The sequence below is a fragment of the Lepisosteus platostomus genome, chromosome 13 (assembly GCF_059453375.1).
Source record: "Lepisosteus platostomus isolate fLepPlt1 chromosome 13, fLepPlt1.hap1, whole genome shotgun sequence".
Lineage (NCBI taxonomy): Eukaryota > Metazoa > Chordata > Actinopteri > Semionotiformes > Lepisosteidae > Lepisosteus > Lepisosteus platostomus.
The window spans coordinates 36125205-36404944 of NC_142623.1; the positions used below are offsets into that span (position 1 = coordinate 36125205).

Consider the following 279740-nt stretch of genomic DNA (forward strand, 5'->3'; position numbering starts at 1 on the left):
GTGTATGTGTACATATCACAGATCCTGCATCAGGACAAGACTTCACAGAAATGGCTAATCATCTTTGTCTGATTTTAAATAGTCAAAAATCAGTATTCTCTAAGTGATATACACAACACAGGTGCTAGACAGGGTTTTTCAGCGGAAAAATCAATTGTGAAAACGTCTGGATAACTCATTAAAAAACAAAATCTCACTGACAAGAACATATTCAATACATTTTTAATCTTCTGGGCTTCAATACTTTAACAGCTGCAAAGAATACCTACTGTAAATACTGTTCAATATAGAAGTAACATCCCACTAAAGAGGAGACAAATAGCATGAAAAAAGGTAATTGATTCTGTATCACTTATATTAAAACATTATTCAAAATTAAAAAAATGAACATAAAATTAAGCTATAGCGGAACACTGGCTTAAAATTTTACCCTGATGTGAATCCCATTATTAGTATTCACTTTTTCAAATTTCATTGATATCACAATGTTAAAAAAAAACAGTACTTTCTCTAAATGAGTTGTTTTCATTCTTTTCTGTGACATGGGGTCCTACAAGGAAAACAGAATGAATCAAACTGTACAAGAAATAAAATTCAGTATTGCAAAAAATAAATCAATAATTAACTGATTATTTTCTTATTAATATGCGTCCTGGGAAAATGTCTCTTTTTGGATTTAATTGATCCTAATTAAGCACACACCTCAGCGGAACTTCACAGATACCATCAGAACAAACGTTCATGACCTTATGATATGTGACTGATACTTAAACATGTTAAAATAGAACACGTCAAACAGCAGCCTCCTCCAGGGGCTAAAACACAAAGGTACACACACTTTCAGAACTGCATCATGACGAGAAGGAAGAATGTTTAAGAAAAATAGTTTTCTCCAGCAATAATACTGGAGATTACTCAGCATTCTGTTCGGTCAGATTCCATCCCAGCAGTATTTTGGAAGAGAAAATGTTGTCAGTGCTGCAAGATAATCATTTCTAGACACCCACCAGCATGACGCAGAAGCTGATGACCACCAGCTGAACATTACAGAAGGCTTTACAAATGACCCATTATTAACCTCATGGACGTCAATTGATGACATGCCTGATGAAGCTACTGTACCTACAGTAGGTACATTCTTGTTTTTGAATACGTAAGCACTACATTGAATACAGAAGAGACCAGAAGATGATGTCGTGGCATATGTCATTTAATTTGCCCTTAATTTATAATTCTAGAACCTGAAACTCCCTTAAATGCTGTAAATCCAATAAAAAAAGATCTAACACTTATGCATACCACCTCTTATGGCTGGAGCTGACTAAAAGTGACACCGCAAGACTTACCGAGTAATTCTAAATTTCACGTGCTTTTAAAATTTTGAATTTTACACTCAGGGCATTTTCAGAGATACTGTATATCTAAATAAACCATTATACAAAAAGATGTTTAAATGCAGACATCAAGAACACTAAAAAAACATACATCTCCTTAAATACACAACAAAAAGGTGGTGAGGTACCAGATTGACAGAAAGGGAACTGGCAGGAAATCATGTGGTGACGCTTTCTACATTAGCCTTTTCATCTGAAACGACTTTTTATCTGAAGCGTGCTCACATTTAAATTATATTGGCACTTTTATACAGGTAACTGCAGTTAGGAATTTTATTTTTTTTTAAGATGCACCGCATACATAAGATGTATCTGTAAAACGTTCTCAAGTTACATTTTAGTCAATTCCAGCCACTGCCAGGAACGTTCTGGTGTAGAAGACCAATAGCTTGCACAAACAAGTCCGACTCCAAAACCCAAGTCCCCCTTGCTATTGTGTGTAAAATTTGTCCTTATCTAACTGGTAATAAATAATTATGAGCTCATTGCCTTCGCCATGAACATTACACTGAAATATAGTTAAGAAATAGTGAATTTATAGCTGACCAAATCGTCCCCTAACAATCTTGGGCTTTCACTTGAAGATTTCAGTGCTAAGACATTATGTTTCATGCACATGCATGTTAAGAGATCCTTAGTTTATACATTCTAACAGACTGATCCAGTGTAAATAGGTGCCTACAGCAACCATACCAGTGTTAAAAGTAAACGTAGAATAACAATTAAAAAAAAAGTCTTTCAACAAACACAAAGACAGGCATCCTCCTCTCCATCTCACACTTTTTAGTGCCTGTCAGGCTGTCTTGTTTAAGGAAGGCATGATCTGAACTCTGAAACAGGAGTGGCTGTGTGCTCTCTTTTCGATTGCGGCAACCTCGAGTCTTGTGGTCATTTTTCTTTTAACTGGATCTCGCTGGTGGGGCTTCTAAGATGTCTTCTAGGGCTTCTGCCTCATCTGTTTCCACTGCGTTTTCCTGCATCTCCTGCTTCTCGACTTTAGTCTTTTTCTTGGGCGTGGTAGCAACAGCATCGTCCTGCATCAGCTCTTTGGCCAGGATTGAGGTGACAGCGTTGCCAGCTCTTCGATTGGCTAGAATTACAAAAAGAAAGGTATCAGAGTTGCACAAGCGAACCTTATTTATGTTTTAACTTGCAGATTCAGTTCTAATACATGGAGGACTCCCGATGTGAATGAAAACAGAGCAATTACCAGAGCCTGGTTTGGTTGGGTTACCAATTTCTGAAGCCCATAACAAAAGAATAAAATGAAGCCTACGAAAACTGTAGAGAGAGCAATATGTTCTAGCTCTTTAAAGGTTGTAAAACAAAGGAAAATCAAGAAATGGAAAAAAAGTGGTCCTTGCCAAGGCTGGCAGCTGCTGCCTTCTGTTCTCTGAAATGAGGGTCTGCGGGTGATTAGCCTGCGAGCTACAGGCCAAGTATGAGACGCACTTGGAGGAAGGAAAGTGACAAACTGTCTCCATAGGGTCCCGCGCACACTTACATAAGCGAACATCTATGCCACAGTCAGAAAAATAAGTTAATCATCCAATCTGTTCATGAATGTGCTGGAAAACACCAAACGTATTTATTGTTCAGTTTGGGCTGCCTTTCAGTGGAGCCATAAAAGCTGGCCTTTGGTCCAGACCAGATAAAATGGGAGAAAGAAACATGCATCGATCCAGTGCCATTCTGGGCCATGCTGTTATTCATGGTGATGAATACTGATGACATGGAGGAGTGTCCTGGGCAGCATCTTGAAATAAGCAAAATCAGGAATGACGCACACGGCTTTAAATAGTAAACAAATCAATATTCTCTTTCATGCTGTAGGAGCAATGCAGAGTTCTTGTGTGTTTTTGAGCGGCATGTCAAAATAGAGGCTGCTGTGTGTAATTCTACGGACCTTATTAAATGACCTCTAATTTAAAGCTTTTATCCTAAACATATGCATTTTTTGGCAAGTAAAACATCTTCAAAATACGCATTATACTATTTAAAGGGATTACTAAAAAGTTTTAGAGATGAAAGCTATTACTTTCTGAATAATAGACATACACTGGCAGTACTGAGAGTCTTTTAACTCTCCTCCTAAATTGTTTAGCACTGAACACAAGGAGTAAACTACTGAAAACAAGCAGGTTGTGATGATGTTTTTATGGAAACATGTCTTTATCTCTTTACATTAACAATTTATATGCAAACTTAGGTATGTTTTGGATTTTTTCACAAAACTCAGTCACAAAAAAAAAAGATGTGAAATAACAGCACATTTAATTGCCACGTACCCCTGAAATATAATGGATACTGACAGGCTTGGCAGGAAAGAAACATGTCTGATCTGCAATCTGGACGCCTCTCTCAAACTTTCCACTGCTGTGTGTTTATACTGGAGCAAGAGTAAGAACTTACTGAGAAAGACAAAGGTTACAGCTTGTGGGGCTCAGAAGGATGCAATATCCGGTACTTTTGGCAGGGAGGGATAATGTAGAGTTGTATGCTAGCCCCCAAGTCATTTCCCTGGTTGTTAAGCCTGCTACACAGAGAGGGCTTTTAAATGTGATTTTTACTGCAGGTTTTATCATTGAGCAAACCTCATTCATGCCACTGAATAAGGTTAAATGAAAGCACAGCACACACGTAGTCTAATAAATCAACAAACAGTGCCCTCCAAAAGTACTGGGACTGCAAATAGCATATACTGTATAGAATATCAAGGGGAAGCAAATATTGACTTTTACACTCTGAAAAGTACTTAATTTTATAGTGACTTATTTCAAGTAACCATGATTGAGTTGAACACAATACATTTCTGTTGTAATATGATCAAATGTTAGCATTGAAATACTCAAAAATAAATTGCATGTTATATTGTACATATTGTACATGTCATTTGAATTAATCAAAATATCCCAAATTGACTATAAAGTAAAAATAGCATTTTTATACTTTGTTGTCCTAATACTTTTGGAGGACATTGTACAAGAAAAAACAGCTAGCATGATGTTTTTGGTACGAATCATGAAATGTTCTGGAACCTGCATACTGCATCCTGTCTTTTTAAAAACAGTTTTAATATTTTTTTTCTGTTGTATTAAACTGTATATTTGACTACTTATTCTACTGATGAAATCCTGTATCTAATGACAACTAGAATTGCCAATGCAAGCAAATTCAGAATTCAGCCAGAAAACCAGGTTTATAAAATGCTTTAAGAATTGCAGCATTCTTGCCAGACATTGAAACATCACATGATGAATTAAATCGAGTTACTCTCCATTTATTTCAACTCTGCATTCCTTGCAACAGGAAGTATATTTATATTTATCTTATTAACTGCTGTGTTTCACTGTTAAAAGGCTACTGTTCTTAGCAATGCCAACCTAGACTGAGTTGATGCTAGAAAGATCAATACACTCTAGAATGAAAACAATTTTATATACTGTGTATAATGACATCAAGGGCCTCTATTTGGTTTGTGTATGTGCATGGCCTGCGATTGACTGGCATCCTGTCCAGTGTATATTCTACCTTGTGCCCATTGCTTGCTCCAGCTCCCCTGTGACCCTGTACTGGATAAATAGATTATAAAATGGAAGGATCTTTATATCAAATAAATTATCTTGAAAATGGTTTACCACAAGGTGAGTTCTGTCACAGCAGTTTTGACTTGCCTTTTAAAGGATTTGAGTAAGATTTAAGTAGTTGGATGAGAATTCCGGCCTGTCAGAAAATCTTCTTTATGAAAAGAAGACTAAATTTACAATCTGACTTCTAACCCATTCTCTGTGAGGAATACTTTTTGAGAAAGTTTCTGCTTACAGTCAGCTAAACAGTAGAAAAGTGTTCTGTGCTGAGGTTTCTTTGCAAAAACATACTTATAGTAATGACAAGAAATGTGAAATAAAACAATGGTGAAAATGTTAGGGGCCAGGAGAGCGACAGCAGGCATGCGACCTCCACTGAGGCAACACAAAGTCCCAGCTTCACAGGACTGGAGAGGAGGACGACATCTAACAAAACGCATTATGCTTCACTGCCCCTGAATGCGCCATCCTCTCCTTCCTGCAAAGTAAAATAGTGTTTAACAGATTTGTGGATCTCCCTCATTTGCAAAGCATGCAATTATTGCTATGGAGTGAATTTGAAACTGTTAAATTGGAACTGTTAAGTGTTACGATTCAGAGATAATTCAAACATTAATGTCTCTTATCATTCATCCTATGCACTTGCACTGGGGGGGTGTATTTTGTTAAAATACTGCTTCATATGTTCTACTGACTGTGATATTTCATGGAGCAGGACCAAAGGTGTCTATGGAACAGTACAGGTACACCAGTGCTGTGTGCACTGAGAGTGCAGCCGGCAACAGAACACAGCTAAGCTTCTTTGTCTGCTTTCACCATCCCCACCCTTGAGAGAGAAAAAAACCGCACACAGCCTTGCGTGTCAGAGTACATATGGGCTGTGACAATTTTCTGCATGGAGGAAGTAAGCCAAATTAAATAAATGACAAGCAGGGGCAAGGAGAAATCTATCCTATGAAGGGTAAATTGCCGCATCCTGCCCTTTTGTTTGTTTTTCTTTTACTGACTAGAACTCAGATCCCTTTTGTTCTTTTGTTCCACGCCGCCTCTGTGCTTTCATAAAATAGCTCCTATACGGTATAATCGTCTGCACTTACACCAAAACCAGAGCATTTCTACAGAGGCAAAGACAGACAACCTCTCTTCCTGTGTGGGAAGGCGGCATTGGATCTAAACCGGGGAGCTCATTGAGACCCTGAGGATATGAAGCTGTCTTATTTAGGTCAGGGGGAGAAGCAAGCAAGCAAGCAGCACTCTCCATCTTAACCCTCTCATGACGGTGGGGAGCCTCCATCTCAACAGAAAACCATTTGATTGCAAAATTAATTACATTGATAATGTAATGCAAATAAAAATAAATCGGTGGCTTCATCCCTTTCAGTTAATTCACTCCGATTAATAATTCCAAGGTTTGGTTTTCACTAAAGCCTAATTTATTATCATACTTTTAAATGCATAGTTCATTTTCAACTCCCTGCCTTTGTCATTAATGAAAGCATATAAGACAAAGGAAGAACTTTTTGAGAATACACTTATGCAATATATGATGCACAAAACCCCAATTATGTCTGCATCTTTCTACTGTAGTGTACTGTATTAGCACTAATGCCTGAAGTTGTATTTTACAGTTAAGACCTATCTCAGTACCTTCTAATTGAATAGGAAAGTTAATATTTTTAGAAATGAGAAAACATTAGGTTTCACTTTGAGATCTCAGGTACAGCCGAGAACTGCCTTATACCATGACAAAATTCTTCAGTCATTTCTTTTTTTGTCAGACTTCCCAACCCCCCAGGAGAATACAAATTCCCTTTGTCTTTTGTATCAATGATCATTCAGAGTTTTCAGGCCTCTATTAATCTAAAAAATTAAATCCGGAAAAAAAAAATTGTACCACAAACGATGCTGTTACAATGCCATATCTGAAATGATTATAGTCTTTATGCGTTACCAACCATGGAACTGCAGAAAAGCACACTGAACTGTTCCTTTTGTAGCCGTATTTCTTTAAGAAGATATGTATTTTTTTTAAAGAATAAGTCCAGCTATCAATTTCAGTTTTATCAAGCAAGCTGATTTTCAAAATCATAATAAATCAGAGGTTTGTGAAGTTGTTTTCCAGTCAGCAGCTTGATTCCCACAGGATCTGAGAAAGCAGAGAAAGGACCGAAGAGGGTGGCAGAGAGTGGCCACAGGAAGTGGCCTGATCTTATGATAACCTTATAATGAACACATTGGCTTTTAATAAACTGCACCATTGCAAAAGTTCCCAAATCAGACACTGTTAAGTTTTACATTGAAAGCTTTAATTGTCATTTACACACTGCTGAACCCTGCTCCTGGGAAGCTTAATGAGGCTATGCTTTACATAAATAGCAGCAAACTTACAAAATAAAAAGGCCTCAAACCCTCCATTTGAAGAGGTGGTACTGTAGGATATGTTTGTTAACGCAGAGGAGCACTACCAATTACAACTTGTTTCTACAAACAGCACTATTCATTACCAGTGAGAAGTGCTATATATATTTTCCCCCCTTCCTTTCTCAATGAATGTGTATACAAATAAAACATACTCTGAAAACAATGAGAAGGAACAAAAGCAGATGTGTGCTTGTTCTTAATCTATGGCTACTTCCTCACAAGTTTCATATAGTAAAGAGGGGATATCTGGGCATATTTTTAGATCTTTTGTGCCTGCAGAACACAGCTAAGTAAATCTGAGGAAAGGGAAGACAATAGTTAATTTAATGGTTTAATTAAACTAGATATTAATCCCATCATTATTACCCCCAGGTTTCCACAGGGGCAGGGATCACTTGCTATGAAGGGTTTACTACCGCAGACAGAAAATTAAAATTACCACAGTGAAATGAGTGCAAACGGGCAGAACAACTGTAATGGAGCACTTACTCAAGACTTCCACTAGGGGGAATTGCAAACAATCCAGTGACAGACGAAAGCACTCAAATGACATTACTACAAAATAGATTAATTGAACGTCCAATTAGTCCAGTAAGTTATTTACTAGACTATCCTCCAAAAAATGTTCTTTTTCAAAATGCTTTCTAAATTTTTCACATGGAATTATCTCTCTCATTTACTTTCTTTGAAGAAATGTACTGACTGTTCTATAAAGTGGTCATTTTCTAAGCACGCAACTCCATCAGACAATGTGCAGATCCATAAATGGTCAGTGCTTATTCTAGGGCTAACTTCACGAAATCAATAAACTATACATCAGTAATATTCATAAATATATTGTTTAAATGGAAAGGCATTGATTAAATTATTTATGTGCGTGATTAGATCTGATTAACTCTCTGAGGATCATTACTTGTAATGAGGAGCTTGTTACTGTCGATGAACCCAGCAGCTATGCTGTTCTTTTCCAGTGGGTTCAAGTACCCAGTGGCCTTTTGAAGCTGCCTACAGAATAGGCACAGCACCTGTAGCATCCTGTCCATGATGATGAAACGCACATGAACCTCTTGATTCACAAAATGATACACACTCCTATCCTCACCTACAGTCCTGAACTTTGTCTAATCATCGAGCTGTTGGGCTTACAATCTACGACAGGTCGAGAATCATGGCTGTGTGGGAGAGGCTTCGATCAGATTTTCTATTTCTACAGATTGAGAGGAGCCAGTTGGGAAAGGTCTGGAAGCTGGTAAGGAAGCTCCCAGGAGTTCTACATGCCCCTACGTGTTCTACATGCACGAGGACTGGATGGCCCTACAGGGGGAGCCATCAAGGCTGACACCAGAGCCACTGGAGGGGCTACCCTTCCCGGCTGGCCTGGGAACACTTGGGAATCCTCCAAAAGGAGCTGGAATGTAGTCTTAGATTCTCTCTAACTGACATGCTGTGGCAGCTTTTGCAGCGGACAAGCTAGTGAGCAACTAGAAGTGAAAGTGGATATACAGTATATGGGATGGCATGATTCTGAGTATTGTATTAAACAAGATAGGAAACCTGCGGGGACACCAAACTACTCAAACAAATAAAAGCCTCTCTCCCACAGGCTCCGTTCAGGTGAGGCTGATGCTTCGCTCACTGTACCTCGGACTAAATCTGGGACTTTTGCTCATCATGCTTTTTTTTTTGTCACTGCCCCTTTGTCATGGGATGCCCTTCCTTCAGCTCCTTGAGACCCAAATTGCTTGATTCTCTTCAAATCAGAATTCAAAACTCACTTACTGGAGCCTGTGTCTGACTTCCCTGCATTCTGTTCAGTTTGTTTTTATTTTTTGTTTTACTTTAGAAATGTACCTTTTTCTCTTTCTTTATCACTATTATGGGTATGGAAACGCACATTAAAATCAAGAGTTATTTTGTTGATGTCATATACTTGGACAATGGGAATTCTGGTCAATAATCGTTGCTTCAACAATAAACCTCTTTCAGCAAGAGATTAGCTACTTCTACACACAACATTTCAACTGGGGAGAAGTGCAACTTTGTACAAGTTCGCGTTACTGAAGTGTAGCACGTAGGGACAATGCAATATGGTCGAAAGAAATCGGAAAAGGAGATACACATTGAACGTTTTCACTAATTTGAAGAACTGCATTTAAATTTAAATAAAAACAAGAGGCATTTTTCACAGCTCTGGAGGGAAGCTTCACAACATTAAAAGATTTAAGAAGTGCGTGGGATTACATTACAGCAGCACCATGAAGGAGGCCCATTTACTGCGTATTTGTAGAACCACTGCATTCATTTTAAACCACATGACATTCTCTTCTGAATATTTGTGAATCAGCTTTGATCTGTTTCCTTCTGTTACACTATGAAGAGAATGAATCATCGCCACCAGACTTTAATGTCTCTCAGTGGAGACCAACAAAGAGAGAGTTATTTTTAACCCGTCTTGCACACTGCAGCTGAAATGGTTCATGTTCTGATGACATAGTATACTGCCGACATGTGGTGGTTGTGGAAATAGCCTACTTCTGTACAAGTGCTGATGACACATGAGCATGGTTTGGTTTTACTGTCTAGATTGAATGCCTTTCTAAATCCCCTCCATAAAACCAAGGATATTTGCCACCGGAGCAGATCTGCTTTCAAGGCATTCAAAAAAAGAAATAAAAAACGAAAAATAGTGGCTGCAAAAGTCTGAGGTACTGAAATATAAAGGAAACAAATTAAAACACCAAACAAGCATGCATCAGAAAACAGTTAAACATACGTTAGCCATGTTACAAAAGGAACAAAAAACAGCAAATCGTGACTGCATCTAATCTACTGTGTTAAGTTACAAGTGAGTGAGACCAATGGTTACTTCCATTCATAGAGTAGTTAAAGACCAAATACCAAAAGCAAATACTAAATCATCTTTTTAATACTTCTCTCCATATTATAAATGGATTTCTCATTCTAGGTTCTAAAACTCCAGAATGCATATTGCTAGTGTTTAGCTTTCAGACATTTTTTGACCAAAAAATTAAATTTCTTTCTTACAGCACAAAATCTAAGGCTTATGCCAACCACTATCATCAATTCTATCACAGGTAAAAGCAGCTCCTGAAATTGTCCAATGACAGCTCGGACATTATTTCCCACATGCAGTGACCTGTTTAACTACATTGTCTAATTGATTTCTCAATGCCTTAGGAGGTATCCAGGCTGGGTGTTAGTCACACAAAATCACAATGGCACACTCAAACACACTCCAAACGTTTACCAGGCTGGTTTCCGAACTGTACTCTGACAGGGAGAGCATGGAGTCTACAGAGGGAGAAAAGGAATGATTAGACAAGGTCTGTTTCCATCCCAAATTTCCCAAAAAAAGTGACAAAAGGTGAGAAAAACCTCTGACACCTCTTAGGAGAACATATCAATAGGACCTATTAAAACAAGTTTGTAAAACCTACAGTGATTTAATAGATATTAAAACAGGTTGAATCCTTGATTATTAAAGATTGTGAGCCCATTTCAACAGCTTTAAATAGACCGAATTTGAAGTGAGATGTGTAAACCCGGAGTGAACTTACAAAGTCAACCCCCCAAAAAAAACTACTACCAACTCAATGAAAGAGAGAATTACATGTATGACAACAGGACAAAAACAGAAAGAAGGAACATTAAGAGGAAACATTTCTACCTAACCATGTGGGAAACGACAAGATGAAAATCTCTTAAATTATTAATTGAAAACAAAAGCTTTGTTTGTAAAGCTCTTTATATTGCTAAATCTTGACCTTTGTAATTTGCCCAACTTAAAAACAGTAGTAGTTTTGTATAATAATAAAAAAACTAATAGAACATTTATACCCAAAGGCACAGAAAATTACATTAGAATTAAATTAAAACAGAGGCACAGTTCCCAGATTTTAGATGAGGATATTTATACGCTTCTAACAAGTAATGTGGTAGCTGTAAAACTAAATTAACACCCTTTTAATGCCCTGGGAGAAAAACCATGCAGAGATGATGCACTTTCTAAACTAATTAAAGATTATGTAAATGACCCTACAAACGTCAGCGATGGAATCATCTTCTAGAAACAGAAAATTAAAAAACAATTAGATTTCATGTTCATTTACAATATTTACAATAAACATACAGGCTTGAATTAAAGATATTCCAGAATCTTTTTGGACTGTTATCTACTGTAAGTACTACAGAGTTAATGCAACTTTGCTCCATTTATGTGAGGATACTAAATATAATGAATTTGTCCAGAATTTTACAACACTAAATTAGGATTTGTGAGTTTTCCTATCTTAGTAAACAGACCATCTACAGCCCAGGAAATCTTTAGTCTAGACAAACATTTCTAAAGAATATAAAAGAAATACAAAAATTCTGAGTGGGTGCCACAGGAATCTGAAAATTACAACAGTTTTAGACTGGGTTTGGTCACTTTCAGGAATCTGACTGCTCGTATATAATAAATTAAAGCCCAAAGTACACAAAAATAAAATGAAAAGGCTTTCATAAATTCAGTTCATGGCTTGGTAATTATATAGTTAAGAAACTAACAATAGAGCTTCTGAAATTCTATAATTTGGGAAGAAATAAAAAAAATCATCTCACATGTTAACACAAAATATTGAAAGTAATCTCTGCCTTTTCTAGAATATAGTCCTTCAGAAACTTATGCAAGCAATTTCATTGCTTTCCATCAACTTTATCCTATTTATCAATATTTCCCTTCAGCTGTTCCAGTTCAAACAATCAAATGAACTGTTTTTGTCTAGAGTCATTTGTAATTCTGCAGATGGATGTATTGTTGTAAGTGGTCAAGACCAGAGAAAAAGAAAAATACTCATTGTCTCGGCAGTGCTGGGTCCCTCCATTTTGTCAAGTGGTTGCTTTAAAAATGCTCTGCTTACAGCATGCACACTGGCCTATTGTCAGGCTGTACAAAAACTAGAATGGCAGATTAGGAGTGAAGCCCTCAGAGACAGACTGTGGGTTTAAGGTAGAACAATGTCTGTTTTCGGGGGGAAGAGTATATCCCCCACAATAAGGAGCCTGTTGCTCCATTGACGGCCCTTTGCTTCATTTCTTTGGAAAAAACAACACAAAAATACCTCAGAATGAAGCCATCTGCTGTAGCTGTAAATAGAAGTCAAAGATCAAATAGGCAACACGTTTCATGCTTGCCTATCTCCCAGCCTACCTCCTAGGGTTCTTTCTTTAAGGCAGGGTGGGGGAATAGAAACAGGAGTAAAGGGGCAGGGGGTGGGGGTCATTTCAGTACTGTCTGGTGTACTAACTTTGTTTAGCTTATGAAGAAAAAAGAGGCTTGTGCTGAGAGTTTTGTGCGGGACATGTCATATTGTCATACAGGCGCTGAACCAGTTTAGAGAGCCAATAAAAAACAAGGAGACAAGCAGCTGTAAAGAAGGGTCCAGCTATATGTTTGAAATATTCATCAAATAAAGCTCAATACCAAAGACCGTTGGACAAACTGGACACTAAAGCGATGTGTGAACTTTCTATATTTACTACCATGGAGTGGAAGTTATGTTTTTCCTGAGACAACTACAAAGTTACTAAGATAACTATAATTGTAATAATTGCTTCAACACACTAGGTGAATGGGGGTTTCTAATTGTTGGCAAAAAAAAGAATAATATCATATGAAATATGTAGTAAGGAGTAATCCAAAGATGCTGAATTTTAAAGATTTAAACAAATTTTTCCAATCCAATTTAACTACTGAAAATCTAGACACAGCAAAAACAATGATTTGCCCTTGAATCATCCCATATAGGGATGCTGAGAGTCTTTTATGCTGACATTTGCCAATGCATAAAATCAGTACTGATGTATTCAGCAAGGCTTAGATTACAGACAAAAACATCTAGCAAAAGAGACAAAAGGTGACTAATCTTAGCCTACTTACTGTAGACAATCCTAGCCTTAGTCTTAGACAATCTTACCTAAACTAAGATTATAAAGTGACAAAAACACCTTACAATCTTAGTTTAGGCTGTTTATTGTCAATCCCATGTTTAAAAGTACACATTGTTGTTCAATTTCTTTTATGTTACTCTAACGTTCTTTCAACACATTCTTTGATAATGGAACATATGCAGTTTTTATCAACACTGCTGTGCAATTAGGCATCAAAAAACATTCAGAAATCTTGGATGGAACACCAGCTAAGCAAAACATGATTCTACCAAGTCACTTTTATAAAAACAATTCTAGAACCATCTACGTGCTCATTATGTTTGATAGTCCAGTAGTCTGCAAAAACTGTTCCCTGCTTGGTGTACTAAGCCTAAAAGTGCAGAATCAGGGAATTCTAGCTCTCATTAAAGTTCAGCCAAGGGGACCACACACTGAATGTGGAGGCTAATTTACATGAACTTATGACATATTCATAATGATGTAAACATTACCCACGCTGGAATAACACACAGTTTAATGAGGCACAGCATGGTTTCAATGGATATTTTGTTTTAGTAAAAAACATTGGCTATTTGAACTTCTAATTTTCATATGAATCAATGTTACTAAAATTACTAAATGAATGTTAATTTAGCTAAACCATTTACCACAACTTTCAATAAATCACAATCGATTTTCTAAAAACATAAATGTAATTTTTCTATGATTGTCTCTAATGTATGATGGAACAACCTACATAAGAAAGCAACTGAAGTTAAGTCTTCATCTTGCTCCTCTTCTCGCATGGGAACTTGAAAGATTGAAAGATCAACAAGGATAATATGGAAGAATGTTTTTAACAAATTATTTCAAAAACAAAACCAGATGCAAATGCTAAAATTAAATGTAAGAGAACAGCATGACTAAAATTCAGATGTACAGTTATATTCTACACCCAAGCTATACTGCTGTCCCTTTCGGAAAACTGTGGAATGAAAAAAGGAATGTTGGAGTTCTAGTTAAAGAGATGGTTTAGAAGCTATGGAATTGAAAAACCATGTGGTCCGTTTGTTCTCTGTGAACCACAGTCCTCCTTGTTCGTTTTTTCTCTAGAGACAAGCCAAAAGAATTTCTAACTCATAGCTGGTAATTTGTTTTCACATGTGCCAGAAAACTATATACTGTACCACCTGAAGAAGAGCCATTAAAAAACATTCTTGCACAGTCTTAAACCAACCCCAGTAACACAGTACTCTGCAGCTGTCTTCGGTTTCTATGAAGTTTACCATTACTTGAGGTGAAGCTGTAAAACTGTGGTAGATTAACTGCAAATAAAGTTTGGAGTTTATGAGTTGCATTTCAATGTCAGATAAATTATTCCCCCGATAATTCATTCTTTATAGACATGACACGTGATCCAAAATGAGCCTTTGGGAACAAAGAAAGAACACATTGAAGCAGTTTACCCTCTTCTGTCCTGGCATTAACCTATTTAAACTATCTCTATGGGAGCGCACATCTCTCAAAGGCATCTGCTAGCTAGACTCTGAGAATCTGATTACAAATACTTTCCATTTTCTTTCCTTTACTGTATCATCACCATCACTATAATGTTTAGGGAGTTAATGCAGCTTTTAATAAAAAAAAACAATGCTTGGGTGTATTTCTGTTTTAATTGATCAAAAATAATTCTACTTGAGTGCAACACAGACCTAGATCACCACACAGCATGACATAAACAGGCTTTTGTGTGTTCTTTTCTTAAACACCCAGAAACAAAATCAAAGCCATGATAAAAAAGCATCATTTAAAAAAGAGGTCAGCATGTACTATTTTCAGACTATTCTGATAGAGGATGGCTCAGCCCACAGTATCCATTCTAATGACCTTGAAAAAACAGAAGAATACGTGATATTGGTACCAAGGTTATATCCCTGAATTCTTGGGTTGTACAAAACAAACTTCAGACTAGAGATTTGTAGCAAACATCTGCTCTTTCCTGCTTTCCAGTTCAAATAGTATGTTGCAGTTTCCATCTGATTCCACCCTAAAGCAGCAGGCTGGGGTATCTCACATATTTGTCTTACCCTGTCTTTTATCATGTTTAAGAATGTATTTCAAAATTCTAAAAAACTAGAGACTAAAAAATTCCACATAAAGAGTGGTTAGGTAATATGAACTGTTAGCGATCCTTTCAGTTTCAGAGGCTAAGATCCAAAGCAACTTAAATTATATGGTGTATAAAAAACGTATATGGTGTATGTAAGAACTGTTGTACATACTGTAATACAACAAACCTTTCCCCCAACACATTTTTCAACAATGCTGGTAGCAAAATGGATGGATATATATATATATTGGCAGTCTGTGTAGTGTTTGCTCTGTGGATTAACACAGAATCTTCACACCTATTTTTTCAAGCATGAAAAAATAATGTTCACGGAAAAGGCAACAAAAAATAAAGAGCCAAAGACATAAACACATCTGTCATGGTTTTTCAATCAGTGTGTTTTGCTTATTAAAGCCACAGTAGCAGTTTGGGCTTAAAGGACTTAGCTGAAGGATAATTCAAAGTACTATTAAAACTGATAGGATTAGAAATATAACTCCTAATAATAACAGATTCAAGCAATTCTAAATTCATTTTAGAATTTAGAATCATCACAAAATTTGATGATAACAGTAACCTCAGTTTACTTCTGTGGAAAAACACTGACCAATTTAATAGTAATTTTAAAGGCATATTATAGCCTGAAAATCTTATGTCTCTATATTGTCCTATAATGATAAGTGCAAAGGGAACTGTTCAACGCTTCTCTAAAGGCAGTAGTATGTCAAAAAGTATGTCAAAGTCCAATCACTTTATAGATGCACAAATGTCAGTCACAATTTCGGTAAGGCTCCACCTGAACTCCCCAGTGGGAAATTCAAGTAAATATAAGGCACTGATGCTAAGAATACCCCCTCAGCCAGGAAAAGACTTGCTCGTAAATTATGGCCTGCTGCAGTCTTTCATTGTCCCAGTGAATTAGTAGCCAGCAACTACCATGAATTATCCATAGCTAGCCCAGCTGGCAGGCATTCTCACAGAGCTGGCACAGCTTAGAGTTTAAAAGGTATTAAAAATTCTGCAGCAAAGCATTTCATCAGTCAGGGGCAAGGTAACAAGCACAAGGAGAGAGAGTAAAGGTGGAAGAAAGACTCAGTTAGCTTTACTTGCATTTCCCTCTGGGGCTTTTGCTATCTTGTCAATATGTCTGTTTGGATTGATAAAAATGCAGAATCGATCTTGGCAGAAGTGTTATTCACACTAGTCCGGCTTAAAGAGCACAGGCTAGCCATGACTTATGAATAACACAACAAAATCTAATTGTGTTGAAGAAAGGAGAAGCTCTAATTGCAACTAGGATTAGGATTTTAATTCTTAATACATAAAGCACCTAACATAGATCCACACTCTTCTCAAATTCTCCTCTCCGCCTCTACTAAAAGTGTACCCCTTGATGGAAAGGAAGAGGTGGAAGGGAGGTCAGTGTCCTGCCATAACAGCACACAGCCAGATCCTCTGCTGACCTGCCGCATGGAGCTGCTGGTTTCTGCAGAGGCATTCTGTCCTTCATGAGTGGACTCAATAGGCCTCTTGCTCAGAAAGCAGACTGCAGCGGAATGGGGTCAGTCAATCTTCCCTCTCTGCCCTCTCCGAGGGAGCGAAAGATAACCTTGCCCTCCCTTCCAGGACCCGATTGAACTGTAAGTTTTGGTATTTAAACAATTTGTTTTCAAAAAGTCAACATTTCTAAGGTGGTAAGCACAAACAAAAAATATTTTGAGTGAACTTTGTGTTGAAGGAATGTTTTCAACAGCACCGGGTTTAGGGAGGAAAAACTTCTTCCCCTGAGAATCATAGGAGAGAAAGGCAATGTAAATATATACATGTTCAGGTGGGTAGCTGCGTCAGCATGCGTAGGCTGCAAAGGAACAAGTAATAGGTTTATTCCATGCTGAAAAGAAAGAAAACACAACGTTTCGGCTGTGGAGCCTTCTTCTGGTGTCACCGAAACGTTGTGTTTTCGTCTTTTTTTCAGCATGGAATAAACCTATTACTTGTTCCTTTGCAGTACATATATACATGTACATCTAAAATGCAATATAACTAATATACATTGAAACTTGATGTCACCCCTCAGTCTTAAAAAAATTGTAAAAGAAAAAATGATGGGTGTACCGAATAGTACTGCTGCCTGACAGACTGGAAATTCCTTCATGGTAAGAATAAATACCCATGGAGATTACAGTTATCCAATTGCTAACACTGAGGCTGCTGGAGAAATGTTTAGCCATGCCAGCAGTGCTCATCTCTAGGGATTAAAGTCCATGCTGCTGTGCCATATGGGAACACAGACAATAGATGCACATTTTGTTGTAGGCAAGCTGGCATTCTGGTTAAAGAAAAACATTGACAACTGCAGACTGCTCTCAATATCCAGGGCTCAAAGTGGGAGTTGCTCTAATCGACTCTTAACCTTGAAAAATGATCGACTGTCTCTAAATCAATACTCTTTGCTTCCACAACAGACTACCCGCAGAGGGTCCCGAGATTGGACGGAGGGATTAGTCTGAGATCCAAGAGATCGACGGACTTAATCTTCTTTTAAAAGCGGATGTCTACGGATTGGAGTACAGTACGCACTCCAGCAGGGTGAGGCGTAGTGCCATCTCAATGTGCCAGACGGCAGAAGGTATCCGGGCAAGAAGTCCGCCACTGGAACTCGAGGAGATCATGTGAAGGAACAGATGCTGCCTAAGCTGTGAAAATCTGCAGGAAATAGTGAGTGTGACAGAACCAGATGAGAGAGGTGCAGAATGAAAGCTAATTTCACAACAATTGGTGACAAACTTCAGGAAAAGTGCCAAACCTATGCAGAGTAGATTAAGGAGATTAAGAGGACAAGAGCAAATGATTTCTCTATTAAGATAAAAGATCACCATAATGTATAATACAATGTAAGCAAGTTTCACAATTACATCATTGATTTCAATTGATTAAATAATGAGATTCTGATGTCACTTACAGAAGAGAACCGAAGGTTTACATTACTATTACTTCAACATCACACTAAAGAGCCTGAATTAGCATCCACCGCCAATTTCCTGTATCAGATATCCATCTCTAAGGTTCACAAAATGCATTTTCCACTCTGAGAATTGCTATTGTTATAAGCAACTACCTACATTAATTAGTGCTGCTTATAAATAAGGGATGCAATGGCAAATCAACATGAATGTCAAAGAGAATAATGGTTTGGTAAAATGGGCTTATGTATTTTTAAAAATATTTTATAGTTAATATACATAAGGTACTGAAGATCTACCTAAATGTATGGAGTCTCTGAAGCCTTTCAAGTAAATGGTTAAAAGAGTTAAAGTTAAGGTGCTTGCAGCTGGATCTGCATTATAGCTAAACATAAATCTCATCTAAGCCACCAGCCTCTATCTTGCAGAATGACAGAGTAGACAGATTCATAAACACCCAAAATATTCAATCAGCAGTAACCCAGCCAAGATCTCCACTCTTGTTCGTGACTAGAGTACTAGGCATCCAGGTTAGAGGTCATTATTTAACAGAGGTTACAGACAGAAGTCACCTAGTATTCAGTCAAGACAACAATTGACATGCCAATCTTTTAGATGACAAAAGTCCTGAACTCTTAAATTGATAAGAAACAAAGGTTTCGAGACTCCAATATTTACACATCCTTTACACTTGATATTTTTGCTGTAGAAAAGGCTCTACAAGTAACTACTTCTAACACTGTACATTCTCCATGACAAGACATTACTCAAAGCTGGAATTGTATGAGGCTGCCAATAGCTCCCCTGCTGTTAGAAATAAATGGAAATGAGGATTTATTGATTCCACATGCTGCTCAATTAATATTTAATTATTCTTGCAACAGGAATTTACGTTAAACATGCAAGCTCTTTTTTACTGTAAATTTGGAATTTTTTTTACAGTACATCTTGCAAAGTATGTTTATTTTAACACTTTAACTGAAAATAACTTAAAAATGACTTCACTGTTCTGCTCCTTTAATATTGTAACAGATGGGGGCTTACGAAAATGTAGATGATAACATTAATAATAATAATTATAATAATAATAATAATAATAATAATAATAATAATAATAAAACACAACCATCAAGATACAAGTTACACTATTACAAATTTACAAATAATGCCTCCCAGAGGCCTTACATCCTAACCAGACAGAAAAAAATAGTTTGCTTACCAAAAGGCCAAAAGAAGAGATAATCTTCCATCTCAACCAAACAGAATACAATCTATAGTTAAATATTTCTCTCTATTGACCTGGATGCCACAAAATGGACAGGAATCTATCCCACTTTCCTAAAAATGCACTCAATATCTAGGAGAGGGCATTTTTAACCAAGTGATTCTTTACACAAGTTCCTTACAACAAGAAAATAGCAAGTTTAGATACAGTGTTTTTCTCCTATGATGCGAGCTTACGTTGTGCAAGTTGGATATAGCATGACTTTTAAAGAAGAGAAAAGTATTTATACTGTGCAAATGTCGGTTGGATAGAGAGCAGTTGTGTGCCTTACTGGATTATTTCATTATTTTGTGCTTTTTAAAACTATTTTTATACAGATTCTATACAGATGGAAGAAACTGAGTTACTTTTCTCCTCCTTTCTGTTCCAGGCTGCATTGCATTGTTTTTGAATTCCTACAGACCAACTAATACTTATCTTTCATCTTTATATAAGTTCTAATCAAACCCAACAGGAATGAAGTCTGCTTAGAAGTGCAAAGAGAGGGGAATATTTGGGGCAGCAGTTATGGGTGTAACTCAGGACTGTGGAGTTGATAACACACTTTGTTGGTCAACTGGAGAGATGCGTGTACATCTGTTTCCTCAGGATCAAAATTGATCTCAGAAATGCTTCACTGGAACGTGACTAGGGCTACAAAGTGAGGCAGATCAATAGTCAGTTGCTACCAGAGTCCATCATGTGATAAACCAGATACTGTGGTGTTCTGGCACTTCAAAGGTTACACTTTATCTATCCCAGATGTGAGAAGGAATCCTGCAGTTATATAAAGCACCATTCTCTTATTTACACTTTGAATATATTAGCCAAACTTTCGAATAATTAAAAAAGTTATTGAAGGACCAAGGGCAAGGAAGAAACTTAAACCAACTTAACTGATCCTTGCTTTAATATTATTACATTGTCATTTCGGGATAGATGATCATTATCTTTCTTTTAGATACTGAAAACAAACTTTATTATTAAGAATTGAAAAAAATGCACCTATTTCTTTAACAGGAACTTATTCATTCCCAATTCTGAATTAATGCACAATGTTGTTAATTGTTTATTGTCACCAGTTTGCATCATAAACTGCGCCATTAAAAAAACAACACTAACAGTGTGAACATTTCAGACACATCCTTCTTAGTTCTTCAGCCTTACTGAAAAGCAGAGGGATCTACTGAACTCCTGCTACCAATTCTTCAATGAACAGACATTCATGATCTTCATTCATTTTTATGGAGTAGACAATCATCAGTTTAAAGATGCCAAGACATTAGTAAGAATGAAGAAAGAGCCACATTGTTCTCATCCTGAGCAATTCACTACACATACACTATAGAGCAAACATCAGTTGGCTGATTGTGATTCTGCCAGGAATAAAAAGCAGTTCATTTGCTCAGCTGAATGTGCTTACTTGATTTTGCAAGTTTCTAAGAAAGCTATTTGGAATTACTTTTCAATATATACTGTAATTGTCTCATAATGGGCAGCACTGTTACAATCATTGGAATAAGAAGCTTTCCAAGGCTTTTATTGTCAGCAAAAGCAAAACTTTCTAATATTTCACAAGCTACAGTAACACTGCAGCAGATGAAAAGTGGTCACTTAGGACTAATGCAAAGCCATGCAACATGAGAACGGATACAGTGCTACATGATGTAACTAATATCGCCTTTTTCTAAAAAAGAAAGGACAAATATAAAATGGTGTTAAGGATGTCACAGAGTGAAAGTGTCAAAAGTGCTGAATCCAGAGCTATCAAATTCAGCCTTAACAAGCAAAATGCCTTAAATACTATACATTAAAGAATACTGTATGTCTGAGAATTTTACAATTTTCTTCCATGAAGTTTTTTTTTCAGTTTCAGTTAAAGGTCCAGTACTGATTCCTAGACACCACTTAACAGGTCACTTACCAGCCTGTCTCGGACCTCTCTTTCTCCTGAAGGCAGCACCTGATTGCAGCGCTTCTAATAGGCCATCCATAATTCCAGTCTCGTCGCCCGCTGCAACAAAAGAAAAACACAGTCAAGACATCATAACATTAAGTAAAGGATTGTAAGTTTACCGCTTCTTGTTCATCAAGGCTGTTTTCAATAAAGTTACCACAGTTCAAAATTCCTGTGTCTCAGTTTCTATGACAACCAGAATAGCTCTTCCACTCATTCAGAATGAATTTCAGCTGAGTCACAGTAGAAAGGCTCAAAGAACTTTGGGGAAACTTGGTATTTACAGGACATTAAGATGATTCATTTCTCCAGGTCTGGTGAAACACTGCATTTCCAAAATAAGAAGTTAATTAGGATTTTATGCAACAACTTTTAGCAAACCCAAAACAAGATGTCCGTTGTTATAACTGTTTCGGCTGGAATTTAAGGCCTACAAAATACAGTATTGAACATTCTGCTTTTTATAATCAGAAAAATAAAGTTTAAATAATTAATCCCTTTTGTCCAGTGTTTGACATGAGGTATACCTGAAAATATAGCCTGTACAAGGGCATTTTTAAAGATGCTCTATTTCTACATCAACGCCTTCAGGAGATTACGGTTTCAAAAAGACAAAGTCACTACCTGGAAGATTAAATACTATTTCACATTGAAAGTACAATTAATAAATTACATGCAAAAACAAGTATATCGCTATATCATTTACATTTCTTTAGAACCAATAATAAAACAGGCTACAAAAGGCTGGAAATAACTGTTCCCCATCCATACTTCCACCCTTCACACACTGTGGAGAGGGGACAGGACTGTGGACTACAGTCCTGAAGGTCACGCGATCAAATACTGTGTGGGGACACTTCTGCGGGACCCCTGAGCAAAATTCCTCACTAGATGTGTTGCAGTAAATACCCTGCTGTATCAACGGGTCTCTGGGTCATCACTGTAAATAAGAGCACGTTTTCAATTGACTTATCTTGTTAAATAAAGCAGAATCCAGGATTTATATGAAACAGGACAGCACCTCCCTTCAGACAGATGAAAGGATTACTCATTAGCTGCTGTTTATGGATTAAGGGGAAAAAAATAAAGCAAACATCCTTGTTCTACTTTCCACAGTAACCCACCTTGCTCCCTTCTTCCTGGACGTACAGTACAAGTATTTGAGTGCGATTCAACCTGGCTGCCTTCCTGCTGGTGGTGCGTGGACGCAGGTCCACAAGCACCTCGATTCTTAACTCAACACTGCGCTTAAGCACTGAAAATGACAACACTGCGACTCTGAACATGGGGGGGTGGGGGTATTGCAAACTACATACTGGTGTAAAAAACAATCACAAAATCAAAGCCATTGCACCAACTATCGCAAACAAAATGCAAAATCACCAATAAAATGGTATGCCTTCGCTGCTCTCACAGTCTAGAGGCTTACATTAACCCAGATGAGCACTGACCCACTTTAAAATGGGACTCGACTCACTCACACTACTGGTGCTGGAGGGGAATAGTAAGGCGGGGGAGGGGAGAGGCAGGCAGACTGTGCGGCACACACAGACCTGATTGAATGCTAAGAGATTAGGATTAATAGTAGAAAACAGCTCACTCTCCAAGTAAACACACTGTCCTTGTGGCACGATGAGGGTAGACGGCCAGGATGTAAACAGACATGCTAATATAGTCTTCTAGTAAAAAAAAAAACATCACAAGCAGATGGGAGCTACAGTAAATATATCGTACATTTAAAAAAATGAATTTATGACTGGTAAATAAAAAAAAAAATCAAAGTAGATGGCTAGGGACATCTGGAGGCAGTGGCTCTAAGTGCATTTTTCCCCTGAAGAGATTGCAGGTCACTCGTGATTCAGGTCAGAGCATATAATCCCTTTTTATTCTAAGCTAAAATCTGCCCCCCCCCCGTCCCTGGAGTGAATCCTCAGTCTGACAAAGACACTGTGCAGAGACAAAAGCAGATCAGGGGAAAATAATCTCTACAATAAGCAAGCAGTTTTACTATCCATCCTGGGCTAGCAGCATCTCCAGGGTAGTGATGTAAGGATAAATCACACCTGGCTAATAGAGTAGAGGCTATATTTCAATTAAAAAAAAAACCTGACAGACTGATGTGGTGAGCTAATGAAAACAACATTTTCTCAATTAAACCTTTGTATTGCAGTAGCTTCTCTACGTTTTCTACGTATAAAAATGCTCTAGAAAGCAACAGAAAAAGAAAGATGTAAACACAAACACAGCGGCAGGTGGCTTTAATTATTTCCATTCTGAATGGAAAAGGTTAAAGGTTTTAGGTCATCATACCGTCTCAAGAGATTAGCTAATACGCAGCTCTCTGCTGCCACCCCCTCCCCCCCGACACGCACACTTATTCCAGGCCAGTTAACACGTGCCAGATGGGACACGTGCGCGCCTCCCACGTCACTGAGGTAAACAGAAGGGAGGAAATCGCTGCGTGGCTCGAATGCTCCACACTGTGGGTATCTATGTGAACTGCAATGCTGGCGTTTATACAGGTCTCGACAAGACAAAGTACATGACTGTTGTTCCCCTTAGGATTTAGGAAATTACATTTAAAAAAATCTAAAAAGATGCCTTTTACTTCCATCACATACTAAGAAATGAATAAAAACTGCAAATGGGGAATTATGTCTAGTAGGAGAAAATAGCACTTTTCAAAGAAAAATATTTAACCTAGTCTTCATAGTTCCAGCAATAATTGTAGATGTTATAAGTGATAAAACCTATGATGTATAATTATATACACTTATTACACCTATATAAATATACATATTTAAATGCATGGTAAAGGTAGAGCGATGATTTTAATCTGACTGGGATACCAATGAACTGACACCTTGGCAATTAAATATTCCACAGCACTGTCTGTAAGAGCACAGGCATTAACCCAAGGGCACCTGCTATATTCCCATTTGGTACTGTAGTACCTTTCCAATGTGTGTTTCAACCTTAATTCAGCTGAAGTGATTTCTCAATTTTCCACCTGATCTGCTGTATAGATGGACTGCTGGATAATCGCAGTTACATATCAAACATGTGAACGTTTCATACAAAACAGCAGTGGGTGAGGTTGGCCTCTATATACAGTAAGCAGAGATTTGGGATAAAATGTTATGCAAAGGCAAGAAATTGAAAAGAAAAGAATGGCTGATGTGTAAAACTGTAAATAAAATACAAAATGAGCAACCTTGCAGTACACCTTATGTTATCAGGTAGCTACACTAGGTGTATTGACCATTGACACGTACATTTCCACTCCGACAGATGGGAATGCTAAAAGTCAAGCACTCCATAATTCATTCCAAAACAAAAATCATCGAGCTTATTACAGCTAATTAACAAAAACTATGTTGCTGCTACTTACAGCAATGTAGTGATTATATTGTAGTCTTTATATTGCCTTAAAATATAAAATTATTCTTACTTAGCAACAAATACCATGGCTTTTCTGTCCAGGGCTATGAGAGTTAATTGAGCTTTTTTTCAAATCCTTTCACATCCTGAATGTCATGACAACAGTGTATGTTGAAAGAGATGTAATCACATTAGGACATCTGTCACTGGTCTGTAGGGCCTCACTTATTGATAACACTGACATCGTGTGGTTAGAGGTAGATACTGCAACTGACCCACATTTACCCTTGTTACGTTTAAAGAAAACTAAATACTGCACTTCCCAGTATTATTTGGACCTCTACTGATTTTCAACTGACCCTATTTGTGAAAAGAAAACTGCAGAAAGTTAAAAAACAGGTCAATGCTGAAAGATTTAAAGACTCATTTTTTAAAAATTTGTGTTAAGGGTATACTGCACATTGTCAGTCATGTTTTCTTTGTACTTTCCCCAACGTTCCCCAGATGTTTTTCAAATTAAAATAACTAACTCCAGTGAACCCCACTGTGTTACCAGATCGACATCTGAACATAAAGTGTTGACACAAAGGTAATCATAAATCAAAACAAGTTATTTTTTAACAAAGTTTAACAGAAAAGTGAAAAAATACACAGATTGTGAAGTTTAGTTACATAACGGAGTATTTGAATGTTTCCCAAAAATGTTCCCTTTTCCAAACTTTCATAATATTTTGAGTTTAAAATAACTTTTAAGTCTTTTCAATATAATAATAACATACACATTACATTTCTTAGGAACAGCAGATATACAATCTGCAGTATTTTGCCTTTTTCAACAAGTATGTGTACTGCAATTAAAATGAAACTTAATCTGATACTACCAGCTGGTAGATGGCCTGTATTTTGAAAGTGAAAAGCATAAACCAAGTTCTTTGTGGTAAAGAGCCATAAAATATGTTTCAAAGGAGTACAAGAGCACTACCAGCTTTTTGGAAAGTTATGTACTTTACAAAGTGTCTTGTATTCAATATTCTTCTGCTGTCCTCTTTAATTATCAGTAATTCTGGATGTGGAAAAAATGTAGGTGCATAGAACCTCTGTTCTTGTGTAAAGCTGAAGGTACAGAAAAGTAACTAAAAACAGCTTAGAAATGGTACAATAGCTGATGCATATGAGACAATAGCTTCCCACCCCCCGCTCTCTCATCCTAGTAATTATTCATATCCCTGCAGCAGGAAATGAGGGAGACTTGAGACGCAGGAACCCATACGGGAAAGCTGGTTCTAATTTTTGCTTCTTTTTTTAGCAAGTCTGTAACTTGAGATAAGGCTAAGTGGCCCCACTTTTCTACCTATATCAAATAAAGCGGCTTCTAGGGGGGTATCATTGTCAAGTCTTAAGGAAAATACTTTTAAATGAGCCTGGTGTGCCTTTAAAAAGGTGTCTCCAAATGTGGCCACATTCTAAAGAAAACAACTTCTGTCATAATTTCAGTGGTGATGCCTTCAAATGGAAACAAGGCATAAAAGTAACAAGGTGTTAAAAGTAATTTTTTAATTACCCTGCCACACTCATATTCCCCCTTTTAATTCAAGTATTCTAGTTCAGAAGTTTAGAAGAATTCGTTTTCAATTGACATAACCTGATGTAAATCTTAGACTGTTTACGACACCATACATGTCACTGGATTCCACAAATGCACATCAGGCCCTTTATAATTTTAACAGGACTCCATAAAACTACTCAAGCCCAAATACTGACTCATTCAAAACGTGGTTATGGCTTTAAACCAGAGTCCCCTTTCAGTAAGCCTGACTCATACTTCTGTGTCAAACGTGTTTTTTCGTGGTCTCTTACGGACATTTTTCCTTTAGAAACAGAGGAAAAACAAAACCAGGGAGAGGAGGGGAAGGTGGTGGATTGAAGCCGAGCGAACTCACAAAAATGAAAAACAGATTGAGGAAAAAGGAAGGAGCAGAAAGGCAAACTTCACTTTGCGGGGGAGGGAGGTGAAAAGCATACCAACTGGCACATTCTATTCCTCACGATTACAAATAGTCTTCTGCCCCTTGCAAAGAGGACACAGAAGTAAACTTGTAAAGGGAAGTATTTTCTAAAAGCATTTGTCACAATAGTATGGCCTCTTTCTTTAGTGCCTGGCTACACAGAACTTGGTAGAAGGAGGAATTTTTCAGCATGGTTTGATTTCGCAAACAAGAGCCAGGGTAACACAGAGATCAGGTGGTGTTTGATTTAAAACAGATGTGGAGTGTACAATGTCCTTATTATGCTACACCAAGACATTCTGGCAGACATACAGTCTCCAGCAAGAGGCACAATATATGCAGGAGTTTTCTAAAGCAAATCAGGTGCAGAGACACCACAGAAGTAAGGAATAATACCTAATGAATTCAGACATGGAAAAAAAGGTATTTTGTACAAACCACTACTGGTTAGGACAACTCTGAACTTGAAGCATCTCAACTGTCTTTTTATTCTAAATATTACTTTTGAAAATAGACATGGGGAAAAAAGACTTAATTATAGAGCATACTTCAAAAATAAACTGCTCTTTCTTTTTCTGTGGCAAACTTATTGTAACCAGCAGAACTGTAATCATGAAGGTAAATGACGTGTTTAGTTCAGTTAAAAATCAATGGTGTGGCACATGATGCACGAAAAAACGCTTAGAAGATCTTCTGATGCCACAAAGTGCTTTATCCAATTCTAGTTTTAGAACTTACTAGAAATTGCAATACATACAAAAATGACTTCCCAGTCTATCTGAACTTGTACCTTGTAAATTACAAAGGATCCAAACTCACGGAATGCTGTGTTAATGAAACTAAGAATGACAAGTATGAAATGGGTACATTTTTAAACAATATCAGTAAAGCAAAAGGTTCAGATAAGCAAATTAGTATATTTAAGGCCTTCCATCAATAAGAAAGATCAAATTAGCACCCAGCTAGACTTCTGTGATGTGTATAAAGGATCTGTGGATGTTTTTACAATGTGGGCCAGCTGCACATACACATAGGAGAAGGAAGGCAGGATACAAAAAAACGAGCATCTGGGAAACATTTACACCAGACGCATAATGATGCAGTGGCACCATTCTTAAGGACTGGACATTTTCTTTGAGAAAGACGAGTCCTACAGGAGTGACATTCTTGTAAGGCTGTAAGTCATGCAGAGTATGTGGTTAATCAAGGGTTGCTAATCACAGTCATGCACTCAAACACACGGACAACAATCTGTGTTTAAAACAAATAGAGGAGGTTTACATTTTTCTAGTTAATGGTATAAATATCTCAAATTACTGAAACAGGATTAACGCATTCACAGTAAAAAAATTAAATGAGCAGCTGCCTGATGCTCAACAGGATTAATCTGGCATTCTAACCAAACAGACACGTGCTAAGTCTAATTTCAATTTAAAAATTTAATTAATAGTCAATCGCAAAATTATGTCAATGGTGAAATATCACATGCAGTAATCGATCTTTTCCTAAATTAATATTTGAAAGCTATGCTCAAAAACTGGATTGAACAATCTGAGAGAGATGATCAGATTTATACACTGAAGGCTCAAGTACCAGAGCTACTTTTGGAAAAGACAGAAGGGAAATCCAGCCTTTACAGAACATTTTACATCAAGGCCCTGAGGTTTGTTGAAATATGAGCCTTCAAATCATAAATATTATAATTATAATTGTGTTGCTGTTGCACAATAACAATGGAAAAAAAAGGATGCCAATCATTAGGATGCTAATCATTAGATCACTGTAATGTGAACTACATATTTTTTATTGTATATATTCTTTTTCTCCACGGGAAAGAGGAAAATTTTATTTGTTTTCTTTTTCTTATTTCTTAGGGACGGGGGGAGAGGGCAAATACCAGGATGTGTCTTTAAACACAACTTTGAATAAACTTTGTATATTTATATAAGCAACCAGCTGGATTCAAGGCCATTTTTCTTCAGTGTATTTCCACAGCTTGTTCCAGAGCAGCAAATCTGCTAAAAAATGAACTCTGAGCGCCCTCTACTTGTGCAAAATGGTATTTTGCCAACCACAAACTAATTTCTTTCCACTTATTTCACTGCATGTGTGACATTTCCTGGTATTCACCAACAACCACAAAACATTAACTGCATGCTGAATAACACCCTTGGTCGAAACCTTAAATAGATGTTTACAGATCGCCAGCTGGAGTTCTCAAACCAGAGGCTTTTCATCACACACCAAACTACACGTTTATGATGAGGGATGAAGGTGGTTTTGCCAAATCACTGGTCAAGACATTTTAAATAAACGTGGCAGAGCAGTAACAGCAAAAGGAGCATCGCAGCTTCTGTCCCTCTGCGGGATCCCAGAGCTCTCATAGGAAAAGGCTGAGCTGCTTGCCAGAGGATTCATTCCTGTAAAGGGTTCCCGTCTTCTTGTCATTTATTGTCACTTCCAAACAATAAATATTCTGCTGTCAAGCCAACTGGGAGACTTATGATAACCATCACACTTCAAACAGTCTTCCTAGGGACCAGTGCCTTGATTAACCACATAAGCAGAACTATATATTTATATTTCAGCAACAGAAGGATAAATGATAATGTGAAAACAAGCCTTCTCAGTTGCTATTGCCTCAGAAACGTAAGATTTACAAGTCTACAGACCACAAAAATATATTTTTTTATCAGTTTTCTTTAATAAATGTGCTGAACTGGTGGATATTTAGAGTACTTTGTACTTATGTGGCTTGTCAGAAATATTATATGAAACACAATTTGTGTTTCCAAAGACAAATTCCAAGACTGGAATTTGGATTTTCTGGCATTTGCGTTTTCTGAGAATATCAAAAAGTGATACACAGTAAGTGAAAGTAAACAAACAAGACTCTGAGGACAGCCTTTCTTTACTATTTGAAACATTTCTGCCACTTCTATCATAGTTAAACATGTGCAGTTTAACAGCTGTTATAAAGCAGACTGGTACAGTCAGTGGAGGAGGTGTGGGTGGTTTGAGAAAAAGGCTCCTATAAGTTCTTGTGAAAGTATGATGTTGTAGTCTGTGAGAGGAATCACATCATTTCTCCCTCATTCCTGACTTATGCAGACGAGAGGTTTCTCTTCCCAATGACAATACTCTCCTCCTTACCTGCATTGATATCAATGATCTGGCTCCTCTTCTGCTTCTCCTCCTTCTCCCTCTCGGCCTTCTCCTTTGCCAGTTTGGCCTTGCGGATCTTTTCCTCTGTCTCTTTCCTCTTCTGATTCTCCTTCACTGCTTGCTGAAGAGCACAGGAGACATGTTCCATTATGCATCAGCCCACCTGTGAGTCAGGCTGAGGAGAGTGCGAGGAGCAACTCAAGCTGGAAGCTGTGACGACCAGGCGCTAACATTTGCTCATTTTTGTTTTGTGGTAAATGTTTTAAACTACACTTTAGGGTACGATGCTCATTATAAGTTGAATGAATAAAAAGGTATTGAGCCCTTTTACACTAAAGACAATACACAACTTTTAAAAATACAGTATATGAGTTTTAGTCGCTTATACTGTCTCTCAGAAATAGAGCAGGAAATATCTGGGCATCTTTGTTCAACTTTGCAGAAAGGGAAGGCTACTGTGGCACTTTACCAATGATTTATTGTCAAACTTAAGCGCATATTTATTATGATGTATATATATGTATCTGGGTGACTGAGGTTATGAATGAAATAAGTGGCTGCTGTGCACTCAAAAATGAGCGTGAACAGGCAATCCATCTGCATTTGGCAGTTTGCCATGATACACATACAGCTTGTGAGTACGCTAGATTACGCCTTGCTGTATAACCTGCATTACTATAAAGCACCACAATAATTTAGTTTTTAAAAAGGCAATTGCCATTATCTTGCACATTTAATTACTGTTTGCATATTATAGATATTAATGTTCGATCAACAGCAATGAAGTGAAGAAAGAATCAACATCCGACTGTAAATCTGTTGCTTATTTGGGTGAATGCATTTTCATAAAGAATTTCCCTGACAGTTGTGGTCAAAAACTATTTGACTAGAATTTGCAGGTTCACTGAGGATGTGCAAAACTGTTTTTTACAATTATATGAATGTGATACCATTGTGCTTCTCACCTACCTATGAACATATTTCTATTAATCAATTTCTGATTAATTTAAAGGTGTCACTATACAGTGCCTGAAATAAGTGAAAATTAACATAAGGTATGCACATATTTACAATTTTAAATGTTTAGTACAAATCCATCCATATATTGTACTAGGTGCATATACAGTTTGTATGTATACATATCCATATATTGTTCTTAAGAAAGGAAACTGAAAAAGAAAATCAGTAATAACTCAAAATGGTGATGAATGACAGCAAGATCTAATGCAGACAATACTACAATTCTTCCATTCAAAGATGATATCTAACAGGCAATGGGGTAGCTGTGTGTGACTAAGTCATGGGAAAATAGAATTGATGACATAAGTGCTTAGCCGACTTGTTCTTTAATAAAGTCAGTGAGAAATGATTCATTCCTGGTAAAATTACTGGTACAAAGGAAACGGAAAACAAAGTAACTGTTTGTATCCCCTGTAATGCGTCAGCACAGGGCTATTCACAACTATCTGACCTTGTGCTCTGCCCCCTTAACAGGACGTCAGTATCTGGATAGTGTAATGCTTGTGTGGAGCTCAGTGAACATCCTGTGTTATTCTTTTTGCCTTGTATCTGGTTCACTTAGCGCAGGATGAGGATCAGCTGTACTGTCTTGCTTTGCCTGGTGCAAGGGAAACAGCATACCTAATACTTTTAATGCCACAGATTTGCTTTGTCAGCACTAAGGTGTTTCTTTCCAACCTCATGCTGATTAAGATTGTCATAACAGCTGTGGCATAGGAGCCAGAAAACCTACCCTTTAAGTGCTACGATAGTCATGAAATGTAAAAAGGGTTAGAATGGAGACAAGGCCATTCAGCCCAGCTAGCGTCTTAAGCTGCTAGCAGCTAAGCAATTTAGGATTTCTCCCAGCAACGTCTTGAAAGAAACTAAAATATCAGTCTTGAACAAAGCTTCTTCCAGACTCCTACAACCATTTGTGTAGAAAGCTTCCCTCTGTTTTCTAGTTTAACACCTCTTATTTGCCACTGGGGTGCTTTGGTTATTGTAGTATTGCTGATTCTAAGAAAGTCCATTAGGTTGACTTTTAATGATCATACTTTTAAAAATCACACATGGTTGTCTCTGTTCATGAATGAAAAAGACTAAAAAATGCCTAGTTCTTTGGGTTTGTCATAGCAAGACATTTCTTTAAGTCTGGGAATGTCTTTGGCAGCTCATCACTGGACTGATTCCAGTGGCAAAACGCTACACAATATTCTGAAAGAGGTCCTTTGGGAGCTCATAACATTTTAATATTGACAACTGACTCTTTGGTTTCACATTACTCTTCCACATTGTCTAGAAGATGAAACTGGTATATTAGCATAGACAACTTAAGTCATTTTAAGCATCTTCAGGGACAGTGTTTTTAGTATGTATAGTTTGCACTGTATGTCTGCTGCTTGCAGTGATTTTCTTGGATTAAAGACTTGTCTATATTAAATATTATAAGCCAGATGACATTTCAGATTTCAATACAATTCTGATAGTGTGTTGAATCAAATCAAGTTGAAATGAAACACTACCTGGAACATGTTCCTGAAATTGTTGAGGTCCCCGAAAAATTCCTCCACAGAGATCTTCTTGGGGTTAAAGACAAAATAGGTCCCTAAGTCCTCATACTGCTTCTCCATGTTTTTGTGCATGAGGGCCAGTAGGTCATACTGCTCTCGTGCAGAGGACACAAAGCTGTGCAAACCAAGAGTTAAGGAATCACAAGTAAAAGACTCATAGCAGGTGGTTTACATGAGCAAGGGTTATAAAGTACAGGATACATTCACTCAGAAATAAAACAAACGAAGTAAGAAACAAATACCATTCTTCAACATTCTTAGGTTACTTAAATATGCTATAATTTTGGATGAGGTTGTACATGCAAAATGCAAAATAGTTGTTTTGTGAGGAATGGGGAATGGGGAATAAAACAACCATAAATACTATAATATGAATCATAACAGTTTAAACAATGTGTTCAATAAAGTTGTAAATAATGTTCAATAATGTTTAAGTGTTGTGTTCAATATTGACATGAAATACAATTGTTTGCGTGTTATTATTAGTTTAAGCATATTGTGTTTGTCTAATATTGTGACTTAGTTGAAGATCAGACCACATTTTTATGAGTAATTAATGCAGAAATCCAGGTAATTTCAAAGGGTTCACAAACGTTTTCTCGCAACTGTACATATATATGAAACATAAAGTTTATAATATGAATCCATGCAGTACTGTCAAAAGCTCAAAGAGTAGATGAAACACTAAAATTGTCTTAAATTAAAAAATAAAGACTTTTGGAAAACCTGCAATGAAATGTGCATGCTCAGAAATGCTCAAAAGGCACATGGCTAAAGCACAACACTAAACTAAGGCTGTCCAACCTAATACTCATAGTAATATCATTGTATCAAAGACCAAGATAAAATAATCAGGGGTTCCCGTTTTCACTCTGACCCCTACCTTAATGTTTTCAGAAGTAACACATGTTCCAATATATTATGTGCCTTAAAAAATGGATATTTATATGAGGTACCTCCAACAATCCAAAAGGTGTCAAGAAGGAAAGATAACTGATCTCTGAACACAATCAGAAACAAAAGTTTAAAACAGGTTATAACTCCAGAATATATAGAACATAGTATACTCTAGAAGAGCTAGAATGTCTCTTCTATGATTTGTCATGTTTCAGTAAAATTAGATCATCAGTACACCCCTAGAATATTTGCAAAAAGAAGATAAAAGACCTCAAATGCCAAGCCAACAGCCACCAATGGCACCTTTCGCTTTCAAACTGGTTCAAGTAAAATTAATAATGTCACAAAACATTTGTTCCTTGTTATCTATGGATTGCATTTCCAAGGTTTATTTTAGTTTGAGGAATAAGCAATCAGGGCAATCCTGCATGATTAAAAGAACAAGACTCGGGGCCTCAGTATCCTTCACTTAATTTCACGAGGAGCTATAAGTAGAAAGCTTGCAGAATACTACTGTATTTTAATATTAACTTAATATTTAAGGGAAGACATTGATTGGAAGATGGTAAATGCAAATTCATTTAATTTAATTTACCATTACCATCTTCGATATTTACATATGAGCCTGTATCTATTTTAATACAGATCTATATATGTATTAAAAACTACCCTTTTCTAATATTTGGGCAATTGTTCCAAAAAATAAAAGTGCTGTATTAATAGCTTACCTATAAGAATATACTACTTGTCCCAGTATTTTTTCTAGTTATTTATACAAAAATATATACATAATCATTAATATTAAAATGGTAGCATCACTGTCTCAAAGAAATATGCTGTGTTCCTTTACTCTTTGATATAGATTTTTTTTTAATGGCCATTTAATGTTTGGCATGGAGACATCTTTCAATATAATTTGAGTGACCTGCGCCACAGGTCAATTATAAATTAATTTTTGCAATTTAATATTAGGCTACATTCCATCACAGAACACGTTATGAATACAAAACTTCAGACAGAAAAGTTAAAGCAATTCCTTGCTTACCCTGTGTTGTAGATTTTAATGCTGCAGGGAAATTACCTTTATTTACAGTATAAGAATAGCACTGCCACGCTGTGCCCTACCACTCGGTGTGTAGACCAGTCCTGTTGTGCTGAAAGCACAACAAGGCCATCTGTTTCATCTGCACTTTTGCCAAGTGTAAAAATCAACAACTAAATCATGTATTATAAGAAAATAAGAAGAATTAAAAACTAGAGACAACCATTTGGCTTCTCTCATTAAAAGTATTTGGTAGCATCATAAAATTCTGTAACAACATGTGTTTAGCTGTTTAGGAAGAAAAACGTTATGCACTAAGACAGTCCAAGATACATGCCATACTAAAAACTGTTCATATAGAAATGGGAATTTATTCACTTATGAATGGAAAAATTATGTATGAAGTCAACATTTCAATAAAATGTGCTGACCAGCAATAAAATAAACAAATATCAATTAATAAGCACCAAATTAATGGAGCATCATGACTGTGCATCTTGAATTACTGCATGAACTTTCTTGCTTTCTGCCTTAGCCAGCCTACAGCTGTGGTGTTATTGACAGGCAAGGTGCAGTTGAAAATACACAGTTGCACACTTGCAAACTTCATGCTTGCAACTCCAACAAAGATGAAAGCGCTGGTTAGAAGAAGAAAGTCTCAGAGAAGTAGAGGTAGACAGTGTAAGAGTCAATACATGATTAAGCGAGCACCGAGAGAGAAGCTTTGTATGCAGCTCATTAAAATGAATGATCTGAACAACTACATCCCAGCAAATGGGTTTTGGGAAGAGACTGAAACTGGGGCTTTAATCAATGGAAATGCAGTGTCATGACAAAATCTCTTTTCAGGAAGTGCCAAGTCAAAAGGGGGAGGTGGGGAGGGGGGGTAAATGTTTTTATAACTCTCTCCAAAAATATTCCATTACCCACTGCAAGTAAAACCAAGATATCTGCGGAAAAGCAGCATCTTAAAAGGACTTTTAAAAAACTACATTTGAAAATTCTAAAAATAACTTTAATGATTGAACTTTAACTTTACCAATAACATATAATGTTATGTTTTTCTCAGATTTAATAAGACTAGATGGTTTTTGTTTTTGAATAATTTAATGTGAGATACTTCTGGAAGGATATGTTAACAAACCTAAGACCTTAGATTCAGCTGGTATTTGATGTTATCCGAAACTCCAAATTCAACATATGGAATCGGTGCTCACCAAGCATTATGTATGTTTCTGTTGGGGTTTTGACAACTCAGAAGGAAGTCAGGCTGAGCCATATTAAAACCCAGCAAATTTAACATTTACACAATTTTAGATACAAATTTCAAAATGTCCCTCCCTTAATCTATTCTAATCCATTCTCAGGCACATTAAATAAATTTATCTCCAGCTCTCCTTTAATAGTCACAAATGATTACATTGCAGTTTAAGAAAGGATATTGTCATCTTCTCCACAAACTTATCTCTTTCATCTGTTGGAGGAGGGAAAGTCTCAATTTCTTTTTCCAAATTCGTGATCTGCTTAGACATCTGGTCTATGGACTTCTGTAGTGTTTCGGCAGGTACTGGATGGCAGGAAGACAAACATAGTCATAGGTCATAGGTCACGGTGAGAAAAAACACAAATACAACTCTTACTTATCACTAGATTCATTCAACAGTTGTGTTAATTATAAAACATTTACCAGTGTCATCGTGAACACCTTACAAACTGTGTACCCCTTATAAAGAGAGATTTACTGTTCACTTTATAAACAAATCTACACCTTGCTCTGTAAATGGGATTTAAATTGCAATTTTCTAAATATGCAGGTATGACTGAAAATATATCATATTGAATGTTCATCCCTAAATTCTCAGTGACAAGTGGAATAGTACCAGTTTAATTTTTTTTTTTTAATTTGATTTTTTTTATGTGATGTATAAGCAGATGTTATAGCCAAACAAAAATGATAATTTGGTAATCACCGTGTGGAGAAGAACATAACATTTAAATCTGAAAAGGAAATATATGAAACTCTATACTGCACTTTTCTATCTTCACATTTCACATTTCCTAGCTTGATCACTTGAATCAGGCCCTAAATCAACAGGGCAAATAAATCTGCCAGTGCTGTCATACCTCGGCTTGCCTTCTCTACATGAATCAGCTCATCAGTAAAATGCAGCACCTCAGGATACTGCTCCTGACAAATTTCTGCCAGGAAGTGGAGGAGGGTCATTTTCTGATCGGTGGTCTTGGTGTCTCGAAGCTACGGAGAGAAGAAGGAAGCAGGGGTTCAAATTCTGACCACTGAAATGAAATCTGAAAGCAAACCAAAATGAAAGAGCCTGCTTTTCTTAGAAATCAAAGGACTTGTAGAACAAATAAAACAACACACTACTAACAACAACTGATCAAAGTTATAAGGCTTTTGTAGTCAAAACATGTAAGTTTAGCAAAAGGCCTAATAATGCTAAAACCGAAGAGCTGTTAAACATGTATGTAAAAACAAGAAAAAAACAAGTAAAAACAATAAAAGAAACTATATATTAGTCTGAAAAACTGGAATTAAAAACTGTGTGATAGTTAAGTTAACAAACTGAATGTACATAAGGCTTCCGGCTTTTAACAATGCCTACATGTGATTTGTTAAATCAGGGTGATATTGGAATAGTCATAAGCCTGCAACTAAAAACAATATCACAAGTATAAATAATTATTCAGAATAAACTGTTATTACCTATATTATGTGTGGGTTGCGGGTTACAAAACAGACTGGCTTTCATTGTTCATAACTACATGTAATTTACAGGAAAATACTGTGAACCTCTTATTTCAGTATCTTCAGTTCAGAAGGCTTGCCTTTGCATCACTTATGCAGTAACTAAACTGTGCCTTAACTATGTGCCTCTTAGAAATATCTTTTAGTTAAGCTTTGGATATAATACTGACCTTCTCCAGTGTGAGAAAAATGACTGCAATATAGAGGAGTGAAAACTCAAGGACTGCAGTGCAATTCGAGACTAAATACGAGTTGGTAAAATGTCAATGTATTGTCTCTATAAACAGCTGCTTAACAACATATACGGGAACTCTAGTGGTAGAAAAATAAAGCCTCGACAATAAGGTTTGTCAATCCAAGCGGGAGCGCGTGTGGCTCTGGGACCTTACTTTGCAGAGGAAGCTGATGCTGAACCCAAAGGCACCGGCGTTTCTGGAGCCTGCATTCATGTAGTTCCCGACCAGCAGGGTGAGCTCCAGCAGCTTGGCGAAGCTCTCGCTCTTGCGCAGCTCCTCGCAGGCAGCGGTCACGGCCACCACGTCCGGCTTGATGTTGTTGAGCTGCTCGTCGAAGAGGAGCTTGAACAAGATGGAGGTCAGGCGAGATCGCAGCCTGGGCACCGCGCTCATCTGCAGGGAAACGGAAGGCGAGATCGAAAGAAGGGCTAGAGGCGGCAGGGGGCCGCCCGGCCTACCCAGCCAGTGAGGTAGGTTGATGCGAGGATCTTATCCGAACGTCACTTGAAAAAACTATTACTAAAGGGAATGATCTTAAAAGTTTCAGTCTTTACGTGCGTAAACTGATCACTGTGTTCTGCAGGAAGAATCAATGATGTTCTTAATACATACAAGTAAATCACATTTTCGCAGTGCAATGGTAACAACCAGCGATCTCGAAAGATCAAAAAAGCCCAATGCCTTATGCTTTTCACTGAAGTAAAAAAAAAAACTTTCACTTGCAAGTTTTTTATGAAGATTAGTCCTTTCAGAGTTACATCTACAAAATTGCTTGCTGCTTAAGTTAGCGTCAGTGGACTCACCACAACGCCAAACTGTTCTGATTCCGCCAAGTCGTCGTAGTCATCCTTCAACTCAGCCAACACATTGAGCTGGTCTTGTTCTGGAAGCTGTTTAACCAGGTTCTGCACAGCACAAATTCAAAGGTGGATTGAGTGAAAGGATTTACAAATTTGTCCTCACATTGTTTAATTATATGCTAATATACATAAGGATGGCTATACGCGAAAGGGAGATGTTCAGCCCATCTAGTTCATTTGGTTTTTCAGTTGCATACTGATAAAAGCATATCATCCAGCTGCTTCTTGAAAGCAGCCAGGGGTTTGTCTTCAGCAACGTGACTAGGAAGCTAGTTGCAAGAAGAGCCTCCTGTTGTCCATAAATTTAAATGTACATCCATGTACAGTACAGTACAGTAGTTTCACTGTTGATTATGTTCAATGGTTGAGGGCCTTTGAGGATTCTAAATACTTGAATTAGGTCCAAATCTAATCTTCTCTGGCTAAAAACGTTAGATTACTTCAGCCTGTTCCTTTGAGCCAGGGAATGGATCTCTTTGTGCTTCTCTGGGACTGATTCTTGAACAGAAGTATCTGTTTTGTACCTTGTTGGCCAAATTGGTACTCAGTATTCCAAATGAGGCCTTAAAACTGCTATTTTAACATAACATCCCTTGACATGCGTTGTACACTTAACTATCCTAACATTCTGCTTGGCTTTTTACTGTTCCCCACAGCGTCTAGAATATGAAAATAATGAGTCTACATATACTTTCTTGCAATTAGCCTCTCGAACCTCAGTGTTTTATGTGTTATACTTAGTAGTTTATGCTTTTTTCTTACCTGAATTCAAGACCCTGCACTTATTTACAGTAAGTGACTGCAGTGACTGACTGTTGCAGAAGTAATTAACCACCTCGTTTATGAAACTGTTGATTGGGCACAGGTGTTGTGGTGAATTAACTCTTTGGATGTCAAGCCTGGTGAAAACCAGGAAAGAAAAACTAAAAAACATGACCCGTTATCAGGAGAACAATGCTTTTGTGCCATCTGTATGTTGATGGCCAAACTAAGTCACTTCAAATGAACTCAGCTGGAGTCCCTGTAAGTGATGAATCAAAGTTCTGTATGGACCACCCTGAAAGAAGCCAGCGAATGTGTTGCAGATGTGCCAAATGATACGCTAACTGTTGTGTGCAACGGACCAGTTGATAGCAAGATCCCAGCGTGGTGGTCTGGACAGGAGTGTCTATTGACTGCAATTTGATTACTTGACTCCATTTGATTACTTGATTACATAAAACCATAAAAAAAACTAGAGTAACATTCAACCTCGAGCATACAAATAAACACATTAAATATTTTTAAGAATCAACGTCTGTATAAGATATTTAAAAGGCGTGTGTGTTGTCAGTAAAAAAAACGAAAGTCCATGAATACCATTACATTAAAAAAAAGATACATCACATAACAGCCTGGATTATCTTTTCAAAGTGGACATTAGCGTTCCTTGAAGAAATACTCTGGGCAAAGTATAAGATGCTTAAGCATCATCAGTAGACTACAAATAAGATTAGAGGTTGAGCTAGTACTGGAAAGTACAAATGGCCTGTCAGTTAGGCTTTTATATGACTTCCAGCATTCACAGGCATGCTTTAAGAACATGTAATTTTTAATAAAATACACAAATGAACAGAATTATGCATTGTATTTCAGCTTGCAAAAGAACTTTTAATTATTCAAGGGGATGCAGCAGGATTTCATCTCAATTTGACATCATAAGGGGAGAAACCTTTCAATGGACTGGAAGATAATTATATTATGTACAGGTGCAAATGCATAAAACACTCAATAAGCAGTTCTGACCTTACTTTGAACATTTCATTAAAATAATTATTTTCAATAATGTAGTTCATGTCTGATTGAGTCAAGGCAATTCATAGCACACATTTGAACATTTTTAATTACTAGCATTCTTAACCTAGAGTCACAAAAGATTTCTTAATTTAACAATAAAAATGCATTTTGTTGTTGTGTACAAAATAACAAAATACCACCATTTAAATTTAAACAGTTGTGTAACATTTTAACCTGTTCAAAATATTATCAGGTTAAAATATGTACTGACAAGTGTCACAGTTGACAGTTAATTATCTTTTAAAAGACAGTGATGTGATGTGATATTATGTGTACTGCAAAAATAGAAATACTGAATATTACCAAGCATAAAATCCATTTTTATGTTACAATATTTTATTTGCAAAATGATCGAGAAAACATTTAAACTTCTAAACCACAAACCTGAGTCTGAGCAAAGAACACATAAAAATAGGAAAATTAATTACCTGCACCATGGATTCAGTGAGAACTTTCTCATTCACTTCCAAAACGACATTCTTTATTTCTTCGTATGGGAGTCGGAAAGATCCCAGGAAGATAGCTGGTGAGAAATCACATCCGCAAAAGAGCATTTTTAGAGGTAAAGGTAGGTCAAATTAAATACTGTGATTTTTCCCCTTAAAAATAATAATATGTTCGTGTTCATTCAGATAAATTGTACATCTATAATCTGTGTTAAAATCCCCTTGTAAAACAGCACAGAAACATGTGAGACATTATATCCTATTCTAATTGTGTATAGGGGTTTTAGTTTTTTTTAATATAAACTTAGCTTTTCATAAATGCTTTATGTGCATGTTCATATTTGTTCCCAGCACACATTACTGATGGGGAATTACATTTACTGGTTTATAATCCTGGCTGGAAGACTATATATACGTGTAGATTAAAACTTAAAAGATGAATGAACTTAAAATGTTACCATCAAATGCAAAACCCTCCAAAAACTACTGCTGCAGCTGGTACTATGTGTTTGACAAACGCTTACAAAATCTGCTTCATAAACAATTATTTTTTTAAACAACAAAAATAAAATACAGAGACAGCACTCACAGAGATTTTGTGCTGTTTTGGAATCCAGCACTTTCAGTTCTTTGACTTTCTTCTTTTGTGCTGTTTTTTTATCATCAGTGCTATCCTGGTCTTTCTTGGCTGTAAGAAGGAAGACAGGAGATTAATACAGATACTTATTGCTTATAAGATCACTTTATTAGCCCTAAACAATTTCTTGCATTAGGAATTTGTCTTTTAGCACACCCCAGCTTGCTCTCCATGGGGTCAGAATGCAGGGTTAGCCATTGTACAGCGCCCCTGGAGCAGTTATGACATAGAAGGAGGATTTCGTTTTTTTAATACACTGTGTATCAATTTGCCATGCATTTGAAATCACACAGTTTGGTGGCTCCATTTTCAACGGAAATGGATTTCTCAGTCTACCAGACTGCAAATGCCAAAATTTGAATCTAGCTACAAAAACAGATTGAGGAAAATGTGAAAACTGATATTGCACTGATTATATAATAATCATTTTGCTGTTAGGTGGAAATAAGGATGCTTTTAATTTGATCAAGAAAAGACATTCACCCTTGAGGTAAATGTAGCTAGAGTGCCATATTAAAGAGCTGGGCAAATCCTTAGAGGTTAAGAGATTCAAGAATCGTGAGTAATATTCTGCACACTTTTACATCCATACATACTATCATATATAGTATACTAAATACATATTTGTTCTTGTTTCTACAATTTTTCTAAAAGTGCCTCACTCAGTGAACATTTCCAGTCAGTCCCTTTGAATTACTGGATTCTTAAACAGGAAGATCCCCTTGTGTGTGTATATCTTCCACTAGCCTGACATGGTAAGTGCACACTGCTGACAGACATATTGCCGCTAATGGAGATCTGTATATAGAATTTGGGAGAGGGAGAGCATATTAGAAAGGGGTAAGAAAGCATAGCATAGTAAGAAAGGGGCCCAACTTATGTGCAGCCAGTGCCCTCTGTGTGTTATTGTCCTGGTTAACTGGAAGAGTAAGCCCATGTTTTAACACCATAAAAACATCTATCTGCCTTCCAACAGGCTTCTGTGAAATGCCTCCCCTCCCTCCTCTCCTCCCCCAACACACTGAAGTCTGGAGGGGAAGGAACAGCTCTCCTGAATGTATAACCTAAAGAAGTCAATTGTCTGCCCACGACATCATGCTTGCGGTAATCACATTTGTGAGATAAATGTATTGTATTATATTGATGGAGTGCACTCATTTTATAAATGGGCCGATCTCAGGGAACTGAGGGCACTTGCAATCATTTACCTCCTTGCAATCTAAATCTATTTGATTGAGCACACACAAATCGGTCAAATATTTGAACCATGTATTTAAAAGCTTGAATATTCAATGGCTGATAGATTAAAAACTAAAAGAGATTTTTACAGATCATTCAATGATTGCACACTACTCAGTTGTAATCAATTTTAAAACATATTTTAGGATATTCTGTAACTTCATCTGATCTACCATACTAATATGGGAGACAATCCGGCACCCAAATTACCATTCCGTGAACAGTATTTCATGTGACCACCTCGTTTAGAGAAAAAAAAAACTTGCAAAACAAATTACTTACAATGCAGTGATTGTAATTGATGAGGTCTGTATTTATGTCAACAGACTGAAGCAGACATCTGTTAATAATGGGGGACTGCTCTTCTAACACTAAGGTCAGCATAGTGTGGAATATTAAATTACAAGCCTACATACCCTTACAACAGGGTTATGTCTTTAATCATCTAATTTTCCTACATGCACAGCAAACACGTACTACTGCTTGTAAAGTTCAGGATAAATAAGTTCAGGAATAAATAGCTCTGGAAAGAAGGCCGTAAAAATTTGTCCAGAGCAGATAAAAACATTAACGTTATAAACATACAATTATTAATTAACCAAAAAATTCTACTTTAATTAACTTTTTAATTACTGAACTGAAACAAGGTCAAAGTACTGGCTCGATCTTATTCGTATGTTCGCTTTCAAATTTACGTCCCTTTTGTTAGACCAGTAAGACCATTTTCTTAGTCAGGTTAGATGCATATGATTTCACTCTTCTCTTTATGCTTTAGTTAACGTACCCTAGAAACCAAATGTTACAAAACAGATCTTTTCTCACTATAACGCGAACTGCATTTTAAGATGCAACTAGTTTTTATTCATAATGGACATTTACGCAATTCACGTGAATTTAGACTGAATCCGTCCAGATGGCAAACTGTTGAAACAACATAGTGAACAGATGTCCCTCTATAATGCCAACTCAGTGATTACCTCTGTGCTGTCCAGACATTGGCATGTATCTCCAGACTGAGCCACTACAGACTGATCTTTTCTATTTAAGTAACTTAAAGAAAGAGAGCATCATTCAGCAAGAAATAAGGAGCTATCTTGACAAAGCACAGACGTAATCTAAGTAATAAGTACGCCACACAGAAGGAGTAGAGCCAAGTGTATCACTGTGTTCAAGGAGCTTTTAAATCCATATCATTTCTGCTCACAGCACAGGAAGGGTATCAATTATCCAAAATCCATAAATAAGGTGTTTAAACTATCTGAATAGTTCGCAAACTTTCCTGAAACCTGAGTTATATATCCATGAGACAATAGGAAACCACAACATGTGTCAACTACATATCTAATGTGTATCATATCTAAAAGGAGCTTGCACTAATTATATAAAGCCTGTATAATCACTACCATCATTATTTTAAATTCCACACATTTTAAAGAGTTTTTTTTTTCCTTTCATTTACTTTAAGCTAATTACTGACTTAACTGTGACACAACACAGTCAAAAGCAGATAGGTCGGAATGAAAAAAAAGCCTGGCACAAGCAAGTACTGGCTGCAGATGTCTATGGAACACGACCCACATTTACATACGCTACAGTGTCCGTGACCAAACCGCCTTTTGTTCCTGCATCCTGTGAAAACAACTTCCAGATGGACTGCAGGTCAGCCTGCCTGACCGAGGGGTCAAGTCAGCAGCGAGCCCACCCTACACCTCCTCCATGTCGGCTGCTCACAGCACACATTCCTCATGGTAAAGGCTCAGGGAAAGGGGACCAATAAATAAGCAGGAGAGAGTAAACCTGCTATTCAGCAAAGCCCTGCCCATGACAATGCAGTGTAAACCCCCTTGAACGAGACAAACAAAATAAAACTATGCATGCGGTCACAGCCAAAACGAAGTAATGATGCTGAGAGCTCGATTCCACAGGTTCAGAAGCACGTGCCAGGCAAGAGACAGTCTACTTTTGTGACGGTCTGTTTTTGTGGACAAAAATGACCCAGCAAAGAAAGACGTCTTTTAAGAATTTTCTCCAACGTGGCCAGGGGTCCCTGTAGACACACTCTTAATGTAGCGAGGCAGTAAAAAAAAGCAGGAGGCTGTGTTTGCTCACGAACAAGACAAGGATGAAAAAACCTTTCAGGAACCTCATCGCACTATTCCTAAGTCCCGTGGGTAACAACCACCGTCACAAAGGACAGGTGGTCAGAAGCAGCCATGATTCACTCAAATACTGCTCATAAGCTCTACACACCTTGGGGACACCCCATATCTCAAGGGGACCAGTTATGTAACCTCGCTTTAGACCCCGCTGTAAAACAGGAACAAATAAAGGAGGTGCTGTTTACTTCAAAACCAAAATCGGGCAAAATAGTAGTTTCTATGACGATGTTTATAGAGGCTTCAGATTTTATTGTCTTTGTATGTAGCATAGAGCCAGTCTTTGTAACTGTTGAATCTTCAAAGTTATTATGTTTAGTGGAAATGACACGCAGCATTCATGTTTGTTTAAATAAGTCTTTAGAAATCCAAATGTTACATCATATCACATATCATAATTAAAGAAAATAAGATTTTATGAGAGCAAATTTGCATTCACAATCCACTCATTTAAAAATAATAAATTGAATAATAAATTAAAACTACAGTACATTTAAGAAAGCCAAAAAACTCAGACTGATCCCACACCATGAAATTAAATCTGTCCCTTTAAATCCTAACATGGAAGTGTGTCAGTGTGCCTCTGTGTTTGCAGACACCATGTGCTCAGCATTATCCACTCTGATAAAGCAAAAAAGACACCCAGTTCATAAAATGGGGTCTGTGTATGAGAAATGCAATACCACGAAATGGCTGAACACTGAAGCGAATGTCTCAATTTAATGTTTTCCACAGCTCAATTGCACACCCCTACTGTCTATCAATGGCATATACAGTACAGACACACACAATACTGTAAAACAGAATACAGTAAGTGAATGTCGATCCAGACATACTGCAAGCACACTACCTAAGCAACTGCATGACGTCACTGAAAAGTGACAGATTTAAAAGCAAGCCAGAAACACTGCAATACATTTCAAAATTCTTAAAATAACTTTAATGTTTAATGTCATATACTGTATGAGCTTGTAAAACCTTAGCAAATACTACAAATGGAAGACACAATTTCATTAATAATTACAACCGAGGAATAAAACAAAAGATGTCTTTAACTCCTGGTTTAAAATGCTGCTGTATGTTTTCAGGCAGCATAGGATATATGATACACACTGATCTTGGTCTACACTGTATATATATATAACGATAGTAGTTCAGGTGGGTAGCTGCGTCAGCATGCGTAGGCTGCAAAGGAACAAGTAATAGGTTTATTCCATGCTGAAAAAAAGAAGAAAGAGGAGTCCTCTTTCTTATTTTTTTCAGCATGGAATAAACCTATTACTTGTTCCTATATATAATGATGCTTAATAACTGCTTTTCATATGCTTAGCCCTCACTTAAACACAGATGTTAAAGGACATATTGCTGCTTCTCAAATCTGAAAAGCCCCTTTTTCTTCATTGACAATCCCTGAATAATAACAATATTAAAAACTGTATAACTACTTGCTACTAAAGTACAGCCAGACATTGCTAAAAACTGCTGAGCAAAAGATAAGGCAGTACATTACCGATCTATTCCTATTCTTTGAACCTTCACAAAATCTGCAACTGAAAGCACGCCATGTTATTGATGCTGTGTGGTGAGGTCTGGGGGAGAAACCCACCTCGTGAATCACTCGATATAAATGTTCACTGTCATATGATTCTTTTCTTTTTCTGATACCTTTCTTTTCTGGCTGCTGTCACAATTGCCAGGGTTTTTTTTTCGTGCCCTTTTCATCTTGTACATCTCCTCTGCCCATCATTCTAATGCCATTAGTAACACCCAGGTTTTTTTTTGTAACTTTTTGTTCTGCTCAGCACTCTGACAAAGTCCTCATTATGTTCAGGCCTATTCCCCACCTGTTCCTGATGGCTGACTTTAACAGAGCTCAGCACAATAGGGGGCAACGAGCACGCATCTCACAGCTGTTTGAAATTTTGAGACTAGTCCAAATATGTCATAATTACTGAGCTTTTTATCTGTAAACACCAGCTCAAGTGTCTCCTTCTATTGGGTAAGCATGGCAAAATAGTTTTAAAATGTGAGACCCAGACAGAACTTTAGGTAGTCTGTGGTTTAAAGGGAAAAGGAACCACTCACACACACAGGCTAGTTCCTGTTCTCTTTCCTCAACTCCCTCACTCGGTTTCTCCTTAAAAGGTCCTAGTTACTGAAAACAAGTCAGGAAGCTTTAAGGAGTGTCTGGCTGAGTTGGCAATGCTATTGTAAATATGCTTTTAAAACATGGCTCATCACAAATTTAAACTCCCTGTTCCAAGAATCCACTTTTTGGGGGTGTTTTTGCACAATAACTCACTTCATGTGGATAAGGTTTGGGCTATTTTTAATACATATCCTATCAGATGACAGAATCCATTGTCTGATACGCTTCGCTTTACTTCAAAAGACTCAATTTCAGCTCAAGAGCACACCTCTAGTGGCCACTTTTTGAAAATGCATGTTTTCCTTTAAGTCCCTGATGATTAAACTCTGAACATAATACATAGCCTTACTTTTACTTTCTCTCAAATGTATCTAATCGTTTTAAAGTTTAAACACACTGCTGTAACCTGTAAAACTAATCAATAAATATCTTACATTATAATAGGAGTAAAAAAAAGTACATTAACAAATTAACCAATTAATATCTTAGCATTTACTAGTGAAACATAACAGACTAAAGTTATTTAGAAAGTCCCTTTATTTTCATTAATTTATTATAAAACGTCTTTTGGAATTAGTATTTTTTAAGTATTGTATTCTTAAGGTTTCCATACATGTAACTCATTTCAGATACAGAACTTCAGTCTTTGTACCACTTCAATATTTATTTTCCTTTACATTAGGGAGGAGATTATAGGGTTAATGTATACCTGGTACATAGTGGAATAAGTGATATTGAATTTCACAGCTTGTTCTTAATGTGTTTATAACTTCTTTGTGGCAATAATGGTGAGCATTAAAACATTGATTTGAATTCAGAATAACACCCAGGCAATGGAAAAAGAACAACTTCCAGTGATCTTCACAGTGGAAAATTCATTTTAAAACCAGTAAACAATATTTTAGGGCAGGGTGCTGCTTCTTGTACAAAACATTCTCTGTGGTTACCAAAGCACAGCTCCTGTTGCTATGAGGAGCACAAAGGCGGTGAATGTGCTGAATAGCTGAATAGCAGCTCTTAAGAATCCCTTGTTTCCATCAGCATGCTGAACAGAATGATGCATAAAATGGATCCCAGACACCAGCAGCTGGTGAGTCAGAAAATGTCCGATATTGCAGCAGATGGCAGGGTGGGAACAAAAGGAGGAAGGGGGGCGGTTGCCGGGGAAGGCTGATGGGGAAAGAAATGGGAGTGACTTTCAATGGGAGGGACCAGGGGAGGAGTTTCGAGCCCTGCTCACTTGCACTCCCCTGGTGTCTGGAAAGTGTAGCTGCAATGTCCCTTGCATTGCAACAGTATCTTCACTTTTATTTATTATTTTTCTCAGTAAAAGTGAATGGAAGAGTCTCCAAGCAATCAAATTCCTAGAAATTGTAAATTGTAAGCTCTGCTGATGCCACCTTTAAAATATATCTGAATGGTAATAACTGAAATTAAGAAATGAATACTTCCAATACTACTGTCAAATATTATAAATATTTAACCATTAATGGCACTACATTTTATTTAAATATTTAATTAATTCTACTACATTTTAAAATGGAATTAACATATCCATATTACTTCATAAAGCAAGGGCAAGATAATTTAATTAACATGTCTGGGAACCAAGGAATAGTAAACTGCAAATTAGTGATTGTTTTCCATTGGAGTGAAGAAAGTAATTGTTTTTTAAGAGTGTAAGAGAGGTGTATGATTCCAAATGTTAAATAAATAACATTACTTCAAACACATGAATAAGTCATTTATTTTAAATAAGTTTAGACAAGAGTAATCAAGTCCAAATAATATTACTGTTAGGGGTAGTTTTTGGTAAATCTGTTTTATTTTTTTCCATCAAGGGGCCCTTAAAATCCATTTACTCTACAATAGTAAAAAAAAATCAAAAGGTTCCTTGAAGATCTGTAATAATTCCTAATACATAAATGTTAATCAAGAGTTGAAATCAGGTGGTAGAAAAGCAAAAAAAAGAAGTACAGCTTATTACATAAACTGTTTAAGATCTCTAACTTTTAATTTAATATGAATGTATAAAGTTGCTTAATCTCTCACTGTCCTGTCTTAAATGCAAGACTTCAGTTATCTCTAGATAATTATTTTAATAATACATCCTTCTCAAGGACCAAAGGGAGGATTAACACACCAAACGTGAGCTTTCCACACTTTTTGCTGTGACATTCACATATGTAATCTGATTAAAATCCTTAAATTGATGTTTAATTTAACACTACTTAGACATCAGTTTTATTTTTGTAAATTAAATACTCATATGATGCTGAATTTGCAATTCCTAGGACCAGAAATGATGTAAACAGAGAAACTACACTCCTGACAATGCCCTTAAAAAACAATAAATTGCATATCCAGTATCAGGTGCCCTGAGAGGATTTTGGCAAGGAGAAAGTACATATTATATTATATATGCCTTTTCTTCTTGTAAACTTCAGAGCTGAATTGTCACACTACACTAAAATACACTACACTTGCAAGTTTTGTTATACATACATAAACAATATAATGTATTTAACATACAAAATACAACATTTCTCAATACAAACATATTTTAGGGCTTTATGCTCTATACATTAACTATTACAACTTCCTAGACCTAAGATACCATTCATGGGTAAACACTGCCCTCTCCTGACAAAACTGCATTTCAGCTTATTATATTCCTCAACTTGATTTCCTCCTCACAAGATTTTTTTACAATTTAAAATACCAGGTGTGTCCCACAGACTTGACAAAAACCCTTTGAAAATCAGAAAATCAATCAAACATCGTATGGTTCTAGGGGAGTGTATGGGTGTGTGCCTATGGATGAGTTTCTCAAAGCTCTTTTCATGTGGTTTTTTTTCAGATACCTCCCAATGTACTTTCTGCAAATAACATGTTTTTCTAAGAAGTTCATATGGGTTCATTCAAATGGGAGAGATACAGGTTCTCATTAATCACAAATCCCATCCATCTGTGCCTCTTGCAACAGTAACACATTGTATGAATCACTCCCTCTATCTTGACTGCAGAAAATAAAAAAACAGGCCAAGCCCAAGGACCTGCCCTCCCAGAATAAGAGGAACCTTTCCAAGTTGGAATCCAAGGTCTGAAAAATACCATGTAAGCTCAGTGAAGATACACTGTATTCAATGTTTGAAATAAAATGCATAGGCAGGGCGATAAGGTGTTCTGGGGCTTATCTGAAAAAAAAAAAAGATATAAACAGAAGAGTCCTTCCTTAACCCAAAATGGGAATGAATGTCCTTTGCTCTGTGATAAGTAATCAATTAAAGAAAACGAAAGAAAAAAAAAGAAAAAAGGTTCATTACCCACGGGAGTATTTCTAACAAAAGAATGAGACTTGACTAAGCTTAATTAAAATAAAAAATTGCAACAGAAGTTCAAAACAACTATGTGAATAAAGTATATAGAAACCAGTTTACATTAATAACAGGAGCTAACAAAATGTTGGGTAATACTTTTCTGTGCTAATACTGTTCATCAGGAGTTACTGTGATTATTAACAGTCTTAGTCTTTTCTACTATCATACAACAAAAAGACAAAAAGCTGTTTGAATTACTGTGATGGAAAGTACAGTATTAGGTACCAGCAGCGCACTGTTTATATTTCTAGGCATGTTCATCCCTTCAGAGAGCTGTCATGGGATATTTAAAATTACTTTTTAAACTAATTTAAACCAAGACTACACTTTGCCAAGAAAATGATACAAAAGTGTCAGGGTGCCTGAAAGATTTACTAGCAAACCCCCTGCATATGATGTGTCCATCATATATTTTCACTTTCTCAGACCGTTTAATGTATTTTCTTTGCTGTGGTATTTGCTTATGAAACTGGCCTGTTTTAAAATCAGCCTTGGCCATCCTGAGAAATACACCCTTCACTATGCTGAAAGTGAAATGGATGAATAAGCAGCAGATTGTGAAGATCTCATTCTAAGCTTTCTTTTTTTCTTAGTTTATGCAACTGGAATACGAAGACTGCTTCATATAACTTAAAATAAATTTACATCCAGGGAAGTCTTAACTGTTTAAAACCCAAATCATACATCTTTAACAAACACCAGAGTTAGCATTCTTATTTACTTATACCTCCAGCTGAGAGTAGAACTCTTAAAGAAGGCAATTAATATTAAAGTGGAAAACAGCTCTGAGGGCAAGATAGGCACGGAGTACATTTGGTTTAGAATTAATCCAGTTGAAACAAATCAAAAAGGTCTTTGAGCAAGTGGCCTTCTTTTAAGACATTTACTATGCAGGGTGCTAGCATTAACATTTCATATCCGGACCTAATTCATTCTATAGAGTGCCAACTGTTAGGGTGGCCTAACAGGAAATTTGTTAACGAATGAAAGCTTTTTAGAAATATTCAGAATGATAAAAAAAACATGACAACTGAAAATGAATGCCAGAGAAGTTACTTTGTTTCTTAAAGAACTATTTTATATCCTGTTATACCAACCAAAATTCAAGAAAATTATAAACTATAATTGTACAAAAACATTACACACAAAACATGTTTCCAAAACAAATGGATAAGGGTTGTAAAAGCTGATATACAGTTCAACAGCACACCTCTAGTGGAAAAGGTCAGAATGCACAGAATACCCAGAATACAGCACAACAATCATTTGTGATTTCCTAAGAGGTTTATTTTTGCAAGTCATGCATATGTAACTGAAGTTATTCATGAAGAGGAGATTTTCATATTAACAGAAGCCTTCTTAAATTGGAACCATGTCCTCTAAATGCTATTACATGACTAAAACCAATAAAGCTGTAACAGTTCAGATGTGTTATTGTTCAGTTTAGTCAAATATTTTTTTTCTGGTAAATAGCACTGTCAATAGGTTAATTGGATTGATAAAAAAGCATTAAGTTATGGGAAATTGTGTACAGAGTTCTTTCATTACTGTCTGTGCTCATTTTTGTATTTTCTTGTCTGACAGTTCAGAGGAAAACAGACGTTCTATCATTATTTTTCTAATATTTACAAGTGGACTTTTGTTAAATGTTGTTGCTAGCCATTTATTAATTTTAAAACAACACTGTTTTAAGGAAATCACGTTGAGCTGAATGCTGCTGACCCAATAATTAGGATTTAGCTAAGGTGATAAATACTACAGTTGTGCTGGACAAGAAAAGTAACGTCAGAAAAATGCAGACCGCAACTACTTTCAACATGAAAAAACTCAACTTAATACCTAAAAGCCAAATATCCCAATTATGTTATATTTCCCCATCTCAGGAAAAAGCAAAAAAAAACGTCACAAACCGAATGCACATTATATTCTTCAACCTCAGTAAGCAAGGATCTTTGCTTTTCTTCAAACTGTTACTAATTAACATGAGCTTACTTAATAGGCTGCATCCCTATACCACGATTGCACCTTGATTTGTCAATTTTAAACGAAACACTGAGGTTTCGGAAATACAGGCCCTCCCTTGACACAAGGTTCTGAAACAGTGCTGTTTCATTAGTTTCCACAGCAAGATATCAATCTTCTTCCCCTTCGACCTCAATGGACAAGGCCATGTGTAGCTGTGTTTTTGTTCAATTGCTTTGTCTCTCTCCCCTGAGGCACCGCCACAACAAAGGCCAGCCTCTGCAGCAGCTGCCTGGGTATCAGCACAGCCCCAGCAGTACCCAGCTCTCTGGCCTGCAATGTCAATGAAACCTATTACTAGGGGGTATGATGGGTAAGGTATGTCAGGCAAAATCACCAAGAGGGAGGGAGCTAAACTGCAGAATCAGGTAGCCATTAGTACTAAATGGCAGTTAAAAACAAAAACTAATCCCTGAGATAAAAAAACAAATTCAGATCCAGAGAGCAATGAGATGCAGTATTGTTTCTCAAGCAGCAGAAGAAAAGGAGTTTAGAGACTCTCCCTAACAGTCTTTAGGAGATCAATAAGAGTCAATTCAAATCCATCACAAGACAGTATTCCCAATGTACACTCCGCTACTAATTAACACCTGAACCCTCTTGGTGCAGTTGTCTCATCAGCAGGGAGTAACGCTCTGACTCGTACACTGTTATAAATCTTCCTGCTGAATTGTGCACTCAAGAATACACAGACTTGGTACGTGCACACCAATCCTTATTATCCTAATTAATTTTGTAGGATAATACTTTTGGTTCTATCTGGTATAAGTAGCAATCAAAAACACATGAGCTTGTACTTATAAATGAGTGTAAAAATCATCCTCTCACTCTGAGGAAAAATGATCTTGTTTTTTTTTACTAAGGCTGTGTGAACACCACCATTAATTTAATTAATGTTTGCTGTTTTTCTTGTCACAGCTTAATTTTTGTATTGTTTTTTTCCAGAAGCATATCACATAGACAGCTCTCTAAAATAGTAACCACACTAATAATCAAACGCTTCAGTAAACTGTTTAACTCTGGACAATAAATATGGGGCATTCACTCTAAACATGCATTGTTGGAGGTTTTTTTTTCACAGAGCTCAACTGCACACATCTGGTGTTTGAAAGAGGTAACTGCAGCACAAATTCCTACAGTACTTTCATCCCTCTGCACACCCACAATAATCCCTTTACAGCTCAACTGCTCCCCTCTGGTGGTTAAAAAGAGAACTGACTGACATTGCAACTTAGATCCATTCATTTTAATTATATACTTTACTCCAAATACCACTGAATCAAATTGAATATCCTTATTTTATTAACGGCATTTCACAGATCACCAGCTTCATCTACAATGAAGGAAAAATTTGGTACATTATATATAAAAAAACAATTGTGGTTTCTTGTTTCACAGTCATTTTACTGTTAGAATTTTATCTGTGCATTTCTTACCATTTTTGAGGGTATATTATTTACCTGTCTCTATGGTGGGCACATTTTTTTTTATTTTTTTTCTACCTTGAATGTAGTGACATGAAAGGTGTGATATAAATAAAATCTGTATACAGAGATTTGAATACAAACTAGCTTTCATCATATGCTTTAATTTCTTGAATGTCCTGATGTACACTTAGTTGTATAGGATCTTTTTTTTTAAATTAACAATGTCTTTACAAGAATGGTTACAAGACAGGAGCTCATTAGGTCCATATACTGTAGCTTGTTTAGTTTCTAACAGCAAATTGAGATGAGGATCTCATCGAGCCATTTCAAACTAAATGATATCAGGTTATTGTCTTCAACATCATAACTGGGTAGACTGTCACAAAGATCAGCATCTTTTGGTTTAAAAATGCCTCCTGTTCTTTATTTTAAATATGCACTTCCTCAAAGTTTCCACTTGAGTCCTCTGGTTTGTTTTAGTATTGATTCATATTCTATTTGTTTATTATAGTGTTATGTAGGAACTATTTTCAGATACATTACACCGTAAGTAAAAAAAAAAACAAGGTATTTCAGATATACTGTATGAAGTAACACCAACACACAAGCCCGATCACACAAGAGCCTTGGGGCACACAAAGGAATTGTTCTGTTAGTCTGGAACTTTGAAAGATATTTGGTTCAGAAAGAATTGCACAAGAACAGCCCTCACAGTAATGACAGCAACAATAGTTTCCTCATAATATATACCAGTTGTCTCCCATTTAAAAGAAACACAGTGCCAATCATCAAGAATTAAGAAGGGAGCTGGACTGCAACTGAAATTATTATAATAAACTTATTTATAAACCATCTTTAAAACCCAAGGATGCTGGAGAGCAGAATTAGCCAACACTTCACAAATGTATCCAGAGCTCAGATTCCTGTGTACAGACTGTACGACCTTCTAATATCATATGCTAATGTGAAGAGGGGCACGACAGATCCTTTCACCAGAGCAGAGCTAAAACACTTTGCATTAACAAGGATGATCTCAGCCTAAACAGCAAAAGCTGCAGAAGAGTGAAAAACCACAGTTTAGTGCAGGCTTGTGTCATCACCAGAGATTGATCTGAAATATTTCTACACGTTTTGTCCTGGGGTTAATACAATCTCCTTAAAAGCAGAGCAATATCGCATGGATGAAAACAATGAATACAAAAAATCCAGAGGAAACGTAACCCATCAGTGTCCGATTTGGGTTTGGGAAGGAATCTAAATGTTCTAATCCCTTTTTTCCAGCAAATACAGCTGTGCTTCAATAAGAAAAACAGCAGAATGCACTTACTACAAGCCTGAGAGCCAGTGATTAGTTGTAGCTGACTAAATACAAGCTTTTATGTTCAATTATCAACTAGCCAGGAGCAGGAAGGAAGGGAGCCCAAAGGCCCTGGCTGGGGAAAGAAGGCAGTAAAGCTCTGCATTTTAAAATGTCAAGAACACTTAACAAAGGACAAAAAAAAATTTGAAAGCCCTGGCTGCAGTATCCTCTTCTTGAGAAATGTCATGAAGTAAACAGAACTGGCTACTGCACAGTACTGATAACCGACAAGAGAAGAGCACAGAATCAAATAAGAAGATCTTGTTTATATTCCATATCTGAACTGGACTAATTCACCACCCCCGACCCTTATCAGAAAACATCAGCTTTCGGATTATGTATAGATGGGATAAATAAACGTACTAACCAGAAAAAAAAACACAAAGTTACACAAAGCTCCATTTTTCATACTGCTCATACTTTCATACTGAGTGTTTTTCAAACACTCATATTACAAATTAAGCATTCTGGACAACATTTCCATCAAGTGTTTATTATTCTTGGCACAAGGAGTTACAGGTGTCATATTACAGGCAGAATTTGCAATTAGCACATTTTCCCATTGACTACTTCAGGCCAGCCTACTGAATATTTTTTTAAAAAAATAAATTGGTGTGAATCAACATTATCTTTATCTGACTGCTTTAGCGGAACAAACCTCAAGCAAATGAAGGTTTGCGACGTACCACGTGCTTACGCGCCCTGCCACCAAACTTCATCAAACAGATGTAAACAATCGGTTCGGTAAGTTCAATATCTCGGGTGACTAAACAACTTCATTTCACTCGAGAGCTCTACAAACTGAATGCTATGAGGTCCGGCATTCGAGCGTGACCTGTGTGGAATATGTGTGCCAGTAAATTTAGTTACGAGTTATGAATTCCGGATAGACACTGCCAGAAGAATAAAGCCTTTAGGAGCAACAAAAATAAATGATTTAGAAACACAACATTTCAGAAAATAAAAAGGAGAAATCCATCATGCTACTTTTATTTTGGTATAAAAGATTTCCTAATGATGTTAGAAAAACTGCTTTTTTCATTACAGAAATGCCCGAGGAGAAAACAAGCATATGAGCTCACTTTATGAGTGTCCAGCACCAAAGCCTGAAAAACTGCACTGCATTACACATTAAGCTAGCACACAGATTCTCTGGGGAGCAAGCTGCCCAGAGTTTCCGTCTATTTTTTTTTTGTTCTGTTAAAGGTCATATAATAAAAACACAGCATTGTAAAGTTATGGTCAAACGCCATCAAAAAGTGTTTTTGCACTCTGTAACACAATTTTGTGCCTTGTAAACAACAAAAGGAGAGCCCAGTATTACCACACCGAATCTTCAGTCAGATATTTAAAACCGGCTTTGCAAAAGAGTAGATAAACACAGCACTGAAAATCAAAGAGACTGCATCTTTGTGCAAGAAAACCTCTGTCAATCCGACAAGGAGGATCCAGAGTGCTGTGGGAGATCAAAGGCTTTCCAGATCTACCTCCCTGACAGAGAATTACTCTAATCCTGCATACAGCTGTCTAACCAGCTACCCCTCTCTGTTTAATTACACAAATGGCAAGGAGGTATGTAATTGAATTTCTCAGGAGTGCACATGGGGTCCAATTCTGCTGGGGAATGAGGGGAGGTGGGGGTTAAAGATGGTTACAGTATCAGAATGGGAGCTGTTTAGAAAATTACAATTTTAGCTGACCATCCCCAGAAACCCTTTTATTGCCTGCAGGCACAACAGACTAAAAATATCATCTATGCATTTCATCCACTGTTAAATAAACCTTGCAATGAATACAATGGAGTTGTTATTTGGTAAGAGATTAAAAAGGAGACATAAATATTTAAAAATTAATGTTGTAAAGCCCTGTGCCCCGAAGTAGGGTGAAACTAAAACTTTTATAGCCCACAGAAAGCCTTTGAAGTTAATTTTTATAAAGGGCACCAGTTTCAAAAGGGAATCACAAACAGTGCTATAAGTTATTCTCATTTAGTCATAAGATCTTTTTCTGTTAAGTTGGGGTTTATTTTTTTTTCCCCCTTAGTGGCACACTGATGATGTCCAGATCTTGGTAATCAAAACGAAAAGACCTGAAAAGAAAGACTGGAGGGCTCACACACAATGACATCAATCACATTTATTCTGTTGTGGAATAAACAGCTTTATGTGCCGACACAGACAAAAGTGCTCCTAAAGAATGCAATTCTTCCAATTACTGCCATATAGATGTCTGTCTGTGTCAGCGATCGTATACAAATACACATGTACACACAATCTGTGTCAAAACAAGGACTCCCAGATCAAATCATGGGAGACCAGCAGATTCATGGTTTCAATCCCTAGATTTAGCAGCTGAGCCTTTTGTAATACAGTAATGTACAATGTTAAGCTTATGCCTATTATTTACCAAGGATTTAAATTTTAAGTGGGTTGCTTTAATTACAAAAGTATTATGTCTGGAAAAAAAAAACCCACGTTCAATTCTTTAATGTAAATGTTAAGTACCTGGAACCAATGTCTATTTACCAAAAGAGTGGCAGCGATTTGGTTAATAGGCCTTTTTTATGCAGTCCTACTAATAAATAACAATAGTGACATAATCTTAGAGAAAAAGATCTTCAATGCATTTTCAAAAACCTGTAGATTAACATGAATTATTGTACTAATAGATATACAAAATATGGGCAAAATTGCAGACTGCTTGCAATCAAGGTTTTCTTTCTGCCAAATGAAAAGCAGAACAATTTCGCACAAAACACACAGCTTTTGCAGTACAATTTGTGCTCTAATAAATCTTTGCCATAATGACACAGTTTTGAAATTCTCCTAAAGCACCCGCAGATGAGGCACTTTTCTTAGCAGTTCAATATGGAGGCGACCTGTTTGAGCAACGCAAACTGGAAACAATTTCAGGGCCTATTATATATAGATTTCTGAGCTCTCGCTTTGTATTTCAGAGCAAAATGAGTTGACAGCAGAAAATATAATGACCATGAAATTGATTTTGCAATTATACTTCTGCCCGCCAATTAAACATAGCTTCCTTGAAAGGCTTCATTTTTTTTTTCCTTCCACTCAAATCTCGGAGATGCTGGAGACGATGATTGCAAATCACCCCTGACACAACTTACACCTTTGCTTGAATAGGCCTACTCAGTCTTTAAGATGAGCGGCCAAGCTTGGGAAAGGAAAAACAACAGGAGGGGGAGGTGGGAGCAACGCCTTTCAATACCACACAGCCCGGCATGAAGAACGAAAAGCTTGATTGCTGTGCTTGAAGGCCGACGATCCGAGTTCAATTCCATTTTCATATTGTAATTTTAATCTAAAATTGCATTCTTCTTGATTTTGCCATTTATAGGCAGCCGATCTCCGCCAGTGCCCATTCATTAGTGGCTGCCTTACGAGATTTAAAATAAAAGGACTTCATTAGCCCTGCAGAGACAATCTAAGCAGAGGATGAGGGACTGCATATAAAAAAACTCACACAAAAGCCATTAGAATTTTGTATTTGTTTTAGAATTAATCACATCTATTAAATCTGAGCAGAAACGACTGTCCTGACAGGAAAGGAAGAAGGGCATCCGAATTTAAATCAGATTCTCCCTGACTGGAACACATTTGAACAGACCATGTACCAGACAAGTGCAGTCACAGTCCAGAGTAACACTGCTTGCATTCTTCATTGAATGTTGCCATTTATTACAGCCACTTCATTCACGGCAGCATAGATGGGAGTTTTTTTTTTAAATTCTTTATTTTGTATGCCCCCAAGAGAGAAACAGTCAAAAACAATAAATAGAGAAATACTCCTTACTGAAAAGCACAGCACTCTCTTAACCTTACGGTCATCCAAAGGGGGTCAATAGTTCACCACAAGACAAGCTCATCATTCTTGTTTCCAAGGATTTCTGCATGGTTACAGAAACAGGCTCTAGTGGTCTTACTGCCGATATCATTCCAGACTCTGTCCTCCTTGTTATTTTTTTATCTTTACAGAGAAATGTCAATGTAATCGAGTGTATCCATACACATGATTTCAACACCAAACACTACATCTTTGATCGAGTCCGTTTCTCTTTGTAGGGTAAAACGCGTAAAAAGAGCTAGAGAATGTACTCTAACTTTAAGAGAGTGGATATCTTTTTTTTCTCTTCTTTCATTTTTAATTTAAAGAGGGCGGGCTGAGGGATTTTGCCTTTGAAACTAAGCCTGAGAGCTACGCACTTCGTTAATTACAGTCCGTACTGTGCATAAGTATTAATACAGCTTTCCCTTAGGCTTTTCCTTGAGAAGTTTCGGATTTATCCTGCACACATGGGGACTTGTTGTAATTCCAAGCCCTCCTGAACATCTGTCCCCTTGCTTTTTCTGAGCTCGCTATAATGAAATGCACTGGCTGGACATGTGGCACTATAATTTAGAGGAGGAGCTGCTGTCACTCTTTGGGGTCTGGGTGCAGGTGGGAAAACAGATCAGGAAAGGAAAAAAAAAAGTCATCCACTTATCCAAATGAATGAGGTCAAACACAGAGACCCCTCCCATCGGACATCAAAACCTCCCCAAAGCCCATTTTTTGAGTTTTTCCATCAAATTACACTTAGCGCCCCGCAAGCTGTAGGCAATCAAAGAATTTCTTACTTAGTAAAAATGTCAGTATCAAAAGGCTACAAACTATTAAGTTAACGTCAAAAATGAATGATATGTTGCTTAGTGGCTTTAACAAAGGTGCTAGCTCAAAGCCAAGGATGATCTGTATGGGTTAGATGTTAGCAGTTCAAGCCTGGGACATTTTGCTAGACAGCAGTCTCTAGTTGTGCCAGTATTCCCCACATGGCAATGTAAATGCGGTGGCTCTGTGGCTAAGGATCTGTGCCTGTGGCTGGAAGGTTGCCAGTTCATATCCCGCAGCCGGCAGAGGAATCCTACTCCGTTGGGCCCCTGAACAAGGCCCTTAACCCCAGCTGCTCCAGGGGCGCCGTATAAATGGCTGACCCTGCGCTCTGACCCCAAGTTTCTCTCCCTGTCTGTGTGTCTCATGGAGAGCAAGTTGGGGTATGTGAAAAGACAAATTCCTAATACAAGAAATTGTATTTGGCCAATAAAGTGATCTTATTTCTTATTATTTATTTAAATTTTGCAGTACCCCATTGTCTTTGGACAAAACAGCATTACCTGCAATTAGCCAATTAAACCTGCATGTTTGCATTGACAGCAGGAAGAGACTAGCACTAACTGCGCTAAGGCATTAAGGCATTTTAGAGCTTGCAGCATGTCAAAAGATAAATGGCTCTGACAGATGAGCATGTCGAAGGAACTTATCTGCAGATCCTCTTGCAGTAAGAGAGGAACATCACTGGTTGATGGGATTGTACTCCAAATTGGGTGAAAAAATAATTTACAAAACAATTCTAGGGTCTTGTAGTCTTTAATCATTGTAATACTCTGTATTTCAGATGGAGATCTGTCAGATGTGTCAGATGGAGATCTTTAAAGTACAATATAATTCCACATCCATTCTCCATTTAGATAAAAAATGTGTCCAGTTTACCCTCCATAGCTAAATTCGCTTATTTTGTCTGTTTCTAAGTAGTGAAGTCAGCATCTAAACCAAGCTGAGCAGTGCTGTAGCAGATACCATTTATTCTGGTCCAGTAGGCTCTGAATTGTATCATTTCACTTTACTGCAGAAACCGGTAGGAGCTGAAACACTACCCTAGAAGTGAAATTGCATATGCTTTTAGCCTGTATGCTTTATTACACATGTCAGTTGAAGTTCAGTACATAAAAACATTAGTTGGAACTGTCATCCTTATGAAACTTTTAACCCCTGTAGAAATTGCTCACTACACACTGATTTAAGTCTTGCTGGGCCTGATTGGTAGAGATGGGAACTATTGGAGGGGATACCATGTAGTGCTGACAACCAAAAGAACAGCTGGATAAGAGATGTTTAACAGTAATATTGTCACATCTTGCAGAAGTCTGTAAAGGTTTATAATCCTAATTTACATCAAGAGGGCATCAGCAAAGAGGTACATACTGAGGAAAAAAACAAAGGAATTCTTGAATAAGACTGTTTACCTTTATGTATTTAATAATAGATTTAAAGGGGAACTGTAATGCTATTTTCATATTTCCGGGTTAGAAAGAATCAGCATTGATGAGTGCATTTCAAACTGCAACAAAAATGTAAAATGCACACAGTAAGATGTAAAACCTCCAATTTACATGGCAAAATAGACAACATTTCCAGGCATGCTCAGTGACATGTTCTGTCATTCAGAACGAGGCAACAAAACTTTGGTGACTGTTTGTAGCCGTGACTTGTAAACACACGGGCTTGTGAATACACCTCTTTAAATCCAATGGAATTATTGCTTTTGATTTTGAGACTGTTTTGCTTTTGGGAGATTTGTTTTAATTTTGAGACGACTTCTTAGCTCTGCATACAGGTCACATTGGGAACATTTCTGTGGTGTAATGTCTGCTGCACAACCTGCACTTATCTGCTCGGAGAGCACATGGCATTGAATGAGCGTTTACAACTTACAGTACTTTCACAAAGCTCGTAATTTTGTGCTTAATTCTATATGTGTAATTTTTTTTCTATAATGTCAATGAATTTACTTTGTTACTGAAAATTAATAACCGATCTGAGAAATTGAGACTGAAGTTCCCTTTTAAATTTAGAGAAAAGATGTTAACAAAAAAATGTTAAAATTGTCTATAGCACCACGCTGTGCCAACAACTAAGGTCACCAGAGCCATTCAGGAGAAAGTAAAATGGAGATTCTAGACAAACAGTATGATCTGAATTCTTGGGGTTAGAGGTCAGACATTTTTGGTGTGTGATTCGACTCTTGATTTATAATATGCATTATTCAGTCTACTATAAAAGCCAATCTATCAATAAATTGCTAGTTTCACCAACAAATTCTACAAGTCTTAATCAGTACTATACTATGGTACTGTATTTAGCTTCTGCTGCAAACTGATTGCTAGCTTGTGTGGCACTGCATCCTAAATAAACTCCATTATTTGATAACGAATAAACCAACTCCTTTTTACATAGTTGGCCACATACAATTACTTCAATTTAATCTTTCTGCTACAATTGCAGAACCTCTGACCACTTTCTTAAGCTGCACCTTTTCAGTTTACACCAAGTTTAGAAAACAGAGAATACTATTGCACTCTAAATAAATGAGTTTAGGCTTCATCAGCAAACTGAGAGGGTCATTTTCCCCTGTGGTCCCAAGCGCCTGATCCCAGGTTCTCTGATGGTAGTTAAAAGAAGTGGACAAAGGGAGAATGTCTGCTACAGCTCCAGAGTTTCTTTCAGCTCCGACTTTTTCTAGAATCTTTTTCACTGCCAAGTTTAATGTGGGACATGGTCCTTGGCCCAAGGCAAACTGCACCACTAGCTTAATTAAAAATCGCCGCTAATATGGGAGGGGGGGGAGTTTATGTCTCCAAAGCTGAGGGGAATAAAGTCAGAAGTTAATCAAGCAACACAGTCAGCATGTGGAGGAGGGAGGATGTCGGAGAGAACTACTTTTACCACTCGGTCTCTGCGCTGGACTCTCCGAGCGCACATGGTACTTTATTAGATTCTGTTTCTATTTAAGGTGAATTCCCTGAAACTTGTCAGTGGGTTTATGAAGGTGACCCCTGGTATGACCACAGGATGAATAACCATCAGGTTTTTTTTCCTCCAAGGCCGATACTGTTTGATTTCAGCAGCCTTTCTCCCTAATGACATTTCCTATACCAGGCTGTAGAATAATGGACTGTGAACGTGCAGAGAACATCATATTTATGCTATGATAGGAAAAGGGAAATATTTCCTACGGATGGGGAAATGAAGAATAGGAAAAAAAAAGTCACCTCTGTCATAGAAGAATCTTGCTAATTTCTATTTAGCTGGATTGTGAATGACATTTCTAATATACCGCTCTGCCTTTTAAGAACCAGTTCTGCGATAAGGTTTCTTTATCCTTTGTAAAGTTAGATGGGCAGAAATGAACACATTAGCTTGGAGCTTGTGTAAACTTGGCCCGACATAGAAAAGGTAGCAAACTAATGTGGGAAGCAGCAGTTTATGATTATGTTGCAGACACGGCCTTAATTGAAACCAGTACAACAAATATCATTTAGTATTCAAAAAGACAGCATACTGCAGCATAAATCAAAATATTCCAGGGGCAGTCATATTAACGCATGCTCAGCTAAAGTATTAAATTATACATCTGTGTAAAGACTGACCTCACTATTGCTCCGGTGTTCTATATTTACAACATAAACGTCTTTAAATTCCAATAAGTTTTAAACACTTCACATTCTTACATCTGTTATTTTTAGATAAGGCTATGCATTAGATATAAAAGTAGGTCTGACTTCTCCACAACCACAAGCTTACAACTATAGGAACCTACAGATTTTATGGATAAAGAGATGCCCTCTTGTGGTTGAAAGAGAAAAGAAAAGTAGAGCTGTGGAGTCTTCTTCAATAACAATCTGTCCTTCAAAGAAGGCTTCACAACCAAAATGTTACTTTTTTATATAATGCTCTTTTCAAGCCTGGAATTAACCTGTTCTTGTTCTCTGCAACTTGAACTCTAACTCAGCTTAGTGATATTCTCACACAATGGAACAAACGTTTTGCATTATTCCTCAGTTATCTCAAGTAAATATGAGAAGCAGATAATCCACTGCAATTTATTTTAAAAAAGACATTGTTCAGAAACATTTTTTTCCACACACTCATTAACTGATAATTTATGAGTCTATAGCAGCAACAAATTGCTCTCTCATTACTGAAATCAAATTATTATTAGAGGTTTACATATATGTGTTTATAAAATCTTTAATAGTACATTAACATTCTTCACAGAGAGACATCATCATAAACCATGATCATGAACCATGATTCCTCCTACACTGTCTTATCCTTTAATGAACTGGGGATTTGTTTTTACACCATTAACTCAATCAAGTAATAAGGATTAAAAATGGAAAGCTACAAGACATGCAAATCAAAATAATCTAAAGTAGCATTAGAGAGAGCAAAACTCTAACCATCTGGAAACTGATTAAAAAGAAGACAAAAAAGAATCAAGGAATTTAATTAAAAGATAACATAATGCATCTGTCAAAAGCCTGACAGACACAGAGAGAACCTGAACTGTTTGCACTCAAGATCAGTAACTTGCGCGATAACATGCAGATTACACTGTCACTGCTGGAATTACTCAAAAGGTTTAATTTCACTCATGGTGTACACACCATGCCTCGTATTTATCTTTACAGCAGAGAGGGAAAAAAAAAGAGGTTGAAACAATTTATAGCAAATGGAAGCGGGAATAGTTGGTATGCTTCTTTGTTTTAATTACTTTGGGTTCTAACTCCTTTCCAGTTCAACAGCCACTACAGCAACCATTAAATTAAATGCGCTGGGCAAAATATTAAAGACAGCGTCTTTGCATAAGCTACATTCGACCTTGAACACAATTCCACTCATGGCGTTCTTCTGTTTTCCCTGCCTTTAATGAGTGTAAAAGCAACAGAATCAAACTCATAGCAATACATCACAGAAGCACAACACCACTACTTCCCCTTTAAAATGCACCACCTGCAAAATTCCTACATTCAAGCCAGTGGCAATGAACAAGCATTTTACATTAAAATTAACCCTAATCATTCCTGCCCTGTGGGCATGCGGAGACGAGTACCACTGCCAGCCTCCATTCGTTATATCTTGCCCCTCGGAAACCCGAGACATGAGTCAGAAAACATGCTCTTTCCCTTTGCATCTCTTTTAATCCTCTTCATCATAACACGGCATTCTGCATTTTTTGCCCCTTTATACTTTGCCCAAGCCTCGGCGCTTGCGAACGAGAAACTCTGATTTTCAAGGTGAACTGAAGTGCACGAACAGTCAGGCACGTTTGTGAGTAACGTAATCAGAAAGTCACCGTGTGTCACATCCTTCACGTCACCTGAGAAGGGACTCCCTTCTCACAGACACAAACACAACCGGGCAGCAGAGACAGTAACCAGCCTGTTCGGCCGCAGAGTAACCTCTGAATCCCGACATTAGGGCAGGAAAGCTGTCCAAAAGGTTTATGTTCATACATTCATTTTAAAAAATGGAATATTCAAAATATCCTCGATCAGAGAAAATTAAGACTAATACTGCCCTTCTGATAATTGCCACTAAAGCATGAAGCCATTTCAAAACTGGAGTTAAATGTCAATTAAAGGTTGATTTGGGGATGCAATCTAAATTTCAGGAAACAGTCTCATTGTTGTAAAATGAAGTGCCAGTGGGAATAAATTAGGATCAAAGAATATTGAGAGATGTGACAGTGCACAAGAAGACTGAGCCTTTTAAAACGGGCCTCATACTGGAGGAAAAAGCAGAGACAATTAGCATACATTTTGAAGCGTTTTAAATACAGGGAGCAGATTTTCCACAACAAAGAAATGTATAGAGGGGAAAACTTACTCTTGAAACACAATTCCGAGGAGGCCTCAGACGCCCATAAAGTTGCCTCATTTATACTTATTTCCTTCACCTTTCCTCACAATGTTGTAGATAAATTAAATGCTGTAGCCAATACTATTATAGAACACATTTTAATGCCAGGGATTTAAGAGTACATTAAAAACTTCCTGGAAGAGAAACAAGTCATTTACTACAAAATGCTTACTGAAGGATTTTCACCCAGCTTTTTTTGAAGGATAAAGAGTGTTGAAGAGATAAGCCAGATCACCCAAAAATAGAAGGTTTTGCAACTTTATTGTTCTGATTTGTTTACACAAATCATTAAAGGACAACCTAGGCCTGAATTAGGAAAGCTATATATACACCAGTGAAAAACTATGTTTCCAGCGATAAAGCCTTGTCACTTTATTCATAACAAGGCAATGACACTTAAATGGAAAATGGGATTAACCATTAAAAGTTACACCCCCTTCCAAAAGGGTGCTGCTACCTCTCCAAGCACAATTTGTGCACTGAACTGCAAAGGCAGAGCTACGTCTCAAAAAGACATGTCCTCTCCTGACAGGTTTCTGACAAGTGATTAGCTTCAGCTGAAGAGGATATTCTCTGACCCTTCCTTGACAGCTTTCTGACACTTTATTTAGCACAATTCATGCTCTGAACCGAGAGAGAAAAAAAAACGTAAGGAGGAAAGGTCTGGAGATGCTCTTTTATTTGTCTATACTATGTACAATTAAACAGCATTCAGATCACAGGTCACAATTAAAATCAAAATGTCTTTGGAATACATCATCTAAAATATAGAATTTAGAATTCTACCATGTAGAATATAGAGTTTGGGATTCTACAATACAGAAGAATCTAATTTCTTTTCTGTTATCCACTTCATGCACCTGTCACTGCCGACACAATGGGATTCAACAGATAGCCTGTCCATCTCCTAAACCATATCAAAATTCTCCTCCAGAAATTTGCTATCTGCTTGTCATCTCACAGCACATACCTAGGAGCCTATAAAACCATTTCATTGTGGTCGCAGTAACAGTAGCTATTTGTAATGAAAAAGCCAACTGATAAAAGAAATATTTTAAGTAGGAGAGTACACTCAATCTTTTACGGCAGAACTGGATTGCATGTTTGTCTTATCATGTTTTTACACATTTTAGTGTCTACATTTAATAGCATACACAACTGGTTGTGTATCAGTTCCGACAATACTACTGAGATCTCAAATATGTTACAAATACTGAATAAAAGCATTGAAAGATGTACCCGTGCTACAATGTAGGAGGCTTGTACAATGACTGTTCCCCTGGACTCAATAACCACTTATCAGCGACGGACTGAACAATTCCTTCAACAGCTTAAATTATAAATTTTTAAAAGCTGAAACTCATCTGAATCCACGAGAGGAATTGAATGCAGGAACACAATTAAATCCCTTTCAAAGTATGTGCCTGCTTCTTGTAACGACATGCTGCTTTAGAGCATACTGCAGCAGATAATTCATGCTGGGTCTCTCTGAGAAAAAAAGCAGAGAAATGGGATGAAATGGCTTGATATCTCCCTCGTCTTCCAGCCCCACTTCCCCCTTAAGTACAGAAAGAGAAAGAAAAATCTATGTCACACCCAGTGTGAAATGTAGGACAAAGTTAAAGGGCTACAGAAAAAGTCCAGTGTGTATAATTAAGAATGAAAAACTCAAAGTCCTTGGGAATGAGATGCTGGCAGAACTTTGGAGAAGAAAAGAGATTTTCTCCTCATGACCTTTTGAGCTCCTCTTTTTTTCTATCTCTCTCTCCTTTCGTAAAGCGTCTAAGGCTGGCTCCTAATCAGCTATCTGTAGGGACACAATAATGAGAAAGCCTGCCAGAAAATGTCAGCAGAGAAAAGGCTGAGGAAAAAAAAACTGACATTCAAATTAAAATACAGGCAGTGTTTAAAATTAGAGTTCAGGGGAATCAGAGCCGCAACAAGTCATACATTTTAATGGTTGAGAGAATAAACATGCTTTATTTATTCTAAACAGTTTGGTTTTTTTTACCTTTAATATACCCTTGAATGATTATCAAACTTTAATGGAAGATGTAACAGAATTAATTCATATTCAAATTCAAAATGATCACTATTTTGATTTAAGATTAAAGCTACTCTTGCTCAGGGTATTTGACAAACCTTGAAATCCCTAAGCAATTAAGAGATGCATCAACAGTCTGATTTGTTTCTGGCGGGGGTGGGGGTGGGGGTGGGGGAGAGTGAGTGTCCTTAAAGTATTATGGAATTGTGAAAGCTGTAATGTATTATTTATAGGAAGATATGTTCGTTTCCCCCCTTAGCCCTTATTGTCCTCTTCAAAGAAGTGGCAAACAAACCAGAGAAGACTTTCAGTCTACATCGCTTGCTTTGGCTTTAACTGACCAGCAGCAAGACTTTAAGTGTCAATCTGCTTTGCAGGTGGCAAAATAATTAAAAGAAAACATCTGACACTCAATTTATGAGTCCAGGCACTTGCCATGTAGTGTAGACAAATCTACACTATGAAAATGAGCATCCAATGTGACATACAAATGATTTTCACTGACAGAGATGATATATTAAGTGAAGCACTGTCACTTTGAAACATCAGATGCATTAGAACTGCTATTCCTTCTGTTGACCATAAAGCAAAGACAACTTCTTAAATATGAAGCAACAGTCATAGGAATGTCCTAAAGGAACAGCCGACACTGACAGGCTAAAAGAACTGAATCATTTTAGTCCTGAACAAAGAGGACGATGAGAGGACCAGACCCCATCATTAAAATACCTCAAGGGCGTTGCCAGAGTTAACCCTGAGGACTTCAGAATCATCAGTGAAATGCAAACCAAAGGACACAAGTGGAAACTACATGGAAGTCCATTTAAAACTCAGAACAGAAGCCACTGCTTTATGCAAAAGGCTATGGGGATCTGCAACACTCTACCCAGCCTAACTGCTAAAGCCGATACCCTGGCCTTTTTAATAAATAATAGCTGATTGACCCAAACTAACTACTATACATGTTGATTGGGCTAAATGTCCTTGTCTCATTGTAATCTTTCTTGTGTTCTAAATTATGTTCACACAAGACAGTAAATGTTAGCTAAATGAATGTACAAAATAGTCTCATGCCTGATCCCTATGGTTACTTTGATTGTCCATGTCAAAAGATGACACAAAACATTTAAAAGCAGATGGTTGTGTCTGTCATAGAACAATTTGCTGTTTTGTCAAAAACAAAATTTGCCCTATTATTCCTGCAATTTGTTAACATTCAAAGGGGGCATTTTTCTGATTCATTTCACTGTCCATCTCTATGACAGTGTTATCACGTTGTGAAATGCATTACTTGATTTATATGTAGTTATCGAGAGCAGTGGTTTCCAACCCTGGTCCTCAGGAATTACTTGTGCTAAATGTTATCTCTGATCAATATGTCCACATTTTTTGACCTATTTCAGCATTCCTTCGTTCCAAAATTACCCCACTTCAAGTGCATCATTACCAGCAACTCCAGCACTTGAACAATTATATAGTCTCTTCTCAATATTTTTAAAATATTTTTTTCCACTGATTTCTTTTGACACATTGCGTAACAGTGTTTCAAAAACAGTTTAACACTAAGCTTTTCTTTTCTTCTACAGGCATCCAAATAATTGCATTTCAGGTAACACAGACGAAAGATGGAATCTTCAGATTCTACTTCTTTATAATTATTTTTGGATAGTGTATAAATCACATTAAATCTTTAGTTTATGACTTAAAGCCTCTTAATACCATAATAAACTTCATTTAATGTGGAAATTATTTAAATTAATGTATTAATTTAATTCATTTAACTTGCAAATGTGCAAATATTTCACCCTTGCACACTTAATGTACATTTTAATGGCTTGACCAATTTACTACAACAATAACACAATGCTTATATTCTATACAGCATGATCACTAACAGCTTCACTGTAAAATTGAAAGCTTGTGATCATATTTTAAGACGGATGAATTTTGCAAGTGTTCAATCTTATAAATAAGGTAAACCTTTTCAGATATTCTACTACTAACCAAACCATCATAATTAACCTATTTATAAAACCAAACTCCTACAGGCAATGAACAAACTGTAGCACAGGAATGTATTTTTACTTCAAAAGTATGAGGATGCACAGCCTTGTGGAGTCTAAAGAAGGCCTTTGCTTTGTCAGTACAAAGGCTTGGCATATACACAGGCCTTTCTCTGCCTTTCAAGAACTGCTTCCTAACTAAGTCAATTGTGATCCTGGAGGTCTCTTATAGGATCACTAACATTAAGCGAAATATCAGAAGAACAAATCTAAAGAAATGATTTACAACAAAGGTGCCAAATTTTGTCCACCGAGACAGGAACCACTTCCTCAAGCAAAGACTTAAGAGTATGATCTTTCCATTTAATATAGCCCGGAATATCGTAGCACTTAAGCAGAAATCTCCTGGTGTACTAATCTATGGGTGACATGTTCTTAAAAAAACACAATCTTTGTGAGGAATACAGGAATCACATTTAACCCCCTTTCACTGTATTAACTTCTGTCAACTTGTGTTCATACCAGAAAAGGGCAGTTTGTAGTTCCAGCAGTTTTAGACGCAGATCAGGTGGTGCCTGAAGTTATTTTTTGGTGAGCCTACAGACTTCCCAGACCTGGCCCTGAGCGCTGGTAGCAAAAAACAAATGACAAACACAATCTGTGTAGAAAGTGAACTGAAGCAACACTAGGCAACCTGCTAAAGTAAAGATGCATAGCTGCACCAAATGCCTGCAGCATCTGCAAAGGCAACCAGCTGGAATGGTGGGAAATGCTTCGAAAGTCACTTGATTTTAGTCACTTGGGTTGCCAAATCATAGAAATTTGTATTCTGCAGAAGATCCAGCAGGCAGCTTTGTCTTTGTTTAAATTTACAAGCTGTCCAAAATCCAAAGAACATACAAAACTGCTTTACATAACCCCTTTCTCTTGACTCGAAGCATGCATTTCAAAAGGTTCCTCTTGTGAGTCATGTAAATAAAATTACCTTCAGTGCACATTTTGCTTTGCCTCAAAAATCTATTTCTATTTCTATATCTATCACAACAGGTGATGTTAGCTTGATGCAGAAGAGAAAATACTTAGTTACAGAGAAGGAGAGATCACAGTCACTACTAATGTTCATGTAATTAAAACAGCAGTTCAAAATATCCAGTCATAGCAGCGATACATATTTTTGGAGTTGTGCTGGGTTAATCAGTCCAAATAAAGGTTCCCAATCATTCTGCTTTCATCATCTAGTCAGAAATCAATGTTGACCATTAAAGGAAGTTAAAATAAAATAGTGATTAAAATAGTGTATTCCTGTAACACACCCTATACTGTACCACTATAAAACACGAGCAGATGAAGTCCATGGATAAAATACGGAGAGGCACATCTTCAAGCTGCTTCATATCCTCACTAACACATTTTCAATTTTTCAATTAATAAAGGCAGATGAGCTCCGAACCAGCTGGGGATAAATGTGCAGGGAATCACCTGAGATCTGACCGTATGTCAGGATTCTAAACCTCATCTCAGCAATCAAGCTGTGTAGTGTGTAAAGTCTGCACTGGGAGTATGCTTTATTTCATAAAACATGTTTGCAGTTTTCCCAAAAATATACACGGAACTTAAAGGGAAACTGCAGTCTAAATTTCTCAGGCTTGTTATGAAATCACGGTAACAAAATAAATTCACTGACATTATAAAAAAAAATTACAAATTTCGAATTGCTGTAAGCATAAAATTATGAACATTGTGTAAGTACTGCAAGATAAGATAAGATCACTTTATCGGCCACATTCAATTTTTTGTATTAGGAAATTTTTCGCACACCCCAGCTTGCTCTCCATGAGATAGACAGACAGGGAGAGAAGCTTGGGAGCAGTTGGGGTTAAGGGCCTACCTCGGGGCCCACTGGAGGACTCCTCTGTCGGCCACAGGCGCAGATCCTTAGCCACGGAGTCCCCACACCGCCCTGTTAGTCGCCATGCTGTCGCAAACTCACATTCGAGTTCTCACTAACTGTGACGTGATGCGGCCCTTCCTGCTCACTAGTCTCCATAATGAACAATATAATGTGGTGTATGAGCGTAGAAATGCAAGTTGTGCAGCAGACAGTTCACCACAGAAATGCTCCAATGTGATCTGCAGAGTTAACAAGTAGTAACTGCTGGCAAAAATCGAAAGCATTATTGTATTGGTTAAAACCGATGCAATCAGAAGTTTGCTTGTTTACGTTATAGGACTGCACATGTCTCCGGAAGTTTTGTTGCCTCGTGCTGAATCACAGAACATGGTGCTTCGCATACCTGGAAATTTAATCTATTTTGTGATGTAAACTAGAGGTTTTACGAGTTACTGTGTCCATTTTACTTTTACTGCAGTTTGAAATGCACTCATCAATGCTGATTCTTTCTAACCCCAAAATATGAAAACAGCCTTCTACTTCCCCTTTAATTTGACAATTACAGACAACCTCAATAAAAACTACAATAATAGTCAAGATATAAACACAACAATCACTGGTCTATGAAGCCTCCCAGATCCAATAGAAGACCAGCTGCTGCACCTTAGTGGAAGGAATGTCTTTTCTCAGCTATGACTGCTACAGTTATATACAGTATGTAAGACGAAAAACGTAATTAAGACACTGGTTGTTGCTGTAACAGGATCTCAGGTATGATGTTACATTTCAAATGAAAAACATTGTACTCTCTTGCTTTGAGATGGAGATATAATCACTCTGCCAAGGAAGGTATGTAAGCTTGAAAAAATGTTTAACCTCCACTTAAATATCTAGATAACCAAATGATTTACTTAAAAAATACACTGGGGATTTTTCAGGGCCAAACAGAGCCATGTGTGACAAAACATGTCTACTGCTGCTGCTGCTAGCTGCTGCCTGGCTGGTGTTTAACCAGTCTGGCATTTTTTGTTGTTGGTGGTGAACAATGCCAGTTGCCAGAAAATCAATTAAAAAAGTGCTGGAATACAAGCAGCCCTTTTGGATATGAAATGAAAAGACTGAGGGAAGCCCCCCCTCTCTTAGAAAACTGATTTATTTGTTTTGCTAATGTAGCAACATTAAGATTTTGGATTCTAAGAATGGCAAATTGGACCTTGCATTATTGGCTGTGGAGACTAAAGGAATTATTAAAGGACACCTTAAGTCTGCAGAAAACTGACCTAATTCTTGTTGACCTGTTTTCCTTCCATTGAATGCAACATCAATACTAAAAACAACACTTCCTTGTTCCACAATGGGGCATCTGCAAGGTTGCCCAGCAAAGTAAGATGTCTGCTTTTGACAGTGTCACTCTACCTCACTCATCTCTCCCCACGGTACTATTCTAAAAATGGCATGTGCCACAGCAATTTCCCCTAGCTCATGATCTCAAACGTCGGAGAAGAAAAAAAAAGGGTTTTGGAGTGCGGCAACATTGTGATACACATCGAGATTTAGCAAATCTCCTCCACAACACCATCTCCCTCCTCTACGCCCCCGTCAAAAGTCGTTAACTTCAGTCCTTTCCCATCTATACAGGAGCTGAACCTCAAACACAGAAATGACAAATGGGATTTGTCTACAGTAGACCACTGAAGCAGCAAGTGTAACTGGCTTGGCACTCAGCATCTTAGTAATTTATCTGCCTTACCAGATAAATCATTAAACTTTAATTGCTTTTGTTATTGACGATGTTTGTGCACAACAACAATAATAAAAATAGCAGCAATCATATCTATAATAAATACGACAGCCGCACTTGCGCCTTCTAGCTGTATCTCATCAGATCGCAGAAGTTAAGCCTGGCTAGACTTGTTTATGTACTGGAAGGAGAGACGTCCAAGAAATAAAAAAGGTTGCTGCTCTAAGTGGTGTTTGTAGTCAAGTACTGCAGGTGGAACTCTTTGGAATGAAATTTACAAAGCTAATGCTCCAGTATAATGGCTGTAATGATACTGTCTTTCAAATGAGCTATTAAACAGAGGTCCTATCAATCTGGTTATTTAAAATCCCATCACACTGTAAGAGTACAGGTGTTAACTCCAGTGTCCTGGTTGACTTCCATTCTGGGCTTGCTCAACTCAATCTGTCCTACCTAACGTTTGCCCTTAATTCAACTGCTGAACTAATTTCCACCCGATCTACTGTGTGGCATAAAATAGGTGTCTGGCATCAGTGCAGGATGAAATGGGTCCCCTCCTATCTCTAAAGGACTTTGGAATCCTTTGCGATGAAAAGCATCATAAATACAATTAATTAATATAAGCAGACTGCCACTAGCCTAGTCTCATGGAAAAATAAACATTCATTTCACATTTTGAAACCTTTAAAAGCCCCAGTCACTTGCTAACTGATTACTACAGAAAACAACATACTCGCACATCTCTAGCATCTAAAGAAATCTTTTAAATTTAAATGATTTTTTGGTGAACATTATCTAATCGTATTGTACTGCTAAATTTGTGTGATGTGTAGTAATTAGACCATGTATTGTTTTTTTTTAATACCACAATGCCTCTCCTATATTACTTGACCACCACCTCCCCAACACACATTTTTGAAATGCAAATAAAGTACAGTGGATATGATGCCCTGAAGGAGAGCTAAAGGCATCTGCAGCACTGCTCTCTTCCAAGCTTTCATCATACGACTGTCAGATTTAAAGTTCAAACACCAAGAGAACAGAGAGAATAACATCATTATTCCAAGAGGTTTAACAATGTACAGTGCTTCTTGTCAATAAGCAGACTTACTCCAAAACGACTCCGCTTCTTTACTGCTGTAATGTCAAATCTGGCTATGTTTACACACGCTAGACAACTCCCCTTCTCCTGTGACAAACTTGTTTAATTAATATTAATTCCTGACATAACAATGATATAAGTTAGATTCATACGAGCAGCAATTTTTCTTTTGGAAATGCAACACACAGAAACTACCAAATACTTTTCCTTGGTCATGTCGGCTCGTCTCAGTGGGATTCCCATGTGGCCTATAAGATGTGCTGCTAGCCCTTCAAACACAATGCCAGCAGCAGAGGTCAAGGCTGCAAAACAAGGAAGATCACATCACTGCCACATGAGCCCGGTGGAATCTGGGCCAATTCAGCTCTGCGCCTTCCATCTCTAGCCGATAGGAGCCTCCTAAAATGAAGATCTTATCTGGCTGGAAGTTCAGAAGCTTTATTTTTTGTTAACCTTTGCTTTTGCTTCTTGGCATCCAATTCTAGGTCAAAAATCATTTGATGTTTGATTTAGTTAGTGTTCCAACTAAAGAAAATTTTCCAGCTACAGCAACAATTCAAGCACTTTGTTCTGAAGACAGCTGATTCCAGGCCCACCTTCAGTAATGGATTAAAAAATGCTTGCCTGGACCCCTTATTGTGGTCTCCTTGTTATACAGTATAACTGCTTTGCCATTATATGAAACATTCTTTTAGAATTTTTTTTTCTCCAGGCGGTTCTTTTCCCATTAAGGATTTTGTTTAATAATGTAGCCTGAGCAAATTCTTGGTCCCAGCCACTCTTACATTGTATCCACATTTTCATGTAGGAAATAATTGAAAAAATCAAAACTGTGGTTTCAAGGCTGTCTACTGGAATGTGATAGCTAACAAATTAAGCCTTTGTTTCAGAAAGGAAACAGCACAATGAATCCACAATTCCAAAACACCTTTTTAACAAAATCATAAATTGAAACCATTATCCAAAAGCAAACTGAACATATACCATTTATAGAATATATTTATATAAATTCCTTGGACAACATTTCAAAAATTATTTAAATTTTTAATTTACTCAATAGCTTTGAGAGGAGCTGTGAAATAACTTGCCCCAGATATATTTTTTGCTTTAAGGTCCATGCCCCTTGTATGTTTTTAAGTTGTAAAACCCACTGTTTTATCGCTTGATCATTAATCTGCGTGGCTGCTGAATGTTTTTAAGTTGTAAGCGCATTAGGTCTTGATTCTTGCAAATCAAGAGAAAAGGTGACACGAGTAAAGGCAGTTTGGATGTACAGCACTGTTAACGCCTCCTTGTCCCATTTGGTCATATCTCAAAAGGAAGATGGAAGACTTCCAAGAAAAATTAGGTTGGTTCTGTAAGTGGTGCTAGTGCATGAGTAAATAGCACTGTTCCTTGAATTTCCTATTCTATGCCCCAGAATGGTGACCAGATACACTTTGCTATAGGAGGTACCATCTTTGAGATAAAATGTAAACCAAGGTCATAACTACTTTTTCCATGACAGAGTAGTGTTAACGCCGGCGTCCTATATTAAATCCACTTCAACCTAGTACCATTTGGAGTAAGAAAAGATCCCCCTTAATCCAAGTGGCAAAATAATTTCTCACCAAATCTGTGTAGTGGGGCTGCTGGCACATTATGGTTGTCATTTAAATGCAAATAATTATTCCTATATCATAGTTTATGCAAGTCCTTTTTCTAAAAATCCAGGGCTTTGTACCAACTAAAAATATAAGCTTGCAAACTACTGTATGTTCCAGATTTATCTGAATGTTATCTGCTGAACCTACTGCAATGCAGCCTTTGTTGCCGACAGGAGCTGAAGCTGTCAGTCATCCAGACTAACATCTCCCAGCTCCGGGTTTTAGACAGGAAGCTATTGTAATAAACCTGACAGGCTGACGAGATTCATCAGGAATCATGACATTTACTCAGGAGCAAAGCGGCCTACAAAAGTTTTGTCCACATCATCTTAACTCAACACTGCAGGCTTATCACAGGTAGCAAGCTTTTATTTTTTAACTCAAAGCAGATTTGGACTAACCTGCAAACCTCATTAAGAATGTAAGGACGTGGAGGCTGTGCTCCTAGAGACCAAAGTCTCCTGTATATTGCTTCTGTATTGACAGTTACTGCCATTTGTATGAAAAGCATCACAACAGATTAACATGGAAACATCCCTGAGTATCTGTCTAAATGTTCCCATTTAGTTCTTTATTAAGTCACTGAAATAAAATAAACATACAAAAAGAACTTGTATACTTGTGTAACTGGTAATAATTTAAAGTAATGTAAAACTTGTTTTTTTTTTATGCTGACCGGTCTTCGTTATACTCACACACTGCTATCCAAAAAATACCTTTTCATATATGCAATCTTATTTGCTTTTGAGCACTTTGTATATTCTAATTTATTTCTATTATTCCAGTGAGAGAGAAATCAATCTCTTCCACTCTGAGATGGAACGGCAAAGATGAGGAGAGATTTTCATTTGCTCTGTAAAAGGCGGAAGGTTAATTCTAATGATACTTTCTTGCCACCCAAATCCACAAAGCAAGAGTGTTGTTTAGTTTAATATTAAATCTCTGAGGCAACATCTATAGCCCCTGTAAACCCTACCCAAAATAAAATATACAGTGCATTTCTCAGGACCACCAGATGGAGAATGAACAAAGGGATGGTTATATTTTTTAAAATCCTTAATTTACACTCAAGATTTCCAGAAAATTTTGGAAGACAATTACTTTATAAAGATAAACGCAGAATTTTGTGCTCTATAAAAAAGGACCTCACTCACTGCTGGTTTGTACCACCAATTAGCAATTAAATAGCAATGAAAATGCGGAAAAATCATGGAATTAATTCTACATGGTTGTCCTTTCACAATATTGCTAGAAGCACCACTAAAAAAGGGCAAAATAACTGTTTCCACATCACCTAGATTTAATGTTTGCTTTTGGGAATTTCTGCGTAAACAATACACTGCAAAAGTCTTTGGGCTGCATCAAAGTGCCATGAGAAAAACTGACTAACTCTCAGGAACAACAACAACTGCTCAAAAATGACCTGCAGTAGATCCGTTCTGCTGTTTAAATCATAACTCCTCAGAAAACCAGTCTTTTGGGACTGGAGCCTACATAGGGGAATTTGGTTTTGCTAGACTTGTATTACATTATAACACAGACATCACAGCCTTCTTCCCTAATCCATTTTCTCCATTTATAAAGAGGGTTTCCCAAAGGCAAAGGCCTACGAGCAAGAACAACAGACTTAATTATGCACTTGTCAGGATGCATGTGCTCATCTGTTGAATGCCATAAGAGCATAGATTTTACAGCAGAGCTAAGAGCAGACAGACATGTAGGGATGCAAGGAGTCACAGTGCAGTCTGGTGAAGGTTTATGATGTGTTTAATTTGTGACAGAAACAGACACACAAGGTACATCCCCCACAGTGTCTCCAATGAGTGTTTTATAGTCAGAGTCCAGCTATGGTCAACCTCTGACCATTCATGGTCCAGTGGCTATTCCTGAGATATCACCTACACAGCAGGTGTCTGTTAAAAATGCACTCAAGTCGTTTTTCATTCTCCAATGTCAAATGTGGAAATGAAATGGCCCAGACAAATACAGTACACTATTTCAGCAGCAGGTCACAAATAAAGAAATACAGCAAATTAAAAAGAGATTCACTGCAGGTGATAATCATTTAAAATACTTAAAACTGTAGCTTATGTTCTGTTACTTCTAGTTTCAGAAATTGTTCTAGAACATATTCTTGAAGTGCCCAAGTTAAGGTTAGATTTAGGTTTTGAACAACAGCTAGACATTTTGTGATTAATTTGCTGGGCTTTAGAATCCATTTGAAATGCAGGAAAAGTGTTGTTTTGCTGTTTCCTTGAGAAATAATTTTGGCCCAATTTCACAGCTTTTAAAAAGCCACACACCTGTCAAAAATTGTCAAAAATCAAAGTTTGAAAACATACTTTCTACACACTAAAATCTCATTATTTGCATTTTAAACCAACCAAAATAGGAAGTTCAACCAAACATCAGTGGTAATTGTAATCCTAACCTGTAAACGGCACAAAACACGTTTATTTCATATATCATTCCAGAAAAATGATATATTTAAAAAAATTAAAACAGACTCACTGTAGTGACATTTAAAATACCTCAAACTGTTATTTAGTACTGTTTCTGACTAATTTGGAGTCATTTAGGTAACTTTTTGAGCACAGTTGTTCTGAAGCAAGGTTTATGGTACATATTCTAAAAGTGCCTCAGCTAGGGTTAGGGTTAGGTTTTACACAACAGCTAGTCATTTTGTGATGCATTTACTCTGCTCTACGATGTATTTGAAATGCAGGAAAAGGGTTGTTTTGTTGTTACCTCCAAAATTAAATTTGGCCCTATTTTGCAGTTTTTAATTAGCTGTGTGCCCCTCAAAAATGGTCAAAAATCAAAAGTTTGAAAACATACTTTCTACATACTAAAATCTCTTGTTGTTTGTATTTAATACCAAACAAAACGGTACATTTAACCAAACATCAATGGTAATTTTAATCTTAACCTGTAAACAGCACAAAAAACGCTTATTTCATACGCACAAACTGATAGTTTTTTAATTGTCTCTAAAAGGAAAACAGCAACTAGAAAATATACATTTACAGAACTAGAAAGGCAAAGGAAAAACAGGAAACCTAATTAAATAATCACTGGAATGTCAAGCATTAAACATGAGAGACAGCACAGTGTTATAGGAGTTAAAATGGAATCTCTTCAAAAATGCCTCCCATGCACCATCGTCAAATATTAAATAGCTCTGAGCATGAAAGCAGATCCTACATTATAGGCAGGTGAATTAAACAGAATTCAAAAATAGGAGGAAAGGTCTGGGTGAAGAGAGAAAACACATCTAAGGCTAAAAGCAGAGTTACTGCATTTCAGAGACCGGGACAAAAAATTAAAAAGTGATAGGAAACCAGCAGTATCAGAAAGAGTGGTGTAAGCAAAATCACTTTAAAGAGAGTGAATTTCATGTCCTAAATTAGGTTTTAACAAGTAACACAGCAAAACCAAGCTCCCCAGAATTATATCCAGCAGGATCACATTGCCGATAAGATTAAAGTTTAAATTCCTAATTAATCCTGATAAAGGAGATTATTGCATAAAGCAGGCTTGAAAAGATCATAATTTTGTTTCTACCCTAGCAGTGTAATGGAATAGGGAAGCTTTCATTTGCGGCCAGCCGACAGCAGCCTAATTAGAAATAGACCTTCTGCAGCAAATGAAAAGAGAGAGGACAGTCTCGAGACTTAAACGTTTTTAAAGCCTTTAGTGTTGTGCTCAAAAGAAAACCCAAAAGCAAGAGCACAACTGACAGCAATTTCAGTATTGAGATGGCCCTTGCTGTCCTAAGAAACCAAAAAAAACCCAACAAAAACCCTCCAGGAGTTTGTATCTGGGTCAGGCTGTTGGGAATCTTAAAAACTGTCTGCTCCAACTTTCAAAGATTCAGGACTCTCCTTCCCTATTTGTCTTTCAGCTGTTACTGCTGCAGTCTTGTCCTACTTCTGTAGACAATCATTTGTCCCAGCCTTCTAAATTGTCTCCGAGTCACTGCTCTCAGTTACATATCATTACCCAATATAATATCATATGTATTGTACTGAATAATAGAAAACAGGGTGCTTTGTGACCTTGCATCAAACATTCTATCGAGGAGATAACCACCCCTGCAAAAAGAAACAAAGTCAGCCTTCATTGTAAGACTTATCACTTAAGACCACAATCATCAAATGTTTTTCATTAACTAGTGTGCTTCCAACAGATGCCGAACTGAAAATGCATATATTCTGAAAGCCAAAGCGGGAATGATTTTGATCAGAACTTGACACTTTTCAGCTTGCTGCAGTGTAATAAAGTGTAAGAGGCAAAACAGCTCTTTAGACCAAATAGAACAACTTTGATTAGAAAGGGAATGCAATGTCAGTGCACACGCTGTGAATGGGTAAGCCATTTCAAATTGGACACCTACAGACACCAAACTTTCTGAGCATATCTCCTGCTTGCAAAGATGGAAAGAAAACATTCAGCAGCCACACAGATTAATGATCAAGCGATAAAACAGTGGGGTGGACTCTCTAGTGACAATGATTTCGCAGACTGAAATTATCCTGAAAACTACTTAATTTAACGGGAAGTTGCATTTGTTTATGTACCTCGCAGATGCAGAAGTCTCGATGGAGCCATCTCGCAACCAAGACGTGTACATAATTGTAGCATAAAAAAAAATCTCTCTGGTAAAAGTAAAAAGCATACCTTTCAACTTCATTTCAGCTTGTAGCAGAAGAATAGGCTACTAAATGTACAATACATACAATATTTTGAAATTAAGAAATTAGAAAATGTTCCTTTAAACACCCATGAGAGCAACAGTGACAGAGTCATTGTAACTATATGCAATTCTGCAGTAAAAAGTAATCATACTGATAAATGCTTTAACCTAATCAAGATGAGACTGTTCCAATGCCTTTCTGACTGGCATATCTACTGAAGGACTTAGCCAGTTTTTGTATGGGCAGAATTTGGTGGTCCATTTGTTAACTAAACGACTGCCTTACCAGATCTGTCCCCTGTAAACGCAACTGGTTTCCTGTGAAATTTATAGTGGACGTTAAGGGTATCCTGTTTATATATTAACACTCTCATCTTAAGTACATCTTTGAAATTAAGTACAACATTCAACATAGTTTAACACTTGATTAAAATCTGCTGATTTAGGTCTTTTTAATTTTCTCCATTAAGAAATAATGAGTTCTGTTGTGCAGCTTCACAATTTTAAAACTTGGATAAAGACCTATTGTTTCACTATATCTTCAGTTGTGCTTTTACTTTACTCTTGGTTTCACTTTTGTCAATTTACTATGTGATGTTTTTACGTTTTGTGGGTACTGTTGTACTTTGTAGTTTTGGGGAAAAAAACTGATGAATAAAATATTTTACATTCATGATATCCTTATTACTATCTCAAAACCACACTAACTATTCATCACCATGGAGCTTGGTTAAGAGTCAATGAAACCACACTGAGAAAGCCAGTTAAGTCCAGAACACGTACTGTACACAAGATTAGTTTGTGCTTTTTGAAAAGGAACTTCTCCAGAACAAATTTCTGAATTTATCAAAATTACAAAAAAAAAGAAAAACAAAGCCAGAAGCAATACAAAAGTCTCTTCATCAAAACAAATGAGCTTGCTGGCATAGTGTTTCGTTACCCAGTGGGGTGTCTGACATTTCGAATACTGCCTGATGCTATTAGGCGCAGTAAAAATGAATTCCTCCTGCTAGGGATTTTAAACCATGTGGAAATGTAGATGAGATGAGGAGATTTCATTATAGACCTGGAAAGAAATTAGCAAATCTTTTGTTTTTGTGGGCACTGCTCAATTGTACAAGTAATAGGTTTATTCCATGCTGGAAAGAGAAGAAAGAAAATACAATGTTTCAGCTGTGGAGCCTTCTTCGGGTGTTTTGGTCTTTGTGTTGCTGAGGAAAGTAAAAAAAACAGGCAGAGTAAAAACCTATGATTTTTGCTGCCGTTTTAAATTCATCTGATGGCAACAAATATTTTTTACCAGCACACAAAGTTATAAAAGCAAGCTTCCAAAATTTAGTTTGCGGTTAACTTAAAAGCATATTTTCAATTCCCAGCATTCCTTAAAAACCCCAAACCACTTATTTAGGAACTCAAGCACAAAAAAGCTGAACAAAACAGGCTCACTTATGGCTTTAAGGACCTAAAACCTTTTTAAGATTAAATAAATTAGGCACATTTTAACCAACTACAAGTTTTAAAAATTAAAAAGAACAATAACAAATATACTAAAAATGTCAATTCACAAGACAAAGAAATATGAGCTTTCAACAGAAAAAAATATGAATACAAGAGACTAAGTCTGATCATTAAATGCTCAGTTGATGATATTGCTTATCTAATTTGAGGGGACCCATCCAATAATGAACTACTAACTTCACGTCTGATGAAAAACTACAGGCCGAATAAAGGTTTGGGCAATTTTATTTTTCATTAAATGAAATAAGCTCAGATTGGCACAATACAAGCTCACATCATAAGCAGACAAATCCAAATAAAATCCAGTGAACCAGACACACAACCTCCTGCTACATCACCAGCAATTTTCGAGAGAGGAAATGAAATCTCTCAGGGTGAGCTGGATGCAGAAATTAGTTTGTTTTTTTGTATTCGACTTTTTTGTCTTAGTTTTGTGGCTCTAAGTGCCATGCAAAATTAATGTGCTATCTTTTGAAAGGTGGACTCGCTTGGGCACTAAAGGGGTACGGTTTCAATTTGCCTGCCGGGGAAAAGAGCTGCCCTTTTCTGATAATTGCAGACAGCAGCATGCCTGGAGTGTCCACTCAGACGGAGAAGAGAGATGCGGATAAGAACCGGTTGAGGGTGTTTTGGGGATTTGGTGCTAAAACGCATAGCATCACTCGTCTGATTTTGTAAGCAGGCCGGTGAGCAATTTCTCCCACAAATAGAAACACCCCCTCCTCCCCCCCTCGACCCCTCTAGTACTCAATTCAATGAGAAAACCTCAAAACTAAAAGGATCACACTAAAGATTTCTGCTGTTATCTATTCATCCATTCAAACCATCTGTCTGTGTGAATTTGTGTTCAGATGCAGACAGCTTTAAATTCACAGGAACAATTCAGAATCAGTGGACGTCACAGTAATGCACGTCAAGAAACCCAATTCTGTGTGAACACAGTACCTCGAACCTGCATGGACATAAATCCCTGTACATGCAGCCATGCTTTCAATAGTTGCAAACCAATGGTAGAATCTGCACAAACAAAATATAGAACAACACACAATGTCTAACACTATTAGGTTTACATTTCTGCTACAATACATGATACTCTATTAATAAGCTCAGTTAGTAACTTTTGAAATACAGTATTTTTTATATGTACTAGGTAGCCTAACATGCCATTTTACAAAGCACAACATGGCATCCAGCCTTCTGACAAGAAAGTACTTTTTTAAATTCAAGTCAAATCTAGTGAGGTGAAAGGAAGAGAAAAAAAAGGGCAATATATTATTTAAACTGAGTCTGACTTTAACAACAGAAATAAATGTAAAACTGTGGTAGGAGTACTTTAAAAGCAGTCATAGGACCCACAAAAAAAATCATCTTTGCACATTTGAGCAGATAAGCTTTTTACTAGAGGCTGTCGTGTATCTTTAATTCAAATGGAGTTAAAAATTAAAACCAGCCAGTCAGGGAATAGAAATTGAATGTACCTGTAAATGGACAAAATGAATGTCTTTAGGGACTTCTTAATGCACTAATCTATGACTGCTGCAATAAGCACACTCTCCTCATGATTAGTAACAGCAATGGAGGGAAAGTGGGGTTGTATATTCATATTCATTCCTGTGTAAATGGGTACCTGCTTCGTGAAAAATTCAAATGCCTGGAAGGAAAATTAGGCCACACGTTTCCCTACATGTGTAACAGTTTTGCAGGGTTCAAAACTGCTTATCTAAAAGGTTAAAAGATCAAATGTAATGCTTTAAAATAATTAATAAACACATCTTTGATTAAATACCTGCCACTATTTGAGAGGCAATAAGGGGCACGTCACAACAAGAAGGAGGAAACAAAGGGCAAAGTCATCAGGCAAACAGCCGCAGAGGTGTTGACCAGATCTTCAAAACCAAGACCAAAGAAAGGAATGACTACCACTGGCTGCGCTGAGTGGCCACCGCCGCAAGTAACCATCATCTCTGGGTGCTGTCAAACATAGAACGTTCAAGTAAACTTGTCTCTCCACTTCATCAAACTCCCTCTGAAACATAGCACTCGATTTCTGTACATTTTATAGAGACTTTTTCCCAGACCTTACAATGTCAGGTAAACATGATTTCTACAAGTTTCTGCAATGATTTCTTGCATGATTTCTGCAATTGTTCTATTTTTAAAATTGCAATTGGCTGGCCACGTGCAAGTTAAATAATACACGAAAACACAGTTCTTGGGAAATTTAATCCTATTATGCAGCATTACTATTATGTATGGAAGAGCAGGGGATGAAGGAGCTACTCCGACACTTTTAAGAGTACCACTAAAGGCGGTTCTGCACGAGGGAACTCAAACAGGAGGGCAGAACATCCAGTATTTTTTTCGGAGTTCACTGCCTTGTTGTGTTATTCTTTCAGGAAAAAAAGTTCACGTTGAGGTTTTCTTCTAAAGTACCTCAACTGTGTTGTAATTTATCGAATATAAAAAGTCTTCCTGCTGCTATCACATAAGCTGAAGGCACAGGATTTTAATTTCTATAAATATGCAAATATTCAGGAACAGGAGGAGGTATGTGGGTCTGTGTGGAAGGTGGGGGTTGAGTTGGAGGGGTGGGAGGCAGAAGAAATCGTATTCACACCCAATGGGAGTTTGCACAAGAGGTTCTGCTCAAGAGGAACATTTTGAAAAGGAGAACGAAACGTCATTATGAGGGTAGTATTTTTCATTTCATATATGGCATCATAATAACAACTTAAGAAAGAAGTCATCTCATGCATTATCTTGTTCCCATTTATGTTAATGAAGACTTTCTTTCCTCTCCTCCACAAGAATTAATTGTGTGTGCATCAATCTTCATGAAAGCCCTGCATATTTAAATGATAAGCACAGGGTGTTAATGTTGCAATCTTGCCATCTCATTTTTTTTAAGATACTTTTTTGTAATCAGTAGCATCAAAGTATAAAACAGAAAATAAGCCTGCCACAAGTTAACCCTGGGCGATGTGAAAAACAAAATCTTGATTAAGATGCCACTTCTTAACGAAGGCATACTGTTTGTTGTTTAATTAAAACAAAACCTTGCTCGATCGATTTCTGAAACAATTTACAGTAGATTAACCAAAACTATGCAAAAACCAAAGGAAAGAGAGAAAAAAAGTATTTACATATGTGTACTGAGTAGGTGCTGGTTTATTAAAAAAATAATAAAAATAAACTCATTGCACTGCAAAATGCAGCACTATGGTTTATTATAATGGAATTGACTTAGCATCATATAAGGATTTATCAATCCCTATTAAAAATCCCTTTTAGTTAATCAGAACCTGCATTTAAATGGTAATGTATATTTATTATTTCCTGGAGAAGCCTTCTTGGAGTTGTAAATTATAATCTTTCAGAAATAAAGCCCAGAAGAAGAGGAGCATATTATCAAACATGAAGGCACAGTGGGATATACTTAATTTCCATCTTGAAGCCTAAACAAAGCACTAGAATTATTGGCAAATCTGCTGTATAAAATGAAACCAAAATGCTGGAAATGTTGTTTTAATAAAAAATAACATTTCAGTACATCAGACAGTAGGAAGAGAAGACTAGAATGCTATTAGATTTACTGAGTCAACAGTACAGATTTTATCTCTAGAGAAAAACGTCCAAAAAAGGACAATTTCATATTACTTCTGCATATTACTGCTCCAGACTTTTTCAATGACCAATAATCTCTCTATTAGCTTTTTAATCAATTCAATCAGTGTATTTTTACAGGAAATGTTTGTAGGGATTGTTGAGAACAACATTGGTAGAGGAACCCTTTAAAGTTGGGCTTCTGCTGTGAACCCATTTGATTTTCCTATAAGGTTATCAACTGAAACAAAATAAGCTACAAAAAATGGTGAGCACACATTATTTTGAGGTCCAAATTTAACTGTATAAACTAAGCTATCCATTTGGGGTTCAGTAGTACATCTTGACAATGGCTTGGATGCACTTGTGAACTTACCAGTGTACTCTTTCCCAGGCACGATTTAAACAGCTTCAGTTGCTTCAGTAATTCCACTCGATGGCACAAATAACACTGAATACCTCTGTCCTGGAAGTTTAAATATTTTATTAAAGATCTTTCACTTAATTTGACTTTGAAGGTGTCTGGGTGACAAATGCAAAAAGCTTGTACTATGCGTGCGGTCTCTCAGAAGTTAATTGTTTTCTTTCAGATTATACTGGCTTCGGGCGCTTAAAGCTAAAAAGCTAAAAACATAAAGCTGTACTTTGGATAGCAAGCACCATTCCTATAGGAAGTCTTTTCTGAAACGCTCACTTGTATCTCACTGCTGGTTTTGTGTCATAAGTGACAGCAGTATGTTGCTAAGAGGCTACAGGTAGGACTTTGCCTGCCAATGTCCCTACAGTGAGACCCTCACCACAGCAATGTTGGAGAGAACTCATTTGGATTTTCCACCCTGCTCACTGGAACACAACCTGCAAAGATAGTTTTATGTATTGCTGCAATCACAAATTGTATGATGTCATGGACCTAAGCACAGCATTCTCTGTAAAACCAAAGAAGGTATTGCCTTTGAGTGAAACTGGTCATACCAAGATTATCTACATTAAGAAAAACATCTGCTCTTAGGCACTGATACTATACAGTGAAGTCACTTTGGAATTGAACACACTGCCTAAAATGAATTCAAATCAGTCAAGCTTTGAAGAAACTAACAGAATACAAACTATTGCATATGCTGCATGTGTTCCATCTCAATGCATATTTACTTGTATATTTTCTTCCCAAAATTTAAAAGAATTCATAAAGTTTACAGGCAGGCTGTCAAAATTGCCTTAAAGGGCTTTTTTAAAGCCCTACAGGACATAATGAATACACCCACATAAGAGCTCACTTAACTAAGCTAATGAGTACATAGTAGAAGCACTAAAAGCACTTCATTTAAAAAAAATGGGAATACAAATTTTGAAAGTTATCAATAAAAGTAAATAATACACTATATTGACTTCTGAATGACATGTATAACTTGGAAGTGCTGAATGTTTTTCTTTTGGGACAACAAAGTGATTCCATTACACTCTTTACAGCGCACTACATTCCTTTCCTGTAAGTTAACTCTTAGCGCTGAAAAACTGTTCACACACTCGTCCTCTGAACTTTATGAAAGATGACATTTGTACACCAATTAAGAAGAAAAATGACCTAATTTAAAACTGACAATCTAATTAAACCCACAAAATGAGTCACGGCAAGTCAATGTCAGATTACATTAAAGGCAAAAAAGCTATCGATTTATGCCTTTAAAGTTTTCCTTTTAGCTAGGAATGACAGTGAACTAATTATAAAAGCCCTCTGTCAGATTACTCTGATTGTAGCCAAAGGAAAGGTGTGCACAAGTTTGTGACTGCTATTAATTTAATCTGAAAACAGACAAATAGCTAAAGCTTAGTGTGTCACACATAGTTACAGATTGCATGATTCTACTACACGAACCCAAAATATAGCTTCTTTTTAAGCATCTGCATTGGTTCTCCCATTTATAAACTATCAAGTTTTTCAAACCAGACACTGAACTGTACATAAAACCATTTCTGTTTCTCCATATCTCTTCTGAAATATAATATGCTCTGATAACAAGGTCCTGCTGGATTCAATGTGAAGGAACTATTTGAAAAATGCATAAAATCTATTCAGCTTTACGGTAGACACAGTAAACCTCAAATTAGAACTGGTCCCAAAACACATCCTCTACCATTCCTTGGATGAGTAAAGAGCCTTTACAATAATCTGAATAAATCCTCACATCCTTAGTAATCACTGTAGTTTTGCATACATCATCTCTTTAAAATTAAAGTGGATATATTCAGCAACTGTTTCTGTAGTTTTGCAAAATAGCAGCAATGTGGCTAATCTATAATTCAGGATCTCTTGAACTGAGAAAATCTTAGTTCCAGGACTGTTATAACTCAATGAAAACAAGAAACACCAGTTTTTTTTTTAATGCAAAACAATAACCAATATAGTTCCAGAACATCTGAGAGGGGAAGAGTTACATTGACAGCTACTGTATATGTGCTTGTAAAGCATGGGATACTATTTTGTGGAAAGACCTTTGTGTAAATGTTATCTGAACAAAGGTTGAAGCTCTATGTCTAAATGTTTAAATAAAGCACAAGGACAAACATCCATGTGACAGCGATCCAGAGCTAATCTCACTGGTCACTTTGATTATCAGATGATAAAAGCAACTAAAATCACAGACCGTCACTGTCAGCTTTGACCATGTGTTTTAATGGAGCTTTTGATCTAATAGATCATTAAACACTTATTAATAAGATAACATTTTCAGCTTCCTACCAGAAATAATTAAGTAGGTCACTGAATTTATTAGTCATCTTAGGTGAAACCAGTTTCATTGCCAGATGGCACCATGTCATATTGACTGGTGTGCTGTGAAAGGCTAAAAATCCCCAAGGTTGAAAATTAGACCCTATCTTTATACATACTTTATATTAAGAAATTCCTTTAGGATGATAGAATACATTAATATCATATCATAATAATAATTGCAGGCATATCAACACTATCTTTGAACTAATTGGACTAGCTGAGGTACAGACTTCAAAAAGGCAGCAATCAAGCAGAGTGCTAGTGCGCTAAAAAAACCTTCAGATACTTAGACTGTAATGACAAAAACACGGTAAAACTGAGGTCGACATTTCAAAGCAACAAATTATAGCTACTATTACAGATCAGTGGTACTATTAAAACACTGTCTTAATGGGAGAGATATAGAACTCCCATTGAATTCTAAATTAAGCCTTTATTCAAGAAGAGACAAGTTACTCTGGTCCCATGAAGATTAAAAAAAAATAGGACTGGATTGAATTGGTCTTGACACCAGAACATCTGTAATGCTCCCTTGATTATAGATGACAATAGATATGTTACTTTCCTTCATGAAGCTAGTTCTCTAGAATTCTCTCTTTCTAGTTCATGAATCTAGGAATGCTAATGTGGTTGTTTTGCTTCACTGATTAAAGGAGAAGTGGGTTGTTTAATTCTCATCCATAACCTGCTTCATCCCACTGCTCTAGGGTAACAGCAATAGAAAAAAGTCAGATTAACCCAGTAGGGATTTGATACTTTAGGGACCCTGTAATATATTTATGTAGCCGTGTCTCAATGAATGTATTTATCTTTCAATATTCCTTTATTACCCCTGTTTCTTTCTCCAATCCTCTGTACTAGAATATGACCAAAAGAGGACCAGAGATGAATACAAATATATACAAAGAGACAGATGGAATCGGACAAATAATGATGAAAAGGTCACAGTGTGTTTTGCGTCAGATGTAATAAAAGGTTATATTGCATCAAGGAAGACTACACATGCTAAATAAACATATACAAGAAATGAGAAGCACTGTCAGCTCTGACATTTGATTTTCTTGAAAACTTTGTTTTAAATTGAAGAGACTGTGATCCAAAGGGCAGCAAGACTTGTATTGGAAAAAATAAAATGTGGTCAAAATTGATTATCTACATTGTACACTAGCTCATTGGGGGTGCAGATAAAATGGTTTTCTTACAATTGCTCTGAGCCTATGAACGTCGCAGAGCACACATGAAATGAACAGGTCTAAAAAAACATTATACTTCATCCTACATCCTGTTACACAATTTTAAACATCTTATATCTGCAGTAATGCTGCTTTGATACAATGTTCTTGGACTCAGAAACACATTAAAGATTCCTGAAAGCACCAATTTCCGCTTCCGAAGTGCCTTGTTAGCTAATCAGCATCTTATCTCTGCCTGCTGCATTGTAACTCCTAAATATTGTTGGGTGTTGATTTGCATTTCTGCCTTACAAATGAAGCCAAATTAGTGCCTGGCATGTTTTCAGTGAATTTTAAACCCTGGCTTATTGCTCAAAATCCCCTTCTGGGGAATAGCAAGTACACTATCAAGAGTTAGCAGCAGTGCCCTTTCCAAGCCTAGCATACTTTACACTGTTTGGCATATATCAGTGTGAGTGTTTTAAAGCAGTTGACAGAAACAAGTGTTTGCAGACAGATGCTAAATCCATTGCACCCCTCAGGGAAAGCAGGTTCTAATGGCTACTCTAACCTCTGTAGACAGGAGGCTGACATCCAGTCCCGGCAGGAAACCAGGATATAAGCAAACAAAGATAATTGAGAATAGGAGCACCGGCTTTCTTATACACACAAAACAAATGAGCCAGACACAAAATTAAGTACAAATGAATGCTTAACTTTCAAACCCAACTAGGCCTTGTCACAAAACACTTTCCAGTACATAATAAACAGTACAACTTCAAATCCACATATTTTTCCACACATAAAGCAAGAAACCACTAAGCACTTCCACAATGATGCTTATCAGCAATTTTCATGAATATCTTTGCTACCAAGATGCACATTATTTCTTTACTTCCAACTTCAAGCCATAACGGGGTACTATTCCAATTATAGTAGGAACCCCATCAAACTTAAGCTCCACATTTGTCATTTAAATCAAAAAAGGCTCCCTCTAATGGTTAGACAGTTGTAGAACAGAACACATGCATTACTTATCTATTCATCAATTAAGAACTATACACATTTCAATGAAGTATATAAAAGCTTTACACATTTTGGTAAGAACATGGAGATCAAGAAGGTCTCCTTAAATAGGTCTCACTGATATTATACTAAACTATGTATGACATCGAATAAAAACGAGAAGCAATGTTTTTGCTGTGCCATCACTGCTTACAGCCACAGATTTCAATGGCCTCTCAAAACTATTTCTTGAAGCATAGCCATTAACACACACTGGGGCTGACCCCATTAGCGAAGTCTTTCGAATCACTTTGTATAACTCAGCGACCAACACCACTCCAACCTTTTTCTTCCCTGGGATATTTCCGGAAGTAGGGAAAAAAATGTTCGCTTTGGAAATAATTCTGCAACTACTCAAAGTACAAAGCACAGAGCCTATTGAAGCAAATACATAATGATGAATGTCTGCAAAGCATTTCAGAGAAAGAGAAGCAGGTGGAGAGGAATGTAGTAAATACCAGATTGTCACTTAAATGTATTCTCCTTCTTCAATGGCTCTGTAACTATTAGTACAGAAATACAGGAATGGTTTCTAATTCAGCAGAACACGAAAAAGGCGAATTCCGAACTCAGCCTCTTTATTTGGGATCAAAGAAAACTGTCTCCATATTTTTCAAACTGGTCCCTGCAAAGAACACCTATCTAAAATATTACTGTCCACTGTTTATATAATGAATAGACATTTCTTTGAAAATGATCCACTTCAGTACAGGGGACCTTTTCCCTTAATTACTAGAGCATAACAAAACTTCATATGAAAAAGCCAGATTGCTATATTAACTTACCTACTGCATGGACCCAAAGTGTACGTTTATGTGTGAATTAAGAGCATTAAAAGTTTAAGAACAGCGGTGACATCTATGAGGCCCCCAAAGCCATTCTCCAGGCGGTTTTGAGAAAATACCACTCAATGCTGCATTACCACCCACACAAGCCATTCTGCAACCCATTTAGAGAGAACATTCTCTAGATGAGCAGGTTTCCTATTTTTCCCGAGTCGTGAGCTCAAGTAAAGAATCATAAATCTTTCCCAGAAAACGACCGGTTCTCTTCTTCACGAAATACCTCATTTCTCTAACAAAATGTAACTTCACACCATGGCTTTACTGTCCTTAAATTAAAGTAAGAAAGCGCTCTTACCTTTAGAAGCTGTGTCGTTCAGCAGGTGCATGGAAGAGAATAGAAAATTAAGTTAGCGAGCCACTAAACTGATGTGAACATTACAACCTACTGAATTGAAAATTCTGCAATATACTTTATTTTATTCAGACTTGATTTGAATAAAATTAGTTTTAATCTGCTCTGATAAGAGACAAAAATAATGTACTATGACATATACTGTGTGGCCTTTGCTAAAACAGGACTTGTGAGTTTACAATAAGTTACTGTACTCAGTGCTCTCAAATCTTTATGAAAGTAAATTACACCTTTGAAGTCAATAATATCATTATCATTCTTCATTAGGCCATTATCTGATTACAAAATATTCATCATGGAAACTGTCTATTACCTTTTCATAAAAGTCAGTGTAATAACTTTATGCACACAATGTACTGGAAGACAGTACTGACATTCTGAGGCAGAATAATCATGTGACACTTCAAAAGATTTAGATATGGCCATTTAAAAAGGGGGTAAATGCAAACAAAGTAAACCCCAGACTGGGAACAAGAAAAACGAATACTTTGAAAACGTCAGAAAAAAATGGCTGCTGGCACAGCTTCCCTGCTATAAATTTTGATGCTGTAAATTTACAAGACCAAAGACATGTAAAGCAAAAATGAAAGAAAATGTATTCATAATGTGCATAATCCTTTAAGATGAAAACAAACTACAGCACTTTGTTTTCAAAAACTGCAGGTAACCAAGTCCATCGGTAGATCGGATGAACTGTGTGGGAGCTGGTATTACACACAAACAGATTTGGAAGGACCGATTCCACTACATTTCTATTGACACCCAGACTGGAGGGAGTTTGAGAATGCCCTGCTCTAAACCTATTAAATATTGTGTAGGCGGGGTCATAACATTCTCTGGAAGTGAAATACTGACATGCTGCTGAATGTAAAAAGGTCTGAGACTCAAACACTCACACTTGGTCTGAGATGAGAACGCCAAGGTGAGCTTGGCAAAGAGCTCATTGTTCTCAAAACGATCTTCCTTCACTTTGGTCCAGAAGCTGCTCTCCGAGAGATCCTCTACACCAATCTGAGGGAATACGAGTGGATAACTATACACAGAAGCCCTTCACATATCCAGTTCAAGACAAAATAAAAAAAGACATCACAAGCCTCTGTGTAACATCTGAGCCCAAAGCAATTATGTAAAGTGTGTCAACAGAAAAGTGCTTTTTTAAATTGAAATCTCACTAAAATGCGGGACGAGAATTTTCTTTAAATGGCAAAAAAACACAATGGCAAAGTACAAACATGTTAATTCTCTATCAGATCACAAAACTCTCCTATTGATGCAGTTTGGTTTCATTCCCTTCACTATTTTCCCTGTAGCTTCACTCCGTAATTAACATGCAAGTCAGCATTCATCAGTGCTCCATCATTCCTTCCGACACTCAAAGATGACAGGCATTTTAATCTGACATGCCAGTTGACAGATCTTGATTGTACCGTCGTTTTTACTTCTGAGGTGTATGCCAAAGCAAACTCAGGTTATCTGTCACACTCGACAGCCTCCTAAGAGTCCTGAAACCGTTCAATTCACATCAACTGCTCAGAAGGGTTAAATATGTTCCCCCTCCTAAGGATCATCATTGAATACTGTGAATACAATCCATGTAAAAATGTCTTTTTGGCTTAGTCTGTCACATGCAAACTGGGATTTAGCAATGGGATCCTGTTATGATAGAGAGTCTTCCTGTGTCATCTCTGAAAAAAATATTTTTGAAAATCTTTGTAAGAAAGGAGTAGTTCTTGTGCAAATTTTATAGCTGTCACACCATTAAGCTATTTTTCTTCCTTTTGTCCTTTCATTTTCTCATCAGAAATAAAGTGACTGAAAGGTAGTGACTTCCATGGATACCAACCTTTCATTACCCAGTGCACCAATGCAGAGAGAGAGAGAGAAAAAAAATGAGGCAGGGAAAAAAAATGTTAATTTAAATTACAAAAGAATGCTGTCCTTTCTAGCTGCAATCTAATTATCTTTCACTGGCGCAGTTAAAAGAAACGGGATTATTAAAAAGCAGTTTCTGTGACATCCTCGTCAAAGGCCTTTCACCACTCGGAAAATGAAAAGACTTAAATGAAAAAAGGAAAAGTATAAATGTTCATGAACTCCAGAGAAGCTATTAAACTGTAGCTTAAGGCTAAAAGGATAGAGTCAGTTTTGATGTTTTAACTATTACAGGCTAGCAAGCACATACTGCAGCTCAGCAGGTCTTTGGTGACTGCCATCCTACGGGTACCGAGTTGCAGTCCTTGCCAATGCTGGTGTTACAAAAATGTAATTTCAATGGATGAAGTGCTGGTAAGGAAAAGCGGCAGAGGAATTATTTTGCCAAGAATTCTGCAAGCCAAATGGAAAGGTGACATACCTTCACACCCCTTTACGACTTGGAAAACTGTTACTTTCAGCACAAAAACATGAGAAGGTCTACAAATGCAGGAAGGCTATTCTGCACGTCTTTCTTTGCTGCCAGAAGCTGATCCACGGACCTCATTCAGGCATTTCAGAAGCCAGGATGGCACCTTTGGCATCACAGTTTATTGCAGCCCTTTGTGTAAGAAAAGTGCCACCTGCTCTTTAAATATACCTCCCCTTAGTCTCTTTTTTGTGTCCTCTAGTTTATATTTTTCTGTTGCTTCTAAAGAAGTCCACTGGGCTGACCTAGTCAATGCCTTTGAAGATTCTGAATATTGGAATGAGGTCCCTTCACAGTCTTTTCTGTTCAAGACTAAAAAAGTTTTGGTTATTTTATTCTGTCAGTGTAGGACATAACCAAAGAGCCCAGGATCACACTGCTCTGGACTCCTTCTAAACCTTTTCTAGAATCTAGAATCAGATGACCAACACTGTATACAATATTTTAAATATGCATTTAATAGAACAATGTACAATTACTTATTCCTTTATTTAATTCTACACTTTAAACTATACGTCATATCACCCTGCATGCCTTTTAGTTACTTTCCACACTTACTTGTCACAATGAACTTTTTTTTATTTCCTCTGCTACTTCTACAGTATTTACTAAAACTTATATTTTGACATGACCTACAAACCAGACTAGCTTTACTAGAATTAAGATTGTTAATACAAATCAGTAAAAAAAGCCATTATAATACAGATCCTTGCCAAATCAAACTCAGGAGTACTCATCTGTATTCCTGCTATTTGATTTTAGATCCATTAATGAGATTCAAATTCATAACATCATAACTGCTGTAAAAAAAAAAAACTACCTTTTTAATTTCATATTAACTATGGAACATTAGCAATTGTTCAGTCGAGGCATACTAACCTATCTTGACTGACAGCAGAAAGTTTTGTTAAACATTTATAAATGTCAATCCTTTAGGAAAACTGGCAAAACACCATTAGCTCCTGAAGATGTATTGTTTTATTTGTTATTATTAGGTTTTTTTTATAGCTATAACATTTCTGTTTTTATTCATGCTAATATGACTTAATAAGGAACGTTTTTCCCTTTTCAGCTTGAAGCATGTTGTCCATTTCATCCCTCCATCAATATATTAGCCATTCACTTTCATCTAATGGTTTTCTATTGCTGGATATATTACGTGCCCACAGCACTTCACATCAACCTGCATAGTTCTGCAACTGTTGTAATACTGAAATATAACTAGTATTTTATCATCTATTGCAGTCCTCTTTTGTCTCTCCTGGCCTAATGGTATTACTTACAATTTATTACACTCAGTTTCTATAACCATGTTTTTTTCTGTTTTTATTCTATAAAAATTCTTCCCCCTTTTATTTTTCTTAACTGAATGAACCAATTCTTTTTATCCCTTGATACAGATAACTGATATGAGACTAATCTGTTCTGTGCATTATGCAGAATCTAGTAAAAATACTGCCATTCATTCTCTACCGATTCCATAATCTAACTTCTCCATTTTACCTCAAACACATTCGACTAAACCAAACCATTCAATCTTATTCCTTCATACTCTGTTTTCTTCAAACTGGAAACCTTTTTTTAAAATCTACATATACAGTTACTCTATCCTGATTGTTTGCCGGCTCTACCTTCTAAAAGAAAAACATGTATTGAAATTTTCTTACAAACTGAAAAAGAATGCAATAGTAAGCCATGTCTGCTAATTTCACAATCCGAGGGGGGTAAATTGAAGTCACTCACAATACCTTTTTATACATATATCCCTGATTTTGTAATATAAAACTACATTACAATGTATATCTGGTTTTGGTCATTTGTAACATACTTAACAATACACCTTGTACATATTTTTATAATTGTGACCCGTACAGATTCTAAAAGTCCGGATTCATCAAGATGAAGTCTGTATTTCTGATGTGTAGCGCTATGTCCACCTATTCCATATTTCCCCCAGTGCTGTATCCCTTACCATCACATTGTTAACTGCGGTTCGGTGAGTCCAATCACATTAGAGTGGCAAGCAAATACACACTGTAATCACTTTAAACGAACACTGTAGACACAAAAGAACTACATGCTATGGCTTACTGTGGGATACGGCAGAAATTCTCTTTCTTCTGCTGTTGGTACATACATTTACTCATGGCAAATTTGCACAACAAAAAGGAACGGAATATGAATGCAGGAATCTCTTGGGGACTTGACGACAAAGCTTAAAAAGCACTTATACGTATTTATCTTTATATTGAGAGCTGAAAATGAAATTTCCTGGTACGTACATGTACACACACACACACAGACACACACAACACCTTTGGGGGAAAGTCTGAGTCATTACAGGTGGCGAGAGTAGTGGCAGTTTCCTACCTTAGACCAGTTAGCCCTTCTGAGCGGCACCTCTGGCCTGTAGTCCTTCTTGGGGGCAAGGTCATATGGCAGAACAGGGGCAGACATGCCCCAGCCCCCAGGAGCAGGTGGTGGGGGGGGTGCGCCTGGCCCTAGGGGAGGGGGTGGGGGAATGCCAGGCCCGCCTGGCAAAGGAGGTGGCGGGGGAGGCATGCCCGGGCCACCAGGCAAAGGTGGAGGAGGGGGGGGCATGCCTGGGCCGCCAGGCAAAGGTGGAGGAGGGGGGGGCATGCATGCTTGACCTGGAAGAGGCGGAGGGGGAGGAGGTGGGGGGGGAACCATCCCAGTTTGTCCAGGAAGTGGGGGAGGTGGGGGGGGCAGGGGCATGCTCGCTTGCCCTGGCAACGGGGGAGGGGGTGGAGGGGGAGGAGCTAGCCCAGTCTGCCCAGGGAGGGGGGGGGCAGGGGGAGGAGGTGGCACCCCACTTTGAGTGGGCAGGGGGGGAGGCGGAGGGGGCGCTGGGACAGGCACTGTGATGACCTTGGTCTTCGCCTCCTTCAGCTCTTCGGCCAGCTTGTCAATCTGTGAATGGAAAGCACGTGTAAGAAATCAGATGAAGAGTCGGCACCGACAGCAGCTGTCAGTCTTGTGCATCAGATTCTATCAGTCTGGAAGTACCCCCAACAACTTAACCTTTATCACACAAAACTGCCAAGTACAAGAGAATACAACCGCAGCAGACTTCCTATATTCAGCTATCAGAATCAGAATAATATCAGGGAAAAAAATCTCAATTCTGGGCTTTCAAGAATACCTCTTAAAAACGAAACCAAAAACACCCTATCAAAAGGTGTAATGCAAGAATTGGTTACAAATATTTTATTCAGGCACCTGCAATGTGAATCGGCACCCATCAAAATGTATCCTTATCTTCCGATATTTCATAATAGTTCCCTAATGTCCAAGCTTAACCCTACCATTGCATATTGTTTGCCATATTTTGGCAAAACGCCAACATTATGATCGTAAAGATATTCCATTATTTACACATGTATGTGCATAAACATCAGTGGACACCTGGACAGTCTAAATGAAATAGAACTTCAATATTTAACCAGCAGCAATATTTAATCTCTTAATCTGAATATTTTCCATTCTAAATACCCCCTTTGTTGATGTAAGCTGCACATACTGTACACTTACTATCATACTTAACAGTGTGCAACTTGCCAATTCGTTTGTTCAAAAGGAATGAAATGTAACTCTGGGATTTCTAATGAGGCATCTCCAAAAACACAATATTACAGTGCTGGTATCCATGAACACAGGCTTCAGAAAGTGAAAAGGCCAACATGGTATGTACTGTACCTCAAAGGACTACTGGGGATGATCAGAGTGCACCAGAGTTAAGCAGCTCACCAAGATGAAATCAGGAGATTCAATCTACATACACATATGAAGCTTTGCTTGAAATTCAAACACTCTTATCTAACATAAGTGTTTTTCAGCAATTGGGCATTGCCTCAGTGATATGTAGTAACAGTTTATTCCATAGTGCAGTGGAAACCATCAACTGTAGATTAGTTTACTTTCCATTTCTGTTCATTTCTGGAAAGAAGATAAAATCTACCTTTTCCTTAAGGTCATTAATTTCATTCAGCAGGGTCTTATTCTCATTTTCTTTCTCTTGCTTCTCAGATCCTAACAAGTCTTTTTCCTTGTTCAGCTCCTGAACCTTTAACTCAAAATCATTCTCCAGCTTCTTCAACTCAACCTGGAGTTCATGTCGGGCAGTGAGCTCTGCATCAAGCTAAGAAAGACAAAGCGAATAATTAGCTCATGACTATCTCAGAAAAATCCCTGTCCACACAGTATAGTATACATCAAGTTTTTTAGCTTGTTTGAACTTCTAAGCCTGGCAAGCATTTAGTTCTATCTTAATGATGAGCCCAAACAGTTCAAATGCAATTTACTTCAATCAGTTCCACAAAAGTGAAATAACTTTATGTATGTCTACTTATGAAAATAGTGCATCTGAATGAATACAGTTAAATTAATGGCACTCGCAGATCCAAGACACTATGAGGTCTCATATCTCTTTTTAAAAGCATTGCAATTAACCCCCCGTCTTCAGTTTCAGTCTATGGTGTAACAGTGGGGGGTCTCGGCTAAAATCAGACATCTCCTCTCGTAATATTAACCGGGCACATTTTATTGAAATTCAAACAGTTTACAAGTTAATTAATTTTGCATATGCCCACAAATATAACAAATGAACCTATGCTCAGACATTGCCAGAATTAAACATTACAGATTTTCATGATACGACATGTCCTGGTGTATTCACAGTATGCTAGAATGATCCAATGTACATTCATTTTTTACTTCTTTATTTAACTAGATAAGTAAACTGAGGACAAAGTCTCATTTACAGTGACAAATCACAGAGCAACTACGTATAAATCAGCATTTAATGGAACAATCTGAGAGAAGTAACTTGTTCAAGGGGACAACAGCAGCCCAGAATCCTAACCACCAGTCCCCACTGTTACTCCAAATGTACAGGAGATGGAAATTCACATAGTTCTGACTCGCAGTACAGAAACATAATGACTTCTGATATACTGCATAAAAATATCCCTGTGTGAGAATGAGAGAGCAAAAAATATATATAAATATATAAACACGCACATCTACAATGTTTCAGTGACTTTGACAGCAGTCTAATTATATCCCAAGTCACAAATTTAATTATCCCCTATCAGGCAGGACCAACGGAAGGTCAGATTATCACTATAATCAGAGTGAGAAATGCTGGCTGGTAATGAAATTTCAGGGGGCTTGCCCGTGCGTCAGTGCTCTTGCCCATCTTTGCAACTGCTGACAGCTGAATTATTTTTTAAATTAAAAAAGGAGAAGGGGGGGGGGGAGAGTAAACACGCGCCTTGCAATCTCCCGATAAGGGTCAACCCCTTTCTTTCCCGGGGAGCTATTAAAAGGTGGCTGGGCCTGGGTAGAAAAAGAGGTGCAGAGATGCTACCGGCTATGCGACAGTCTCCTTATTAAAGGCACAGGCTGCTGACACCACCAGGGACAGAAACGGGCTGGGGGAGGGAGCACAGGCAGCCTGTCGCTCAAAGAAACGGGGAATGGAAAACCTCAGGTATAATCAGAACAAACAGTCACAGTGCAGGCACGGCCTTTTGATTTCTTCTCTTCTCTTTTCCCAGTTAAGCGACAACGCATGGGAGACACATGCTTCCGCGCGGATGCTCCCACCAGGCGAATATGATTTAACATCGGCTGCCGTGACACAAAAAACGAACCCTCATGCCCAAAAACAACCACCCTGCCTGTTTTGGGAAGCACAGAGCTGCCAAAACAAGTTCTGGAGGGAGGGGGGTTAGGGAAAAACACTCTGGTCTCCTAAAACCAAGAAAGCCTTTCAATAAAGTGATGTCGAGCAGCATATCAGAACATGCACGTGAAGCCAGAGGGAAGCAAAACGTCCTCTTGACCGATAATGGAGTGTAATGGGATAACAGTCTGCTCTAAACACAGCATTGTCAACTGTGAAAAAGCAGGAACTGGCAAAGGCATGTCAGAAAATTCTAAGCTGTTGGACGGAAGAAGAAAATTGTAGCTCTGGACCAAAGTGGCTACGCAGAACTAACCAAGCATGCAGGAGAACTGTACTGCAAAATGTTTTTTTCCCCACGTCAGGGAGACGGTTCCGTAATGAAACGGACAACTTTTATTTGGAAGCTGTTAACAATGACCTTTACACATGAAGGGCAATTCTGAACGAACAGATAATTAGGATCAATTTGTGCTGTTTTTTTTTTTTTTGGAAAAAAACTTAGTTCTCTAGTCAGAGAGCTATACCTTCTTCTCCAGTTCACTTGCTTTTGCTTCACTCATCTCTACTTTGGTCTGGTCAAGCATGTTATCTGTGAAAATAAAAAAGGTGAATTAAGTGATGACAAAATCAGATGTATACATGGAAATGGAGGCTATAAAAAAATGGAGGTGTCACTAAAAGCAAGTACTATAATATTAGATTATTTTATAGTAGCAACTGGCAACAGAAGCAGTCCCCAAAAATTAACTGATATTCCCACTGGTATGTTCTCAATAATTTCAGTGCAATTTAAGGAATTAAACTCTCAGATGGAATAAAAACGAGTTATATCACATAGACTGGTATTCACACATAATATGTTAATTAGGATTTTACATTTTTAAAGAAGTGAAAAGAACATTTAAATGGAAACATTTTATTTAACAATATTACAGATATTTTGGTAACATTACATTTCAGTTGCACTGGGAAGTTGTATTTCTGAGCATATAACACAACTTAACGTCCATATTTCAATGCACAGTTTGCTTAATGAATCATGCAGTGGTTCCCAAAGTTAACTTTATAGAAAGTTCCCAGAAAAACTTTTAACCCCTTTCCCTAAAGAAAGGAGCACAGACGCACAACATTGCTTCAAGCAGTACAGCTACCATGTCTGCTTCTAGTGTGGCTACAACCAGAGCGAAGCTGTCAAGGTAAACTTGCAGGATCAAGTGTGATTTGCCAATAGACATCCATTAGGAGTAGCTACAAGGCTGAAGAACCTGCCGGCAATGGCTATAGGAAAAATCTCCCTAAAAATAACTGGGGATGGTAAGCACTGGTGGCACCCCAATAGCTGATGAGTTTAATTTTACATCTGAACTACTTGGGGTCTTAAAGAACTTAATTGTGCTATATTTTAATTTACAAATAGTACAGGCCATTCCCCTGACTAAAGAATATGCACAGGGAGAGATGCCAATATACTCTGAAAAAACACATTATTCAGATTTGTCCTTCTGCATTTATTTTGCATCTTGTAACATCTGTTTGCTTCCCTGCAGCGATGCCATTCTACCCTCTCTGTTGAGGGAAGGCTAAAAATGTAGGTTAGCAATATGAAGCTTACACTTTATATAAATGATTAACAGGAAGCTGGACCTTGTTCAACCAGGCCAACAAAAACGTGCTTCTCTCTCTCCCCACCACAAACTGGATTATCGCGCCTTTGCTTTCCTTTATTGAAACTGGTTGGTAGAAAAACTTAACCCTCCACTTCAAGTACAAAAACAAAGCACCGAGTGACAAATGCTCCACTGTTTTGTTTGTTAAAAAGGTGTATTGCTTCGTTGTTTGTATTTTCTCTGTTGCTTTTCTTGTTTGTGTTTGTTAGTCAAGCTCATTTTTCAGGTGCCAAGAGTTAGGCATTTCCCCCCACAGATATTTAAGCACATGTGATTTGTTCAAGCAAATGCACAGCATGGCATGGTGCAGTACACAAAGTATGCCTAATGACTCACTCGCAGCAGATTGTGTTTACCATAATTTAATGCATCGCTTAAAGGCTTTGATCTGACCACTTTTGGGCTACACCAGAGGCAGCTGTTTCCTGACTCAGACCCAGAATGGCATCTTGATAAAGAACTTCAAGAGCCAGTTTAATCAAGAAGATGGCAACAAAACAATTTTGTCTTAAAAAAAAAAACATTGATGCAACAGTATGGTGGAGGAGCTCTCAGCTCACTCTGGGCACACTTTTCAGGCTTTAATTTAACGTCTGTTATCCACCTACTGATAATATTTAGAATACTGACAGTTTCAAATGCAGTGCCAATTTTACTTTTATGCAAAATACTTGTATGTGCACAGTACACATGCATTGAAAATATATTGTATAAACTTTTTGGAATAATTCAATTAAACGTAATGGGATACAGGACATACGGTCCTATAGCTTAAATCAAAATCTATAGGGGTGCCATTAGGAAACGTTTATTAGTAACAGATTTCTACGTATTTCTTGCTTTTTATATTTGTGCATTTTGAATGTGATCTCAATGTTATTGATTGGCATTGAATGCCACATTGACCACTCTAATGTTCTGTAGATTCCTAAATGTGGAATAGGAACATTAGGAATAAAAGTAGGAATAGGCCTTACCAATCAATCCATCAACATCAAGATTAAACTTTTTACATTTGAAGTCAGGATCAGCACCATTTTTGTGCAACACAATCTGACCAATGCATTCATCTGCGAGCTTGTAGTATAGAGGTCTGAAAGAGAAGGAAAACAAATCATTGCTTGAACAAAAGTAAATGAATCAGTTATTCAGTAACAGCATGTTTAAAATAAATGACAAATATTTTTTGTGACCAACTTCCTTGTACTTTATTTTTCGCCACCCACCTACATGAATCTGCACCAAAAAGAAACTGATGTAATTAACAAATATTTGGTATAGGAAGGGATAAAAGTACAGTGGTTGAGTAATGTTCTCTAAGTGAACATTAATCTGAGTGGTAAAATCGGCAATTCTGACGATGACAGGTAAAAATTAGAAAGCCTGCAGGTTTTTAATCTGGGGACATCTAGTGCGAGAGAACCCATTCAGAGAAATGTAACTGCTGGTTATTTCTCATTTTTCTGTCCTGTACAAAAGTAATAAAAAAAACTTTTTTCGTTTTTCTGTGTTGCAGGAAGATATTTCTTTTGTGAAGCAAGACTGACATCTAGTGGCCTTAATAATAATACGAACTTTAGCTGGATTTGGTAAACCACTACTTAAAAACATAACTTTTCATATGCAGAAGACATACTCTTTTTTCACAGGCCTAAACCAAAGTCTTACACTTACATAACGTACAAACATAGTTCTAAATCGTCTGTCCTATATAGAAACAGACTGTATAAGGTAATGCCTAAAGGATCAGAGTCATCATGTTACTCCTTGTTGTTGCACATTGCAGCATTTGACTGACACCAACCCAGAGCATTACCTAGTACACTACAAACCATCAAGGCTTCACAACCTTGCTAACATACCAAGGATTCCATCCTAGGTAATCAAAAAAATCTGGCAACTGTGGAAATGCATAGCTTAGTATGAGCTTTGAATACTAAACAGACTGCATCAATTTGCTTGATCTATCCATTTATTGCTAGGAAAAAGCAATTTCTGGGATTATGCACATTTTATCAGACAAATCCTTCTGCATTCAATGACACTGCCCCTCTTGATATGATTATACTGCAGGAAAAAATACCTAAAATGAGCATACAATTTATTCCCTATTCATGTTTTGTGATTGAGCTGCCATAATTTTCATATCCACCTCCTTACAAAATATAGCACAGCTGCATTATGTTGCTCTTGATGTTTTTGTGTATGGGGTGGGGGCAGGGCTTTGACTTTTACTCATTATTTGTTCAGTCTAGCAACATGAACATTCCTAAATCTAGCAAATAATTTCCAATGCACTTCAAAACTGACAGACTGATGAGGATAATAAAAACTTAGTAATTAAGTCATAAGTATATTGACCTTTATTTTTTTTCATCACATTCATTTTAATCTTCATTTCAATGTGTTGAATGCCAGCTCTTGGCTCTAACCAAGATGCAAACAGTTAATACCATATTCTTTCTCCATCTCGCTGTATTTCCTGCCTCTAATTTCTCAGATGTTTCGTCTCTCTGCACTCTATTAGGGCCAGTCCTATTGTGTGATGGAGTATTACCTCAGGGGTAATGGAATCGCTATGGTAAAATCACTCACTCACTCTTTTTCCATCTCCATTCACTGCAAACCCATTAAACAGACCTGCAATTCACTCTGGCTCTCTGGAAAGCTTCAATAAAGGTTTCCAAATGAAAAAGTGCACAAAGTGGCTCCCACATTTAACCCATTTATCACACAGTACCGCAGACAATCCTTCCCCAAAATTAAAAGGAGCAGGTCTAATTTCCAAAGTGTCCGAGAAGCCTGGACAACTGACATTTCAAAGTCATTTGTATCCTTCAGTGTCTCCAAGTGTGTGTGTGTGTGCCTGCCCTTAGTTGAATTCTCAACAAAATGTGAAGTTAATGACTTAATGACAGTCTGTGATGTACAAGGCAGAGAGACTCACCTAGGTACTGCATGGAAACTAGGAGGAAATGATAATCAACTATACAGATTGAAATTTCTAAAAATATTTCTCACATTTCAATAAGTCATGTAGCAAATATTGAAGAGGTTTAATCAGTATTTTAAAGTAAGATTTTAGGATTTTCCCTTCAACAAAAATATCTTAGATTCCAGAACCTTTTGGAATAGCTTTGCTGATAAGTAATTTGAAGCAGACATCAGCCTAGTTTCTTCTCTCCCGTAATAAACAGAACCATGAAAGGGGTGTATTAATGAGCACGAAGACCATCTGACGAAAAGGTTCCCAGACAAGGCGTGAATGCGCCCTTCTTTGTTGATGCGCCTCCAAATGGCAGATGCAGATACTAAGTAAACAGGAGGTCTATTCTTACCAGTTAAGAGGACAGTTCTTTAAGTGGACAAAGTATGGAAGCAGATGTATTTTACTCCTGTTCGGATATGACAATCACTTTTTCACTCTATGTAACCACAACAGGGGGGATTTAAGGGTGTAATTTAATGGTGTATAGACACACCACACACCCCTTAACATCAGTAGCATAGGAGGACTGTGTTGTTAGAAAGAAAAAACCTCCACAGTTAAGAGATCTAATTCAACCTGAACTCACGCTGACAGCATATCTATTGATGGACATTAATTAAAGAGCAGGAAGATGGAGGGATGGGACTGTAGAGATGGGCAAAGAAAAGAGCTCAATGTCCCACTGAGAATCACAGAGACTGCCTGACATAATATCAAAGTGAAGACGGATATGAGAGTTGAAGTAAAACTGAAAATTGGTCACAACCCAGCAAGAAGTGAAAGTCAATACTGCCAATTGATAGATTTGATGAAACTTAGTTAATTATGCTTTTTTTGCATTCCCACTGCAGTCTTCATATACTGTATTGATCATCAAAAAGCAACTTATAGATTGTAAGTTTTCACAAAGGTACCAGGGAATTTATAGTCCTTCTTGTAGCAGGTACACTGACAATTAATTGATCAGATTTGATGGATAAATTCATTCTGCTGATTAAAATCTGTGATCAACATAGGTGATTAGCAGGGAGTGTAAAATATAAGTCACGGACTAGAAGCGTGTGTGGCCACTTCTGAAATTTATGTAAGCTGTTTATCTACTACACAGACACCGTCTTGTGAGATTGTCTTCCTTTCCACTTGTACCTTTTGGATAAGCATGTGCCTTCTCAATGGTGTCTGCAATCCTTAGATGACAGAATGCACCCACAGGAAAGGCAGCAAGTGAGATCGAAGAGCTTGATCAATCACACTGGTATAATGATGTGTCATTCTTGGAGAGGTGTCATAAATTGTGATCTCCCAAATCACTGACAGACTGACTAGCATCTAGAAACTGCTGACTGTGAGCACCCCAGACAACAAGTGAAAGTGTCCAAACTTAGGAAGGAACCAAAATGCTCTGAGAATAAACAAATGACAGAAATATGTTTTTGTGTTTGAGACCAGACTGTGTTCTTCTTTCTTGATTTTCACAAGGCTTTACATTCACCAGATTTAATCACCACTTCTCCTGTTCCTAATTAACTATAGCTAATGAGGTGATTTATGCACAATGTTTATGCAGCCAAGCCACTCAAGTGGCTGGTCAGTTAAGAAAAATCTATCAAAATGAAACAAAAACATTTAATCAATATCCAAAGTCTGTACACTTTACTCTAAAATTAAACAAGACTTATAAGTTACTATTGATGCTCAGTATATACTTCAGGCTTGGAAAGCTAGATGTTTTGAGACCAAATCTTTAAAACACTAAAATAGGAGGAGAAAGGCCAATACACTGTTATCCCCCTCTTAAGTAAAAAAAAGCCTGAAATCATTCCATCCGCTTGCAGAATATAAAATTGGTATGCAACAAAAAATAATCTAAGTGCTCTTGCAATAGAAGAGGTAACTTCTCTAAACTATAAAAACTCACTATTTACCAGGCCTTGTACAATACAGTAAAAGCAATATAGTAATCAAGACAGGAATGCACACATTCATATTTCATGATTAAAATGAAGGTTTCCTCTTTCCTCCCATCTCAACCACTTGATATGCATATCTTTATAAATTAAACAAAGCACATTGTTACTCATTATAAGTCATTTAAGCAACTGTAATTCACTAAGGCTGTGTTCTCATTTCAAGTGAATGCCTCGGGCATAATTCTTAATTTGATGACAATCAATCAAACATACGAATGTGAAGAAAAGCTTCTATTAGATTCAATAGTGATGAATTCAGTATCAAGGAAAGTGGTTTTCTTTGTTACTGATTTTGTAAACCTCATAGTTCTATACAAATGACTGCAGACCTTTTTGGCAAAGATGCTATCCCATCCCGATTCCTTAATTTATTTGGACATTTTATTATTCTGAATAGTTTTCAGGAATAAAATGACATTCTGGATCTCATGTACAAACTGGGAAAAAAATTAAATGAACAAAAAACAAAGTAACTATTTTGTACACAGATAAAATATCCAATTTTATTCTGAATACCCCCTCTTGAGTTTTCACTCTGAAAAATACTGTTTTTTGTTCTGTAAATTGTACTTCAATATTTCAGAAAACAAGGAGGAGTAAAATGGAGGGGAAAAGCACCTTGTTCTGATGTCAGAAAGGACGTAACATTGTTATCATATGCAACAATTCAGTCAGCACTGCTAGTTTCACTCTAGAAAGATAGGGAATTTATTGTTTCTCACAGTTCTTACCTAACTGAGTAATCATTGCGGATGAGCAGCAGGTGTTGTAGAATTGACAGGAAGTGAGGCTCTGCTTTTGAATCTTTTACCGTGTTCATCAGGATCTGGAAAATCTCAGCCACGTCAGTGAACCAGTAGTTAAGGACATTTAGCGAAGAAAAACAAAATGTATAGTAACACCATGAAATTGACCAAAAATTGACCAAACAGTACTGAGTAGAAGTCTGGCTGCCACCCTTCATTTTTTAGAAATGATTTCAATTAAAGTCACACTTACCCAAAGAAATGACCTTTATCTACAATATACATGTTTTCGGTTTTTGGAAATGCTTCATACAAAGTGGGCTTTGTTTAGAGAAAATTGGAAAAACAAAACCATTCATGTAAAATAAAAATGCTTATCTGCTGTTACCATGGTCTTTCACTACAGTGTAAGCTACATAAGATCAAAAAGAAAAAAAGTGTGCTTCCTAATGTAAAACATGTCCTTTTCTGAAATATTATCCAAATGTTCCCCATGAATATTTAAGCATGACCATGGAAAAATCAGCCTACGCTTTCTCCATAATTCCATCTTTTTGTTGATTGCCAATATGACAGACTGTCGAGGACAAGGCATTCAGCAGAGCTGCTACAGCTGGGAGAGGAGAGAGCCAAAAGGGAATAATAGTCCAATCAGAGATCCTTTGTGCTGATGAATACCTGCCTGTCATGAAATAAATGTGCTTTTTTCCCCCCACATGTAAAAATGATCAGCATGAAAATAATTTAGATTGAGTAATCAGGAGGAACAGTTGTATTTAAAAACAAATGCATGGAAGCCTTCTCTTTTACTTACAGATGGTCACTGTCCATGCCAAGTTCTTTTCATAGCTATACTGAGAATATATTTTTTTACTCCTATTCCAAAAGGCTGGCTTGGTCGAAGACATTTTTTAAAACATGATAGTGTAATTAAAATAAGTAATATGTGTAAAAATGAAGAATACATTTGTGAAGACTCAGGAACAGGTAATGGCAGAATGGCGCCCTCTAGCACATTCTGAAATATTTCATAGGTTTTTTTTAAAGCAAGCTCAATCAATGATCACTGGGTTTTTATTTGTGCATTATTAGCTTTAAAAGAACGGTTTTCTGAAATAAACCATATTTTAAAATAAGCCTTATTTAACTGTTAAAATCTATACCAATATATTTGTAAATCACAGTGCAGTACTATGAAGTAGACCAATTTAGGACTTTTACAGATAAATATAGCTTTCTTACTGAGGGGGTCAAGCAAAATGTGACGTCTGTATTATAAATCGACCATCTTATTCTAAAAAAAAATAAAAAATGTTTTATATTTTATTTTTTGTGGGAGGGTCTGAAAATGAGCTAAGCTTACAAAAACTGACAAGATTGAAAAAAAACGAAGACTGTTTTGCTCCTATTTAAAACACATTAGCATTGTGATCTGGCTTTAACTACTAGCAGATGTAGATGAAAACTGCAATTTATCTGATTCACGATTTATACCATTTATTGTTATAAAATTATGACCTAATAATATCAGCTAATCTGATAATTCCTCTTATGCATTTATATCGAGTCATTATGACCAAAATTGACCAGAATAACATACATATGGGTTAACCCAGGAATTTAAAGTGTTTTTTACTCTCAAATCTCCACTAAATTGCCAATATATGTTCTGGGAGCCACCTGGTGGCTAAATGTATAAATGCAGAAAACATGTAAAGATAAAAAAGCAAAAGTAGAAGCAAATTAAAACAAGGGCCAATTACATAAAGCAATGCTAACTAAATAAATGGAATCCAGAAATTACAAAAAATATTTAAGGTTTACTTCTTCCATTTACAGGCTCAATTACAGGGTTATTGACCCTGAACTTAAAGTGGAAAAAATGCACAAAAATAGGGTGGTGTTAGGATGGTGGGAAAAGTTAAGACAAAAGATTTTAAGCATACTGTTCTGTGTGCTCTCGTGGCAAGTTCTGTCTGCTGAAAATGTTGTTGTAACCCTACAGTACCTGAGACAGCACCTGGAAACTACCAAGTGATTTTCTCTCATAATCTGTAGGTTTAACCATAGTTAAAAGGGTTTTTCTGTAATAGAAATGTTAAGTGAAATCTCTAAAGAAAGTTGGACTTCAAGCATATCTCCCCAGACAATTTATTCTACTGAATGCCCACATGATGTACTGCAGCTTGCCACAGTAAATGGAGAAAAAGGATATTCCATCTCAATTCGGACATCTTCCAATCTGGCACGGAGATCTTCGGAGTCATCCTCCGCAAGATCATTAAACACAATCAGCTGCACTTTCAGCTCCTCATTCTCAATCAAATGAGCTTCCTTGTTTTAAGAAAAAAAACAAGTGTCAGTTTACAATCTTACATGTAATCATTCAGAATAGCTAAACGACATTGCTCATTAAAATGCTGTTTGAATAATAGCATTGTAGATTCTTGGCTGCATTGTAGATTCTTAATTTTCTAACTTTAAAACAGTGGCATTTAAGTCGACACTGCAGTTCAAACTGAGTGTGTACCAATCACTTCAGTTTTTTAAATAAAATCCTCTTATCTGAATGCTGCAAGAGTCTTTGATTTAAATTGTAATGCGAATACCTTCAATTTTAATCTCTTACAAAAAATATGATGCATTAAGTAGAACCTCTGCAAAAAATACCTTCAAAATATCCCTCAGTCCCAGTCTCATCAGCTCACTCCGGATGTGGATTCTGAAGTCCAGCTCTTCACCTCTAATAATCAGGGCATTAATGAGCTGCATACACACAGTCTGGGGGGAACAGCACCACATAGATGTAATTAAACCTGGATGTACAGTACATGGGAAAGGTTATCACAGTTTCAGAATTATTTTGCTCACAAATGAAATCTAACTTGAAAGTCTCTTGGTACAGTGCTGTTAGCAAACACTGACAAAGCACTGTCAAGTTAAATTGATAAGGCAGTGCACATACATTTATCTCTGGAGTAATAAACCTAACAAAGTTATTGTTGGCTTTAGGGCAACTGCTTCTGAAAAATAAACTTAATACCCATTAGGACTTCATGAAGAGACATAACTGAACATGCAGGTAGAGTCAATAAGCTAAAGAAGAGTTTAGAGCATGACTGGCAATGAATAGATTCTGGTATAAAGTACTCTACGTCAGTCATTACCTTCAGAGCCACCATTGGCTTGTTCATTCCTGATAGCAAAGGCTGGAACCGTTCACAGTCTAATTCTTCAGCATTTTCTGTAATAGCTTCCAGCACACGTTCATGGCTGAATTTTTTTAAACAAAAAAGGGAGATTTATTAAACCGCAGTAAGTTTACACCTGGATAAGGCGCTGCAAATTCATTCTTAGAGCCACCGAGTGTAATTTATGCTGCATAAAACAACAGGGTTTACAGGAAAGGAGGGAACATTGACAAATTAGTGGATTACAAAAATATTGGCCAGAAATAGAACCAGCTGAACCACTCTAGGAGTTAAGCAATGATAACTGTAATTATTCCTCGCACCAACATACACCTTTATTTTGAAAAACGATTTACTTTTTACCAACATTTTAGAGTACTAAAGGCTACAAAAAACTTTAAGTCATTCATTTTGAGTACACTGCTCTTTTAAACTCTGATATATAATCCCTTTCTAAGCACTATATTGACAGTGTAACACTTGAATTTTATGTTTTTGTATTGAATTGTTAATCATATTGCATTGATTGTATCCATTTTATAAAATCCACATGATGTCTTATGTATTTTACCATTGATAATTAATAATAATAATAATTGCTTACACTTATATAGCGCTTTTCTGGACACTCCACTCAAAGCGCTTTACAGGTAATGGGGTCTCCCCTCCACCACCACCAATGTGCAGCATCCACCTGGATGATGCGACGGCAGCCATAGTGCGCCAGAACGCTCACCACACATCAGCTATCAGTGGGGAGGAGAGCAGAGTAATGTAGCCAATTCATAGAGGGGGATTATTAGGAGGCCATGATTGGTGAGGGCCAATTGGAAATTTGATGTCTCAGTGAGGCCAAAGGAAATTTTCCACTTTATGTGGATGATAAAGTTGATTTTGATTCGGATGATCCAATCAATGTACTGTAATTTAAAAATGCATACCTGGATAAACCTTTTGCTAATACAAAAGTATTCTGTTTACCGAGATTCCTCAACTGAAAACAAGACAAAGTTGCTACGGCAAAGGAGCACTTACAGGTTTTCAGGTTGTTCCAAGATGCAGATGGCCGACAGCAATTTCACAGCATCCACCATCATGTGAGGAACACGGGGGTCAATGGCTTGGACAAGGAGCCTGATTCCGTTATCTGAATTCAGCATGGCTTTCAAACCAAACTGACCAGGAAAAAACAACACATCTGCATTTTTACATCTACACCTTGACCAAGGACTGGACAAAAACCGCCGATTTCATGTGTAAGACAAGTTTGCAATAAGCCTAGGAAGTTCAGTTAAAAAAAAACAGTAAATGTAGTAATCAATGATCTTCACATAATTTTAAAACACAAGGTAATAAACTTAAGATGAATTGCACTGCACAAGTAATAAGATTCGCCATGGGGATCGGGAAAACTAAAACACAAATGTAAGACTAATTAGCAGGAAATGACTAGACAATATATTAAGCAATTAATAGTTATTTACCTTGTTGTTCATGAAAGCTTTTAGGCACCTGATAATTTCATGTTGACACTTAACACTGATATTTCTGCAAAAGAACAACCATGAAATGAAATTATGTAATATACTTCTATTTTAATAAACACCTTGCAGACTTTCAGAAAGTTAAAAATGAAATTAATCCATACTAAATAAAGAGATATTTACGTATAGGATTCCTCCTTGTCATCTTGCAGCTTCTTCAAAATATCCAGCAGAAGTGCCAGCCCTTCATTGCCAAATGTCTGAACCCAGCTAGAAAACAAGAATGAAATAACTGTGAAAACAGTTTTGCTAAAACAAAACAGTTTTAAAAAAAATCAAAGGAAACATGCATGGTTAATTCACTAATTACTCCAGTTTTATTGTCCTTCAACTTTAGATCCACAATGAATGACAGAACATTATCAAATCTATTCGAGGCACATTTCTATCTCCAGTATCTGCATTAAAAACAAACAACGAAACAATATTTCATTTTGTGAATGGATACTGGTGTTCTTTACCAGTGATGGAAAGTAAAGAGAAATTTCATTATAAATTTCTCAATACTGGCAATGTCCCTGGCTCCACTGCAAAAATGAAAATAAAACTCCTTGCTTGTAAAAATCAAAACCTGTGAATGTAAATGAACAGCTGTGCAAAAAGTTCTTAACCTTCAAAATAGCCTTGATTAATTTAACGTACTTGAATTAACTGATTGCACAGATACATTCTACATTCCATGTGGTATCTTAAATCAAGTTTCTAAAGCAGTTGGATGGTGTTAATATCTATGGCTAACAGCTGTGAAGTAAAGAATAAAACCTCCCCAGAGTTCAATTATTTGGTTACTTGAGCTTTGTTAATTGCTTTACCTGACTGGATTGTTGCTGAGAGAAACTCGCAAAGATTCCAGACAGCTGAGCAACTGATTTTCTCTTAGCTCCATCTTCAACTCCTGGATGTACATCACAGCTGACTTTGAACTCTCTTTCTGACTTTGGCCCTGGAAGAAAAAAAGAAAGGGAAAATGTATTTTACAACCGCAGACAATATAAAAAACACACAAAAACACAATACACATAAGAACAAAAGAATGAACTGTTGAGCAAGGCTATGGCCACAGGTAGAAATGAGAAGTTGAATCCGTTTATTTTTAAATAGGGAAATCTGTACCTCTGTTCTGAGGGGCACAGTACTGGTAATAGCCAAAGACTCTTAAACCAGTTCTAAAAATAGCTGTGCAAGTTCTAATTAATCAGCAATATGTTAATGTATTGTTTTGAACAGCCTTTACCATATCATAAGCCATTTTCTCAGGTGAGAAAGGGAGTAACCCAGGGCCTGTCACAGAAACAAGGCAGCAGGCAGGACTGAACATTCACAGCTACTGGAGAAACAGCAGGCCATTGCAGGGCCATGGAGAAAGAGGTATTATAGAACAGCCAATCTAATCTAGGCAGGATTTCTTTGGGCTGAGGGAAGAAGCTGGAGCACCAATAAAGAAAACACTTCAATTTTTTTCAGGAAGATTTTTCAGGAAGATTTCACGCAGACACAGCCCAAGGCCAGACTCAAACCCTGGACGGCAGGATTGTGAAGCAGCACTACGAGCTGACCATACTCATAATAAGTGGAGTCAAGAGACAAATACAAACTACATAACTCCCCGTTATTTTAAAAAGCCACTCGTACATGTGCAAGCCTAATATTAAAACCCATAACAAGTGGTCCTTTTTCTTAAACAATGAAAACAAACATTTAATTGATTTTAGACACATCTCTGCATTTGTAATATCTTTTGCACCATTCTTCTTCACATTTACATCCTAATCATTAACATATTCAAGGTACAACATCTTTTCTTAATCCGATTTTCACAATCGATATTCTGCTGGTATATTAAGGGTTTGACTAATCCTGCCTGTTGTCCTTGGGTTTAACGAGGGATCAGCAAATGCAAAGGTTCAGTTAAGGTTATGGTTTAGCTTAGACATTTCCCTTCTGTTCACAGCTGGAATATGACGGGACTTATGGAGACAAGCCTGAGTTTGAGACTTACAGCTTTTGAGGTGTGTAGGTACTGGGAAACCATTTCCCTCTTAATAGCAATGTCCTTCTCTCTCAGAGGCTGCTGCTTCTCCTCATTCAGATTCATGTCCACCTGCAAAACACCAGGAATGGTTCCTCACAAGAGTTCCTTACATTCATTTGGGGTACAGATGACTACATCAAGTGCTTCAAACGCCTTTTTTCAAATACCAAACTACCAAAGCCTATTATCTAGTTTTGCAACATTTACAAAACATGGACCACCCCATATACTAAACCTTCATTTCAGCACCAAAGATTTCACTGGAAACATCTAAACTGTTGCATTAGTTTAAAGTGTGCTCAGACAAAACACTGACAAAGAGCACTAACAGGGTGCTAAGTAGATTAAATCATAAAAGGATATTTATAAATATATAGAAGGCAAAACAAATACAACATCCTGTTTGTATCTTCCCGCAAGCTGCACAGTGTCTGAAAAGGAAGTCTGCTGCTATTTTATGAACATGTTTTAACGTTCACTTCAGATTTCCAATTCAGAATCTTGGGTTGGCTAGGTTTTATACGAAACAAGAGAAGAATGTTTGATAGGTACGAATAAAGACTATAACATAAACATGCAGCTTAAATCATCAATTTCATCAGTTTCCCTACGGGATTAATAAATTATTATCTATCTATCTAAATGTAGACCCTGCAGCTGCTAATTGCTATTTTTATGAGCCTTGTAAAGAACATCCCTCTTTTGGCATTTTCTTCCCTAACCCTCCGAGAACAGACAAGATCTGACCCACAGTACCAGGCCTCACAGGACAGGAGGAAGTTCAGAGAGACTCACCAGCATCTGCTCAAAGAGCTCCAGCACGTAATCATCAGGGTGGTCGTGCAACATGGCAGCCTGGGCCGGAACCTCATAATGGGCTGCAGAAGAGTGCCGATGGCTGGGGATGTGTGGCTTCTCTTTGTCCTTCTTCATCCTCATGCTGGTGAACCTCTCCAGCTGTGTGAGGTGTGGTGGTGAGGAACGGGTAGACATTAGCACAATCAATGCACACCTCAGTTACCCGTTTGTCCACCAGGTGGCGAAACAACTGAAAATATGTACTGTATACCACAAGTTGATAGATATTGATCCTGTGAGGGAAATTGCAGCACTGCAAGTACTGTATATAACAGTGTTTATATATATCGGTGAATTGTGTTATATACTGTACAGCACTATAAACATCAAAGTTTAGGCTTCACTTACAATTACTGGAATTTGAAACATGAAATTCCTTCAGAAGGATTCTGGTACATGACGCATAGCTAATTTGCCACTAAATATTATTCAAGGTCAAAACCTTGAATGACAGATTCTAGAACTGTCCTTCTCGAAAAGAAAAATTGATTCCCATCACCTGAAAGCCAAATATTTGTATATTAAGGTTTCACCAAGGAATAAAATGTTTAAAAAACAATTTAGCTCATCTAGCTTCCTAGAACAGTTCACATTTTTCAAAAAAATGTTTACTTTTTTCAAACAAAGACATCTGGAAATGATCTCAAATGTTTACTCACCAACAAACCCCCCCAACTACCAAAGCCGGCTAGATCTTTATAGGCAATGAGAACCCAAAAGTGCACAGAGCTCAGGGAAATACTTCGCATGAAGCCTAAATACTTGCTTGCTGTTCAACTCACCTGTACTATAGCATCTGCTCCCTTTACTTACCTGGTCAACTCCTGCTTTTGCAAGTCAACATAAAAATGGGACTTTCCCATAAAAGCCCATCTTAACGGGGCGTTAGACGAAAGCAGAGAAAGCGATGAGGAAATGCTGACAGCCATCGAGAAGAACTCCGATGCTGTGAGCATTTGAATGAATGTCATGTCATGTGAATGCCATGTCAGTGAAGGGTGTAGCATTGCAGCTGAAGCCAAATAACTGCCTAATGTTCCCCGGAGGCAGAGGACTCGGGAAAAGACATTGACCGAACCAAGGGATCCAACAATGAAGGGGCATGCACTTGCAAAAAAAAAGGCGCAGGCTCTTTTATTTTGTTACGGGATCGAAGGAGGGGTTAGTAAAGAGACGAGGGCACAAGGGCGACGAGCGAAGGGCAAGGAGCAAAATCAGGACTGCACTCCTACCTCATCTGGAATCAGCCGCTTGAGAGTCTGTTGAAAGGGAAGAAGCGAAGGGCAGGAGAGAGAGAAAGTCAGTGAGACAATAAGAACACCCAAAGGAAACTACCCACTAGAGATGAGCAGAGGACAGCAGAGTGAGCAGCACAGTGATCACAGGGAGGGACTAAGAACGTGAGAGAGCCACATAACTAATACAGAGCGACGACGGCTTACTCAACCAGCTCTGTACCACACGCAGATAAATGCTTGCACATTTAAACATTAAAGAACGTTCTGCCACTCTTGCCACCATGCACTACATAACTGATCTAACCAACTTTAAATGGTGGAAAATCAGAGAATAACTGTGTTGGTTTTGATGAAACCAGAAACCGAAAGGAGTTCTAACGCTATTTATTTCTACTTCTGTTTTTTTTTTTTTATGGATTGCGGGGATATTAAAGGTAAAACCTGTCTCTTCTGTGGGTTGGAAATGTAGTTAATTTTTTTCTTTTGTCCTTATTCCCTTTGCCATCCCTTTCTAAGTCATTTTGTGATGTTGCGATATTTATTAATGTAGCCTGTCTACTAATGATCCCCCTATACTGTATTTGGTTAGCTACAAGTGAACACAGACACTAAATTTAATTTATGGTCCCCAACCCCACCCTAGTCCATTCAATCTTATGGGAAAAGCCTCCCACTTTAAGTTGCATGGGCAAAGTTCATGCTCTTCCAAGATTCCAGTCCCAAACCCTACATTATTACATTGTTCTCATGAGGAAAAATTTCCCTTTGTACGTCATTTCACAACATGTCACGGCTTTCTGGTCTCTAACACCAATGTTTATCAGAGACTGATATATGATATTATAAAAAAAAATCTGGTAAAGAAAACCTCCACACTGCACGAAATGAACTTCTCATGCATTGTTCTCATTGAGGATGCTAGGACCTGGGTGTCTTATGTGACACATTTCAGAAAATACTGGGCTAAAATAACCTATCTTCTATCAGCAGATGGCACTACAGGTCAAGATATACACTCTGAAGCTCTTTGCCTTTGTACCACTTCTAAAGGGCTCAAGGGGGTGTTGTTGTAATACAAATTCTGCTTCTTTTACTTAATGACTTTTTACTCCTTACAGAACACAGAGCATGAAGATAGCTTGCAGTTTTAAGGTATATTACCATTTATCATTTTGAAAAATTGTATTTCAAAATGTAAGACTGTTGTATATGTTTTAAGAGTCAGTGACATGGTGGCATGATGATGATGATGAAGACGACAATGATAATATTCCTTATGCTTAAAGGACACTCAACTCAAAGTGCTTTACACGTAATGGGGACTCCCCTCCACCATCACCAATGTGATGATCATGGCAGCCAAAGTGCGGCAGAACATTCACCACACTCCAGCTATCAGTGGGGAGGAGAACAGAGTGATGAAACCAGTTCAGAGATGGGGGTTATTAGGAGAATATGACTGGTAAAAGCCGGGAGAAATTTGGCCAAGACACCAGGCTAAGCAACATCCCTACTCTTTTTGAGAAATTCCATGGGATTAGTAATGAGTCGGGGCCTTCTGAAAGGATGGCGCCTTTTTACATGATAGATGACAGGCTCCACGTTACCATGCCTCATACTTGGAAAAGGGTGCTTTTCTAATACCAGACATATGTTGTGCAGCTGTCTGATAACAGATGTATGTATTTTTGAGCTCTGGGTTCACATGCAGAGCATTGCCCATCTGAGCCTTGCATTTGAAAAGCTGGGTTTGTTCAAATTACTGTGTACAATCACTGGGAAACACATTTCGAATGATCACTTTTAATCACTGGAAAGTAGTCATCGGCAAGAAATTAACTGTTCCCAGTCCCGATTCAAAGACTCAGCACCTGTACAACCAGAAAAACCTGACTCAGTAACCTTGCAAACCAAGTGAAATTCCCATGGTCAAGCAGTCATAAATCTACAAACACACTTCAAAGGAAAACTACTTTACCTTCCAAATAATTATAATCTTTCCACCTCTGCCCAGAGTTATAGTAAAACGCATTTAGTCAAAAGCTAAAGTATATTAATTTACTTTGGGTGAAACGTAACCACCTTTTCCCTTTCCTTGGAAATAATCTTCAGTTCAATCACTCCTAGTAATTGTCAGCTAATTAAAGAGTGTTTCATGTACATCAAAAATGAAAGGAGGCACAATTAAATGTGATCAAAGCGTGGTCTTTCTATTGTGCTTCTCCATTGCACACCTCTTCATATTTCATACATTTCTCCTATCAATTTTTAATTGAATATGGACACTCTAGAGATTCACAGACAGAAAATATCTATTCTGGTATTTCTAGGACATAGCTTGTGCTCGGCATAGTAAGACAGCAGCAGATTACAAACAATAAAGCTCATTGTTGCGGCTATGATACCAAGTATACGGTTCTGAAATACCTATCTTGTGACATGCATGACGTGGAACTTAAAAAAAGGGTGATAAGGTTCTTGCAAAAGCATGGGAGGTCAATATAACTACTTTGAGAACTACCAACAAAAAATGGGGATTGAAGGGATACGTAATGGCCTTTGAAACAATGTAAGCTTGGTTTTTAATTAAAACCTTTTTCTATCAGACTTAGGACCCTGCAGTTCCATCCTCTGTCTATCTACTTGATATCTGCTTTAAATCTACAATGATAACCTGTCACAACTGACAGGCAAAAGCGACAAAGTTCAGTCCTATGTCTCTTGCAACACATTACACCTTATTTTGTGAAAGCTTCCTCATTCACTTCTAAAATTAGTCAGGATGAGGTCAACACACTCAAGCTTTACAGCCTCAGCTACAATAACACAACTAGATATTTGTATTTGATTTGGATTTTTTTTCTCCATACTTACAACTTAATGCTTTTTTATTCTATTGAACTGCAAGGGTTCAATAATAATTCTGTGACTTCAACGTTCCAGAGATGCATAGACCCATACTTTAGTATGAACCAGCCATGGAAACCCAAAAAAATGAAGTTCTGTTTAAATGTGTTTAATCGCCACCGTTCACCAAATTGAGGCCTGCATGATGTTCTTTACCGCCTGTCACCTTTACACAGATATAGTATCAGGATGTTAGAGAAGTAATTAGCTCATCTTGGCAAATTAGGGCCAATACAATCTTTAAACTATGTGAACAGCACTTCAAATTCATTTGAAACAAAAACTGGTCTGGAAACAAACTGCCCAACTTTCTCCTTCTTTAGTGACTTGTGATAAGCATTTGATACCAGTTTACATCTGTGAGCGCATTCCGACATCTGCTTTCTTCATCTCTGTGCTGTCCTCAAACAGAAAGGTTACTGTTGTAGCGGCAATGCTTATTAATAATACAGGAATTAAGTTTGCTGTCCCCCTTGCCAGTCTCTCTCCCTCATCTCTGTGGTGCTGGATACAGACAGACCATTCCATGTGGTTCTGATTTAAGGTGTTATTCTGTCTGATAGAGTTTCCTGATAAGGAACAACTCCCTGGGCTGAGGTTCTCCAGCCTCCCTAATGAATGTTCATCTCTGGCGTCTTTCTGTCAGGAAGATTCCAAGGGAGAGTCTCATCCCAGGTTGTCTACAACCCTAAGGTCAGAGAGCATTGTTACTCATCCTCCACCTTGATCAGCCAATCAGGAACTGGTAGGGCAGGGTAACTCCACATGGGTCTCGAATGCCCGCAAAACTTTGAAGTTCAATGATGAACCATAGTTCCTCCAGATAAAAGAGGTAGCACAGGGCCCAGAGGGTGCCCCTCCAGGACATTCTCAGACTCAGCTTGGACAATCACGTGACAGCCAGTGTGTCCGAGTGCCAGGACTTTACTTTGTTCTAAGAGTCAAGACCAGAGGTCGCCCGCGCGTAACCAAAGGATCTGCCCGAGGTTAGCCCAGCAGCAAGCCTCGTGAACCGCCGGTAACCCACCGTCAATGGTCGCCAGATCAACGAGTACACTAAAGCCCCAACTGTTAGTATTCAGGACTAGTGCTACATCGGGAACGAACCGGTCTTCTTCCTGTCTAAAGAGTGTGACTTGCTCGGACCTGCAGCCACTTTTCAGGTGCACAAACTCTGCTAGTTCAGCCAGGTCCTCAGAGAGGCACCACAGCAGGATTCTCTCCCTCCTTCTCCCACACCTCCAGCCGAACCAGGGCTGCCTGGCACTGGGCCAGAGGACCCCGACTGGACGCAGCAACAGCCTGTTGCTGTTCCCTTGTGTCCGCGGGAGATCTGAATCCACATAAATTGGATGAGTATTCAAAATTCGACATTGCAGCTCGAGAATTCAATTGTTACCTCAATCCCAGTTGATGTCAATTTAATTCCTATGAATGATGTACTTGCTTTTGAGTATCTAGTGTAGACGTTGTACTCAAAAAGCTCATTAACAAAATAGTATACTGAATGTATTTATCTCTTGGTATTTGTAACTCTTCGTGATTTAATATATAACTTTTGTATTCTGCTAATGCTCAATATAAGAGCTGTTATGTTTTATGTATTAATATTTTATGTATTAGTAAATGTATGCTCGTGTATTATTGTTTCTGTATTTCTAATAGCCAGCAAAGAATCATTTTGTGATTTACTGCTACAATTAATAATTGTCCCAGCACATGCACAAAACCCCTACACTGTACTCGCTTGTGTGACTGCTAGGTTCTACGAGCTATAGCTCCACATTGTCATTCATGGTAGAAAAGGAAAGCTTTTTTTTTAATTTCAGGCATTCCCTCATTCATATTTAATGAATCAAGGTCTGAATGCATGAACCATCCCAGCTACCTGCTGCTTAAAATTCTTTCTGTATCTAAGAAAAGGGAAAACGCACCCTCTTCCTTTGTCTCCACCCCTCTAAATGTAAGTCACAAAAGTGCAAAAATTGTTTTCATAATTTACAATATTATTTGGGGATACCGTGTTTTAAGAGTAGCAGTATAATTCAGGTCCATAAAATTCCCACATTTACAAAATTTTAAAATGGAGATTGTGCAATTCTAAATGACTAACAAAGGACTATGGACTTACCAACAAAATCAAGCAACGCCCAGTATATCTTTCACTGAATAAATGTCACGGAGCGGAATTAATTAAATAGAACCACTTTATAAGCGACTAAGATATTGTGTAGCCTCAATAACCTTAAATAAAAGCTTTAAGATACAAATATCTATATAAGTAAACAATGTGGCAGTCTGTGTAGATCTAGTCACCAGTTCTAACTTGGTTTTAATCATAATGAAGTTATACTGTAACTGAACACACAAGGTAAAGGTTCTTTAGAGGTATAATACAGCATGGACTACTCTATTTGGAAAAGTCCTTTTGATTCTGTACACGATGGGAAACAGGGCACTGCTAAATTAATTAACAGTCACTGATAAGTAATATTTTTAAGTACAAATACTTATATACAGTGCCTTGCAAAAGTATGCAGACCCTTGACTAATTCTCTCATTTTACTGAATTACAAATCCTACATTGAAATTTTGTTCTCGGTGATATTTTTATTTTAAAACACTAAAACTCAAATTTAAATATTTTAATGTGACAATGTTTTATGTTAGAAAATATTCTTAAGAAAAACAAAAAAAAACTGAAATATGCTGTTTGCATAAGTATTCAATCCCCACAGTTTAATATTTTGTAGAGTCACCTTTTGCAGCAATAACAGCTTTAAGTTTTTTGAGGAAAGTGTGTGCCAGTTTTGCACACTGTTCAGGAGTGATTTTGGCCCATTCTTCCAGGCAGTATTGCTCCAGGTTATTCAGGTTAGTCGGATGATGCTTGTGCACCGAAATTTTCAAATAGTGCCACAGAATCTCAATTGGATTGAGATCAGGGCTCTTACTGGGCCATTGTAGGACATTCACCTTTTTGTTGAGCCACTCCAAAGTTACTTTGACCTTGTGTCTGGGATCATTGTCCTGCTGAAAGATTAACTTTCTCCAAAGCTTCAGTTTTTTAGCAGACTGAAACAGGTTCTCTTGTAGTATTTTGCTGTATTTTGTAATTTTGCATAAGTTTAATTATATATAGTAAGTACTGTATATATAATATTTTAAGTTTTATCATATTTTTTTAAAATATACCAATTTATATACATAAATCCCAAACTTTTTTTTTCATTTTACATGTAAACTGCGGAATGTCCCCCCCCCCCACAACTCCAGATAAGAGCAGGTCAGCATTCTTTGAAATCTTATATGCTTGTACCCACTGCATTCTTGTCTAGTTTCTGTTTATAAAAAACCCACAACACTAAACAGAAACTCTGGCTATTTGTCAGGTAACTAACTAGTTCCCTAACATTTGTTAGGAAACATGGGTGACAAATGTGTTAGATGTAAGCAAAGGAATATTTTAAACACTTTTATTGGAAATAATGTGTAACAGTAGGTGTTCATAACACTACTTTTATTTCATGATCCATACAAAACAAAATAGGTGTCAAACAGAATCAGAAGTACTTTACCACTATATGAACCATTTGGGCTAGCTGTTTAAGTGGGTATGAATTTCATGGAAAAAACACTTCTGATAATTATAATTCCAATTTCAAATTACTTTGTAAAGAAAGCAAAATGTGAAATTAAATTTCAACATGCCTCACTGGCTCATGGGTGTCAGAGTTAACTATATAAATGAATAATCAGACCGGAAACATGACAGATTCTCTTCCTGGTACAGTCTTTGTCAAGAACGAATTTTTTCACATCATACCACACACAACGGCTGTTTCAGTACCGCACTCTTTAAATAACTCCCCTTGGGAGGGGCTTTAAACAGACCCAGATTGCCAAATTACACCAAAAGAGAAGTCTACTTGAGTAACCTCAATCCCGCCAACTACACATGAGATTTCAAAACAGCGCAGGTCATCTTCAGTTTGTAGTAATATTGGCCACCGATCCAAAAATATATATTATTACAGGGCGAATAGTCAAAATACATCCATTAAAATGTGCAAAATTTGTGCATGACAAAAACATTCATTCAAATACAAATACCTCTTTGCACAAAAATAGCATTAGTCAGCGTTATTAAGGGATTAACCATACACCTTTCGCTTAAAGCAATAACTATCATGATAAATCCCAACACTGCACTTAAAAACACACTAAATATTAGGAAAATCAAAATCACATTTACAAATTAACAGTCTCACGGAGTGAGACTAATTTTAACGTTTTAGTTTGGACATTCCCAATTCTAAAACTCTGGACCTCAAAACCTCAGATGTTTTGTTCCAGGTAAGGTCACACCTATGTAACCAAAAACTTTATTGTTAGAATGTTGTCAGCAAGAGCACACAATTCCTAGCACATACATTGCCAAGAAAAGACTTGTGAGCCATATAGCAACGGAAATCACAACTTTAATGAAAACCATGATGAACCAAATATTCGAGATCATGGTGTACTTCATGGACCAGTTGCTCAGCAAAGGTCTCCCCAAGAAGTCTGCCAAAGACCATCTAGGTAAACTACAAGGCTACTGATCTCTTGACTGACAAGTCATAAATTGAACTTCCTGGCCAAAACCAAACACTTCTAACACAAGAAGTTTATTCTGAATGTCAAGCATGATGGTTAGGGTATCATGGCCTGGGGCTGCTTTGCTGCATGGCTTTGCATCATTGGCAGAACCATGAATTGACCGTTGGATCAGGAAATCTTGGAGGAAGAGTGTAAGGCCATTCGGTCGTCACCTGAAGCTGAACTGAAAGTGGGTCATGGAGCAAGACAGACCAGATGAAGATGGTTTTTGCATTTTGAATTTAAATAGTGAGAGGAAAATTGAAAAACCAAAAATTGCCTCTAATAACTCCTGTGGCGTCTTTACTGAAACAGTTGCAGTCGTTGTTGTTCCTTTCTAAAACACAGCTTGCAGCTCATTTAAAATGCTCATTTTAACATGAACAAAACAGTATAGGCAATTACATTAAAAAGCTCCAAGAATCAAATGATACTCAGGGCACATTATTAAGAGAAAATGAGAAAGTTCTGTAGGCCTCAAGGGCTGGATTTTGATTTTTTGTTTGTTCAAAAGGATTTCACTGTGTTTGGTCAGGAAAAGGGCACATTGGTTAGCATCAAGGATTTGTTTAACAGTAAAGTGAAGCTACTGCTTCTATACTGCATACTTCAGCTCTGCATATGTGATTCTAAAATAATTGATGAAAATAATTTTCATCCGGGTGTAACCAAAACAAATGACAAAACACTTGTGGCACTGTTAGGTGTTTTGTATGATTTTACTGTGGGTACTATTGCACTGCACAGTGCTGTGCCGATTCATTCCACGAGATGAGGGAATTCCAGTATAAACAGTAAATCAGCTCCACCCTTCCCAAATTATAGGGCTTCAAGCCCAAACAGTATGTTATAAACGAGCAGTTTGCACCAGTTACACAGATGCTCCGATGGCATCTAAGACATATTTCAGTGGGGAAGGAGTAACTAATGGACTACTAAATTGTATTTTTATTTACGGCTTCCATCCATGCCTTTTTAATTGGACACAAAGACCAAAGGACTCTTTTTACCCTAGAGCTTTGATCCCTCAAAACTATATTTAAATGAAAACTAAATACTCCAGTTCATAATGGCAATTACAAAAGTTTACTAGATATCCAGTAATTCAGATGTGCTTCTTAGAAGCAAAAAACATTGACAGCAAACAAAATGACAAATCCTGCTTTAATTTGAAGGCAAACAGAGAACATACTAGCCTTATCTCTAGAAACAAACTCAATGTCAGAATACCTGAAAAACTACGGCACAGTAAGTTAAAATGTGACTAGATTATTGCATAGTACACAACTAAGTACAAATCTAGGTTACATTTGTCAAAGCGTGCAAACAACAGTGAAAAGCAAAAGAACAAAGCAACAGAAAAGCAGCATTCAACACATGACTTAGTGTTTTTATAGATATTTATACTGTTGATTGGTTCCTATAGCAACCACATAACTGGCATACTTTAGAAAGGACGATATCACTGCAAGGTGCAGCCAGAAAATTAACCATTCTTTCTATGACAGCATATGGGGCACACCCTGAGGCTAAAAGCACACTTCCTGCACAATTGTTCATGCAGGAAGTTATCAAGATGTTGTCATAAAAGGGAAATTGATACTTCAGGGCACTGACAAACTGAAGTAGGACGAAGCAGACAGCCATAGTCACCAATGTATGTTTACAGAAAAGCAAGCTTAAAGCAGTACATGCCACTCTTCTAAGACGATACAAGGGGAAACAAATTCAACACAATTCCACTACAAATCTAAAAGAGCAGAAACCACACTATAACAGCTGAAACAAAAGCCACAGACTATATCTAAAAGGGGTACTTAACAATGGACTTCATTGCGTGCATTACCATTTCAAGGGGTCAAATGCTGCAGTTCCATATTAGATATGCAGTTAATTATTTATTACCAATTGCTATAAAACGATCACTGATGTCCCTATTTGTGTTCCATATCAGAACACAAAATAGTTATTTAATACAAGGATATTATATTCAATATTATCTTTTGGGTTTTTTTGTTATTTTGAGTTGAATAGCATGAAAAAGAAATGGGAAAGGGGTGTGTGTATTGTATTCAATCTGAGATGTGGCATATAATTTATTTTGTTCCTTTCTTTACATCATGTAAGTCCTTGAAACGTTTAAACAACAAAGTCTTTTCTCCATTAGGTTATTCAACTAATAAGGAACAGTCTGTAATACTCAGCCTGAGGTGTACCTTATACTGGTTAACACAGATTCCTTTGGATAACCTGGTCTTTTAAAGCCTTAGTACCGGCCTAAGTACTCCACTAAAATGTGAAAGAAACATTGAAAACTTTCTCAATTTTGCCCTGGCCTGTGGGATCACTAATATGTATGGCCAGTTAAGAAATTACTACATCCACTACTACTCCTCCCTCAGTAAAGGGTTCTGCAACTGTAATCTGCAGCTATCGCAATACATTATACATCCACAAAATACAAAAGCAATGTCAGAGAAAAACTACAATAATCAGTAAAGCAGTAATATGCCTAATGTGTCAGAAAATGAATAAAATATATAAAGTTGGCTGTGAAATCTTTTTGTTCAAAGATCTGAGTGTCTCAAGTTTTCGTGTGTGAAGTTTTAACTTTTAACAGGAAGTCTTTCATGCTAAATTGATTTTTTACGTTTCATTAGCTCTAATCTTCATGGCTTGCACTTTTGCTTGACTAAACTATATGCAATACGTTCTGCACGGATAAATTGAGCCCCGGAAGTTTTTTTACTTTTTATACCGTCGTTGCAAGAAACGGGATAAAAGCAATGTGGAATTAGAAAGAAACATTTCGATAAAGTGCGCCATGTCATCTAAAGGGTGCATTCATAGCGTTTTAACTTCCTACCAACTTCATGCCAAAAATACTCCTCCGATGATTTCTCGGACTTACTCCTGAATCATTCTGAACTAAAGTGGGTCTAGAGCCACTAGCTGCTGTGTCACTGCTAAGTCCCCTCTCTTATCCTGTATACTGTAGTAGTCGTTTTAGGTTTGTGGCTAAACCGCTCAGGCCAAAGTGTGAGGACACAAGTAGCAGAGTAAACAGCACGAGGAGAGCTGCTGGGAACAGCACACTGACCCCAGATTAATCACTCCAGTAACCACCAGGAACTCTGCACCCTGAAACAGCACTGGCTCCTCACAACAGACACTACCTAATCGCAGCAACCGGAACCAGACGTTACTCAGCTACACTGTGTGGCTTACGCGCTGGTTCAACTTCCGAGACAGTTTCAAGAGGCTGCAGTCTTTCAAACAAATACCCTCGCTTGTCTTAACTTTTCCTGTTAGCTTGTGAGGCATGACTCCAAATCCAAAGAGCTCACCCCTGGCAGTTAAACCCTCACAGACTCGGAAGGCACTGGGGAGCCCCTGAAATGTTAAACAAGCTGGGATGCGCCTCTTCAGCACAGCAAGTAATTAGCGCACTGCTGCAAACTCAGTGAATAAGAGAGGACAGTTAATTGACAAAAGCAGGAAAAAGTTATGTTGCACACACTGCAGATCTTAAGTGTATTTAAAAAGTGGGTCACTCTGTTTGCCTGAGAGGAAATTGTTTCCAAGACATTGAGTTCAGCAGCCTTCAAACAAGGGGCCTCCATTTATCAGTTTCTGGGCTGGACTACGACACTTTTTAGTTTTAAATGAACGTCTGACAGTAGTCACACAGACTTAGAATGAGTTTAGAAATAGCACAACCTACTGAGCCACCTGCCCCCCTACATTTTCACATACTTTGCATCCAACACAATTTTCTATGCAAAGTGATTTAAGGGAATTCAATTTTAGGGAAATTCTTGCATGAATATACTTAGTGCACTAAAGTGATCACTGGGTATAGCACTATAAAAGTAATCTTCAGCATCACTCTCATATTACATATCTTTAAAGGTATATTAAATGCCGTAACAGCCTACGCTTAACAGACTTAGCAACCTAAACAGGTAAAAAGATGGCAGATCATTTAAAAATTGTGCAGAAAAACGGTACATCATAGTCGACGTTTAATGACTCAACCAGAAAAGTTCAATAGCACCTAAGAGTATCATTACTATTACGCATGAGTACCTAGAGAACAGTATTTGGCATTCTTCTGCTGACTGCAGCAGAGCAGACACTATAAGAGCCACTCAAAATAGGAAGATTAAACAGATTAATGTCTGTTGAATGAAGAAAATGAGCTCAGCCCACGCAGTTTCCTTAACGGGTCATAACTTCTGCCTCTGGTACACCATGAGAACTGTAAGCCACTTAAGTGTCAAGGTCTGTAGTGAGGTCTCATTTAGTGGACAAAAAAGCCCACAGCTTGTGCCATACAGTACAGTAACTAAGCAAGCTATCTTTGAGTTAACTTGAATTCACTAGTTTTTACACAGTTTGCAAATACTTCAATATGACATTGAGGTTTGTGCTAGGTTTATTTCAATTTCTAATGCTACAATACTGTAGCTTTACATTCCCAGCAATAAAACCCCACACTCTTTGTTTCTATCCTAATCAAGGTAAACTACAGAAGCTACTTTATTTTTTCTTGGAGAAGAAATAGTAAATCCTATAAGATTATAAGAATATACGTATGAGATCTATGGCTATAGACTCTTTTGATATTACTTTTATGCTCTAATTGACCTACTATAATTACTAATTATTTCTTACTTTAGGAAAATTCCATTTAAAACAATTAAGTTTACACATATAATACACATAAAAATTATTATTATTGTGCAACAGTACAAAAGGTACAAAACCCATTTTTTCTCTTGTGCACACAAGCCAGGCACCAAAGCAAAACTTAGCTACAAAGGTTAAGGAGGATCTTCTGATTATTAGTTAGGACAGCACAGAAATCTAATTCAGAATAAACATAGGGGGAAGATTACAAAACTGATTTCCAAAATAATCTTGAATCATTATCCATTTGTATCAAAGCAGGGTTCTTCATTTCATTTTACCATAAGTACACAGCGTGAAAGCACTTAGAGGCTTTTACTCTTGTGCTTCCCCATCGTTAGACACTGCAAAAAAGTGTAGCTAAGAATGTCAATTAGCAGCTTCTGCAAAATTTCCTTTTTCCTCTGTTTACCGAGTGAAGCTTCATCTGCAACACAGCACAAACTATCCATGCCTGAAAAGACACCAGAAAAAAAACACAAGCAGAGCCTTCACCACTTCTCCTTTTGGTGTCAAAGACAGGAAGCAACCTCCTTGCGTGTAACTCAGTAAGCAAGCAGTTGGCTCTTCACACAGTAGTGCAGACAGTAGAAAGCATCGGCAAGCTCTTCACATGAAACAGGAAATAAGGCCGAACCCAAGCACCAATGAAAAGCTGGCAGCACGTGCATTTCAGCAACTCATCTAAACATGCAACTTAGTCTTCTGCAATCGGGTGTGTGCTTCTTGCGAAGCACATGTTCACTCAGTTCCAGTGCTAAAGTGATTCCCAGACTCCCCAAAAAAATTTTTTTTACAGACAGGGCTGAAAAAAGAATCCCCTTTGCACAAATGCTAATTTGGGGAAAAACATAAGTTTCTAACAAAACATGTTTGTTCTTTGTACTACTACATGTTACAGGGAGACCAATTTAAAAACAGAGCACACTGTACTCAGCTACTCAACAAGATCAGATATAAGGCTAAGACTCAGGGCTGAGTCACCAGAATGCAGCAGGTCAGCGAGGTCTTTGATCATCTGGTTGAAGGGAGGTGACCAGTTTGAGGAGGAGGTGTGTAAACACTGACTGCTTTCTCAGCAGCTACCCGAAGTTCAAGCTCCCATTCACATACAGTGAGAAAATACAAAGGCCGAACTTCTGTCAACAGCCGTTCACACCTACGCAGCGAATGTATTTTTAACATGTTTGAAACACTGAAGGGGACAATGCAGATTCCCTGCCTCTAACTTGAAGCTCAGAATAAAATATAAAAAAAGAATATGATTATTTTCAGTTTGTCAGTTTATAAGACAATCTGTCCTTTCTTTTTCTTGGCCAAATATGGCTGATCCAGAAGCCATTTTTGATACACTGTTCAATCCTAATATGATTTGTTCTTAACATCTCCATAGTCTTAAATGATCCAAAAATTAACCATCGTATTCTTCTTGTTCTTTACGTTACTCATCTTTATCCAATCCCATCATTTATTTGGGTCCTGATCATTTATCTACACGTTGTATGTGTTTTTTCACCTAAAAACTTAACTAGTCTCTCAGATTTTGTTTCATAGTTGTGTCTCCTGCATTCATCTGATTTAATTATTCAATTTTCACATTACTATACAGCCCAAAATAAATCAATGGATTAAAACAAACTAGACACACTTGAAGTACTGCATAATACTCCAAATATGAAGACAGTCTCCCTCATTATACTAGGCAAAATTAATTTGCCATTGTACATTTATATACATGCTTGATAAAAACAGAGTACGAAAAATACCTAGTTCAGTAAGAAACGGGAATAGGGGCTTAAATACAACATACCAGAAGGCATACCAAAGTAGATTATCCATTCCAAGAAGCAGCTGATTTGCACTACCTAAACCTATTGGCCAACAGCAGCCTAACAAAACCTGATTCTAAATCTCTGTAGCACTTACACTGATCAATTCTAAGCCTAGGCAATTACCGACATGTACTGCATTAGTGTTGAACAAGTAGGTATGTACGCAAGTCCACAGCAAACAGTACATACGTGTACAAGGTGAGATAAATTCACACTAAAACCAAAACTCTGCTTAGGAGAGGGTAAGGTTTTTCTCATTCCAATACTAATGCCATTCATCTTCAAAAAGCAAACATGAAGCTGAACCTAGACAGGGCCATCAGCTTTGGGGGAAAAAAAGCAAAATAAGGGAAAATGCATTAAAATAAAGGACATGATCGACTGCAATTCAGTTCATTATTGCTTAAACAAGGGCATTTGACAAAGAAAACAAAGAAAGATTGACATGCAATGTGCCACTTTCTTTCAGCAAATAAGGAATAAAAATGTGTCCTTATTTAAAACTATTGTCTTGTAACTTCTGGTCTGCTAATACATGTTGTTACAGAAAATGCAGCTTTATTCACAAGGCAAACTATGATCTGTAACACTACAAGCTAAAAATGGAAACAGTATCTTTCATCGTTCATTGAATTTCTTGTTGAGACCTACTAAAACAGCCCCTGGAGAAAGTGTTCACTTCCTGCCTTCTGTGCAATGCATTTCCTGTCACTGCTCATTTTGTGCTCACAGTAATTACTAAGCAGCATATGCCATAACTGGTTTAAAAATAGCATAACTGTATCAGCTTAGGTGGTCCTCATGAAAAAGATGACAAACTATGCCAAAAGATAGTTTGACATACAGTTTGAGTATCTCAAACTATATTTATGGAATATTTTAAAAACATATATATTGGTTCAACAAAACGGAGGTAGAGATAAATATATAATCAATTGACCATGTTTAAAAGATTAAATGTTTTCTCTCATTTTAATTTGATACATTTCACAGTAACCTCAGTTCTTAATTTATGCTTTGATTGCCAGGCTCTATTCTTTATAACTAATCAACTGGGGGGGGAAAAAGTTCCTAAAAGTCTTGTAGCCTACATTATTAAACCCAGTGCATTGGAGACAAGCTATAGCACAGAACAACTAGTCTGTGCTTGTTGCTTAGTAACAGAAAGAATAAAGGTCATCAGAAGGTATTGCTATCAACTATTCACTTTTTACAAAAAATAGAAATAATCATTATTCTTGGCCACTGTACATTCTCTTCAAAAAAGAGAACTGGATCGCTTTGCCTTCAAAGAAAGGGATCCATAAGAAATAAAAAATCATAATTTACCCTGTATTTCCATGATTTCTCAGTGAAAGAAAACTGGCTTACATACAAATGATTGTAATTATAATTATTTTCATACACACTCCTGAACAGCCATATACTGTACTAAGATCGCCGAAAGTGGGTGGGAATACCAAAGCAGGAAGAAAGCAACACAAAAAAAGATTTTTTTCTCCAAAACAATCCCTCAAAATGAAATGTTTGTCTGTCAGCTGGGCTCAAGATTAATCAAGCAACAACTGTCGAAATACTGTGTATAGAAATTGTGCAACTAGGATAGCTGGATATGACAAATTTAGCGTGCAAGGCTTGTGGTCCCTGTTAACTGAGGTTTGCTGCATCTTAAGCAGGCCCATCGGACAGATAATGCTATTTGAGACCTCTGGCCCTAATTCCTTAAACCATGGACAGCAGGTCAGGGATCGTGATTCTGCTACAGGGGGAGGGGAAAGAGAAAACTGAACCAAACAGACAAACAGGTGGATTCTCAAAACGTACACTCAGGTGACTGAAACAAAGAGGGCTCTAAAAGATGACAGGGCTGTATAAAGAAAGCAATGACTACTTTGAATAGGCTGCTTGAGGTATTCTGAAATCTGATAAGGGGTCGCTCAGCTAAACTCAAACGTATTGCAGCCGAAGCTATAGCAACCAGGACTGAGGAACCAGGTAGGACAGTGTAGACACTTTCTAGATAAATGATCAAAGACACTTATTTCAACAGATTGGTGAATATATGGATGCATTAGTGTTATCCAAAATGGTGATGATGATGGGATCCTTGAATCAATAATAATTCCTTGCATTTATATAGACCATTTAATTCCAAAGGAGCTGAAAGAGTGTTCCCCTTGGGAGGGGATTCACTCCAGTCACCTGTGACGTGCAGCAACTCGACTAATCAGCAGGTGAGACAGAGAAGTCAATGATGGTGGAACTTTCAGTAGGGCAGAATGTACAAGCCCAGAGGCTAATTTAGCCAGGACACTGGGGTTACAACTCTCACTCTTTCTAAAACTGCCAGGGGATTGTTGATGACGACAAAATGGTTACAAAATGCCATTCAGCCCATCTAGCTTGGCAGTTAGTAGCTATGTAATCCAAGCATTTCACCCAGCTGTTTCTTGAAGGAAGCCAGAGTAACAGGTTCAGCATCATAACTAGGCAACTTGTTCCTTACCCTTACAATCCAAAAACGCAATCCTGCCCCATGTGGGGAATAAACTCACAGATCACGGAGAGTCTGACCCGTAGTCAGGACCTCAAATTAATATGAGCCATTAGTGTCTTATTCCAGGAAATCAGTTGTCTTCTTTAAAGAGTCAAGTATTAGAGTACACTGTTAGCTTTATATCCATATACACCACAGTCTGCTCATCTTATCTAAACCCTTGCATCACTAACTCAAGCTAAGAAACAGCATAGCTAATAAACTGCATCCCCAATGGCAGCCTGAGCCATGAGCTGTTCATAGCTGCATCAAGGAATTAGATACAGTACATCTAGGTTGAACTTGACATAAACCTCCCACTTAACACACAATCGGCAAAATTGTTATAAAACATCGTAGAAAATTGTCGTTTTCTCTCAATTCTTTTGAGGCTGTGCCAGCCTCAGAAATAATGCCCAAAAATAATTCCAGGTAAACTGCACAAAAACTACACAAAAAAAGGTAGCTTTGGTGAATAAAACAGGCTGTTTCAGATGTTTCATTTTTAGTGTCACTTTGTGAATTTGACAGTATTTGAGAACTTCTGGAAGAAGAATCCTCAGTGACAGAAAGTCAATTTTAGCATTTAAAGAGGCCACACAAACCTTCCAGCACAGTTACCCTAATAAGATTATTTCTACTTCAACAGTACTTAACCTTAATGTTAGTCCTTCTGTTAAGACTTTTGATAAATCAGTTGACAAGCCTAATAGCAAGAAATAATTCAAGTCCAATTAGTCATCCCCGCCTACACCACAAAAAGTCCCACAACACTATCTGCTAAAGCCTACACTAAGGATGTGATTGCCGTCACATTATGATTTTAACATTTTTAGGCATATTAATGCATTTCCTATCAAATGAAAGGGCAAACAAACACCCAACAGAGCCACAGTATGAATGGATGCTCAAATATCAAAAACCATCTTCAGGAGGATTTAAATATCACCAGCTTATAGAGTGTTCTGTGCCAGATATACATTAAAGACACAGTGTTTACAGCAACAGTTCTTACATAAAAGAACATAATGTTTTGGTAGATTTACTGTAAAATAATTCCACATAGGATTCTGAAGGAGTCATCAGATATAGACCACTCATATCTGAGCACATAGCTATACTCTGCTCATTATGACAGGTTAAAAAGGAATGGATTATTTGCATATATCAGATAAGAGTTCAGAAATGAAACTGCTTGTACAAATAATCGTCATAACACTGAATAGGTATTTGCATATATTATTTGCCAATGCATCAAGGAAAGCAAAATGGTAAGAAATTCAGCATAATCCAACACAGCATTTCTGATCAGTGCCCAGAAAGAGCCCAGAAAGACACCTGATCACCAAACACAAAGAAATCACGAAATTTACTTACTAAAAAATAAAGGCAATGTTGGCTGTCATTTTTAGATACCAAAAAACATTTAAAAAACATCTGCACAAATTGCACTGACATCCATAGCCTGTGGTACTTTTTGCTCTTCTTCCATGAGTAACAGATAAAGGGTTATATCTGAATATTTTTTTTAAAGGAATAACTACCTGGAAAAATATGTCAAATGATTCTTGCACAGAAATATTTAGACCCTTTACATTAGGTTGGCATAACCTACATGAAATAGGAACTAAACAAAAGAAAGCTTTAGGTTTTTGGATCAAGTGTAGTTATTGACCATTCTAAGTGCCTTACCTAACTAGGTTTATTCATAACCGTTACTTAAACCAGCCTTATTTACCTCAATCCACATACCTTTCATTCCTAGAACACTGGATCCCTACGCATTCATTACCTGAATACAGGTTCTTTTATCAAGCAGGTCGCATTTCATTTATCAATTGTCAAAGCAAACACTATTTCGTCATATCATCTTTAAAACAATGGTATGAGAATGCATTAGGCCTCTCTCCTCTGGAATTTATTGATTTCTACAAACCAACAAACTAAAAAGCTGCTGGTTCAAACTAAGTTACCATCTTTGTAGTCCCAATATTATATTTCAGATACAAACATTTTAAAATGCAGTGTTTAATGATACATACAGGGATATAGTTTTAATCTTTATTAATACTTTTAATAAAATGTATATGTGTTTAGAATAACCTATTTTAGAGACTGTCTTTCACATTAACAATAGCCCAAAGAGCCATACAGAAACCTTCTGAAAATCGGAACACAAGAAAAAAAATATACACTTAAGGAATGACAATGAAAATGCCATCCAAGTTTTAAGTTATGATTCCTTTCCATGCATTACAACTTTATTTTAACCTTGCATTTTGACTTTATCTTAAATCCTTTTTAGACCTGAAATGAAGTATAGCATGAATGAAATAGGCTTTAGGCTCAAGCACCTGTGCAAGGTGTAAGTAAAATGTGCCTTGTGACAGGTGCTTCAGGGACACATAATAAAGGTCTGTGTAGTCAATTAGATTATGTTACTGGAAACCACTCACAGCATCACTGATATCTGAGGATGCATTTCAAATAGAGGACAGCTGCCATTCGATTAACATGGCTTTTCCACCTGCATGCCAGTATTACTTCAGTATGATTGACCTCCCCATCGCAGGGAAAATATTAAAAGGGAAATACTGTTTTTTTTTCTATTTTATTTCTGTAGTGACAGCAAATTAAAATTCTACAAAATACTGGAAATTGTGTAGCTTTCCACACCATGGCTGAAAGACGGTAATTTCTCCTTTTAAATATAGGCAACAAAATAGCTTAAATTATGCAGTGCAACATCATTATTCATTGAGGAAAATGCGCACTTAAATGGTTTTTTTCAAGAGCAGAACATTAGTTAGATGGCTATTTAATATATTGTGGCATTTAAAAACATAACAGACCTAATGCACATCTACTGAAATGGATGCTAGGCATTTACTGCCGTGAGCTATAAACAAGAGTGCTGACCTTGAGTGAACTGCAGAATTCTGCAGTGGGCTACAGTTGCACATGTACCATTGTTGATTTTAGCAGGCATTTATAGAGTACGTTACAAATAATATTACATACACAAAACGAGACCCTAGGGGCTTGCATATGAACAATGTTCTGTGAGCACTGGTGAGATCCGTACTTTCTCAGCAATGTTCTTAAAACAGAACGGGTGGGGAACTATAGCAAGGTCATAAAACCACACCACTGCTGAGCAATGCATTGCTGTAGTAATTTGTAAAATTTAGCTTGATGCAGAGTAAAGAGGTCCTCTGGCTACACTTCAGGGTGGCGAAAGATAACTTTGTGAAGTGAAGAACAGGCCACTTTCAATGAATCTATCATTGTTACAGTACCTTAACTACAGTAACATTATACCAAAAACCAACAAATGTTAAAAACTGTCACAGCTATGAACCTTAATCGGATTTAAAATCTTTTAATAACATTTCAAACACCTACTGTTTATAACAATCTCACTTGGTTCCCTCCTATTAAACTTCTCCATAAACAATAGCATTTAATGATGTACAGCACTTCAATGATGTCACTCTATTTTCTATTTCAGTACAGGTCATGACAGTTTGATATCATATTGCACATACTGGTTTTAAAACTGCAGATCAGAACTGTGCTCATGATATCACATAACCTACCTCTGTTTGTTTGCATTCCTGTACAATATGAATTTTATTGCCTTTAAATAGGTCACAGATTAAAATAAAAGTCATAAACAAAATGTTTGATAGCAACACAAAAGATGAAGTAATCTGTATCCCTCCCACAGATAAGCTAATGATGCATCACAGTGAGATACTGTCATGATGGTAATTAGTGCTACACCCCTCTCACTGTAACATGAACGGAACAGTAATGACACTAAGTACAGCAAGATACCTTGCAAGCTTAGAAGAAAAACCAAACACTTTATTTTCATCCTTGAAAATAGTTCAGATTTTGTTGAGCATGTAAAATCCACTTTAGGAAATGAGACCCAGTAGTTAAGACACAGGAGTGCAATCACTGGAGCAGCTCTCAACATACAACACAACATTATCCCCTCTTCTCCTGCAACAACACTGCTAACAGTATACAATGTACACACAGGAAACATAAAGAACCACATTTCTCAACCCTCGGTCCATGAATCGGCACTGGTCCCTAGAGCCATGCTGACTAATCCTTGCCATAGCAATAATACTAAGTAACATTACCCATTAAACTGTATTCTTGCTATAGACCACTATTTACCTCAAAGCAGTAGGCCTTTAGGAAACTGGTCCCTGGTACAAATGAGGTTAAGAGACACTGATCGAGACAGAGTGAAATATTCTTGTATGCTGTCTGACGTGATTAATTTTGGAACAAGTTAAGGTTAATTCAAAGATGAAAAGCAGTGGTCCTACTATTCCGTTTGGAATTAAGCTTTACTTATTTCTTTGCAACTACTGCACTCTGACACAGCACCCCCCTCATGAGTACGTTTCATCTTTCATAAAAATGTGCTTACTACCGTGTTGTGGGACTGCAGGTAAAATATATGAACTCCAGCTGTATATCCTTCATGTTACCGTGAAACTAAAACCTTTGGGCAATTGATCAGATCAGTATGCAATTCTGTTAAAATGAGAAAACACTGCATTGTTCTTGTGTTACACCTATCACGTTTCACAACTATTTCGGCAACAGTCTGGAACAGAGGCAACAAGATGCCAAGGTTGTATCAAGGTTAGTGTTTTGTGAATAAAACCATTTGATGTCATAACAATTGTGTGTTATGTTTACAGTACAGGTGTATGTCTTCTTACAATATGTAATAAATAAGTCTTCATTAATTTAACAACACTGGATAGAGAAAATACTTAAGATAAAACAACCACAGCTTGTTGAAGTTCATTTTCTGAAGTCAAAACTTCCTAATTTATTATAAGACATGACATTAAAGCGTCAATTCCAAAGTTATGAAACTGGTTTTCCAACTGAACTATGTACACTGTAAATAAACTTTGAGGCTCTTTCAAAGTAATTTTGGGCAGGGGGATTTAAGCAAAGAACTTCCTTTGCGAGATTTCTCTGGGACACATAGGAAATTGCAACAATTCAAAAGGTAAAACATGTATAAAACTTTTTTTGACAATCTCATTGTTATCAGAATGTCAAAACTGAACTTTGGGAGTGGGTATCTTACCGAATTAGAGTATATGGTTGCACCTTAGTGAAATATCTACATTTTAAATGTTATTCTTTTAATAATATTTATTAATAATATTAACATTTTATTCTAAAATAAGCGTATTTTAATATAATGTATGTTTCTCATGACAAACTATATTTGTTGTGCCATCACCTTATCTAAAGAAAGAACGTGTGATATACTGTAAGATATATTCAGCACAAGAACAGTTAATTACCACATTACAGTCACCCAAAGATGTGGTTCACTTTATTTTCCAGCAACCAGCACACAGCAGAATGCTGTGCATGCATTTTTTTTTGCTCAGGTGAAGCGTGACTGCAAAGGCCACAATTGATGCTCAAATTGTTCAGACTGACCAGTAAAATAAGGTCAACAAGATATCTGTCCCCATTTACCACTTCTATTTGGTCACTGGCGTCTTCTAGGCAAATATAAATGCTGAAATCAAGGAGCTATTCTAGATGACCCCAGAAATACAGAACTGTCAGATTAATGGCTCTGCTGCCCAATTTGACGCTGAAAGTGTTTAGATAGTTCAGGAGCTTCAAAGTAAAGTTTAGATGTGTTGTATTAAAATACATGTAAAAACATATATATTGCTTTAGTGTCTGATCAGGCTCTATAAAAAAGAAGATATTTATTGAAAATACACTAAATCCCACAAATTATGCCATGCCTACTATAACCCAGCAGAGATCCTCAGGAATGACGTTTTAACTTACAATTGAATACATGCTTAATTAACACCACAATAACTTAATTTGAGAAATTTACCAAAAACGTTTGTTGTCAGGGTAAGGCTGCTGCTGTATACTAACCTGAGTTCAACAATGATGATGAATCTGCTTAAAGAGCCATTGCTGAATTGGTGTCAAGTTTAAATACAGGCTACATTAATTCTGTGTCATACAATACAGCAGTGCATGATACCTTTCTCTCTCTGCTTATGGCTTCTGCTATTGTCTTAATCTTTACCATTGTCTTGTCACTAGTGTTACCTGTAGTAGAAGAATTAACAATTTAAAGGAGAAACATAATTAGATCTTTAAAAAATTACTGAAGCATCTGAAATTGCATTTGAAACCTGCCTAAATAAACAGGATACATTAAATCCCCTGAAAACATGTACAAAACTTCAGATCTGGAATGATCTGAGTATTATTATTTTTTTCCTTTCCGGATTATCTATCAATAAGTGCAACTTTGTGTCAATAATGTTCAGTAACTAAGCTCCTCAATAGTTTATGCACTACCACTACTGTAGTACCAGCTAATGAGACTTAGAAAATCCAAAGGAATCACTAATAGCTTGTTCCCCTTAACAATTGCACATTGGGGGGAAAGAAATAATGTAAGACCTATTCAATTCATCAAGGCTGTTTTTTTTTATTTTTAAAACTAATGAAGTACATTTGCAAACGCCTTCATTACCTTATGTCACTTTGAACGTACGGAATTACAAAAAACAATTTACTAGCTTAACCATTAAGCCATGAAACTCATTTCATGCTCCCTGTCCAAAAGCAGCACATTGATTGTAATCCTGTGCTCTTTCTCAAAAGAAGCATTAGTGTTTTCACATTACCCTGAAATACAAAACGAAATAAAGTACCAGATGATTGCCAAATATCTTAAGACCTCAGAGGTTGTACGAAATTACCAGAGACTTTTTCTCCTTAAATAATGATGGGTCGAAGATCTGTCTGGGCTGCAGTATAGACTCCCTAACCATACTACACTACTATGACTCATTTCATATCTAAATAACATCCTTCCGTGGTATGGTTAAATTGTCTCACACAAGTGACGCATATAAAACGAGACAGGTAATTGCTTAACCTGCTTAACTCCACCCAAGCAGGTTGGAAACTATGTTCTATGTGTACCAACGAAGGAATTCGGTATTATGTTTTGAGGATTATGCCCTATATTTTCTGTCTTTAGTATAACTCCCTTAAGAGGTCTGCCTAATTTCGCAGCAATATTAAATGTTAATTTGTAGCTTTTCCTGTAGAAGTCCTGTAGAGCGGGCATTTACAATGCCATTTTAAAAGTTACTTAAATCATCCAAGAAACGAAAACACTCCGAGGTATTAAGAAAGATGGACCGAATAACAAGATAGAGAAGTAATGAAAATTCAGAAAGTACTATTAACTTTGAATAGCACTATTACTATTATTTTCGTCTATTCTGGTGTCTGTTTTTGCTCGTCTTGGGCTGGGCTGCTGTAACACCTCGATTTCCCTTCGGGATCAATAGTCTATTAACTACCGCCATAACACAAAACCATAACTCACTTTTATTCCGTCACTGTTTACGATTGTAATCTGCGTACAGTTAACTGAGTAACTAATGCAGATTACAATTACATTTTGAATGCAATGTCTGATGTTGTAAGAAGGCCATGGGAGACTTCAGTGCTGATGATAGCTCTAACTTCTGCAGGCCGTCAAATCATTGTTTATTCAGCGCCAGTTCATATGCATCTGTTCGCATAAACCTTACTGAATTAGTTCGCCATTTTCCCCAGGATCAACGATGCTTTTTGCAATCGAAACCTTCGTATTACTGGAGTTGTTTTTTTTTTTTGTTTTGTGTGTGTGTGTGGTTTACTTCTCCCTAAAACCCTTCGGAATGTGCGTCCAATTTTCCACCCACTGACTCTGCAGATACTATTAGTGACCTTATCAAAGCAAGATCATTTGTGCAGTCTACTGGGGTTGGATTCCTTGCTGTGACAAAAGATGCACTTGTGCATCCTAATGGACTGCATTCACTTGGGTTCAGTCTTGGCCGCACGCATCTCAGAATTCAGTAAGGAAACTGGCGCTCTGGCAAACCCAGAGATCTAGACCCCTGTCCTTGTCGCTCCCATTTAAACTAGCGGCACGAAACCACAAGGTAAGAATGTCACAGGAGCCTAGACTCTGCCAAACAGACCAACTGCTACAGTACAAAGTCAAAAAAAAAATTCTAACAAAGACGATGCTTTTTTTCCCCCTTTTTCATGATGTCATTTCCTTATGGAAACAATTTCACGGCATGTTTCTTTGGCAAGCCATTAAGTGGGAATTTTAAGTACAGTGTACCCAAGAGAGGGAAACCTGTTGCCGATTTAACCCCTGGAGGAGAGAAACCCCTCCACCTTGTCAATCTGTGACATTCGTGTTAAAAACAATTTGAAGTCACAATGTCTCAGTAAAGATCACGATTTTTATACAAGGGGGTTGTAACGGTTATCATGCTAAACCACATGACATCTGACATTTTATAGAAACTTCTCATCTCAACATCACACTGTTACCCAACTTCCTTAAAATAGTGCATATTAAACAAACGCATCAATTCAGCCCATTAAAAGGATCTTTCTGTATTAACCATTGTTTTACAGTATTTCTTTTCAGTCTGTTGTAAAGGAAAACCAAGGCGCACATCTCGCTCTCCGTAGCGGAGGTTTCGAAATGTATTGGTGCCCATTTTAAAAGATGTGTCTTATGATTGATCTTGACAAAAAATCTAACTACATGAAAAGTTTAATCTACACTTTATCTGTCCGTTATATCAGCGTTTCCTAGGAAAATGATCATCGTTCATTTACCACATGTTGCTTTCATTCTTGAGCAAACAATCTTAAAGAAATAATTCAGAGTTGGTAAAAAAAAGATAAATACGTACAAATTTCTTTTTCCCATCTCCTTCTTCGACGTTTTTCTTCGATTTCTTTTCCTTGCTGCTTTTATTAGATGCCCCGGCTGAAGCGGAGTTACCAAATTGTGGATCCATCCTGCTAGTTGTGGAAAAAAATGCAACACACAATAATTCAAACTACTTTCCTCCACAATTTCTTTTAAACCACCCGGATGTATCAGGACAGTGTATCTTCTTTTCTTCCCTGCAGACGAAAACTCCTCACCGTGACCCTCCAGAGGCCTGGGCTCAGGCTGTCGGGCAGAAAAGTACGGCGAACCCCCTCCTCCGCTCAGGAGGAAAAAAAGGGAGGGAAATTTAAAATGAACCCCAAATAGCAGCGACGGAGCTTGAGTTTTGGTATCTCCTAGAAATGTGTTAGGATTTCTATAAAAAGTTCCTCTCAGCCCGCAGTTGCAATCAAGTCATTGCAACTTGTCGATAATCCTGAAAGTTTACTTCTCGCCCACGGCACAGCGTGCTGTGTTAAAGTTAGTATTCCAACAAGCAAGTGGAGTTATTTGTGGTATTCATAAGCATCGCCGAGATATTTTATAGTCCAGGTTTCCATAGGTGTATTTTCATGATTATTACAGGCCAGCTACACAAGTCCTCCCCGTTCACACGACTTCAAACTCCGCTTCCTGTCTTTGCACAAAACAGGTTTACTGAGCGAGGGGAGGAACCAAAGAACCAAGCCTTCACCTGAATACAGGAAGCACAACTGAGCACAGGAAAGTAGCTTTCGGCAGCCTATCATGGCACCTTCGTCTGAGACACAAGAAATTAAAACTCGGCAATTAAAAATATTGTCATTGGCTATAAGGAAAAGCCACCCCTCGTTTAAAATACTGTGTTAGTTGCATGTTTAGTGTTCTTTTTTATGACAGTTAAAAATTAATTACATTAAATGATATCGACTGCTAGGTATCCCTTTCCAGCTGCTTTGTTGTTGTCTTTGAAGCAACGGAATGCTGCAGAATGCAGTTTTTTTTCCCCATCTGAAATGTTTCACCATGATGCAGTATGTCTTCGTGATTAACATCAAGTCATGGCACAAAACTGATTTCCGCTGTGTATAAAGAACAGGAATAGGAATGTAATCTTTCGTTTTGAGAGGCGTAATTTCTCAGATAAAAAAAAACTAGTGCTAGTTTCTTTGAAAACGAAAGAGAGTTATCTGAGGAAGAAAATGTTTGCTTTGTAATTATCCGTCTATTAGCTATTTTTCAAAGCAAAATACTGTTAAAAACACAAAAGAGCAAGGCTGTCAAACTGCTCCACCCAGCGGCGAACATGTAATCCACAAATGTCTTTACAATTTATTGTTCATTAATTTCCCCCAAAGAATTGAAATAAATATGATCAGGCTTTTAATGTTAACGTTGGTTGCTATGGATATACAGTGTATTGTTAAAAGGTTGACGAATTTGACAAAAAATAATAAATTGTAATATGGCACAGTTTCATAGTAATGAGATAAAAAGCGTCTACTACAGTACCTCGTGATGGCAACACTGTTATATAGATCAATATTGTTTTATGTCCGAACGTTATGGAACTGATCATATAGAAAATATTTGCATAAGCAGTTCAAAAGTTAAAATAACAGTAGAAGCTACAGTATCTGAATCAGAAGAAAATAATAGGAAGTAAATTATATACTGTACATCATTTCATACAGCATGCAATTAAACATAAATGCACTGAACAGCTTTTTGTGTTTATCAGCTTTGTGCTTTTTGATGTTTTTCCTTTTTTACAAAATGTGCTGACTAATATTGACTGAAATTCTTTGGCGTTTGTTCCACTGATGGTATAAATGTTTAATATTTTGCCCTTAAAATGCTTCATGGGATTTTCATAGCTTTTTTTTCCCACTCAGAAATGGATATTAAATCCTCCAAAATATTTGTGTCTCCTAGACACCTCTAATGTTGATCATCATATTTCACATATCTTTAGATTTCAGCTGTACATCACTCCATTTCTATCTGCTACCTTCTATGAGTAATCATAAGCTGTTGTCAAAACCAGTTTTGGAAGAAGCATGACTTTAAAAAGATTAGGCTTGTGGTTAATTCCGTAGGAGTCAGCCTTCACATCTTCCAAAACCCTGTCACAGTGGAAGACAAAGAGGTTTATTTTTGCAACTAATTGAGCAACAACGTCTTTATAAAAATGTAACCTCAAAGCCTGACTTTAAATAAAGATGTCAATCCAAAACAAACACAATGTACCATCCATTTTGTAAATATGAGCCCCATTTGAAGAATCAAAAACACTTTTGCTTAAAAAGGAACAGTTCTTCAGTTGACCAGTGTCTTTAGAAATACTGTATAATGGAAATGTCCCACTATTACCACCTAGAACATATTTTGATAATGACATTTTGAATTAGTTTACATGAGGGGGGTAGGACTTCACCTATATTTGAAATGCGAGTTAAAATTTTTTAGTCGCACATGGCAAAACAACATTTGATCATATGGCAATGTATCACTTTTGTACCTCTTAACATTGTGTGTTTTTAAAGTAACTATTTGAAACATTTACAGAAACACTAAAATGGACCATACCTTCAGAATGGCATTTGAAATTTGCTTCATTAATGAACATGAATGTTGTCTCTGCATTCTTAGACATAGGATTAGACCAGGATTATTTACTGTTATTCTAAAAGTTTCTTGTCCAGTGTGTCAAACACTCAATATGCATCTTTGTGTAACAGAATGTAATAGTATGAGGTCATGCGAGGACTTTATATGTGATTCAAGTCAAATGCAGTGCATTTAATATCTTAAGGCAACTTCAGAATATTAAATTGTATTATTTATTAAATTTAAAGTTTTTGTGTGTTCTTTTGCTATGAAATGCAGGCTAGTGCACAAAGGCTAAAGATGTGATCAAAACATATCTTTAGAGAAACATATAAAACATATTAAGAAGTTAGAAAATGCTTAACTCACAGGAGAGTAATTTGAGGACAGAAAAAATAAAAATCTATCTTACTAAAGTTGTTAAAGTGTTTCTGTATTAGCTGAAATTTTCTGTGTGTAATATGCAGTGTCAGAACTCATATATTCTGTCAAGGCTAGCTGATCATCAACGTTGATCCAGCCATTAAAATGAATAATACAGTGGTATCACTTTCAGGTGACAGTGCATCTTTGGGGCATAGGAGCAACTGGACTCCATTAATACTTACCCTTAATGCATCCTGGAAAAAAACAAAAGCAGAGAACATTTACTTTTAATATGGAATATTTATATTGTCTTTGTTAAATATAGTAGCACAAGTTCAAGTTTCAGTTTATTGTATTATAACATTTTAAATATGCCAGTGCAAAGTGGTATATTGTCATTTAGTTTGTTCCTCAAAGTACTAAGTGGTTATAGAAAATGAATGGATATAAGAAAATACCAAAAACTATACTTTTCAATGCTAAAGTAATTAGCGTGTTCTGGTGAAAGTCACCAGCAGCAAATCTCTGAAGTACAGGCCACATGACTACTTCCCTACTATGCCTGTTGCCAGACCATCATGGGGCCAAAGCAAAGGAAGTAATTTAGAATTTAGCCAATCAAACATGGTTAGCCTGTCTTTGTTAGGTGGAAGGAAACTGGATCACCTGACGAAAACATATGTCAACACGAGGACAACATGCAAAGTTCCACACATACATTCACCTGAAGTCAGAATCAGCCAGGACTCTGGAACTGTGGTTAGGACTGCTTATCACCACACCACTGCCTCCCAAAAATACACATTTTGTAGAAAAGATCCAACAATTTGTACATTTCTTTTACACTATAGTCGTGAATAGCAGTGAAGTCACTGATGTCAGTGGCAACAATCAACAACTAAATATATATTCAAATGTAGACAGACAGATACAGTATGTAAATGTTCTTATTTCAAGAGATCACTCCAGACACTCCAGGTTTTAGTCCAACAGGGCATACTGTATGTATTTCATTATGTGAAGTTGTGAAACCACTCAAACTTATTTGGAATTTGACATGGTGGTGGTAAGTTTAAATTGCTTTGTGACAGTTTAGATTTGTCAAATGGAAAATGTTATTGAAGATTACTGAGCATGCATGTTGGCAATATTACTTAGTTCTCCTGTGACTGAGATCTAATGCTCAATCCACAGTTCAATAACCTTTTAGCACTATTGAATCTACAGTATTTTGGGCACAGACATTATTAACATTTTAACAATATCACACACAAATAACATTTACATACTGTATAAGTAGTGAGACCAGATTTTAAATTCCTGATAAAGGCTTTGGGTTAGGCATTGAGTTCAGTTTAGTCTGCAACACTGCAGCCAATTCTTCATAAATGTTGTCATTTTAATGCAGTATGGCTTAATTCATAATAAATGATATGGTAACCTGCTCAGTTTCTGTGTGCGAGTTAAAGAAAATAAGACATAATGCCAGCATTGCACCAATTTCAAATCAATATTGAAATACTTTCCCAAGAAGTTGAAATTATTTACTGTACCCCCATAGAGCACTTGAAAACTCATGATACTGTACGTCAAATCATATTTGTGTATTTATTTGTTATTGTCATCTATAAAAATGGTGCATTCTTCCATTCACCAGCAGTTCCAGACTAGTTTTTCACCAGTGCTAATGGGTCAGTTCTGATACATGCTCCACCAAAACCCATGTGGTAGTGGCAGTAAAAAAGAACAAATACTGTATTTGCAGTTATTTATTTACAGACATGTAGGGAAAACACTGTAAATGCTATTAAGATTCTAGAATATTTCAGCTTTATACAATATAAACAAACATTCTACAGAACATAATCATTACTTCTGGAATTGTGCAAGGCCATATAGTAGTCCTTCGTGATCTTTAAAAGTGGGAAAAATAACAGTCTTTGCTTAATCCATTTGTGCTTAATTCACAGTCTTGCACTCCTCCACGAACTTCTTGCCTCTCTTAATGACCTGTCATAAGGCATGGTTGCAAAGAAAGAGTTCTTCAACTGGCAGTTGATAAAAAACACTATTACCAATACGAGGAGAAATAAAACAAGGAATATAATCACATAGGTGACCAAATCTGGTTTACTTAACTCTCCATCTCTCAGTCCTCTCCCTGTTGGTCTGAGTAGCGGCGCCACACTGACTGGTCCCTGTGAGATATTTAAGGATGGTGAGTTCGTCTGGGCCATCAGTTCAAAGCTAGAGGCTGTAGTAGAGTTTATAAGCATTTGTCTCAGCATTTTCAACTGAAAAAGACAAAAAGTACAAAACAGAACAAACGTCAATTAAGCAGCATAGCAGTTTCAAAGCAGGTACTGTATGATCTGAAAAGCCCAATGCTGTAAGCACACGACACTTAAAAAGGACAATGGACATCGCAACGCATTTCATTGCATATGCATAAAACCAATTGTGGGGGAAAATAAGAAGACTTGAATTCCGTTATCAAGAAGAAATAAATCAACGACTTACTTTCGCTGCTGTGCAGACCATGAAGACAGGCTGGCAGGTGAGGTAGACGAAGTGAGATAATGTGCTTGCATTCCTCAAATGGCTATGAAACGTATCGCCTCAGTACGCCAACATAAAAACAAAGCATATATGATAACTAACTTGCTTTTTGATGCCGTAAATCCTTTCGTGTTACAAATCCTAGCTCCCCTTTATGAAAGCAGTTTCTCAAATCCGTGGACGATAAATATCTCCTTTCCTCTCGATTTCCCACATTAATCTTTATGAATAATTAATTTTCTTTCTTTGACTTACACACCACTGAGGAAAAACTTTCTTGCAAACCAAATCTTGCGTCCAACACCTGTGTATTTTTTTTTTGTTTCAGGTCTTAACCAGCATATTTAAACTACATTAGCTACACATTTCCCACACGTGAAGCTATAGTTCCTAAGGGTGGAAAATGAGAAGGCTGTGTGCTACTGTATGCGTTATCGTTGCCTATGCTGAGAAATGTTACTTAATCCCAAAGGAAACGATTGCGATTGCTTTAAATTGTCGACATTCACAGAATATAATTAAGAGCATTCAATTCTTAAAACAATCACAAAATACAAATTATATTTCCTTCTCGTCTCCTACTGCGTTACTGTTATTTCAATAGTTTATCGAAGACTGGAGAAAGTCCCTCAAACGTTTTCCGTGTAGCAGCATGAACAAATCCAGAATCGACTTTGTTGTAATAAAGTGATATCATGAATATCGTTCTTTCTTTGCGGTAAAACATGCAGAACGAGAAGGCACTCTGGTATGCTGTTCGGTCCTCTTCTCATCTCTGTTGCACAGATCGAAGTCCGATGCCATTCAGTGAATTTCATTCCTGAAAGTCCTTGTTTTTTATTCAGTGTATGCAGTCACAACAGAACAACCTAAAGACTTTAAAATATATGTCACTTAACTGTCTGTGTTTGCAGACCACTGGCTAATTTGAACTCTGTATGACAGATATCAAGGGAAACATGAACTGTTCATCCAAACGGAGAGCCTTCTAGGAACACCGATGTGTGAAAGCATGTGACGACATTTTTTTCTACAGCATCTCCTCATTTGAAACAAAGTGACTGGAACAATATCAAGGCTGTGCGGAATGTCTCAGGGAGATGAAAAAGGCGGATTTTCCTTTAAACTCTTCAGTTAAAGGCACAGTTTCATGGGCGAACTCACATTTCAGATTAATATGCAAACCGAAATGTTTTAAGTTTCGTTTAAAAAATATAGCTAGCCTATTTTTAGATGGTCACAGAGGTACGGTAACCCTCAAAAGAAAGAATCAGTACCAGTACTAACCAGAAGCTAATCTTCAGAAATATTATGGAAACTTTTGTGATTAGTATGTTTTATTTAACCGCATTGATGAACAGAGATACAGTTTGCAGGTTAATATTTTAGCGATTCTTTGCCTTTTTTTGCATTACACTGTTTTCAGTATGTTTTTGCATTGTATTACCTCTTCTCTCACGAGTCTAACTACAGTACTATCTCTAAAGACCAAACCGTTGAGTTTGATATATTCTACGACTCGATGGCATAACGGCATCACACACTGAGTTCTGTATTTCAAAAATTACAATTACTGACATGGGACCATTCCAATTCATTACCCCTGTGGCAGCTGAAATAATTGTTGTTAGTACTTTGGAGAAACAAAGGTTTCTTAATTTCAGTAACAAAAAAAAAAGGAATTTAATTTGTGCTAGAATTTTCCTGTGATGCCAGATATACAGTGTATGCTGTATGTAAACATGCTCGAATACAGTATATCACCATTCTATTTTAAATTGTTTATTGCTTTTCTATTTTAGGTCATACTGTACGTAGCAAATATAACTTCTGGAGGTAGTTAATAAAGGATTAACCTCACCTCAGTACTTTTTTAGGCTCTTTGTATAAATATGCTCAAGGTGTTACCTATGAAATAAATGCTGAAATCCACATAATTTGTGAAAGTTTTAGGAGTCATCTGGGATTTTTTAGAGCTTGGATATTAGGTCTGCCCTGAGAATGTTGCCAAATTCTCCCACAAATTAAGGCTTATAGCCTTCTCATTTAAAATATTGTACAATTTGCACACATTCCTCAATTTGAATTATACATTTTAATCATATATCTTAACATTTTGTTTGTTAGAAACTATTAAATTGAATTATTGCAAGTCTAGTTATAACTTGTTGTTACCTGAAAGTTCTTTTATATCCTTTTAGCTTTCTGTCAATGTTTCCATTTCTAGACTGAACAGATGTTTAATAAAGTACATGAATTTTGTGGTCTTATTCAGCAATGTTTACCTCTGCCTTATGTTAAACTACAATGCAAGAAGACAATTACTAGAGACAGCAGATACATTCCAGTTTTGCATATAAGAATTTCTAATTGGCAAAAAAAAAAGCATTCCCATATTTGACTTCAGTACTTTAACTTCATCTCAGTGGGTATTGCAATTCATTCTCCCTTCAGGGAAATAATGTCTTGCAATTATCTCACTACCAGGCAGAGAGGGTGATCTGGGATAAGCATCCTCCTTCATTTACTGTGGACAACTGAAGGTGAATATGAAGGCAATCCACTTATAAATCTGAAGATAATGGCATATGACTATTTTTGTATAGATTTGTGATCTAATTTATTGTGTGTAGATTGTTTTTTCCCAGTTTATCTTCATTGCTTCTCTTTATCATAGTCCCCATATTATGTATAGGGAACATAGCAGTGGGATGCTCCAAATATACTCAAAATCAACATGCCACTCAACAGTTTTTGTAATGATAATCGCTTCATATATATACTGCATATACAGTATATGGAAAGGCTATTGAGTTGATATAATTTAAAATTAATATAGGCATTGTAAAAATATTTTATTGAGCAATGATGTCATGATAATTTAGCCTGTCTCCTGGAAAAAGTACAATACCCTTAGGTTTGATGTAAACTTATGTGCAGTGTTGACATTTATTGTCAACACTGCTTGTCATCTGCTCAATATAAAAATGTATCTTAGAGCTGATCTAATTTTTATCTTTTAAAGGTTAAACACAAAATATTGGATTTCTTATAGGTGTAGAGAACCGAGACTTAACCTTGTATATCAAGGTTTTTGTCGCAACAACAATAATAATGATGTATTTCTTATCATCTGTCATAATGTAAATAATTAATGCAAATAGCTAACTTGGCACAATAACCTAGAAAAATAGTATCATAAAATGAATGACTTTAAGTAAAATGAATAACTGAAATGAATGACCTTCAGTAAAATGTCATGGACTTGAGGAGCATTTGAATTGACCTCAAAGCTGTCCGTGAATATTACTTTTTCAAAAGGTGGCCGGTAAATATGTAACTAGGACTCTTAGCATAGCTATTTCCTCCTTGAATAGATGAAGCCGTCTAATGAAATTAGGTCGTGCCAACCAACCTTTGGCTTAATTTATAAAGAAGATTCCAGCTACTTCAACTACATGACCAGGTTATCATTTCTCAAGTCAAGTGAGTAAAGCAATCTGTAATGCAATATTGTTGGGGTAGTTAGATTGAAAAAAAGTAGTTAGAGTAAGATTTGTTTTTTAGGTTATGATATTTTTAAAACAAAATAATTTGGAGATTTTTGATTTACAGAATCAAAAATAATTCAAATGACTGTTTCAGTGATACTGCATTACTGCTGAAAGGTCATAGAAATACATTTGACTTATTCAAATAATTATCATGCACACCAGGTGGACAATGTTGTAAGGACTGCTCAAACCATGCTTGTGTTTGACTCGCCTTCTCGCATGTATTATATTTGATTTGTATAGCTCTGAGGTAAACATAAAATTACTAATTACAAACACTGCAGTGTGATATTTCTTTGGTTATCAGCATTATGAAATTAACTTAAGAGGCAATGGTATAACCAGGCAAAAAAACATTATTCCATTGTTAAAAAATGGAATAGGTTTGAAAACATAACAGGTGGCAGATGGCACTAGACAGTTTATACAGCAACAGGCCAACAGATAAATAATAGAAAGACTTGCTGTAAAGGTTATCCCAGTCTGCCACGTTAGTTGGACCAGCTAGCAGAGTGTCAGCTGTGCAGTATATAGAATTGAACTTGTGCAAATATTTCAACCATAATTTTAAGGCTCATAAATAAAAAAATAAACTTGAATTGGCCCCACTGGCCACTGTATCTATGATACATGGGGAAGAGGCCAATGCTGTTGTGTTGGTCATGACTACTAGAATGTTTCTCAGGAGAAATGGATCCATATAAACAGCCAGCTCATATATCATCTTCAACAGACTTCAGAGGTGTTCTGACAGTCATCAGCTTGAAAATGCCTTTGTGGCCTAAACAAAGACAGTTGTGTTTCTGTCATAGCAGCAAGCTATAGGGCTCTTAGATTTCTTCTATAAATTTATTTTTTTATTTAACAAGTCCTTCTGAGTATAATTTTAAAATGGGTAGCAGAGTTCACTTTATTATCATCATCATTAAGCAGTACTTTGTGTTGTTCTTTGTTTTGGTGTTTGGTTAGAAAATCATTTGTCATTGTCACAAAGAATTCCAGGAAGAATACATTCAGTTAAAATGCCTTGGAGCTAAATGTCAGGGACAATAAAAGAGGAAATAATTAATTCCACTCCAAACTGAAAAGTCCAATGGTAAGAATCAAGACTTTGTGCTGGTGCATCACTCATATAGTAATTTGCTTCTGAAATAGATATCCTTGTATTTCAAAGAGTAAATTGCAGATGTAAGCAGATATTCCTGGGCGATTACTTTAACTTGAAAAATGAAAGATAATACTGAAAGCAAAAGAACAAGAAAAAGTGAGAATGTAAAACATAACATGCATAAATAAGAAATATTATCTGTAAACTGTAAAACAGTAGTCTAAACTGCTGCAAGGCATTCAGTGGGAATCCTTAAAATCCCTATGCGACAAATTTACAACCCTCACAGTAAGGCTCACTTCGACAATATCCTCTTTAAGGAGATAAAGTTTGAGGAGGAATTACTCTTGCCTGGAGGTCTACTTATACGATTCTGTCACCTCAAATGAAGAGTTGTTCAGTCTCGTTTAACACAGGCAGCACTGCACTGACCTCATTCAGGACCAAAAGTCTAGATTTCTCAAGGTGTTGAGTTCAATTATATTTAAAGATTGGTGTAGGGAGTCTACTGAAGAACGAGTTGAATAAAACACTGTTCTATATTTTTCAATTTAGTGTGAAGTTGTAATTTCACAATATACTTACTGAATCGAATCAAACTTCAATTTGACGGCGATTTGGAGAATCTGTTATAAAAAAGTTTGAAGAAGGTAAAAAAAAAACATTTTAATCATTAATGCCATTAGTATTAAGCGACAACTAACCTTTTCCATGATTTGTACCGCTTCGGCAATCTCACCTAGACACTTTTTATACCTGCAACAGTCTTGTGATTATATTTTCACACATATTTGAGGTTGTGGATTTTGCATGACAATACTCCATTCAGTGCTTTTTATTGTAGTGTGCCCAGGATTGAAAGGTTGACAGTCTCCAGTGGAGCATGCCAAATCCCTTGCCTTCCGAGGAAATTAAACTGAAAGAAGAAATGTAAGTGAAATATTAATGAAATTTTCACTAGTTTAGGAGACAGTAAAATGTTTTGTTTGGAAAGAAGCAAATCTGTAGAGTTTTTGATAATACACACTTTGTACACACTTATTATTATTATTATTTGGAAAGATAAATAAAGATTCTTCTTATATTAATGGTTAAATCATGTATATAGTGTTGTGAGAACAAACTGGTTTGCTTTTCAATTTACAGATGTTTTACAACATGAAGAATATAAGGTGCAAAGGCATCTTTTCTTTAAAATAAAATCCAAGAATTGTCTCGCATCATTTTTTATCAAGCTTTAGATGCTGAAGGTGCTTCAGAATTGTAACTGCATTATTTGCTTCTGTGGATGGGTATGAAGAAATGCTATGCATCGACTTAGAAATCAATAACAGAGAATCCCATAGCTTCTTAGGACCTCTTTATATTTCATTTTCAGCAATTTGTATGTTGTGCATAAGCCATTAATGGAAAAAGACTTGCTCAGGAATGGCAATAGAACTGATCATGCATTAGGAGCATAAGCCTTTTGCAAAGTTATAAAATACAGTTTTAACATCTTTGAGTCAATACATTTTAATGCTTTAAATATAAATAGATGCACCAGGAAGACTCCTGGGGATATCAAGAAAGCTATTAAGTATATATCAAACTCCCTTTTGTTTCATATACAGTAGGTGTCCTGAGATTTTTCTGCATGATTCACACCAACAAAATTGGATCAATCACCATGGTGAATGTTTGAGGACAATTTCCACCTTTTATTGAAAGTGTAAAACTATTCAATTATTTCATATTATTCTTTGTAGCCATGTAGATTTGTAATATAATAATTTGTAAAATAAAAAGTATCATAAGTGTTTTTTTATTCATAAGGTATTTAGGAAAAATAGTGGCCTATCATGGAAACGGTAGCTGTGTCTGAATTAAAAAGAGCTCTTTTTTGTCCCCTCCACATTTTAAAACACAGACAACACACATTTAGGTATAGTTTCCCAAAGGAAAAGAAGGAACAGCTTCAATAGAATATTTAGAAATTTGCTATAAGCGATAGGTGACACAGCAGAACTGCAGCTCTTTGTTCTGTCTTCACACTGTTTAATACGTATTGAAATAACCGTCACTGGGTATAGCAGATTTTCATGTTCATCAGCTTCATTTTATTGTATATAATAAAAATCTTGGAAAATGATATAAACACATTATTATTATTATTCAAAAATGACAAGCAACATGTTTTTGTAATCTTTCCACAGCAGGAGTTAAGTGTTCAGGTGCAGTTCTTTATAGAATCCTTATCATTCAATTTGAATTTCTTTTGTTTTGAAGTGGAGCAATAATGGAATATGTCAACACCTCGAAATTTGTATCATAAAATGTTGCGGACATCCGCACAGCAGAACAAAAGAAAATATTTAAGTCTGGGCCAAATCAGAAAAGAAAATATAATATATTTCTAAATGCTTTCCTTATTTATTGATTGTAATTGGACTCTACCTATTTACAAACAACTAAAGAGGCCTGACAAACCAAATGATGATTTAGAGGTATTTTTAAATATTGCAGGATACCGAAAGGAATATAAATATGAAAGATTAAGCAGAATGTTAATATAACCTAAATAATTTAATTGCTATTTTAAAATAATTAACACATATGTTGAAATGTTTTTACAAAAGATATCTCTAGCGCTCTTGCCTTGACCCATTGACGGCTGTATTTGACTGTACCTCAGCTAGACCCTTGCTTTAGTCTACAAAACTTGTAAGAGTTCTCTGAACAAGCAACAGCGGCATACAAACAGATCATAAGATTTGATAAAGTTCTTCATAAAAGATTAATTCTCAAATTACATAGAGTCAAAGTAACAATCTATTTAATTCTCAAAGTAAGTACTTAATCAATATACTGTAAGTACTTTGATTATGAATTGGCTAATGGACTGGAAACAAAGGGTACAGAAAAGAAGTAAATGCTAAAAATGTACCCAAGGGCACTTTATTCAGACAACTGTTCTTCCTAATTTATATACTGTAGTATCAATGATCAAGATTCTGGTATACAGTAGATTGCGAACGTTTCATGCTTGTAAAATTATATTTAGCTATTAGGGTTAAAACTCTTACAAGCTCCTAGAGGGTTAAATCTAAAAAAATAAATCCTAGAAATTCCAGATTCAGGACTGAGCAAACCCATGTCAGGTGATATTTAATTTACAGTAAATAGGTGCAGGTAGTAAAAACAAATGACAAAAAGAAGGCGGGAAACACTAGGATTGAATAAGCTATTGATGAGAAAGACTATGTTTAAATCACTTTTAACTTGTAGGCAATGTTGAGAAGCAATAAAAAAGGCAGACAAAGTTAGACTATATAGTTAAAAGCATAGAATTGATATTAAGGGACTTTGTTTTAACATTGTGTACAAATTTGATCTCAAAGGTACAAGATAATACTGTTTCTCTGCAGTTCAGAAAAGAGAAACAGGGTGCATTCCTGGACTCAAAGGGAATGTCTTACACTGACAGGCTAAAAAGATTTGAACATCCTCTGTCTTGAATAAAAAGGACTGTAAGGGGACCAGACTCAAGTATTCGTAATATCCAAAGGTATTGAGAAAGTCAACCACACAGACGGTAAAGATGATACAAGTGAAAACTGTGTTGAAGTACAAAAGGCACTTCTTTATACCAGGGGAAGTGGGGAAGTATAAACAAGCTGCCCAGTTGTGGTTCTGATGCTGATACAAATGCTTCCTTCAAAAGATGGTTGGAAACTATGAAACTCAACAATTGTGTTGTCTAACAAGCAAATTCTTGTTTTATAGGAACATATGCAGTCAATTATCACCATATAACTAGTAAACAACCGTGGCTAAACAAAGAGTTCTCCTCATGACATAAACTGCTGTTCTTTTTATCAGCTGTGAATATTTAATTATCCCCTTGCACATCTTAATATTAATGTGCTTTAGAGCATGTTGTTTCTTTTCTTAAAAGAGAACAGCACCACAAGACATTCCTGAAACAGGCAAGTGAAATGTGAAGAGATAGTTGTGACTGGTAAACACAGCATTGTTTCCATGGTCGTACAGTATATGAAGTCGTTTTAACTCTTAACACTAAAGTACACTTAAACTACAGAGGATGTTATAATTCTGCAATTAAAAAGAAGGTCTGTTATCCATCTATCTGTTGTTTAACCTCTTTATCCAATTCAGTGTTTCAGGGAATCAAACTCGATCCTGGCAAGAAATGAGCACAAGGCAGGATACAGACTGAACAGATCACCAGTCCATTGTGGGCACACTCAGAAACAAATAGACACACACTCATACCAGGGCCAATGTTCCCAGAAGACAGAGAGAATGTATAAACTCTAAGCAGATAGCATCCCGGGTCCAGACTTGAACCCAGGATCCCAGTGTTGTGAGGCAGCAATGCTAGCCAATGAAACATTGTGTCACCCAACGTTTATTATGTGATTTTAAACTTTTGATTAGAAATATCACAATATATTTAAAGTTACTAGAAACAGCATATTATTTTTATCTAAGAGAAAAATACAGCATCAGAAAATAGTCTGTTTAATCTCGGTCTGAGTATATGGTATATATTTTACAAATATGTCTGCTAGCAAATACCATCTTCTACAATATTTTGGGGAAAGATAGTATACACATAGAAACATAAATACTCACACACAACCTCTACTGAGTACCCAAAGTGACATGATGAATGCTGCAAAACAAAGAGAGACTGCTGAAGAAAACATTACTTTTTGACATACTGTACTTTGGAACCATCCTGGAACAATGAACACTCTCCCAGATGAGTAATTCTCTGAAATAAAACAAATTCTTGGCAGAAACCTAAAATATCTCACATAAGATGTGTTACTATTTTGTTGGAATTCACATTTATCCTGTGAAGAATCAAATAAATGCAAATCTGCAAAACGAAGATTTACTATCTTTTCATTCTGTTTGCTGTCCCATGTGAACAAAAGATAAAAGTAAATTAGACACACCTTGAATAAAGAATAAAAAAAATCATTTTTTTTTGTTTCACCTTCTGCTGTTTACAAGTAAAAATGAAATTGGACAACTGGTCTTACTAGAGATGAGTTTCAAACGAAGCTGAATAATTAATTTACAGAGTGATTTGAATTTGCTGTTAAAAATTATTTCAGACAAAGTCTGCTAGAAACCTCAGCTTTTTTTATTGTACAGGGAAGCAGGAGCAAATGGGGGTAAAAGTGGCTTCAAGCGAACCTCGATTCATGGTACATATTTCATATTAAAAAAGCAATCACGCGTTTGAGAGAAATAAACTGACAGCCATGGACAAATCCATATTCAAACACAGACATGTGCAAAAAGACTGACATTAAGAAGATTTTCAACTACACCAAATGTCAGAAAATGAGGTCAAGGGAACAGTACAGATTATACTTTAGAAAAATAATAAGGAACAATGATAAAACATTTTTGTAGATTGGCAAAAAGAAGAAAAGTTATCTTGGCACATAAGGTAATGGTGTTAATTAGACTGCCGATTTGGAGGCTGGTGTCCATACACTGGTATACTGTATGTTAAATTCTTAAAACTTCTCACCTTCCATAGTTATTCAGAGCTTTACAATTTTGTACACATTGAGCTATCACAGTGTTTGTCTCGCTCTCTCTTTCTTCTGTTTCTCAAAGACTTGATTTTTATGATAAAGCAGTTAGAATTATTCTTTCACGTCCTGGACATCACAATCAGGCAATTTAAACAAGCAGCAGCTTAATTACTCATTATGGATCAGCCTTTTATGATTCTTCCACGAACCTTCTAACGACTGGATTTTTGTAGGAATTTTGGATGTTTTTTTCTGTGCATATTAATTATGTTCTAGTGAAAAAAATATATTGGAATATAGAAAAAGTGTCCTTGCTGTATATTTACTATTTTTCAGCGGCATCAGATGATGTATGAGAGAGTTATCACAATAAAAATGTATGCTCCGAAGAAATCTGAACTGAACTTTCAAGGTGAGTGTCTCCTCAAAATGATCTTGTTGTTTTTATTTTCTCATTGGGTGACACTTTTATTTCCTTGGTTATGTGATCAGTCCTGGTATGAAGGAAGCTATAATTTAAACTATATTCAAAATATTTTATTAACCCCATTTTTGTGCTCACTCTGCTTACATGTTTTTAAAGAATATATGCTGGGTTTTACCAGCTCCTACTAAAATGTTAAAAAAATGAAACTGACACCATTTTTGCCCAGTATCAATCTATCATTTATAGACAATTTCCCAACAGCCCCTTCAATGTGGTTCGGGCTTCTCAGAAAAAAAAGGTGCTAAGTCTTTATAACCCTTTCCTTTTTTAATCACACACACATCCAATCTCAGAATCCATTCAGACAGAAGGGTTTTCGTAAGGCGCATCAGAATGTCTGTTTTTCGATGTCATGTTTGGCACTTATGAGTGCTGTACCTGCAGATCAGACGTGGTTATGTTTTAAAGGTCTGTTGTACAGTATTTCCTTTAAAACCTGGAGATGATTCCAGTCAGGGTTTCTTCATGTTCTTTCCAAATTTGTCACTAAGCTGTTGGATGAGATCTGCGAGTTCACCAGTGGCTTGGGATTTTTCCTCCAGCAGCTCATAGCGAAGGCTTGAGATGTCCTGCTTTATCTCCTTCAGCTCACCTGCAATACAACAACATATTCTGTGGTGGCAGGAACACTTCACTTTTATTTCAGACTTTTTATTCAGAGAGACATCTCACATTGCTCTCACAGATTTTGAATGTGTTTTTTTTTTACTATATATTAACTTTAGATTTTAATGCATTCATGTATTAGTGTATTTCATGTGCATTCATGTATTTAGTAAATATACAAGACAGAAATGACTACTTTTGTTTTCTCCTTGTGTCTAATAGTCAGAATTATTACAGGCAAGCATTTAACTGAATGATCAATCCCACAAAATTAGATTTAACTGCATGAATTCATGAAAAAAAAACAAAGCTATACTGATTGGTTCTCATTATCAAACAAGAAATTACATTAATTTTCTTACAATAATATAACAACAGCTGTAGGCAGAAGGGATTTTCTCAAAATTCATAGAGTACCCGGAATAAAATGACAGCGTTTCATATAATCGAAACATAAGCCAAAGACAAATTTGTATTTCAAGCATGCACGTGTTCAGCTTTAAATATGCCCCTGAGATAAAGTCATGTAAATGCAAATTTTACATAGAACTAATGGGATGATTTTACCTTCATTGACTTCGTCATTCTCTCTATCGACCTGAGCCTTCAGAACATAACGTTTAATGAGCCGCTTCATTATTTTCTGCCAAGGAGGAAATAAGTTAGATGCACCAAGATAGACAGACCATTTGAAGGAAAACAGCATTACATGGCTGGAGTCTAACCTCACACCATCTTGAACAAGACACACACTTTGACAATCCATTCTCTTCTGCTCTTCCCTAGTCTGTGCTTGTAAAACTTAAAAGCTTTTAAAGGCAGTAAGTAAAATCGAATGTCAAAAATGTTTTCTTCAAGGGATTAAGCTGACATTCCCAGCATGATGATTTCCCTAGACAAAATACCTACAGTACATGATTTCTTTATAGTACATTCAAAGCAGTGAAGTGCAAAGCTCTGTTAACTCATCAATATAATTATTAGTAGTTTTAGCATCATATAAATTTTGTTTCCAAGGGCCAAAAAGTACATGTGTAAAATATTCCGGTATACAGTCAAAATATGGATGACAGATTCACTCCTGCATTCATTCCAGAATTACTCACCTGATACCTGGTTGGGTTTTTAATAGGCTTTTTCACACCAAAGCTATCCAATGTCCTTGAGCTTGATTTGTATCGATCTGGCTGATATATGATAAAAAATAAAAACAGTTGCTGAAAAAATGTATTATTGCCTTTAAAAAGAACAAGGAAAATGAAATACCTAATGTTTTCTTAAATTACCATACTGTAGCTACAGTATACACTTAGGGTACATACAGTAAACTACCAGAGTGAAGTTTGTTCAAGGTCTCCCTGAGGGATTCCTCACTCTTCATTTTAACTTTTTAAAATAAAGTTTTTGAATTGTAATCTCAAGAACATACAAATATTTTTTTAAGTAACATCTTTATCATTAGAATGAAAGCCTAATCGAGCTACAGAACTACAAGGACATCATCCTAGATTATACTGTAGGTACCAATCCATTGCAGAGTTAACTTTGAGAACCTGTTACCCTGGACAGCATGTCTTCAGACTGAGGTAGGAAAGCGCAGTATACCTAGAGAAACAAGGGGGGACCATGCAAATAGCAGAGAGCCAGATTTGAACCTAGAAACTGCAGTATTTCCCACAATTGCTTACACTTATATAGCACTTTTCTGGACACACCACTCAAAAAGTTTTACAGGTAATGGGGACTCCCCTCCACCACTACCAATATGCAGCACTCACCTGGATTATGCAATGGCAGCTATAGTGCACCACTACACTCACCACACATCAGCTTTCAGTGAGGAGGAGAACAGAGTGATGAAGCTAATTCATAAATGGGAATTATTAGGACGCCATATTTGGGGTAACACCCCTACTCTTTCTGAGGAATGCCCTGGGATTTTGTTACGACCATAGAGAGCCAGGACCTCAGTTTTACGTCTCATCCGAAGGATTGCACAATTTTGCAGTATAGTGTCCCCGTCACTATAATGGGGCGTTAGGACCCACTAAGACTGCAGGGTGAGCGCCCCCTTCTGGCCCCACTAACACCACTTCCAGCAGCAACCTTAGGAGGTCTCCTATGCAGGTACTGACCAGGCACACACCTCTGTAGCTTCAATGGGTTGCCATTTGTGAGTTGCAGGGTGATATAGCTGATGGCATTACAGTCTGCTGCATTCTTACCTTTGGTTTGGAGTTGAGCATTCCCATTTCCACATCACTGTCAGACTTCTTGGCTTTAGCCTTACAGAGACGGATGAGGCAGGACTTGGTGTGGAGAATGAGATAGTAGAATGATTTTGGACTGGGCACTAGGTTAAAAGGGGCAGGCAAAGTCCTTCCCTCATCAAAGTATGATAGCCAAAGTTTTGCACGAGCAAACTTCCATTCCACATCGGCATCTTCCTGTGAACAGGGGAAACTGTAACCAGCTTCTATTTCTAAGCAAAAAGACACCCTTCTGGACAGGGAGCTACACGATTACTTGTGGAAACCCCTGTAATAACTTAATTTAGGACAGTGTGGGACCACAAAGATTATAACAATACATACTGTTTAATGGTGCAGACAGTGTTTATGAAAACCAAATGCATGAAAAAATTAATTATAATTCATACAATTTTCATACAGTCTATACAAAGAATCTGTAATTACAAATTGATTGACAGTTGCTTTTACTGAAAAATAAATCATTCAACAGCATGATTCATTCAGAATAGCTCAGGCCCCAGGTAGAAAATTACTGTTCCTAGCAATTATTTACTTCCAAGTTGCAGAGTTGGAGCAAAATCTCTACTGAAAGAAAGCATTAGCCACCTACATTTTGCAATTCCTTTTCATCCCACAAAAATCATAGCTTAAGTGCAGTTTATTCTTGATTTAATCAAAAGACAATAGGAAAGCAGTTTACTTTATATGTCAATTCAATAAGAAACTTAATATTTAGAAGCAGTACGCTTGGTATCTGTCTCACCTCAATCTCCTGGTAGGAATTATTGATCATGGCAATCAACATGTTGAGGAGCACCACCACCATAGTAACATTGTAGACACCATAAAGAACATAGCCTATGTTCTCTATGAATTTGTGGTCATACTTAAGAACTACAGAGATCACCTCAGACAAACCGAAGATGGACCAGAAAAGAGTCTTAAAGCTTTCTTCGACACTGCAAATAAAACAAAAAATCAGATGAAAAATAAGTTGTGAAAAGCCACAAGAAAATGAATTCTATTCTTTTTATGGCTGCTACCTAAAAAAGTTAAATTGCAACATTTGTTTGAAATGAAAGCACACAATGAGTTAATGATGATGACGGAACAATTGCACTGTTTGAAAATCCTGATCATATACTGTACGTAGTCTTCATAGAATAATGTTTTCAAGCCAATCTGAACACTAAATTTACATTTAAGGTTTTATGCTTGGGCTGACTTTGAAAAAAAGTAACGGATGTTATTACAGACTTAAGCTCCTTATCATTTGGTTAGTTCCTGTATCTGGCCTTTATGTGAGATTCATACACATATAAATGAGCTTATATACGCAGGCAATTTTTCAGGAATTTAAAAACTTTAACTACTAAGTTCTAATAACTTGTCGTCATCATCATCATTGTTAATTTCTATGATATACAGTATAATTATACAGGATTTAATTACAAGGAAGCACCTCATTTGTATTAGAAGTACCAACTTTTATGTTGTATTAGAGTTTTAAACAAATTGAACGAATAGATCTAATACTAAAAATACAACTAATAAACCACTCTTTAAATGTTTTACCATGAGAAAGTATGTGTAAATTTGATTTTTAATCATTAGCTAACTGTAATCATCTGCTTTCTAAACATTCACAGGCACTTAAAAAGTGCTCAGGGTAAGGCTGCCATCTTTTCCACCACGTTTTTGAGATGTTATTCTCTTACAGTGTTGTTTAACAAACATTGAATGACAATTAAGACTTTTTTTATAGGAATAACAATAACTATAACTATCATAACAAAAATAGTTTAGGTTACCCTAAGTGTGTGTACTTATATGCAGACAGATCTGAGGTCCTGATGTATTTCTGTGTTGTTCATGAGATGTAATGTGCAGAATAGAAACAAAAACATCAAGACTTGGATTAGGGAAGGAAACTGGCTATAATGATAATTAAAGATATTGGCTATAACAGCTTTAAAGCCTTGCATTGGAATAGTCATTTGCAGTGGTGTAGGTCATTGCAGGTAATTTTTCTATCCTCAAAACAAAATACAAACTAAATCCAAAATTATTATGGTTAAATCGGCACACAAAACTATTCCCTTTTAGGTTTTATTTAACAACACAATATTTTGACACTAGCAGGGCATCATTTTTGGCCTGGTGATCAAAATCGTGTTTTGTTTGCGCATCATCAAGAAAGTTTTAAGTGTTCTTGGTTTGGGCACTGTCACGGTTAAGGAATATATGTTCAGCAATTTCTTTCCAAATTGGGCCTGTCACACACAAAGTACTGAAGCCAAAACCCCTGAGAGTAGATTATGACTCACCTCTTTTGTTCCAGATTTTGAAATGAGCAAACTAAATTATATCTGTACTGCCTAAAAGGCGAGAAAAGACTCATCTTTTTATTTCATACACCGGTATTGGCCAATCTATAAAATATTAAAACATTGAATTTTTCAGTACCTCTACAGGGTTCCATCATAGGGATTTTATTTTAAATGTTAATCTCCAATTTAACGTCTGCACTGCACTATTGCTCCTAACCAATAAAATTGTACATCAGGCATTTAAAATATAGGAGTAATTATGGTCCCCTGAAAGTACTTTTGACCCATTCAAGTTAAAATTAGAAACAAGTAAAAATGATACTTATCCCTATAGAATCACTGTTACCACGTTGTTAACAATACTGCACTAACAATTATTCATTATTATACCAACACAGGGTATTTCAAATGGGTTCAGTCACAGGAGGAGAAGCCGATTGCAATAATGATTTGAATAATTTATAAACCAATTTCTTTGTAAGTTCTCTATTTGGGATTTTTCACCAATAATACTGCTGGTATCTTTGTATAGCCACAGACATGTTAATTGATACAGTAAATCACCATTGTTTTTGTTTTGTTATCTGATCTTTCTTCTTATTGAAATTTATAATTTTTAGTCATTATTCTATGTTACTATCAACAAGTTGCAAATTCCTGAGTCTTCTCTCAAGACAGAAATAAAAGTCGGAAATAAAACTGAGGGTTAAATGTACAGTATAGAGGAGAATCAAGAATATTGCATGGACATCAAGATAAAATCCAACATGCACGATTCATGTTCAATCTATGTTCATTCCAATTTCATTTCTCAATACAAAAATTCTTATTTACTAAACTTTATACCAGCCAAACATCCTTGGAAATAAGATCCAGTTTTTGTTAAACTCAATTATTCAAAGCACATAACCTTCATATCCTGATTAGGTAGGGGAGATTCCATAATCATATCACATATTGCTCATTCTCCTTGTACTAACAATATCTGATTAAAAACAAACAGATATAAAAGACCCTTTTTACTTAATCTAATTTTAGAGATTTCTTATATTCCTAAAACATTCCCTTATTATATCTCTCAATATTGCTCAAAGGATTTTCATTTGCATTCAAAGATTTGCACTCACTTTTAAATTACACTGCTCTTCCTATGAAATATTTCTTTCTCATAATAAAGGATCTAAGTGCCAATTCATAGCTAAGAGCTTCTGTCACAGCCTATATACAATAGATACAAGTTATGGAGATAGATGATGCAATGAGAAAACAATATTATGCAGAAAACATCAATTTTTACAAATTCCCAGGAACTGATGATACAAAGGATCAGAAGCATTAATTGATTTTTTTTTCTCATCATGTATCATTAATCAGAGTCCTCAGCTACAGTATATATTCCCATTGGATATTAAGAAGAATTCTAAATTCTTAAACTATTGTAATTAGTTTCCTAGGTCCACACAAGACAGGACTAGAGACTGTCTTGTTGTCTGTCTTCTGGTTTTCATAATGATAAATGTCTTAATTCTCGAATTGAACCAAATCTTTCTTAGTTGATATTATTTTTGTCTGTTGACACCTATAAACTCTGCACAACTGCAGAATGTGAGATCCAGGAATAGCCATCCCTGTCTTAGACTGTCACGCAATGCTGGGTTTCACTCCACCTTCCCTGAAGAGCTAATTATTTGCTGCAATCTGTTCAAATATTGCCAAGCTATATCTTGCTTTTGATAAGAAGCCAGCATAAGTGAGAACTGAGAATTGATTTATGATTGTATATTTGTATGAATAAATTAAAATATTTGTTACATTTTGAGGCAATTGACACCCATCTTTTTTCTCAATGTTATTTTTAGTTCACAGCTAAAAAAAATATGTAATCAACAAAATCAGGAGCACAAATGCTTGCAGATTGTCAAACTTTAAGTACTACACTGTCCTCTACTGGAAGTACCGTGAAAACACTACAGATTGTCAAAGTGTTTCTAATCCATTTTTTCTCTGTAAATAAAATATCCCACTAATGTAGATGAGCACTTAAATAATCATTTTAAATTTACTATTCACCAATTAACATCCTTAAGAACTCACTAAGCATTAAGGCATCTTAGGAGTGCGTGCCAGATGTAAAGGGAAACCACAATTAGGCTCCCTGCCAGGGAAACATTTCCTGGCTCTTGACATTGCTTCAGCAGTTGAAATAAATGCATGGATACATATGTCTCCACAAGATGAATCAAAGACAAAATTAGAGCTGACAAAAACACTCATATATTTCAGGAATAGTCAGCTTCTCTGTCTAATTCTGGGATTAAAATATGTACATTATTTCCCTCCAATTTAAAATCAAGTATTGCCAATCAATGTAAATCAACATTTTAACATTTATAGTCCTCAGGTTTTACTTGTTTTTAGGCTCTGCAATAACCACATTAATATATTTTAGCCTAAAATTGCATTCTCTAACATAATCACAGTGTGTTCATTTTTCTTTTAAAAGTTCCATGTTCTACTGTTTTGGGTGAGAGTATGCATAAACTGCAATAAAGCTGCTATGAAAGGCATTACGGATTCTAAGGTTTCTGTGGTTTTCAAGGCGATAGACTTGATGAATATATGGCTTCTGATGCATTTTACAACAGGTTCTACTGCAGAGATAATTAAGAGATTCCTAAATAATTACCCATTGTATATGTTAACATTTACTGTACTTCATCAAATTCATTAAAACAAGATGATCAAAAAGAGGCATTTATAATAAGGTAGGTAAAAAAGGGTTGGTCATTTTAAATACTATATTAAAACCACAGGCATTGTCTTAAACTACCGCTTTCCTGCATCAAGACCTGTTCTTAACCAAAAGCCTCCAAGCTCTTATCGTGAAGAGTAGGTAAAGCTAACTCACGTTGTGAAGGCAGGATTGTATTTTGCACCCAGGTAGTAGGAGTACAGATTAAACATTCCGATCATGAAGGCCACAAACACCATGATGAAGATGACCATGAATTTGAAGATGTCCTTCACTGTCCGGCCAAGAGAGATCTGCAGGGGGCCAAAGCTCTCATTCGCTGGCAGGATATAAGCTATTCTGGAGAAGCTAAGGACTACTGCGATGGCATACAGCCCCTCTGATATGATCTGTGGGTCTGAAGGAAGCCACTTGTTCCTCGCTGAAAGAAAGAGAAAGGACACTTTAAGGTGGAAGAAAAGGTAAATTATATGCTACATCCAATGGAAAAACATACAAAACAAAACTAAATACAAACTAAAGCACACACCATAGATTTTATTTTGCTTTGGCACTAAAGCTTTAGCATAAGTGACGAATGATATGCTTCCAAAGGTAAAACATGTTAATAATCACTTCTGTTTACAAAACAAATGGAGTAAGAATAATTCCTTTAAAAATATTTTTTATCACAAATGGGAACAAGAAGTCGACATGAATATAGAATGAAATATAAAAATTACAAATACTGTACAGAAATGAGACAGCTCATTGGTGTTGCTTTGAAGAACATATACAGCAAACTCTCTTTTTCATTTTTCATCTGGAACAGATCAAAGTATCTTGTTTGTTGGTTTCCATCAATACCATGTAGAGTTAGCACCTGAGAGTATAGAGCTCATCTAAAAGCTTTCATAATTATGTCTCCTAGCCATTACATCACTAAATCTATCTGGGTTACTGATTTAGGATGAGTCACTCACATCAACATGTAACTCTGCATGAGAGTGGAAACCTCTTCCTCATGAACAATAAGGTGCTCTACGAGAACATATAGCACAATAAATCTTATTTCAAAGGTTCATGATCTCATCATCTAGTTTTGATTGAAATTATCTCCACAAATTCTTAAGGACTGAGGGAAAGCAGGACATTACATTCTCCTTGTATTTACTTTAAACAGGACTAAGGATGTGTCATGGAAAATCCTAAATAGGAAAAAAACACATAATATTGTGTAAGCTAACGCCAAAAATACTAAAAAGGTCCCAGTTCATTCATCCATCCATTTTCTAAGAGAGCCAGAGCCTATCCTGGTAAGCAACAGGTACAAGGCAGCATACACCCTGGGTGGGATGCAAGTCCATTGAAGGGCAGAAAGACACCAAGCACAAACAAGTAAAATGTTTATTCCATGCTGAAAAGAGAAGAAAGGAAACAACGTTTTGGCTGTGGAATCTTCTTCAGTTCTTCAGTGGACTGTGGGAGAAAACTGGAACACCCAGAGGAAACCCACATAAACATGTGGAGAACATACAAACCCCATGAAGATAACACCCCAGGTCCAGAATTGAATCCCGGGCCCCAGTGCTGCATGGCAGCAATGCTAACCACTGTACAAGTGTGCAGCCCAGGTCACTGTTTAGTCATTTTTTACTGTTGAATGTTTATGACACATGAAATGTTTTCTAGATTACTTTGTCTAAGGGCAGTGAAGCTCCAAATGCTACCTGGAATGTAGTGGACTGTGAAAAGATGACAATTTTAATTGGCCTCCAAGGTACTGTGTATTGTGTCCTATGCACTGTTCTGAAAAGCTGAAATGATGCCTTAAAGCTGTGCACCCTAAAGAAGTCCAAGCTCCCAAACCAGATGTTAATAGCCAAAAATAGGCAATTAAGAATTAAGTTTTACAGTTGCTTTTCCTAATTCAGGCAACCCAAAATAATTAATTCTGAAGCAACTACTACTTCGAGTTTTCTACTTTTTTGCAGAATACATCCATCATTCCCTAGATCTCATATTTCAATGTCATACATTGTATGTTGTAAAAATAATTACTACTAGTCCAGAGTCTGAATTGCTAAGAAGTTCTTTTGAAGTTGATGAATAACGGTTTCATGCAAACTTTTGGAAATTGAAATGAAATCATTGTGCTTTCCAGCAAATCTATGATAGATTAAAACCTAACTGAAAAAAACAAAAACATTTACTAGGAGTAAGTCCACAGCTTAAGAGCTACTGTATATTACTAGCAGACACTTTTGTGGGTTTGCCTTTGTCATAGATAAATTTGCCCCACTGTAATGTTTGGTGTTAAGATCCATCTGGGTCTCACACTGTCTTAAAAGACTATCATAACACTAACTGAAGTAAAAGTTTATTCATATTTACAACCCTATCTATATCTCTGCCAAAACCCTAACTCTTGTCTTTTATAGGGTTGTGGTATCAACCCTATAAATCAATACAGAACTGACGTTTGAGTGACAAATGTGACTCAAAGGAAGAACCCAAAATAGAGTAGGTCAGTTGTGAAGATGGAGACTAAAATCAATCTCTTAACTTCGGATTTTAAAACGCAACCAAAGCACAAAATGAACAAATTTCTAATACTACTTCTCTTTCAAGAACTGTAAGTAGAATTGGTACATTAAAGACCAACACATTACTTCGGAGTAAAACATAGTGGTATTTATTTCGAGTTAACATTTTAATCCTTTAATTGAATTATTTATATAGCTTGAGTTATCATTTATTCTTACCTTAATTTTTTTTTAATTAACCTATATTTGAAGTAGATTTGGTAGTAGGCCTAAGTGTCAGTACCTCAAAGCGCCAAAGTTTGAAGCTAGCAATCCAAATAATATCCACTTTATTCTAGTGCTAACTTAATGCAAGGTTTATTGATATTTCTAACTTTAGCCTTAGATCCACCAGAACCCCAACTCCAGTGTTAATTACAGCCCAGTGTTATGTAGAATGAGAAAAAAGACTTTGCAACAAAAAAACTCAATTTGGTGTTAAGGTGACATACTTATCTCAGATCTTGTCACAACCAATTTCATTTTGCAATAAAGATTCAGATAGCCTATGGATTTGGGGTAGTGTTAAGATGAAAATTCCATTTAGAGTAGAATAAGCTTTAAAGCAAAATTGAAAGAATTACAAAGTAATTGTTTTCTTTTTTATCTGCAATAAAATATAGTATAAATCAAATCTGTCATTTTTGTTATAATATCTTGTATTTTTCTATTATGTTTGTTTTTATTAATATACCATTTTAATTAGATTCGGAACTTGCTTTTCATCTGAAGATTACCAGAAAATAAATTATTGTGTTGTGGCATATCAGCCACAAGATGGCGCCCTCTATAAAGTCTTACATTCTGGAGACAAAGCTCAGAGTTCTGAAAATACAGATATAGAATACAATAAAAAAATATTAATAATGTTTCAGTTGTTGTTATAAATTCCCTTCCTTCATCTGCACACATAGATACATATGGAAACATCACAACTACCTTCACTATCAATATGTCAACTTTGTATATTTAATAGTCTCCAAGCAACAACAAAGAGACAACACCAACAGTTTATAACAACAATCAATTTTTTTTTCCCCTAGACTGCTTTCTTGGACACAAATTGCAGCTAATAGATATTTTTCCACTCTCACCATTAATTTGTACATAGCAGGTGCTCCTCTGTTCATTTCAGTAAAATGGCCAACTACAGTAAAAGCTGGAGAATGTCTTATCCTTGCTATCTTGCATTAGAATATCTGTGATTTGTTTCTGTTGGTGATGCAATTTTTAGTTTCAGAAGGTATAATGTCATATCAATGCTTCTACTTTTCCTTCTGGTAAACTCAATGCTATTTCGAGCTTTCTTTCACAGCAGCTAAGTAAGGCAGCCTGCATTCTGCATTTCCATGCTAAGCTTTATTGCATGTTAGATCTCAAGAGCACAGCAGAATGTGCTCCCCAGAGCTAGATACTGATCTCTGACCAGCTCTAGTACTTTCAAGTACAGGGTATTGATTCAGCGTTACCATACCACAACACTTGCTTTAAAGCAAGCGTTACCTCTGCATACTGTACATGCTACCAGTGTGGCCCCCTGAAGCACATTTAAAATGCTGTTCTCAAAGTTAAGGAGGTTTTTTTAAAGTTTTACTCATCTTACTGTAGTTTTGAAAACAAAAAGTGCTACAGCAGGGCACACAGAAAGGAGGGACTCACATAAAGTTGTTGCTAAGCAAGAGCAGAGCAAAACCTTTATCATGAGGTCTCCTGCCTAGTTAATCCCTCCTGGCCACCTTACCATAAGTGAAATACGCCACCTCAGCTGGCAAAGAGGCATTGCTGAGGTCGTTGTTGGGCACGTGAAGATCGACGTAAAGCTGTGCCTTCGAGGCCTTCAGGAAGGCCATCAGCCTGGCGGTGAACGAGGCCACAAAAATTGACAGCATCCCGAAATCCAAAACGTTCCACAGGTGCATGACATACTCCCGTGGTCCGTCAGCCCAGATCTCCTTACACTCTGACCAGATCATCCCTGCAGGCATGAACAGATTCATAGACACAGGCGGGCATTAGTAATGGGAGAGGGAAATAGCGATTACGTTTCTGACAGAAAAATAAATGTCACGGGCTAATGAAAAGTTGCATTGAGCAGGTGGAACAAAATGTGACACGTTGCTTCTCGACATCAGTGACAAAATGGTATTGTTCTTTGACAAAGCGCACTCAAATGGCGTAGTATTCTTAATCACACAATAAATAAAATTAATTTAAATAAACAGAGTGCAGTGAAAAAAAACCTGTACATAACATTACTGTTCTGCTTTTTTATTCTATCATCATCAGGCCAGGCCTCATCTTGATTAGCCTTGAAGGCATGTGCATCCTTTTATAGATGGAATGCTAGTCCATCACGGAGATTATCTCCAGCAATGCCAGACCCCACTTATACAGCTGGGCAGACTGGAACCATTGGCATACAGTACCTTATTCCAGAGTAGAGAGATTCCTCTTTCTGTAGCAGGGACTTAAACCCATAACATATCAGTTATGAATCCAGAGGCATACCCACTATACTATACTGTCTCCAGCTTTATAGATACTATCACTGTTTAATTTGAACACACACAAATAAACATGCAAGAAAAAATACTTTATTACAGACAATTAAAAATTTTTGTCTTGAAATTTAAAGAACTTCCCTCTGTTGACATGTCAACAAATCACTAATTTTCAAGCTATGCTTAGTTATTGTTCATTTCATGTTGTGCAATGATTTTGTGCCTTTGTATTTTGAGTGATAAACATTTGCATCGTAAACAAGAAATGCGCAGGGGAAATTAAGAAATGAAGCCACTCTCAGTTTTCTCTTTGTCTCATGATAACTCAGAAAACATTGTCCATACATCATTTTCATTATCATCTCCTCCCTTAAACTCTTCACCATCTTCTGCAGCAGCACACCTGATATTCCCCATGATGATTCCTAGGGGATTGAGCTCAGGAATTTTTAGTGCTCCAGACACAAGTACAGTATCATTTATAGCTCTCATTCAGCCACTTGTTAGATATAGCCTCTGATTCAATTCAAAGCCAGTTATTACATGTCATGGTCAGAGCTGGAATTCTCTGAAATTGAGAAAATCACCCATACTGAAATGTGTTTCTAATCGGGCTCCCAGCTGCACAATAATCATCCCGGCTTCAAAGGACAGGATTTAGAATACGAATGAGATTATCTCTGGCCTTTTCACTGTCATTCAAAAAGGGCTTTACAGTCTTAACAAGAGTTTGAATGCCTTTAACTTATACTGATCAGTATGCTATGATATGAATGACCAAAATCGTGGACTAAATAACAGTTCTTATATTTCACAAATTTAAAAAAACAGGGTAGTGCAGTGGTTAACACTGGGCTCAATTCTGGACCTGGGGCACCTGGGGAGTTTGTATGTTTTCCTTGTGTTCACATGGGTTTTCTGCAGGTTCTCGAGATTCTTTTCATAGTCCAAAGACATAATGGTAAGTTAATTGCTGCTCAGAAACCTGGCTGTAGTGTGAGTGTACATGTTTGTGTGTGCCCTGTAACAGACTGGCATCTTGTGCCTTTGGCTTTCTGGGAAAAGCTCTGGCTCATCTTTGACCCTGAATTGGATGAGGTGGTTGAAAAGGAAAGGATGAAAAAGACAAAAAGCTCACATGCTATGGATGCGTCATTATCATAATAAGCACAGTTTGTAGTAATAAATATTGAACGTTTACCTCCTCAGTGGTAGCAAGCTTAAAATGGACACTTTTGTCATATTGTACATAATAACAGAGGTATGAAATCCATTACAAATTCATACTGTGCTGTTTGTGGGAGGCTACATCATATGGAACACCATGTTCAATGGCAGTATTCTGTCTTGTGAGCTCTGGAATAATGAACTTCTACACAGGTTACAAAAATGCCCACTCACCCAATACCCACTTCATGATCAACATCTCTGTCCAGGAGAACTGAGTGGTCTTCACTCTGAAAATCTGGCGAGGATGGTCAGTAATGGTCTCATTAGGTAGGTTCTTCACCCCTTCAAAACGGTCAGAAGCATTGATAACCAACAGGCCCAGGAAGATAGTGAAGGAAACTGCATGTGCAACAAACTTCATAAAGGGACTACGGAGGATCTGACCCAGCTGCAAGAAACAATTCATAGTGAAAAGTGTTAAATGAACTTTTTAATGCAACACTGTTGGGTTAATAAAAGGTTTCAAACACTATTGCTTTCAGTCTAGTTTCAAAATGTCAAATGTTAATGCTGTAAGTCAGCCATGGAATATAGACTTTCAAAACTCAGAGAGAAAACTCAGTACAAAACCTGACAATCTATTATCTGAAACAGATGAAGGCTTGCACTGAATCACTCTGATTTGAATCAGATTATTAGACAATAGGCAATTTAAATTCCTTTTGTGCAGTATTACCCTGCATGGTGAATATTTTAGTCCAGCTTGATTACCTTAGGAGTTTCACATCTAATTAGCTCCAAAATATTCTCTACAAGAAAAATGCAGTCAACCCAAAATAAAAAAAATAATCCTAAAAAATACTAAATGGTTGCTTTTGGGGAAAAAAAACTAACAAAACAATTCACAGAAATATGTAAGCTATCAGAACTCTTAATGTTCTCTTTAAATACAAAATAGCTTGGATTTCTTTTGAGGAAGAAACTGTACTCGTGCATTTAAGTATCAGTGACAGCAATAATGTAATCAAGTGTTTCTTACCCATTTATCAAGTTATAAGAAAAATATAATTACAAATAAATAAATATTTAAATATAAGAAAAATACCCCCAAAATAATTTAACCGTTTAAGAATTTAAAACAGGATGCAAACATACAACATGTTGTATAATATGGATTTCCTTCCAAAATGTTACCTTTGGCCCTATCTTTCTCATTTTCTTACATTGTGTAATGCATCTTAAACTCAAATGCTGAGTATCCTCTTCCTTTTGGATTGTTAAAAAAACTTCTTAGAATTACAATAATGCCTTAATAGTAACATATTATGTTGTATAATGAATAACAAATATTTTAGAAAAGGAATTTTCTGGGTCTTCCAGGAATGCTGCAATATGCTTTTGTTTGCTAATGAGCGGTGCAGTCATGCTACAAAAGGAGCAATCAGGGAACATGTAATCAGGGAATAAACTGGCCACCATATTTTCATCAGACAAAAGAAAAAGGTAATTCTAATCTTAAATAACTGTAAAGCATTAATGTGTTCCATTTGTATATGCAATACTTCAAAGTTGATAAACCAGTCTTGACAAACAGAAGAAAGTGAGATTGATGGTGCATGCCCAGGTAATAAATATGAATGAGACCGTTAACTTTACTTTGGGCTTTTTAATTTCATGCATAATGACAGGCAACCGTTTTTCTTTTTTGCTCACAGTTCATTTTTGTCAACCTTTGATTTAACATTAGTGGCATGGCTTTGCTATGATGGGAATGCTGTGAAGGACAATTCAAGGTCAGCAAATTTTTCACTTTGCTAATCTCATACTCCTTTTTTACACTTATTCTTCACTATCTCCTACTGCACACCTCAAATTTCAGTTAGAAATGCTCAGATGCAGTTAACTTCAGGAGGAGCAAGAATTCTTTTAGCAAATACCTGAGCGTGAAGTTGAGCTGAAATAAACCCAAAAGGCTGTAAAGTGTTTTAATTTAGCTGCATTTCTTATGTTTTTGTCTTGGTTTCATTTATCTGAATGAATAATCTTTCATAAGAAATGTTCCTAATAAGATAAATGTAATGCCCTTATTCTGGTGTGAGAAAATCTAGCAGAAGTGAATTTGTCATGAAAAAGAATTTGAAGCTTAGTCACAGAACACGGCCAAAGCATTTTTACAGCATCAATCAGGGAATCCTTTCCATTTGCTAAGTGTGCTATTCAGAAACTGTGTTTAATACCTGCATTTTAATTCTGGAAGCAAGGCAATATTTGGAGCTGTAATTAGGGAAGGCAATGAAGCATTTATCTAATTAATCCCACTGTCTTTCCATCCATTTTCTTCTGTAAGAAGACTTTTCTCATTGTTTCACTGGATATGTCAAAGTACCATACAAGTAAAATTTAACTGTCTTTAATGAGGTGTAATTATAAAAGCACACAGAACACTGAGTCTGGTAAGTACGTCTAAAAATCTTGCTCGCAAAAAAAAAATCTGATTTTTAAGACTGATTGAGAATAGAGTTGCCACCTGTATAATAATTCTCTCAGGTTATCTTTCAGAAGGTCAAATTTGGCTAATTGTCTCCTGTAAAACATACCTGTAATTATATTATACAAATTATTTCCTTTATTGGATATCAACTAATTGTATCTAGTCTAAGGGAGAATATTTCCTCCTCCATCAGTTTCTACATTCCTTAACTCAGTAGTTATTTTTGTCAGTTGAAATGACACAGAAACGTTGACCTTCTACACTGGAACCGTTCTAGAATGACAACCACTAGGAGAAATTTTAATTCAGAAGGACTTGCAATTCAATGGAGATCCACCTTGAAAGTGAAACAAAACACAACTTCTATTTTTTTTACACAAACATTAGTCACAGTTTTTGTGTAATAAAACTATGATGTAATAACATCACAGTTAACCGAAACAAAAACAGTGACATCATGAGATTCCATTTCATTTGTCTCAAACATTTTAAATCCTTTCCTTTTTAGAATGTGTATTGTTCTCCTTGACTCTGGAACCCAAGATGTTCTGAATACTATAGCAATGCACATAATGTTGCAGACAGTTCCAAAAGCAACAGACCAAATCAGCATATTTAAAAAAAACTTTTTTAATCCCCTGTAAAACTTGACCCCACATATGAATTTTATCAACACACAAAGAGTAGAGCAACATGGAAATCTTAAAACGCATATGCTGAACATACAAGTCTTAAAATTTATGCCAATAAAATACCTGAGTTTGAAGTTTGTCTGAAAAATTATAAAAATAATTTGCCCTTTTTATATAACTAGATTCCTTTCCATAAATAATAAAAAGGAAAGATAAAAATAAATAGTGAGTCAGCCGGTAATATATGAAGGATTTGACTTCAATATCTTTTGAGGGCAAACAATGTTATGGCTCACCAACTCCTTCAGGAAAAAGGCCTCTTTCCTCCTTTGGATCAGATCAGGAGCAAACACCATGACAAACATATGTAACAAAGGGATTTTGACAAAAATGTAGATCTTCTTTTGGCATTTTTTCCCAAATCATTTTAAAATGACCCTTGGCAGTATTTATGAATAATAATAAAAAGAAACAATTTACTTTAGGCTATACAAGAGGTAAAGGTTTAAAGAAAATAAAGAAAACAAGATGAGTGAATTGGTTAAGTACCATGAATATATCTGAAAATGTAATATACCAAAACTATACAAAACTAAACAAATATATACCAAACTAATTCTAAGGACACCACATTTTGTTATAAAACACACCATTGATGAGGGTGATGGTGAAATACAACTCAGAGAAAAGTCATAGGAAAGTATCAGTTTATCCTGAGCAAGGAGTTGCAAATGTAAACTCGTGTAGGATTTACAATGATAAAAGAATGAAACAGGTGTTCCTCCTTAACATTACCCCAAAGCCAAGCTAATAACCCTCATACCCCAGATGAAAAAATATGTCCAGAGATAAAATCTCTTTACTGGGAACAAAGGTACGAAGTTTGTATTTAATACTTTATAGACATCAACTTGGCTGGCTGAGGAAATGATATTGCTGGCTGAAGATCTGCACTGCCACAACCTCCCTCATTCATGAGGAAAGAACCAGACAGACGGTAGAAGTATAGCAGAAATGCAAGATTGGAATTGGACGTCCTCCTGAACTTTTGCTAAAAAACACCAATTACCCGCTGTATTTTGAAAAAATCAAATTTCCCTTCATCTGTGTTTTAATCTACAACTGAAGCAAGACAACAAGTGTAGAGAAAAACTGTGTTTAGAGTAATTTAGGACTCAGTCACAATTTGGTCAATATTACACCCAGGGTTCATTGTCAAAATAATGGTTCTGGAATATTTAAGGGCAAAGGGTAGTATCTGGTTCAACGTAACTATTGATGACAGAAAACTGGAAAGACATCTCATGTTGTCAATGTTGATTAAGCTACAAAAAATATCCCATTTCATTGAAAACATTATAATTAGAATGGTAATTAGACCTGCAAAGAAAAAAGAACAACAGCATTTTCTTCCATGCATTTCTATTCATTTATGCAGCTATTGAGACAGGATGTAGAAATATGTTAATTTATGTAATACGGATTTTTTGCATTCCTTTTTGTCAAACAACAAAAATGACAAGAATGGAATAATTTGCAAATTAGAAACTGAAAAACACTTTTAATTGCAGGCCAACCAGTGGCTCTTTATGGCTTGTTGACTGCTACCAGCAAGCTTTATCAGAAGAGTACCAGACAGGAACAATAACAAGAGCCATGAATGTACCCTAGACCTTCTATCATTAAGAAAGTAAGAACACTGGTAGATTCTGCTTTAACAATGTGGAATTTTGATATTAGTGTTTGAAGTCATAATAATCAATTGACTATTTATGCACCTGAGGAGCCTGTACCTTGCTGCAGGGCATGATCCAGTAGGCAATGGCCAGAAATGGAAGGCCAATGGTGACTCCCAGGACTGTCAAGCACTTCACTCCTATTGACTGCTGACGCAGCCCAGACAGGTTCTCATACCAGATTGTGAGTAGCTGCTGCTGGCAGTTTGGATGGGCAACAAACTATAGCCAAAGAGAAAGAAAGCAAATCAGCGCAATACGTGCAGCTCTTAAATTTAGGATAGCAACCTACTGTAGCTTTCCCGCATGACCCTACTAATCTCTCTTCATGGATCCTCCTTTTTCCATAAACATCTGCATGTAGAACCCAGCTTAAAGACAGAGGAAAATATTTATCCAGTTAAAAATGTAGCAAATGCATAAATATCACAACCTTACTATTGTACAAATCTGGAAGAATGTGGTGCTAGTGGTGGCTGTCAGCTGAGCAATGTTTATGTGTGGAGGAATTAATATCCCTCTTGGAAACACTTGGAAATCAACACTTTTAGCAAATATGTGATGCCAGAATCCTATGTAGGTGTTCCCACCTCATCACCCACCACAAACATACAGTTAATTAACATTTCAAACATTGTGGAATTGACATTAGTTTTAGATCATGTCAACATAAACATTAATGTTTCACACCCAACAGGAGTGGGGAAGATAAGAAGCTTATAATCTGAAAAACAAAACACACAGTTGTTCTATGTCTGGAAGCATTAACTGTCTCAGCTGAATTTTTGAATAGCTTCAGGGTTAAGCGAGGAAACAATAAAAAAAACATTAAAATGTTCCCTGTGCTAGTGGTTTTGATAGTCTTTTGATTGGCATTTCTACTTTTTGATTCTTCATACAGTATAACCAAAGGAGTATTGATACAGAGCACATTTCTCTTTACAATGATCTCTGAAGTACAAGAGCACTACAAAGACACTAAATCTGACAATGATTCAGGGCAGCTTGTAGAGACTTCAGCATCAGCATCAGCAGTGTTGTCATTCAGATGTCATACTTGATTGATCTAAAACACCCCAATGCCAAATGTATAACTTGTGCATGCCACCACAGTAGATTAATTCAACTGATGCACAGAAACCTATAAAGCAATTATTTGAGTGTTCTTCAAAACGCTTTCACTTCTGTGATAAAAATAACATGAGGTATGCACTATGCGTTTTAAACAACTCATTAAAGATTTCTAATTGAATGTACTGTAAGATCTTCTCAAATATCTCTGTATAGGCAACTGACCCGAAAAGGGACAGAATATGAATAATGTAACGCTACAGGGTTCATGTGGGTGCTCTCACCACAGCCACATCAGGTCACCCCCCACCATCAGGGATTCAAACCCAGGCCTCTAGCATCACTCAACAGGGACCCAGCCTCTTGAGCCAAAGGGAAACCTCCGTTCAGCCCAGTGGCTGCGGCCCCTGCTATTCACAGGGAAGGGCGGTGACGTCGCCGCTCTGGTAAGCCAGCTCTCACAAGCAATGGAGGCCGTATGCGTTACAATAAACAAGCTATACTTCTTGGGGAGAGGATTCAGCAGGTCACTAGTTGAACTAACACTAGTTGAAAAGGCGAGATTGCTGCCAACTAGGTAATAAAGGGTACTTTTCACAGAAACTATTTTCAAAAAATGTTTTTATTCAGACAGTGGCTGGGAAAGGCTTCATTTGCTTCTAGGGAGTCATTTTTATAACCCTTCATCTTAATGGCTCAACTGTTCCCAATGTGATGTCAAGACTCTGGCCCATATAATCACCTTTGTTTTCCCACGTCACCTACTTTAGCAGTTATCTATTTGGGACATTGCAGCTCATTGACTTCTACAAGAAAAAAAGCAAATAATTGTAAGCAAGTAAGGCATGTATGCTTTGCTCCGACATATCCAAAACTCCAGCTGAGGAGGAATAGAGGCCTTGTTAAAAAGAAATTCATTTAAGCATTTCTCTTGTTACTAGCAATATAAGCTAAGCATTCCTAAGACGCAATCCCATTTACATATATATTGTGTTTCCTTCTTAAAACATCTGCTGAGATACTGTTCTTTCTAAAGAAAGGCAGATAATAATATGCTCAAAAACCCTTTGCCAGTTTCGCTTCATCTTTTCAAAAAAGTAATTTCAAGAAAGTTCTTTTGCCTTTCCCAATTAGATACATTTTTATACCTCAAAAGCTTTCAATTTATTGTCTGTACCTTTTCTATAAATTTAATGAGAGCCGTCTACTCACTCCCAAAACCTATTCTCAGCCAATATTCTTCAGTTAAACTTTTTTATACCCGTGTTCAAAATCTGAGTTTTGGAGAAACTATAAATAAAAGGATGCAAGACTTAATGAATTGATTTGCAGTACAATCACAGCAAACAATATTTTGTCTCCTTCAACAACATAAAGCTTCAGAAGGCAAATGAATCACGTTCCTGACATTTGAGGATAAGCACCTCAAAATATTTCACCAATTATCTCTACAGCAAAGTCACAGTTCATTTGCGACTCATTTATCTGAAAGTTGAGGATGTCAGCTCAGCCTGGAGGGTACATTTTCTTTTCACATAAAATAACCATACTATGAGCATCAATTAAAGTACAACCTGACAATCCACAATAAGTTATTTCATTGTTTTATATGGAGCACATTTGCTTGTGCATACATTTTGAACAGTGTGAATGATGTAGAAAAAGAACATCTATAGAAAAAGAATCCAAATGTGCTGAAAAAGTTAAATGCAGCACTAAGTCAACTTTACTTTGTGTCATGTCATGAAGGAGTGTCTGTATAGGATATCTACAGTACCATTTACTGTAAAAGTAAACTAAAATCTGATGCTGTCATCTCCACCTTTGCGTCTACTGCTTGTCTAACTTCTCACTCTGCACTGGAATCCTAACTTCCTCTGGTCCCATGGTCAGAGGACTATCCCTCAACCAAGAAGGTTTAGCCAAATCTCATTCCCAACATTCCCAAACACATCTTATTCTTGGGTGCTATGAATCCTCATAAAGGTAATATTATATTACATTTTAGCTGCATTTTGTAGGCATTGTATGACTCATATCCACAACCATAGAATAGAAAAGAAAATTTTCATGTACTCTTTTCAAGATCAGGAGCCAATTTCACTATTGTATCCGTGGGAGTGTTGTTAGATTTACCTTTTCTCCAAAGTAAAAGAACGTTTTAATAGGTTCAAATTCCATTGACTGTTCATAAGTTATTTGAGCTAACCGCAATACAGATGTCAACAGTCTCTTTTCTGATGTCAAAGCTGAATATGACACATACTGTAGAAAACAATAACAATTCTATCAACATAACACAAACACTTGGTATCCCTGTTAAACACTCTCATTCGATGAGTGGGAAGTCATTATTAATGCTAATTGGCTTGCTAGAAGTAACACTGACATGTTGGACACTTGTTAACAAATTGTTCATATTGACAACGTGGTGACACTTTAGAACAGGGTTAGCAAATGTAAATTATAAATGCTAATTGGATTAAATTAATAAAGATTAATTGGGTGGAAGTAACAAATCCTTATCCTGATAAGACCCTGAAACATATTTGTCACAGATTGACAAAAATGGGGCAGCAGGTACTGTATCATAAACCCTGTTGAAATTTAAGTTTGCGTTGAAATTTATGTATTGATTAGCTTCTGACACCAGGGACTCTAGAGAGCATCTGAGGAAGACTATTTTATATTATATAGGATAACAGTCTTGTCGTTCCTGTGGATGCACTGCTGGGTCTGGGAAATAAAAACAACCTGTTGCAGGATTGTTAGGTGGCATGTGGCTACAAAGTTAACTTTTAAAAGCAGTTCCTGCATTTAGGGGTCACCTTCTGCTACATATGCAAGATTTTTTATTTTGTATTACAACATTAAAAACATGTACTGTTAATAGACATTTATTCATACAAATCTGTTAATATAGACCTAAATTTAGATCTAAATTAACAAGTTGCACTTTAGTTGAGATCTCCAACATACAGGAACTGTCTATAAACAATCTTTTAATGTATTAATATTGATTAATAATTTATACTTAATTTATTTTGACTAGTAATACAGATTATTACATATGCCTAACCCTAGGGTTAGGGTCAGCATTACAGGTGTGGTGTAGACTACGGTAAGGAAGACACTGTTTTCTTGCATTAATAATCTCAGTAGAAACTGTGGGTCCATTGTGGGAGCTCTGTCTTCTTTCATATATTCTGTAAGAAAGTCCTGTTATTCTTTAAAAAATGTGTAAATGGGGAAACATTAAATCACACAAAACTAAATTTAAATGACAACTGCCCCCCCCTCCTCCCAATTTACTTCAGCTTCTGTCTTTGCCTCGGAGCCTTTTCTTTTTCTTTTACTGAGTTGATCTCAGCTCTGAATCCTTTTCTTCTAATATGTCCATTTTAGACAGAAACTAATGAATATTGTTAACCCATGACTACCAGACAAATCTAATATCTAGACTCATCTATCTTCCCATGCTTCTGCCTCCTACGCACCAGATCATTCCAGGACACAATTAGCAATTCAGTTTTCACCCACTTAGCATTTTGATACATTGCCTTATGCTAAAGACTATAAATATGAATCCGCTGTGGAATACAAAATGATGATGGGATTACTTTTCAAATTTTAATAGAAATACAATTAAAATATGTAGCTAGATAATGAGTTGCAATAGCCAAGGTGTTTAAATTCTGGTAAAGTAGAGATGTCAACGTCTTCCATAACTCTTGACATTTGACATAATTTGGGTGGACAGTTTTCCATTCGTCTTTAGTATCCATTTCAATACAGAACAATGAGGTCACCAACTTTGATCTGCTGCCACGCAACACAAATGACAGGTGTTATATCCCCAAAAATGATTTCCCTACTTAATGAACCCAACACAGGTAAATTAACGAGGCTGCACCTTTTTCACTTCATATTTGATGGCCAGTTTCACACGACTGAGGCAGGGCCTGTGGTGATCCCCCTGAGGTACCTGGTCCACATCTCCATTTAGAATGGCTTCCACTTCCTCGGTGTCTCGGCAAAGGTCTAGCACCCCGACAACGAAATCCTTACATTGCATAGATAACTTCCGGTAATCATTCTGCAAGGGGAGGCAAACACAGAGAATTTGCTTACTTACAAACATAGAGAACACATGTTTACTGTGTTTGAAACAGAGGTAAAAAGAGTTCCAACAAAAATATCTTTCATACAATTTGTAAAACTACACCAATTGCCTTCTAGTATAGTTGAATTTTAGTGAAGATTTTTGTAATGGTTATAGCAGTTGAAAATGTCATAGGCATGTGGAGAGGCCAAGTTTCAAAGGGTGCATTGGAAACTCCAAAATTCAACAGCTGAAAATAATTTGTGATGATAAAAGCAAACTCTATTTTTATCATTACAAAGCAGTAGTTATTTTGCTTTTATTGACCTTTTGTGGCATTTATGTTTGCCAGGCTGTTGTGTTAATAGCTCTTTTAAGTTCCAGTAATTTACTTTAAAGCATATAATGGTATAACTAATTTGTTGGGCAACTTTCGGTTTCATCCATTGTTAGCTGAATATTTGCATAACATGTTGACTGATGTAAATTAGTGAAAAATACTTTCCATACCAATTTCTGCCCTATATTTTGAGCAACCATATTGCATTGATATTGTGAGCCCAATCAAGAAGCACTTCCATAAGTTCTTTGTTTTGTAAATGTAGTATATCAAATAACAATACACAAAATAGGACATTTTAAGCTTAACCTTTTTACATGGCAGTTGCAATCAGATCTCATCTGATGTATTATTCTATGACACCCAATAATAATTAAAATAAATCAATTCAATACTAGGAATTAGAGTACTAATGAAAATGTGAGGCTTTCATTCTTTCATAACCATAATGTGTTAGATTTCTTCATGAATTACTCATGTGGACATGACAAAATAAGTACTATGTGCATACAGTATGACTGGTGAAAAAAGAAAATATTTATTTCCTAATGTATTCCAGAAATGATGGAGGGTAATGCAGATTTTCAGCAACTGTGGTGTGCACATCTGTTTCTTTAACACATGAGTACACAGCCTAAGGGTGGAGCAGAAGATTAGACTTTATGCTTGAATGCAGGGAAAATTCAAAGGATCATTTTAATTTCATCATACTTCCAATCCTAAATTGTAAATTAGTGACACAAACAGGAAAAGCAATTATTAAGGGGTCAAAAAGAGAAGAAAAAGATATTTTGATGCTCTAATAAATGCCATGTGAAGAGAGATCCTTAATCTATGGCATATTTATTTCCAAAACATTCTCATAAAACATAAAACGACTCTACGTACTGTACAACATATTACATCAACACTACTATATAGAGTGTCACCATCAACAAATAGATGCCCATGATGGTAAAAAAAACACCAACAAACTATTTCTAAAATCATATGCAGTAGATCATAATCTGCAGCGACTATGTGGATGTCAGGATGAAACCATAAATATTCGTCAGTGGCATGAATCTGCATGAGAGAGTTCTAGAATCTTTATGCATCGAAAAGCTTTCAAAGGGATTCATACCCAATGACTGGTCTACAGTGACTATAATAAATTGTGTATTACACTGCACTTAGCCTGCAGTGGAGTTTTTACTTTGGGTGCTAGAGTCTCTTTTGTGTAGGGTGAAAATTGAGCCCCTAGACAGGTACAGCTGCCTACCTATCCCTCTCAATTGTAGACACTTCTATTTTTCTACATCAGTTAATTGAGCATCATGCATTGGATGAAATGACTATTGAAAATACATGAATGGAAAAATTCAGTTGTAATTTGGTGATTTTTGAAACTCAGGCTGAATATTGAATATTGTTTTTTTTTTCAGGGTGAATACTGGTTCTGGAATGGTTGGATTCAATGTGTTAATAACAACTGATATAGAGGCCTCTCTGATTGTGTCACACTGGGAAAAGACAAGATAAATTCTGTAAACCATGGATAGAAAAACAGGGAATGTTTGAGTTCTATAAAGGAATTACCTTTCTCCAGAAAGCAAAACCTAAAAAATGATCTCAAAGATACAGTGGAAGGTTAACAGACTGAAGCAATGAAGTACAGCACCTTTCGCGGAAACATGTTTTTGTAAGATGTTGAAAGCCTGAAGGGTATAAATTGCCTCTTCACTACATGAAAAAATATTCCATGCACGCCACAAGCAAGATTAGCTATTTCTTATCTTAGGTAGCACATTCCAGAGTATAATTGTAACTACCTTTCCAGTAAAAACTGTTTTCGATTCATGCATGCTTTTGAGGGATACACAACAGCCTTTTTGTACAGGCAGATAAAAGCAATGTCTTTTTGGCTGAAAAAAAAACTGCAAATAATTACAAAATAAGACTTTATTTTAATTTAAAGTAACCTTTCATGTCAATAACTTCAAAAAGCGATATCCTCTGGGAAAGGACCTTTAGAGAAAGAGTTTGCCTTTCAAAAAGAGAGTGGGGTTTATCTCTGATTTTATCATTCTCAAAATCACATGTACTAATCCTTGCGCTGAAAGAGAAGAAGCAAAAACAGCTCCTCTGGAGATTTCGTGCATGATCCCGTTTATAGCCTTTGCTGTTCTGTATTTTGAAACTCACATACTGCTGTATTGTTCAAACAGAATGTGTTTCACTTGTGAAGCTGATGGGGTGGAAGTAAATGCATTTAAAACAGTAACTCTTAATAGACAGAGCAGTTCGAGGGTTCCAGTGGGTAATATTATATCATCTATGTTTGTGTGTAAATATGTGGATGGTACACACCTCCTGTAGCCTGGTCTCATCAAATCTCAGGAGCAAAGCAAAGCTGGGACTATTGAGCACTGGGATCGCAGATCTTCAAGAAATAACGGGTTGCTGTTACAAATGGGGTTAGTGGGCCAGTATGTATCTCTACTCCCTTTGTGCCAGAAAGTCTAAAACAATGTCCCAGTACAGTGGCAGTGGACAGGGTGGTGTTCAAACTGCTGTCCTTTAAATGAGACATTAAACATAGGTTCTACTCGGAGGTTAATGTCCGTAATAGCAGCTAAATTCCACTGTAGCATACTTAGTCAGTCTTGTATGACGTGCTGTACAGTGAGTCTGCTGATGCATAATGGCTCTGGGATGTCACCTAAGGTGGGTGCTACACTTTGGTATTGAATTAACTTGAAATCATGCTATATTAGAATATGGCAATGGATGAGTTGGAGACGTCGTAGCTCTTTTGTGAAATAGGGGTTTGGAATGATTATGTTTACAAAAGATAAAAAACATAATGTTTGTGAGAAGTTGACTTATTTTATTATAAAGGACACAAATGTACTTACACTACATATAATACAACTACTAAGTAGGTTTATTGGAATAAATGAAGCAAATGGTTTTCAAACACATGAGAAATTAAGAAATGTAACTTAATTGGGTTTTTTTCGGACCTAAAGATTTTTCATTGCATACACTGTAAAGGTTTAATTTTGAACAGACATATTTTTGTTCAACCCTATTTGAAGGTGAATTGGCCACAGCCCCAAGATAGAATAATTATACAGATGTCAGGCTATTAATAGTACAGTTAATAATTTCATGGAAAAGAAATTAAATATGTGGCCTCAACTGTATCTACAAAAACATTAGGGATGATATATAATTAGGAAATAATAACATTTTGATTGCTGGCAATTAAATACTGTCCTTTAAAAGGACCTTTTCCATGTACATCTTCTTCATAAACAGAAAAAGACATCTGGGTCATTGTAAAAAGCTTGATTACTTGTTCCTCACGAATAGAGTAATACATTTAAAAATCTATCTGGCTTCTGGTATTTACTATATCCCAATTTCAATCTTTACCTCAGAAATAAAAAATAACAGAATATGTACATTACTGTGCAAATGTCTTACACATTGTTAGGTCAGTGTTTTTCACTTCACACAGAAACACAATTCTTTGAAGATCTTTTACTGAAATCTCAGTAGTTAATCCTGACAGATCTGCATTATATGGCAATAAATATGCCTTTTATCTCTATGGATGTGGAGAGAAAGAAACAAATGGTGTTTAAGTTGAGCAATACCTGATGAGCCTATTGGATTTGATTGGTGAGTGTGATGGATTGGCTAGTACAAAATGGCATGTTGGCTGCTCATGCATAGCTTACCTTGAGCTGTTGTGATCAAGTTCTTGAGGATCCAGATGGATATGGATGGAGTTAAAGATGGCTAAGTTTGGTTTCTTCTTAACAAAACTAAGATGCATGTCTCCCCCAAAAAATCAAAGTCTATTTTTAAGCAATATGCTTTACAAATGTTTTAAGAAGAGATGTATATTTTCCATATAGTAGTAATGGGACTACTACAAGCAAATTTGCATTTAAAAGGAAACATATAAGAAAAAATAAAAACTGTAGTGAGTTTGAGCTAAACATGAAAAACATGTACCTGTAAAAGAACTCATTACTCCAAAATACTCAAATATAAATATCCTCATCTGAGGATTCCAGATTTTTAAATAACCCCTGAATTTATACTAGAAGACAAAATTATGAGAAACAGAAAAGCAGCAATGGACACAAAATCTAATATACAGTATCATGATGCCACCTTACCAGGACATCTACACCACCTTCAATTTCTCACCTTAAACTCTGTCTCTATGTTTGCAAGTCTTGCCAGCTCGTTGCTGAGCTCTAAGGCAGTAAGTACAGGGTCTTCGCTGGAAAGGGATAAGTAGGCGGCACTGGCCAGCCCCTTGTACGCATTCATCCTCGAGCGCGAATGGCTGAAGGAGTCTTTTCTCTGTTTCTCAGTGCACTCGTTGCACTTGCAGAAATAGTCGTGTGGCTTCTCAATGCGAGCCCCCTTCATCAGGAGGATGTGTACGATCTCGTATTCCTGGCAGTGGGCAGCCAGGATGACGGGGGTGATGTCGTGGGAGAAGCGGGTGCCGTCCTCATCGTAGGCGTAGAAGTCGTCGTCCCGCAGCTCCTGTTCCAGGGGGCTGAGGGTAAGCCTGAGGCCGCCGGCAAAGGCAGGGTGATTGAGGATGGCCTCCACGATCCGCACGTAGCCCTTGCTGATGGCCAGCAGGAGAGCATCCCCCACTCGCGCCAAGTTGTCCTTTTTCAGGAGCAGCTCTGTCACCTCCAGGTGCTCGTTCCCCACTGCCAGCTGCAAGGAGTTCTGGCCCATGTAGTCCACGCAGTTAAAGTTCAGGGTCTTCGACTCTTCCAGCATCTTCCTCACGACGGGGATGTTACCGTATTCAGCGGCATCGAGGAAGCGTTCCTCTTCCGCTGTTAGGCTAGTTCCCTTCTCGTTGAACATGTACGCTGGCCCGCGGATGGCCTGCCGCCTGCCCTTCTCCCGGAGTGTGGTGTGGCGGCGATGCATGACTTCACTACCACTTCTCTGCAGCCTGCGATGCATGAGAGAGAAATCCTTATCAGTATTAGATTGTTCAAGTGGGATACAACCATGTTTGGTAACTTTTTAAAGTAAGATTAACTTACCATGTAACATAAGTGGGACCGTTTTCATGATTAACTTACCACGTAACACAAAGAGTAACATATTTATTTACATCTTTATTTTTCATTAACAACAAAGTGCAATAAAGTTGGATCACATCACTGAAAATGGCTATTTAGGCTTTTTGAATGCTGTCTGTGATTTCCAAAATTCAGTTTATTTTTTTTAAAGAAGTGTATGTGCTGGTGTGCATTTAATAAAATTGACACCTAGTTGTTTAAACTACAGCATAAGAAGCTGCAACCAAAGTTAAATTTAAATTAGGCTTGACCTTGACTAGTTCATCAAAGTAAATCTTAGCTGGTTACTGGTTTTGATTGCTTAATTAATTGAATGATTATTTGACTGATTTGGGGGTAGAAGAAGCTTGTTTCCTGAAACATAGTTGCAGTGTTTATTTGTTCATCAACTTCACTACTAATTTTCACTACTAAATCCTTGTTCACTTCTCAGGCACTACAGTTTATTGTTCTAAGCAACAGCTTAATAAATTGACCCTTTTCGTTTGACTTTGTGTGACTGGAGAGATGTCATGGGCCATGCAGAATTTAAGGCACTCAACCATAAGGCCTTGATAACACAGAAATACATTTTGTAAAAGTGTTATTTTCACCACACAGCCCTGCTTTTATGTCTGCTATTATTGTAGAGAAGTTACTTCTGAATCTAAAAAGGACCTTTATTTAAAAGCTTTATCATTTGCAAAAATTATACAGCACCTGCTCTGCCAGATGATGATCTGTTCGTTTTCCCTACAATGCCTGTGACTGCACTGCCTTATAATTGAACTGATTTTGGTGTTTTACAGTACATAGCAAGAATGGTGTTTTCATCACATCTATTTTATTAAATAAATGGATTCAGCCAAGAGTCTTAATTTTCTAGACCTTTTCCATAGGTACATTGTTTTCACTTTAATACACAGTACACACAGTATATATTTCCACAATTCTCTTGCAAATTGAATGCTTCAGTGCTTCTTTTTCATGTTTATTTCTGCAGGCAAATCAGCTGCGACTCTTAGCAAGATCTAACACAGATGGCAAGACTTTCAGGTAAGCGCTGGAAACTAAACAATTCCATTTTTAAACAGAACACACGGAAACATATTTACTCTCAGATAAAAGCATGGCATATCTCCCACGTAGTCACTACAAATACTGTAGTCTTCTTCAAAAAACAGAACTGCTCTTCAGGGGGTTATTTTCTACTGCATTTTCTTATAAAGCCATCTCACAAATTTGTATTATCATGTGTGTCTCTCTTAACTGTTCTGTTTCCATTTCGGTTTGAACCTACAATATTTAAAATCCCTGAACGATACAGGATGGTAACAGAAGCAATGCAACAAATCAGAATAACAGGGATATATTCTGCTGCTTTGAGAACCTCTTGAATTTCTTCACACTCAGCACATATTTCAAATTCTCAATTAATTTGTACCTTAGACAGTATCTGGTGAATTCCAGTGAACCGAAATGATATAATTACAAAAATTCTTCACTGATATGACCTGCTATTATTTTGCTCAAGTCACCACACCCTCTCATTACAATTTTCAAAACCCACTATTTAAAATAAGCTTATTTTCACTCATATTCCAGTTTTCTCCACTGCATTAAATCTTTATTCTGCAGCTTCCCTCTGCTGGCATTTTGTAACTATCGTTGCATTTTAAATATGTGTCATGTTGATGCGGATATTCATGATCTCCCCCATTCATTTACCCCTCATTTACATACCTCTTTTAGGGGTACTTTCAACCGCGAATGCTGCTCATACAGTAATCATGCAAAGAGCAGGGCAATGTTATGATGTGGCAAACCCACAATGTTTTAACAGAAATTAGTTTAGTCTGCCAGGACTTTTTAAATATTCTATGTCTTTTTCACATAAGACATTTTAAGATAAAGACAGGCATAGCATAAATGAAAAAAAAGCTTTCTATTTGATACTGTTTATCTGAAGAATTAGAAGTCTTAAACCTCCTTATCTTGTCTTTCCATGATTTCAGACCCCTGTTTTTTTGCTTGGATGGCACAGGCTACCCCTCCCAACCAGAAAATAGATAACACAGCCACACGTTTGTTAAAGAATTGTGACTGACAAGGGTTCATGGTAAGTTAAAGGAAGCAGCAGAATCACTCACAGATGTATGGAAGTAAATCTGACACTTTTCCACATTAGACCTTCAGCTCTTTGTGTATGATTCATAACAAAGCATTGAGCTTTGTCATTTTTTGTCTTCACAAAATAAAAATGTAAGAAATGCATTCAAACGTTCATATTAAAGAAACCAAAAAATAAGGAGGTTATATTTTGTTTGATGTAAATGTTTCTCAAGACTTGCAAGTAGGTGTTGATCATATTGTTCTATGCGCAGCTGGTGTCAGAGAAAAGTCTCAATGTTCTCTGTTTTGCATTTTATCTCTTACATTTAAGGAACTCTTTTTGAAGAGCCTTAGATAGACAGGACCTGGTGCCGATGTACACAGAAAGAGGATGTACATTACTAGATAAAGATTTAAAGATATTGGATACATCTCACTAGGACAACTATAATAGACTATAATAAAATGATGCAGGAATATCCTGACTCTCCTTTGCAAATAGTCATTGTGGTCCACCACGTACAAAAATAGAACAGCATTGTCCTTCTGTGCTTCTGTGTCATTTCAGAAGGTCATAGTTGACTTAATGATTAATCTTCTATGTGTACCACTATCTATCAGGTGGGCTCCCTGTTGCTGCGACCCTTATTACGAATAAACACCTTTCTTATAATGAATGGATAGATGAATATAAATATAAGAGTATAAAATTAAATCCTGATTTTGAAAAACCTTGACTCAGCATTTTATTAAACATAAGACAACTTCATAATTCTACCTTGTCAGAATCACTTTTTCTGCATTGTCCTCTACCTTATACTTGTAAACCCTGGATAAGGTTGTCAACCTTCCAAATAAATTACGAATCATTGTTATAATACAGTACAATATGTATTTAATAGTGATTGTAGATTTGACATGTAATTTATGTGAACTCATGTATAAGTGATTCACCCTCCACACATCGAAATGTAGATTCAATGTTAATATAACAACTATTCAGTTGTATTTCTAATATTATTGAGTTTATCGTGGCAGTCCGTCTGAGCTGCACAAGAATAAAATGCATTTCATAAATCAGATAAATGCCAAATTATTCTCTTGGATGATGATGAATTTCTCTTATACAGTTGTTGACTACAGTAAGTCTGAGAAGAAAAAGCCCTGTGATGGGCAGGATGTTTTGGACAATTTGTTCAGTAGCAACCACAAGACTTATTTTTAAAGCATATTCAAAACTGAGTTTATTAAACTATTGTCTATGAGAATCCTTGGCTAATACAGTACAGCAGTCTGTTATATCACATGCTCACTATAATAGCATTGCTGTTTTGGAATTTCTCCACACTGTCTTGTTGTTTTGTTCAGCTTTACAACAGAGATAATTGTTCAAACTGTTCAAATTGTTCAAAATGTAAACTAACTCTTTACATGGATTTTGTTCATTACAAGAACCAACATCCTAAAGAAGTTAAATATGGGCAACGGATTAAGATCATACAGACATTAACAACAATAGGTGGACATTCACCCCTTCTGTATTTGCATGCTAGTTGGTAATTGATCAGAGTAATCAGAGGGCCTTTCACACTCATTTCTTGAAGGAAGCCAGTATATCAGCTTCAGTAAAATGGCAGCTAGCTTGTACCAGACTCCCACAGCCTTTTGTGTAAAGACCTGCCTTCTAATGCCCATTCCTTTCATTTTCACTCGTGTCTTACATTCGTACAGTAATATCTACAGTATGGTGGAATATGAGCTGCAATAGTCGTACTATTTGCAGTTATACTGTATATACAGACACTTGTATTTTGTTAACATAATAATTCTCTCCAAAAGATACTTTAAAAACTGTAGTATTATTTAGAGTAATACCCTTTTCTAATCGATGTAAAGCTAAAATCAGCACCTAGAGGGAATGGGAAATTAAGATAATGACTTACCTACAGTATAACAGTATGCCCAGCTGTATAGATAGTGCTGTGGGGAGATGTAACCAGGCCTTAAGACGTCTCATCTCTAGTTGCACACAGGAGTAGAACAATATGGTTTAAGAGATCATAATGATCAAAATAAAATTAAATCTAATGGAAATGTAATTGATATTGCTTCTAGATTTTTTTGAAAATTGCATTAAAAACATAAAGGGCAATAATCATAGTGAATTAAATCATAGTAATGGTTCTAATTCAAAATCTTTATAGAAAATAAAACTTCCTGTATAATTGTAAAGCACTAAAAGTATTATTCTGGAATAGATTTGAAGATTATTAAGTACTTTTCTTTGTTTGTCAAAAACGTAAATAACTTTAGTCTTGTTTGTTGCGACTGTGAAGAAATGGACCCAACAAAGAATTTTGAGAGTTTTGTCATCAATCACTGCCGAAGATAAACTACAGGACAATAAAACCCTGTATGAAAGCATCTACAAAATTAATCCACTTCACAAACAAATTTTAAAGACGAAAGAAGTTTTCAAAGTGGTGATGCATTCAGTAAGAATATATGGCTTTTTTAAAATTAATTTTTAGATTAATTTCAGAGTTGCGGAAGGAAGAATTTTTGCTGAGGTGTGTTTTGTGCAATGCAAGAGGAAGACATTAGGATTCAGCTGGAGAAGTTGTGAGACTTATAAATGGGCAGGTATGTGAGAGGGTGGATAGACATGGATCTTTCATATACAAGAAAATAGACTACAAGTGAGAGGAGGCCCTTTTGTCCATTAGGCACATTTGGTTGCTAGTAGCTAAGTTTTCCAAACCTCTCTTTCAACTACTTCCTCAAAAAAAAAACAGGCTGTCACCTTCCACGGCACAGATGGGTAGCTTGTTCCAGAATCCCACAACCATTTGTATAAAAAAGTACATCCTGTTCTTGGCAATGAATGCAGAACAACAGTAGAGTATTAGTGGAGAGAATACCCTTGTTTAGAATACTGGAAGAGCAAAACAAAACTACATTGGGACAACCAAAAATGTGGAAAATGTAATCAATACTTCAATCATAAGGACCAAATAATCAACCACAGACTTTTATACCAAATCTATAGTAAAATAAGAGAACCTACTCAAGTTAGTAAATTGCTTAGCATATGCCCTTATCCAGGGCGACTTACAATATAATACCTTAAATGTAAGTATAAGAAGAACTGCGAAGGAACAATAAACTAACAATACACTGAATTAAAAAATGACAATGAGGCTTGTACAAACTGTATGTGCTGCACACACAAAATGAAAAAGAACTGGAAAAAAATGGAAAGTTGTAATATGAGAATAAATCTAAGATTTTAACATTACTTCCCACATACTGTATAATCATACATCTTGAAATTAATAAAACAGACTGACAAGACTTACTACAAATCTATTATTCAGCACATCAGATGGACATGAAATAAATGTTAGTAAAGGCACATTCGAATTTATACATGGAAATGATTTTTTTGTATCTGCCGAGAAGTGATAAGGAGATGTGTTAGTATGATTTCTATAATATAACTTGAATACACTCTGTTGGAATGCAATTGATCTCAATGTAGATTTCTCACAGAAGAAGGTGTTTTAACATTTAATCTTTAATAAAAATATTATTTGTGTGAAACAAGTCATATTTTAATCTTACATGTTGTGTTACCTCATCTCCCTTGCATTTTGCTTTATGTTATTGATTTCCTAATTATTAATTTATCCATAAAACCTGAAAACATATGTCATATTTATTTGAAAAAAGTCAGGGCTAAGATATAGACCTGTACACCTATAGGAATATCTGGTAAAAGCACACTCAACACAGCCCATATCCACAAACATATTGTGGAGCGTTGGAAAATATCATGCTGCCAAAGAGCATGAATACAGATAACCTTCATAGGATAGCAGGAAGGAGGAGTTTCAAGGATCTTTCAAGGCAAAAGAGCCTATTGAAAAATCACAGATTTAGCAAACAGCTGTCCTGTGCTGGAATAATCACAAACAGGAATAATGAAATTACAGGTCAGTGCAAATACTACAACATGATGCTGTCACCTCTCTGTAATGCCAACAGACACCTGAGGTGGAGGAATACCAACAAATAGAATGAACAGCACAGAAAAAAATGATGTGGAAATCAATACAAATAATGAAAAGCCTGTTAAATTAATTACAGGTGGAAGGACCTTGAATAATGTGAGCCGCAGATATCCTTTCTCATCTTCGAAAGCAGCCACGTTCACATTTCCCCAGGTAGGAAAATGTGATCCAGCCTTAGCATTAATACTGCAGATTTTCTACAATGACTTAAATCTGAAGTGAAGCTAAAAACAGCATCATGGGAAAAATAAAGAATTTTGCTGTCCTCTGAGACATTTAGCAGTTTTCATATGTTTCATATGTTAATGTATGTTAATTGTTTTTTTCAGAAGGTGTTATCTCTTGTCTCATTTTAAATGCACAACCTCTCAAAGCACAAACAGTGATTACGAATAAAAAAACAATGTCTGGAAAGAAGCCAAGTTCATTTTAGTTGATAAGTGTGAAGGAGTTTTAAAGGTTGGCTGTTTCTATTTGATCAGTTGTCTTTTTTTTAAGAGGAAACATTTTTCACCTTCCTAATTTGAAAAGTCCAATCATAAATCACCATCAGTAGGTTCTCCACTAACAAGCTGCCTGTATAGCAAAAAGGTGTATTAACACTTCTTAGCATTTTCTTTTTGCTTTTCTTCCTATCAGTGCCCTCTAGAGTAGCATCATCACATTAAATCGCTGGTTACTGTAGTTGGGGTAAATATTGTGAACATGCTTAGTTTACACTTGTCTCTTCGGTTTGAAAATGATGAACTCATGGTCATTAGCACAAGCAGTACCTGAATACAGATACCGTGCCAGCATGTGACAAGGGAAATCCTTTCCACATGGATCATCTCCACACCACTGTACACTGTCACCTCCTTTTGCTTATGGAAGTATTAAAAATTGGTTTTATTCTGTTAAGGGGAAAAGTAATTTATTCTCTGAACTAAGAAGGTTTTGTTACATTTATCATTTCTACGAACTAAACAAACTGGAATATTAATTAATATTTTAGCATAAATGTGAAAGGCACAACTACATTTTGAGGAAAAGGAGACCGAAACCTTTTTAGCATTCTCAGGTAAACATACCCTACTCATCTGCAACCATGGAAAAATTAAAAAGGCCAGCATAAGAGCGAGAGAAATACACGGGACAAGCTCTGCCACAGTGTCTGAATTGTAAGATGAAATGAGGGAAGACAACCATTTCATTCTGAAAAAAATACTAAAAAAAAAAATCAGAGCTCTGACAAGCGTCAGTATTCATGTAATCAAATATGGCTCAAGACCCCGAACCCGCTAAAAGACAGGCAGAATTCTGGTGTGACTGCTACAACAACCATGCGCCTCACAGGGAATTCTTAAGACTTTTCTGAACGTAAGTATCCTGGTGCTGAATTCGGATAAATCCCGAAAGGCCAAGAGTACAAAGAGTAGGCATTTCTCTACAATGTAAAGATAAAAGCAATTGTGTAAAGTGGCAGACTTGGTGAGTAGGAGATACTGTATCGTTCGTGTATAAATTAAAAAATGTAAAATGGAGATTTTGGGTGGGGGTGGGGAAGGATTTGAAACGGAATACACTAGAAAATTCGGGATTTCCTCTCATCCCCTCCCACGCCAAAAAAAAAAAGAAAAAAAGAGGTAAAACACCATCTAAAGACGTCACAACTATCTCTCTGTAGTCATGGGTCGTGTTGGATTTCAAATGAAGTGAATCTATCACACTACCCAGCTGAACTTTAAACGGAATGGACATTGTTCCGTAGAATACTTAACGTCACGGAATCACAAGGTTACAAAATGTCAACTGTTTAGATACCTATAGCAGTAAAGCAGTCATGTTTTCTAATACATGCAAATAGCGAAAGTTCGATACTGCTTGTTGAATGGACGTGTATATTATAATGCTACATTTTGAATCTCACATAAGTTAAATTTCTATAACCTAGTTTACAGTGTAAACCCGCGTTGCAATAATTTAAATGAGACAGTTCTGAATATTTTAATAATATAATCAATAATGGTAATGTGCATTTGGAATAATCCAGATATTACCACGCTGTCTAATACCCCCATTCTAAGCCCATAGAGAATACTTGCAATATCTTGTTTAAGAAGGGGATTTATTTTGCACAATAATAGCTGGAAACCATTACGCCCCAACAAGCTAAAGGCAGCTGTCTCTGATTTGAAAATCAAATCACGAATTAATATGTTAGCTACATGTCATTTGTTAACGTTATTTAGAAATACATTTTATACCAATTATTTCACGTGTGCAAATGTGTGTAAACACATTAATGTATACAATTAATATATGATTTTGAAAACATTTATATTATTGTGCTCACCTGAGTATGCAGGTTTAAAGATGATTATTTCTCTTACATCGTTCGGATTAACGTCACTGAATATGAAGATGTACTGTAAGCTAAAAAAGCAAGATAAATTCCCATTTAACCTTTTTTAATAAATAATTACAAATCAAGTACTACTATTACTATTCGAGAAACCATTTCCTACTGTATTTATGTAGTGTACTTTACGGAGACAAGTTTCTTATAGAATACTTTACTTTCCTAGTCTTCTATTCCGAACAGTCACAGCTCTGTGACGGGACGTACAGTACAGTATATAGAGGTCGCCACTCAGAGGTCAAAGGCATGCAGTCTTGCATTTTAGGGTCGGGTCTAAATCCTCGTTTTTATTCACTATTACCATTTTAAGGTTAAAGATTAGAGCCCACTACTTATAATTGGTATTATACCTCTTTTACTTTGTTACTTATCTTATACCGTCAAGACACTACCTTCGTTTTTGCGATATAGTAAATAAAATTGTTATGAAAAGGGTTCTGACACCTCTCACTGTGAAGTGAATTAGTGCATAAACACTAATATTATTATTTAATATTAATATTAAGAAAAAGAAGAAGTGTTGCTGCCCTTTGTTAATGAAGACATTCTGGAATTGTATCAGTTCACAAATTGACAGAAATGTGTAATAACGTTTTTAAGCTTCAGTTCCATAATATTGGTGTAAAAATGTCTCGTTATAGCATTATAGTGCTATATTTCCCAGTATTTAAAGTTACAAATGCTTCACCTTTGTTTGATACACGTCAAGGAATTGTTCAATAGGTGTCGCTGCGATGCTCTTACGTCACAGAGTTACTGATAAAAAAAAACTTTATATTAGTGGAAGCCTGAAAATATATCCAGAAATAAGTCAAGCCTGGATGATGATTATGAGGACATTACTATTACTATTAATATATATCCTTAGTGGATTGCCTAATATTTGCTCCGTATCAAGAGTAAAGAAAAGGAAAACACATTTTACAATCAATAGACTGATATTAAACAGTTATTGGTTTCTAAAAAAATGGAAACATGACTTGTTTGAAAATTTAAACATATTACTACCATTAGAAACAAAAATCATAGTACAGTACTTACATCCGGTGTGCAGCGCGTTGTTTTGCTTTCTTCCCTAAATGAGACAGATATGCCTAACACCAATTGCCATAATCCACTGTGTCACGGTTTCAATGAGAACGCTGTCCAAGGTCCTGAAATGCACTGCAGATTTCCTTATAAGCATGTCTGTTAGTTCTGATGTCCATGGTACAAAAGAAAAAACACGTTTTTTCCATTTGCTTCACCTAAGCGCGCATTCTGCCTTTGCATTGATAAAGTGCGAGGTGTCTTACAATTGGGGGTTAACTCGGACTGCTAAAAGTGCGAGACGTCCTCCCCATATACTGAGTTAAGTGCGAGATCCGCCGCGCCTTTGGGTGAAATGAGAATCTCCGCTGTTCATATTAGCGCGAGGTGCCCCTGTTGCTGAGAGGCTTCCTCTGGTCTGTGTGGAAGAGATGAGACGCGCTCTGTGGCGAGTTCGGTGGCGGCGATCGAGTCCAGCTCTACAGTTCTTCTTCCCCCCCAGAAGCTAGAGATGACAAAAAGATAACATTATTAGTACTACTGACGTAATAACTAGATACTGTACACCTAGCTGATTAAAACACTAACAGCCGCTAAATGAGACTAAGCAAATTGACAGAGTCGGGAGGAGAGAAAAAAAGAAACGTTCGTACAAGAACGACCTCCCATTTGGTTCTGTTAAAGCAGTGTTCTGCCTTGGTGTTCTGTGTTAGGTCAACATTATGCCTCCCCCAAAAAACATACAGAATAATGGTACTGTACATGTACTTCAAAGTCTCCCCCACCTCCCGCCTTCCCGTGTATATAAAGTACATACATTATCATATACACTTGTATGTACATACCCTACATTTCACCGAGGAATGTTCATAACCCCTTATTTTAGACCTGTTATTATGTAAATGTTATTATGTTTCTTAAAACAAAAATAAGACAATAGACAAATACTTTAAAATACTTTAAAGCACAACTTTACACTTAAATAACTACACTAAATACATTAGCATAGCAAACAAAAAAGTAAGAATTTCCTTTAAGCCTGTGGATTTGCTTTTAAGAACATTTATGAGTTTGTTTTGTAAAGAGCAAGGGTCCTCAGTAGAACTATCTTGAAATGCGGTGAGAGGTATGTTTTTAGTTTGGTAGGTTTTTCTTTTATTTTAATGCTATAATTTTATTTTAAAAACAGAATAAGTGTTGAGATAAAACAAAGTAACAGTGCAAAGCCCAAGTTTGCAATTTCAGTCTTCATTATCCAAAGTAATACATTTGGTTTCAGAGTTATTTGTGTTTATTTCTTCTAAAAACAAATGATCTTTCCTGTGTTACACAGAACTACAGCATGTGAAAGAAGATTCGATGTTTTCCACACATTCTTGTAATATTTTCCATTTTATTTTGTGAGGTTTCACAAAACTATGTTATCATGAAATAATTGAAAACAATATTTCCCCAAATACCAAACACTAAGTTACAGAATAGACTGAAAGATGAAAATGGTTGAATTTCATCCATCAATTAAAGTAATTTCTCTTGAAAAGAATGCAATTGGAAAAAAAATTGCAATTGCAATTTACTTATAAAATCTTCATCTGTAAATGGAAATTGAGTTACCATTTAAAAAGAAATCCTAGGTGCTCAAGCGTTTTTATGTATTTTTGAAAGCAACAAATGCAAGGAGTCTAAAGTCTTTTTAGGAAAACCGCAAAAAATGCTGCTTCTCAAACACTGTCACACTTCTTTTGAAACAATAAAACTGCCTTAAAGGAACTTATTTCTATATTTAATTCTATATAAACATTCAAATATTACAAAACATATTCAACTGTACGCACAAAAGAAGAGTTTCAATCATTTCACTGTTATCCCAGAGAAACTGCCTTGGAACTATTAACAGCTCAAAACAATCATTTTATTTTGTGCAACTAAAGCAGTTTTTTATGTTGAGAAAGTCACCTTTTCATGATTTTTCATGTTTGCACACATTAGGTATGGGATATACTTATTATATGTAATATGCCATTTCAGAAATACAATGTAATATTTTCTGTTTTTCAATGCACTTACACAAAGTAAGTAAACCTATCTGACAGAATTATGGTCTCAAGATGATGCTGTAGACTTCAAGTGGTCCTCAAGGCTTTACAAATTATGCCAATTTTTGACCATGAAAGAAATTTCACCTCCAGATATCCCGGCTTTCTGCATCTTGCAAATATTAAGAGCTTTTACATGATGGTCTCCTCTTTTTCAGACTTTTGGCAATTTTAACATCGATCATCTGCAACATTAAGGAAACTGCTCACTATTACCTGTCATGTCATATTGTCTGAAGACAGCTTAGAAACTGATCTAAAGTGTCACCTCTGGCAAAATATAACCATTGATAAACAAACAAATAACAAAAAGGCGAAACCGTACAGTAGTCTTTCATCTTGGGAGACAGGTGTGGGGGCAGTTTGTACACTAAGTGCTTATAATAGCTTTCTCTTCCCTTTCATTTCACAGCACTGTGTGAATTTATGTACCAAACTCAATCTCGCTGCTGCTCTTTTCAAGTTTGATTCCTTTGAAGCTAGACCTCAGTGTAAATCACTTTATTCAAAAGACAAAAATGCTGTTCTTACTTGATCCATAGCATATAGTTCTAATCTACACAGAGCCTGCCCATGCAATTTAAGAGTTTTAAGTTGTATTTTTCAGTAGTACCACACCTCAACAAGTGATCCAATTTATTAATTTAGATGATAAAGGAAATGAGTCAGCTATGCACATAACTGTCTTTCGTTTACACCAATCTGCACTGAATGGACAGCAACATAAAACAAAACAATTAATACTCAGCAGGTAGAACATCCTATCTTGCAATGCCAGAGATCTTTAACATTCTCCTCTAAAGTATATGTTCAGGAGGAGAGGATAGTTCCATCTTCACACTATCCAGATCTTGACTTAATGTATACCACTGCTTATTTTTCTAATTAATCTCTATTGGAAGCACAGCTTGTGACACTAAACCCGGATATAGAAATTATAAAGATTTTTTACTGTCCTGTTTTGTCATCTGCAGATATCAACTGAATATAATAATGAGTAGGTGTTGATTTTTTTATATTTCGTCTTATATCAACAATTAATTTTAATTGATAAGAAAACCAGTCTTAGACCTTACTGCACACAAGAGAAACTAGGCTTTCTGTGCCTTTTAAGATTAAAAAACTTAACAACAAAAAACAGTTTTCACTTTGATATATACCAGATCCACAATGTCATCAAAATGATGAAATTAACAGAGCATCTGCCCATTCTTTCAAATGAATGAAAATGTCTTTCTTGTTGCCCACCATGGGATCAAAGAAGACCGATTGCTTCTTGTAAATACAGCTTTTTATTCTCTGCTTAAAATGAATAATGGATAAAATTGATATACATGTATACCTCCTTTGAACCATATGGGAAAAAAATGTACTGCACTATCACAGCCTTCTCTTTCTCTTTTAGAATCATTTTATATCCACATTTCTCACCTTGAAACCAGGGTTTTATCCAAACCATGCATTCAATCCTGGAATTTGTTTGGACATAGACATAATGACTATAGTGTTGTTCTCTGCCAGGATTATTCTTGGAGTGAATCTGTGCAAAATCATACAAGGGCTTGAAGCTATGTAATGGTGTTAAAATGTTGCATCTTGGTAGACAGATGTCAGAAGTCCTGCCTTCCAAGAACGTGTTTAGGTTTTATTTATTTCTGCTGAGAAGACATACAGTATGTCTTTTTTTTCCACTGCACAATTAAGTCTTATCTAAAATGAAACTTGCCATAGCTCAAACTGATATAGTTTATGGCTTATTGAAAAAATGCCACTGTACTGTATAGAACCATATGGTGCCTTGTGATTCTATTGACACTTTGTATGTGTTGCCAGGATTGGTCCTTTCTGTTAATGTGCTTGGGTTTATTTTCTTGTCTTATGATTCTATGAGGAATTTAATAAGAGACAAAGAATCACCTGTACCTTTCAAGACAGTATCAGCAGAGAGCTTTAATAAAGAATATTTTGACAAAGGGGAATACCCCTGGTCTGGCTAAAGGCAGCAATCTTGAGATAAAACTAGATGCAAGTTTATCTAGGAAAATCAAGCTTTTACTCAATCACCTTGTTGAAGAATACTTTTCACAGACATGATACTGGTCTGCTTCCAAATAATTCAATTTTTAAAATGTAATTTGAATTTTCAAAGTAATTCCCTAACAGAAGAATTAGTGTTTTGTTTGATTAATATTGTTTACATTCACTTGAACTGGTAATGCAGATGGTTTAATCTGATACTGTCGGAAAGAAATACAAAATAGAACCATAAGCTTATCCATTTCCAGGTACCAGAAGCAAGAGAAGACATTTTTCAATCAGTGTGCACTGTTAAGATATTAATGAAGTGAAGCAAAGTGGCTGGTGTGTTACTTAAACCACTGTAGCAACAAGTGGAGTATTATAACAGTTTATTGTCTGGAAGTCTGCTACTTGCTCTATAAATAATCTGTTGAATCTTACTAGACAGGAAATCTGACATCAATTTGCTTGTCTTTTCCATGATGAACATAGATGTTGAGTTCCTGGAAAAGGCACAGCAAGAGAACATGTATTAATGACCTGCAGCTCTCAATTAGTCACGTTCACCTTTTGTTACCATTTATTTCCAAAACTGTATTGAGGAAAAGTCTATAGCCCCAGACAATGACAGACAACTGCTAAGCAAGGATGCATACTGTACATTAGACTTGGTCACTGCATCAAAACCCAAGTAAAAACAAATGTTTCCAATGGTTACATAAAAATATTTACTAGTATATTGTGTTGTACTATATATGTACTGTATATAAGAACGCACAAATGAGTCAATAAACAAATAAAACCATAAAGACAGGAATAGTATATGGCAACAGGAACATTTTTAATAGACCCCCATCGCCCATGCGCACACACATTCTTAAAACAAATAACATCTCAGTTCTATTTAGTAGATTTGGAAACATCTAACCTGAATAGCATGCTTTTATGGATATAGTCCAGAAGAATAATGGTCCAATTTTCTTAATATACTGTATGATGTTTGCTACCTTGTAATATTACTGGTTTTCCCAATGAATGCATAAATATCCGGACTACAGTTCTTTTATATTTATGATCTTAATTATTCTTTACTCTGATACATTTTTCACCATTTACCTTGCAATCTATTTTATATAACTTCTACAAATCTGTAATAATGCAGGAATCTTATAATTCTTCAAAGTAAAGTAATTCAGCTTCTTTTATCACAATCAATGCCTATTTCTGTGAAAAACAGTTGTTGTCAGTGTAAAAAAAATAACTTTATTCTGTAAACTGTAGAACTACTACAAAGACAGAGACCACAAGTGTCATGATAGAAAGACACTATCATCAGACCTGTCATCGTTAGGTTCATTAAAGCAATGTATGATTTTATTGAGGAAAATATAGATTTTATGATGAATGTAGAAAAATATTATCTTATAAATGCCATTACTTGTGGCATCCAGTTATAACAAAAAACTAAAGAGCCCCTTTTGTTTTCTTAATCTGTATTTCTGAACTAAAACTTCTCTGTTCAAAGAAAGATTGGAAAATCAAATAGCACTTGCTACTGAACAGTCACACTTAATTTAGGAACAAGTAATAGGTTTATTCCATGCTGAAAAAAAGAAGAAAGAGAACACAACGTTTCGGCTGTGAAGCCTTCTTCAGGTGTGGCTTTCTAAAACAACAGAGGCTTTATACTGTTATCTTTTATTTGTATTTTTTAAATACATACTCTCTGCCCAGGGTATATTTGGTTTAGTACACATTTAGTTTGGTTTAATAGACATGAGTTTGATGATGGTGATACTACTGATTTTCAACTCAGTTTTATAGTAAATGTCCTGTCTGTTGGTAGTATTTTTGATTCACATAATTGCCTTAATAGCTTTTTAAAAATATATATTTTTATATTTATTCTCACACACTGTATTGTGAATCAAAGAAGCCCATGGTATACGACCTGTTAAAATGAATGGACCTCCCCATTTAAAGGAGAGAATGTACTTAATTTGACATAGTTTGTCTCCATGGTAGCTAAGAGGATGCTGACCCAGTCACTGCCCTGTTCACTGTCTCCTGGGGATGTGCTGTCACATACACAAAATGGATGTCATTTAACTCCCTGAGGAAGATTCAGTTAATACTCTTATTTTCAGTCTGGCTCATTTGTATCTGAAAATGTTAATGAAATATTTTTGTTCAGTTCGAAATAGTAACAGCCATTCATTATTGAATTTGTGGAATGCAGGAAAAGTCCCAAAATCACATTGCAGAAATGGACAATGGAATCCCCAAAATAATAGACACAATAATTTAAGGTTGTGATTTCATTAGGATGGTTCTTAATTGAGAGATTAATTTTACAGGAACAATTGGAAATCATTCTAAGTATTTCATTCAAAGGAGGTCACATTTAGATGTCATTTGGAACAATGGATGCCAAGAAAAAAACATTCACTGTCTAGAGAAATTGATTTATATCACAACATGGAACTGTGGCTTTTTGAGATCTCTCAACCCCCACTTGAAAATCAGCTTGTCTTTCACAGAGGTCAAGCTTCTGTTAAGGCAGTTCACCTGTTGAATCATTTTCATGAATAATTTTGTGGCTATTGACTCTTGCCCTAAAGGTGAGAAGGCTAAGCAATGTTTGAATAGACAGCAAATAATATACCTCACACTTTTCAGCAAGGCTACCAGGCTGGGAGAGTAATACTTTGATACCATAAGTACAAGATTTCTTATAACTAAAGATCATTTTCAAAATACAAAACAGCAATAATTTAGCATTGAGAGTGGGAAGGAACATTCTGAAATGACAGAAAATGAATTTGAAATGACAGAATTAACTGCGATATTCTTTGAGAGTGGACAATATCTTCAAGATTTCTAAAGATATCTGTCAGTGGCTTACAAGAGTTCTGAAACACAATATACTATACTATACACATCTTTTTATTTTTAAAATGGGAAAAATGTAAGCCAATGTGAGACTTTACCCCTACATGTTATTTTCTGTTCAATCTAGCTATGTCCAGGAACATTTTGTTCTATCTACCACAAGCCTTGAAAAGAAAAAGATTAGGGTTTTGGAAAGTATTTTAGTAATCAAAGGAAGAAGTGCTGAGAGAAAATTTCCTGTACTCCTTCATTTACTCCTTTTGTGAATTGATTAGACAGGATTTGCAGGCTTCAGAAAAAGAAGAAAATATTAAATGTATGTTTTTTTTATTAGAGCGCATAAATTACCATGATCATATTTCTTTTCCTATCTATTCCTTCTCAAAGAGGGAAAGAGAAATTTGCTGGGCAATTAAACATTCTTTTCAGTACTTGGTCTCCAGACATGCTCATAAATGATTATGGAAAGTAGACTTGTTATTACAACAGGATAAGCAGTGTGAAACTTTAATAAATATACGCTTGCACAATTGCAGTGACAACAACAACAACAACAACAATAATAATAATACACAGCTTTGGAAATACACACATACGGCGATTATATATATTTTTAAGATACTTGTGAAGGTTTCATAAAAATCATTTAATAATACTGAATGCATACATTTCTATAAAGGTGTCAATTTCTGTTAATACTGAGAGTAGAAAATTAATTGTAAAAGCTCTTTGATCCACATTTTAATATAATATAATTTAATGATGCCTAACAGTAGAATCGTTCATAGCTTTCAAGGCCTGGAGAATGGAAAATTACTCTTGATCACCTAAACACTTCTGTTTTATGAGGAAAATCAATTCAAGACCCCATCACAGCTACAAGTCTAGAGCTGGCCAACATTTGGATAATGACTCTTTCCAAGGTAATTTAAACCTATTTATGAAAAGATTTCTTACATATGCATGTAAGAATCTTGAATTTAAATGTAGTGGGTTTCTACATTCACTAAGCTGAGAAAAGATGGAACTTATATTGAGTATACATCTATTCATAGATATTTTGTAGGTTAGTCCCTTAATTGCGTAAAAGATTTTTTCCAAAGCAATCAAAAAAATGCAGACAGCATCTTATTGTGACTGACAATGATGACTTTGCAAGAATCATTTTCATATCTGTCAGTTTCATTAACTAGTGCTTTCTAACTTATTTGAAGATTGTGGTGCCTATCACCAAAATTCATAACAAATGATGAAATAAAAATCATCACACTCTCATCAGATATAACTTGAATATAATTTTACCATATTTCATAAGATAGTATTCACCCTGTCTCCCACCTTAAGAAGGACATTTTACATTAAATATTTTTCAGAGTAGTAGTGTTTTTAAGAACAAGCAGTCACTGTGAATCATAAGATAATCAGATCAGTTCTCATCACTAGAAAGAAGAACAGACTGAAGAGATTTCTAAATCTACTTAGTATATACAGCATAATAAAATAAAGGATGTAGCCATAGATGGCTGTTTTATCCCTTTATTTGGGCCTACCTATACCTTAACCAGAGAAATATGTATATATGACATCTATATGTCTAACAAAGAACACCTTTCAGGTTTAAACCATTTTTAAAGGCAGGAGAGTCCTCTGAATAATGGGAAATATGAATATGAACTAGTTCTGATGATTTAAATAAGTAGTGAATATGAATGTTAATTAGCTCTGCATATTTCATTACACAAGAAAGATGAATCATGTACAGAGAAATCCAATTATTCTTGGTAGCTCTGAATGATATTTCTTGTAAGATACGTATATACAACTGTGTCACTGGTCAAAGTTAGCTGTGTTGTGCTTGTGAGTCCTAATAAGGGTTTAATAAGTTTGACTTTATATGTGCTTATCACAATTGGATGTCTGTTTAGATACAGTAGTTCTCTTTTCTAACTTTGTAAAGCATCTTCCATTTCAGGCTTGTCTTGTAATTTGTAGTGTCCTTCATTTTCAATAAGAAAACCACCTAAAAAATGTTGTTTTTTATCTCAATTGGTTGCCAAAAAGAGAACTTGACTGGAAACACTCTCCTTGCCTGTATGGAAACAATCAGTATTAGAAAATATGTATCTTAAAATATTTAACTGGAATTATAAGCTTGACCATTTTCATACATATCATTTATCTTATACATCTCACTTCACTAGGAATAAAACTACCTACAGTAAATGTTTTGAAAGATTTATTCAGTGTTTTAATCACAGTAAGTTTGCCTTGACCAGTTTGACTGGGGGCTAGCCTCCAGGCCACAAGACGAGGTGGCTGGGACCCCCAGAGTGAGGAGTGATTGAAGGGCAGCTGCAGAGGTGGAGATGGGGTGGAGGTCAGATGCAAAAGATGAATGGAAGGGAGAGAAAGGGATTACATATTGTATTTTGTGAGGAAATGCCGTCAGCAATAATTTACTGACAGCTGAGGTTGATTGAACATGGCTGTTGTCATCTCTCTTGAACATCTTTTATAAATTCCATTAATGCTGACCTTCATTAATAAGTTATTGATTACATGCTCTGTTTATGTGTACTGTCTTTTACAATGGATTGTACTACATTTAAGTAATACATTTTGTTAATTCAAATGGATGTAATGATGTAACATTATTGTGATTATTTACAGTTATGTACACTGAAGTATACACACATTTACTAAATTTAATATTTCATTGTATGTAGTTCTTGACAGTGTAAAAACAAAAAATGCTCAAAGATGTTTGTACAGTACATTCTTTTATTCCAAACGTTTTACAGTTTTTTAACTCGAATGAAAGAACAAATCATTGTGTAATTCTAATAAAAAGCACTACTGTCTTTATCACACATTTCAAGATGACCAACATTATGGTAGGCCTTCTGCAATTAAAAAGCTTTATTCAATGAAAAGAACAACCTCCTGATTTTCATTATTAATGAGTCCCTACAGCTGTGCCTTTCTCATCCAACTGTCCCTGTCTCTTCTTGATACTCAAAGAGCAGGATCCTCTGCAGTAATATATTCTACCTATGGTCAACGTCCTACTTTCTTCCTTTGCTATACCCACAATAAGAGATTCTATTTTGTATTGTAGGTGGTCTCTTGAAGTATGTAATGTTTTACATTTTCATTGCATATTCTGCGAGCAATCGTAAATTTGTGCACTGTAACATTGTAGATTTTCTTTATATGGGATCATTAAATACGATAGTGTCTTGACACTTCACATCTTTCACAAAAACTATCTTTCAGTAACTCCTACACTCCTGCAGAGCCTTGAATAAATCCTATATTCCTATAGAATTAAATAACTCCTATATGATTGCCTGTTACCTGTGTGAATCTCCTCAGGGCAACATATTCACAATTACAGTTTAATTTTAGTATGTTTTAATGAAATGCTGCACATTATTTCTATATAGTAAACACTGACGACAAAGGCTAAACATTAAAAAGAATACTACTGTTCATGTGCAGAGGTTTAGAGAAAAGCTATGTTCATGCACAGAAGTTAAGAGAAGAAAATTCTAGCTCAAATTGGCTTCTGGCAATCAGTCATCAAAAGTTCCAAGTTTATTACAATCTCTGGAGCTCTTTTTGTGTCTTATAGGATCAGATGACAGTTCATGAAGACAGTCCATTAATAGAAAAAATACTATCTCATCTATAGTTTTGACACTTATTCACTGTACCATCAGGAAGATATATTTCTTTCATGGGAGTGTTAAGATCTGTCATTGCAAAAAATGCAATGTTTGTTTGATTTTAAAAAAGATACTAGTCTTATAGTTACCCTAATTATCTCTGTGGTCTGGGTACTATACATGTGTGCAGCACAAAAGCTTCTATTTCTCAATAATTCAATAAACCAATAAAACAAAATAACTTCCAATCTTGCAAGTACCAAAATATTGAGTCAATATTTAAAGCTGGAGGCTGACTGAAGTGCAAAGAACAACATGTTTGCAACGTAAAGCTGTAAAGCTTTCAGACATTTTGTTTGCATGTTACATGTAAAGCCTTTAGACATTATTAACAAGAACAAACTGAGAGTTTCCACATAGCATATGACTTCAGTAAGGTTTTAGGTTGTGATTTGTGATAATAAGTCTTCAATTGGGATACCATTAAAGAAAACAAACCCATAATATTAATATTGAGTCACCACAAAGCAGACATGTGGCACAAGTCCATTACCTGACTATGTTAAGTGTTTACAATGGCTCATCTCTCATTAAAACTATCATTCTCCCTCAATTTCTGAAGCTGCCTCACTCACAGTTTCATCAGGAAATGTCACCTTTTTTGCCAACAACATGTTCTAGTCCTCTTGCAGCTTTACAGTGCCTGACTTAGCAGGATCAAAGTGGAGGGATGATGCTCAGGGACACTTCAGTAGATCCCTGGAGAGGGTCAAGGTGTTCTGGGAATGGCTGCACCTCAGCTGTTTGTTCAGCTGAAGTATCTCATTGGATAGCTGCATTATGAAAACAGACTTTTTTCAAGGTACAGTACAGGTTTTTTTATAATTATTTAGAGAAAAAACACTGAGCCATTAGGTGTCAAAGTTCAAGATGAATGAACTCTGTTCAACCTGCGTGCCATTTATAACTCATATGGCAACAGAAACATTTCAGATGAATAAATAATGTTAACAGGAAGCAGCTGCCTCTATCTGATCGAGGTGGAAGGTTTAGCGGCACGTACACAGACCTACACTGATGTATAGCTTACTTTTTGTACAATTCTTTTCTGTCACTGTTTGCATGGGAAAGAACCCCATTGAGATGCTTGGATCATTTGCACATAGAGTAATTTATATCTTTATTTAGGAGCCAATGCTGTTAATTCCAGTCATTAAAATCTGAAAAGGTATCAAACATTTATAATTGCTAAGAAGAAGTTAAGTGAGGACTTTTTTCTATTATGTAATTTGTTATAATAACTTGAAGACAACTGAAGCAAGATGAAGCACTGAACTGAACTGAAGCACAGATCAGCAAGATGAAGATGTGCATGTTATTGAAGTAAATGTTTGACTAGTTTGATATTTATACTATTCTGAGCCGACAAACTGAATTTCCTCTCTCTAGTACCTCGATAGAAGTGTCAACCTGACATTACATTTTGTTCATAAATCTTCCATCTAATTCAGGTTCCAAGTCGCACAATGAAATATTTGTTCTTGATTTCTGCAGCTCTCAATTGCACCTTTAGACAACCACACAGTACTACCTTATTATTTTGCAATTACAACTATTATAAGTAATATTATTACTTTGAATAGCTCCAAAATAAAGCAGTTAATTATTACAAAACTGGCACCTGCAAAATGACATTGTACCTTGAAATGCAATGCAGCCTACATCACGCTCAATACAATTACACACTAAAGTCTGTGCTAAATCAACTCAGAATGCAATAGAAAAAGCTTTGCCTGATGGGAACATTATGGACTGTTTGAAATCCACATTTAAAACAATGTACACACATCTCCATGAAAAAGAAAATGTGCTTCCTGTTTGCACAGGCTACATGCAATTCATGGCAGAGATTTTTACAATTGGTAAACTTTGGAGTAATAAATTAAATGAAAAATACACTGTAAATCATAACATATTAATTGTAAAGGTACAGTATAGAAAACTGCACTAGGCCGACTGAACTAACAAGCTGCGAAGGGTCGATTAAATTCAGCTGTTGCTTGTATTCTTGTAAAGGGTGACATTATTCAACTGCAATTATATGTTTTTACCTAGACAACTCTGACACCAAAGTATATATGTGTGAAACATGCAAAGGACAACATCAGACATGAAATGTGCTGAACCTGTGAAAATTGCTATCGGTGTATATGTAGGTCTTTGATAAACAAAGGTCTGTCAGGTCAGTCATATGAAAGAAAAGAATCAGAAAAGGATAAGATAAGAACACTTTAAATGAAAAAAAAAACATCTTAAGAGACTTATACAGCTCCCCAAGACTGACAAAACTTAATCTGGACGGCCAGCATGCTTTTAAATCTATCAGAAATATTATGCAATTTATACATTGGTGTGTTCTTGTTGAGTATAATATCCAGAAAAGGTGTCTCTCTTTCAGATAGCTTTCCGACTTCTGGAGAAGAGCATGAGAACACATGGACTGCTAAAACTCTCTGTTCTTCTCAGTTGATTTTCTCACATGATACAACACAAAATGGTCTGTTATCTTGAGATCTGCAGAAATACTGACCTTAGCTCAGGTCAGTTATGGTATGTTTAAGCATGTATAATGATGTGTGTCAATTATGGTACTGTCCAACTGTAAAGGTTAATGGTACATACAAGTAGGTTAATGTACTGTAGGTCTATGGCATATAACAGCTGCAAAGCTTATACATTATGTGATGGTATTTTGATGCAATTCATAAGGGAAGATGTCCTTTCAACTTAATTGTTGTTATTAAAGACTGCATTATGTAACACACAGACTGCCAAATGTGTTTCAACCTGACTAAATGCATTTGAGGTACACTGCAGAAACAGGTGTATGAACAATTTAACTGGAAGATCTCTTGGGAATTCACATTTTTGGAAGTACGACAGCATCTCTAAGAAGCTGCCATTTAAAATTGAATTATTATTGTCTAAGATTGATTTCTGACCCCTTCAGAGGGAGGAAACATTGAAAAACATGCTTAAATCTGTTGAACCTTAATGAGTTGGTGGACTGTTTTTTCCTTCATCGATACATGAATGTAAAGTTCATATGTGTGTTTGATAATGAAAGTGCTAATTACAAGGTATGTTGCCTAAAAAGACAAAGGTTACACTGGAAAGCAGAGTGTTTATACCAATTTAATCATAAAAAACATCTTGAGTGTACTGGACACTGTAGATGATGTATGAACATTGTAAAATATAATGGAAGTTGAAAGTCTTATGGGCATCATCTGGGTAAAATTTTCATATCTATTTCCATTTACTATTTGCAATGGAAAAGAAATACTTTGGAAAAATGCTCGTAAAAAGCCTTGGTTTTAAGAACACTGGAGAGAATGAGGTCTGCAATTTGTTTATTCAAATATATACAGGAGCAACATACAGTACCTAAACTTAGTAGTGCAAAATATTTTTCTGAATACATTTTCTTTTCCTGGAAATAAGCAACAGTAATTGCTTACCACTTCAGATAATATATAGACAGGGAAAAATATACAGAAAACATTACAGCAGATAATAAGTAAGACACTAAAAAATAATTCAGTACATGTATTACCTAAGTATCCCATGAAATAAATTATAGACCAGACAGCTTGTCTAGGCTTGACAGAACATAAAAGAATTTCAAGCAGTCAAATTACTGATTCATAATTGCAATGTGTAATTTTACTTTCATGCAGGGGGGATAGCATAAACATTAATTCCCTACTAATGCAATGACTCAGTGACATGGATATATTATATTTCAACAAAGATGCTTCAGGTCCAGTCAGCATACCCAAAGAGCAGCAGTTCCAGTGGCTCACTTAAATCTGCAAATTATTAGGCTCTAGCTCACCAGAGGACAATAGGAGATGATTTGAAAAATCACCGTTTTATTATTTGTCAAGACACTACCAAAACATGTTGCGCACATGATAAAGAAAATAATTAACATTATATTACGCATTTTAATATCAAACTATAGCTAAAGATGATAAAAGCACAAATTTTGTGTTTCAAAATTAAAAATACAACAACTTAATCAACTACTTTGAAAAAAACTTAATTCTCAATTTCTAAATTGGCTTGGATGACATTTAGCCTCTGTGCCTGAAAATGCTGAAAGCGGAAGGAAGCTCACTTTTAGCTTTTTTCTTGTTTGAAACAGGGGAAACAGAATGGCTTTGCCAATGGGCACAGCGACCTAACGGCAAGGTCAGTTATGGTATGTTTAAGTATGTAATTTCCACTCCTAGAATGACATAGGCCTCATGCTGACATTTACAAAACAGTGACATGATGTCATTTCATGGGAGGCCAGGTAGGAGCAAGAAAGCCTATAGTGGAGAAGAGGATAAATCAAATGGAAAGTTTTGGCTAGAAAGGAGTAATTGGTAAAACAGGATGTATCTCTCAAACTATATATTTTTTTCTTAAACACAAAGAAGTAATTTAAGACTAGCTGGTCCCTGTCTGGTGTTTACAGTATGTGTATAATTGAGACTGATTTAGTGGACATTACTGTATCAGCAAAAGGTACTATAGTATTTACAGTACTAGAGTTTTTATATTAGCTGGGGGCTACGGAAAGGAAAAGTGTGAAGAGCAGTCTTCATGCTCTCACTATGCAAACATTTTAAATGGATTACAATCTAAATCTGGCCTCAGAAACCACACACCTGACCCATCTAGCAAATTGTGTCTTTGGGAAACGTGAACTCCAGACAAGCTGCTATTCCTATATTCATATAATTTTCCTAGGTGGTTGTTCTGAACCTGTCTTCCATCTCTTGCATATAATCTAAACCTTTCCCTTTCTTTATTTGAGTTCCCATATTTTGTTTCATTGCGTTTTCTATTCTTAGTCTATTTGAAATGTGTGGGCTTGTTTTGTGTAATTGAAATATGCTAATATGCAACAGATTAAAACACAAACGTTTCACAAATGCACCAACATGAATTATTCACTTCAATAAACCTCAGAAAGTTCATATTAAGCTAAGAATGGACATAGGGTTGCAAAATAGGCTTATTAAATGGATTTGAAATATATTTCTTAAATGCTCTGTTCCATAGCAAATCATACACTTTGCTCATCTAAAAACCTAAGTCATGGATTTTATTTAAAATGACTAATGCCATCCTCCTACTAGGTTTTTTGCTAAGGTTATTGCAAACACTTCTCCTCCACTAGGACAATTCATTACAGTGCAGTAATAATAGGAAACTTCACACCCATGGAGGTAGCCTTCTGTACTTGAACATGCAGGTAGCATACTGAGGTTTTTTCTGATGCTTGGTGTGTGCTGATAAGCTTTTATAAATAATGCATTTGAAATACTCAGTGTGTGAGCTATGTCTTTGTTTCGCCTGCAACATGTCAAACTATCAGCACATTCACTTGTGGCCACCCTTGTTTCGATTATCTGATCTTTCTCTTTCTTTTTAGTTTGTAACTGGGGTCACTGTTTCTCAATAGGATTGATATCTGAAGTCTCTTCATTAATTTGAAAAGACCATCCTTAAAGGTCAATGTAAAGTCCACAGAGCTTCAGTCATGAATTTCTACATCTCTGTATGTGTACAGTATGTGTTTATTCAGTCTTTTAGGCTTCTGTTTATTTTTCAGCTCAAAATGGGGCTTTAAAAATATAGTCAGATCACACCCCAAAAAAAGCTTATTAAATCATTAAAATATCAGGAAATGAAAATCAATACAATTAATACCTACATCTGTTCATACAACACAAGTTCAAATTAATACGTTTGCACAAAAGGTGAGTATCATCAGTTAAAATGATTTGCCCTTTATTTTTATTAGCACAGAATACTGTAGAATTCCATTAATAAATCATTGTGAAGAGTGCAATTATACTCCATTGAAATCTCATTGAAACCGACGGGTCTGTTTTTACTTCTATTAAACCTATTGATGCATAATGAAGGTTATTTTACTACAGAGCTTTCAGAAGGTTATTTTAGGCCTAGTTATTTCTCTTGGTTTTGATTCAGCGCTTTTTGGTGTGAATCGTCAACGAATACTCACATCCTATACTTTATATTATGCATCTAATCCTTTATTTTAATTCATGAATCATCACAAATAAATTTAGGACTTTGCATATTCCTGAAAAAGAATCCTTGGAATATACCACTTTGCTTGCCAGTGATCCAGCTATTTTAATTAACAAGTTAATCTGAACATCCAGGCGTGACATTACTATATTAAAGCAAACTGTTAACTCATCAAACACATGCTTTGGATTCTTCTTAAGACATATGTACAGTAGCTTTTATTACAGAACAACTAAAATATGATTCTTTCTTAATTTATTGACAACACAAACAGACAATAGTACAGTAACATTCCTGCATATCCCTGCAGAACTACAGCTCTAGGTTTTAAAATCCTATGTCTCCACCAGGTATTTCACTGCTGAGAGTGTGCTGCTCCCTCTGTCTCATATATTAGTATATCACAGTAAAAAGGTCAAATGTTTAATTGGAATATCAACAGGGGTTACGTTTTAAATAAAAAAAACACAGATACCTTTCCTTCTTAAAACTGCCAAGACCACGAATCTAGAAGCTTCAAAATGAAGAAAATGACAGGTTAGATTTGATTGGGAAAAGCAGTAGTTATAGGTGGCTGATGAAGGGGTGAAATATTTACATTGTCAAGCATCTGAAATTTTCAGAAATGTTTAAAGTTTAAAGAAATGTGATGAATAAAGTATTGGACGAAATTATTGGACAAATAATTTAAGCATAATCATCAAACCATTAATTTAATTATTCAGTAGGTCTGACGTTATCTCATGTTAAAAAGCAGGTATTAATTAACTAATGAGCAATGTTCTTTGCATCATCTTCTTTAATGTTTTAAAGTATTGTTATGATTGCTTATCTTGATTGACTATTGTAATCACTCTAGTTCAGAAAAATAAATCGATTTAGTTGATGCTTCATGTTATTTTCCATATATATATATCAGCTAATCATAAAATCAGGTGTTCTATATTTTAGACTGATAATGACTGAGACAGCCAACTGACAAGGACACTTACAGTAAGTTATGATCAATTCCTACAGTGAGTTTTAACCTATAAATACTGTATAAACACACGTCTAATTAAACAAATAACAACTGGGATGAGACAACAACTAGATGGACAAATATTCCTGAAATACATACATTCTTAACACCGTTATGCACTGAATTAATCTGATCATCACGCTGTTGGTAAGAATGCAATTTATGTGTTTTACTCTTTTGAAAAAACCCAAATCCTCACTCTGGATAATTAAAATATGAAAGAATATAATGAAAATATAAATTGTTATATAATATTCTGTTATTTGTTTTATGTAACTTGGAACCTTATTTATATGACTAGGTCATTGCTGATCAAACCATCATTCCCATTTGAGACAGATTAAAACACATCTGAGAAAGCTTTTCCATATTTCCAGGAATAAACACGTGTTATTTTGTGAGTACTCTTTGTTAAATATGGTTTTCTGTTACCCTTACAGCATGTAAAAGCTTTTGCTGGAGATTGTATGCTAAATGTTGACAGGATAACCAAAATTGCCTCTGATGTTGTAAAATAAGATAGGTTTCAGTGTCCTGTATAATACTGTGTGTAATGTTACATGATTAAAATAAGAAGCTTAGCGACACATTGTTAGGAAATGTAAGAAAATGCACAATACAGCCATCCTTTCTAATAGTCAGCAAACTATATTAGGTTTGTTAGAGAAGGTCAGATTTGCATCTTCTTTGTTGAGTTTATCTGTCATATTTTTTAATCAAGTAAGGCAGGATGTCATTTTTATTGTTGTTCTGTCTTATTAGATTATGCAATATACTAATACCTAACCTACCCAGAAAATATTAAAATGCAAACAAAAAACTTTTGACAGGACCTCTTGAACTTGACCAAGAGGAAATGACTTTGGGGAATCAGTGGTTCCACTCCTGAGCCTTTCCAAAGGTAAAAAGCCATCTGGCACTGTTAATTAACTTAATTAACTTATCTTGAACACTCACACTCAATGAGCTTCAAAAAAGCATATTAGAACTTAAAAAAAAGAAAGTTAACTTAAAAAACAAAACTATGAAAGAACTAGGGAATATTATGCATAATAAATATAATGACATGCAAAAGGTGTGAAACGAAATAATATGAAAACCCTAACAGAGTCTTAAATATACTCGACAATGGTGCTATGCGGCTTCTTTACTTCCACTCTTCACATAAAAACTTGAGTGTCCTCTAATGAAACAATATGACATAACAGCTTTCAGGGGCAATTGATCTGTGGATATACTGAACTTACTGTACATGCTCCATAAATTCCTGAATGAAAAAAGTACAAAACTGAATATATTGTTTTTAGCAGATCTATTTATGAAATAATTGAATGTTCTATTGCTGAATATTGTCAAAGCAGATAATGACATACCACTACAACTACATTTTTAAGAAAACACATGCATACACCACTGTAATGTATTTGGATAACATCTAGGGCTATCTGTCAATTTTGTGTCTGGTTGTGGTGTTTGTAATTATTGGCATACAAAATGCTTTATACTGTATGTGCTTGTTAATCTTCCATTTGGAAATAAAATGTCATTTTCTCCAGGAAAATAAAGCTAGTTTTCCTCTCTTCCAGTAGATCACGTGCCTAATAGCCAAGGAGGTGAAATGACAGAAATTACAAAGTTCAAAGCTTGCATTATAAACAGTTATTTAATACCCTACAATAGTACAAAATAAATAGCCATATAATGAGGTTTAAGACACTTTTGAAAATAAAAACAACAAAACAAAAGTAAATTGAATAAAGAATATAGAGAATACTATTGTTCTTATGGTCAAAGGGAATTACTGAAGAGGTTCTTGAAGATCAAAGATATATAAAATGAGATTAAACCTGGCACATCTAGAAACTGTTATGTAGCATGCATAACCCATTGAATCACTGTAACTGCAAAACAAGTTACAGTTCAGGCCAGGCCCCAGGCAGAAGGGTAATAGAATCAGCCTGGCATCTGAACCTGTTAACTATCACTCACTGGTCACAGTAGCATTACAAATGAGCAAAACATAATCAGCACCTTTCATGAAGGCATGGCTATGACAAACTAAATGTTGAATTTTTTTAGATGTTTAAAAGCAAGCTACTTTTTCCTTGAATACTGTATATCAGTTTCTATCTTTTATTTACCTAGTGTTTTTTTATCAGTTTTATTAAATACATACAGTAGTACTGCATGTACTATGTATACATGTATAGTTAACATGTTTAGCTAATGTGCAATGTTTACATATAGAGTATGATATGTGTACTATGTACAGTATGCATATAGAGAGTTATTGTAAATATGCATACTGAAACCACTTGTGTTTGCCACATTAATGTGTTGGGGCACATTTAAAAAGGTTTATAGAGTATATATAATTAAAAATTAAATAGTGCAACTCACAAATCTTTTTGGCCTTTTATATTTTGGTGTTTTGATATTCTATAGAATTCCTGGTCTCTGTAACAGCTAGTGGCCATATTTGTTGAAATGTATTTATGTATTATTTGGCAAGAGGGTTTCTTCTCTTTGAAGTTCCAATTATTTTAGCACTTATTAAACGGTCCAACACTTGTTACATTGTATATGTATTTCTGTGTTTTGAAATTCTTATATAGTTATATACTTTTATAGTATTTATGTTTTCATGAACACTTATATTCATAATCTTTATTTTAATCTATTGTTTAGAATATTTAAAAATCAGTATTTCATCCTTTACAATATTCATAGCCACCAGAGTTCTCTCAATAATTAGGCAAATTAAGTGGTGCTTTGAAATAAATTACCTGGATCTTTATTCAAAGTAAACCCACATCATAGTTCCATTGGGAGGTATTAATCTGTTTAATTAAATTATCTGATAATCATACTGAAACACTTTAGCGGAGAGAACCACTCTGAAAAGAAAAGCACCAAACAGCTGCCAAAACAGACTTTTGCTGTATCCTTTTGTTATGCATACAGAGAACAATATGAAAGAAATTCATACTTCTTACAGTATGCATTTTCTTTTTTATTTCGACTATGAAATTCTACCATAAGGAATTTCTGCCAAGAGAAGAAAATAAAGTGATATAGCCAATTTAACGAGCAGATTAGATTTCTGTTGCTCAGAAAAGAACCACTGTAACAGATAAGCTTTGCTCATGTATTTATATGCAGTGTGATCTGTATGATTAGACCATTAAGCAAAGCAATGCCTCAGTCAGGAAGCTATTTTTCCTTTGATATAAACACAGGAGAACTTTACTTCCTTTACTTAATATAATACTACTTATAATAATAATAATTGCTTACACTTATATAGTGCTTTTCTGAGCACTCTACTCAAAACGCTTTACAGGTAATGAGGACTCCCCTTCACCACCTCCAATATGCAGCATCCACCTGGATGAGCCATAGTGCACCAGAACGCTCACCACACATCAGCTATTAGTGGGGAGGAGAACAGAGTAATGAAGCAAATTCATAGATGGGGATTATCAGGAGGCCATCATTGGTAAGGGCCAATGGGAAATTTGGCCAGAACACTGGGGTAACACCCCTACTCCTTTCTAGAAATGCCCTTGAATTTTTAATTACCACAGAGAGTCAACAACACTTTTTACAGTATAATGTCCCCGTCACTGTACTGGAGCATTAGGACCCACATAGACCACAGGGTGAGCGTCCACTGCTGGCCCCACTAACACCTCTTCTAGCAGCAACCTTAGTTTTTCCCAGGAGGTTTCCCATCCAGGTACTGACCAGGCTCATACCTGCTTAGCTTCAGTGGGTTGTCCGTTGTGAGTTGCAGGGTGATATGGCTGCCAATCGCTACTGTTATATTCAGTATTTGATGACATTACCATACAAAATGTTGTTTCTAGTTATTACCCTTTAAGTTTACAGTAATCTTATTTATATTTTATTTGTAATAGGCAAACATTTTAGCACTAAAGACTGATGTAGAAAAGAATAATGACAGTGACAAAGAAAGAGAAACTATACAATACATTACTGCTCATTTTAAATGAGAAACTCTCAGATTTTAATTACTAACATGTCATTCTGTAAATTATTTTTAAGTAACAAAAAACAGGAGAGTCTACAGAATATATGGTACTTAATAAAACTGTCAGTCTTTTCAAAAAGAAACTAAATTGCTTTTATAAACTGGAACCAATTGCCTTTGCATAACAAAAGAGATGAATATTTTAAAACAATTTGATAAGTAAGGAATGCTTCAGTTTTATTAATTATACTGTACCTAAGAGTGAAAGAAAACTCTAGGCAAAAATATTTAATCACAGCATGTGTTTTTATAGTTTTAACATACCTGTATTTCCTGCTAACCAATATTCTGAATTATTTCAATTAAGCACTTTGAGTTTTTTCATACAGTATGTACTACTATGTATTGTATCTTTCCACTCTTCCTCTCATTTTGGTGTGCCAATGGAATGATTATTCACCTATATATGCTCGGGAAACACTGTCTCTGGGAGAACCCAATCAATTACAGAACCATGCATTTGTACTCTGAAAACTAATCTCAGGGGGCACTAGGTACTTCACAACCTAGTTTGTGAGCTTCCAAGAAATATTTTTTGCCTGCCACATTGTTGAAATTAATTGAGCTTGACATCTAATCAGCAGTGGAGCCAAATCTTTCTTGTGGAAAAGTAATTTACTTTCTATCAAAAAGGATTTTCCATTTGCGTGCCCCTAGTGCAATTGTTTCAAAAGTAAACAAGAAGTTAAGAGAGAGAGGTGAGAAAGAAAACCAAAGTTTATTTCCTTTGTTTTAAGGTGAAGCTGCATTTTTCTATTCCCAAATGAAAACTGCTTGAATGAAATGGGTAAGTATAACTTTTTGAACATATAAGTGGAATTATTTAAGAAAGAGTTGGCAGAATTGCATTTCATACAACCCAAAATGATACTTTGGAGATTGGTGAGTCTAAACAATTTATCAATTTTTTAAAGTAAATAAAAAATAAACCAATTGCAGCTAATTGAACTACCAACAATTTAAACACATCAAGATACAGCCATTGAGATTATAGAACAGAGGTTACTTAAAAAGCAACAGTTGACAATACGTTGACTGAAAAAACAGTTTCTCTTGAGTTGCACACTGGTGTTAATTTGTAAGTCTCATGCTGTCAGCTTAGGTTCTTACCACCGTTAAAAGTAATTGAAGATGTAAAAGCCACTGGTGAATCACTAAAATTCATTCATACTACAATCTGGGCAAATCAAGCATTTTGAAGCTGTTAGGCTGTACCGGAAGCTAGGCTGGAAAACAGAAAATAGCCCCACACAAAAAAAAGTACATACAGTAGAAGAGATTTTTTAGCAACAGTGCCAGCAGCCTTGCATTAATGAATTATTCAGACCTAAAAAAATCCTGAATGATATCTCAGAAGATCTCCATAGCCCTTTCTAATACTTTCAGAACCTGAAAATAATATTGAGTGGTAATTTGTGGATAATCAGGTGTATAGAGTATCTCCCTTCTGTTCTACATATTTTCACTGTTGTACTGTACACATCTACTAAAATTTACAATTTCGGATCAGAACACTAAAAGTCTCAGGAAGATTTGACTGGGAATGCTTTCAAAGCCTGGTACTCTGCTTTAATGTTTGTTGGTCTAACAAGAACTCAAAATGCAAATAATGTCTTAAAACAATAACAGAAAGTGTGAACGGACTGAAATATTCTTCTCACGAGCGTCATCCCTCCTCTAGAGGGCGCTCTGACCCTTTTGTGTTTTTCATTATCATGTTCACCTGCCCCCTTGTTCCGTTCTTTATTTAAACCCGGTGCTCCAGAACCTCAGGGTTCTGCATTGGAAGACGGACACCCGGAGGCCCGCCTAGCATCAAGTCACCCTATGTCCCTGGCTTGAGGGATTAGGCTTCAGATCGGCACCCTGACCAGTTCAGTCCGGGGCTGGGAGCACCTGGCCTTGTCAGTCCGTTTTAACCTCCTGTTCTGTGCCAGATTCTGCTCCGGATTTTAACCCTGTCTTGTCTTGGATGGATCACCCGGCTTTGGATTTTGGACTGCGCTCGGATTTCCTGTTTGGATTTTCCTGGACTTGTTTGCCTGCGCTCCCCCCTTGCACCTGACCACTGTTCTCCATTCCTTCCTTTCCTGACTGTGTTTTCCCCGTCTTCCAGTCACTTCCGGATTATACCTTCTGCACAGGGTCCTAAACTACGCTTCGTTACAATTCTTGATTTTGTCTGCACTGCTCTGAAGAAAAGCTTACCAATTTCTTACAAATTATTGTGACAAAACGAAGTCTCTGGGGTATTCAACAGAATTGATCTGAAATCTTAGCTAAGAAAATAAAATACAAAAAAAGAAAAATACACAATTTTAAGGGAAAAAAAACTAAATACACAGTTCTCCATGCAGTATTATAAGCATAATGACATTCTCTACAAAAATTGTTTTGTAGTATTATAGATATTTTGCCCCATGGTCAGTTTTATAGAACAAGAGGCTGCTGAAATCATTATTTCTTATCAGCAAAGAACCACACACTGATTCACACAACACAAAAATTCTTCTCACATCTATTGTCAATAATGTGCTTTGTTCTGCAAGAGTGCATGTTATTAAAACTCAAGACCACTGACATATTCATTGCAGGGGGACATTTGAGGGGGAGGAGGGGGAGAGCTCTGTTTATACCTTAGGCAGACAATTGCCATTAGAACCAAAGCTTTCCTTATATTAAAAATGATTCTGATTCTGATTACAATGCAATATGTTAGAACACAAAAATAAAAATAAATCTTGGCAAAAGTTTTTTATTTTCAGAAATCAATTTCAACTTAAGTTGAAAAAGTGATGAGGAAATTCCCATATATTTTGCATTAAAGCTTATTAGTTCTGTTTTTCAATTATTCACACTGTTATGTCTGACTTCCACAAACATAAATGAAATTGAATGACAAAGATGAAGAGCAATCTATTTTACAATTAATTAGTATGCCAATGTTTACTTCAAAACATTCCTCAGGCAGTAGATTGGAAAAGTATAATTGGTTATCCACACGCAAAAAATTTAAAGGTCGTATTTAACTATTGTGATGAATAAGGCCTTGAGCATATTAAAAGATCTGGTAAGAAAACATTTCTTATAAAAACATTTTTAAATGTTTTTTCTTTCACATTTTGGGAGAGAAAGGAAGTTTGTGTTGTTATTGTTTTCATGGGTTTAAAATGAATTTTTAGTGATGTGTCAGCACGTGAAGGAGAAACTCACTAATGTGCACAATTACCAAAGGTATCATTCAAAGTGTGATGATGTGTTGAATTCACAAGAAATGACAATGCCCAAGATCAAAGCGTGATGAACTATTATGGAGTGGATACTGGTTTAACCTGCGTTGATGAGGGCCGACCTCCTGGCCATAGTACAAGGAGGCCAGGAGTCCCATGCAGGGTGACCAAGGGGTAGCTGTAGAGGTGGAGGTGGGATGCAAAAGTCACACATGAGGGAGAGTAGGAAATCCCGTTGGTATTTATAGCGTTTTGGTAGAGGAAGGATGACGGGAGTGATTGCTAATTACTGACAGCTGGGTACGATTGAGCGTGGTTATTGTCATCCCTCCCGAACTTTTGTTATAAACTCCATTTATTAGAGGAGCCCTAAAATATTATCTTGAAAAGCTTAGTTTTTTAAAAATGTTTCCTTAGTGAGTACTCTGTGAGTTTGTTAATACATATAGCAAATGTAACAAATGAACATATTTTGTAAGAAAGAATTTTTAACTTTGTGTCTAACCTTGCATGGGACTTACATTCTACAAGTAAAAATAATCTAAACACAAAACGGCTAATATTGTTACAGGTATAGGGGACTAGGAAGTGTCTTCAGGAGTTTGGATAAAGTAATATCACCCAGCAGTGTAAACATTCCCAGGTTAAAAGCAGAGAGAATGTACAGTATGCTGAGATGTAAGGTCAAAAACAATTGGAAAGTTTACCTTGGTTTACCTAGTTAATTAAATTGTCGGTAAATGATTGACAATGAGCAGTCTGGAAAGGCACCATATCACAGTTAGACAGGAAAAGGATAGAGAAGAGAGTCAGGAGGAGTTGGAATTTGAATCTTGTGCCAGGCGAGACCACCTGCAATACTTAATGATCATCCAGACAAAACCCGATTGAAGCTAGTTAATTAAACCTTACTAGACAGAACTTATTATGTTGTGTTGCTGAGTAAAGATACCTCAGTCAGAGACATCTTTCCTGCTTAGAGATGCATTTTTAGAATACAGATCAAAATAGGCTCCCATTTATTTTGTGGCATCTGAGTTTGCAGAGAGATTTAACTGCAGGTCGTATTGCATTTATTTAGAAGGCATCCTATCCCTTATTTGGCCTTTTTAGGCATTATTTAACAGTGTAATCCTCAGTAGAAGTCTGGCATTTTCTGGGTGATTAGAATGTTAGGCCTCTGAAATGCCTTTATTTGTACATATTTTAAATATGGTGACTTGTGTGTTGCATAGTTTTTGTCTTGTCATTGATAATAGCCATTTGTTTAACTAAGTCTGCCTGGATTGTTACTCTTTTCACCAAAGCTGTACCAGAGAATAAAGAATTCACATGCCTCTATTATACAAACTGCTCAGGTATATTCTAGAGAAATCACTTAAAATTTACAATTCGGAAGTTATGAATACTTAATATACTTACTGACTAAACCTCTCATTAACTTCCTGAATTTCGCCATTTTCTTTACCCCCATTTGTAACAATATACTGTATATGAAAAAAAGGTTTAAATAATGATATTCATAACAAAAGACATTCATTTTGGATTGAGAGATGTAAAACAATGCACTGCACTGTGTTTGTTCTTTTATTTTGACTTTTACCTGTAGTTGTTGGGTGAGTTCTTCCTTTTACAGTTAATGAAATAACAAAATTGTTGGCAAAATGTTAAAGCAATAAAAAGATTACACTCAGATGTGTTTTATATATTTTGACATTCATATTTTAAGTACAACACATGAGGCATCAAAGCACTGAAATGTTTTTAGAGTTTTTATAACTAGCCTCTGTAAAACGTGTACCTGCATTCTCTACCACTTCAGCTGTCAGGTATAATGAGCTCCTGATTGTCCACCTCTGCCATATGAATGCTTCCATATTGTTATTCACCCGTAACTGTTAATATCATTAATTTAGAATTTCATCACATCCCTCCAGCTGAAGGTGAAAAGCATTGAACTTTCATTTTACAAGACTGCACATTTTATCCTGGGTGCCTCCTTAAAGAGATCTAAATGTCATGCAAAGAAATTTGCTAAGGACTAGGCATGTACTGTAAATAGTTGTGATGACCTCTAGTGATAATCTCACATTATCTAATTAAACCCATTATTTCAGAATGCTTCAAGGAATCTGAAAGATTTTAATCCCTATATTTTCAATGAGCAATTTCTGCTACGTATTTTGCTAATTTTGTCTATTAAATCAGTGTGACCAGTTGGGTGTGTTGGTTTAGATAAGCTAACTAGATCAAAAAGCTATGGAACTTTTCTTTACAATTTTAAATGGATTCATAGAGGAAATTAAAGTGATTAATCTATGAAAATCTATGACAAAGCATCAAAAGAATGTGCGCGGAATCTTCACATTCTCCACAATTTTGATAAAAATTCACAGAAGCCAACTGTATTGAAATGTGAAGCAATTTTTAATTTATGTATACGTTAAAACCTCTTACTGTCTGAGACCCTTTTAGCCAATGTCTGCCTGGAATTTCTTCCCCTTAAACATTTTGTTATATATCTGCAGCAGAACATAGCAGGAGCCTGGTTCAGGTCTTAACTTGAAGCTATCCCCCTTGGCTTTGAGTGTGAATAGTTAAATTTATTTCATTTCTTAATGTGTCCACTCAGCAGACAAACATATGAATAAAAACAGCAGGAAAAAAAAATGGTCTTCAGAGGTCAGAATATTCCATTCTAGGCCTGTCAGGTAGATGAATGTGCTTATAGACCTCGTCCTACGTGTCTACTAGATTTGGATAAAAAATTGGGACACATTGATCAATTTGAAAAAATTCTACAGAATGTTTTGTGAAGACTGGACCTTTTCTCGCATTCCAAAATAAATTATAAAAAGTATTAAAAGCAATAACAATAAAATCCATTGCAATTGCTATAAAACCTTTAGACACTGCTAGAGAGCTTTTTTCTGCTGTTAAGTATTGAAAAAAAACCTCAGAGTTGCCTCTTAGGGTGAAAAAAAGGACCACTGATAAGAAACTGATTGATTACCCCTTCTGAGTCAGTGATTGACAGCTAAAAGGCAGGTGAAATGCAGCCTGAGGCTTTTAGAGGAAGTCTCACCCACTCAGGGCTCTTAATGGCTGAAAATACAATGAATGACAGTGTTTTTACCAATCAGGTCACCTTATTTCAAGCGGCCCAGTTTCAAATATCTATCCCAAAGCCAATAATGTTCGTTTTCCTCCAGGCCTGGAGGTGGGTTAGTGTAGCCTTCTGTGGATATATATCGTACTTCTGAATAAGATAAATACATTGGATTGATTGCTTTGGTGTTTTTCGGTTCTGAAAACGGTTTTGCAAAGCTCCGGTTGTCCTTTTTCGATTGATAACAGATTTTCTGTAAAGGTTTTGTGGTTTTGTTGATGTAACATGATGAAGTGAGACGTGCATCTTAAGTAAATATTGACTTAGCTGGAAAGTTCTAGGTTAATGCAATCTGAAGATATGTCCAAAGCTTCTCATTTCTGCATAGAAGGAAAATCAAATTTTAGTTTTAAGGCCCAGCCTGTGTTTTATCTCTTTCTATTAAATTCTGTATACAGATTATCCTATATATTTTTAAGTATTACAATTGCAGTTATATAATTCTGATTCACATTGAAAACATAAGAATTGGTACATTGTTTAAATATTGAGCAGATATACTTATTGAGTGTATAAGCAGTATTGTTCCTGGAGATAACAAAATATCGAGCTCACGTTAAGCAATTTCACAAATACATATCACTTGCTCTGTCTGGTATCTGAATTCATTAAGGTCTGCCAAATGAATTAGGAATTTGTATGAACGGACATTCCAAAAGACTTGATTTTAATTATGGTGAAAGCCTTGTTCTGCTTGGCTGGCACGTCAAAACATGACTTGTTTGTCAGAGAAGTTCAGAGGTTTACAATTAGAAGAGTAGTCCTGAGAAACCAGAAAACTGATTCTGTGATGAACAGGCAGAGGGTCACCATATCAGCCCATAACCATCTGATATTTCCAAATGTTATTCATTTTTGGGTAAGGAATGGCTGACAACTCAGATTGTCATCTATACTTATTCACAACACTTTAATGAGTTTTTTTTTTTGCTGAACACCTGCTTGTGGTTTTCCTTTTCCTAGGACAGCACAAAAGATAAATATATATTACATTCTGGAAAAACCTAGTAATTTCAGATATTTCTTTCTATTTACATTTTATTTGGATATGAAAGCTGTTTGGGTTTTTCAGTATAAGGGACATCATCATAATTCAGTGCTGTTCAGCCAGTACACAGTAATGTGCTAACGCAAAAGCTCTTTGATATAACATGTGAAAGTGTACTAATGTAATACTGTACACTAAAAGATAAAATTGAATAAAACATTTTTATTCATATATTGAAGCATGCAGCTCTGGTGACTTTTGCTGTCTTTTTGCCCAGATAAAAATATTCCCTGAAGTACACCACTTTCTGCTTCAGTCTGTCATTGATAATGGTTTACAAGTCACACAAATATAAAATCACAAATTACTGGGTAACGTGACTTTTTATGTTGTCTGCCAGTGAAAAACAACAATGCTACAGATAAACATCTGCATATCATACATAAACCACTTTAACTAGCAGATGCAAGGAGCTAATTATAACCATTACAGGCAGATCTGGAAACATGCTTTTCAGCATTTCAAAGATGATATGCTTTTCAATTAAGACTTTCATTTGAGACTTACATTGATATCAGTTCTCATTTTCTGTCAAGAATTCTTATTATGATAGACTCCTGAAGGAAAGCAATTACAATAACTGCCTAATACGAGACCGAGTCTTAGTTCAATTCCTGCCTTAATACTGCATGAAAATGTTCAGCACTTCACTTGGTGCTAAGCTTTAGAATCACACAGTCATAAAAAATGACATTGTAATTAAAAATCAATTATTCTGTACAATTATCACAGAATAGTGCTGTGTATATCATAAAATTAATAATCAGAAGACGTTGTGATACAAAATCTAATATAGACAGGCCAATTACCAAAATGGATATAATTTTGACATTACATACATACAAAAAAAATTATGAGCAAGAGGAATAGTCCAGCTACCTAGCAAAGATGGAAAATGTCTGCGATGCCTCTGGAAACCTAAAAGATATACTGGAGTGTTTTCACCCTGGAGAATGTTTAACCAGTTTTCAAAGAAAGAGAAAAAAAGACAAGACTATATTACATGTGACAAAATTAATAAAATCTCCTTTTTGACCAAACGTTCCATGTCATGAAGTCCCTGTTCTATTGGAGAGAGCAAGATTTCCCTTAAAGGTTTTATGATAGAACAAGCATCTTGCTTCCATCAATGCACAGGGGAAGGAGAGAACATTGAACTGCAGAAGAAACTAAGCTCTTAACAAAAAACTGCACTAAAACTGAACTAACTAAGCAATAAGAACACCAAATCTTAAAATGTGTTATGAATGTTTATTGAAAGACTAACATAGAAAGTTTTGTCTTAACTTGCTTATTTGATTGCCCATCACCACGTTGTAGATCAAGCAATTTAGAACCCTGTTCAGACTGAAGAGTTAACCAAAGAGTATCCGCAAAATGAGATGGGGTAGAGGACGAATGCATAAAAAAAGACAAAAAAGAGACTTACTTCAATTTTTAAAGTATTTCAGGAAGCGATGCCATGGAGGATTACAAGTTAAAGTAGCAGAAGTGAAGAGGAACTTGGCTGCTATCTATTTTCCTCTATGTTCCATGGAGTTAAACACTCCATGAAGGTTACTCTACAATAATAATAATAATTGCTTACACTTATACAGTATAGTGCTTTTCTGGACACTCCAGTCAAAGTGCTTTACAGGTAATGGGGACTCCCTTCCACCACCACCAATGTGCAGCCCAACCTGGACGATGCGACGGCAGCCATAGTGTGCCAGAACGCTCACCACACATCAGCTATCAGTGGGGAGGAGAGCAGAGAGCATGAACCCAATTCACAGATGGCCATGATTGGTAAGGGCCAATGGGAAATTTGGCCAGGATGCCGGGGTTACACCCCTACTCTTTTTCAAGAAACGCCCTGGGATTTTTAATGACCACAGAGAGTCAGGACCTGGGTTTTACATCTCATCCAAAGGACGGCGCCTGTTTACAGTATAGTGTCCCCGTCACTACAGAGAGCGCCCCCTGCTGGCCCCACTAACGCCTCTTCCAGCAGACCTTAGTTTTTCCCTGGAGGTCTCTTATCCAGGTACTGACAAGGCTCACACCTGCTTAGCTTCAGTGGGTTGCCAGTTGTGAGTTGCAGGGTGATATGGCTGCTGGCTAGGTTGACTCTAGGTTGACTGTGGCTGGAAACGTAAACTATAAAGTTAATTCTTACTAATCAAGATGCTGCACATAATGCAATGAAACTGCAAGTTTCTACTGCTCTTCTCCTAAGTTGAAAAGACATAAGGGCAGAGTAATTTTCACAAGGTCGTATAAAGCACTTACAGCAGTAACATGAAAGCAAGAATTCACTGGAGCCTTTGTTTTCACTTTACATTTTCCTTTAGAAGACTGCAATCAATATACCCTGAAATTTAGAATCTCATTGTGTTTGGATTTCCAAGTAAAATAAGTTCTGAATGCACTGGCTTATGTTTAACATAAAAATGCCTTTATAAAATGTGATCAGGTCATTACTTTATGGTAAATTAAATAATACACTGTAGGGGACTCCATCCTTGGTCCTTCTAATTCAGCAATTTTTTTACAGTAGGTAACTATTATTATATGTAACCAATTTCTGAACTATTTAACCATGATCACTTAAACAGGTGGTGTGTCTGAATAAGTAATTAAGACCTCATTTGGAATAATAATCCCATCAGCCTTCAGGAACTAGAGTCCCTTTCATTGAATGATTTGCCTTCTTTATTGATTAACGGCTTGAATACTGTACGTTTTTTTAAATAACCAGTTATTTAGGACGACCAACAATCTCTGATACCAAGACTGGACACCCCTTGATATGTCAATACTTATTTTCCAAATAAGGAAGAAATGGAGCACAAATCAGTTTAAAGTTAGAAACAGAGTCAATTTTTCACAAATTGAGAACTTGTACCTATTTTTTTCTGTATATGTATACTGGCCATATGTATATATTCCTTTTCCAATGTATGTTCATTCATAAGGTCCACCTGAAGAGCAGGTCAGTTTATCAAAGGATATAACTGGGTTATAAATCACTTTCAGATTGACAAAGTGGCCACATATTAACATGGCAAAGTTCAGACTGCATGATGCAAATTAAAACAAACAAATGATAAGACTTAATTTTGAAATTGCAGTAAAATGTAATGAGATTTAATTTCAGAGAGTGATATTAAACAAGGTGGCATATGACAAGTGAAATTAGTACATACTAATAACATTTAAGTCATCAAGAAGCAGCACGCTGTACTGGAGTAAAATAAATAAAAATGGCCTTCAAATAGGTTACTATGAGGTATCAGTGGCATGTTAATAAATACAACTTACTGAAAAACATACTGAAAGAAAATAGTGTTATTAAACATTCAACTGAGTTCTAAAGAACAAACAATATTAAAGGGGATAGTAAACTCTATTTTAATATTTTGAGATTTAAAATAATCGGCATCGATGAGTGCATTTCAAACCACAATAAAAGTCAAATGTACTCAGTAACTTGTAAAACCTCCAATTTACATACCAATATAGACTAAATTTCTATATTATAATAATTGCTTATACTTATATAGGGCTTTTCTGGACACTCCTTACAGGTAATGGGGACTCCCCTCCACCACCACCAATGTGCAGCATCCACCTGGATGATGTGATGGCAGCCATAGTGCACCAGTTCTCTCACCACACACCAGCTATCAGTTGGAGCTATCAGGAGGAGAGCAAAGTAATGAAGTCAATTCATAGATGGGGATTATTTGGAGGCCATGATGGGTAAGGGCCAATGGGAAATTTGGCCAGGACGCGGGTGTTACACCCCTACTCTTTTTGAGAAATGCCCTGGGATTTTTAATGGCCACAGAGAGCCAGGACCTCGGTTTTTTACTCATCCAAAGGACAGATTTTTTAATCCAGTTCCAGTATTAACTCTCATTGAAATTCCAGGACTGGATTTTTGGGTATGGTATTTAAGATTTGGGAATTAAATTCTACTGAGATCACTTTTTATTGCACAAATTTGAAGACCTGAAAAGTCTCTAAGTAGACTGACTTTTGTCAGTATTTAACCTGGTGCTCTGTATTCATGTTTACTGTAGAACAGTCTGTAGCCAGTGCAAAAGAAATTGCAATACTTCCTTTGAAGGGATTTCATAACAAGCTTCAACAGAATTAAACTTTGTTAATATGTTCCAGTCTAATGGCAGGTACAGTATAGGGTTTGTCCGTTACATATTTTGCAGGGCTAAGAGATGTTAAAAATATTGGATTGGGGGAAATGTCACTTTACCAAATGAGGCCATTATTTAAACACCATGATTTAAATTAAAGCTTATGTTAAAGAAAATGCACCTCAAACAGCATGAAAGAGAGTTGAAACAGACATTCGAACAGAATCCAAAAGTCCCTATGATTTTCCCATCCATAAAGCTACTGTAGCTCTTAACATAACATGTAGATTATACAGTAGGTGAGTTCCAGTACTAGAAAAACTGAGTAAGAAAAAGAGGACTCCTTAAAATAAATAGTGCTAATACTGTACATCACTATCTGCACCCACAGATTAATATGCATATAACCTTTTTAACCTTGTAATAACCTCTGGGAAATCTTTCTATATGCTTTTTCTGTATGAGGAGAGTGGTGACCATTTTGACCACCTAAATTAAAACAAGGGAAGCTGGCTGTGAACAAGATTTTCAACATACAAAATAAAACAAAACACATGAAAAGTGTCACTATTATTTAAGTACATAACTACTTTTATATTAGAAAACCCAGTACTCCCTCAAATGTTTCCAGCATTCCCTGCTTGTATGACACTGTCCTAAATTGCTCTGTTTGTTTTCTGTACTTAATAATCAAAGGGCACCCAATCATTCAAGCCTGACAGTACCTTCAAAGGCCATAGTCACTGAGTAGATCATTAGTTCAAATACATTTAAATTTCTTGCAATTTATTTCTGAAGTCCTCTGTGAAGCATATACTGTACGTATACGAGACGAATTGCACAGCTGGGAAGACTTGCTGTTGTGATTATTTTAATAACTCTGCAACCCGCCCTAGTTTAGAAACTCAATTGACAAGAGAAGAATGAAATAATGCCACTTTACAACAGAAATCTATGTTTTTTAAGCTAGATATCTCTTATAGTCATGTGTCACATATTTCTTCATGATTTAAGTAGCCATTGGATTACTTTGAAGTGTATTTGTATGTCTTTACATTTCTTTTTTGCTTAAACCTCTGTCCAAACTACAGGTATATTTAAAAATGCATCGTTCAGTTTCAAAATCACCTATTCCTTAACCTGTTTTTTAATTTTTTTACCCACATTTCCAGTTAATTATGCTATATGTAGGAAATATTGTGTTTTTTCCCATCAGTATACAGTATATGAATAATTGTGGGTATGAATAATTGTGGATGTTACATTATACAATAAATAAATATTTAAACAAGGTGAGGGGGGGGAAGCTTTTAGTCACATAAAGACAGTCCAACATTGTTAGGTGCACTGATATGCTGTTTAATCTAACACATCCAAAGCAGAAAGAAAATGTAATCGGCATCATTAAACCATCCAAGCATGAACTGTGTGCAGAGGGTCGGTGGACTAATTTTCTCCTCTTTCAACGCTGGAGCCTTGGAATTGATTTTTTAACAAGAATTGTTATTTTTTCTTTTTGTCTATATTTGTTACATTTCAAAGAATAAGAAGCTGTAGTATTAACCTTGGGGTGAAGGGAATTTACACTCAAGTTCAAGGGCTGGGGTCATTAACTTTTGTTTTACAACTAGCAAGAAGTTTTCTAAAAATAATATTTCAGCTGTTATTCTTCAGTGACTATCCTAGAAGTTTAGCAATCCTAAATAATGTTTTAAGAGGCTTTGTAAAACCTTAGGTTAATTGATGTTATTATTCATTATTGAACTTATAAACATTGTTCAGAGACTACCCTGTTACTGAGAAGGATCAAATTTATTTTTGATCCTTTGAATGAAGCATTCAAAGCACTTGTTAATTTCATTAAGACAAATAACTCGGATCCATTCAAGAAAATCCTTCAGATGGTGTTCGTCACAACAATACCAATTTATCAATATCACTGAAATTCAGATTTGTGGTAATACAAACTTAAAAAGTACATAAACACTTTTTACAAATAGATTACAACCAAAGTTCTATGTACTGTAGTACAGAAAGCCTTTTGTGTAAGGTGTATTTTTACTAAAGCATGAGTATGGTTTCTTCACCTTAGTTTATTACATTACAAATAAAGAAGTGGTGACAATAATAAAACAAATATAGAACAATTACACCTTTATTCTGTGATTTTATTTTTACTTTTAATTTTCACACTTGCATCACCATGTCTCTGTATTGAATTGCTCAGGCTATCCACTCTCATTTGTAGTTTCTGTTTTTGAACTTTTAAGACCCAGTTGCATTTGTTATTCAGGCAGCTTGACGGATTGAATAAGACAGCACTGTCATCTTATACCTCAAAGCCAACAGCTTGCTTTCTACTTAGTATCCCTGCTACTTCCCTTGAGGGATATCGTGTTCTCAGAGAATGTCACAAGTTCGGATAAGGTCCTGTCCACAAGACATATATAATCAGTCTAATCTGTTTGTATTGGCATTCTCAATTTGTCATCCCTTTACTGTATCCTGCAGTATGCATTTCCCTCAGATCCATTCAAAGGAGATCAGACTTGGTCTTTCCCATGCTCTCATTACCAAACGTAACATAACACAGATCAATATTTTACTCATTGTAATGTATTACTCATTTGGATAAATTAAAAAAAAATACTTAAATGCTTGTTTTTGGAAGGGAGTGGATTGATGAATGTTCTAATGTAATCCATCTTGACATAATTTGATATCTTTAGAAGTATCAAGGGCTCTGTATTCCAAGCAGTTACCTGTCGGTTTGTACTTCTAGTAAACCTGTTATGCCCTGAGGTTTAGAGCTCCTAGTCCTCTGTTTCTAAGGGGACTGATTACATTCGCACAAGGAGCTGGAATTCTGTACCTGGGCTGCTATCTCCATGGAGTTTTTATGTGCTTCCCATGTTCATGTGGATTTCCTCTGGATGCTCCAGTTTCCTCCCACAGTCCAAAAGCATATTGGTAGGTTAAATGCCTTCTGGGAAAACTAGCCTTAATTTTCCCAGCCTTAGGTGTGTTGTGGGTGCATGTCTGTGTCATCACAGCTACGGTCAGGCATCCCATCCAAGGTGTACCCTGTCTTGCACCCATTGCACCCGGGTTAAGCTCTGGCCCCCCAATGACCCTGAATTGGAAAAAAGTGGTTAAAAATGGATGGATATAAAGTCAATGTAGTTTAATCTGGTATACAGTAGGAAAAAAAAAACAGGAATTCCTGCTAACAAGTCAAGATTCCAGTAAAGGAGAAATAGGTGGCAAACAATAGTTCTATTGAACAATCTAGCAAGTTAGCCAAAGTCCAATATTCAAAGTACATTTCCAAAAGACCAGTTTTGAAGAACATACTGTACTGAATACAGATTATGTAGTGTTTCAAAGTATGATTTTATGTTTGCAAGAAACTTAAATCTAAGTGATTTATCGGTAATCATAGTCTTAGCCATACTGGATTTACGTTCAAATATAGTTTTTTTTTAAAAAGACATAACATCACAGTTGTATTCTAATTTAGAAAAGGTTTCCCTGTAGATAGTGCATTTGAGACTTAAAGCACCCATTTAATTTTGTGCAATACCACATACAGTACCAAAACCATTATACCAAGAAATACCTTTTTTCAGAATAATGTCACCTTCTGAATATGAAGTAGCAGATTTGATGCTTTGCCAGTCATGCCAAATCAAACTGCAGGTTTAATTTTTCATTAGAGCGGAGTCCGGGGATTATTTTCACATGAAGAATCAAAGTGAATTTTTGGTTTCATAAACTAGATTGCACAAACATTATGATGATGATGATGCAGTCTCACATACTAATGATGGGTTAGTTCTAATTGTCGACCTGGAATAGCAGATATAAAAAGGTGACTGTGGTACTTCTGGTGCTCCCATAAAATGCATTTATTTTGATAATAAATAAGTTAAAACAAACCTTCCTAGTGATAAAAATACAGATATTGATATAAATGGGTTGACAAGCAATACAAAGGTAAATTTATTAACTGTATGTTGTTTTATGTGAATAGCTATTGTTCTTTGGTCACACCTTTGGGTTTTCTGTAGTATTTAAAAAAAGGTTAGCTCTATACACGTGTTTCAACAGGCAATGTTGTTAAATGAAGAAAGCACCTAAATCTTCCGATAGCCAAAGTATTTCAGAAAAATAATATCCATAGAGGACACTGTAATGTTAAATATTTAACAGGACTTTCTCTAATGGCTTTCAAAATAGAAAAGTAAAATTATATCTAAGAGAAATATTGATTCGAGCAGATCAAAAATGATATAGAACGAAGCTGATATATTCTAGATCAAAAGGTTCTTTGGAGTTGCATGGTCTCTCCAACTACATGTCTGTGAATTTAAATGAGAAATTGAGGCGTCATGACTATGATCCTGCTCTGTAGGGTTTTATACATATAATAAAAGTCTAAATTCCAATCATTACAATTACTGTCAGCACTAAATTGATGGCAGTAGCAGTAAGGTGTTGATTTAGTGCAATTGAATACTTTTAACAATTTGTTTTCTACAAAAGTACTGTATGTAGTATATGAAGTATACCATATTTGGCATTAATATCCAAAACACCTTCAGCAAGTTCAAAGATCTTGTCTTGTTGAAGATATACCTGTGAAAGGGATGTAAATCTCAAACCCTGGCCTATTGTTAAATAAACTGCAGACACGGCATCGAAAAAACCCTTTGACACAATTGGAAGCTACATAAGAGGGCATTTTAAAACAAGAACAGGAGGGTCTTTGTTATTCAAAGGGGTGTGGGAGCATAGAAATAGTTATCCAACCGTGTTGTCAAAGACAATACCCTAGCTTCTATAAAGAAATGGCTCGACGATTTGGATCAATTACATACTTACTTCCAAGTAGTTTAGATGGGTCAATCTTCAGTTGTATGTTTTCATCTGCAAAACTGGTTAAAAATCAGGGGATAAACCTAACATTGCTTACAAACTTAACAAAATCTCTTACAAGCGTTAAAGCCACTGAGATTGGCACTAACTACCAAAGAGGGTAGACAAATCAAATGGCCCCCTCTCAGTTATGCCCAAGCAGGTGGCGGCTTGCAGCCCTCAGTTGCCCTGGGAGACTGTAATATTCCCACCAGAGATCCCAGCTTTCCCAGGGAGCTGAGGCTCAGGCAGGGAGCGTTTCGGTAAGGCGCCCTCCCCCTACCAGACAGGTACCCAATCATCCCATTAACTCTTCACTAGTTCCCCAGACAACAGTGCTTCCCCAGTGCTTCCATTATTTAACCCCCTTAGAGGATCAGCTAGCCTGATCTCAAACTTTGATCCCAATACTTTGCTGACAATCGCTTGCTTCTCCTCCATGTCCTGCCAAAGACTTTGAACCTCTGAGAACTTCCAGACACTCCAAGTGGCTTTTTCAGCTGGTCTTTAGAAGCTGTCTTTTGTTTTGTAGGACTCTCGATGAGCTCTTGTGAAATTGTTCTTGCAAACCTTTATGTGCTTATGAAATGAAATTATTTCTACAAGCCTGTGCCTCCCTTTCTTGATTTTGGCCTTCATACCGACATATTTTCTAACTAGGCATAAGACATTACCAATCATGGCCTCCTAATAATCCCCATCTATGAATTGGCTTCATCACTTTATTCTCCTCCCCACTAATAGCTGATGTGTGGTGAGCATACTGGCGCACTATAGCTGCAGTCACATCATCCAGGTGGGGCTGCACATTGGTGGTGGTAGAGGGGAGTCCCCATTACCTGTAAAGTGCTTTGAGCGGAGTGTCCAGAAAAGCACTGTATAAGTGTAAGGAGCAATTATTATTATTAATCACATGCAACATTTGTATTATTATCCAACAATCAAGCGAATGAAAAATGGTTTTAAAGAGCAACAGTTTTGTTTAAGATTTAATGATCAAGCCCACACTGGGACGAAAAATAACTTTGGACTGTCTCTCTTGGCACTGCTTTGAGATGGTTGAGAACAGCTGGGGAATTAAAAGAATTAGTGGAGCAAGGTAGTGGCTGTCTTCCATGTCCCAGGGCCTTGCCAAATACCAGGATTTAGAACATCAAAAAGGACACTTTCATTCTTGGTATGCAGAACTTAACCAACTCCAGGGATTTGGTTTAGAAACCTCACAATGTCCAACAGCTCTGTTGTACTGAGTGAAAAGGATTTTAAGGAGCACTAATGCACAGCTGCCAAGATAAGAAAGACCTTCAAGTTCTAAAAGCTATGTGCGTAGAATATATTATATGACACTGTGCATGCATTCTTTTAGGGAAATTTTTTAATAATTATGTCAGTCTTGCCTACAGTATGTACCACTATAAAAAACATACTGTATAGATGCTGAATGGATATTTGCAGCTCCAGTGAAAACATCCTTATAAGAAAAGGTAATGAATTATTTTAAACTAAACATGTGTACTAATCAGGAAGCTCTAAACTGACTAGGCAGTGTTTTCACTTTACAGAGACAAATGTGTATTGACTAAAATATATTTAACATCTTTAAATTTCCGGATTTAGCTTTTACCTGCTTTATAGTCTTCTGGGCCTTGCTGTCTTTGTTGTAAATGAAATTCTCATTTGTTCTTCAGCTGGTTTTTCCTTGACTTCACTGGACACTTTTTCTACTCAGTAAATTATATACATAAATGAGGTCTGAAGGCACAACCTATATTTAGGTACTCCTAAAAATGCTTATTTATTAATGTATTTTCACTGATTGTATTTCAAATAAATGTTTTCCAGTTTCTTTTGTTTTATGTGACAATCAACAAAGTTACAGTAGTTACTTTCCTACACTAATATCATTTACAATGAGAGTAAAGCAACCAATTCATGTTTCCAAAGGACTGCAGCTTGGAGTATTAATCATCTGCATTTAAACTGACAAATATCAATGAACATGTTTGTGATTTTTTTTAATGAGTTGGTATTTGCTGTGTGATGGACTGGTGTCCCATCCAGGGTGTCTCCTGGATTGCACCTATTGCTTGTCGGGATAGGCTCCAGCTCCCCTGCTACTCTGTATTGAATGAAGCATTCAATGGATTAAAGGATGGATGGCTGGTGTTAACTTTAAGGAAATTAGAGGGTGAGAAATAAACTTGAAAACCCTACTCTCAATCTACTCTCTAAATTGAACTATGAAGCTATAGTCAGGAAACTGTTAATATAAACATTTAAAGTGTTAATATGACACCTGAAGAAGGCTCCATGGCCGAAACGTTGTGTTCTCTTTCTTCTTTTTTTCAGCATGGAATAAACCTATTACTTGTTCCTTTGCAGCCTACGCATGCTGACGCAGCTACCCACCTGAAATATAAACATATAAACATTATTTCTTTATGACAGTGAAAAAATCGTAATCTTTAATGAGGCAAGGCATAGGCCATTGCATGAAATGGATGAGATCTGGAACAGTCAGCAGGGTATGGTACAGCACACTCCCATGGTGACAGAACAAATAAGCTACTGCATTTTAGTAGCTTGAATGTTTTCAGCATCAGATTAAGCATATTTTCAAGCCATATTAAAATGGTTGACTCTGCATGTCATCTAGAGGCATGGGTGATTATTTTTGCAATCCATCCTCTCTAAAATGGTTCACACAGTTAACACAACAAAAATTAGAAATGAATCCTGCTTTAGCAAAATAAAAGTAAATTTTCAATGTTTTTTTGTAACATGAATAAATCCAAACTCAAACATTGTAAGGCTACTAATACAGGGAATCAGTTAAACAAATCTGCTGTAAAGCTAATACTGTACTGCTCTCTGTCCCTTTGGTAGTGTTTCAAAACTTAGAAGATTTTTGAAGCTTCTGGAAACTTAGAAGTCCTCATATTCTGGAAGTCATCTTGATGGGCACTGGATGTAAAAGGAAACTGCACACAGAAGCATTTGAGATGATATCATTAATCATCTTCAAGAAAGTCAGTTGATTGATGGAAGGTACAAAAAATTTGCTAAAACCTATTTTCAGTTACTATTACAACTATACATATTTTGCTTGTCTTTGTGTGCTTTGAAAATGTGATGTACAGGACTCCTTAAGCATTGCATGAATATTGATCCTACAGCTCAAACAGACTAGACGTGTCAGTTGGTCTCATTGTTTCTTTTTTATTTTACATTTGACTTGTGATACAAATAGTGGCATAGGTTGTATAGTTTCTGACAAAGATGTACAAATAAAATGGGAAAACTGCTTTATAAATATGACACTTACAGTACATAGCACTTAAATACAGTTAAAAAAGTTAAGCTGAGGTATGGAATTTCACCAGATTAAATTACTTTTTTAATGCTGTCAGTTTATCATGGAGCAGAGTATTACTTTTGGGAGAAAAATGACATAACAGATTAACCATGCCAGATTTAATGATCATTATTTCTTATAATGTTTCTATAAAACTATTTCAGAAGTTTAATTTTTGTAGCCCACGATTTTCTCCCCAAGCTCTTAAACAAATCAAACGCCCCATGCTCACTTATTTAATCTTGTATGCACCCTTAAACACTACAACCAGGCTGAAGCCCTGTCAGTTAGGCAAATAAATTGAAATATGCTGGGCATATCATCTCTCTCACCTCTCTTTCTAATTCTTTTCACAAGCCCCCACCCTCTCTGTTTCTATTTCTTTTTGAAAATGGGACCTTTCATGGTTTAGACTAGTGATAAAAAGAGTGGAATAGACTGTAGTATTTAGTAATATATGAAATACTAATATTTAGATGAGTATTATATTTAATGATGGTGAAAATGACAGATTTTTTTATTTTAAATTCATCCCTTAATTCATGAACTCTTTAAATAATACAAATAATAATGTTGTTTGGAATTCATACACAGTACCATAGAACTCTACATGGAAAAACCCCCCTATGGTTTTAGTGAAGGAATAAATCAAATAGCTGTAGTAGTTCATTAGCTGAACCCTGAAAACTGAATTGCCTTTTTTTCTTTTTTATTGTATTGTAAGACTGCTAGCAAAAGCAATATTGCTTGCAGATTTATTTTAGAGAAAAAAAAGTATTTTCAAATAGCACATTAGTTCGCTTTTTTAAAGAAGTTTTATTTCTTTTATGTCTCTCCTGTTCTGCAAGTGTTGTGAAAAGAAAACAAATCAATAAACAATTTATTTTTGTTACTATTTTTACTATTCTACTCCATGTATACATTTAAAAAGAATAGTGATGTCATAGATCAACATGCATCCTGCAAAGATATTGGACTTTTTCATCAATTCAGCAGGTCGGCTTCTAACCATTAAGGCTTCCAGAAATGGTCAGGAGTGATTGATGTTATGAAGGAGACACTGCCAGATAACCACAGGGGAAATGATTCTGTGAACATAATAGTTTTCTAGTTGATCAGAAACAGGCGATACAAAATGTTACAGGGAAGCACTTTCCTCTGTACAGTCTAAGGGTTCACTTGAGGTAATGGTTAAAGATGCCTGACGTATGCAGTCAACTAGCCAACATGAATAGTTAGATGAGCTGAATGACAGGTGCCACCAACTCAACAGTGCTGGATTCACAAATGTTGCTAAACAAACAGTGATAATAAATTCTATAAATATATTTAGATTAGTATGACATTTTCCATTAACAAATAGTGAGTCATATCTATATTAATGAATAGTTCTCTCCTGCTGTTTTGTTCATAAAGTTCAACAATAACACAGATGCATAAAAGCAGAGATCTGTGAGGGTGACAGGGAGAGTCTGCTGTAAGTAAACAAAACAAAGGAAGCAATCCTAAGCAATTCCAAGCATACTATAGCTGTCTTCCTCAGTCACTTTCTTGCCCAGAGTGAAAATGTGCCAAAGTGAGGATGGGCTTGAATGGGAGAGAGGACAATGCAATTCTGCAGTACTAGAATCTATCACTAAAGGAAGTAATCTGACCCATGTCACTGTCTCTATTATCTGACAGCAGATCAACAGATTGCCTTGGACAAGGTTTTTGGGTTTCGTTTTTTTTGTTTGTAGTGGAATACATGAACAACTATAAGGGGAAGGCAAATGTTATTTTTGTTATTCTGCAAACAAAATTGAAACCTTTTACTGTATACTTTGTTTTTACACAACATTGTTATCAATAATGTATCAAAATATAATTAATTTAACAACTAATTTCTTCAACTCAGCCCCAGTGTTGCAAATTTTAATTAAGAATCTGTGATACTGGTAGCTTTGTCGTTATTTAAGTAACTTTGTCAAGAGTGCAGAAGAACACTTGCTTGCTGTAGAATAGACACTTATTAGAGTATAGTAATTCAGAAAATATTGAAAGGTAAAACATCGATACCCCTGAGACCTATGCTAAAACACATTTTCAGTAAAATGTGCCAGGTTAAATGCTTTAATTGTCCATAAACTGTAGTGCTCTGTGGTGTAGTCCTTGAGCAGTATTTGATTTCTATGTGGTGAGATTAATAAAGCTCATTTGTTCTACATACAGAGCACAAGTGCACTGAATGTAATTGCAAATTAGAGATTTGCATTGTGTTTCAAATTGCGTTTGTCTTGTTCCATTTCCATTAACTCCTAAGAGGACTCAGGGTGGAATAAGAGGTAAATTCAAATTTAGTCTGGGACCAAAGAAAAATCATTGGGCACTGAATACTGAATACCATAACATACTACCATATCAGAATCTGGTTTAGCTACAGTACAAATCACTATGCTAATTCGCAGTTCAAGTTTCTGTGCATCCACTTCTGTTGCTACTAAAAAAATAAAGATTGCATGAGCCAGACTAGGGGCATGCAGAAAGTTTTTACCGGACATTTGCCAGAGTAGAAATCAATGGCTCCTGACCCAGTAAATGTATATAGAACAGTTTTTATTCATAATAATTGTTTTATGAGGTAAGTCTGGAAACAACTACCAGGCCCATTTTATCAAAGCTGACACTCTAACTTCTTTCAAGAAATGAGATCCTTAGATCACTTAACTGCTAGCAACCAAGCAAGCCAGATGGGCTAAAAGACCTCTTCCAGTTTGTAACATTTCTTACATTAGAACCTTCCTTCAAAGGTTTTTTTTTAATTTAATATGCAGGAGAATTTGTCCAGCCCTACCTTCTGTCTTCCCAAATCAACTGAATCATTCAACCTTTTTGAGAAGAAGCTTGCAAGCAGGATTATTTCATGTAGGACAAACCCATACCTTGTATACATTTCAGAAAAAAATCTATGCAGTTTGTTAGTCTGATTGAATTGACAGGAATCAATAAGGAAAACAGCAGGTGTACTGACCCCAATTAAGACAAGAGGTTTCATTAAGCTTTTCAGTAGTAGCTTATTAAAATATTTGGAAACGTACTGTATGAGAAAATGTCACTACTTTCTTTTTAAAAATATAATGAGGTAAGGCCAGTGCCATTTGTTCAGTATGTAATGGGATATGTACAAGAAAACAACTTTTGTCTGCGCAATTCACTTTTATGAGATTTAGTTTATAAGTATTAAAGTTTTCATAAGTGCATTTTACATATTTGACCTATTTATAATTTTACTTTTAGAATCATATAGCAGACAAAATGTGAGTGCAAGAAAATATTAAAAAGTAATACTGAAGTGAAGTGATACTGAAATTAAAAACAGTTTACCTTTATCATTAAAAACCATGCATGTTGTAGAAAAAGTTGAATGATTATTAAATGGAAGTTATTAACTGAAGTTCAGGAGAGATAATGAGTAGTCAATCTCACACAGCTGGAGCTAATCACCATCATGACCAAACTAGTCGCATAAACCAAACTCAAACACCTCCCTTTGCATAATCTCAAGCATCCCTCTTCCGGCCCACCTCTCCCTTGCAGCTGCTCCTTGTTTCACTCAGTCAGAACAGGATTCAAGCCTATGAGTTATTCTGAGAAATAAAATAGAGATCATGCATCAAAACAAAAAGTTACTGGAAGTGGGTCAAACTGAACTAAGCCTCAAACTTTATACTTTTTTACAACTCGCCATCCCAACAGAGTGCTGGAGGCCATAGGAATATTTTTAGACATTAAGGACAAATTCCCCCACCACCAAATATGACATTTGTGAAGAGAATGTGCAAAGATCTTTCACTGTGTTCTTGTAGGATTGTGTAAAAAGGGTGAGAGAAAAAAAACAAAGTTCCAACATGCCTAAGGGGATAAAATCAATTACCAAGAAATCCAATGGAAGCCCTTAAGCCTGACATCCAGTTTGATACCTGAAGCAATGTTTCAGAAGCATGAAGAGGTGCTAGGGTCTAGCAATTATTGAAAAAGAATCGATTAGATCCCCCCTAGTATACATGCATTGTAATTATTGCACTTCACTTTTCAGTACATTTAAGTCAAACTGTACATTTGTTACTGTACAGTTTAAAAAACGCATTACAGCAAAAAGAGGGAAGATACTGTAAGGGATTTGTATGTTCTCCATCTGTTTGCATGGGTTTCCTCTGGGTGCTCTGGTTTCCTCCCACAGTCCAAAGACATACTAAAAGGTTAATTGGCATCTGGGAAATTGGCCTGGTGCATGTGTGTGCAGTGCATGTTTGTGTCTGTGTGTGCCCTGCAATGGACTGGCGTTCTGTCCAGGGTGTATCCTGCCTTGCACCCATTTCTTAATAGGATAGGCTCCACTTTCTCCATGACCTTGTATTGGATAAAGTGGTTAGAAAATGGATGGATGGATGGGATGGATTGCAAAATCAAAGCAATTGTTTTACAATTATTTTGAATTACAAATATTAGATTAAAAGTATTTGAAAAACATTTATTTCAGGTAAGGATCAAGGCAACTAGAATCCTAAGAAACAGGCAGCAATGTATGGCTACACCAATGAGTGGACACCAGTCTGTCAAAGGACACATTCTCACAAACAAGCACACAGAGACACTTTAGAGACAACATTTAACCTAGCCAGCTTGTCTTTGAGCTTGTACAGCTTGTACATGAAAACCTCTGTAATTATAGGGGGATCTGAATAAAAAAGATGCCTAAATCCAACCCAAGAACTGAAATGCCACTGTACTAATTATGATGTTGTGTTGCATTTTCAGCACATATGACATCTAGAGTTACAGGACCTGAAATAATGTAGAATATTTCAGAATCTATGTATTTTATGCAATGACAGTATATTTCTGTAAAAATGGAATGTAAAGTTAACCTAAATGCATTTTTACCTAAACATAATCATACAAAGTTACCAGAAACAAATATCATTTCAGGTTGGCACCTGGTGCTTGTAAGGTTTTCGACTCTCAGAAGATAAAATGGCTTGGGATCTTTGAATTTTTTTCAGATTTTAGTTAGTAATTGAACATGATAGAATAAATTTAATAAAATGTCAGGTATGTGGAAACTGAAAGGTATTGTATTACTTTATGCTATCCCATTTAAAATACACATTGCATCTTTCAATCAAGAAGAAGAGAGGGGAAGCCTAAAACACATCAGAAGCAGTAAAGAAGATGAATTGCAAAGATTTGCCAATTACTTTTCATCAGCTCCAGTGTTACTGCTTCTTACACGGGAAATGCCAAACCCAGTCATCAGTGTGCAAAATAAGATTCCCCTGATCTGTTCTTGACACTTGTATCTGTGTCTTTGACAGAGAATTAGTATTTTTTGTAACTTTGAGAAATATAAAAGGTACAAAGTTAGACAACTGATTTTAATTTTCATTTAAAGAAGCAAATCAGCCTGAAGCAGAATTTAGGTGCCATTGACCACTTTTTCATGTTACAGATGCTAAACAAATCAGGATATCAGTGCACAAGTAGATAATAGTTCTTAGATTAAAAAAGAAGAAGCACATTTGTTTTTCAAGATGTCTTACAGAGATTTGGTTGACTATATTTTCTCTGTTTCCATTGTGCCTTTTATAATAGCAGAAACATTTTTCATAGACACATCAAACCATTTGAAGTTAATCCAGTTTCCTTTTGAAAGAAGGAGAGTCCTCAGATTGCTTTATGCTTTCCATTAACAACAGTCTATATATCATAAATGTAGCCCATCATTCACTCCATAATTTTTAATGATTAATAATCAATTAATAATTATTTTAATTATTGTTTTGTCACAGCTAAAATAATTTCTGAGAAAGACATAATTATTAAAAATGAGGAGCCTCCCCAGTGCAAATTGAGCCCTATTATCCAGATGCTGCAGGTTCGAGTCTAGGTCATGCTATTAGCCTACTATGACTTTGATTTCTAAAGCTGCAGCACAGAAATGGCTGGGCACCCCTGAGGATAGGATGGGATGAGTCAGACAGGGCTCTCTTGGCTCTTGTTAAACAATGACTGTGGCCTCCAGCGCATTTGAAGTTTTAGAGTGCTATAGGAGAGGGATGCACTTCTCTTCCAATTGGCACTGAACCTTACGTACAGGGCTGTGTTGCCAGTGATGTATTAAAGGATGAGTGGCTCAAAAGAGGGAGGGTCGGAGGAGTCAGCCAACACCTCCTCTTTCTCCCCTGCATCGTCAACAGAGACATGAAAAATACACAACTGACAGTTCCACAACTGAGTGTATGACAAAGTAATATTGGGTATTCTAAATGTTAAATATATACATTCGTTTTTAATTATTGAAATAATCATGTTAGAGAATTACAGATAATGTAATTAAAATCTGTGAAAAACAAATGCATGAAATTAACTTAAACCATTATAGAAATCTGTGATGCTAAAAAGTGCTAAAAAGGCCAAGATGACAATTACCACTGAAATTTAGCTAAATTTGCCTTTTCATTCGTGGTTCCAATGCTGAAAATAAGAGATTAGAACATATAGAATGAAAGTTTTCAAACTTTTGATTTTTGACCATTTTTGACAGGCGAGCAAACAGCAAAATTGGGCCAAATTTCGTTTTCTAGGAAACAACAAGACAACACTTTTCCTGCATTTCAAATACATTCTAAAGCACAGCAAATGCATCAGAAAATGTCTAGCTCTTGAGGAAAACCTAACCTTAACCCTTGCTCGGGCACTTCTGGACTACCGTATGTTGAGTAATCTTGCCTAAAAAGTTCCATGCTAAGGAAGTTCCCCAGATGACTCCAAATAAGTCAGAAACATTGCAAGGCACAGTTTTAAACATTTTAAAATGATCTGCAGTGAATCTTTTTGAAAAGAAAATAAACAGTGAACCTGTTTGGAATTCCCAGTTTTTTTATTTCTTTTGTAACCTGCTGCTGAAATGGCATATAAAATATGCACGTTCTGTGCCATTTACCTGTTAGTATTACAATTATGACTAAATTTTTTTTATAAATTTACAGATTCATTCTTGGTGTCAAAAACAAGAGATGTAAAATGTAAAAAATGTAAAAAACAAGAGATTTCAGTATATACAGTAGAAGGAAAGTTTTCAATCTTTAGATTTTTTACAGTTTGTGAGAGGCTCATGGTCTTTCAAAAACTGTAAAGTTGGACCTTGTTTTATTTTCTTTTTTAAAATTAATCCTAGTTGTTGGTCTAACCATATTCTCTAATACTGCTGGAGTATATATAGAAAAACGTACCTCAAATCTGCGTTTAAATGACTCCAAATTAGCCAGAAGCTTTTAAAGTGGCAGTTTTACAGTTTTTAAATGTACTGTACCTTCTGTGATCTTTTTTATTAATTTTCTAATATTCTTTTTTGAAATGTGCGGCTGAAGTAGCATTTAAAATAAGCATTCTTTATTTCCTTTAATGGTTAGAATTACATTTTAGAAAAAATTCAAACCTTGCCTAAAGGTCAATAAAGTTACCTACATGACTCCATATTTCTGACAATCACTTAGAGTAGTAATTTCAAGTTACAGTACTGTCAAATATGCTTTTATATGGATGAAATAAAAAAGCTGCAGTACTTTAGTTACTTAAGAATATTTTAAATTATTGTAATGTCATTTGTAATGCAAATTTGTTTGCACATTTATTGTAATATTTATGGAAACCCTTTCTGTTTTGAAGAAAAATAATCAGTGTGTCACACTAATGTTCCTGAGAAGCCCAGTATAGAATTGATTTATTGGCTTCTTCCTCCATTATTACCTTTTTAATTACATCATCATCCTCTGAAGGGAACCCCCTTCATTGGTACATGTTAGCGTTTGAAGAATGATGACAAGTATATTTGTTTATTCATAAATAATTAATAATATTCATAAATATTACAACATATCCAAACCTCATTGAACAATCTCATGATTTATTGTAGAACAGAATTACAGAAATTAAACATACGAAATGCATTCCCTTCTAAACACATTTTCCCTCAGTACGTATTTACACAGAAATGATGTTTCTTGGCTGGCGGCAAGGCTATGCAAATATGCTGTTACAATCTCAATGTGATTTCCCCTCATGGGTGTACTTCTTCGTAAAGGTGAAGAATAGGGTTCAAACAGCTAGCCTCAGAGTGCTGCATTTGTAACACAGTTGGAAGAAGGAAGATATATAATGTCATCTTTCTTCAGCTGGCCCAAGAAATCTATTACTTTGTGGTTTTTGTTTTGCCATTAATCCAGGCCAACTGGTGTAGCTATGATTTAGTTTTTTTTTTCTTGTCTTCTTGAAGTGGCCAGATTAATTTTGATCTGCCTAATGGATTTACACAAATGCATACATTAAAGCAAATGAATGTGTGTAAACAGCACTGACTAAGATAATTCTCATTATGATACTTCTTTACATTAATATAATTCACTTCATCCCAAAACACTTAACATTTTTATGATTGTAACCTCTTTTTCCACCACTGAAATGCAGAGTTTGGCTTGGTGACATGTAGTAATCAGCACATGCAAGCAGCTCCATTCCGCAGCTAAGGAAAAGCAAAACCTATCTTGCAGGTTGTGCTGATATGAAAGACACCTTAAATTAATAATAATAATAATCTTTAGAATAAGTTATTCCTGATTTTTAAAAAATCTTCAAAGAAAAAACTTAGGTTGGTCTGTTTCATGCGGAAGAAAACCAAAAGCAAAGCAAATATGCTAGAAAGTTCATAAAACAGTAACATATAATTTCTGTACTTTGCATGTTATATGTCTTCATATTACATTGCTCTGATTAAGCAGGGCTTTGTGGATTACATGTTTTTCCAATTGACCTTTCCTTGTATATATAAAATGAGTCACCAAGTGAGTTGCTTAATTGGTAGATTTAAATAAATGTGTTCATAGTTTTATGTAATCAACAAGACAACAAAAAACTGAAACTTGTCATGCTTTTTTCCCAAGATAAAATGCTTATTTAAAAACATGTTGAAAAAACATCTTATAAAGCTCATATCACTCTCTGGTAAAATCACCAATTCCAGTTTTATCATTTTATTTTACAATGTGCAAATAAAGGTGAAATAAATTCTGATTTAATGTGATAGGTTAGGGGTTTATAGGCCACAAAATATTTGGAAAGGTTTGTATAGATCTTCTATAAACACTGTATACAGTATGCATTATGAATACCTTTATGATTTTGCCATCTGTGACACACAAGTGTTCACAGCACACATTACAGTCAGAACCTGTTTTTTTCTTCCTACTGTGTATTTATGGACAATTAATAGGGTTTGAAAAATGTAAGCTGTTTGTTTATGGCAGTCTGAAGCTTTGGACTAACATCATGTGTTGGACCTATCATGTGGAATTCAAGCATTGGATTTCTGCCAAAGTGCAGCAGCTCTGTAATGTGGATTTGCTTAAGTCCACTGGGGGATGAGGGAGAATATCACTTCACTTGTAACCCAAACCACATTCTACCTACTGAGAAGGAATATTAGAGGGTCAGTCCGACATGCACATTTCTTAAGGTAGTTCTGATAAATGGAAATGAGCTTTCTCTAGATACACTGTACGTTACCATATGACTGCAAAAATAACAGGATGCCTTCTGTTAATTTTAACTGATAAAAGTTTTACTGACAGACTGTGATCTGAAAAGAACAATCAAGTGATCCCACTTCATGACAACTGTAGTCAGTTTGCCTTATTCAAGCTTATTTTGTAGATAGCTTGAGTAGTTATTGCTTCCTAAATGTGAATTTTCCACTAAACAGATGTTTAGGGAAAAATATAAAACTTCATTTGTCATGTATTTTATGTACCTGTATCTCTTATCTTATCTTATCTGAGTATTTATGTTAAAAATGTTATTTCCTGAAGCAAGCAGAATTATTTTAAGATCAACTATGCACTGAAAAAAAAGTTTTCTGTAAATATAATACCTATTCTTCAGGAAAAAAAATATGTTCAAGATATATATTGTTTCTTCATGATTGGAACTTATTAAATCACTCTAAATTGTCATTCCAAATACTTTCTGTTTTCCCAGAATATTATAACCTAATCTACTGAAATGATCACATTCATATCACTGTGGAATGCAGGTCCTGGGAATTAAACAATGTGTTCATTTTCAATAATGGAATGTTCTTGTTTATGAATTTGTTTTTCTCTTTTGCTCCTAAAAGGCATACAGTAACTACTTACAAAAACATTTGTTAAAAAAACAGAGAGTATATTCCAAATGCTTGGTAAAAGGAATTGTAAGAAGATCATTGAATTACTATGCTTCAGGGAAATGCAGTATATATTGCAGTTTCTTTTTAATTATTGTGCTCTCTATTTCTGTAGTTTTATTTTCTGGGGCAAGGATTTAACTGAGATAACCTGATACCCATCAATAAGCATATACCTGCAGGTAGAAGAGTGAACTTTTACCAGCTGCTAATGGCTAGTCCTTCATTATTGTATAACATGCACGTTTTATTGAGTGTACTACAGCATATGTGAGAATCTAGTGAGAGTTGGTAAATGCTAAAAAGATAGTATTATGTACAGTGCTGACTGATAATAATGTAGTAATGGTTGGAAACAGTCCATTATTTTGTTTTGTTTCTTGCTAGAACTTCAACTGTAATAGATTACAAATTTATAATAAATTATAAAACGTAATTTAAGGATGATAACTTTAATTGCATCTAAGATAAAACATTACAATATGCCGTCAAAGCATCATTGGGAGCTTCATGGCGTATTGCATAGTGCTGTTATTATCAATCACGACCAAGACAGAATCAACAGAGCTCTGAATTTCGCTTAATTTGAAACACAGGTTTTGTTGCTGTCACACAGGTGTAATGCGCATTTTGCAAGAGGTGATGTACAATACACATTGAGGATGAAGTTGAATCTCAACCAAGCAGAAATGAAGCTACAGCAGAATGTAGATTTAACAAAGCATGATTAAAGCACATAAAAGAAATCAATCCCTACATCTTATCTTAATCCTCCAGTTTCCTGTCTTCTGTTACCCGTTGTTCACTGTTACTGTAAATAGTAAATGATTGATGATACTTTAGATAAGACACTGTCTTTTTCAGTACCAGGACATCAGTGTTCATCAGGAGACAAAAAGGTAATATTTTGCACAGTAGTCTTTTCACAGGATCATTTGTTTACTGGCTCACATTTGATAAGGTGGCAACATTGTCAGATTATATCAACCCTTATGACTTATTTCTCAAGACATATTGTATTTCTGTTCAGGGTGCATATTGTCTTGCTGAGAGGGCTGTTAATGTGAAAACAATACACACTGATTATTAGCTCCTGAGTGGAGGTTCATGCAGTCATTAGATAAAAAACAATTATTTGAGTGTTAATAGCACAGTAGACATCTGTTATTTTACTGTGGACATTTGCCAGAATCCTGCAGAAACCCATTAACAAGCTTTGATAGTTTCCCATATGGATTCTGATAGCATACTGGCCATATGGGTACTTATTCTTGTCAGACTCAACAGTTTTTGTTTGTGTCAGGTCTGGTAAAAAAATCAAATGCAGTAAAAAATAATAATATTTCATAAAAGATCCAAAGACCATTACTTGATTGGTTTTTAAGATGTGTAACACAGAATAATTTTGGACGTTTCAAGGACTTTTGCGTTTGGTGTTGACCATTAATGGCAGACAAGTAAACCTTTTAAATTATTTTCTTTATATTTGATGGCCTCACTTAATTTTGTCCCTCTTGAATCCATCTGCCTGCAACGACTAAAATGAGAGAGCTGTGAGGGGGCCATCTTTTCATTAGACTCCTCATGTAGTTGCAAGCCAATTCATTAATTATGGTGAACCCCCTACTAAGTGAATTATAATATGTATTGTTGAGTATTGTTGCGTGTTAAAGTAGGAATATGTAGGCTGCATTTTCCTCTTTAAGTAATTACATCAATGCATTATAATTCAATGACTTAAAACTAAATATATTTAAAGTAACTTTTGTTTTTTATGGAAGTTAACTATTGCCATGTTTGAAAGCATTTTTCTTTAATTTAGAAAACTAAATGCAGAAAAGAGAAAAATAATACTTTCTTATTAATTACTGTCTTCGTGCTGTATGACTGTATCAGAGTTTAATTAAAATACTGTACATTTTTAGTAAACGCATCTAAATTGTTAAAAGAAGGAACGTGACCTTTTTTTTATTTTAGGTTGTGGTTTTTAGTCAACATATGGTTTTTGGATTTCTATACAACATTCTGCCTGGGACAGAAATTATAGCAATGAGACATCCAGGGTGAGGTTGAGTTTACTGGGAGAGGTTTTAACACATTAGAAAGATCGATAATCAGGTCGGTGGTTTTTGTCTTATTAGCTTTGTTTTCGGTAAAAGTGGACAAGCTAATTAATTGACTGCCTACATGTAGGTGTTCATAGGCATTGGGTGGAGAAACTGTGAATGCAGTGGAGAAGCTTGTTCATGCAACCCTGGTTGTGCTTTTGCAGCCATCCATGTCCCACAGAAATCACTCCTAATTTCATTCCATTGATTTCCCAGAGCACCATAGCAACCTTTAAGTGATCAATCAGACAGCATTGATTTCAAAACTTTTTTCAAAAAGGAACATCACAGAGAAACCTACAGCTGCCTAGAACTATGAATCAGGAATCAATTTAGTTTCAAGTATAAACTTAACTCCCATTACTTTCTAATCCTTTCATATTTGTGTTGATACACCTGTAGGAATTTGGGCTCATTTTTATTAACTCTTTAAGTAATGGAGCAAACAAAGTAAACCAGAAAAGGCAACTTCTAGATTCCCCAGACAAACAAGCTCCTATTGCTCTTTGTTTGCTAGGACAATACTGTATGTTAACCAAATTGGGTAGGTATAGTATATAAATTCTTCCCTGTAGTGACCAGGATATTGTTGGCTCTTGGAAATTTTCTCTTATCTCAGCCTTTGAACTCTGTTGTTCTTTTACAGTTGTTTTGACCTCATAGTAGCATCACTACCTCAGTTTGGAGGCACAGCTTCATCCAGGCAGCCAGGGTGGTACAATATGCCTTCAATTTCTAGATGGCTGAGTAGACTGTACAGTATGCATAGAGATATTCAGAGATTTTGATATGTTTGGTACCTTTCCACTGATCTGTGTTTTTCAATGACTTAATTCCTTTGAAAGTTCCTCTAGTCTACTTGGTTGAACCCTTGCTTGAAATTCACTACCTAATCAAGAAATTCCATAGAGACAGGTGAGTTTATTTTGAAAGCATGAGAACCACAATTATTGCTTACAAAGGCCAATCAACTAACTGTGGGGCTCATTAGGGATGTTTTGTGCACCTAAATTACAGTACTTCTGGGTTGAATACTTTTGCAATTGGGCCCTTTCTATTTTCTTGTTACTTATTTACTTTTTTCTTTTCCTGGCTACTGCAAAGTGTCACGATAGCAAACTTTAAAACAAAAAAAACTGTACAAGGGTCTGAAGACTTTTAGTGAACTCCATGCTTAGAATTTCTTTTTTATGTAAACTATAACGGATGTCTAAAGATATGATTTTGCAAATTGCTCTAAGTCATCCATCCCCACTTTGAAATATTGAAAACTTCCCGTTTCAACCATATTTCCTTCCACATGCATGCATTAATACAGATCCTGTGCTGTTTACTATGGTTACAAGTTGAATTAGTATGGTTTTTTTTTATATAATGCCTTTTCCATACAGTATATTTTTGTACACAGTGGCAATATATACCGTATAGTATACAGTATGTCAAAGTCAAAGGTTAAATTTATTAAAAGTACAAATATACAGAAGCTTTGTAATGTGTGATAAGTCATGTATGATTTTTTGTTACAATCTAACATATATTCAGGACGTTTACCTGTAGTTTACCTGTAACAAGTAATTACAGTAGCTATCCTTTTGGTTCTGCATACCTGATGTCAAATGCACATACAGTATAACACACCCATCCATTTGCTAACCTCTTCTTCCAATTCGGAGCGGCAGGTCGAGGAAGCAACAGGTGTGAAGCAGGGTACACCCTGACTGGTACTCCAACACAGGGCGGAGACACAAGCTAATTAACTTACCACTATGTTTTTGGACTGTAAGACAGCACTGGGTAGGAACCCACACAAACACAGAGAGAACATATAAACACCACACGGAGAGCAACCATGAGCCCCCGTGCTGCCAGCAGGAATGCTAATCGCTGCAGCTCTGTGTTGCACAATGATATTTCTATCATTTATATTAAAAAGACTTTACTACTTGAACCCTACTTGGCTTTCACTGTGCCACCATGTTGCCCAAATCACAGATACAGTAAATGTGGTTGTTTCATCAGAAATTAATGCAGAATGCTAAGATGTCAAATGACACCTATTCATTAGCCCTGTGGTTTCACAACCTTAACATTTCATACCCTGTACATTCTTCTAACCTCCTGCCCTTCTGCCACTGTGTTCAAAGACAACAAAAGAGCTGTTTGCACATTGACTTTTTCTGCAAACAGTTATGGCAATTACTTTTTTTTTTAGTCTTGGTTTTCAATCTCATTTCTATTTATTGAGAAATAGATTAAACTTGAGAAGTATAGCCAATTGTCCTGCTGTGACTGAGAATTACTAGCTAAGTTGCACTTGATACCCTTCATTCAGATGAACAGCTGCATTTGTATCCTCAGAAGGCTATATTTCTTTGAGGGTCTGGGCATACAATTTGTGCACTAAACCACTGCTTTGTAAAAACTGGACCAGTATATGATCAGCAAAAGCTTACGTCCTACAGAGATGAACCTCTGATACTGGCAAAATTGAAGAGACTTAGTGACAACTAAGGAATACAGTCGAAGAGACTGTGCAAAGGCTTCTCTATTAATCTTCTCTATTAATCCAAGGGATATCAAAATGAGTGACACTAAACAAGCTTTGTCCAGTCTAGTTTATTCATATAATTGTGAATTATAATTAAATGCCCAACATATATCTTCTGTGAATGGCTAACTGCCCCCCCCTTTACATGGGCTGTTATACTAAATTGTTTAGTGATCTCTGTCTGTCAAGTAGTCAAACTACTGCTTGAAATTAGACTCCTATTGCACAACTGTTTAACAATGTTTTTTTCTTTAATCACTCCATTTGTGTAAATGTTGCAGCTTGCAAAACTAACTATCTGCACTATCTTTATGGGTTTATGACCGTTCTTTAAGTAAAGGGAACAAGAAAATACAAAACCTGTACTATATAGTCAGCATTTTAGTAATAAATGACAAAAGTCATTACACAGATAAAATGAGAGAATTTTGAGATGAAGGTCTCTTTTTATGTGTTCTAGCAGGATGCTTTATCTCATTTAGTTGAGATACGGTAGCTTGGGTAACTTGGGTTAATGTAATGAATTAAAACAAATGAACTCATCTGGCAAAGTCTGCAATGTAAACATGGCTGTGAGTATAAAACTGTGTAAACATTATTTGAACTAATAGCCTATGAAGTCAATTATCATTTACCAGAGTGTTAGAAAGAAATGATGTTTGAATTATTCTAGTGTTTGTATACTGTAGGTAGTGCCTAAATTTCAAAATGAATGTCCTCACTTGAATAACATTACCAAAGCTCAATAATAAAATAATAATAATTATAATAATAATGGCCAAAGAACAGCGCTATACTATAATATTATAGTATCCACATCACTGTAGTGGGGCATTAGGACCTACACAGACAGCAGGGTGAGCACCGCCAATTGGCCCCACTAACACCTCATCCAGCAGGAGGTCTCCCCTCCAGGTACTGGACAGGCTCAGACCTACTTATCTTCTGTGGGTTGTGAGTTAAAGGGTCATACAGCTGCTGGCAATGTATGAATTAATCTATGAATTAAAGGAAACATTTATAATAACATTGTTATGTTTCTAAACAGCTTAAAAAGCATTCTGTCAAAGAATACTGCGTACAATTTTTCACTGATACCTAACCTACAAAGAAAATAATTGGAGCTCACAACCGATATTCATTACAGAATATTCTACAATATTTTTTACTCATTTAACCCTACATTTATCTTTTTCTTATGAGTAAAATAACTAAAAATAAAATACAAAATAGTAATTTTAAAATAGTAATGTAATTCTGTGGTTTAGACCAGTATTCAAGGGAAAATTCCAGTAAGACCCTTTTTGTGATTCATACAGCTTGATTCCACAGAACATGGTTGTTAGCTTGCATTAATCATGTTAAAATTAAACATTAATAAGTATTCAGGCATATATCATGGCTCAACATGTGACTATACAGTACAGTGTATAGCCAATAAAAGCTGATCCCTAGTTTGTATTGATTACATCAGTTTGAACTGCTTTGCACATCTTAAAATTCACACCTCAGAACCAATCCCGTATAAAAACGTGTTATTTTGTGTATTGCCCTGAGAGACTGATATCTATTTTCTACCAATATCTGTGAAAACATATCTTCAAGATTAAGTAATGTAAAGTAACAAAAGTGTGCAATATTTTTTAAGGAATATTTTCTTATTTGTGTTTGGAATGTGAGCATGTTAATTTAAACATGACACCTATTTCTACATTTTTTGGATTCTGGTTGCCAAATTAGCTATGGATAGTATTGCAACAAGCTGCCCAGATAACAGTCATGTATACCAGGAACCCATACCATGAAATGATCCATACAGGTAGGCAGACATTCCTAATGTTCCTAAAAACTTACACATGATAGAGAAAGATATTTCAAACAGTAAGAAAAAACGTGACAATTAAATATTGAACTGAAAATCTAATAGGTTCCAGCTATACTCAAGGACATCCCAGAATAGAAATAGAAGGATAAGAATTTACATTTTTATTTGACCAGGTCTGATATTTTAAAAGTTAAGGTAACATTTTTCATTTTACATTTTCCCCCACAGCTTTTTCTATTGGAAATATAAAACTTGGAAACACTACTTATGTATATTAAATAAATATATGTTGTTCTTGCAAATGCACCAAAATACCATGGTCATCCAATTACAGGTCAAAATGCTGTAATTGTATACATTTCAGGGGAAGCAGACAGAAATGACAATTTCTCTAGACTCCACTTTAAATTCCAAACAATAACCTTCATTTAAGAAACTCAGCTGTATCTCTTTTATAATGTCACTTGGAAACCTGTTGTTCAGTAATTGAATTGTGGTTATTTTGAGCTAAATATAGATCACATTCTTACCTCCAGCCAACATGCAAACTTGATTAATTAGACAATGTTATACAATTGTGGTGATTGTAAAAGACTCTAATAATGCTGGCAATCATGCACTGCTCTGACATTTAATAAAGGCAAAAGTGCACATTTTAAATTTTAATGCTTCTTACTGAGAGCTTATTAAGGCTGGAAATGTATTTCTACTCTATTTCTAAGTTATTCATTATCATAGGGTCTACCAACTAAATTTGGTTTATAAACTCAGTAATTACAACAATACTGTAATAGGAACTATTGAAGAAGTGATAATGTGAATACAATTAACAAAATAGCATACCTGTATATACAGTATATACAGTATTGTAAACAATTCAAAAATGCATCCCTTACTTTACTTTTGAGTTAAAAGAATATCCTATATAGTCATTGACATTCACCTAAACAGATCAGAGTACTTTTAGGTTTAATAGTATTGTAACCCATAGACATTAATTTTAGAAAAAAGGTTATCAGTCACAAGCACTTCATATACAGTTGAGGTATATAGTCAAATGGTATTTATCTTTTTTTCTCATGGTGTAAAGTAAGGAATTAATGAAAATCTCAATAAATCCATTTTGCAGAATAGGTAGAATAGAATATGTAGATTCAAATTTATCCACATGAATAGTAAATCTCACAAAATGGCTTCAATTAAGAATAAACTGAATGAGGTAAATGGTCACTCAAGCATCTTACATACCAAAATACTAAATATTGATGCATTAAGCAAATCTCTCTTAAATTACTCAGGCTGAAATGAGCTTTATTCTGTCTCTGTAGGTTATATCTCTGATGTATCTAGAAATCTCCAACTAATTAAGAATGCTCTTTAATCACTACTTATACATTTGCTACAATCCTCATCTTTGAAATTCTTGAAATTTTACCTATCCATCTATCATTCTTTATAATGAATGGCCTCTTTGAATCTGTTACCTTTCTTTATCATACCATGTAAAATCAAACCATATTCATTCCTGTCATTGAACAGCTAAGAACTTGTAGACCTTGATAAAAACACACTTACTATAAATACACAGCTATTAATATCTGGTAGCTAGCCTTTTTTAAGGATTGTATGAGGCCTAATGCAGAAGATCAGGCAGAAATCTGCTAGTAATATTAAAGCCTTGGAAATACTGGAAAAGTATTTTAAAACAGAAAACCCTGCAGCATATAAGAAATGAAAATATAAAGGAAGTTTTTGGATTTTGTGATTAATCGTGTGTTAGAAATGGGGGGTTATGAAAATTGTAAAAATCAGGAATTGACCGAGTGGTTAAGTCATGAAGTAAATAAATTTTTATAACCTTCAGCTTGTAAGTGATTTCTCCAGAATATACCCAAGTTGTTGGTATAATTAGAGGCTCATGAATTGTTTATTCTCTGGTATAGCTTTGGTGAGAACAGTAATAATCCAGGCACACTTGATTAAACCAATATTTATTAATGATACAAACTATAGTACACACGACAAAACATACAACACACAAGTTACTCTATGTACAGTATTTTCAGACAAGGTGTTTCAGAGGCCTAACATTCTAATCACCCGGAAAAATCCCAGACTTCTATTAAGCATGAAACTCTTAATCCCTACAGAGGCCATATAACAGATAAGCTGCTTTTCTAAAAGAATGCAGTACAACCTGCAGTTAAATCTCTCTCTCTCTGCACCCCAGATGCCACAAAATAAATGGGAGCCTATATCCTTATCCATACATATTCACCCTTAGCAGGAAAGACATTTCTAACCAAGGTACTGTATAATTTACCCAGAAAACCCAAGTTCCTTAAAAACACAGACTAGTAAACTCTCTCTAGAAAGGTTCCAATACTTTGCTCTGCTCAGGGTTTTTTTGGATGATCATGAAGTACGGGCTCTGGTGCACGCCTGGTTCCAACTCCACCGTACTCTTGTCTCTCCTCTTTCATCTTCTTGTTTTTCTCCTCTCCTTCCTTCTTCTTGTCTATCCTCTTAATGTGATCTTATATTGTGTGTTTCTGTCCAATCATTAACTCACAACTTACCTAGATATACCAAGGTAAACTTTACAATTGTTTTTGCTGAAGGGACCCCCTAGGCCTCAGCAAACAGCCTCTGTGCTTTGAAGCTAGAAGTGTTTACTCTTCCAAGAGTCCCATAATTAATCTAAAACCCAACTGACTCTTCTCAGTCACCTACAAGATGTAGCACTTTTCAGGACTTTGTTCAAAGGTCATTCTTCAGTTGTTTAGAAAAATTATAACTGCATCTATTCATGTCCCTAAGCGGACATATGTACATTACTATATGCTTTCACAATATGTTGTGTTTAGGCTTCTGCATGTTGTGCATTGGTGTAAAGGTTTGTGTATTGCCATTTTCATTTTAAATGTACAGAAGCAGAAGATCTTCATGGACCTCAAGGTTTCTACACGCACCACACAATCAACAAAAACAACAGTGTTGTGTTCATTTTGACTTTACTCTCCGGTGTTTCAAAGAACATTTTCCAAAGCTTGTGTGTAAAGACATTTGAAGTTATCCCCTGACGATGTGGGAGATTTGCTTTCTGTCTGTATTCTTTTTCCACTTTGGGAGTTCCTCACCATGTGTGAACTGATTGTTTATTCACGACTGAGCTCCAGCTCTGGTCTCCATGGCAACAGTGATGTCTGCACATCCTCAACCAAAGGGGAAGAGGGAAATCCAACTTTCTTTTTTTTCTTCACATTTAACCTTTTCCACTGCCGAAGTACTTTACAATAAAATAACATGTGCACTGTATCAAATAATGTGTAAAGTTCTTTGCAATTTTACTCATCCATTAATATGTATTTAAGGAACTGCTTTGACAGGCATATGTTTACTGCAGACATATAAGTTACTATACAAACCTAAATTGTTAGCAATTAGGCTGATTACTTTTCAAGTCTATCCACCTGGTAAAGATCCCATTACGTGAGCTATTTAAGGCAGGACATTCTTCTAGATGGTTGTTCCAACATTAGAGCTATCTTGTTATGCCAGCATGGGCACAAGCAATCAGTCCCACTTACACATGCTGGACGGTACACCTCCCGGCGCTGTTAGAACACGACTTTCACAGTGGGCAGCCAATTAATCTATTATTTAATTACTATTTTTTTATTAGTTTGAATTCCCTTAAATATTTCCTTACCCCTTTATTCAGGACTCTGTCATTAGCTGAGCTACTGTGCGTTTGGAACCTCGTACTTTCTTTATGCCAGTTTTTTTTTCCTCGGGTTTCTTGGACTTTATTACTTATTGCAGCGGTCTGCCTGTCCCTTGCCACTGCAGCCTTTTTTTCTGTCTTGCTTTCCCTTTTTTAGCTTTTCTTGTGGTGTTTCCCTCCACACCACTGCCTGAGATCTGCTTGTGCTCTTGGTGAGAGCTTGCCGCATCATTCCACATCGATTTGAGACTACTGCTAATACGTCGCTAAAATGCTTATTCTTAATTCTCTGAGCATCCACCCAGAAGAGATACGCCTTCAACTGGGAGTCCACTAACCAGCGCCTTGGGATCGCCGGCTCCGATACCAGCACTCATCTGTCTGTTTAATTCAGACAAACGTCTCCGTCTTCCCGTTCAAGAGACAGAGCAGTCTGTTTTCTGTATCCCTCGTTCACCTAGCTAAGCCTGCCTGCTCATCTCTCTCACAACACTTACACTCATTTCACCTGGAGTTCTCGGTCAGTTTAAATGTGTGTCTTTTCTCAACCTGTGGGTTATTGTTGACTTCATCCTTCATAAATACTCATGTCCCAGTTCATTTAGTCATTGGAATTAATCTGTTCAATGTAGAATAATTATACTACACCATAGAATATGGGGTAAAACAGGTAGTATACTTTTAAATTGCCGTAACATATTCTCCATAGTACTTCTCTCAAATTTGTTATTAGATCCTATAAATCTTAAATTCAGTCTCTTTTCTTCTCAGTCTGCTTTCCAAAATTATTTGTTCCGGAACCTGTCTTTACAGGTTCAGTATAAACTTTTAAGCATAACATATTATGAGTATACAGTAGTTATTTAACTGTTCTCTCATTAGTTTTCCTCGCTCTGAATTGATCAGTTGATCAGACGAAATGTCTGCTGATGTCTTGTCCCAATCTACATGGGGAAATGTAAATCCCCCATAATAAACATTTCCATTATACATACAGTACATTCCTGTTCTCACTTTCAAAGGACTACATAACTAACATCTAAATTGTGTGGTCTGTACCATACTCCTATTAGTTTGCCTTTTTAATACCTTCTCTTCACACTGACATTGAAATCCTTGATTCATCTAGGTTAGGTTTCTGTATCTGAATGCTCTTTTTAAGTACAGTGCTAACCTCTACCTCTTTTTTTCCTCTGAAATGCTGTTTACCCACTAATTTGTTTCCAACATTTATTTTCTAATAAATAATGTCACAGCAATTTCAATTGCATTATTCTGGCGAGCTAATATAGTATTTTCTGTTTAATAAATGTTGCACCCAACATACCTGGTATTGTATGTACAGTAAGTATACAGTAAGTACAGTAAGTATAAAGTAAGCACTTTCCAACCTGACATTTTGAATTTTTTTCTTCTTGGGATCTCTTTTTGCCACAGTTCCCAGTGTATTTCCCTTGCGGTTTTTCATTGAATTCTTCTCACCTTACAATCAAGGAGTCAGTGCTTTTGAATTTGTGTTTGCAGTTGTTTAACTTTCCTGGCAAGATCCCTACAAACACATCAATTAAATCCTGCCCTTCGTCTGTTTTCCAAGGTCCCTGCATTGTTTTGTAATGAAAGTGTGCTTCTTATGCTGGTATTGCTTGTCCCAACTTAAATAACAGCCACTGGGTCTTCACTTGCCCTCGTTAGGTGTCTGTCTACTCTTCAGATGGTATTATCTGTCTGTGCTCCAGGAAGATGACACACTGACTGATTGTGTCCATATTACTGTGTATCTCTCACTCCTAGTGTTCCTGAGAACAGAGTCACCAGTGACCACTACTTCCTTTGCTTGTATTTGTTGTCTCTGGTGCTGATTGTAATAAACCATACTAATTTTTAACCCCTATTTCCTTCCCATTCAAAAGATTTTTTTCTTTCTCACACACATACATAATCATCCTGTGCAATTTATGTGAATGCGATAGTGATTCTGATAATTAATATTTGGTGACTAAGAGGTGACTATTTGCTAGAAAATTGCATGCCTTCATCATGCTGGTGACTCCTCTCGCTCCAAAACAAGCACACATGCCTCCTCTCAATAGTAACTAATTATCACACTCATTTGTATGCGTCATGCCATCCGCTTCTGAGGTCCTTGGTGAAAGCCAGCAATGGGTTTGAAATGAGTAAGGAATTGTACAGTATGAGGGAAGCTAAGCAGTTGTCTCAGTGCTGATAAACATTTGCAGAAAAGCAATCTGTTTCATAGCCCATTCCATTTCCCCTGACAAACAATCCTTTGTCTGACATTTGCTTATGTACTGTATTTGTTTATTCCGGACTCAAACTTTTTGGACCTTTTTCTTCTGTAACACAAATGTTTTGTTTTGTTTTTTAGCATGCACACAAACGGTTCATTATATTCAGTATACAGTATTTATGGAAAAACACACTCATCTGAAAAAGAAATATAAAATTACATTTATATACATCTATTTTATTACACAGGCAATCACTTGTGTACTTATGTGTATTTCTGTCAAAAGTTGATCTTCTATGTCTTTATTAATGCTGTAGATACAGTGAAACTTGCCATGTGAATATTACTTTTAGGGATAGAGTGAAACAAATTTAGAAGGTCATAGTAGATCTCCAATCTGGATAAAATTTGCTTTATGTATTCATGGCACTTCAATGACATTAAAAATTAAACCCTTTTATGCTTTATTTCTAGGCACTTATTCATTTTTTAATGAAGATTCATTTTTTCGGACAATCCTCTATGCTCAAACCTTCCCATAACCAAGGCATAAAATTTATTATATACTGTTTGTTCCATTCAGTTTGAAACGTTAATATCAAAAGCTCAAGTGATTATTTATTTTGCATACAGTATCTGCATATTAAATATGGCTTACATGATTCACCAAGTTGAATTAGAATTTATTATAGTAAATTGCTACAGTGCTTAGGTAGTTTGTAACAGAGGTTGGGGTCTTGGGTGTGGATATTCTTCAACAGAAACTAATGCTGTGTAATTAATACCAAAACGATTTCTGAAGTCTTTGTTTTGAGTTGTACATCATGAAAAAGACACATGTATCAAATCAAATTAGGTGTAAATCAACAGATTACAAATCATATATAAAAAGCCTCAGTACTGTATTTAATGCTAATGCTTAACACATCACAGGACATAATTGCAAGAGCACTTAACCCAATTTATCCTAGCAATAATCTGTCGTTGTGCAAAACATCTTGGGGATATCACAGTTTCAGTTGGCTAGCAATATTACCCTAGTTCAAACCCACAACAATGGGGCATGGGGATGGAGGTTGTATTTCAAGAGTAAAATAATGGAGACAAAGTAATATGATTTGCAGTCTTGTTTTGATCATTTTAAACTAAGAACAAAGGGCACTTTTTTTCTTTACAAAGGGTTGTGACCATCTGGAACAAGCTTCCTAGCCATATTATTGAAGCCAGTACCACTGTCTGGTAGAACAATTAGTTACAATGGCTTTCATTTGTCACATTTCGAATAAGAATATATTTTCATTATAGAAATGCATAATCAAACATTTGACACTAAGGCAAATTTCATCATCCCCTCTATTTTGTTCTGAATTACCTTGAAAGACTGCTTAAAAAAACTTTAAAAAGACATATCCGTATCCACAGTCACAGCTAATTCGTATCCCACTTCCACCCATACAGTATGTGTGACTCATACAAATTATATTTTGTGCAATTAGATTTATAGTGTAATGAGCCAAATAATATCATTAAGAACCATCACCAGAGAACAATACAGCAGTTGTCAGTATCTGATAAGGGAAAGGAAGAGAGTGAAGGAACCCAGGAAGAAATTAGTCAGAAGTTTGCACAGATAAGATGCATCATTTCCTTGGCTCATACAGTACTTTGCTGACCAAGGAATAAAACACTTACTCACTTTTAGTTCATGAATATACATTTATTGGTGGTATAAGATTTCATAAAATTAGATTCTCCCCTAATACACTACAGGACTGCACAATCAATATTCTTATACTGTTAGCATTTTCATATGCTAAGTACTTGGGCATCTAAGCCTGGTCCTGGTGGACTGGTGTGCCTGTAGGTTTTCTAGTTCTCTTTAAAGCAGATGAACATAAAAAGGTAAAGGAAGCTGTTAAATTGGTCTAATTAAGTCAGTAACCAACTAATTTAGATCAGTAAGAGATGAGTTACAAAGAAAACCTACAGACACACTGGCCCTCCAGGACCACGATTGGACTAGGACAAACTGCACCAAAAACAAGCATATTAAATGACAATTTTCAACAGAAAAAAAAGAGGAAAATGCATATCTCAAAACTAACATTTAGAATGCCAAATAAGATTTTGAGGCGGTATATCACTATCAATCTGTACAATTTACAGAAAAGTAAAATAATTTGGCCCCAGTGCAGCTAGCTGTCTGCGTCCCTGCTTCACAAATAAGTGAATTACTTTAATTCTGCCTAGCTCAACTCATTTCTGAATGTTCTGCCTTCAAACCAATCATATGTGCTATTTTGTGTTTCATGCATTGATCTGAAAATACTTGAAAACATTAATATGATAATTGTTCGGGGTACAAAATAGATGTTTTAATGTTTATTTCAGATTTACCTACAGTATAAAAACAACATTTACATTGCATAGAATGTATAAACATTTTATTTAGGTTTAAATCAGATCTTGTTAATCTGTCTCAATTGCTGGGCTCAATGAGGGAAAACTGTTGTTTCAGTCCCAAGTATCTAGTGATCAATGATTTAGATTTAAAGGTTGCAGCATCATTGTAAATTCGGAGTAGTTGTTTGATATGCATGCTGTACCTTCTAGGTTGGTGAATTCTTAAATAAATGTTTCAAATGCTATGGTACTTTTTGTCCTATACAGATATATTGCAAAAGACAGAATTCACTACAGAATAGTAAATTTTAATGGCTCCAGCAGCCTAAAGCACAGTCATGACTCCTGTGTTCCATCTCATTAAACCTACAGTACATGCCTGGCCTTCCTAGCTGATGAGCTGATGACCTGCTCTCTTATTTCTCAACACTGCCTATTGGTCTTTGTCCATTGCCATTGAATAAGAAGGAAATCAAATGTTTAATATGGACAATAATTACAAGAGAAACACAGATATTCTCAAGTTAACTTAAATTGTCAGTTGCCCTTATTACAAATGCAGCTGTCAAATTGAATTTTAGCCCTTAATAAGAAAGATGGGGAAACAGAACAAATCTTATCTCATTAGTTACTTAAACAACAACTGAAAACAGGTATTGCCATTGTACTCCAAAAAACATTTTTGTCCTCAAAACATTCAGGAAGTAAAAATACTGATCTCACCACATGGGTTATATAAGAGTCTTGTGTTGGAAAGACATCACTGTGTACAGTAAGGTCTGAAATATCAAATTGCAGAACAGGACTCCTGTGATTGAGGTGATTACTGTCAAGTATCCAACCAAGAGAATAAAACAACTGATCAGAACAAGCATTCCCTATATTTTCGCAGATAATAAGTTAGTTTCCATTTGAAAAGTCATCAAAGACAGGAGGGCAGTGAGACAGAATAAAACCAGATCAAACAATGCCTTTTGTAATATTCAGGGCACCTGCCTTGTCACTCATCTTCTTAAAGTAAAGCCATCTACAGCCTTTGTGTGGTCTTAAGTCAACATAAAGACGCTTTAGTCTAAAACTCTCTGTTAGGTTTCCTGCCTGTTCTTAAGCACATTTTAAATTGAGTAACAAGCCGTGCAAAAGCATGAACACAACTAGGGATGTTATCTGATTGAAGCAAAGAGCAGCTGTTCTCCATGAATAAACTTCCGTTTTGATCTCTGGGTGCAAATAACCCGGAACATACAACTTTGTGATGTCAAGTTAAAAAGGAGATTGCTACCTAGACATAAATCATAAGCTAATTAAAATTTCTAATCAGACCCCCCTCAGGAAGTCAGACCTTCAGCTCTTGCTTTTCTGTTATCTCATGGTATTACCAGACGAGAGTGTTTATGTTTACCAAAGAACAAATTTAAAAAAGAGACGGAAACAAAAGGATGAGATACAAATGACTCTTTTGACTTGCAGCATTCTGTTAATTAATGTCAATGTTAATTGCTAGAAAACGTCTCCTTCTTGTCTTCCAGTCTATTGTTATTAATCCAGTTTTGTTTCAATCAGTAATGTATAATGTAGCAGATTTACAAATAATATCTACCCCCTGTGCATTTACATACAAGATTTCTGAGAATATAGTTATTTTTGATATATTCATAATACTTCACTACGAGTCAGATTTCCATGATAAAACTTTAATATTATTACTCAAACCATTTACATACTGTGTGCATTTGTGAATACTAGAATTATATCTACCATTTTCTTTTTTTTCTCTGTAGATTTTGTGGTGCAATACTTCAAAAAATATTTTTATAACTCTACCAGAAAATATGTTTAAGAATGCAGGTCCTATTTCACCAGTGTAGAAAACTCTGATATCTGAACCTAAATTACTTCAATGCCCCATCCACATATTTTATAGTATCATTAAATCTCAAGGCACTTTGCCACTGGATTATAACTAGACACTAAAACTGCTATTACGACAGTCTTGAGGAAGAAGAGCAGTATAACTGGCAGAATCTCTCACCAAAATATTGTAAATCTCTCACTTCAGGGGGTGTGAGGCGAAGCACTTCAATTTAACAACCGGTTGAACAACATTCATAACTGACATCTGGGTTCCACTTGGGGCTCCCAGTACGTATTGAATCTAGTGGCAAACTAAGCTTTAATCTGATGTCGTAATGTTGTTTTGCATCAGATGAAGCCTTATCAACTCTCAGCTTTTTTTTCAAGATTGGTTTTATCTTGAGATGTAATGACCTAACACCTGGTACAAGGTAAGTAAGAAAGAAACAAGAATGATTGCTTACATTCTAGGACAAAAATGCAAGTACACATCCAATCCATATGAGGAATATTTCAGAACTGAATTTGCTTTGTATTTATTGTTAGAACTAAAAAGTAAACTAAAGCTAACAGAGGATTGTACTTGAAACAGTTTTGGAACATGTCTGCCCTGTATTGTAGGTCCATTGGAGTAACACGTTACCACCTTGCAAGGTTCTACTGATGATATAAGAATGAGCTTGACTGTTGAGCTGCTGACCCGAGGTTGAGTTCTAGCTTATACTGTCTGCTTCTCCATCATTAAATTGGTATTGGAAAGTGAGAATAGAAACTTCTAGATGGTTGTATACAGTATATGGCACCACATGGTACTGTATGTACTGTGGCTGAGACAGGGACAATGCAATGTACTGTACTGTATATACCCTCTTACACAGGTCCATGGTTTTACATAGGAGCAACTTGCCACCCAGCCTACAAATTTGCTTTCAGACCCCATAATTGGAGTATTTCACCATATTCAACATTTACCATTACAATATTTGAATTGAGTCATCACCAATGCAAATGACAGTGGTACACAAAATAATTCACTATAGTTTTTTTGTAATTTGACATTATATTACACTAAAAGACTCAAACCTTTCTTTCACAAATTTTAAGTGTTTAAAAAATGCTGTAGTAGTGTTTTTCTTCAGAACACTTTCTAATACTTTCTAATAATAAACAGGTTAACAAAGTATTTTTACAGAATTACAATTGATTCTAACACTGTTTCTAATGCATTGTCCCAATGTAGTTTATCATTTGTGTCTATGGGTTCCTTTCATCCTATATTTTAGAAAATTAATAACAGTAATTAAAAAGAGGTATGTTGTCTGTATTACATACTTTATACAGTTTTACACGCTTGCCATTTTGTGGTTTGCGACAAAAAAAAGATCCAAACTGGTAGTTTTTCAAACATTTTCATACTCCAGAACATATGTTTTTCATTGGAATAAGTACATTTTAGCCTTAGTATAGATTGCCAAATGAAATATTCTCATTCATTCAATTATTGGTTAATCTTTGCTCTCCTGTTACAATAAGCCAGGCAGAAAGAGGCAGAAACACAGATGCACACAAGGTTATCTTCTTAATGCACAAGGTGAAAGTAATGTGTACGTAGTATACAGCTGTTTCTGACTAGAAACATAGAGTACAGATACAGCAGTGACCTAGTTCTGCAGAACAGAAATGACGAATGTGAGTGTTTGACTTTTCAAATGACGAGGGAGGAATCCTGATAGGTTGTCACAACTAAATTTAAATATTTTAGAAGTACAATAATTGATCAAAAAATGCAATCGGCATTAGTACATTTAGTTTGTACTTTTAATTCTATTTACCAAAAAAGGGAAAAAAGGAAAATGTATTTCAACTAATAATCTCCTGCTCCAATTTCCTCCCATCTTTCAAATCTACTGTATGCTGGGCAGTCTAATTGTCTAAATTCTCCCAGAATGTGTGTGTGTGTGCGACCTGTGATTAACTGATGTCTCCTCCAGGATGTGGTATCACCTTGCACCTGGTGGCTGCCAAGACTGTGACCTGCTATGACCCCCTGTAGGATAAAAAGGCTATGGGAAACGGATGGACAAATGCAAATAAACTCTACAGTACCTCTCTTAGCAAGAGACCACAAGTGTGACACTCACACCCTCTTCTGGTAAAAGATGAATATTGCATTGCATCTCATTTTTTCCCCCCATTTGTATTTGTTCAAAAACAATCAACCTATAGCCTGATTTCAGCAAATTTCATTTGCTAAGCAGGGTTGGGCCCGGGTAGTACTGGAGTGGGAGACCTCTAAGGAAATTATGGTGGTACTAGTGGACAAGTAGATGGTGCTCCTTTCAAAATTACCATTTTAATATGCAGGGCACACTTGTGCTATAGAAGGTGCTATTGCATGGCACCTCATAGGATTAACCCAAGGGGAAGGAGAGTTAAATAGAACTAAAAAATACTGTGATGTGACATAGATATATATATATACAAGGAATGGTGGGGACAATACAAATATTATGTACAAAATAAGAATGCTAAAAATACTGTAAATACATAAAAATACATAGTTACTTGAAGCAATGGCATTGTATTCTGAGCGTGAGTATGTATTACAGAGCTTTAACTTATATAAACAAATTGCCGTGTATAGAATAAAAACACAAAGCACGAAATGGAGAAGATACGAATTACTGTAACATTCAATATTAATACTACAGATATAAAAGAAGAAATGAGCAATGTTTTTAATGCACTAATATTAATTTTGGACTTAGAGCACATGAAAGTTAAATAACCAATCTAGTACTAAATATGTCTATAATGAATGTTTTGAAATACAGTATACAGTTATGAAATGCTATACAGTAAATACATTTTTGTACACATTTATGAAGACATCTACTCTGTAGGATGCTAATTATATTGTAAAATGATTTTTTTGTTCATGACAATTTTGAAGTAAAATTCTTATTCAGATTCATTCATAAAAGGTTATACATGAAGTGGTATTCCAGGCTTAAAACAGTGTGATGCAGAATGTAAGAATATAAAATGTAGTAATTAAACAAATAAAATCAAATTAAACCTGGTAATATAGGTCAACAATATGATTAAAAGGTCAATATTATAAGATTCACTTAATTTGTTCTCTAAAGGAAATATCTAAATTGATGTGCAGCCATAAATTGTCCTCAATATACATTTCTATCAGATGTATTTTATTTTTGATTGTTACTTGTGTGTTAATCACAGAACAAAGCAAATTAGCAAATCATGTGAGTTCTACGTATGAATGCAAAATGGCATTTAAAATAGTACAACAGCTGCTGGATTTAATATTGTTCTCAGATCATCGGATCAAACACATCCTTCAGACTTGTTAGTTATTCTATTTCATTGTCTCCTACACAGTTTGAGGACATGAAAAATGAATAGGTTTGTCACTGTTTATAGTTACTGTAGGTAACTGAGTGCATAACACATCACTACGCAGGCTCCATGAGATTGCAACAGCAAGATAAAATCTTTTTAATGTACTGTCATTTTATTAGAATTTATGCATTCCTTAAGAGTTCATTAGATAGAACAGACAGCATACACTGTAGTCTCCAGACTTATTCAGAAAATGTAGTTACAGTTCATCAAAGGTGATTAGGAAAAAATGCAGATCTGTTGATTTACAATATCTGATACAAACGCAAGTTGAACATTCTGAGCTATATCAAAAGAATAAGTATAAAAACATGTATACAGTACATGTTGAAAAAATATTCTGGAAATTGTCTTGATTGACTCTGAGTGTGAATGTAGGCTGAAATTGACAAAGCAGTACAATATCATTATGGAGTGTGGGATGGATGGAATATTATTCTGTGAAGAATAGAAATGAATCTGTTGTACTTAAGTGCTGTTTTGCATCCTGTGATTCTGGTGTCTTCATTAGATTTGATGGAGAAATATGCTTCTATGTATATCAGGGTACTTCATCCAAAAACCTGGTGCCCTTTGCTAAAAAGCTCAAGCTTAGTCACAAAAGGACTTTTCAGCAGGATAACGTCTTGAATCACTCTTCCACATGTACTGCATGGCCAAATGGTTAAGAAAACAAATGTGATAATCTTGATTGGCTCTACAGCAACTCAATCTAATCCAATACATGATTAAATCCAATACAATGAACTACAATTCACAAGCATTAGCCAAGCAGTCTGCAGGTTCTTCATGCCAGAATTATGAAAATCCAGAATTAAGAAGTCCACAGTTATCAAAGCCAAGGGAAGATCAACACAACCATAATTGCTGGTGTGAAAGTACCTTTACATAATGTACAATTACTTAGCAATATCCAGTGATCAAATTTTCCATTTGAGCAAATCTTTGTTGACAATGTCCACATTGTAATACAATCGGCATTTTAGCTTTAATCCTTTATTCTAAACTACCAATTATACTTAATACATTACTTTGAAAGTTTCTGATGCTGAGATAATTGTGATTAAGTTATTTTAATGCATAGGTCTGGTTACTATGAATATATTTTCAATGGTCAGGATGCTGGTATCTTTCTTAGGGAGAGACATGTGGTAAGAGCAGCTGTCTCCTACAGAAAAAAGAAATGCACGACTTTTTAAAAATAATTATTTTAGAGAACAAAACAAAACCATTTTACATACAGTATAATCACTATTACTTAGCCTTACTTTTACAATACACTTTCGACTATAAGTCACAAGCAAAAATGGTCTATTCCTATTTGTTCCCTTAGTATTTTACAATTCTATAACTTTTAAACAAACTATATACAGTACTGTACATTCAAAATGAGGAAGATATAAATGAAGAGGGAGGAGACTATATAAATGTACCTTATTAATTCAACAAATTCAGACCTTAAAGGTTTAATGTACTAAATAATAAATATACTGTGGTAGTGTGGAACAGGGAATCCAGCCATAATATTGGGTTATTTTCTTAAACCTCTTATGCTGTGTTCAGTTTACCACACATTTTTTAAATAGAAAATACAAATGCCTAAAGGTATGGAGTAAATTTAAAAAAATGTTTAAAAGTCTTTTAGCAAGTCTTAAAAGACTATTCTAAAAGATCTGTCACTTCCAAACTTATATGGATAATGCAGGTGATCAAACTGTTTAGTATCATACAGGTGATAATTTCACGATTTAAAAGTTCAAGGTGAAAAGGTGAAAAGTTCATAATGGTAAATGTTGAATTGAATACAAACTATTGTGTTTAATTAAAATACAACTGATTGCCTATCCCTATGCAACGCATTTATGAAAGTGTAGCAAAAGTAAATGTTAATTTGTTATATAAAGGTTGATAAAAAACATACGTAGCACAAACTTTATGATTCTGGAACTCCATTAAACATCCATTTTTGGCCACACACTTTCAGTTGAATAAAAACACAAAAAATGAATGACCTTGTATGTTTGGGGATCATGTATGTTTGTAGGACAGGCCAAAAGAAGGTCAAATTTTAAAGTAAAGGACATGCCTCCTTTTTTTATAATTGTTTTTTTATAATCATCAAACTGTACTGCAAAAGGTATAATTTGATGTTTGAAAAAAAATAACATGTGGATATGCTTGCCACAGGTGTATTGTAGTACATTTATATTTAAAAGTTAAATGCACTTACACAGCAAAATACTTCTCATTCACCTAATCACATATTCTGTATGCTCAATTTTATCCAGAAGAGAAAACTGTTGTTATTTGCCTGTCCAACAAAACCAAAGTTTAAGCAGCAAAAAATGGAAATCTTATGGGGTTACTTACTGTATTACAAAATATACAGTATCAGATCATTCAATATCAGTATTATAAAGTGTAAACTACAGCAATAAAGACATTAAAAGGTATTGTTACCAGTAGTTATATTTTTTCCACTAGTATCCATTGTGCCACAGAAATAAGATATCTACTGTAACAACAACATCACCTGAGACCAACTCTTTGGTCCATTAAACTGAAAAAAATGTACTTGTCAGGCTAAAGATCTCATTATTGATCTCTTATGCTTTTAGAGATCCATCTATCAGAAACGTAGATCACAGGCTTCTAAAAACTAGAAATAAGAGCAAAATGAAGGCAGGCAGCCACTGGTGCTGTTAGAAGAAATGTACTGTACATACAGTATAAGAAAGTATTCTTTTATGATGACAATCCTTAAAGCCATTTCCTGAAGACCATTCTTTTATGATTTTGAATAATTGTGTAGATTTTATATATAAAATTATAAAATGTTATCTTGTTTTATCACAGGAAATCATTTAGAAGTTTATCTGAAAAATGTCTGAAAGGGAACCATCTATAACTCTCAGAACGCAATATGGCACTGTTGTAAAATGTATGAAGACATATTGAGAAATAACTTGCTCTGATTGTTGCAAAATAGATGGAAAATAATAGTTCAAAGATATTTCTTTAAAACAAACAGATGCATTGTCAGAATCAGTTATGAAATGCTCATTTTTTACAGTAGATTAAGCTTGGGCCATAAGAACTAAACAAAAATTGCTTGTCACCGTGGCATTCAAATAAAAATATCCTTTTTTATTTACAATGTGACTGTGCATACAGATGTATTTAATCGACATTTGTGAAAAGATGGATGTTAAAAATAAACAATATTTGAATGAGATGAGGGGAGTGTTACTCTGTTGTTTGACTATATCATAGGGGTGGCCAAACCCAGCCCTAGTATGGCAGGGTCTCATGTACAGTAAGTCCACCTTAAAACGTCACTTTGTGAAGATTTGGAATACATTTGAATTGTTATCAGATTAGTAAATTAAGTGAGCCATTTAAGTCAAAAATGGCCAGCTATGTACTGTCCCTAGAGCTCCAGGTGGGCTGGTAGTTTCATTTATAATAATCTTTAAACTATTAAATTGAACAATTAACTGCTTAAGTGGCTAAAACAAAACTGTTTCAAGAGTTCAGAAATTAATGGCTTTTTGGTGAATGAAAACTTGCTGTGCTTCCAGGATTAGTTTTGGTCACTACTGCAACAGTATAAGGGGTACAAGATAATACAAAGGCAGGAGGAATTTTAGGCCTCATCTCAATGGCCTAAGAGTATGAAGTTACATTATTCTGTACTTCCACTTTGTTGTAACGGAGGTCTGGAGGAAAAAAAGATTCAAGTTTCAACAGTATAGAAGGGGAACAGAGGTAGAACCTCAAAAAATAAAAATAATGACAACAAATATTTGTGTCTTTTGATATCATGGCAAACCTTCTGTTATCAAAAAAACTTATTCATACTGTAAGTTATGTCTGCACTACTTAATTAATCTTTTAACACTCACTTAAGTAAACCTGAAACTGATTCCCTATTGGTGTTGAGAGTCATATCTGTATAGCTGTCATAGCTGTATGTGGCCTTTCTGGAGTTGGAGAAGGCATATGACCGTGTGCCCAGAGAGGTGGTGTATTGGTGCTTGAGGAAGAAAGGAGTACCAGAAAGCATGGTGAAGTTAGTCCAAGGAACCTATAGAGATGCAACTACGAAGATGATAACACAACAGGGAGAGACAAAAGAGTTTGAAATCACAGTTGGAGTACACCAAGGATCAGCGCTAAGTCCTTTCCTTTTCATAAACATTATTGACACACTGACAGAGGAGGTAAGAACAGAAGTGCCTTGGGAAATCATCTTTGCTGATGATGTGGCACTGATGGCAGATTTAGAAGTAGAACTACAGGAGAAAGTGTTCAAATGGCAGGAGTCTGGAAAAGGGTGGACTGAAAATGAATGCAGAAAAATCTTAAATAATGGTAATGGAGAGAAGAGGAGATACTATGACCAATGTTGAGGAGACAAATGGAGGAAAACTGAAACAAGTTGATGACTTTAAATACCTTGGATCAAAACTGGTAAAGGGAGGAGAAACACTGAAGGCAGTAAAACAAAGAGTGAAAGCTGGATGGAACAAGTGGAGAGAAATAACTGGAATAATCTGTGACAGGAAAATTCCTAGAAAGTTAAAGTGCAAAACGTACAAGACTGTGATTAGACCTGTACTACTATATGGAGCTGAATGCTTGGCAGTTGGAAAGAGGGAAGAGAACTTGATGAGAAGAACTGAAATGAGGATGTTGAGATGGACTCTGCAGATTTCAATGAAGGATAAGATCAGAAATGAAGAAATCCGTAGACGATGTAGGGTGGTGGATGTGGCTGAGAAGATGCAAGAGGCGAGGTTACGGTGGTATGGACATATCATGAGGAGGGACGTTGAGGAAGTAACAAAGAAGGTAATGGAATTTGAGGTGGAAGGTAACAGAGGAAGAGGCAGGCCTAGAAAGAGATGGATAGATTGTGTGAGAAAAGATATGGAGGTATGTGAAGTGAGTGAGGAAGATGTGCTCGACAGAGACAAGTGGAGAAGAGCAACCAAAGCAGCTGACCCCAGGACGGTCTGGGACTAAGGCTGTGAAAAAGAAGAAGAAGAAGAAGAAGTTGAGAGTCATATCTCAAGTGCTAACATTGCAAACTAGATTGAGAGAATCCTGTACGTATAAGTGAGATATACATAGGTAAAGGAAAATGCAGATGTATGGGCACTACATATCACCCTGCAACTCACAACTGGCAACCTACTGAAGCTAAGCAGGTGTGAGCCTGGTCAGTACCTGGATGGGAGACCTCCTGGGAAAAACTAAGGTTGCTGCTGGAAGAGGTGTTAGTGGGGCCAGCGAGGGGCGCTCACCCTGCGGTCCATGTGGGTCCTAATGCCCCAGTATAGTGACGGGGACACTATACTGCAAACAGGCGCCGTCCTCCGGATGAGACGTAAAACCGAGGTCCTGACTCTCTGTGGTCATTAAAAATCCCAGGGCGCTTCTCGAAAAGAGTAGGGGTGTAACCCCGGTGTCCTGGCCAAATTTCCAATTGGCCCTTACTAATCATGGCCTCCTAATAATCCCCCTCTATGAATTGGCTACATTACTCTGCTCTCTTCCCCACTGATAGCTGATGTGTGGTGAGCGTTCTGGCGCACTATGGCTGCCGTCGCATCATCCAGGTGGATGCTGCACATTGGTGGTGGTGGAGGGGAGTCCCCATTACCTGTAAAGCGCTTTGAGTGGAGTGTCCAGAAAAGCGCTATATAAGTGTAAGCAATTATTATTATTATTACATCCTTCAAATCTATTTACAACCTGAATTCCTTTCTAATTCAGTAAACAAGGTTACACATTAACTAGGTTTCTGTATTGATGAGGCCAGCAGAAATGTACTAGTTGTCATGTTGCTAGTAATTACACAGCCTTTGGAGAATTCACAGCATGTGCAGATACAGTACATGATATTTACTTTTGTATGTGCAGTTGCGTTCATGATATTCTGTCATTTGTCTACTTGAGTGATTTTGATTTAGTTCGTGGATACATTCAGATATTTGTTCACAGCACTGTCTGTATGAGTTTTGCTACTGTATATTCTAACCGCACAAGCAAAACAAAAAAAAAATGAATGATCTTTGAATCTTGGTAAAAACAATGAAAGCTTACGTATATGTGCATGTTTGGAATAATTCAACCAGATATACTATGTTTGCACTAATGGACTAATGGCAATTCAAGCATTCAATATCAACATAAATCATTGAATAAAAAGCTCTGGGGCTTCTGAGTAGCTGAAATAGTGCTTGAGCAAAACACACATTAGGCTTTATGATCCAGATGTTGAGGTTGGGTTATGTACTGTAACGAGCAAACTGTGGCCAGGATCACCAGGAAATGGCTGAAGTCAGTGTTGCTTTTGACACGATTGGGTTTAGTTATACAGTACTCTTTTGGTGTCGGATGCACCAGTAACCCCTTGGTTCCCGAGTCCCTTCAAGCATAGTGCTTTCAGTGGAGGATGTACTTCTCCTGTCAGTGCTGAGCCTGCTGTAGACAGAGCTCATAAAATAAAATGAACCAGTACAGTAAGTGGGCATGTCAGAACTTTTCTGCAATTCCTCTGGTGTGTACAGGTGTCATTGCTGTAAACTAAGAAGTGAAGCCTGGCAATTCCAAATTGGGAAATAAATAAGTGTGATAAGAACAGCTCTTTCCCCAGCAGGATTCAATTATGTCCATTCACAGCCAAATAGGGCCACTTCTCAGCCAACAGAGAATCCTGTTATACCAAAGAATTGGGCCTTCTGCCATGGGGGAATTCAATGCTGGCAATACCTTCTGTAACAGGCTCAGTGCCAAAGGAAAACTGTTAGAGAAAAATAATCTTAAAACATGTCCACTATAATATTTTATTGGAAATACTCCATGACTTTTTTTATTTAACAGAAATGTGAAATATAAAACCACAGTAGTCTACAATAAGTAAGGAAAAATAGGCTTCTCCATTTTAAAGCCCAAATGAGCTCCATTTTAATATTTGATATCCTTAATGATATTTTTAAACCACTAATGCTTAAGACATTTCCTCTGAGTTTACAATTCTTCTTTACAGTTCAGCACCAGATGGCAGCATTGATCTTTCGCAGTATTTCTCAAAATAATTGGTTCTTAACTTCACACATCTTCAAATAATAGCTCATTCCACACAAATAGCCAATTACCACACTCTGGAAGCTAAGAATTAAGAGTCTAACTTTATTTCTAATGATGGTTTTAAGAACCTTCATTTGGATGGGGATCATTCAGCATACAAATGCAATAACCATCAATTTGCTCTCAATTTACCAGTAAAACCACAGTGGAAAAATATAATTTTCAAAACGCACCAAACTCTAAAAGCACCAAACTCAAAGTTACCTACAACAGTTTAGACTGTTTCTTTGAGATGTTTAGATTTTAGCAGCTCCATAAATTCACTTTATTAAGTAATCTTCTAAGTAGTGAAGTAATTGTCCAAAACAAATATCCCTATTGTAAGAGTCCTATTGTAACAGATGCTTTGAGAATGAGACGTACTGTACCAGGGTATGTTGGCATTTGTCCAATGAAAGGAGGAATTTGAAAGAGAAATATCACTTTGCATAGGAACAAATAATAGGTTTATTCCATGCTGAAAAGAGATGAAGGAAAAAGCAACGTTTCGGCTGTGGAGCCTTCTTCAGGTTTGAGGCCAACTGCCGAGGTCTGGTCCAGAAATAGAATCCTGGCCTCTCTTTCATACTTAACAACCTGTTGCCTCTGGACAGCACAGACATGGGCAGGATTCCCAGGAGGAGCCTGGGGAAAACACTAGAATGAGTCCACTGGGAACCAGGAACTTTTATAAAGAGCTTTTCTGGACACTTAATTCAAAGCGCTTTACAGGTAATGGGGACTCCCCTCCACCACCACCAATGTCACATCCACTTGGATGATGTGATGGCAGCCAGTGCATAATCAACACTTTTGCTAATGAGGCCATTTAATGCTTTTGCTTGGGTGTATCAAGGTCAGTCATGAATGATCGGTAAATTAAAAGAAATCCCAAAACAATATCTTTAATCAATAATATTAATCAGTATACAATATTTTTCAAAAACATACAGTACATTTTCACAGATTTAAACTGACTTTAATAATACCAGTAGACAATTATTTTCTAAAATGGAGAGGACTTATTTTTTTTTCCTCCTAGAAGAATCACCCTATTGGATTTGACAAATGATTAATAAAGTAAAGTTTTTTTTTTTTAAAACAAGTTCATACACTTTTTTTTCAGTACAGGTACTCCTGATCTGTCTTGTGTGGGAAGATTAGAATATTCAATGCCAAAAACCTCTCTACATTTGCATTATCACTGGAGACTAATTAATGCATCCACACTTTAATAATTAGGACTCACTGTGTGTATTTTAAAATTAAGCTGTTCCAATAGATTTTTAAAATCATAAGTATGTACACATTGGCAGTTTCCTTTATGTATATATGGGTGGTGTATATATTTATGTAAATTTGGGTGAATACCCATATAAGGGACATTCAAAAATATACTTAATTTGTTGACTGGTAAAACAGATTAGCAGAGACAATCTGAAGTATGGTATGTATTGTGAACAAGTTATGTTTTCTATAGTTTTAGGCTTGTTAGTATTATTCAAGTAAAGGAGATTATGAAATTACGCTAATTATGAAAATAAAACTACCTTTCAAAAACACATCTACCTCAAAATATACAATTCAATTAAAAAACACAAAAACAACACAACATAAAATAGATGTCACAACAGAAACAAAAAATATTGAAATGCTGGCTGAATAATTAAAACCGACAAATTGAAGTGTCTTAATAAATGAATGTTTGTTAAGTTATTGCTTTGATTCTGTTTTGTTAATCTCATTACTGTAAGAAGAACAAATGTAATTGAAGAAAAACAATGGATAAAAATAGCTTACATAGAAGAAGATGAAACAGAAGACAGTAATTTCTCTTTCATAGTTTTTCTACTGTTTGTCACATTGACCCTGTACAGAACATGCCAATATTTGCCATCTGGCAGTAATTTAAGTCTTAATCGACAGTTTGGATACTTTCCCTTTTCATATCTTTGGATCTGTTCTTCTCTCATTCGGTATTTTCCAGTTCTCCCTTCCCAGTAGATACTGTATATGCTTCAAGCAGGTGTCTGCCTGGTATTGAAATATATATCCCAGTGACTGATACAATTTATGGGAGTTTTTAGGAAAAGAAAACCATTAATAATTCACTTTGTTTGAAAGATGTGGAATGACTAGCCAAGCATACCAAAAACAGACTGTTGTATGTACAAACACTTCTTAAAAAAACACTGCAAACTGGTTGAGTATGCAGTAAACATCAACAATACATCCGGAAGCACAGACTGGAGTCTGGCAGGCTTTAAAAAACAGAATTAACTGCAAACAGGATTAATTGCTGAGCTGTCACAGTGACATTATTAATACTACTGTTTTGAAGAGTACCGCAGTGCAGCAGCCTAAAGCTTCTCCTAGAAGTTGTTCCTTTTGTTCTGAGAAACTACCCATTAAGGTTCACAATTTTGTATTGTGTGCTTTGTTATGCCCAAGCCAGAGCTCATTATAAAGGTTGTAAAATCATTTCTCCCCCCCGCCCCCCCAAGAGCAAATCACTCGTTCCTTTCTACCTTTAAACCTATAAACCTTTAAAACATGTTAACTCATGATGTTACTGTATTCCACATGTGGTGTCTGATAACTGATAATGTCATGGTAATGTGAATTGTTTTAGAAATGATCATTTCTTCCAAAAAAGCACAATCTGGAAAAGGAAATTAGTGTTGAAATCACCTTTGAATTTTCCCATGCTTGTGGATTTTATTCTTGTACGCTAACGGATTCTTATTTTGTCTTGATGATTGTTCGGGAAGCTTTTGCCTTTGTGTTCATTACTCTGCCTCTGTTGCTTTCGCCTGATGTATGATAAAACAATCTGTCCTTTATCTGTAGTTACCTGGAGCAAGGCTCAGAATACTGTACAAGACACTTGTAGTCAGGAATCACATGTAATACCATTTAACACGCTAGGGGGCATCACTACTTAAAATAAGATCCAAATAATTGATAGTATATAAGACTACTGAACAATTCTTAAAATGTCTAAGCA

The 279740-nt window shown here is 36.1% G+C and overlaps 4 protein-coding genes across 6 annotated transcripts; all 4 read right to left on the reverse strand.

The window, feature by feature from the left end:
* Positions 1 to 208: 208 nt before the first annotated feature.
* On the reverse strand, positions 209 to 41571 carry LOC148650542 (protein diaphanous homolog 1-like). Of its 2 annotated transcripts, XM_088604492.1 has the most exons (11): positions 41426 to 41571; positions 40819 to 40913; positions 38498 to 38599; positions 37848 to 38087; positions 36816 to 36945; positions 36133 to 36258; positions 32705 to 32868; positions 30168 to 30300; positions 21595 to 21684; positions 10671 to 10714; positions 2339 to 2484 (listed from the first exon to the last, which is right to left on the reverse strand). In XM_088604492.1, exons 2-11 carry the CDS (start codon positions 40825 to 40827, stop codon positions 2434 to 2436), a joined length of 1089 nt encoding a protein of 362 aa, XP_088460618.1. In that variant the 5' UTR covers positions 40828 to 40913; positions 41426 to 41571; the 3' UTR covers positions 2339 to 2433. The 2 variants fall into 2 exon arrangements, with proteins under 2 accessions (XP_088460617.1, XP_088460618.1); XM_088604491.1 differs by lacking the exon at positions 10671 to 10714 and having other exon boundaries at positions 209 to 2484.
* A 51354-nt stretch (positions 41572 to 92925) lies between these two features.
* On the reverse strand, positions 92926 to 142879 carry LOC148650543 (protein diaphanous homolog 1-like). Of its 2 annotated transcripts, XM_088604489.1 has the most exons (17): positions 141967 to 142875; positions 116537 to 116563; positions 115242 to 115403; positions 114414 to 114515; positions 113227 to 113357; positions 112538 to 112624; positions 112355 to 112418; positions 111906 to 112045; positions 110847 to 110952; positions 110350 to 110460; positions 109895 to 110013; positions 107665 to 107781; positions 102952 to 103067; positions 100832 to 100896; positions 98577 to 98756; positions 96968 to 97528; positions 92926 to 93207 (listed from the first exon to the last, which is right to left on the reverse strand). In XM_088604489.1, the coding sequence occupies exons 1-17, from the start codon at positions 142072 to 142074 to the stop codon at positions 92941 to 92943; spliced, it is 2463 nt and encodes an 820-aa protein (XP_088460615.1). In that variant the 5' UTR covers positions 142075 to 142875; the 3' UTR covers positions 92926 to 92940. The 2 variants fall into 2 exon arrangements, with proteins under 2 accessions (XP_088460615.1, XP_088460616.1); XM_088604490.1 differs by lacking the exon at positions 116537 to 116563 and having other exon boundaries at positions 141967 to 142879.
* A 3819-nt stretch (positions 142880 to 146698) lies between these two features.
* smim32 (small integral membrane protein 32) lies at positions 146699 to 148580 on the reverse strand. The gene is made up of 2 exons (XM_088602324.1): positions 147465 to 148580; positions 146699 to 147238 (listed from the first exon to the last, which is right to left on the reverse strand). The coding sequence occupies exons 1-2, from the start codon at positions 147483 to 147485 to the stop codon at positions 146909 to 146911; spliced, it is 351 nt and encodes a 116-aa protein (XP_088458450.1). The 5' UTR covers positions 147486 to 148580; the 3' UTR covers positions 146699 to 146908.
* Positions 148581 to 156468: 7888 nt separating this feature from the next.
* On the reverse strand, positions 156469 to 198047 carry trpc7b (transient receptor potential cation channel, subfamily C, member 7b). The gene is made up of 12 exons (XM_088604493.1): positions 197484 to 198047; positions 186967 to 187744; positions 182232 to 182414; positions 177305 to 177469; positions 172620 to 172836; positions 170459 to 170692; positions 166310 to 166574; positions 161835 to 162030; positions 161045 to 161266; positions 159926 to 160006; positions 159387 to 159462; positions 156469 to 158805 (listed from the first exon to the last, which is right to left on the reverse strand). Coding segments are annotated over exons 1-12 (2559 nt in total). The 5' UTR covers positions 197486 to 198047; the 3' UTR covers positions 156469 to 158665.
* Positions 198048 to 279740: the final 81693 nt, after the last annotated feature.

Coding starts and splice junctions, on each gene's coding strand:
- trpc7b (XM_088604493.1), bottom strand. Junction 182,415..186,966: donor ACATAGAGACAGAGTTTAAG/GTGAGAAATTGA, acceptor CTCCCCTTGCAG/AATGATTACCGGAAGTTATC. Junction 177,470..182,231: donor TCAAATATGAAGTGAAAAAG/GTGCAGCCTCGT, acceptor CTTTGGCTATAG/TTTGTTGCCCATCCAAACTG.
- LOC148650542 (XM_088604491.1), bottom strand. Junction 38,088..38,497: donor CAGAACAGTTTGGCGTTGTG/GTGAGTCCACTG, acceptor GTTTCCCTGCAG/ATGAGCGCGGTGCCCAGGCT. Junction 21,685..30,167: donor GATCATTGATATCAATGCAG/GTAAGGAGGAGA, acceptor CTTTTGTTGCAG/CGGGCGACGAGACTGGAATT.
- LOC148650543 (XM_088604489.1), bottom strand. CDS start 142,074: ATGGATCCACAATTTGGTAACTCCGCTTCAGCCGGGGCATCTAATAAA. Junction 114,516..115,241: donor AGCTCTTTGAGCAGATGCTG/GTGAGTCTCTCT, acceptor GGTGTTTTGCAG/GTGGACATGAATCTGAATGA. Junction 113,358..114,413: donor ACCTACACACCTCAAAAGCT/GTAAGTCTCAAA, acceptor TTTTTCTTCCAG/GGCCAAAGTCAGAAAGAGAG.
- smim32 (XM_088602324.1), bottom strand. CDS start 147,485: ATGGTCTGCACAGCAGCGAAA. Junction 147,239..147,464: donor TGGTCTGCACAGCAGCGAAA/GTAAGTCGTTGA, acceptor TGTCTTTTTCAG/TTGAAAATGCTGAGACAAAT.